This window comes from Vicia villosa, linkage group LG4 (assembly GCF_029867415.1).
Source record: "Vicia villosa cultivar HV-30 ecotype Madison, WI linkage group LG4, Vvil1.0, whole genome shotgun sequence".
NCBI lineage: Eukaryota > Viridiplantae > Streptophyta > Magnoliopsida > Fabales > Fabaceae > Vicia > Vicia villosa.
This window is the reverse complement of record NC_081183.1, coordinates 193,467,028-193,755,385: the sequence shown is the minus strand read 5'-3', so window position 1 is coordinate 193,755,385 and position 288,358 is coordinate 193,467,028. Positions and strand designations below refer to the sequence as shown.

General features: G+C 33.8%; 15 protein-coding genes and 4 non-coding genes across 32 annotated transcripts; 10 read left to right on the top strand and 9 right to left on the bottom strand.

The window, feature by feature from the left end:
* Nucleotides 1–16,229: 16,229 nt before the first annotated feature.
* LOC131598617 (uncharacterized) lies at nt 16,230–16,975 on the top strand. The gene is made up of 2 exons (XM_058871200.1): nt 16,230–16,618; nt 16,719–16,975. Exons 1-2 carry the CDS (start codon nt 16,230–16,232, stop codon nt 16,726–16,728), a joined length of 399 nt encoding a protein of 132 aa, XP_058727183.1. The 3' UTR covers nt 16,729–16,975.
* Nucleotides 16,976–25,255: 8,280 nt separating this feature from the next.
* LOC131596574 (probable galacturonosyltransferase-like 1) lies at nt 25,256–26,752 on the top strand. The gene has a single exon (XM_058869271.1). The coding sequence runs from the start codon at nt 25,448–25,450 to the stop codon at nt 26,567–26,569; it is 1,122 nt and encodes a 373-aa protein (XP_058725254.1). The 5' UTR covers nt 25,256–25,447; the 3' UTR covers nt 26,570–26,752.
* Nucleotides 26,753–42,165: 15,413 nt separating this feature from the next.
* Nucleotides 42,166–43,089, top strand: LOC131598616 (uncharacterized). Its single transcript, XM_058871199.1, has one exon. The coding sequence runs from the start codon at nt 42,166–42,168 to the stop codon at nt 43,087–43,089; it is 924 nt and encodes a 307-aa protein (XP_058727182.1).
* Nucleotides 43,090–87,764: 44,675 nt separating this feature from the next.
* Nucleotides 87,765–87,836, bottom strand: TRNAD-GUC (transfer RNA aspartic acid (anticodon GUC)). The gene has a single exon. It is a non-coding gene; the product is annotated as a tRNA-Asp (tRNA).
* A 2,777-nt stretch (nt 87,837–90,613) lies between these two features.
* On the bottom strand, nt 90,614–90,685 carry TRNAD-GUC (transfer RNA aspartic acid (anticodon GUC)). Its single transcript has one exon. It is a non-coding gene; the product is annotated as a tRNA-Asp (tRNA).
* A 2,874-nt stretch (nt 90,686–93,559) lies between these two features.
* Nucleotides 93,560–93,631, bottom strand: TRNAD-GUC (transfer RNA aspartic acid (anticodon GUC)). The gene has a single exon. It is a non-coding gene; the product is annotated as a tRNA-Asp (tRNA).
* A 2,875-nt stretch (nt 93,632–96,506) lies between these two features.
* Nucleotides 96,507–96,578, bottom strand: TRNAD-GUC (transfer RNA aspartic acid (anticodon GUC)). Its single transcript has one exon. It is a non-coding gene; the product is annotated as a tRNA-Asp (tRNA).
* Nucleotides 96,579–98,236: 1,658 nt separating this feature from the next.
* On the top strand, nt 98,237–100,355 carry LOC131596572 (lysM domain receptor-like kinase 4). The gene has a single exon (XM_058869269.1). The coding sequence runs from the start codon at nt 98,305–98,307 to the stop codon at nt 100,222–100,224; it is 1,920 nt and encodes a 639-aa protein (XP_058725252.1). The 5' UTR covers nt 98,237–98,304; the 3' UTR covers nt 100,225–100,355.
* Nucleotides 100,356–100,533: 178 nt separating this feature from the next.
* On the bottom strand, nt 100,534–106,352 carry LOC131596573 (protein DA1-like). The gene is made up of 12 exons (XM_058869270.1): nt 105,973–106,352; nt 105,699–105,846; nt 105,522–105,612; nt 105,301–105,439; nt 104,631–104,751; nt 104,426–104,509; nt 103,573–103,692; nt 103,234–103,446; nt 102,808–102,864; nt 101,895–102,013; nt 101,264–101,322; nt 100,534–101,068 (listed from the first exon to the last, which is right to left on the bottom strand). Exons 2-12 carry the CDS (start codon nt 105,798–105,800, stop codon nt 100,752–100,754), a joined length of 1,422 nt encoding a protein of 473 aa, XP_058725253.1. The 5' UTR covers nt 105,801–105,846; nt 105,973–106,352; the 3' UTR covers nt 100,534–100,751.
* A 27,317-nt stretch (nt 106,353–133,669) lies between these two features.
* LOC131596571 (type IV inositol polyphosphate 5-phosphatase 11) lies at nt 133,670–169,747 on the bottom strand. The gene is made up of 8 exons (XM_058869268.1): nt 169,449–169,747; nt 169,163–169,319; nt 168,716–168,846; nt 168,521–168,597; nt 168,306–168,431; nt 168,015–168,202; nt 167,781–167,918; nt 133,670–134,009 (listed from the first exon to the last, which is right to left on the bottom strand). Exons 1-8 carry the CDS (start codon nt 169,472–169,474, stop codon nt 133,839–133,841), a joined length of 1,014 nt encoding a protein of 337 aa, XP_058725251.1. The 5' UTR covers nt 169,475–169,747; the 3' UTR covers nt 133,670–133,838.
* A 2,105-nt stretch (nt 169,748–171,852) lies between these two features.
* Nucleotides 171,853–178,508, top strand: LOC131596570 (F-box/FBD/LRR-repeat protein At1g13570-like). 14 transcript variants are annotated; one of them, XM_058869261.1, is made up of 8 exons: nt 171,995–172,144; nt 173,348–174,190; nt 174,349–174,504; nt 175,106–176,551; nt 176,944–176,987; nt 177,170–177,233; nt 177,354–177,442; nt 178,163–178,508. In XM_058869261.1, the coding sequence occupies exons 1-4, from the start codon at nt 172,142–172,144 to the stop codon at nt 175,373–175,375; spliced, it is 1,272 nt and encodes a 423-aa protein (XP_058725244.1). In that variant the 5' UTR covers nt 171,995–172,141; the 3' UTR covers nt 175,376–176,551; nt 176,944–176,987; nt 177,170–177,233; nt 177,354–177,442; nt 178,163–178,508. The 14 variants fall into 14 exon arrangements, with proteins under 14 accessions (XP_058725239.1, XP_058725238.1, XP_058725244.1 ...); XM_058869263.1 differs by having other exon boundaries at nt 178,125–178,508; XM_058869256.1 differs by adding an exon at nt 171,853–171,906 and having other exon boundaries at nt 172,097–172,144; nt 177,170–178,508.
* A 1,718-nt stretch (nt 178,509–180,226) lies between these two features.
* On the top strand, nt 180,227–184,013 carry LOC131596569 (protein DETOXIFICATION 33). The gene is made up of 9 exons (XM_058869253.1): nt 180,227–180,591; nt 180,762–180,957; nt 181,731–182,076; nt 182,325–182,411; nt 182,634–182,690; nt 182,788–183,026; nt 183,108–183,226; nt 183,412–183,498; nt 183,702–184,013. Exons 1-9 carry the CDS (start codon nt 180,322–180,324, stop codon nt 183,759–183,761), a joined length of 1,461 nt encoding a protein of 486 aa, XP_058725236.1. The 5' UTR covers nt 180,227–180,321; the 3' UTR covers nt 183,762–184,013.
* A 6,686-nt stretch (nt 184,014–190,699) lies between these two features.
* LOC131596568 (small ribosomal subunit protein uS9c) lies at nt 190,700–192,941 on the top strand. Its single transcript, XM_058869252.1, has 2 exons — nt 190,700–191,110; nt 192,353–192,941. The coding sequence occupies exons 1-2, from the start codon at nt 190,781–190,783 to the stop codon at nt 192,638–192,640; spliced, it is 618 nt and encodes a 205-aa protein (XP_058725235.1). The 5' UTR covers nt 190,700–190,780; the 3' UTR covers nt 192,641–192,941.
* Nucleotides 192,942–204,160: 11,219 nt separating this feature from the next.
* On the top strand, nt 204,161–207,634 carry LOC131596567 (probable hexosyltransferase MUCI70). The gene is made up of 6 exons (XM_058869251.1): nt 204,161–204,616; nt 205,356–205,573; nt 205,726–205,902; nt 205,988–206,143; nt 206,504–206,780; nt 207,050–207,634. Exons 1-6 carry the CDS (start codon nt 204,256–204,258, stop codon nt 207,280–207,282), a joined length of 1,422 nt encoding a protein of 473 aa, XP_058725234.1. The 5' UTR covers nt 204,161–204,255; the 3' UTR covers nt 207,283–207,634.
* Nucleotides 207,635–217,774: 10,140 nt separating this feature from the next.
* Nucleotides 217,775–239,454, top strand: LOC131596566 (exocyst complex component SEC3A-like). Its single transcript, XM_058869249.1, has 25 exons — nt 217,775–218,056; nt 218,618–218,688; nt 218,956–219,036; nt 219,152–219,219; nt 219,331–219,433; nt 220,335–220,492; nt 222,171–222,288; nt 230,216–230,320; nt 230,938–231,039; nt 231,128–231,265; nt 231,562–231,690; nt 231,786–231,866; nt 231,961–232,035; nt 232,585–232,758; nt 232,839–232,980; nt 233,526–233,590; nt 234,655–234,825; nt 234,922–235,001; nt 236,793–236,874; nt 237,728–237,825; nt 237,938–238,046; nt 238,146–238,214; nt 238,572–238,637; nt 238,722–238,811; nt 239,182–239,454. The coding sequence occupies exons 1-25, from the start codon at nt 217,786–217,788 to the stop codon at nt 239,290–239,292; spliced, it is 2,757 nt and encodes a 918-aa protein (XP_058725232.1). The 5' UTR covers nt 217,775–217,785; the 3' UTR covers nt 239,293–239,454.
* Nucleotides 239,455–249,424: 9,970 nt separating this feature from the next.
* Nucleotides 249,425–251,405, bottom strand: LOC131598615 (uncharacterized). Its single transcript, XM_058871198.1, has 3 exons — nt 251,272–251,405; nt 250,013–250,355; nt 249,425–249,805 (listed from the first exon to the last, which is right to left on the bottom strand). The coding sequence occupies exons 1-3, from the start codon at nt 251,403–251,405 to the stop codon at nt 249,425–249,427; spliced, it is 858 nt and encodes a 285-aa protein (XP_058727181.1).
* Nucleotides 251,406–257,246: 5,841 nt separating this feature from the next.
* On the top strand, nt 257,247–259,028 carry LOC131596565 (allene oxide synthase 1, chloroplastic-like). The gene has a single exon (XM_058869248.1). It carries the CDS (start codon nt 257,305–257,307, stop codon nt 258,865–258,867), a length of 1,563 nt encoding a protein of 520 aa, XP_058725231.1. The 5' UTR covers nt 257,247–257,304; the 3' UTR covers nt 258,868–259,028.
* Nucleotides 259,029–267,254: 8,226 nt separating this feature from the next.
* LOC131598614 (uncharacterized) lies at nt 267,255–268,016 on the bottom strand. The gene has a single exon (XM_058871195.1). It carries the CDS (start codon nt 268,014–268,016, stop codon nt 267,255–267,257), a length of 762 nt encoding a protein of 253 aa, XP_058727178.1.
* Nucleotides 268,017–282,674: 14,658 nt separating this feature from the next.
* Nucleotides 282,675–284,201, bottom strand: LOC131596563 (cysteine-rich repeat secretory protein 38-like). Its single transcript, XM_058869247.1, has 2 exons — nt 283,154–284,201; nt 282,675–282,987 (listed from the first exon to the last, which is right to left on the bottom strand). Exons 1-2 carry the CDS (start codon nt 284,124–284,126, stop codon nt 282,902–282,904), a joined length of 1,059 nt encoding a protein of 352 aa, XP_058725230.1. The 5' UTR covers nt 284,127–284,201; the 3' UTR covers nt 282,675–282,901.
* Between the last annotated feature and the right edge of the window lie 4,157 nt (nt 284,202–288,358).

Genomic DNA, 288,358 nt, shown 5'->3' with positions numbered 1-288,358 from the left:
CACAACTTGACACTCTCTTAACCAGATATGTAATTTTATGGATTTTGTTTCCTAAATTGAGCTAAAGGACATCAATGAAGCTCTCATTGATGAACATTGGTTTCTTGATATGCAAGATGAGTTAAATCAATTTGAGAGAAATAAAATTTGGGAACTTGTTTCAAACCTTCGTCTAAACTAGTGTTTAGGACCAAATAGATCATTCGCAACAAATTAGACAAAAATGAAAATGTTTTAAGATATAAAGCCAGGCTTGTTTCGAAAGGGTAACATTAATAGGAATACATATATTTCGACGAGAGATATGTCCATGTAGATAGATTATATGGCATAAGGATATTTTTAAGCTTTTTCATACATATAGAGTTTTAATCTCTTCCAAATGGATGTAAAGAACGTATTCTATAACTACTGCATCTAATAGAAAGTGTATTTTGATAAGCCTCTCATATTTCTATACTTATCTTCTTCTAATCATGTATTGGAGCTGAATAATGCTCTTTAAGGTCTCAAATAAGCTACTAGAGCTTGGTATGAACGTTTGAGCAAGCTTCTCCTTGAAAACAATTTTTAAAGAGGGAAGGTTGTTACACTAATCTTCATTAAGAAAACTGAGTATGGCACATTAACTTGTGCAAATATGTGTCGATGATATTATATTTGGTGCTACTGAAGAGTCCTTGTGAAAGGATTTTTTATATGATACAAAATAAATTTGAAATGTTTAGGATGGAGAGCTTCAGTGCTTTCTTGTGTTTCAAATTCATCAATCAAATGAAGACTTGGTGCATGAATTTGCTTTGATAACCTTGGTTATCAATATGAAAGCCTAATGCTCTTTGGACTGAAGAAGGTCCCAACATGGTATCGAGTTTGAAGCCTTATTAATAGTAATTAAGGATTTGAGGCCTAAACCACCTTCAAAGTCCCAACAACGGTTAAAATCTTCCTTTGGTTAGTGTCTCCTAATCAAATAAAGTTCTTTATCCATTATTTCTCTCAGGGTTATTTTTTCAACTCTTACTCAAAGCAAAACTATGGCCTGTGAAATAAAAACGGCTAAAGATTTTGTTCATAATTTATTTGATTTTGGATGTGATAAAATGCATCCAAATTTGATGACCCTTAGCACAAAAATAATATTACTTTATTAGCACGGCCTTTCTAACTTGTAACTATTTCAATTGATCTAGAATTAAATTATAGTTTGATCATTGTACAAAGTTTTAGGCAAAAAAAGCAACAACGAGAATGATATAAATGGAAAATACAAAATATTGAACTATGGTGAAAGTCACGTGGACAAAATAAGAAATCACAAAGTGGTAATTCAGGTTCGCCCTTTCTTGGTAGCTAGCCACTCCATAGGTAGAGGTAGATCCCCACTACACCGACTTCAAACCAAGTTCAAACTTGGGAGAAAGGAAGGGTATGAAGCTTTAACCGGGAACAGTCCCTAGATATGTCCAATAAAATTTTCGAGCATAACCTCAGAAGGTAGGCAATTCCCAGAGAAACAAACTCGAGTGTCGAACATAATAAAACTCTTTTCTTACATTTCCACTATATTTCACAAAACAAAAACAAAAACAATAATATATATTTTCAAAGAGGTTCTTGTAGATTACTATAGATGTAAGGGGTGTTAATATATTTCCCTTGCATAACCAACCCCCGTACCTAAGATCTTTGTTCTCTCTCTCTCTCTCTCTCTCTCTCTCTCTCTCTCTCTCTCTCTCTCTCTCTCTAGATTGGCGGTGGACAAAATTGATTCTACATATTGAGTTTGGTAGAATTGATTTTTAGAAAATTGAGTTTAGCATAATTGATTTATGTTTGAATACATTAATTTATGTAAAAGTGAGTTGAACAATAAATGTTAGTGTAAAAATCACTCAGAATCAATTTTGAAGGCAGAAACTACAAATTCTAACTTTAAGTAGAATAAATTATGAAAACATTATCAATTATACTTTTGATAAACTAAACACCTCAAAATCACTCAGAACCAATTCTACACCTCTAGAATTGATTTTAGGTCTTTCAAAAGTCAATCCAAACATGTTATAAATCTCTCAGTAGATAAATAGGCTAGTTATAAATTATCATCGAATAATTAAACATGTTGTGTATAACCGATTTGACTAAACATATTCTATGATCTAATATTTTATTTTGAGTCGGCACTTTGTCAACTCAACCTATACTAGTTATCCAAAAATAAACAATTTATATTCAACTCAATTTTAACTCGAATTGATTTTAAAAAATCAATTCCGTTAATATTTTTTATTCAAAAACAAATTGAAATCACCTAACTTTGATCCCTCAATAAATTTTCTTAACTTTAACATTGATTTGATCACTTAATATGAACACTTTGCTAGTGTGCTACATTACACCCTGAAAGTAAGCATATCCATAACCATTTATTGAATTGTTCAGAACACATCACCGACATTACATTCTTTGAACTGGCAAGATTAAAATTGAATGAAAAATTTAAGTATGGGAATGTTAGTGATTCAATGCATAGCATAGTATGTAGCTAAGCTATGACAGACTGTGGATACTATGTATTCATTATATATATGCAGACAGAATGGCTTTTAAGACTCATGTGAGGTCATTCACTCAAACGCGTTTTTTACTTTTGGAATGTAATTAATTTCTATAGCTTTTGTACTTTGAAGTGTGAACACTAAACATAGCATTTTTGTTTTGAGAAACAAACAAATGTACTTATGGTTAAAAACATGTGCTTTCTTACCAACCTTAATCCAAAATTTTGTTCTTATTCATAATACAACGTTTGTTTCTATTTATAGATATTGGAATGGATTCTTCTCTTATGTTGGAAGCTTCTTAAATATATGTTTGGTTTCACAAGAGAGGTAAAAGTACTTCTAGACCTACAAATTTGATTTTTAATCTATTTTAGTGTATATATGGTTTATCTATTGAAAAGTCAAAAATAATTTTAGAAGTTTAGAATTTAATTTTATGATGATTTTGAGATATTTGATTGTTTTAAAGTAGAATTGATGCTACTTTAAAATTGATTCAACTTTAAACTAAAATTTGTATTTTTTAAGTTTAAACGTGATATATATATATATATATATATATATATATATATATATATATATATATATATATATATATATATATATATATAAATTTGTTGTTAAACCCAATTTTAAATAAATATATTAAACATATATTATATTACATTAAATTCACTCTTAACCAAAATCAAATTTATAGAATAAATTTATTCAAAATTATTATTTTTTCACCGTTAAAGCTTAAGTCGACTTCACTTTTAATGTATGTTTGATTTTAATTTTGAACATGTAAAAAACATTTTTTATATGTAAAAAAAATATTCTTAACATGTTTATTTATGCTAAAATATAACTAGTTTTGTTTATATAATTAATTTTATTTAAAATTAAAAATGATAGACTTTATTGTTAAAATTATTTTTTATATTCTAATTTATTGTTTAGATCATTTTTATATGAGTGTATTTAAACATAAATTACTTCAACATTTAATTATTTTTAATCATAATTAATTTTCAATTATTAATTTTTAAAATTAATTCTTTAACCATAGAACCAAATAGCCACTTAGAACTAACTCAAATTACTTAGTTAAGCACATAAAAACTCAAATTACCTAAATATATGATTTGTGTTTTTTTTCTCAAAAATGAATTTTATAATTAAATTCCTCCCGCCTTTATTATAAAAATTAAGTTTATAAAACTAATTAATTTTATGGCAAAACCAACACACCTTTCATATTAATTTGGCTTCTCAGAGATTGAAGGAAGGTTAATAATTTATATTAATGTATGTTTGAAAGAGCAGAGCATAAGATGCAATGTGTCAAACGTGACCAAAAGGTTCAAAGACTTTTTCTCCAATATAGATAAAACGTCAAATTAATAACTTGCAAACTACGTAATGTATTTCAATTAAGGTTTTATTCAATTAATTTTATTTTGATAATTATTATTTAAAGGTGTATAAAACAAGAATAGGGTCGACCTATTAGTAATAATAATTGGACTAGAATAGAACACTACTTGTATCACATTCTACATTATAAATCAGGGGAATTTTCTATGGTTTGGTGGAGGGCCACTTAATACTTAGAAGTAGTTAATTGAAAAAAAAAATTATGATTAGTATCTAATTGATTTTTTATGATAAATTGTTAATATTAAATTTATATCTTTAATATTAATTGAATTTTAAATCTTTATTTCAAATCAGCTTGCAATTCACTCTGTTGCAAAGACCATCAATGATACACGTGGAAGTGAAAATCCATAGTCTTTTTTTCAAATCTAATTACGAATGATTTATTTGACTAGTATCTTTACTTTTTAGATTTTCTTTGGCTCAATATTGTCCAACCTTCTCGAATGTTCACATATTAATAGATGATTATAGATAGTGTTGAAATGGATGTTGGACTCAAAAGCTTCCTCGATCATTATGAAATGTCAATAGACACATAAACATGTTACATGACACAAAACTCTTTTACCCCAAAAGACAAAAACACATAAGAGAAAATAAGTAATTTCATATTGTAGAACAATCATGGTGGCTTCGGCTTCGATGGTGGACGAAAGATTGCCAACAACAAAAGTGTAGGAGCAACTATAGGGGAGAGAGACACATCCACCCATTGGTGAGTTTGAGATGTGCATAAAAACCATAACTAACTTGTCATTTCTTGATGGTGATGACTCCGGTGACGGCCGCAAAAACAGAAAAGAAAGTTTGACGGTTAGTAGTGGTGAAATAAGAGTATGTTCGTTGAGAGGCTTATTTATGATGAGGACGTGAGAATGAAGATGGATGAAAAAAAAATATTCTCAAAATAAAAGGAGGTGACCGCCATAGAGATGAAAGGAAACACCACTAAATCCAATAGAATTGAGGAGATGTTTTTTAAAGCGAAGAGGGGGCATCAATTATCAAGTTAAGATTAATATCATGATTAAAACAAGAATTAAATTTTAATTTAAAAATAGTTTTTAATCACTCCATTTATAAGACCATATTTCTAATCTTATTTTACATTTTTTTTAGATTTCACTAATTCATTAACATTTTTGATGATATACAATTACGATGTGACAAAACTCTTCAATCTCCATGTTTTTTAACTTTATTTCTCAATATACCTACAAGATCTCAAGATCGTCGAGTGTGAAAAGTTTGATATCTAGAAGACAACCCAATTCTACTAGAAATCAATTTTTGATTTGTTTTTAATAATAACATTTAAATTTAAAGAAATAAATGTCATTTTCATTTTCCAATACATAACATTAAGAAGAGGTGAGTTACCGTGGTTTAGTTAAGAAGAGGTGAGGATGATATAAGGGATTAGGATTTTAGTTGGAGGGGAGATCTTTCTAAGTGGGAGGCTGAAATATTACAAATTTTGCTTGACAAAATCGGGACAACCCCATTTCGAAAAGGGAGAAGTGATTACATTATGTGGCTTGCAGACCCGTCGAATAGTTATTCCGTTAAATTACTCTATTTTATTAGAAGAGTGTGATTCAGAGATTCAAACTCTCCATAAAAGAGTGTGGAATAAGTTTGTTATGCTAAAAGTGTCACATTTGTATGGCAAATCATTCAAAATTGAATTCCAACAAAAGACAATCTTTGTAAGAAAGGTCTTTTAAACATCGAAACATTTAAACATCTTTTAAACTGAAGGCAGTTTCGGTTTGATGAGTTTACTTCTCATTTATTCTTTGAATGTCCAATAGATTTGACAATATTGTGGTGGCGATTGAAGAGTCGAAGGATCTTGTGACATTGAGAAAAGATGAGCTTCAAAGCTCTCTTGAGGCTCATGAGCAAAGGATGGAGGAGAGAACTAATGACAAGGCAAAGACAGAGATATTGCTTTGCAAGCACGGTTCAATGAGAAGAACAAGAAGCCGAAAGAAAAATGGCCCATGAAGATTAAAGGGAGTTTTTCAGAATTTTGGTGGAAAAGAGTCCCAAAATTCAAAGAGTTCGACTTGTCAGAAGGGTGAGAGCAACTGCAGCAAAAATGGTGGTCAAGGCATGAAATTCTCTGGTAGAGGGTCAATATGTTCATACTGATGTTTCAACATCAGAACATGTCATCAATACAAATGTTGTGACAAATTACAAGACCAATGACTCAACATAAACCATAATGTCAGGACATATGTCTTGACATCATCTGCTGATAGAACACATATTTACCAAATAGAAAAGAATGCAGAATGGTAAATAACACAAGAATTGTTAATCCAATTTAGTGCAATAACACCTAATATGGGGGCTACCAAGCCATGAAGGAAATCCACTATTAGTAGTACTAATTCAAAGCCTAAATAGTCCCAGTTTACAACTTCTCACCTAATCCCCACCAAATGCAACTTCTACCAAGAAATCAACATCTCACCTCCAATCACCGTAGTGATAAACACACAGTTCCAATCACAGTTACTGTTTCAAAATAAGTCACAATTCCAGTGACAAAACCAATCACAAACTACTGACAAAATAAGATCACTCTTCCAAAACAAAATACTTAGTATTGCTTCACAACTTAGGCTAAGAACAATACATGATATTTCTTAAAGGCTTCAATCAAGAACAATATTCAACTTTATGCTTAAAAGCTTAAAGAGTGAGAACAAAAACTTGACTAATAATTAAGTAACAAACAGTCTACAACACTGTATCAAAAGATACATGGGTGACTTACACACACACAAGAGACTCTCAAAACTTTAAACCCAAGACTTCCCCTAATTTTACAATTGTCTAAGTTATTTTTGTATTAAGTTAGGGTTCTCTTTAAATAGTCTTCAATAGTCCATGAGCTTTGAAACCTTTTCCCAAATATTACTTGACGTACACGCTGAGAACTACAACAAGTCTACAAAGAAATTCTTTTGAGTCTTGGAACCAATCTTCATGTTTCCTAAACCGTCCAATCATCCAATTTTTAGAAACTTCAATTCTGTTGGAGATTTAATTCTCTAGGTCCAGATTAAATCTTCTCGACCTGTGAATATTATTGAGATATATATGAAATAAATATCACAAAATCTATTCAAATATGTCAAGATCGATTTAAAACAACATGTACTAATGTTCTAGTTCAGACTGTCTTGACATTTGTTAGAACATTTGTATTCAATATAAGCTCAAACTCTGTAGCATTAGTATAATTAAGATGTTGCGACATCGTGCTCAACATCTGTCATGAACCATGTTTTATAAAAAAAATTCCAACCCTAAAACCATGGAACGAACAAGTCAACGTTAGAGGCGGAAAAGGAAAGTTTGACATAAGTAAGGCACAATGTCACAATTGTCAAAAGTTCGGCCATTTCACAAGAGAATGCAACACGAAACAGAGAGAAACTCAAGAAGATGAAGTCAAGGTTGCAAGACAAGAGGTTGATGAAGTGAATACACTCTTGGTCATGATCACATAAGGTGAATGGAGTAGTAAAAGACTACATACTAGCATCAGCAGTAATTTCGGGAACGCTGCAGAAACATGTGATGAAGAAAATGTTATGGTGACTATGAGAGAAGAAGTTCAATGCACCGAATAATGGTACTTGGATCCTGGTTGTTCTACACATACAACGGAGAGAAAGGATTATTTTTTCAAAATCAATAAAGCAACGAAGAATAAAGTAAAGTTCGCATATGATACCACTTTAGCGGCCGATGAGATCTTTGATATTTTGACCATGAAAAGGGATGATGGAAATTCCTTGATCAAAAATGTATTGTAAATTTTGAGAATCAAATGTAAGCTTCTAAGTATTGGCCAATTGCTTGAGAAGGGTTACAAGGTTCACATGGAAGACAAGACTTTGCGCATTATGGATACAAACAGGGTTTTGGTCCTTAAAGCTCATATAGATGCCAATAAAAATTCCCAAATTAAGTTGAAGGTTATGAAGCATAGGTGTCTTGCTACAGAGGCAAGTCGAGAAGAGTGGTTGTGGAACTCCCATCTTGGACATCTCAATTTTTGAGATCTCAACGTATTGCAAATGAACAGAATGGTAACCGGGTTGCCATTCGTCAACATACCGGATGAAATTTATGAAGAGTGTGCAAGAAAAGTAACACAAGGGAGAATTCAGCAAGGATGCAAGTTGTAGAACCAAGCATCACCTTGAGGTGGTGTAATCGGCTGAAAAAACAGTACTTGGGAGTTGGTTGATCTACGAAAAGGAAATAAGTCGATTGGTGTAAAATGGGTATATAAGGTGACGGCAAATCCCAAAGGTGGAATAATCAAGCACAAGGCTCGATTAGTTACAAAGGGATTTTTGCAAAGAGAATGTATAGACTTTGATGAGGTATTTGCACCAGTTGGTAGAATTGAAACCATAAGGCTAATTGTTGGGATTGCGAATAACAATAGTTGATATGTCTATCAGATGGATGTGAAATATGTATTTTTGAACAATTTGCATAAAGAAGAAGTGTATGTAGAACAACCCCCTGGTTTTGTTGTGAAAAACCAAGATGGAAGGTTTTATAAGTTGAGGAAAGCGTAATACGATTTGAAGCAAGCTCTAAGAGCTTGGAATAAATGGATAAATGGTTTCTTAATTCAGGTTGGCTTCAAGAAATGTGTGGGTGAACAAGGAGTTTATGATAAGACGGATACAAATGAATTGATGATCATTCTTTATCTATACATAGACATTTTGCTGATTACGGGCAGCAACGAGAAGAGTATTTCTAAGTTCAAGAGTGAGCTTATGAAAGAATTTGAGATGACACTACAACAAACAACGTTTTTCATGACGAAGCTTTCACGTCATCCATAAAAAATCAAGATTTTATTCCAAGGCTATATATATATATATATATATATATATATATATATATATATATATATATATATATATATATATATATATATATATTAAAAAACAACTTGTTGCCTCAGTTGTTTTAAAAACCTAGGTGATATACCATTCAAGATATACTTTGAATCCCAACTAATGCATTTTATGTTTTCATTTGTTAACAACTGTAAAATAAATGATTTAACTCTTCGATTTCTTTGATAACCCGAGGGATAAAATAATATGATTTTACTATAAAACACTCGCTGAACAGATTTCACCCTAATGTTATCTTATTTGTTGCCGCCCCACTGTCGAATGCATCAGTTTTTTAGGATGAATTGCAAAACTGAAAAAAAAATGTTCTTCTACCTTGAAAAAAATATTTTTCAGCTTTTGCAATCCATTTCAAAAAATGTTGTTGTTGAAGGATTTGAACAACTATGATTTATTTCTAAAAGTCTTTACTGATGGATTGCAAGTGCAGAAAAAACATTTTCCAATTTTTGGAACAAACACTTAATTAGAAGTTGGATGCATTCAAAGCATACAAATTGTATACGCTTGTGAAGGCAGGGATAATGATAGCATCAACAGTCAATCTTGGTGAAGGCATGTCTGACATTCAAGTTCAGATCTCTAGCATCTTGTATGAGACATAAATATGTTGTATTTTTAATATTCTAGATAAACAATCGTGATATTCTGTGAAGATTTATTGCATACAATGCATTTTTGATATTATGGGTAAACAATGTAACCATTTTAAAAAAAATACTCTAACCCGTCGGTTTTTTAAAATCGAGGGGTTAGAGTAAAATAATTTTTTTTACAAAAATGATTACATTGTTTACCAGAAGTATTAAAATTATATTGTATGAGACCTGCTGATGCTGTAATTTTAATATTCTAGATAAGCAATCTTGATATTCAGCAAAAATTTGTTGTATAAAATGTATTTTTAATATTCTAGGTAAACAATGTAACCATTTTTGTAAAAAAATAAATTTACTCTAACCCCTTGGTTGTTTTAAAATCCGAGATGATAGTGAAGCATTTTTTCACTATTTTCAATTAACGGTCTTAAACAAATTTTTGTCGTCCATTTAAAGGTTATCAATGCTTAAGAATCCACCATTAGTGATCCCTGTGAATCCTAAGGAACGTCCATTATATAAGTTCTCTTACGACATTGGAAATATAAATGAAACATATGAAGCGCTTGAAACTTAAGGAAAGTTGGAAAAGTTCTCTACGATGGGTTGCAAGAGCAGAAAATCATTTGGGTTCAATGTTTGTTCTATTAAATTTTTATTTGTACAAAAAATATTTTTGATTATTGATATTAATTATCTTTCCCTTTTTTCACCAGAAACAAATACATGTAAGAATCGTAGAGAATATCCTTTAACAAACCCTTTTAATTTGTTTTGAGAAAAAAGTTTCTTAGTATTTGATCTTGCTCAGAATATCAAGGAATTGAAGATCCAACATATGATCTTCGTGGACAATTCATGTAATATTCTTGTTAAACACTTTAATGAGTTTTATTAAAAAATGTAATATTATGGTAAGCAGTGTAACAATATTTATTTTAAAAAAAACTAAGTACCCCTCGATTTTTATGATAAACCGAGATAAAAAAGGCGCTAGTCTTTGTAAATAATAAAAGTGCAGAAACTGAGGTTTGAACTCATGCGACAATAAACCTTTACCTCAGTATTTTAATTTCCGAGGTGATAAGGCTTTACTTTTTATGAAGAACTTATTTACCTTGCTTCTATTGCTGAGGTACCATGACATACTTCCTTGGTATAGAGTTTCACAATTGATGCAAAGATAAAGATGATCGAAATTCCAGTGGAACACCAATCTCTTGGTGTTCGAAAAAGCAACCGATAGTTGCACTCTCGTGTGCGCGACAACCCGTGTGACTAATGAATCTATTGAAGGAGATGGACAACAGTGAGGGTAAATTTATTACGCTCCTGGTTGATTATGTTTTAACTATTAATCTTGCTAAGAACTCAATTGCACATGGGGGGAACAAGCACATTGGGATGATGTTTCACTACTTAAGGAGTTTGTTAGTAAAGGCAAGTTAAAATTAGGATATTATAGAAGTGAGGACCAAGTCGTTGATTTGTTCACTAAGGGAGTCACAAATAACGTGTTCAAGAGGTCGAAGATGAGTATGACCATGGAAGATTTTGAGCACTTGAATTAAGGTGTTGTGTTGAGTGAAAATATGGTAATTCAAGTATTGTAACCGGTTAGCACTGGAGTGTAATCAGTTACAGCTTGGTAGAAAAGCACTTATGAAACTAGGAAACGCTGTTTTGAGTTGGTGTTAACCGATTATGCATACATGTTAACAGGTTACAATTGTTTGTGTAGTTTTGAGTTTTATCAGTTGTAATTGATTAACCATTTGTATTAACCGAAAATAGCCCCGAGTTTTGGCTTTTTGTTGTATTTTATTATTGTGTTTTTGGTTACAATTATTTTTTAACACTTGTATAAATGCTTTGGAGGCATCTTCATCTCAAATTAATGCAAATTATCATTCTCACCTTTAATTATTTCTTTCTAATTCTCTCCTCTCTTGCTACCTCTTTCTTCACATTCTCTATAATTTATCAATCGTGTTATTGTATGTTCCAATATTACATTATTTATTTATTTATTTATTTATTTTAATCATATCTAATCTCTAATAACTTTAAAATTAAAGAAATTTTAAATACAAATAACATGTCAAACTCTACCTACTTAGTGTGTGAGAATTTTTCTATATCTATATGTATATTTTATTGGCCTAGTCTATGGTGATTTAATGTTGGAGAAGTTTGAATCTACAAGCAAAGGATGATGTTGATTGAGGTAAAGTAACTTCAATTAAAATATTAAGCTTGTTTTAATTCCTTTGACTTATACAGCCAGTTCAGCTTCAAAAATCATTGACATTTGCCTCCGGCAAGAATAGAGTTACACATATTTTTGGATTCATGAGTAAATAGATAAATAATTTAATTCATTCGTATCTACTTTTATACATAGGAAGAGCCTAAATATATATTTAAATATACTAGATTAATCAAGAATATTGGATTCGATCTAGCTTGTTATCGTATACTTAATTTATAACGTGGATATCCAGTTTAGCATAACATTCTCTTTTCTCCAAATTTACCTTTAAACTTATTTCGGACGGAGCAAGACCTAAAAGACACAAGGTTCATTTATAGGAGAGTTACTCTTCCATAAAATAGTTAAGCATCAGACCGACAACAATGAAAACTCCAACACTTAATCCCCACTTCTCAAGGATCACCCACTTTCGTATTTAATCTGACCGTTCCTCCGTCTTATACCGAGGATTACGAGACAACTCTAATAATCTTTGATATATAAATTTCACCACACATGTTTTTACTCTTATTCGCATTATCACTTTCATCTACTATTCATTAATATTGATGTTAGAGTGTTAATTTTACGGATCCATCATGCACTATCGCATAGAAGCACTCACATTCTTCATAGTAAAGCATATTCCCCTAGCATTCATCAGTTGTGGTTCAACCGCGTAACAATAAAACCATATGTAGGAATTGCCTTCGAACTCTCATGTATGTCCATGATCAGACCCCTTTCATTCTAAAGTCATGTATCGGCTATAACGATCTCACTTGAAGGACAGTGATGATAACCGATCTAATTGCGAGAATCATCATGAGTTCATCAACCTCGAAATTGTGGAACTATGAATTGCATGTATAATAAAAAAAAATGATCAAATCTCATAGATAAGCAAAATATGCTTGACCCTGATGACATCATGGTTTTGATGACGACAACACATGGTAATAACAAGCTTGAGTATAATGATTGAAGCTAACTTAAACAGTCAATGATGCATAAGATGGTTGATCAATCTATTCCTGTGAATCAGGATAAAGAATTAGGGTTTTATGATCACAAGTGATATGCTCTAATGACAGCGTCCAACTTGAAGATATCTCAAGCCTCACTCGCAAGAAGATTCAAGTGAAGTGCTTATATGAGTGGTACATTCAACAAAAGGACCCGAAACTTCAGCGTGTGAAAGAGAGGAAGTGTGAAAGTTCGTTTGATCATGTCTAATTGAGTGATCAGTGTGTTATAAATACAAGGATATTTTCGTAAGCATTATAGATAAATCACACACACTAAAAATTGTTTTTGAAGTCTCTCTTTTTCAAATAAACTCGCCAAAAATGTTTTTGGAACCTAGCCAGATGAGTCTCTCTTTTCTCTTGAATTGTCTAATCGATTAGATAATTTGTCTAATCAATTAGATGAAAGTGAATCTAGATAGAAAGTCGTTACCATTCATTAACACATTGTGAGCTCAACTATTGTAGTAAAGATCTCCTTTTGGGTTCGTGAAGAATAACCTAAAAAATATATTCACAACAGTTTGAGATCATCCCGGTATAAAATCTAATTCGATTTCTGAGTTTATCTCGTGTAAAAGTTCAGTAGGTTCAAGATCAACCCGGTAAAAATCTCAGTTCGGTTCGTGGTCAATATGTTTAAAATCTCTATTAGGTTCGAAGGATAGCCAACTCAAAACTCCTACTTGGTTCGAGAAGACTCCGTACAAAATCTCAGTTTGGCTTAGAGACTAACCGCTCAAAGCTTTGTTCTTTGTATGACATGAAGAATAACTGCTTCATTCCTTTGTTCGTTGTTTGGTTGATAGTTAAATTAAAAAAAATTCATTTTCCTTGTGTAAGGGGGTTCGTGGTCTTAACCTTATAAAAGCTCTCAAGAATTATCGGATACTCTCAAGATCAATTATTAGGGGGATAAGTGGGTCACTTTATTAAGACCAAACCTATATAAATCTATGGCATTATCTCTATTCTCTTACCTTTTTACTATCTGCATATTTTTTTTATCCTTATTTTCTACTGCATATTCAAATGTTGTTATTAAAATGTTTTCAATCTCTGATTTAGAAAATTATTTTGTTTTAAACTATGATTTTTTTAAACCTACATAATTCACCCCTTATTATGCATAGAGTCACATGTTCAACAGAAACCATCCTCCTACCTCCCCGTCTCTCCAATCGACATCCAATTGTCTAGCAGGGAGAAAAGAAACAATGAGGCTCTTCAAAATTTTCGGTGACGAAATTAAGGCAGAAAAAAGATAGACCTATCATAGGGTTCTAAGACAGCAAAAACGTGGCTAAAACTCCAAACGTGAAACTTCCATTGGTCGTAACTAGCATAATAGCTAACCTCATTGTCTCAGGAATTATTATTGATGACAAAAGCTTTGGCGATGTCACATACATAGGTGTCTTTAGGAGATTAGGGCTACATGATAAGGACCTCACGCCATACAAAGGTTGGAGTCTCCAAGCGTTCAACGATTCTGCCACTCTCCCCGACAGATCCATAAAATTACTAGTTTCTTTCGGTGAAGGGAAGAGAAACAATACAATTGATATGTTTTTATTAGTGATCCGTTGCGAAAACATCTACAATTTCATTTTAATAAGGTTATTCCTCGCGATTCTAGAAACTGTGGGTTCTACTATCCACCTAAAGATGAAGTACCACAACAGCTTTGGCGAATTAGTCGCCATTCCAACAGATTTACATTGATCCCTCCGGATTCCCAAAATAATACTTAGCAACCCTCAAGTAATCATCCTAACTCCCAGGAAGAAAATGAATAAGACTCATACTTTCTTCGTAAACATGGTTGACCTCGATGTAAGTGAAGATGAGGCCATACCAGATGATTAGCTCAATTCACCGCTAGAGCCCAAAGTGTGAACCATGAGACCAATACTAGACAAAAGATTTGAGGTGATATTGCTTGATTAAAATCCTTCAAGATTAAGCCGCATGAGAGATGATTTGTTGGCCTTATTGAAGAAAGGGCTCATTGAATACCTTAAAGTTTATGTTGCTCTCTTTGTAGTTTATCCAAATGAGATACATGGTATCAATCATAGCGTGGCTTGTCACCAATTAAGTATTGATAACTCTATCCAGTATGTAGCTCAATAAAGGAGATATCAATCCTCTAAAAAGCTGAAGCAACCTAAAAATGATCCAAGGTCTGCTTAGTGCCAATTTTGTTTACAAGGAAAGATATTCCGAATGGTTATCCATTATTGTTTTGGTCAATAAGGCATTAAGGAAGTGAAGAATTTGTGTTTACTATATCAAACTCAACATAGCTTGCTCAAAGGATTCATATCCCCCTCCCGAACATCGACAAGCTAATGGGAAATTCTGCTGGCTATAAATTGATGTCGTTTATGGATGCATATTTTGTTTATAACCATATACCTATGCACGAGGTAGACATGGACAAAAATGCCTTCATGACAGAGCGAGCTAATTATCATGCCCTTTGGCTTGAATAATTCTGGAGAAACATACCAAAGAATAATGAACAAAATCTTTGAAGAGGAAATATGCAAAATACTAGAAATCTACATGGATGACATGATCGTCAAGTTCAGCAAAGAAGAGAAACATGATGGACATCTGACCATTGTGTTTGGACAGGTCCAACAATACAATATAAGGCTCACTCGGAGAATCGCGCCTTCGAAATGAGGGCTTAAAAATTATTGGGATTCTACTTGATGGAGAGAGGCATAAAAGTGAGCCAAGTGCAAGGCGGTCATCAAAACGGAAGCACCAACCACGAAGAAAGAAATAATGAAGTTATACAAGATACTCACGACCTTAAATAGATTCATCTCAAGTTTAGCTCACTATGCATTATTGTTTTAAAGGTTGGTAAAGAAAGAAGCAGGATTCAATTGAACTCGGAATGTAAATAAGAATTTGTATCATTGAAAGCAGCCCTATCTACTCCGCTAGTTTTATCTATACTAGTAGTCAAGGATACTTTATTCCACTTCTTGGTTGTTTCTGTCGAAGCAGTCATTGTTGTGTTGTCCTCATCTGTGAACCAAACTCTAACCATAGCCTAATGTAGTTCGTATCCAAAGTATTGGTCGGATAAAAAATACAATATCGAAAGATAGATAAGATAGTGTTAGCGTTGGTGGCTACCTCTAGGAAATTATAAAGTTACTTCCTAGTGCACACTATCATCATCTTGACCGACCCACTCCTTAAACAAGTCTTTCAAAGGCCATATCTCACAGGGAGGATGACTAAATGGTCTATGAATTGTTTGAATTCAATGTATTATTTGAGCTTTAAAAAGAACTAAGGCCCAAGAATTTGTTGATTTCGTAGCAGAAATGACATTGGTTACATCCTAACCAACTACTATGTGGATCGAGTTCAGAAATGTGTCATCCAATAGTAGGGGAAACAACGCCAGTATATTCTTGAAAAATGATGTTGATTCGATAATTGAAGGGATAAAATCTGCTCTTTTGACCATAGCTGATGCTTTTAGAGAGAGTACTGCATCTCATGATAAATATTTTAAGGAAAGTGTTTCGGCTTATGAGAGAGCTAACATCAAACTTCCAATTCCAGAAGCAGATGTTTGGAAACTTTTACAGGAAATGCAAGTGGAGAGACATATGCTCACTCCAGCATATACTTATCTTCTTGAATATCCTGAAAAAGTTAGAGCTTTACTTGGACTCCCCGAAGATATTCGAAAGAATTATTTAGTTGACCTTATGTTTGGTCAAGGTCGTCCGTCAAGGTAATTCATGTATTTTTTGAATATTTTTTCATATAATTACTAATTCTATTGAAAGCATATATGATGATGTTAATTTGTTATTTTGGGTTGAATATTGTAGGAATTTGTGAGAGGATGGAAAAGAGAAGTTTGAACATCGTATGAATTTGTGAGATGATGGAAGAAAGAAGTTAAGAATATATGATTGTTGTCGAAGTTGTAATCGAATACATTATCTTGAATTGTTACTAATTTCGATCTATGTGGTACTTATGAATTGTGAAAACTCGGATCTACATTGTGTTTGTCAATTAAATTGATTTTAAGAAATTTTTAGTACATTTGATTTTGGACTTCAAGAATAAAATAAGAAATATTGTCAATTGAATTAGATATAGTTTTTAATTTAAATGTATTTTAATTTTAATTTCAAGTATTAGATATAGTTTTTAATTTTATCTAGAAAAATTTACCACTTTTTTGTGTATTTTTCAAATTAATAATGAAATAAAAAATAATATAATTTTTAAAAAAATTGAATTTTTATTTATATAGTATTATTTTATCAAGTTTTTAAGAATTACATGTAGTTTAATTTTAAATTTTTTATTAGATATATTTTTTAATCTTATCTAAAAACAATTATCACTTTTTTTTTTATATTTTTCAAATTAATAATAAAATAAATAATAATATAATTAAAAAATTAATTTATTGTTATTTTAACAAATTTTTTCACATTTATATTTATTTTGATTTTAACTATTCTTATTAGATCAGAATTATAAAGTAAGAATATAAATTAATAATTTAAGAAAAAGGGTAAAAAAGTAATATTACAACAAAAGCCATCCATTACCTTTTGTTCTTATTTTTTAAACTCCCAAACAAGGGAGAGGGTTTCACTTCTTCCTCCTCCCCTCCCTTTCCTTTCCCTTCCCTCCAAAGCCTTCCCCTCCCCTTGTTTTAAAACTCCCAAACATAGCCTTAAACTTATTTCGGACGGAGCAAGACCTAAAAGACACAAGGTTCATTTATAGGAGAGTTACTCTTCCATAAAATAGTTAAGCATCAGACCGACAACAATGAAAACTCCAACACTTAATCCCCACTTCTCAAGGATCACCCACTTTCGTATTTAATCTGACCGTTCCTCCGTCTTATACCGAGGATTACGAGACAACTCTAATAATCTTTGATATATAAATTTCACCACACATGTTTTTACTCTTATTCGCATTATCACTTTCATCTACTATTCATTAATATTGATGTTAGAGTGTTAATTTTACGGATCCATCATGCACTATCGCATAGAAGCACTCACATTCTTCATAGTAAAGCATATTCCCCTAGCATTCATCAGTTGTGGTTCAACCGCGTAACAATAAAACCATATGTAGGAATTGCCTTCGAACTCTCATGTATGTCCATGATCAGACCCCTTTCATTCTAAAGTCATGTATCGGCTATAACGATCTCACTTGAAGGACAGTGATGATAACCGATCTAATTGCGAGAATCATCATGAGTTCATCAACCTCGAAATTGTGGAACTATGAATTGCATGTATAATAAAAAAAATGATCAAATCTCATAGATAAGCAAAATATGCTTGACCCTGATGACATCATGGTTTTGATGACGACAACACATGGTAATAACAAGCTTGAGTATAATGATTGAAGCTAACTTAAACAGTCAATGATGCATAAGATGGTTGATCAATCTATTCCTGTGAATCAGGATAAAGAATTAGGGTTTTATGATCACAAGTGATATGCTCTAATGACAGCGTCCAACTTGAAGATATCTCAAGCCTCACTCGCAAGAAGATTCAAGTGAAGTGCTTATATGAGTGGTACATTCAACAAAAGGACCCGAAACTTCAGCGTGTGAAAGAGAGGAAGTGTGAAAGTTCGTTTGATCATGTCTAATTGAGTGATCAGTGTGTTATAAATACAAGGATATTTTCGTAAGCATTATAGATAAATCACACACACTAAAAATTGTTTTTGAAGTCTCTCTTTTTCAAATAAACTCACCAAAAATGTTTTTGGAACCTAGCCAGATGAGTCTCTCTTTTCTCTTGAATTGTCTAATCGATTAGATAATTTGTCTAATCAATTAGATGAAAGTGAATCTAGATAGAAAGTCGTTACCATTCATTAACACATTGTGAGCTCAACTATTGTAGTAAAGATCTCCTTTTGGGTTCGTGAAGAATAACCTAAAAAATATATTCACAACAGTTTGAGATCATCCCGGTATAAAATCTAATTCGATTTCTGAGTTTATCTCGTGTAAAAGTTCAGTAGGTTCAAGATCAACCCGGTAAAAATCTCAGTTCGGTTCGTGGTCAATATGTTTAAAATCTCTATTAGGTTCGAAGGATAGCCAACTCAAAACTCCTACTTGGTTCGAGAAGACTCCGTACAAAATCTCAGTTTGGCTTAGAGACTAACCGCTCAAAGCTTTGTTCTTTGTATGACATGAAGAATAACTGCTTCATTCCTTTGTTCGTTGTTTGGTTGATAGTTAAATTAAAAAAAATTCATTTTCCTTGTGTAAGGGGGTTCGTGGTCTTAACCTTATAAAAGCTCTCAAGAATTATCGGATACTCTCAAGATCAATTATTAGGGGGATAAGTGGGTCACTTTATTAAGACCAAACCTATATAAATCTATGGCATTATCTCTATTCTCTTACCTTTTTACTATCTGCATATTTTTTTTATCCTTATTTTCTACTGCATATTCAAATGTTGTTATTAAAATGTTTTCAATCTCTGATTTAGAAAATTATTTTGTTTTAAACTATGATTTTTTTAAACCTACATAATTCACCCCTTATTATGCATAGAGTCACATGTTCAACAGAAACCATCCTCCTACCTCCCCGTCTCTCCAATCGACATCCAATTGTCTAGCAGGGAGAAAAGAAACAATGAGGCTCTTCAAAATTTTCGGTGACGAAATTAAGGCAGAAAAAAGATAGACCTATCATAGGGTTCTAAGACAGCAAAAACGTGGCTAAAACTCCAAACGTGAAACTTCCATTGGTCGTAACTAGCATAATAGCTAACCTCATTGTCTCAGGAATTATTATTGATGACAAAAGCTTTGGCGATGTCACATACATAGGTGTCTTTAGGAGATTAGGGCTACATGATAAGGACCTCACGCCATACAAAGGTTGGAGTCTCCAAGCGTTCAACGATTCTGCCACTCTCCCCGACAGATCCATAAAATTACTAGTTTCTTTCGGTGAAGGGAAGAGAAACAATACAATTGATATGTTTTTATTAGTGATCCGTTGCGAAAACATCTACAATTTCATTTTAATAAGGTTATTCCTCGCGATTCTAGAAACTGTGGGTTCTACTATCCACCTAAAGATGAAGTACCACAACAGCTTTGGCGAATTAGTCGCCATTCCAACAGATTTACATTGATCCCTCCGGATTCCCAAAATAATACTTAGCAACCCTCAAGTAATCATCCTAACTCCCAGGAAGAAAATGAATAAGACTCATACTTTCTTCGTAAACATGGTTGACCTCGATGTAAGTGAAGATGAGGCCATACCAGATGATTAGCTCAATTCACCGCTAGAGCCCAAAGTGTGAACCATGAGACCAATACTAGACAAAAGATTTGAGGTGATATTGCTTGATTAAAATCCTTCAAGATTAAGCCGCATGAGAGATGATTTGTTGGCCTTATTGAAGAAAGGGCTCATTGAATACCTTAAAGTTTATGTTGCTCTCTTTGTAGTTTATCCAAATGAGATACATGGTATCAATCATAGCGTGGCTTGTCACCAATTAAGTATTGATAACTCTATCCAGTATGTAGCTCAATAAAGGAGATATCAATCCTCTAAAAAGCTGAAGCAACCTAAAAATGATCCAAGGTCTGCTTAGTGCCAATTTTGTTTACAAGGAAAGATATTCCGAATGGTTATCCATTATTGTTTTGGTCAATAAGGCATTAAGGAAGTGAAGAATTTGTGTTTACTATATCAAACTCAACATAGCTTGCTCAAAGGATTCATATCCCCCTCCCGAACATCGACAAGCTAATGGGAAATTCTGCTGGCTATAAATTGATGTCGTTTATGGATGCATATTTTGTTTATAACCATATACCTATGCACGAGGTAGACATGGACAAAAATGCCTTCATGACAGAGCGAGCTAATTATCATGCCCTTTGGCTTGAATAATTCTGGAGAAACATACCAAAGAATAATGAACAAAATCTTTGAAGAGGAAATATGCAAAATACTAGAAATCTACATGGATGACATGATCGTCAAGTTCAGCAAAGAAGAGAAACATGATGGACATCTGACCATTGTGTTTGGACAGGTCCAACAATACAATATAAGGCTCACTCGGAGAATCGCGCCTTCGAAATGAGGGCTTAAAAATTATTGGGATTCTACTTGATGGAGAGAGGCATAAAAGTGAGCCAAGTGCAAGGCGGTCATCAAAACGGAAGCACCAACCACGAAGAAAGAAATAATGAAGTTATACAAGATACTCACGACCTTAAATAGATTCATCTCAAGTTTAGCTCACTATGCATTATTGTTTTAAAGGTTGGTAAAGAAAGAAGCAGGATTCAATTGAACTCGGAATGTAAATAAGAATTTGTATCATTGAAAGCAGCCCTATCTACTCCGCTAGTTTTATCTATACTAGTAGTCAAGGATACTTTATTCCACTTCTTGGTTGTTTCTGTCGAAGCAGTCATTGTTGTGTTGTCCTCATCTGTGAACCAAACTCTAACCATAGCCTAATGTAGTTCGTATCCAAAGTATTGGTCGGATAAAAAATACAATATCGAAAGATAGATAAGATAGTGTTAGCGTTGGTGGCTACCTCTAGGAAATTATAAAGTTACTTCCTAGTGCACACTATCATCATCTTGACCGACCCACTCCTTAAACAAGTCTTTCAAAGGCCATATCTCACAGGGAGGATGACTAAATGGTCTATGAATTGTTTGAATTCAATGTATTATTTGAGCTTTAAAAAGAACTAAGGCCCAAGAATTTGTTGATTTCGTAGCAGAAATGACATTGGTTACATCCTAACCAACTACTATGTGGATCGAGTTCAGAAATGTGTCATCCAATAGTAGGGGAAACAACGCCAGTATATTCTTGAAAAATGATGTTGATTCGATAATTGATGTCTATTTAATGTCTCTGACTTAAGTAACATAATAACTTTTCATTGAGTTATGTGGTCATCCTTTCCACTATAGAATATGGCATATGGTAAACACGAGAAGACCTTAAAACGAGGAAGGAAAAGCCGCACCTGACACACCCCCTCTCGATAACTAGCCAGTAGCCACTCCAGAGCATATAGTGGTGAAGACCCAAATATGTCAGCCTCAACCCAGATCTTCATTACCGCACCAAATTTTTCTTTGTTGTTGTTTGAAACAACCAAGACTTCTTCTTTTTGATCTTGATTCCAATATTCTTCTTTAATTAGGAGGGATCTCAATGAAAAATTCATTTGTTTTGTCGAGAAGCAAAATTTTGAAATATTTTCAACTAACCACACTTTATCTATAATAATAAGAATTTAAAATTGTTCACGGACCTTACATCATACCATCTGACATTCGAGGTAACGATTAAAACCATACCAACAAATAAAACATGAGTTTTTTTAGGAAAAATTAATCTTGTATTTCTAACTCTATTTGTTTTTAAACAACATAAATTATATTTGTATATTCAAATTACTTTAAAATAACCGATTCGATTAACTTTTAATATAATATATATTAGAGTTTAAATGTAGTGCACTATCATTTAAAATATTTTACACGGTCAGTGCATGACAATCTTTAAAAAAAAATATTTTATACGTGATTTAAAGAAAAAATCAAACTTCTACTAAAAAACTGTTTTTATAATATTATTAAAAAAACTTTACACTTTTGATGTATTTCTATTAAATGTTAAATATTATTATTTTTTTTATAAAATGTAAACATCACTCTTATAAAAACTGAATATCTCTCAAACTTCGGTTGCTGGGTAGTTTTCATATGAATGCGTCCATTGACAAGAAGGAGCAAATATTTTAAAAGAAATGATAAAATAAAATGGCATGACTATGAAGCATGAACAACATTGAATGTGCCTCGTATGATGCGAAGGTAACCGTAAGAACAACGTTATATTACAATACTATGCACATGAAACACACAAAAATTAATATGTTTATTATCTTCATGGATGCTCTTTACCAGTCTTATGTCACTGTTACTTTAACATAAAGTACTCTCTTCACCTTTTCTAAATTTCTAATCCAAGTGATAAAGGATAATAAACTTTGACTACTTTTTTTAATATATTTTCTTATATTATATGTTTTTTAATAGAATATTTCTTTTACTGGTTTTTAGAATTCCTCTTCAAATTAATTAGAAGCATTACTTTAAAAAATATATATATTTTCTTGATGAATTTTATATCATATTTTGAGATCAGCAAGACGTGATATGATAAGCTATTATATTATATTATGTTTAAATTTAATATTTGATTGGTCAACAAAATATAACAATTTAATAAAAATATTTGTCATCTTTCTCTAGTTAGTATTAGTATATAGAATATATTGGTTGAGTAAGAAATTAACATGTTGAGATGAGAAAATAATTTATTCATTTTATCATTTATATTTATAAATATTAGTTAAGTTTTTTATAAAAAAAATAAACTTTGGTATTAAATTTAAAAATATACATATTAATGGTTTCATTGAAACTAAAATATTTTGAAAATTATAAAATTGGGAGTTTAATAATTTTGAACTCAATTATTTTAATTAAATTAATTTTGAACACAATTTATATAAAATTAAATGATAGTTTTAATTAGTTCATTTTACCTTATTTTTGAAAAATAACTCAATTATTTTAAATTCAAACAAAATTAGTCTCTATTATGAATCTAATATTTTTTTTAAAGTGTTGGTTATAATATATTTTATGTCAAAATGTTGAATTTGTCATCGCGTTTCACAATTTTTTTTTTAATTGAATATTCTCTACACACAATTAAAACTCAAACCTTTAATTAAATTATAGGAATTTCCCTTTTCATTCAAATACTCTTAAATTACAAAATTTTATTCAAGTATGTAGCCTAAAATTAAAAAATATCTCTTTAATAAAAAACATATGTTTTTTAACTCTAATAATGATTAAAAAAATTAAATAATATAAAATTATAAAATATATAGACAACACAAATTTAACATCATAAAGGATAATGTTTCAATGGACAAACTTACACTAATCAAGTTAATAGGATACAGCTGGTGTTAAATAAACTTCTGGATATTAGAGTTTTCTTAATAGATTAATAATTTGAATTTCATCCCTAAAAATTAAATAGATGAGATATTATGAATTAACCTTATTTATATGATGTTCCTTGAACTGTTTTAATGAAATTAATATTAATGTAAGTATTGTTAGAAATCTTCTTAAATATATTAATATTTCTTTTTATATTTTAGCAAATATATATTGAATAAGATATAAATAAAAAAAATCAAATCTCTTTCATTAAAAATAAATAAAAATCAGATCTAAATTGATTTTTTCCTTCTAAAACAAATAATTTTATCATAAAAAAATAAAAGATAAATTAAATACAATCCAACTTAAAACCAAACACACACTCTTTCCATAGTAAACTAGTTAAAAAGTACAAATGAAAATACAAAGAAGACTATGGTAGCTAGTAGCAATCTGACTGTGACATATTCAAGATACATTTCCTCTTTTATATGATACATAATGCACAAACATGTCTCTTTAATATCCCCATTCCATAGTTTAATTTATAATTAATTGATTACAAAATACCATCCCATATAAATATATAAAAATAAAAAATATTTAATTCATATCTCATTGTTTGTGAAAAAGTTTCATTTGTTGAATAATATGTAACTATGTAAATAAACATTTTTTTCAATTTTAAAATTTTCTAGACTCTGATAAACTTTTGGAACTTAACATGTCTAATTTTTTTTTTAAGTAGTTTAATATCAAACATGCACATTTGCGCCCTGTATGGTAAAATTAGTTGTTGAATGATAAATTAGCTTATAATTTATAATTTATGATCGATGGTTGATAGCTTATAGCTGATGGCTAATGATGGATAGCTGATAAACTAATTAAAGTGTTTGATAAAATTAAGGGTTTAACTAGCTGATAAATATAAAATGACATAAAAAGATACTTTTTAATTAATAATTAAATATACATTTATAATAATTAAAATTTATAAAGGTATTAATGGAAGAAAAAATAATAAATTATAAGATAAAACGCTATTTAAAATAGCGACTGAAAAATAAGATATAAACTAATAAAATAAATTATAAACTCGTGATGAAAATATCATTACCATACATATGTTTGAAAAATAAAATTAAGATAGAAGATATTGAGAAACTTAAGAAGATGGTGAGTGTCCCCATCCCATACCTGGAAAATGGTACAAAGAAACTAAACCATCAATGATAATTCCAAAACTAAATATGTGAACTCCACCAACTTCTCCCTCATTATATTTTCATATATATTCTCAACTTTCCCCTCTCCCTCTCTCTCATCATGCTAGCCCATCCAGCTAGCTAGCCACTTCTCTCTCTCTACTCTGTCTGTCTCCCTCTTTTCTTCATCTTTTTCTATAAATTTAAATCTTTTTCTAACTCAAAACCGTGTTTGAACCCTCAAACTCCAATTATAACCCATCTCCTAGATCTCACTCTTCTCAAACCAAAACAAACTCAAAATGAACCTCAAATCCCCAAAATCAAAGCCAAAACTTTTCTTCCTCTTTCTCACCCTCTCCCTCTTTTATCTCCAATCTCAATCACTATCTCCCACCACCACCAAAAACAATGCCTCAAACACAAGAAAAACAATCATCAAAGATCAATTCAAAGAAGCCCCTCAATTCTACAACTCACCAAATTGCCCCATAATCACAGAACCAGACTCAGACACAGACACCGAACACGACACTGACTCATTCATCTGCTCAGAGGAAGCAGTCCATGTCGCAATGACATTAGACACAACATACATCCGAGGCTCCATGGCTGCAATCCTCTCTGTCCTCCAACACTCATCATGTCCACAAAACATCATCTTCCACTTCGTTTGCTCCTCAAACTCCTCACTCCTCCACTCCACAATCTCAACCTCCTTCCCTTACCTCAAATTCCAAGTCTACAATTTCGACGATTCCATCGTTTCAGGACTAATCTCAACCTCAATCCGCTCCGCCCTCGATTGTCCCTTAAACTACGCAAGAAGCTACTTGGCGAATCTAATCCCACTCTGCGTTAGAAAAATCGTCTACCTAGATTCAGACCTTATATTAGTCGATGATATCGCGAAACTCGCATCAACGCCATTAGCCGAAAAAAATTCAGTATTGGCAGCACCAGAATACTGCAATGCAAATTTCACATTTTACTTCACCCCGACGTTCTGGTCCAACCCATCCCTGTCCATAACGTTCGCGAACAGAAAGCCTTGTTACTTCAACACCGGAGTCATGGTGATCGATCTAGAGAAATGGCGCGACGGAGATTACACCACGAAGATCGAAGAATGGATGGAACTACAAAAGAGAATGAGAATCTATGAGCTTGGCTCATTGCCGCCGTTTTTGCTTGTTTTCGCAGGCGAAATCGTTGCGGTGGATCATAAGTGGAATCAACATGGACTTGGTGGTGACAATTTTAGAGGACTTTGTAGAGATCTTCATCCTGGTCCAGTGAGTTTGTTGCATTGGAGTGGAAAAGGGAAGCCATGGGTGAGATTGGATGCTAATAGGCCTTGTCCTTTGGATGCTCTTTGGGCACCTTATGATCTTTTGCAAACACCATTTTCTTTTGATTCTTGATTAGGAAGAAATTAAACAAGTTTTTAAATTGTAATTAATAAAAAAAAATTATATGTTATAATATTGTTGAGGAGAAGAAAATAATGACTTTGTATATAGCTTAAGAGAGCTGCATATTTTGAATGTGTAAATTCAATGAGTATAATCAAATTCAAGTTTATGGATAAAACAATTTACAATTTTGCTTTGATTCTTGATTTCTTTTAGTTTAAAAGAATTATATATGCAAAACTAGGATACATAGTGCGAGTTTTTTAAAGTCAAATGACTGTAAATTGTAAGTCGTTGAGATGGAGTTTAATTTTTTACGATCATATTTATTTTTATTAATTAATTAATAATTTTTAAAAAATTTGAGTTAAAATATATTAAATGTTTATAATTTTTTTTATAATCTGAGTTGTATTTATGGGATATAATTTCCTTTTTTACTTTCTTTTGTAATTTAGTAACATGGGCTGAGTTGTGATTTTGTTCCTTATGCATGTTATAAGGAATTTGAATATATAATAATTGATTTTTTTTTGTATTAAACTTATTGTTAATACATTAGAATTTATTTATTTAAAGTGAACAGAAAATAAAGTGAAATTAATGGTTGATATTTTAATATATTTATAGAAAAAAATGCTTATATATTTATGGTTGAACATCAAAATCAATGATTTATTCCTAAACAATTAGTATTGCTTATTTTACACTTTAAAGTGATTTGTCTATTTTAAAAGAATGAGATTTAAAGTGAATAATATCATTGTTAATTTGGATGCATCAGTTTTTTGGGTTACACCAACTTCTTCACTAAGTATTATTTTTTTGAAGTAAAATATTGTTTTATTTATGAATATTGAAAAGCATTTATAAAGTTCCAAGGCTATTTCATATGACCTATATATAGGTTGAAGAATTAATTAAGATACATAAATTAATTATTTTTAGAAAAATTTGAAATTAATTTAAAAACTAAACATTAATGTGTTAGCTTTCTATATTTGGTTTATTTTTCTTTTGAATTTTCTTGAGATTAAGATACTTAAATTAATTACTCTTAGAAAATTTGGAAATTAACTTTTTCTGTTTAAAACTAAACAATAATGTGGTAGCTTTCTTTATTTGTTTTATTTTTCTATTGAATTTTCTTGAGAGTTTGTCTGCATAAAAATAAGGTAAAGTTGGAAAGGTATTGTGACAGCTGATTAAAACTTTTTTTATGAATAAACATCGTCATGTGCATTAATGAATAATTGATTGTGAAAAAGTGAAGACTAATAATCATTGCAGGCAAAGAAACTATATGATATAATTTACAAACTTAATATTTAATTTTGATAAATTATTAGTCGTCTGACATTGTGATGAACAGTAATTGTATAGTAGTAGAAAAAATGTCTTATTGAACACATTGGAAACTAATCATAATTATATAATATTAAGGCAAATCTTACCTTATAAACAAAGATATTATTATAAAGTCTGATTTATATTCTAACGTTTATTAATAAATATCCATTAGTATTTTTAAAAGAAAAAAAAAAGATGTTATTACTTATTTACCTTGATTTTTGATAGATTATTTATCTATCATTTAGAAAACAAAAAAAATATATTGATGGTTATTTTGCTTGTTAGAACTTTTTCAATAGTCTATTTTTAGATATTAATTGTGTTATTGTTAAATTTGTTTGAATATTTTGAGTTCACGGATGCGAAAAGTTGACATAATTTATGGTTAGAATCATATTCTATATTGGTGGTTCAAGCTTTTAAATCTCCCTTCAAGGTGCCTTGGCAAATTCATGCCAGATGGATTAAATGTGTAATTATCACTGCTAATATTTGTTTTATTGCTTCTCACATTTACAGAGAATGAAATAGATGTGTTGATTCTCTTGCTAAGATAGGCTTTAGTGTTACAAACTCAATTCGTTTTAGCCCAATATCTATTTTTTTAGAGCAAATTTTGTAAAGAATAGGCTTGATTTGCCTTTCTTTTAAGTTCGTTTCTCTTTGTGAGGGTTTTAGTATAGTCCTCCCTCTCTAGCTTGTACCAGTTTCTAATTGCAATATATTATCTTAATAAAAAAATGTGTTTGGATATAAGAAAAATTCAAATCTTATATATAATAAAATATTAGTCGATGGAGAAGGTTTTGCATTTTTATGGATCTGAAGCATGAAATTTACCTTTACTTTCTATTCATTGCATGTGTGTGAGCCTCAACATTAATCAATGTCGGAAACTTAAAGGAAAACATAATGAAGCTATAAAAGAAATAGCAGGTGCTACACACCTAAAAAGAACATTTTAGATAAGATGTCTCTTAATGAGTTTCGAGATAACGAGGAGAATAAGAAACATGATATGGTTGAAAATAAATTACAATTGAGGACCGCAACTAGTGCACAAAAACGTTTGATACATGAGGTACGGGAGACCACAGATGAAATGTTTATTGATGACCAAACTATGGAGCAATTAACAGAGCATATTGAGAAAGCAGGTGAACTTTTTTAATGTGATAATATATGTGAGAAGTGATGGAAATGCATGCGACAATAACAAATATGTTGAGGTTCCAAATATAGAGCCATACATTGACAAGATACTAGATGAAGACATACACAAGGAGATTATGTTGAAATGTGACATGTATAACGATGAGACATCCAATAAAAGTATACTTGATACTAACTTCAAAAGGTTGGGAGATGGAGAGGAAGTCCCTAACACCCTAGGTTACCATTACATATAAATTTGTTGCCAAAAGAGGGGTAGAGGTAGGAGTAAACAATAACTTATGAAAATTGATATTAATAGTCGATATATAGAGGGTAAGCATTAATCGCCCAAGTGAAAATAGTATATTAGAATTATTGGGGCATTGTAAATCTTGACATAAGATTGGTTATCAAGAATTTATGTTTATCATATAAATTTACTCTTTAGTGAATGGCATATGATCTCTTATGCTCATCTTTCAACTAATTGCTTAAGTCAATTAAAGCTAAAGAGATTTGTGCTCAACTTTAGGGAATGTCATGTTTCAAACTTGTTGGATTTTTACACAGGGTCAGGATCATAAGGTATTATGCCTATTTGAGCAACATTACTTTCTCTCTTGAAATATATCATAAGAAAATTTATGTGGTAGAAGTCTATGCGCTTCCCATGTTCAGAAAAGAAATTTGTAGTAAGAGATTAATACCATCCAACAAAATAACCCTGGCCCATGGTGAATCACATGGGATGTTAATGTAGTGTTAGGAGCTCATAAAAAGTTAGGCCAGTGCATGCCTAATAAAACTTCTAATGAGGAATTTATGAGTTGGAAAATAAGGGGCTTATGTTTCCATTAGATTAAACAAATTAATATGCAATCCACAATGGATATTGATGCTTATAATACCACTAATTGTTGCACCCTGACTAAAAACCTCTCAGGTCATCACCCTCTCATCCTTAACTTTGATATTGATGTTAATTGATTTTGATAATTCATTCAAATTTCAAAAGATGTGGATATTGAAAAATACATGTAAGTGAGTTATAGATGAGCATTACAAAATTCAAATAACTGGATGCCACATGTATGTTTTAGCTACAAAGCTGAAGTCACCCAAAGAGAGAAAATATTTACCACCGTCTATTTCATGAGTTGCAACTACAAAAAATCTTTTTAGGTGGATTTGCCATGAAATATTTTGATCTAGAAACGTTCAAGAACTTGGGAAACAGATCTTTGGGATGGATTGCAATTGTAGAAAATAAAAATTCTCATGATGGGAACAAATAACTTATGAAATGTTGGTTAAGTTATGGAGTTTCTTTTTTGGGCAACAAAGGGTATGCAACAAAATTTGGATATCACCGAAGATTTGTTGTAAATAATGTATTTTAATATTCTGTGTAAACAATGTAGTAAAAAAAATTTATTCACTTCGATTTTTTATTTGAACCGAGGGATAGGTTAAGCATTTTTTTAATGATTTTTTAACAGCTTAAACAAATCTTTGTCGTCTATTTAATGATTATCAACACTCAAGACTCTACCATTAGTGATCCGCGTGAAACCTAAGAGACATACATTATAAAAGTATGATGAATATTAATATTTCTAACATAAATGAAAGATAAAGCGCTTGAAGCCAAAAGACGCTTGGAAAAGTTCTCTATGATGGATTGCAATAGTAAAAAATTATATGGGTTCAAGGTTTGTTTTCTTAAATATTTATTTGAGCCGAAAATCATTTATTTGAATATTGATTTTAATTATCTTACCTTTTTTTTCATCAAAAATAAATGCTTGCAAGATATATAGAGAATAATGTTGCACCCAACATTTGATCTTCTCCAAGATTCAATCATTCAAAGATCTAAACTCTAGATCTTCAAGAAATTTGAATTTTATCTAGATCTCTAGGGAATTTTATTTTAATTTTAATTTTGTGGGCAAACAATGTAATATTTTGGGTAAAAAATGTAACAATTTTTTTAAAAAAGAAAGAAATAATCTTACCCCTTAGATTTATATATAAACTTAGAGATAAAATACACTAGTTTTGAAAATAATAAAAGTGTTGTTGTTGGGGTTCGAACCCATGTGCATATAATTTTTCTCCTCAGTTTTTAAATCACCAAGGTGTTAAGTGGCAACTTTTCATGTCGCCCTTCGTTACCTCGTTTCTTTAGTCGAGTTAAAATGCATTTCAAGTCCAATGTGTTATGTGTTTTTTATAGTAGTGAACCAACCAAAAAAGGGTCATTACCCTTAGAAAGGGATACTTCAAGAACAAGCAACCTATTAAACATCACATGTCTTCCTCAATATGCACTACTATAAAACGCGCAAACAACAACGCTCAAGTAACCATGGTTCTTCCAAACACCGCTATGACGTCTCTAAACTCAAGCGCTAACATTTTTTTAATTAAAAATTGTTAGGATATAATAACGGTTGTTAAGCTCACCGTGGTGATACAATCAAACTTTCTTGGGTTCGAACCTCAGCGTCCTAAATATTTTATTCCTTTAACGTTAAAGCACACCTTTTCTTTTTTATTTTTTTTTAAAAAAATTATAAGGGATATCATTACAGTTATTTTGTTCAACCGTTGTGAAATAACTTACCTATATAAGCGAATTAACTCTCGCTTCTTGACAGTATCGCCGTATCTTTCACAGCAAAATCTTAGCACCCATTTTTTCTCTTCTTCTTCCCCATTATTCTTCTTCCTTATTATCTCGTTTTCGTGTATGTTGTTATTATGTTTCACATGATTTTCATATGATTTTTCTCTTCTTTTTAGTCATTAGCTTTGTTGTTGTGTCTTGTTGTTGATAAATGTTTGTTGACATGATTTTCATATTATTTACTTCGGTTTTACATGTTTTGGTGTTGCTTGTTGTTTCTAACAAACCATTTTTTAGATTCTTCTTCACCACCTTAACAAAGTGCATACGTGGCTATCATATTATGGTTTGCGTTGCTATAGAAAAAAATACAAGAAGTATGAAGTTACTGTGGAAACTTCATCCACCTTGTATTTCTTTTTCATAGCGTCACAAACTAGATGAACGTCATAACTTGTTACAGTTCCACAATTAATTTCAATAAAAGGTGTGTTCTTGAAACAATTTAATATATCTTGTGATGTTGTATGTTGTTAGTGTTTTGTTTCTAAAATGTATGTTTTTTATATTTTGTTGCATGTATTTGTTATGTTTTTGTATGTTGTTGATGTTGACAAATATTCTCAAAACAAGAATAAAACATTGCTAAGTCACAAGAAAGAGGATTCTTGTGACTCACCAATGTTGTATTCTTTAGATTCTTATACAAGTTGACAATAGATGAAGTATAATTTATTATATGCTATGTAGAATGTTTGTTTCATTAACCTTTCACTGAAAATACATTCATTTAAATTGACATAGAAACTCATAATCTGAAAATTAAGTTGTATTTGAAAATCAACTTATATCAATCAATGTTTTCCGAATTGCATGCATCTCGTCATTCATTTCACGTTCTTTAGCATTTAGAATGTGATTCAATGACCTGATTCCATCATTACATCAATACCTTCTCTTATAGTTTAATTTGAATAAAATATAATTATTGACTAGGTCTACCTCATTGTCGTCACTTATCATCGTGATTGTTATGATGGGTCATCATAACAATCACGATGATAAGCGACAATGATGAGGTAGACCTAGCCAATAAAATCATGTTACTCAAATTAAACTAGAATCGAAGGAATCGATGCAATGAAGGAATCATACCATTGAACCATATTTTATGTGTTAAAGAGCAGGAAATGAATGAAGAGCAGGAGTCATACTTTGATCAATTATCACTCAGACCACTACCCTCTTTTTCTCCATCGTGACAAAGGTAGGTTTAATTCGGCTAGGCCATTCATATTTCAAAAGATTTGGCCTCTGGATGATAATTGCATATGACTGATTGTTGATAATGGAAATAATGGTGGGGTCGCTTTCTCTATGTTTGTTTTATCTTCTAAGTTTAAATCTCTTAAACCTATTCTTAAGAAATGGAGAATATGTTTAAGTCACTGTGGCTTGGAAGATCTGTTGTAAAAAACAAAGTGAGGGTGGCCTTGGAATTATGTCTCTAAAGAGTTATAACCATGCAACAAACTTACATCTTGGCTGGAAATTTATGAATGATACTCAAAGCTGGGCTAGTCTGCTAAAAGCCATAGTTTTGAGAAATGGTAGCATCATAAAATATGCCATTAAATCCTCTATTTGGCATGGTATAAAGGAGACTCATGGGGAAGTTATGGAAAATTGTATGTGGAGCATAGGAAATGGCAAAAAGGTGAATTTCTGGTTAGATAACTGGTTAGGAGAGTCTCTTGTCAGTACCTTCAATATTCAAGAGAAGTACCATTTTGCATTAAAAACAAAGGTTAGTGAATGGTGGATCAATAATGCCTGGTCTATAAAGAGCAGCATTCAACTAGCCTTTCCCAATCTAATGCAGTTAATTGAAGGAGTATCAATCCCTGATGAAGACATGGAAGACTTTTACATTTGGAAGAATACTAAGGATGGTAACCTTACCTTAAGAGAAGCCTATACCACCATTGCCAAGCCTAGGCCCATTGCTTTCTAGAATTCTTGTGTTTGGGACTTAGATACTCCACCTGCTCATTCTATGATTGTGTGGAGATTGATTCATAACAAATTTCCATTTGATGAAAATCTTAGAGCTAGAGGTTTCTCCTTCCCTTCAATATGCAGCCTTTGCAACTCTTGTAGTGAATCCACTCTGCATCTGTTTTTTGAATGCATTTTTGCTGGCAATATTTGGAGGTGGTTTCTCCAAATATGTGGAGATTGATTCATAACAAATTGCCAACTGATGAAAATCTTAGAGCTAGAGGTTTCTCCTTCCCTTCAATATGTAGCCTTTGCAACTCTTATAGTGAATCCACTCTGCATCTGTTTTTTGAATGCATTATTGCTGGCAATATTTGGAGGTGGTTTGCCAATTATCTTCAATTAAATTTGGTGATAAATAGCATTGATGACTGCTGGAGAATTTTAAAACATCATTGGTCTCCTTAATCTCGGGTTGTGGTTCAAGCTTGCATAGCTTGCATTGTTCATCAAATTTGGTCTGTCAGAAATAAATACAGGTTTGAAAACAAAGTTCCTTGCTGGAAATCTTCTGTTACCATTGTTACTGCTCAAGCAAAGCTGGTTGGTAACAATTCTAGCTGGGTCTCAAACTCTTCATTGTCTAGTTTTACACTACTCAAGAGGTTTGGAATCCAGATTAATCCTAAGGATAATTCTTCTATCTTGGAGGTTCTTTGGTCTCCTCCTCTTTTAGGATGTATGAAATGCAATATTGATGGAGTGGTGTTAGGTAATCCAAGATTGGCTGCGTGTGGAAGACTGTTTCGTGACCATAATGCAAATCATGTTTTTAGTTTTTGTGATTTCTTAGGCAATGAGTCTCTTGAATTTGCGGAGATTTTTGCGGCTATCTTGGCTATTGAGGAAGCTAAAAGAAGAAACATTATCAAACTTTTGTTAGAAACAGATTGTATGTATGTGGTAAATGCTTTTAGAAATCGTGACTTGGTGCCTTGGAGCCTTGGAAGCTTCATTCTCGTTGGCTAGTGTGTTGGAATTATTCGATCAACATTGATTTCATGGTAACACACATATACAGATAAACCAATTTTTGTGCTGATTCCTTGGCTAATGTTGACTTAAAGTGCAAGTCATTTAGATTATTTACGTTTGTTCATGAAGATATCACTAGAGATTACTTGTTAGACAAGTCAGGTACACCTAGAATTAGACTTTGTCACTAAGGGGTTTAGGCTTGCCCCCCCCCCTTGTGTTTCTTTGTACTCTTTATGTTGATTTATGATATCTTCCTTTTTTGCTTAAAAAAAAAAAGAAATGGAACAAAAATATATTTGATGATATAAATTTTGAAGTCACTCAAGCTACTGATAAATAAAGTTAACATAATACAAAATTTAATTAATGATGCATGTTACAATGATGATGTTGAATTAAAAGAATAAAAGGGCTCAACTTTTGTTATAAATTACACTTCAATAAAATATAAGCATACTATCAATTTTCACTTTCAGTGTAAAACGTGATAATGAGAAAAAAAAAACTTTTGTAGATCTTTAATGATAAAAAAATATAAGTTACATGTCATTGAAAATAAAGACATAGTCAATTTTGAAAGAAAAACAAAAATGGTTAAAATTTAAAATAGAATAACTATTTAAGTGGAGATTAAAATTAAAATTAAGCATACTTTTAATTGTTATGTGAAAAGAAAAATATAATATATATAAAATAATTAATTTCTTTTGTATCCAAAAAAAATATTATAAATTAAATAATAATATTAAAAATAATAAAATTTAGGGTTAAATATATAAACCCCATGTAATGTTAGCGAGTTTTGTTTTTAACGCCTAGTAAAGTTTTTTTTGCAATTAACCCCTTGTAATTTCCAGATCCTTTCAAATACCTCTCTGACTGCCACATTGCAGCAAAGATTCTCTCCTGCTGCCTATGTGACAGTCCACGTGGATTTTGCTTTTTTTTTATAATTATTTTATAATTTCACGTGGAATAAATTTTTTTTAAAGAAAATTAAATAATTTTTAATAATTTTGTTACTGTTTTTATTATGAGGGGGTAAATAAAAATTCCCTAATATTATAGGGGGTGTTCGTAATAAAAACAGTAATAAAATTATTAAAAAATAAATTTTATAAAAAAAGTTTAAAAATAAATAAATTTTTTTAAAAAAAATATATTTATTCCACGTGGAATTTTAAAATATTTTAAAATTAAAATGAAAATTTCACGTGGACTGCCACGTAGGCAGCAAGAGAGAATCTTTTCTGCTATGTGGCAGTCAGGGGGTCCTTGAGGAAATCTAGAAATTACAACGGGTTGATTGCAAAAAAAAAATTTTTACGGGGGTTAAAATCAAAACTCGCTAACATTGCAGGGGTTATATATTTAACCCTAAAATTTGTTGACAGTATTAATATATTATAGGGTTATTATCATTTTTGCCCCCTGCCATATAGGGGACTTTCGGTTTACCCCCGTAAATTTTTTTTTGTAAAACTAACCTTGCAAATGAAGATTCTGTCGTTTTAGAACTTGACAGGAAATAGCATACTCCAAGTGCCTATGTGGCGTGCTGGCTGGATAAATTTTTTGTTTTTCATTTTTTTTTAATTTCAAAAATGTTGATGTGTCTTTTTTATTATTTTTTAATTATTTTAAATGCCACGTTGGCATTTTATTTATTATTATGTTAACCACTAGGCTATGTTGGTCTCTTTGAATTATTTTGCTACTGAAATCTCTACATTACTTAATTGTTTGTCATATATTTTTAATAAAATATCAAATTAATTTTTTTTAGAATAAACTGAAACTTTAGTAAATTCCAAATATATCAACCTAGAGTATATTTTTAGAATCTATAGTATAATAAGTTAATTTATAATAAACTGAAATTAATAATAATAAATTTATTTAAATAATGTTCACGTTATATATTTGAATAATATTTTAAAAAATGTGAATTAATAATGAAAAAATCTTTTTTAAATCTGAAATAAGGTTTCAAATTTGAATGTGAGTTTTAAATGTGAAATTTAAATTGCATAAATGTGAATTAAAAATAATTTGTAAATTATAAATTTTAGTAATATAATTGTGAATTAATAGACTAAAATTATAAAATTTAAAAATAATAGTTTATAAATTAGAAATAATTTCCTTGTGAATTAAATATATTTGAAACTAATAATATTTTATATTAAATAATTCTGAATTAATAATAGTTTATATTGTACAATTTATAAATTAATAACAGTATAATATTAAATAATGGTTTATATTAATTATTCAAAATATTTTCTAATATAATTAGTTTTGGAATTATTTAATTCACAAGGACATTATTTCGAATTTATAAAATATTATAAACTATTATTTTTAACTTCAAAATTTTCGTTAAATAATTTTGAATTAAATACTTTATATATAATTAGTTTCAGAATTATTTAATTCACAAGGACATTATTTTGAATTTATAAAATATTATAAACTACTATTTTTAATTTCAGAATTTTCGTCTATTAATTCAAATTTATTTTCCGAACTTCATATTAATATAATATTGTTGAATATAAAATATATAATAATTTACACACAAAAAATATAATGAAAATATGAAATATGAAAAAGAGGTACTATGTAATTGATACATTTAAGTTTGGAAATAAATCAAAATAAGTTGATTGGCCTAGTGATAGCACTCATCCCTTTCAATCAAGAGGTCATGGGTTCAAGCCCCCTTATCCCATAGGCACTTGGAGTGTGTCATTTGTTGTTAAGGTCTAAAACGACAGAATTTTCATTTGGCAAGATTAGTTTTACAAAAAAAAATTACAGAGGTAAATCAAAAGTCGTAAAAATGATAATAACCCTATATTATATAGGTAAAAAGATCACGAGACGACAAAAAAGTACAAATAATTAGTTTATTTATAAACATTTAATATTATTGATTTTACTATTTAAATTGAGTTGGTTACTTTAAATGAGTCGAATGTTTTAAAAATAACCCTATAAAAAGTAGTTTTTTTTCTTCTTCTCATGGGTGTGCTTCAACACAATTTCAAGTTGTCAAGTTTGAACCTTTCATTTTTTGTTGTTGTCCAAAGTATCCTCCTATAAAAAAATCAGAGAATGTGTTTTTGAGATAAAGTGATATATTTAACTATTTGGTTCTTATTCTCATAAAAAATTGTCTTTCTATGAACACTATTCAAAAATTGAAAATTTAATTATACAAATTTAAATACAATTTTGTCATCTAATATTTTTAATGGAGATACAATGTGACAGTTAAGTGTTAATGTGACAAATACATGTGGAGCTAATATAATCACTAGATGATGAGCAGGCTAACAATCATAACATGCACATGTGGAGCTAATGTAATGGAGAGAGTTTTGTTTTCAATAAGATTGTCATTTTTAGTTTTTATTTTGTTGTTAATATTTTTTAATTGTATCCGCTAATATTAACTAAGCCTTATATTATTAAACTCTTCTATATTTTGTGGATATTAAAAAAAAAATTATTATTTGTGAGATATTGGATCGAACTTTAGTATGGTTGAAGGGTAGTTTCTTGGTTCGACAGGATTAAGCATGAAGTCGAAGGTTGTTCACATGCTTGTGTCGAAGATGCTAGGGTTGTTAGCATGTTAAATTAGGTTTAAGTGTTTAAACCCTAATTTGTTAAGTTAGCTTGTTTATTAAGTTGACTTGTGTAATGGGCCTTGTGGAAAAGGCCCATTAATTAGTATGTTAGGTTTTATTATAAATAGCATACTAGTCTCTCATCATTTCTAACACAATAAATCCTATTTTAGGGTGAGAGAGGTTATTTGTTATTCTTGTAAACTTGTAATCTTGTTTTCTAAGAGAAAGTAAAAGAATAGCAGTTATAACCAATTCTTGTGTTCTTCTTATCTTCCCTAATTCCTATTATATTTTGTTCTTGACATCGTTTTTTACAACAAATTGGCGCGGTGAGCGTGGAGAAGATGCCTTCAACAAAGTATGAGATTGAAAAATTCACCGGAGTGAATGATTTCGGTCTGTGGCGCTTGAAGATGAAAGCCCTACTAGTACAGCAGGGTTGTTTGGAAGCGTTGAAGGGAGCGGCCACTATGGACGTTGCGTTAACGGAAAGAGAGAAGACATTGCCGAGTTGAAAATTTTTCCACTGTATGCAATTGATAAAGCTGCATGAAGAAAGCTAGTTTGTTCCCTTGATGTTGTAGAGTTAGATCCAAGGTGGAGATTTGTGAGATATTGGATCGAACTCTAGTATGGTCGAAGGGTAGCTTCTTGGTTCGACAGGATTAAGCATGAAGTCGAAGGTTGTTCACATGCTTGTGTCAAAGATGCTAGAGTTATTAGCATGTTAAATTAGGTTTTAGTGTTTAAACCCTAATTTGTTAAGTTAGCTTGTTTATTAAGTTGACTTGTGTAATGGGCCTTGTGGAAAAAGCCCATTAGTTAGTATGTTAGGTTTTATTATAAATAGCATACTAGTCTCTCATCATTGCTAACACAATAAATCCTAATTTAGGGTGAGAGAGGTTATTTGTTATTCTTGTAAACTTGTAATCTTGTTTTCTAAGAGAAAGTAAAAGAATAGTAGCTATAACCAATTCTTGTGTTCTTCTTCTTCTTCCTTGTTCCTTATTCTTTCTTTGTATTATACTTTGTTCTTGGCATTGAATTCACAACATTACTATTGTAATATTTCTTAAAACCTTCAGAGAGAAAAAAGAAAAAAATTCAATACTATCAGTTTTTTCAAGTTTGTTCACGAGTCTGTTCGTTAATAAATCATATCTAAGATTCGTTAAGGTTTTAGAATTTGTGAATATGATTCTCTCTAATTTGGTATTAATACAAGTTGCTTAAGGTATAAATCCTAATGAAAAATAAATTGTAGAAATTTTTAGAGTTTTATTCATGGGTTTTGAGAAATGCCGTAAGCACCTTGCATTTGTGTGATTCTTATATTGAGAGATTAATAGATTGAAAAACACTTGGGTAGAAAATAGAGTTTAATTTGGAAACTCCAAATATTATTTTATTGTAACTCATATTATAATATCTTGTAACAAGTTTTGAAATATAGTGAATCAGAGAGTTTCTCTTTCCCCCAAATATAGATTGATTTGATCGAACTCGGTAAACAATTTATGTGTTCTCGCTTATTACTATTTATGTTGCTTAAAGACATTTGGTTGGCTGTCACTGTTCTTTGTCCCACGCATCATAAAACATGAATGTTAATTTTGATGATACTCGTATCGGGATGAAACCAAGAGATCAAAGAATCGAAAACTATGGTGAAAAAGACTCAATTTGAGGTGGAGTTTCCTACTAGTGAAACTAGAGGACGATGAAGTAGTTGAAACTCATATTTTCAGTACTAATGAAGGGAAATGTACAATTTCTACTAGTTTTCCGCCAGCTCGTGATATATTTTGGAGGGAGATTGTACAACCTCTCAATGGTGATCTTATTTGTTATGCTTTGAATGTCGTTGAAAAGTTGCAAGATTCAGAACAAAATATCTTAAGTGAAGTAGTCAAAAGTAACGATAGTCAATTAGGTTACAAGACTCCCTAACCTTAACAAATTTCACTCTAAGGTGCCTTACCTCTAAAGATGACACTTTATTTATCACTTTGGTCTGATATGAAGCATCAATGATTTCATCATCACTAATCAAGTATATGAAAGTGATGTTTGGGTTTCCTACATTAGCCATATTAAAGAAAATGCAAAGAAGTGAGAGGAAATGATTAGAGTTCGGTATCTTGAATGCTTATGCAGGTTTTAAAGTTTGGAGATGTGAAACCTTAAGAATCAAATCACAATAAATCCAGGAAGCAATATGCAATCAAAAAACGAAGAACTTTAAAGATAACAATGGATATCACTGAAATCAAAGGAAAACGAAAAATGCTATGGCTCAATAAAGCAATGGAAGACAAAAAAAGAATAATTTACTTCACTCTCCAAATTTATAGGCAACAAGGTCACTAAAATCAATGACCGCGAATCACAAAAGCATTAAGGGTCATGATCAATGGCTCAAATGAGACCTTGATTCTACAATGACACTTGAGTGCACTCTAGTACTCTATGGGTGTCACCTCCCTACTCTAGGCACGTGAATTTACATGGAAGCATTTCCCAAAGTAATGTTTTAGTGACATGATAGGAACATTATATGCGTGTTCACTATGCCACTCACTTCTACTAAGCTTCTCAACGAAAATTTTCCTGTTCCCAAAATTCTAGTTTGCATTCTCATAACATACCTCACTCAGAGCCAGTCTCAAAACTTTCACATCAACATCTTTGTTTCATATCTGATAACAAAGACTTGGGGGACAAATGTTATGGGCTAGTCAACAGCCCAAATAGACCAACCTAATATAAAGGTTGAGTCCTATTACAGGTACTCACTCAATTGGCGAACATGTGAATACTCATACTGAATTCTCACACTAAAGCATGACACCACCCTAATCTCAATTATTGATATTCATCCAACAACATCCCACATGTGCGTTGATCCACCAGTGTCGGTTCTAACCAATAAGTGTGACACTGCATCATGTCAAAGTATTATCCATTCATAAACTTGTAAATTCAACTTCTCTCATCTTATATATAAATCCAAGGTTGTCATGATGGCAACCCTAGCCACATGTCACCTTGGTAGTATCTCTAAACAAAACTTGGCCACATGTCACCTCATAGTAAATCTAAACAAAAATCTTAATTTTAACTTTTATTAATTTAACCTTATATTAAAAATAAATAAATATAATTATCATAATAATAATATAATATAATATTCAGCCACAAATATTAATAATAATTTTATAAATATATAATATATAATATTTATGAGTTTATATTTTATTAATTTGTTAAAAAAATTCAAACTATTGTTATAAATGGTTAATAATATTTTATTTAAATTAAAAAATAAAATGTAAGTAATTTGTAACAAAAAATTAAAATTCCTTATTATTTAGTTTATTTTAGATTTAAAAATAAAAATAAATTTAACATAAGTTTATATTTTATTAATTTTAAAAAAATTCAAACTATTTTTAGAAATGATTAATAATATTTTATTTAAATTAAAAAATAAAATGTAAGTAATTTGCAACAAAAAATTAAAAGTCCTTATTATTAAATTTATTTTATATTTAAAAACAAAAATAAATTTAACATAAGTTTATATTTTATTAAATTAAAAAAAATTAAACTATTGTTATAAATGATTAATAATATTTTATTTAAATTTTAAAAAAAATTATGAGTATTAAAAACCAATTTTTTATATCTAAACCTTACTTATTTCATTCATTTTTTCAATCGTTAATTAAATAATTTTGCTTGTGAAAAGTATCTTCTTGGCCACAACACAATACTGGATGATGTGTTTTCCATTACCTAAAGCAGTCATCCACAAGATTGAGGCTATATGTAGAGCGTTTGTGTGGACTGGCAAAGATAAAGGTCATAAGAGCCCTGTTGCTTGGCATCAGGTTTGCAGACCTATTAAACAAGGAGGCATGAATATCATCAATATGGGCATTTGGAACCAGGTTGCACTGCTTAAATGCCTTTGGAACATTGCCATGAAGTTAGATAATTTGTGGGTTAAGTGGGTACACTTATACTATCTGAAGAGAAACAACATATGGACTGCTTCTACACCTACCACTTGCACTTGGATCATGAGAGCTATCTTTGAAAGAAGGAGTGATGCCCAAGAACACCATCAAATCTGGCTGCAGATGCAGAATATTGGCAAGTTCTCCATGAAAAGAATGTATGATTGTATCATCCCTACTGTGCCTAATGTGAGCTGGAGCAGTCTAATACAACATAATCAAGCAAGGCCTAGATCTGTGGTTTGTCTTTGGCTGGCCTGCCAGGATCGCTTGGCAACTAAAGTGAGACTTAAAAGACTTGGACTTCTGCAAAGTGAGCATTGTAGTTTTTGTAATGAGGCCCCTGAAGATTTCAACCATCTTTTAATTGAGTGCAGAATCTGCTCTGTTGTGTGGAAGGAGATCCTTCAGTGGCTGCAAGTGAGGCATACCCCTCGTAATTGGCTGGAGGAAATCAAGTGGTTGACTAGCAGCTCTCGTGGAAAAGGCTTCGTGCAGAGCATGTTGAAGATCTCGATTGCTGAAACTGTTTACGCCCTTTGGAGTTATAGAAATACTAACATCTTTGATAGGAATAATGTTGATAATATCAATAGTGTTGTTAGGAGAATTATAGATATGATTGTACAGAGAGGGTGGATGAAACCCAAGCATAGAAGTAAACTTGCAGTGCTCATGTTATAGATAGTATGCTAGGTGGGGCTGGATCTCTTATAGATCGCCTTGTGTGTAATTGATTTTTTTGGAATATATTATATACTCTCTTTTATTTCAAAAAGATCTAATTCTATTATTAGTAAATTTTTAATATTGTAACCAAAAATTAAAAATCTTACTTATTTAATTCATTATTAAATAATCTTATAAGTTTTGAATTAATTATAATAAATGTAATGACAAACCAATCACTACATATTAAAAGAAAAAAAAAATCAAATTCTTGTTATTAATTTTAGGCATAATAGTTGAGCATATATTTTTTTAAACGGTGGACTTAATACCATAAATTTTGAATTAATTATAATAAATGTAATGACAACCAATCACTACATATTATTCTAATAAAAAATTAAATAATTGTCATTAATTTTATGTATAATATTGAGCATATATTTTTTTAAACGGTGGAGTATAAACTAAATAAAACAAAAACGGTGGATTATAATAAATGCTACAATTATGAATTTCATTAAAACAAAATTTAACCATCATTATTTGATTCTCTCATATTAGAAATCAAGCGTGTGATCTGTTTTATAGTTATCCTTTTTTTCAACTTTTCCACACTAACTCCAAATTAATTTTTTTTATTACTAAATAAATTTTGTTAAAATGGTGAGTATTATTTCAAAAAAAAAATTTAATTAATAAATTGATGATTCACTCATTTATTACATTAATATAAAATTTTAATTAATAAATTGATTAATTACTATTTTTATTAATTGGTGATAAATTTATAACATAAACCTTTGAATTACTTTTGTCCCTTCGCATTCTTCCACACCTTTATAAACAACCTTAATCCCGCATTTCATTATTTATTCACTTATATACCCATTTCACTTATTTACTATTTTTTAGAATTTTTCACTATGTCTATTATCGATAACAACTTCAATCCGAAGTTCTTCTTTCATTGCTATGTTTTATAGATTTGTGTATTTTAATGAATTGTGCAAATTATTTCAAAAATAATTTGTAGATTAGTTTATCTTATTATTAAATCTCATACTAAATTATTTTATTTTCATGTTAAATACATTGTATGTTTTTGCAGGTTTAAGGTAGATAGGATAGGATATAACAAGAAGAAACAATGAAAATTATATTTTCTTTGAAATAAGTAAATGCAGACCGGAGGTAAATCTGGGTAGAGTGTAATTATTTTCGTCGGAAACATTTGGCTAAGCTCCTTAAGTATCTCAAGAACAAATAATTAAATTGTAACTTAAATATAATTTCTCACATTCATGGAGAGAATGAAAATCATAGACATTATTCCATGACCTCTAAGATTTTTTATTCTCCTAATTTCCTTTCATTTCTAACACTTGATTTCCTACATGTGAGGATGTAGAGTATGTACAAACATTCTCATTATTTATTTGTAGTTCATTATTATTTTTTGTAAGAGCTTTGTTCTATCCATCAAACTTTAGATACAAGTGTCTATTTCTCCATTTTATCAATTTAATCTGGGTAGTGTAATTTATTATTGTGTTTGGTAATATTTTTATACCAAAAATAAATAAAATATATCATTATAGTTTCTTTAAATATGAAGTATAATGTATTGAATATGACCTAAATTCTTTTGTCCAATAAATTATATCATATTAACAACTTTAATAATATATTATATTGTTGCTCTAAAATTAGACCTACAAAAATATTCATCTCAGTTCACTAATAACTCGAATTTGTTTTCTCGGTATCTTATACAATATATTATAGATAAAATCACATCAATAAAAAATTTAATTAATAAGTATTATATCCAACCTTTTTAATCAACAATTAAAAATATTTATTTCCATTAAAGAGAAAATTAGGTATTCATATTGGTGACAACATCTTTAATTTAAATTGTATACTAAATATTATATGCAAAAGATAAAATAAATAAAAACTATAGAAGAGCATGCTTTAAGATTCTTAAAATTATAAACATGGTAGTTTTAATAAATTATAATTTCAAAAAGTGTAAGATAAAAAAACATTTTAAAGTCTTTCCGCGAAACGCGCGGGTCAACATCTAGTATTACTAACTTAGAGCATTTGTAAAAAAAAAAAACTTAGAACATTGAAGCTCTAAATTTACAATTACTTTTTATTCGTTCATCGGAGACATCTACTATAGAGTTAGAGACTATTCCAAAGTGGTCATCATCAATTTACGAATAAAAAATTTAAATAACAATGTTTAAAAAAAAAAATTATCAAAAAAACAAATTTTTCAGAAAATTTACCAAAGTGTCTAGGTTTTGCAGGACCCCCTAGAATATGCGCCAAACCATTTGGCGCATTAGTGTAAATTTTCTTGAATTAGCCAATTCATTTGGCGTATAAGTGTTTGTAAAGAGTAACAAAAAAATTAAATAAACAAGAAACATACACATTGGCGTCAAACCATTTGGCGCATACACCTAATATTTGTACCAATGCGCCAATTCATTTGGCGCATACTCCAGTGGGTCTTGCAAAACCTAGACACTTTGGTAAATTTTTTGAAAAACTTGTTTTTTTTATAATTTTTTTTTAAACCTTGTTATTTAAAATTTTTTTTCTCAATTTACTACTCATTTTATGTTTAAACCAAAGTACCACTTAAACACCATATTTTCTCAATGTCACACCATAGTATTTTTTTTCTAAGAATAAAAAGAATTATGGATAAAAAGAAAAAAGAATATTGTCTTAAAAAGCTATTGAAAAAATTGACAATAAGTCAATGATCTTATCAAAATATGACGATATCATCACTTGACAACCTGTAAGATATCCACTTTGTTTACTTTTCACGTTTTATGTCGTAATATTTTTCTAGTAGACAATTATCAATATATAGTGACATGTATGTCATATATTTTATTTCATCTTTTAAATATTTAAAATGCATGAATAAAATAAATACACTTTTTGATCAAATACTAATAAATAAAATATGAAAAGTGTGCAAAATATTTAAATTTAAGAACTCTAGAAATTATTTTAATGGGATATTTTTATCCTTGAAATAAATAAAATAGCCTCAAATATTTTACTGAAAGAAAAAAGACAGTGTCGGTGGAGAGAGAAAAGCAAATGAAAAGAAAAAAAATGTCAAATTTGTACGAAAAAATAAAAGAATCAAAATGTCAAATTCATAAAAGAAGAAAAACGCGTTTAAGTAGTGGAAATACTGAAACAGAATAGTATATGTGTGGGTAACATGTTTTGTACTACACAATATGGACACACTTTAGTTGTTGAGTCCCACTTCTTAGGTTCTTCCTCATACTCACTCTCTCACTCATTTCTCTAACTACCTTCATAATCATAATAACTCATCAATATGTCACCTTAATAATATAACTTCATTTCATTATTTATACTCACGCAGATCAAAATAATTTTATATTGTTTATAAATCGAAGTTAAAAATGATTTATATATTTTAAACCAAAACTGTAAAAATAAATTAAATTTGAAATAGATAATATCTCGAAGTTGTAGTGATACGTACTTGAAGTGTTAAAAAATTAAATTAAATCGAATGGACCAAGGCTAGAATCGTGTACGAAATATTTTTTTTTATAGTATTTCAAGCACTCTCAAATTGTCTTAGAGTTTCTATGCAGGAATATCTAGGATAATTCAGCCTTCTCGAGTCTCCGCAAGACCGACGAAAACTCGAATGTAGCGAATAGTGTCTGGAATTTATTCTAGAGAATTTGCGTTTTTGTGTTGTGACTTTCTGAATTCGAAATGAATTTTATGTTTCCCAAAGTAGCGACCCTAATTGCTGAAACAATCTCTTTTATCAAAAGTCATAATAATTGACTTACGACAACACACTTCAAGAATTGTATGATTTTATTTTACAATACTTCATAAAATGTTACCATTTACGGATTCATTTCTTTTGTCATTTTGAACCAACTATTGTAATAATTTCAGCATGAGGTGCGCGACAATGGGTTAATAAAGTTTTAATACAAATAGTAGTAAGTTAAGTACGTAGGCTGTACAATTAGTTATACGGACTTTTTCAATAGATATGTATATCTGTCTTGCTGTCTACCATCATTTTACATATCTTTGTCATTTGCTTCTTCCCCACCCATTAAATAATGGGCTACTCTATAAAGTATTGGAAATTATATGACACTTTTGTTTTTATTCTATTTTAGATGTTGATATATAATTTATTTTTTTAAGGATTTTGGTAGATTTATACGCGTCACTATGATTACAAAGATGTTGCACAGTGTACCACATAGTTGAGGTTTTACGAGCTTATCCATCCATACATATTAGTCTTCAACACAATCATTTCAATTCAATAAAAAAAAAATATAAATTTTAAAGATTATAATTTTAATGATGTTTATTTTGGGGGGTGTAGCATCGATCATAATAGTATAGTGGCTAAAAAATGGTTAACTTAATTTATATGACTAAAAAAATGTTCACTTTGTCATGATTGAAAGGTTAAAAAAGTTCATATTCATCAAAATTGACTTAAAGAAAACATATGATCATTTGCATGGAGAGATCGATCAAGGTAAAAGCAAATTACTAAAAATCTATGAATGCTGGCAAATTTCTCTTTTACTTTTTGCGATCTTCTTTTTCCAAACATTTATGTAGAGGCTCGTTATATTAAGAATTTGTCTTAATTTTTTTGCCAAACACCTCGTCAAAGAATTTATAAAAAATATACAAATCTACTTCTCTAAAAATGTTGATTAACATTGACTTTGTATATCTTACTTATTTCACCCATGTTAATTCACATAGAGGCTTTCATTCTGAAAGGGTTATTGAGGGTTTAGAATTTTTTGGTCCGGACACCATCGAACTCGAAACTCCAAGGAGAATAAACCTTTGAGATCCGAACTCCCTTCTGCTTGGTCAATTACAACTTATAAGATGTTTCAAAATAAGTTAATTAGTTGGAAGCGGTGGTGCCTAAGCCTACTAGACATAAGTGTTCTCTTAATATAAACTTATCTGCGTTATAGTTTTTTTATTTAAATTTTTTATTTTAGTATCTAAATTATTTTAGATTTTCTAATGTTAATGTAATTAGAGAATTTTCAGAGAATTTCAGCTATAATCATTTTTTTATTGAACTGAGATGAAGAATTAATTTTCATGTTATTCTCATGATTCTTTATAATAAAATAAGATAAATTAATTTGTTGTTGTGTACGCGTGTGAGTTTGAAGTCTCACATTGTTTAAAAAAGTGGAGGTTGAACATTTTATAAGTGAGATGATCTATATTATTATAGTCTTAAGGTTTTTGATGAATATGTGGTATCTCTCTCACTTTGTATTGCTATAAATCCAATGTAGATGCTTCTATCATGACCCAACAATGGTATTAGAGTCGGTGGTTCAAGTAAAGGACAAATTCCTTGTATTGAAAGTCTTCCTAGTATGGCGGTAGCCAGGAGGCATGTCCCGTTGAAGTGTCAGTAACGTGGTAAGGGTGTTTGTCAATGGCAGCACAAATATGTGGATGAAAGAGTTTTCGTTTGAATGGGAGCATAATGGATGGACTCACACTTGAGGGGGGAGATTATTGATAAATAAGTGTGAGTTGTTTAAGTCTCACATTGCTTAGAAAAGTGGAGGTTGATCCTTTTATAAGTGAGATGACTCATTCAAATTTTTTGTTGAATATGTGATATTTCTCTCACTTGTGGGTGAGTATTTAATCTTTAAGTGAGTCTTTGACTCGATGTGGATATCCCCTCATAATGACCCAACACATTTTTACCACAATAATTACTTTTTGACATATTACATTTATAGGTTCTATTTGCACGGCAAATTTAACTAAAAAACTTAACATTGTTTTTATATTACATTTATAGGTTCTATTTGCACTACAAATTTAACTAAAAAACTTAACATTATTTTTAGATTTATATTCTAAATAAACTTTTTTTATAGGTTACTCTTTAATTACCTACAATAAGATTCAATTTGTTAAATTTATAAGCTTGTTATGCAAATCCTCTTTTTTTCTAAAAAATTGTATTTTGCACACTCGATAGATTCATCAAAGTTTTTAGATGAAGAAGAAAAAGAGTTGTGGATTAAAAGAGATTGTTTATTTCGAAGACATTATATTGGCTATAAAAAATTTATTTTCTTTTTCAAGGAAGAATATAGTTTACTTAGAGACTAATTGGCTTTACTCATTATCTAATTTTTTTTTACAGATGAGGAACAACTTGTAATAAGTAAAATGAGAACTTTATTATGTTATCTTATTGTTTGTTTTATTCTTTTTATAATTTGTTGGAGGAGTCTATATTATTATCATCTCATGTTATGTATGCTTTCTTTGTTTTTTTTTAGGTATTTTATATTTTTCAGTTCATTTTTAGTTTTGAGAGAAATTTGACTTTATGTGATTTTTATTTCAATACTAAAACTATATTGGCACGAATGAAGATCTTTCTTATTTTTATGTTGGAAACTTTGAGGTTTCTTATCGTGCTATATGAATTTTTTTAAACTTATATACAAATAGATCATGTCTTCATCATTTTTTAAATCTTTGGCTTCTTCAACTTGTAGTACAAGATTTTTCTTCTTTTTGTCACCTTTTTCATTTTCAGCAAGTTTTTTTAGCTCAATTTCATGTTCCTGCAATTTTTCAAACAAATAATCTAAATTCATAGAAGAAAATTTTTTAGATTTAGACATCGCAGTGAATTTATGTTGTCAATTATGATTTAGGCATCTAAAAACTTTATTAATTAAATCTTCATTTTGAAAAGTCTTATCCAAAGTTCTAAAGTGATTAATGATGTGAAAAACAGTTTTTCCATGTCTTGGATAATTTATGTATGTTTTATTCTAAACAACTCACACTCATTGGTCAATGTGTTCATCCTAACCTTGTTTTCTTGGTGTACCCGTTAAATTTTATGGATTTACTTTAATTAATTATTAAATAAATATGATTATTATATCAATGATTAATTTGATTAAATAAAAATAAAAATTGTATTAGGCTTAATTGTTGAATGATCCATGATGGGTAGGGGTGGAAATAGGTTGAGTCGAGTTAAGCTTTGCAAAGCCAGAGTATGACCTGCTAAAAAATTCAAAGCCTAATCCTAATATGTAGCATATCATAGTCTTATTTTTAGGCTTAAGCCTAGCCTTTTCGAAGGCCTAATTTACTTACTAGTTTACTTAAAAGCCTACTTTATTTGAACATTTGTAAATAACCAATTTAATTAATGTTAAATAGACTAACAAATTAAAAGATTATTGGGACTAAATGTTTGTTTTTATTAACTCATTTGAGTTTACCTAATAGCATAAGGTTTTGTGATACTATTTGTTTGAAATGACTTATAAAAATAACTTATGATAACAACTTATGACACTCTTCGTAAGATTTTTTCAATTTATTTTCATAGGTTCAAAGAAAACTAAACTTTTTTTATTTATTTAAATTCAAAGATCAAAACAAAATATTCATGTTTACTTAAATAGATTGACCAGCTAGACTTAAAATATTTTTTTATGACCAGTGAGTGACCTAGCCCTTTTAGCTAAATAGACTTAAAAAAAAGTCTAAATTTTTTGTATTTAAAAAAATAATATGATCTAGCCTAGGCCTTTGTAGGCTAGGTCGTATGCCCCCGTTAATTGGTCCCGCCTATTCCCATCCCGAGTGATGGATTGGATCATTTCTTTTGGTTAGCCTGTTGAGAGACCTTTTCTCTCATATGGTGGTATATACCCTGGTTATCTCATTAGGTCAGAAACCAACTACCGTGGTTAATTCCATAAGAAAGAGAGTTGTAACATTCTCAATTTATTGTATCTATACTTGATCAAATGGATTCATTCATAGCATGTACATGTTTATCCCATTATTTATACTTTGATATACCGTACAATTATATCCATGATTTTGGTCATACTGTGAATATTTCAACAACGATTAAAATGGATATAAATTTGTTATCTTACGTTTACAATTGATCGTACAACTCGTTTTTCTGCAAACGGGGTGAAGGAGATGAACACCCCCTCTCGCCTTGCCCATTCGCGCGTGGGTTTTGCTTAATACAAAATAATCATGACATGGTTGCAGTGTTTCTTTTCATGCCGTTACAACATCCCCTCTTACGTAAAGCACATGTTTCTGTATTAGTGTTTTTCATATCCCATATTTGTATTTGTATCACTATTTTTTCACATTCTCGAAATAATTGTCAATACATACATGTTTTGAAGGCAAAATGCATGTGGCAATTAAGGAATAATATTCATTAGATTAGAATTTTAGTTTTTAGTTTCTGTTTTGAGAAATATATTCTTGTATTTATTTAATAATAATTATGCATGATTGAAAATAATCATAATAATGACATAAATTCTCATATTTGTTAAGAATAAATAATGTTGATTTGTATCATTATAATTTCACCTATCATATCATGAGTATAATTATATGTATTTTGTGAGGTAATTGCATAACTAATTTGTTGGCAATAATAATTATTTATATTAATAATTATTTATATTAATAATAATTATATATATCCTATCAATATATTGTTATTGATATAAATTTATACTGGTTAAAAAGTACAGGTGTGTGTTTCCCCTGCAAGGGCAGAGAGACTCAAAGGCCTTAGTAGGTTTATGACACGTTTGGATAGTGAGAGTTTGTTCACAGTGGCAAAAAATTCTATACGGTGGTATTTTGAGGCTATTTAAGGGACCAACTCACTTGAGGTGAGAGGCCTTGTTGGTGGCTTGTGATACTTGCTTGAAGGCAGACAGTTAGGTTAGTCGTATGTTAAGACTATGATGATCATGATGCTCTTAAGATTTTAGAGTATGTATGACTTAGACTCATTTACCCCCCTTGAGGGAAGGGGAGATATTTATAGAGGTTATATGGGCCTAGGATTTTCATGGAAAGGGTCGTTGTCCACCCAGTCAATAGCGGACATTTGAATGCCTATTTCCAAGGAAGACGTAGGTCAGTAATGACCTTAAATTTCCCTTTATCCAAGGAACGTATTATCCCATGTTTCCCATGATAGGGCGATAGGAAATTCTACAGGGCGAGGCGATACCTCTCTTTAGGCGATATTCATCGATCACCACCCATTGGATGATATAAAGGCATCGCCCTTGGCGAAGCCCTTTGCAATTATAACACTACATAGTCCCTCAAGCACGAGGTCTTTGATAGAAGATGAAGTGTTTTAGATCACGACTCGTGGGAGTATCCATGAGAACCTGTGTTTTATCTCTGGAGTTTTTGGCCCTCCTTGGAAACACGGGTCTTTAGTTACAGTACGAAGTAACTCATCATGGTTTCTTCGAATAGGAATTTAGTGGGACTTGGGATTTGATATCCTTTAGGCGCTGTGGTGTGTGGCCCGACTGATGAGACGCTAAGTCCCTAAGGAGAGGCATTATTCTTCTCGGGCGGGACTTCTATTGTGTCCTCAAGCAAGACTGAAGATCCAATATCTGAGGCTAGATATTGGTCGCACCTTTTAGGTGTGATTTATTGGATACGATCCCTCCCGAGAGGATACTAAGTCCCTTAGACAAAATTTTGGTTAGCCTAAGCTCTATAGGCGTAATAATGTATAGCCCGACTGATGAGATACTAAGGCCCTTAGGCCAGGTGTTTTAACTTCTTACACGCGACTTCTATTGAGCCCTTAAGCAAGATTAGTGATCAAGTCTCCGGGGCAGGATATGGGTCGCACCTTTTAGTCGTTATTTATTGGATATGATCTTGCCCGAGGGAACACTAAGTCACTCAAGCAAAGGTTTGGTTAGACTAAGCTCTCTAGGCATATCAATTTATTGCCCGACTGATGAGGCATTAAGTCCCTTAGGCGAGGCGTTTTAACTTCTTAGGCACGACTTCTATCAAATCCTCAAGCAAGACTGGTGATCCAATTACCATGTCTAGATATGGGTCCCACCTCTTAGGCGCGATTTATTAGATATGATCCCGCCCGAGGGGACACTAAGTCCCTCAGGCGAAAGTTTAGTTCATTTACAGAGCCTCAGAGGGATTCCATAACGAGGTCCAACGCTCCCAATAGTTCCTTAGCGGGTGACAAGGACCTTTCGTCAAGAAGGCCAGCACAAAATATTGCCTCGAGGGGTATAAAGGACCTTTGTCAAAAACCCAAAACAAAATATCGCCTTGAGGGGCGGGAAGAACCTTGATCGAGAGTTCCAACACAAAGTGTCGCCTCGAGGGGCGGCAATGACCTTCGTCGAGAAGTTCATCACAAGTTATCGCCTCGAGGGGTGGCAAGGACCTTTGCTAAGAATTTTAGCATATGTTTTCTCCTTGAGGAGCGGCAAGGACTTTAACACCCGAAATTCTAGATTAATTATTTATTTATTTAATTTAGCATGAATATATGAGTCATTGTGAAGCATTTGATATAGATGATGTTTTAGTGATTTTTGGTGAAGTATTTGACTTATGTGATGTTTTGATGATTCATGTGATGTTGTGGTGATTTGTGATGACTTGATGAAGATGGGGTGTGATACGAGGTTTTGGTGATTTATTTGATGATGTTGATGTGTTGGGGAATTATAGAGTATTTTAGATGATATATATAATAATTAAGATAATTAGTTAATATTATTTTAATTAATAAAATGGAATAATATTGGTGTTAGAGATGATAAGGGCGAAATAGTAAATTGTAAGAGGTTAAGTGAGGGCAAACAGAGGAAAGCCATATTAGGGTTCCTAGGGGTAAAAAGAGAAAAAAGGGAAGAGAGATTTATTTTGTACGATATAAGTTTAGAAAATAGGCATAGGGAGAGAGCTATGGCACAAAGAAGGCGGAAGGACTCATAGAGAGAACGCGACGAGAATCAAAGCTAACTACAAGTTAAGGTAAGGGGAGTCTTATAATTGTTATTATAATTGATTTAAGGCTTAGATAATTGATCAGTCACCATTTCTACTTAATTTCTGTCATGTATTCGGTCTAAATTTGTCGATTCGGTAACACTTTGATCAATGTTTTATTGTTTTTATTTAAGTATCTCATGATTGATTGCTTTTATGTTTACTTTGCATTATGTTTTAATTTAAGTTATTTAGATTCTTTTGATGTCGTTTGGTTAGTTGTGTACAAATTTCAGGTTTGAACAAGTCATCTTAAGTGTCAAAGCAACTATGAAGGAAGGAGAAGCAAGAGAAAGATGAAAATTCAAGGTTCTGGGGTCTAACACGGCCGCCCGTGCTTCCAAGCACGGCCCGTGTCAGAGGAATGACACTCTCCATACAAAAACCAGGGGGACAACACGGCCGCCCGTGCTTCCACGCACGGCCCGTGTCAGGACTGCTGGGAGCAAAAATAAAAAATAAAAGAGCAACACGGCCAGTGCTTCCAAGCACGGCCAGTGTTGCTGAGAGCGTGAAAACTTCCAATTTTAGGGATTTTTCATTAAATCTCCATCTTGAGGGCACTTTAGACATTCCATTTGGCTGAGATTTGTACCTAGACTATTTAGTTGAGTTTGAGAGAATGATTGAGGGACTTTTGCATCATACGATAGAAGAGCACAGAGGAGAGAAGATAGCTTCATCAAGAGTTTTGGAGACGGAGAGATTCAAGGGTTTCCACCATTGAAGATCAAAGTCACCATTATATTTTAGTAATGTCTACAATCTTTATTATGTCTTTCTTGAATATTATGAGAGGCTAAACCCCCCAATGCTAGGGGGTGGTCCTGATTTGGTTTTGTAATAACGATGAATTTGTGATTTCGTCAATACATTGGTTTATGATTTTCAGTTAAATTATGCAATGTTCTTAATATTTTCTTTATCGGTCAAATAAGGATTAATCTATGGCTAACAATACAGACTGTAGTTGTTAGGGTTTGTGCATAGTTTGATTATAGTAGATATCACCTAGGACTAGGAATACCCTATAATCACCATATAATCTTGATAAAATAAAGGCTTGGTTTCAATTTAGATTCCTAAGGACTTAGGATTTAGACTGGAAGACCAAAGGTTTTCTCACTAAGGACTTAGGAGGAAACACCCTAAGGATGTGGTAACTGAATGTTATGAACTTGTTGAAGAGATCTTAATTCTGAGTGTTACATGCCAAATCAACCACTCACCTTAGCATCTCATATATTTGATAACAAAAATCAATTTATTTTCTAATTATTTTTTCTTTGCAAGGATTTAATCCACCAAAACCAAAACATTAGTTTTTGTTCAATTGAATCATACTTTAAGAATCTGTATTTTCTACGCAGTCCTTGAGATTGACATTCGGGAAATTTTCCCTATTATTACTACAGAGGCAAAAATAGTACACTTGCTATTTTCCGATCAAGTTTTTGGCGCCGTTGCCGGGGACTGCCAAAAGACAGATTTTTAACTTAAGTTCAATTGAAATTTTGTTGCTCTGCGACTAAAATTTTATTTTCTGCACTTTTTATTTTTTTCCTTATTCTAATAATTGTCTAATCTGTTTATGCGAGGTAAGGCCTCAGCTGAATTTCTTTTTGACGCAGAAATTGAAAGAGCTTTGCACGCAAGGCGTAGACAAGCTCGGTCGGCTAAGCTAGAATCTGAAGAAGAAATTATTTCAGTTCATTCTGGTTCAGATCCTGAAAGTGAGGAAGAAGTCATGGGAGAGAATCCACCAGCGCCGGAGAGACTCCTTGGTGACTACGGTGCTACAAACACGCCGTGGGGTAGACTGACAATTGTCAACCAACCGGTAAATGCGGCCAATTTTCAATTGCATCCGAGCACAATAAATCAGCTGGAAAGAAAACCTTTCACCGGAAAGGTTAATGAAGATGCAAACAAGCACCTACAGAGGTTTCTTACTATGAGTACGACTTTAAAAATTGAAGGGCATACAGAAGAGGCAAAGAAGCTGAGAATGTTCCCATTCACCTTGGCCGAAGAAGCAGAAGAGTGGTTCTATTCTCTTCCAGCAGGCAGTATCACGTCATCGGAAGAGATGGAGAAAGCTTTCTTGAATGAGTATTTTCCCGCATCTGTATTTATAAGGAAGAGGTATGACATCTTGAACTTTAAGCAGAAGGAGGGTGAGCCCTTAGGAGATGCCTACAAAAGATTCAAAAGAATTCTAGTAGCATGTCCCACTCATAATATGGACAAGACTGAACAGATGCAAGTATTTGTCAATGGGCTCAGAATGAAAACAAAGCAGTTGATTTATACAGCAGCTGGAGGATCAACAAATTTCACAACAGCCTCTGGCATCTTCAAAATCATTGAAGCAATAGCTGCAAATGAGCATTTGGAGTTGTATGACAGGTGTGCTAACAAACCGGAAGGAATCATTGATCTTAAGCTGGAAACTTCAAAAATCCGGGTTGAAGATGCAATAGCTGCAGAAGTGGAAAAGAAACTGAGGGCTATGAACATAGGTAAACAACAGGTGGCTCAAGTTCAACAAGCTCAACCTGTAAGTTGTGAAATTTGTCAAGGTCCTCACCAAACTGTATACTGTGTTGCTACTCCCAAGCAGATTGAAGAAATCAAATTCCTGAGGCAAAACAATCCATATTCTAACACCTATAATCCTGGGTGGAAGAATCATCCAAATTTTGCTTGGAAAGATCAACAACAACAAGGCACTCAGAAGGCAGAGTGGGAAGTGGCAATTGAAAGATTGGCTGGGCAGGGGTCTCAGTTCCAAGAAGAAACAAGAAACAACCACAGAAACACCACCACCTCAATTAAAAATCTGGAAGTTCAAATGAGACAAATAGCACAACATCTCACCCTATAGGCACAAGGTGCCCTTCCGAGAGCAACTGTGAAAAATCCGAAAGACCAAGAAAAGATTAATGTTGTTACTACAAGAAGTAAGAAAGTGGCAGAATCGGAAAAAGAAAAAGAGGAAATAGATGACCCCATGGTAATAGAGGTGGATTTGGAAATAAGAGAAAATCAGAAAGAGCCAGAAGTAGTGGTACCGCCTGTTAAACCATTTAAAGAAAAAAAGAAAGATGCTAAACCGGTGATCAAACTACCTTTCCCTTCTAGAGTGTCCAAGAAAGAATCAAAAGAGAAAGACTTTGAGAAGTTTACTGCCTTGTTCAAAAAGTTAGAGGTAAATCTACCCTTCTTCGAAGCACTTGAGCACATGCCCTTGTATAAGAAGTTTCTGAAGGGGGTAATGACAAAGAAGAGATCAGTGGAAGGAGAACAAAAGATTGCAATTGAGAAGTGCGGTTTAGTCTCGTCAGTAAGGAAGATCCCAACCAAGAGGAAAGACCCTGGAGATGTGGCGATACCATGCACTATCAAGAATCAAATGTTCAAAAAGGTACTCATCGATTCTGGTTCCAGTGTGAGTTTAATGCCACTGTCTATTTTCAAAAAGCTTGAATTGGGAAGGTTAAGGAAAGTAAGAAAAGGTTAAGGTTCGCTGATCACACCACCAAGAAATCTTATGGGGTAGCTGAAGATGTACTAGTAGAGGTTGACAAATTTGTATTCCCTGTTGACTTCCACATCATGGACATTCCGGAAGACGAAGAAACATCTATCCTTCTTTGGGAGACCCTTTTTGTTGACAGGCCGCTGCAACCTTTACATTGAAAAAGGGACACTAACGCTGAAATCATTTTATGAAGAAGTAACCTTGAAGATGTTAGGAGTTAAGAAACATAGGACAGGTGTAAATGATCAAACTTCTGTGGATATGGCGGAAAGTGAGAAAAAAGACAAAAGGCCTGAACAGCTCCAAGAAAAAGTTTCAAGCATAGCCTCTCGGGTGGAAATAACTCAGGGAGCTATCAAAAGTCCTAAGAAGGCTAAGGAAGTCAAGAAGAATGCGGGAAGCGAGTTGAAGAGAAAAGTGGTCGATGCTTTTCATCTTCATGAGTTCTTGGTTGAGAAGTTAACAAGCAACAAGGTTTGGAAAAGAAAATACCCTCCATAATAAAGGGTAGTGGACCGTCGAGCCATGCGACGTTAAATGAAGCGCTTCGTGGGAGGCAACCCACAGTTTTAATAATTTATTTCTCTGTTTGTTTATTTTATTTTCAAGAAATAATAGAGGGCATCTCTAGTGAAAGCTCGGAAGTGATCATTGGAGTGCAATACCCTCTGTAAGTAACCTCTCCAAGACTTGTTCTAAAACATTGAGGACAATGTTTAGTTCAAGTGTGGGAGGGGTTCTTTTCATTTGCTTTTAGTTATTTTCCATTTTTGTTTTTGTTTGTGTGTTGTCTTGACATTGTGTTATAGATTGATTTATGGATGCCGAATGAATGATGAATGGTAGTTAGTGGATGAAAGGTACAACCTGAACCTATCCCCCCGAGGCACCCTGGAAGTTGATGCAGCCGAAAGAAAAGTAACTGTTGGACGCAACTTGGTGATACTGGACAAAGAGGATTGTATGGTGTACCTGCGCCGGAAAGAAGCCACATGACATGAGGAGTGCTTTGGAACTTGTAAGCGTACCCAACATGGTGAGGTTATAAAAAGCCAAACACAACAGATGATCATCATGAGAGTTCATTCAGGTATGACTTTATCATTCTGATTTTGCGTATGTTCTACTGGCGTAGCATAATATGAGGACACACACTGAGGCATTTGTTTGTTTTACCACCTGAGCCTTTCTAGCCATCCTAAATTATATGTTTATCCGTTGTTACCCCAGTTGAGCCATATCCTTTTGTTTGTTATAACCATATCTGTTAACTCGTAGCTAAACACTTCCAACCCTTGCTCAGCATAAATGTTGTGGTTTTTAGAGTTGTGCTAAAATCTAAGTTTGGGGTAGTAATCATCAAAGAAGAGGGCAAGTGTAAAAGAAAAATGAATGAAAATAATTTTTTGAGACATATGAATGTATGTCCCACAAAAAAAGAGAAAAACTTGCCCGAATGAAAGACTCAGTTACGTTAAGCACTCACAGAAGAATTGAGTGAAGCAAAAGAGTCTAAGTCGAATAAATTCCCAGTGTAACAAGTTGGGCACAATTACGAGAAACACAACATGAATTTCGAACCCAAAACCAATTGATTATCCATTTCCGTGTGTATCCCACCGTACCTAAACCCCATTACAACCCAGAAGACCTCAAAAAGTGTGTGAACTTTGTTAGTGTAGTGAAGGTAGAATTTATTCAAAATTAAGAGTTGATATTGCATACTTTTATTTCGTGAGTGCAAAACACTTTAACCCTGAGAGATTTGGTGAGAAGTGTGAAAAAGCTTGCAGGTAAAAAGGTACTATGATGTGGAAGTGTGGTGGAAAGTTCGGTTCGGCAAGCCAGAGGTTCTATCAGAAAGGTAGACGCAAGTTGCGAATAACATCGGCAGTATTGTGGAAAGAAAAATCCAGGGTGACCTCTGTTTGGTCTCTTGCATCACTTGAGGACAAGCAATGAGATAAGTTTGGGGTTGTGATCAGTCACCATTTCTACTTAATTTCTGTCATGTATTCGGTCTAAATTTTTTCGATTCTGTAACACTTTGATCAATGTTTTATTGTTTTTGTTTAAGTATCTCATGATTGATTGCTTTTATGTTTACTTTGCATTATGTATTAATTTAAGTTATTTAGATTCTTTTGATGTCGTTTGGTTAGTTGTGTACAAATTTCAGGTTTGAACAAGTCATCTTAAGTGTCAAAGCAACTATGAAGGAAGGAGAACCAAGAGAAAGATGAAAATTCAAGGTTCTGGGGTCTAACACGGCCGCCCGTGCTTCCAAGCACGGCCCGTGTCAGAGGAATGACACTCTCCATACAAAAACCAGGGGGACAATACGGCCGCCCGTGCTTCCACGCACGGCCCGTGTCAGGACTGCTGGGAGCAAAAATAAAAAATAAAAGAGCAACACGGCGAGTGCTTCCAAGCACGGCCAGTGTTGCTGAGAGCGTGAAAACTTCCAATTTTAAGGATTTTTCATTAAATCTCCATCTTGAGGGCACTTTAGACATTCCATTTGGCTGAGATTTGTACCTAGACTATTTAGTTGAGTTTGAGAGAATGATTGAGGGACTTTTGCATCATACGATAGAAGAGCACAGAGGAGAGAAGATAGCTTCATCAAGAGTTTTGGAGACGGAGAGATCCAAGGGTTTCCACCATTGAAGATCAAAGTCACCATTATATTTTAGTAATGTCTACAATCTTTATTATGTCTTTCTTGAATATTATGAGAGGCTAAACCCCCCAATGCTAGGGGGTGGTCCTGATTTGGTTTTGTAATAACGATGAATTTGTGATTTCGTCAATACATTGGTTTATGATTTTCAGTTAAATTATGCAATGTTCTTAATATTTTCTTTATCGGTCAAATAAGGATTAATCTATGGCTAACAATACAGACTGTAGTTGTTAGGGTTTGTGCATAGTTTGATTATAGTAGATATCACCTAGGACTAGGAATACCCTATAATCACCATATAATCTTGATAAAATAAAGGCTTGGTTTCAATTTAGATTCCTAAGGACTTAGGATTTAGACTGGAAGACCAAAGGTTTTCTCACTAAGGACTTAGGAGGAAACACCCTAAGGATGTGGTAACTGAATGTTATGAACTTGTTGAAGAGATCTTAATTCTGAGTGTTACATGCCAAATCAACCACTCACCCTAGCATCTCATATATTTGATAACAAAAATCAATTTATTTTCTAATTATTTTTTCTTTGCAAGGATTTAATCCACCAAAACCAAAACATTAGTTTTTGTTCAATTGAATCATACTTTAAGAATCTGTATTTTCTACGCAGTCCTTGAGATTGACATTCGGGAAATTTTCCCTATTATTACTACAGAGGCAAAAATAGTACACTTGCTATTTTCCGATCAAGTTTTTGGCGCCGTTGCCGGGGACTGCCAAAAGACAGATTTTTAACTTAAGTTCAATTGAAATTTTGTTGCTCTGCGACTAAAATTTTATTTTCTGCACTTTTTATTTTTTTCCTTATTCTAATAATTGTCTAATCTGTTTATGCGAGGTAAGGCCTCAGCTGAATTTCTTTTTGACGCAGAAATTGAAAGAGCTTTGCACGCAAGGCGTAGACAAGCTCGGTCGGCTAAGCTAGAATCTGAAGAAGAAATTATTTCAGTTCATTCTGGTTCAGATCCTGAAAGTGAGGAAGAAGTCATGGGAGAGAATCCACCAGCGCCGGAGAGACTCCTTGGTGACTACGGTGCTACAAACACGCCGTGGGGTAGACTGACAATTGTCAACCAACCGGTAAATGCGGCCAATTTTCAATTGCATCCGAGCACAATAAATCAGCTGGAAAGAAAACCTTTCACCGGAAAGGTTAATGAAGATGCAAACAAGCACCTACAGAGGTTTCTTACTATGAGTACGACTTTAAAAATTGAAGGGCATACAGAAGAGGCAAAGAAGCTGAGAATGTTCCCATTCACCTTGGCCGAAGAAGCAGAAGAGTGGTTCTATTCTCTTCCAGCAGGCAGTATCACGTCATCGGAAGAGATGGAGAAAGCTTTCTTGAATGAGTATTTTCCCGCATCTGTATTTATAAGGAAGAGGTATGACATCTTGAACTTTAAGCAGAAGGAGGGTGAGCCCTTAGGAGATGCCTACAAAAGATTCAAAAGAATTCTAGTAGCATGTCCCACTCATAATATGGACAAGACTGAACAGATGCAAGTATTTGTCAATGGGCTCAGAATGAAAACAAAGCAGTTGATTTATACAGCAGCTGGAGGATCAACAAATTTCACAACAGCCTCTGGCATCTTCAAAATCATTGAAGCAATAGCTGCAAATGAGCATTTGGAGTTGTATGACAGGTGTGCTAACAAACCGGAAGGAATCATTGATCTTAAGCTGGAAACTTCAAAAATCCGGGTTGAAGATGCAATAGCTGCAGAAGTGGAAAAGAAACTGAGGGCTATGAACATAGGTAAACAACAGGTGGCTCAAGTTCAACAAGCTCAACCTGTAAGTTGTGAAATTTGTCAAGGTCCTCACCAAACTGTATACTGTGTTGCTACTCCCAAGCAGATTGAAGAAATCAAATTCCTGAGGCAAAACAATCCATATTCTAACACCTATAATCCTGGGTGGAAGAATCATCCAAATTTTGCTTGGAAAGATCAACAACAACAAGGCACTCAGAAGGCAGAGTGGGAAGTGGCAATTGAAAGATTGGCTGGGCAGGGGTCTCAGTTCCAAGAAGAAACAAGAAACAACCACAGAAACACCACCACCTCAATTAAAAATCTGGAAGTTCAAATGAGACAAATAGCACAACATCTCACCCTATAGGCACAAGGTGCCCTTCCGAGAGCAACTGTGAAAAATCCGAAAGACCAAGAAAAGATTAATGTTGTTACTACAAGAAGTAAGAAAGTGGCAGAATCGGAAAAAGAAAAAGAGGAAATAGATGACCCCATGGTAATAGAGGTGGATTTGGAAATAAGAGAAAATCAGAAAGAGCCAGAAGTAGTGGTACCGCCTGTTAAACCATTTAAAGAAAAAAAGAAAGATGCTAAACCGGTGATCAAACTACCTTTCCCTTCTAGAGTGTCCAAGAAAGAATCAAAAGAGAAAGACTTTGAGAAGTTTACTGCCTTGTTCAAAAAGTTAGAGGTAAATCTACCCTTCTTCGAAGCACTTGAGCACATGCCCTTGTATAAGAAGTTTCTGAAGGGGGTAATGACAAAGAAGAGATCAGTGGAAGGAGAACAAAAGATTGCAATTGAGAAGTGCGGTTTAGTCTCGTCAGTAAGGAAGATCCCAACCAAGAGGAAAGACCCTGGAGATGTGGCGATACCATGCACTATCAAGAATCAAATGTTCAAAAAGGTACTCATCGATTCTGGTTCCAGTGTGAGTTTAATGCCACTGTCTATTTTCAAAAAGCTTGAATTGGGAAGGTTAAGGAAAGTAAGAAAAGGTTAAGGTTCGCTGATCACACCACCAAGAAATCTTATGGGGTAGCTGAAGATGTACTAGTAGAGGTTGACAAATTTGTATTCCCTGTTGACTTCCACATCATGGACATTCCGGAAGACGAAGAAACATCTATCCTTCTTTGGGAGACCCTTTTTGTTGACAGGCCGCTGCAACCTTTACATTGAAAAAGGGACACTAACGCTGAAATCATTTTATGAAGAAGTAACCTTGAAGATGTTAGGAGTTAAGAAACATAGGACAGGTGTAAATGATCAAACTTCTGTGGATATGGCGGAAAGTGAGAAAAAAGACAAAAGGCCTGAACAGCTCCAAGAAAAAGTTTCAAGCATAGCCTCTCGGGTGGAAATAACTCAGGGAGCTATCAAAAGTCCTAAGAAGGCTAAGGAAGTCAAGAAGAATGCGGGAAGCGAGTTGAAGAGAAAAGTGGTCGATGCTTTTCATCTTCATGAGTTCTTGGTTGAGAAGTTAACAAGCAACAAGGTTTGGAAAAGAAAATACCCTCCATAATAAAGGGTAGTGGACCGTCGAGCCATGCGACGTTAAATGAAGCGCTTCGTGGGAGGCAACCCACAGTTTTAATAATTTATTTCTCTGTTTGTTTATTTTATTTTCAAGAAATAATAGAGGGCATCTCTAGTGAAAGCTCGGAAGTGATCATTGGAGTGCAATACCCTCTGTAAGTAACCTCTCCAAGACTTGTTCTAAAACATTGAGGACAATGTTTAGTTCAAGTGTGGGAGGGGTTCTTTTCATTTGCTTTTAGTTATTTTCCATTTTTGTTTTTGTTTGTGTGTTGTCTTGACATTGTGTTATAGATTGATTTATGGATGCCGAATGAATGATGAATGGTAGTTAGTGGATGAAAGGTACAACCTGAACCTATCCCCCCGAGGCACCCTGGAAGTTGATGCAGCCGAAAGAAAAGTAATTGTTGGACGCAACTTGGTGATACTGGACAAAGAGGATTGTATGGTGTACCTGCGCCGGAAAGAAGCCACATGACATGAGGAGTGCTTTGGAACTTGTAAGCGTACCCAACATGGTGAGGTTATAAAAAGCCAAACACAACAGATGATCATCATGAGAGTTCATTCAGGTATGACTTTATCATTCTGATTTTGCGTATGTTCTACTGGCGTAGCATAATATGAGGACACACACTGAGGCATTTGTTTGTTTTACCACCTGAGCCTTTCTAGCCATCCTAAATTATATGTTTATCCGTTGTTACCCCAGTTGAGCCATATCCTTTTGTTTGTTATAACCATATCTGTTAACTCGTAGCTAAACACTTCCAACCCTTGCTCAGCATAAATGTTGTGGTTTTTAGAGTTGTGCTAAAATCTAAGTTTGGGGTAGTAATCATCAAAGAAGAGGGCAAGTGTAAAAGAAAAATGAATGAAAATAAATTTTTTGAGACATATGAATGTATGTCCCACAAAAAAAGAGAAAAACTTGCCCGAATGAAAGACTCAGTTACGTTAAGCACTCACAGAAGAATTGAGTGAAGCAAAAGAGTCTAAGTCGAATAAATTCCCAGTGTAACAAGTTGGGCACAATTACGAGAAACACAACATGAATTTCGAACCCAAAACCAATTGATTATCCATTTCCGTGTGTATCCCACCGTACCTAAACCCCATTACAACCCAGAAGACCTCAAAAAGTGTGTGAACTTTGTTAGTGTAGTGAAGGTAGAATTTATTCAAAATTAAGAGTTGATATTGCATACTTTTATTTCGTGAGTGCAAAACACTTTAACCCTGAGAGATTTGGTGAGAAGTGTGAAAAAGCTTGCAGGTAAAAAGGTACTATGATGTGGAAGTGTGGTGGAAAGTTCGGTTCGGCAAGCCAGAGGTTCTATCAGAAAGGTAGACGCAAGTTGCGAATAACATCGGCAGTATTGTGGAAAGAAAAATCCAGGGTGACCTCTGTTTGGTCTCTTGCATCACTTGAGGACAAGCAATGAGATAAGTTTGGGGTTGTGATCAGTCACCATTTCTACTTAATTTCTGTCATGTATTCGGTCTAAATTTTTTCGATTCTGTAACACTTTGATCAATGTTTTATTGTTTTTGTTTAAGTATCTCATGATTGATTGCTTTTATGTTTACTTTGCATTATGTATTAATTTAAGTTATTTAGATTCTTTTGATGTCGTTTGGTTAGTTGTGTACAAATTTCAGGTTTGAACAAGTCATCTTAAGTGTCAAAGCAACTATGAAGGAAGGAGAAGCAAGAGAAAGATGAAAATTCAAGGTTCTGGGGTCTAACACGGCCGCCCGTGCTTCCAAGCACGGCCCGTGTCAGAGGAATGACACTCTCCATACAAAAACCAGGGGGACAATACGGCCGCCCGTGCTTCCACGCACGGCCCGTGTCAGGACTGCTGGGAGCAAAAATAAAAAATAAAAGAGCAACACGGCGAGTGCTTCCAAGCACGGCCAGTGTTGCTGAGAGCGTGAAAACTTCCAATTTTAAGGATTTTTCATTAAATCTCCATCTTGAGGGCACTTTAGACATTCCATTTGGCTGAGATTTGTACCTAGACTATTTAGTTGAGTTTGAGAGAATGATTGAGGGACTTTTGCATCATACGATAGAAGAGCACAGAGGAGAGAAGATAGCTTCATCAAGAGTTTTGGAGACGGAGAGATTCAAGGGTTTCCACCATTGAAGATCAAAGTCACCATTATATTTTAGTAATGTCTACAATCTTTATTATGTCTTTCTTGAATATTATGAGAGGCTAAACCCCCCAATGCTAGGGGGTGGTCCTGATTTGGTTTTGTAATAACGATGAATTTGTGATTTCGTCAATACATTGGTTTATGATTTTCAGTTAAATTATGCAATGTTCTTAATATTTTCTTTATCGGTCAAATAAGGATTAATCTATGGCTAACAATACAGACTGTAGTTGTTAGGGTTTGTGCATAGTTTGATTATAGTAGATATCACCTAGGACTAGGAATACCCTATAATCACCATATAATCTTGATAAAATAAAGGCTTGGTTTCAATTTAGATTCCTAAGGACTTAGGATTTAGACTGGAAGACCAAAGGTTTTCTCACTAAGGACTTAGGAGGAAACACCCTAAGGATGTGGTAACTGAATGTTATGAACTTGTTGAAGAGATCTTAATTCTGAGTGTTACATGCCAAATCAACCACTCACCCTAGCATCTCATATATTTGATAACAAAAATCAATTTATTTTCTAATTATTTTTTCTTTGCAAGGATTTAATCCACCAAAACCAAAACATTAGTTTTTGTTCAATTGAATCATACTTTAAGAATCTGTATTTTCTACGCAGTCCTTGAGATTGACATTCGGGAAATTTTCCCTATTATTACTACAGAGGCAAAAATAGTACACTTGCTATTTTCCGATCAAGTTTTTGGCGCCGTTGCCGGGGACTGCCAAAAGACAGATTTTTAACTTAAGTTCAATTGAAATTTTGTTGCTCTGCGACTAAAATTTTATTTTCTGCACTTTTTATTTTTTTCCTTATTCTAATAATTGTCTAATCTGTTTATGCGAGGTAAGGCCTCAGCTGAATTTCTTTTTGACGCAGAAATTGAAAGAGCTTTGCACGCAAGGCGTAGACAAGCTCGGTCGGCTAAGCTAGAATCTGAAGAAGAAATTATTTCAGTTCATTCTGGTTCAGATCCTGAAAGTGAGGAAGAAGTCATGGGAGAGAATCCACCAGCGCCGGAGAGACTCCTTGGTGACTACGGTGCTACAAACACGCCGTGGGGTAGACTGACAATTGTCAACCAACCGGTAAATGCGGCCAATTTTCAATTGCATCCGAGCACAATAAATCAGCTGGAAAGAAAACCTTTCACCGGAAAGGTTAATGAAGATGCAAACAAGCACCTACAGAGGTTTGTTACTATGAGTACGACTTTAAAAATTGAAGGGCATACAGAAGAGGCAAAGAAGCTGAGAATGTTCCCATTCACCTTGGCCGAAGAAGCAGAAGAGTGGTTCTATTCTCTTCCAGCAGGCAGTATCACGTCATCGGAAGAGATGGAGAAAGCTTTCTTGAATGAGTATTTTCCCGCATCTGTATTTATAAGGAAGAGGTATGACATCTTGAACTTTAAGCAGAAGGAGGGTGAGCCCTTAGGAGATGCCTACAAAAGATTCAAAAGAATTCTAGTAGCATGTCCCACTCATAATATGGACAAGACTGAACAGATGCAAGTATTTGTCAATGGGCTCAGAATGAAAACAAAGCAGTTGATTTATACAGCAGCTGGAGGATCAACAAATTTCACAACAGCCTCTGGCATCTTCAAAATCATTGAAGCAATAGCTGCAAATGAGCATTTGGAGTTGTATGACAGGTGTGCTAACAAACCGGAAGGAATCATTGATCTTAAGCTGGAAACTTCAAAAATCCGGGTTGAAGATGCAATAGCTGCAGAAGTGGAAAAGAAACTGAGGGCTATGAACATAGGTAAACAACAGGTGGCTCAAGTTCAACAAGCTCAACCTGTAAGTTGTGAAATTTGTCAAGGTCCTCACCAAACTGTATACTGTGTTGCTACTCCCAAGCAGATTGAAGAAATCAAATTCCTGAGGCAAAACAATCCATATTCTAACACCTATAATCCTGGGTGGAAGAATCATCCAAATTTTGCTTGGAAAGATCAACAACAACAAGGCACTCAGAAGGCAGAGTGGGAAGTGGCAATTGAAAGATTGGCTGGGCAGGGGTCTCAGTTCCAAGAAGAAACAAGAAACAACCACAGAAACACCACCACCTCAATTAAAAATCTGGAAGTTCAAATGAGACAAATAGCACAACATCTCACCCTATAGGCACAAGGTGCCCTTCCGAGAGCAACTGTGAAAAATCCGAAAGACCAAGAAAAGATTAATGTTGTTACTACAAGAAGTAAGAAAGTGGCAGAATCGGAAAAAGAAAAAGAGGAAATAGATGACCCCATGGTAATAGAGGTGGATTTGGAAATAAGAGAAAATCAGAAAGAGCCAGAAGTAGTGGTACCGCCTGTTAAACCATTTAAAGAAAAAAAGAAAGATGCTAAACCGGTGATCAAACTACCTTTCCCTTCTAGAGTGTCCAAGAAAGAATCAAAAGAGAAAGACTTTGAGAAGTTTACTGCCTTGTTCAAAAAGTTAGAGGTAAATCTACCCTTCTTCGAAGCACTTGAGCACATGCCCTTGTATAAGAAGTTTCTGAAGGGGGTAATGACAAAGAAGAGATCAGTGGAAGGAGAACAAAAGATTGCAATTGAGAAGTGCGGTTTAGTCTCGTCAGTAAGGAAGATCCCAACCAAGAGGAAAGACCCTGGAGATGTGGCGATACCATGCACTATCAAGAATCAAATGTTCAAAAAGGTACTCATCGATTCTGGTTCCAGTGTGAGTTTAATGCCACTGTCTATTTTCAAAAAGCTTGAATTGGGAAGGTTAAGGAAAGTAAGAAAAGGTTAAGGTTCGCTGATCACACCACCAAGAAATCTTATGGGGTAGCTGAAGATGTACTAGTAGAGGTTGACAAATTTGTATTCCCTGTTGACTTCCACATCATGGACATTCCGGAAGACGAAGAAACATCTATCCTTCTTTGGGAGACCCTTTTTGTTGACAGGCCGCTGCAACCTTTACATTGAAAAAGGGACACTAACGCTGAAATCATTTTATGAAGAAGTAACCTTGAAGATGTTAGGAGTTAAGAAACATAGGACAGGTGTAAATGATCAAACTTCTGTGGATATGGCGGAAAGTGAGAAAAAAGACAAAAGGCCTGAACAGCTCCAAGAAAAAGTTTCAAGCATAGCCTCTCGGGTGGAAATAACTCAGGGAGCTATCAAAAGTCCTAAGAAGGCTAAGGAAGTCAAGAAGAATGCGGGAAGCGAGTTGAAGAGAAAAGTGGTCGATGCTTTTCATCTTCATGAGTTCTTGGTTGAGAAGTTAACAAGCAACAAGGTTTGGAAAAGAAAATACCCTCCATAATAAAGGGTAGTGGACCGTCGAGCCATGCGACGTTAAATGAAGCGCTTCGTGGGAGGCAACCCACAGTTTTAATAATTTATTTCTCTGTTTGTTTATTTTATTTTCAAGAAATAATAGAGGGCATCTCTAGTGAAAGCTCGGAAGTGATCATTGGAGTGCAATACCCTCTGTAAGTAACCTCTCCAAGACTTGTTCTAAAACATTGAGGACAATGTTTAGTTCAAGTGTGGGAGGGGTTCTTTTCATTTGCTTTTAGTTATTTTCCATTTTTGTTTTTGTTTGTGTGTTGTCTTGACATTGTGTTATAGATTGATTTATGGATGCCGAATGAATGATGAATGGTAGTTAGTGGATGAAAGGTACAACCTGAACCTATCCCCCCGAGGCACCCTGGAAGTTGATGCAGCCGAAAGAAAAGTAACTGTTGGACGCAACTTGGTGATACTGGACAAAGAGGATTGTATGGTGTACCTGCGCCGGAAAGAAGCCACATGACATGAGGAGTGCTTTGGAACTTGTAAGCGTACCCAACATGGTGAGGTTATAAAAAGCCAAACACAACAGATGATCATCATGAGAGTTCATTCAGGTATGACTTTATCATTCTGATTTTGCGTATGTTCTACTGGCGTAGCATAATATGAGGACACACACTGAGGCATTTGTTTGTTTTACCACCTGAGCCTTTCTAGCCATCCTAAATTATATGTTTATCCGTTGTTACCCCAGTTGAGCCATATCCTTTTGTTTGTTATAACCATATCTGTTAACTCGTAGCTAAACACTTCCAACCCTTGCTCAGCATAAATGTTGTGGTTTTTAGAGTTGTGCTAAAATCTAAGTTTGGGGTAGTAATCATCAAAGAAGAGGGCAAGTGTAAAAGAAAAATGAATGAAAATAAATTTTTTGAGACATATGAATGTATGTCCCACAAAAAAAGAGAAAAACTTGCCCGAATGAAAGACTCAGTTACGTTAAGCACTCACAGAAGAATTGAGTGAAGCAAAAGAGTCTAAGTCGAATAAATTCCCAGTGTAACAAGTTGGGCACAATTACGAGAAACACAACATGAATTTCGAACCCAAAACCAATTGATTATCCATTTCCGTGTGTATCCCACCGTACCTAAACCCCATTACAACCCAGAAGACCTCAAAAAGTGTGTGAACTTTGTTAGTGTAGTGAAGGTAGAATTTATTCAAAATTAAGAGTTGATATTGCATACTTTTATTTCGTGAGTGCAAAACACTTTAACCCTGAGAGATTTGGTGAGAAGTGTGAAAAAGCTTGCAGGTAAAAAGGTACTATGATGTGAAAGTGTGGTGGAAAGTTCGGTTCGGCAAGCCAGAGGTTCTATCAGAAAGGTAGACGCAAGTTGCGAATAACATCGGCAGTATTGTGGAAAGAAAAATCCAGGGTGACCTCTGTTTGGTCTCTTGCATCACTTGAGGACAAGCAATGAGATAAGTTTGGGGTTGTGATCAGTCACCATTTCTACTTAATTTCTGTCATGTATTCGGTCTAAATTTTTTCGATTCTGTAACACTTTGATCAATGTTTTATTGTTTTTGTTTAAGTATCTCATGATTGATTGCTTTTATGTTTACTTTGCATTATGTATTAATTTAAGTTATTTAGATTCTTTTGATGTCGTTTGGTTAGTTGTGTACAAATTTCAGGTTTGAACAAGTCATCTTAAGTGTCAAAGCAACTATGAAGGAAGGAGAAGCAAGAGAAAGATGAAAATTCAAGGTTCTGGGGTCTAACACGGCCGCCCGTGCTTCCAAGCACGGCCCGTGTCAGAGGAATGACACTCTCCATACAAAAACCAGGGGGACAATACGGCCGCCCGTGCTTCCACGCACGGCCCGTGTCAGGACTGCTGGGAGCAAAAATAAAAAATAAAAGAGCAACACGGCCAGTGCTTCCAAGCACGGCCAGTGTTGCTGAGAGCGTGAAAACTTCCAATTTTAAGGATTTTTCATTAAATCTCCATCTTGAGGGCACTTTAGACATTCCATTTGGCTGAGATTTGTACCTAGACTATTTAGTTGAGTTTGAGAGAATGATTGAGGGACTTTTGCATCATACGATAGAAGAGCACAGAGGAGAGAAGATAGCTTCATCAAGAGTTTTGGAGACGGAGAGATTCAAGGGTTTCCACCATTGAAGATCAAAGTCACCATTATTTTTGAGTAATGTCTACAATCTTTATTATGTCTTTCTTGAATATTATGAGAGGCTAAACCCCCCAATGCTAGGGGGGTGGTCCTGATTTGGTTTTGTAATAACGATGAATTTGTGATTTCGTCAATACATTGGTTTGTGATTTTCAGTTAAATTATGCAATGTTCTTAATATTTTCTTTATCGGTCAAATAAGGATTAATCTATGGCTAACAATACAGATTGTAGTTGTTAGGGTTTGTGCATAGTTTGATTATAGTAGATATCACCTAGGACTAGGGATACCCTATAATCACCATATAATCTTGATAAAATAAAGGCTTGGTTTCAATTTAGATTCCTAAGGACTTAGGATTTAGACTAGAATACCAAAGGTTTTCTCACTAAGGACTTAGGAGGAAACACCCTAAGGATGTGGTAACTGAATGTTATGAACTTGTTGAAGAGATCTTAATTCTGAGTGTTACATGCCAAATCAACCACTCACCCTAGCATCTCATATATTTGATAACAAAAATCAATTTATTTTCTAATTATTTTTTCTTTGCAAGGATTTAATCCACCAAAACCAAAACATTAGTTTTTGTTCAATTGAATCATACTTTAAGAATCTGTATTTTCTACGCAGTCCTTGAGATCGACATTCGGGGAATTTTCCCTATTATTACTACAGAGGCAAAAATAGTACACTTGCTTTTTTTCCGATCAATAATTGTAGGATTATTGGGGTTTTGGTGTAGTTTTGATAAGGAGATAAATGGCATGAAATTGATGTGTTAATGATGATCCTTATGTAATGGTATGATGATGATCTTGTGATGTGTGGTTACATGGAGATTTTAGAATTTTATGATGAACTTATGTGAAAAGAATCGAAGAGATGATTTGGATTTTGATTGGGATTTTGGGGTTTTGATCTTATAGATTAATAAGAATTGTGTTAGGATGATGTAGTTAATAGCCATAGTTTTAGGCATGTATAGAAGGCTTAAAATTGTTTAAAATAATGGAAAAAATGGGTTTTGGGGTCAAGAAATTGCAGACCTAGAAACATAAAATCGCAGAAAAATTCTGCATAAAACAGCCATGCATCGACCATAGGGTCGGCCTGAGTGAACCCAAGGGGAACAGAATTATCTATGCATCGACCTAAGGAGGTTATGCGTCAGCTCACAGCTTCCAATTTTTGGCAGATTTTCTGAAGGCCATAACTTGAGTTCTAGGACTCTGTTTGATGCATTGTTCGAAGCATTAGAAAGCTAAAACAATGAACTATACCATGGTGGAATAAAATGATTCATAGTATGTAGTCTCATAGTGCTTGTATTATGATTAAGTGATGAACTATGTAGTGTTAACATAGGAAGTATGCCATTTGTTACGATTTTGACGTAACCATGTCATAATGCAACTTGAATTGTGTTTTCCTTATGACGATGAGATGCTATAGATTGGATGATGTGTATTTTTCTTATGATGAGATAACGATGTGATCGGAAAAATAGCAAGTGTACTATTTTCACCGGTGTAGTTATAATGGGTTTTACCCCAAGTATCGATCACGAGGATTGCGTAGGAAACACAAGTTATTTAAGTCAATTAAACAAAAGAGCAAATAGGTGTTTTGTTATAATGCAATAAGTAAATTTAAATAAAAGAAATAATAAAAGTAAGCTGAAATTAAAGTTTGACTTTTTAGATGTAATTTGAGGTAATGCCAGGGTAGGTGTTTGATCTTCCTTATAATGACTTTGTAAAAAGATCTCTTCAACAAGTTCATAGAATGCAACTATTTGTTCTTAAGGGTGTTTCCCTAAGTCCTTAGTGGAAAACCTTTTGGTTTGCAATCCTATTGCCTAAGTCCTTAGAAACAAAGGTTTGTAAACCAAAGATGTAAATAATCAAGAATGTTCAAATAACCTTTCGGTATCCCTAGTCCTAGGTGATAATTACTAGATCAAATTGTTTAAAAACCTTAACAACCGTAGTCCTACAAATTGTTAACCGTAGATCAATCTTTGTTTTTCCGACAAAGAAGGCATAAAAAACATTAAACAATCAAATTGCATAAAACTAATACTTGATTAAAGAAATACGGAATTCAAAAGTCATTACAATTCAAATCAGGGACACCCCCCTGGCATTGGGGGGTTTAGCCTCTCATAATATTCAAGAAACCAAAATCAGAAAGTTTAGACATTTACAAAAGATTAGGAGAGCTCTGATCTTCAATGGCTTCCACCGTTGAATCTCTTCGTCTTCCACAACCTTGAATACGCTATCTTGCTCTCTTCTGGAATTCTTTCGTACGATCCAAAAGTCTCTTTACCTTGTCTTTCAGTCTCTTTTAATCTCCCTAGGTTTTCAGATCTCAGCCGCAATACCTAAACTGCCCCTGGACTTTAAAAGATTGGAAAAACCAAAATTCAGAAAATTGGTCCGCACAGCTGACACGGCCGTGTCACTTGACACGGGCAGACCGTGTCAGCTTCTGGTCTGAGGGTTTATATTCTTCAGGAGGTCGGACACGGCCGTGTCAGGTGACACGGTCAGACCGTGTCCGCCTCTGCCCATATGTTCCTTCTTGGCTTTTTTGCTTCCTTTTTCACACCTCTTGGCCATGCGAACTTCCATCAATCCCAAGCTAAACTGAAACCATTACCAAACGAGATAAAAAGCACCTAATTTACAATGAGAATGACACAAAAACAAACTTCACACAAATAAACTTAAAATTAGATAAATTAAAGAAAACATTGGGAAATAAACACAAAGTGTTACCAATCATGATGATCGTGTGTCGAATTTATGATGAAATTGAGTGTAAAATGGTGACCGATCACAACCCCAAACTTATCTCATTGCTTGTCCTCAAGCGATGCAAGAGACCAAACAGAGGTCACCCTGGATTTTTCTTTCCACAACACAGCCGATGTTATTCGCAACTTGCGTCTACCTTTCTAGTAGAATCTTTGGCTTGCCGAACCAAACTTTCTACCACACTTCCACATCAGAGTGCCTTTTTACCTGCAAGCTTTTTCACACTTCTCACCAAATCTCTCAGGGTTAAATTGTTTTGCACTCACAAAATAAAGGTATGCAATATCAACTCTTAATTTTGAATAAATTCTACCTACACTACACTAACAAAGTTCACACACTTTTCGAGGTCTTCTGGGTTGTAATGGGGTTTAGGTACGGTGGGATACACAAGGAAATGGATAAACAATTAGTTTTAGGTTCAACATTCATGTTGTGTTTCTCGTAATTGTGCTCAACTTGTTACATTGGGAATTTATTCGACTTAGACTCTTTTGCTTCACTCATTCTTCCGTGAGTGCTTAATGTAACTGAGTCTTTCATTCGGGCAAGTTTTTCTTTTTCTTTCTTTTTTATGGGACATACATTCATATGTCTCAAGATTTTTATTTTCATTTTCATTTTTTTTTTTTCACTTGCCCTCTTCTTTGATGATTACTACCCCAAACTTAGATTTTAGCACAACTCTGAAAACCACAACAGTAATGCCGAGCAAGGGTTGGAAGTGATTGGCTGCGGGTTACAAATATGGTTATAACAAACAAAAGGATATGGCTCAACTGGGGTAACAACGGATAAACATATAATTTAGGATGGCTAGAAAGGCTCAGGGTGTAAAACAAACAAATGCCTCAGTGTGTGTCCTCATATTATGCTGTGTCAGTAGAACATACGCAAAATCAGAATGATAAAGTCATACCTGAATGAACTCTCATGATGATTATTTGTTGTGTTTGGCTTTTTGTAACCTCACCATGTTGGATAAGCTTACAGGTTCCAAAGCACTCCTCGTGTCATGTGGCTTCTTTCCGGTGTAGGTACACCATACAATCCTCTTTGTCCAGTATCAGCAGGTTGCGTCCAACTGTTACTTTTCTTTCGGCTGCATCAACTTCCAGGGTGACCCGGGGGAATAGGTTCAGGTTGCACCTTTCATCCACTAAATACCATTCATCATTCATTCGGCATCCATAAGACGATCTATAACACAATGTCAACATAACACACAAACAAAAACGAAAATGGAGAACAACTAAAAGCAAATGAAAAGAACCCCTCCCACACTTGAACCAAACATTGTCCTCAATGTTTTAGAACCAGCCTTGGAGAGGTTGCTTACAGAGGTATTGCATTCCAATGATCACTTCCTCGATTCCACTAGAGATGCTCTCTTTTATTTCCTGAAAATAAAATAAACAAACAAAGAAATTAATTATTAAAACCATGGGTTGCCTCCCACGAAGCGCTTCGTTTAACGTCGCATGGCTCGACGGTCCATTACCCTTTATTATGGAGGGTATTTTCTTCTCCAAACCTTGTTGCTCGTTACTTTCTCCACCAAAAACTCATGGAGATGAAAAGCATGCACCAGTTTCCTCTTTAACTCACTTTCAACCTTCATCTTCTCACCTTGGTTTTCTTCTTTCTTTTTCTTCTTAACTTCTATAGCGACCTTAGGACTTCTGATAGAAACATGAGCTAGTTCCACCTGAGAAGCTATGCTTGACACTTTTTCTTGGAGATGTTTAGGGCTTTTGTATTCTCCATCACTTTCGATCATACCAACAGAAGCTTGATCATTTACAACCGCCATATGTTTCTTAACCCCTAACATCTTCAAGGTTACTTCTTCATCAAAAGATCTCAGTGTTAGTGTCCCTTTTTCAATGTCGAGGTTACAGCGGCCTGTCGACAAAAATGGTCTCCCAAGAAGGATAGGAGTTTCTTCATCTTCCGGAATGTCCATGATGTGGAAGTCAACAGGGAATACAAACTTATCAACTTTCACTAGTACATCTTCAGCTACCCCATATGATTTCTTAACGGTGTGATCAGCGAACCTTAATTGTGTCTTACTTTCACTAATCTTTTTCAATTCAAGCTTTTTGAAAATGGATAAAGGCATTAAACTTACACTAGAACCAGAATCGAGGAGTACCTTTTTAAATGCTATATTCTTGATAGTGCATGGTATCGCCACCGGCCCAGGGTCTTTCCTCTTAATTGGGATCTTTCTTTCTGAAGAGACTATACCACATTTCTCGATTACACTTTTTGGTTCTCCTCCTAGTGATTTCTTTTTCGCCAACACCTCTTTCATAAATTTCTTATACAAAGGCATGTGCTCAAGTGCTTCAAAAAAAGGTAGATTCACCTCTAACCTTTTGAACAATTTAGTGAACTTCTTAAAGTCTTTCTCTTTTGAATTCTTCTTTGTTACTCTTGAAGGGAAGGGTAGTTTAATTTCCGGTTCAGCACCTCTTTTAATTTTTTCTTCAGCTGGTTTAACCGGTGGTATCACCACTTCTGGCTCTCTTGGGTTCTCTCTTATTTCCAAATCTACCTCTATCACCATAGGGTCATCTATCTCTTCTTTTTCTTTTTCCGATTCTAACACCTTATTACTCCTTGTTGTAACAGCATTGATCTTCTCTAGATTCTTTTGATCTTTCACAGTTTCGTTCGGAAAGTTTCCTTGTGCCTGTAGAGTGAGATGTTGTGCTATTTGACCCATTTGAACTTCAAGATTTTTGATTGAAGCCGTGGTGTTCCTGAGGTTGGCTCTTGTCTCTTCTTGAAACTGAGAGTTCTGGGTTGCCACTTTTTCAAGAGCGATCTCCCAATCTTCTTTCTTTGGTACCTGTTGTTGAAATTGTTGAGGATGATGTTGGAATTGTTGTTGATATGGAAGTTGTTGTTGTGGTTGCGCTGGAGTTTGAAATTGGGTTGATCCTTGCTTTTGAAAGTTTCCTTGTTGGTCCTTCCATGCGAAATTAGGATGATTTTTCCAACCCGGATTATAAGTATTGCCGTAAGGATTATTTTGCCTCAACATATGAATCTGTTCCACCTGTTCCTGCGTTGCCACACAATGCATAGCAAAATGTGGTCCACTACATATTTCACATACAACTGAGTTCGCTGGTTCAACTTGTGCTACCTTTTGTTCACTAAGATTCATCCTCTTCAGTCTTCTTTCTACTTCAGCTGCAATTTGGTCTTCCATTTTAACTACCTGATCAGCAAGCTTCAAATCAATTTTACCTTCAGGTTGGCTCATTGCACGGTCATACAACTCGATGTGCTCATTAGCAGCAATAGCTTCTATGATCTTCTTGATACCCGTGGCTGTTGAAAAATTAGTTGAGCCACCGGCAGCCGTATCAATAAGCTGTTTTGTCTTAATTCGGAGACCATTTACGAAAGTCTGCATTTGCTCGGTTGGGTCCATATTATGAGTAGGACATGCAACCAAACATCTCTTGAACCTTTTGTACGCATCCCCCAACGATTCCCCTTCTTTCTGCTTGAAGTTTACAATATCATATCTTTTCCGGATGAAAACTGATGCGGGGAAGTATTCGTTCAAGAAAGCGGTTTCCATCTGTTGCCATGTTGTGATGCTTCCAGCTGGAAGTGAGTAAAACCACTCTTCCGCATCTTCAGATAAGGTAAAAGGAAACATTACAAGTCTCTTAGCTTCTTCAGAATGACCTTCAATCTTTAATGACGTTGTTGTGGTGAGGAATCTTTGTAGATGCTTATTTGCATCTTCATTGATTCGTCCTGCAAACGGCTTGCTCTCCAACTGTCGGATAGTTGAAGGATGAAGTTGGAAGTGTGCAACATTGACCGGTTGGTTTACAATGGTCATTCTTCCAAGCGGTGCATTAGCTCTTCCATAATCACCCAAAAGTCTCTCTGGAGGAGGTGGATCAGCTGCCATAGTTTCAGGCTCAGAATCTGACTGCTCGGACTGAATAGATAATATTTCTTCGTCTTCTGATTCTGAAACTACAGGGGAGTCTTCTTTCGATGCCAGTCTTTTTCGCTTGACTTCTCGGAGTCGTGCTCTCAATAGTCTTTCTGGTTCTGCGTTAAAAAGAAGTTCAGCTGAGGCCTTACCTCGCATACAAGATTAGAAATCGATTAGTAGATAAGTAAAAAAAATTAAAGTTAAAATAAGCAAATAAAAATTTCAGCAAAAAGAATTTTAATTGCAGAGCAATAAAATTTTAATTGACTAAAATAAAACTTATATTTTGGCAATCCCCGGCAACGGCGCCAAAAACTTGATCGGAAAAATAGCAAGTGTACTATTTTCACCGGTGTAGTTATAATGGGTTTTACCCCAAGTATCGATCACGAGGATTGCGTAGGAAACACAAGTTATTTAAGTCAATTAAACAAAAGAGCAAATAGGTGTTTTGTTATAATGCAATAAGTAAATTTAAATAAAAGAAATAATAAAAGTAAGCTGAAATTAAAGTTTGACTTTTTAGATGTAATTTGAGGTAATGCCAGGGTAGGTGTTTGATCTTCCTTATAATGACTTTGTAAAAAGATCTCTTCAACAAGTTCATAGAATGCAACTATTTGTTCTTAAGGGTGTTTCCCTAAGTCCTTAGTGGAAAACCTTTTGGTTTGCAATCCTATTGCCTAAGTCCTTAGAAACAAAGGTTTGTAAACCAAAGATGTAAATAATCAAGAATGTTCAAATAACCTTTCGGTATCCCTAGTCCTAGGTGATAATTACTAGATCAAATTGTTTAAAAACCTTAACAACCGTAGTCCTACAAATTGTTAACCGTAGATCAATCTTTGTTTTTCCGACAAAGAAGGCATAAAAAACATTAAACAATCAAATTGCATAAAACTAATACTTGATTAAAGAAATACGGAATTCAAAAGTCATTACAATTCAAATCAGGGACACCCCCCTGGCATTGGGGGGTTTAGCCTCTCATAATATTCAAGAAACCAAAATCAGAAAGTTTAGACATTTACAAAAGATTAGGAGAGCTCTGATCTTCAATGGCTTCCACCGTTGAATCTCTTCGTCTTCCACAACCTTGAATACGCTATCTTGCTCTCTTCTGGAATTCTTTCGTACGATCCAAAAGTCTCTTTACCTTGTCTTTCAGTCTCTTTTAATCTCCCTAGGTTTTCAGATCTCAGCCGCAATACCTAAACTGCCCCTGGACTTTAAAAGATTGGAAAAACCAAAATTCAGAAAATTGGTCCGCACAGCTGACACGGCCGTGTCACTTGACACGGGCAGACCGTGTCAGCTTCTGGTCTGAGGGTTTATATTCTTCAGGAGGTCGGACACGGCCGTGTCAGGTGACACGGTCAGACCGTGTCCGCCTCTGCCCATATGTTCCTTCTTGGCTTTTTTGCTTCCTTTTTCACACCTCTTGGCCATGCGAACTTCCATCAATCCCAAGCTAAACTGAAACCATTACCAAACGAGATAAAAAGCACCTAATTTACAATGAGAATGACACAAAAACAAACTTCACACAAATAAACTTAAAATTAGATAAATTAAAGAAAACATTGGGAAATAAACACAAAGTGTTACCAATCATGATGATCGTGTGTCGAATTTATGATGAAATTGAGTGTAAAATGGTGACCGATCACGATGCCTTGTGATGATTAACAATTAATATGCTTTATTAAGAGGTTAAATTAACCGTGTCATGTCGTTACTTGACTTGGAAACTATGATGTTTGATGTTATTGTGATGATATATGTATGTATGAAGTAAGTGATGAAGTATGATGAATCAATGAGGTTATGATGATGCGTGTGAAATGAAGTATGTGATGAGGTATGATGAGTATGATGAACGATGATGCATTTTGACTAGTCATGGTCGTATTTTATGTGGTGTTGCGCATCATACATTCATAGCATTTGTAGGAATTTTGTCCTGTAAAGTTTGCACGATATTTATCCAGTGATGTTAGGAAGTTTTGGTCCAGTGATGGCCTCAATCCCATAGTGTGGATTGAGTGCAACTTGTGATGTGCGCCGGTTCCAAGCGGGAATCAATCCTATTGGTGGGGATCTTTGGAGAATAACGATGACTAAGTCATCAGTGATGTTTTTGTACCACATGCATGTGTCTTATGAAGTTTCATTTCATTATTTGAGGCATTGCACAATACTTGGATTAGGTGATGTCTTTGATTGATTCTTGGAAGATGATGTTTGGTATATTTAAGTGATGTATTTGATTGATTCTTGGATTTATGATGTTGTAACGTGAAGAACTAGTGATTGTTGTTAGGTGATGGAATGCAGTAAATGATGTTATATGATTGTTGTTTCCTTTATACAACTATTATATCTATTCCTTATGTCTTTTATAATGATTATGATTTATTCACCCTTTCTGTTTGAATGTTACCTCCATGTGGGTAACGCGCAGGTGATCAAGTTTAGTGCAGGAAGCATGGGAGGTAGATTCGGAGTGCGCTATTTAGTTTACGTTGACTCTAGTGGGTCTTGCACTGATATGTAACATGGGGGTTAGGATCGATTGATTGTGAACCTTGAGCATTTTGTTATTTTGAAGATTATGTATTACTTTAATAATCATGAAGTTATAAACACGAAGTATTTTGAAGATTTTGGTATTTATAAACACTGATATGTAACATGGGGGTTAGGATCGATGGATTATGTATTTTGAAGATTTTGTTATTTTGAAGATTATGTATTTTGATGATCTTGTCGATGTTTCAACTACCTTTAATGGTAATGATTAATTTATGAAGAAGTTTCTAAGAGATATTTATTCCACTGCGAAGTTTAAAGTAATTTGATTCATGACACTAAAGATGTTGTTTATGTTTAAATATTTTACAACCTGTGTTACTGTCATACCCCAATTTTTGACCCTAAGATCATACATCGGTTGCATCTTACCATTTACCTTGATTATTCTTTACCATTTACCAATACTCCACCTCACCACAAATTAATTTCTTTCTTTAACCTCACTTTAACCCCACTTTATCAAGTTAAACACAAATTAATTACCAATTGAACAATTACCAAATTGCCCACACCTCTCTCTCCAATTCTATAAATAGAGGCCTTCACCTCTTCATTTTATAAGCTTGAATAGCCAAATAAACTCTTGAAATTTCTCTCCTCATCCCTACCAAATTCACCTAAAGCTCTTTCTTCTTTCATAAAGTTAGTGAGTTACATCTTGAACCTCACTAACTTTGAGCTAAACCATCATCCATCTCACTTTTTCTTCAATTGTTGAGAGATCAAGATTTGTGTTGGTTGTTCTTGAAGAGGATCTAAGTTTTGTTCAAGATTTGGTAAATTTCTACATCCTTTTTCATCTTTCACAATGTGATTCTTTTGTGCTTGTGTGTGATGCATCTTCGATGCTATGTTGGTGACATTTGGTGAAGATTTGATGAAAAATTTGTGCACATTGATATATGAGATCATAAGGTGTTTGTGTTATTGGTTAAACAAGGTTTTATGCTTCCTAATGCTGTTTTTATGAAAACTGTGCACAGGAAATCAATTTCCTACAGAGGGAAATCGATTTCCACTCTGTTTTTTGCACTCAGGAAATCGATTTCCTACAGAGGTAAATCGATTTCCACTGAGGCATAATTTTTTTTTTGTGTTTTTATGCTTGTTTTGCCTTCTTTCTTCCTCTACTTCATTAATATCATTGGATCTAGGATGTTGATAGGTTTGAAATGACCAAATCCATAATATTAGATGAATGATATTAATGATAGTGTGAGTGATTTTATTTTATGCATTTGATTCTTCTTCTCCTTCTTTTTTTTCTTTTGATCGATGAAAGTCATTGATTCCTTGAGAATTCTTATGGATTCTTGGTAAAGACTAGATCGCTATCTATTTTCTTTTCGTGCGGTATTGCTTTTGGAGAGTGATCTACATATCGCTTCTCTCGCATGAATTAGCACATAAAGTTTTGACCGGCCTCGTTGTAGGGTGATTTCTACATAAATCACTTGGCGGTCTGCTTAACATAGCGTAATATTTCGTGTCCCGAATAAAAAAAGATCAAACATGGAAGAGAATTGTATGCGGTTGATTTATGACTTATGGAAGTTTATCGTGTAGTCACTATGATTTTATCAAGCTTCTAATAAATTTTCGTTGAATTTAAATCCGAGAACATCCTTCACTCACCATCGATCTTTCTTACTAACTTTGATAACATACTTGACAAGTTTCAAGATGGTTATCTTTAACATCTAACAATTGACTTTAATTTCCGCATTTTATTATATTGCTCTTTATTTCTTGCTTTATGCTTTATTTTATCATTTCATCATGTTTATGTTTCCACCATTTTCTCTTTATCCATTTGGGCGTTTATATTCCGCTATTTTCTCTTTGTCCATTTGGACGTTTTGTTTATGTTTCCACTATTTTCTTTTTGTCCACTTGCACCATACTTTATTTTTGTGCTAAAACACTAATAAATAACAAAAATCTAAAAAACACCTAAGGCCCTATGGACTATTGGTTACTATCCCGAGCATTTTGGAAACCTGGACTTATTGGACTTAGTACCTCTGGACCCTGTTACTCTGTCGTTATTCTGTCTGTCTGGCATTGGATTGTTGTCTGTTTGTGTGTGTAGGTATTTCCTCGAAATCCCTTGATGGTTAATTCCAAGGCGTTGTGATAAGGATTTTACCCGAAAATAGCCGTTACTCTGTCCGATTTTCGTCAGAATTTTAATGTGCTTAATGCAAAGTGGTGCTAAAGACAATAAGTTCATCTAGATCCCCAAGTGATAATTTGTTGGTTTAGTATTGATATTCCAAAGGATGGGAAATCTACCTTGACTCTTAATGTCAAGTGTTGGATTCTTATTTCGGTTAGACCGTTTCTTTCCTTAGCTTTTATTTTGTGCATTAGGATAGCCTCTTCATCTCCTCCCCTTCTTAGATTTTCAAAATCTTCTCCCTTTTTTAAAATCTTCTTATGTTTGTAATCTCTTTTAAAACCTTTTCTTTAAAAATATATTTTGCCCTTAGTGGCCTTTTCTCCAAAAGCTTCGACACGATTAATTGTTGTAGTGAGTCGCGATACCCCACGATTTTGAAATTGATTGATATATTGAGATCTTTTCCGCGTGAGAGAGCTAGTGCCATACTCGTTGATTTCCATCCGAGTTGGAGCCCTTCTTTCATTTGCGACGCAAAGAACTCATTTGTTCGCATGATCAAGATCAATGGCTGAGTATTTTTTCTCCAACGACGATAAAGTGTTTATCCCTTTTAAAAATTGTTTTTCCCTTTTAAACGGAACTACATTAGCTCTGACTTCTTCATTGCACTGAGGAGGTATGTAGGCACAAGGCTTAATGTTTTGCCGAGCTTATTTTAAAAATAAAAACAAAACTCCTTTTTTAGCACACACGACACAGATTTTCAAAAAGGTTCCTGTGGAGTACCACAGATATGAGGGGTGCTTAAAACATTTCCCTTGTATAATCAACGCCTGTACCTAAGATCTCTTTTTATTTTAAAATCAAGCTTTGAGTTTTTTCGTTCTTTTCCCTTTTTCTTTGGAAATAATAAAGCGCGGTGGCGACTTTCACTAAAATATTGATTCGAGTCAACTTAATGGCTTCGTTCTCAGATTTTCCCCGCTACATTTACGGAGCAGGATTAATTTTTATATGAAGTTTTGTGAAGATGTGACATCCTTTCTTTGTTTTACGTTTATTTATTTATTAAAGATTATTCTTGAAAATCGTGGGGTTTTATTAGGATGTTACAAGGAACTTCTTTGAAAGGTCCAACATAAGTTATTGCCTCAAGGGGTGGCAAGGACCTTCGTAGAGAAGTCCATCATAAGCTATCGCCTCGAGGGGCGACAAGGACCATCCCAAGAATTCCAACACAAGAAGCTTCTTTTAAATAGGGAATATCCCTTATGGAAACAAAATACTTAAAAAATTATTCAGGAATACATAAGCATGGTACTTATTGGAAAATTATAAATAATTCCTACTATAATAATGTTAAAGATGGAGAGTGTTCCTGGTCTTAGGAAAAAATCACCTTTCTAGTTCCTGCAACTTGTATACTGATTAGGGGATTTTTGATAAATTATAAGCTTCTTTGAATATCAACTCACGTGTACTAGTATAATACAACAGTAGTTGATCATAATTATTGTAATTATGAATAGTAATATGTTGAGCTTAAACATAGTTAAGGGATAATTCTTGATAATTGATTATGGTTACACTTAATTGTTTATGTCAATGAAGTATTTACCTTTATATTTTAGGAGATGATGGGTATGAATAAAATTACTTAGAGCTTCAGTTAAAGGATCCCCATTTTCAAGTATCAATCTAAAACTTGATCTTGTCCCTACTACCAAACAACAACCTATTTTTATCAAAGATGGTATGCACATTCTTAATGTCATGCAAATAATGGAATCAATGTGATACTTAATTGGACCTTTGTTAGTGGTCAATCTATCTCTAAGAAATATTTTCCAGTGGTTAGAGGAGGTAATAGGATCCTGAAAAAACTTCACGAAGGTTGCAACATCTATCTTCCTGAAGACCTGATACTCGGACTTCACTCATTAAGAGGGGGTAAAACCCTTTTGCTTCCTATTAATAGTAATAGACAGCTTAGCAAATTTTCAAGCAGATAACTTAACAACAAGTACAAAATACGCCGTTGCCGTGGATCGAACCCAGGTCACCCGCGTGACAGGCGGGAATACTTACCACTATACTACAACGACCCACTTGTTAAAAGTTCCAAACTTTAACTACTTATAAACCAAAAAATGTTTAACTTTAAATTGTTTCTTTATGGATAGAATTAAAAATTTTCAAGTGGGGAAAATATAATTAACTTTTAGTGTGCTCTTTGAGACTTAAATTTTTCTTTATTTAAAATTGGAGCAGCGTTCCCACCCCAAGTCTATCCCTATAAAATATTTCGATGGTGCAAGTTAGAATAGATTTCGACCAATAGAAACCATCGACTATGAATACAAGGGAGGTGATCCTATCAACAAAATGGTAAACCTCGCGATATATATGAGAAATAAAAATAAAATATATTTATGGTGGTGTTATTGCAAATGATAAATCTATTTCGAAGATGCGTGCAAAGAAAAATGGTGTTAAATTTGAAACCTAAATTTACAAATTCGGACCAATATCTAACCACAAAAGAGTGCAAACTTTATTAAAATCATATTCAATGACCATCACAACACCAATAAACTCACTATTAAATTAAGCAGTGTAACGAATTTTTAAACTGTACATTCCAAAATACTAGCTTATTGACCACTAAAGATACCACCGCAAGAAAAATGAGTCGAAGAACCTCTACTTCCAGCGTTATTATAACATTTAATCAAGTAAATTCTAGGTGGTTTTCAAATAATCCCCTTGATATTGGGAACTATAGAAGGTTGACCATTAACCCAAAAGATTTTAAGTTTTAATACTGAGTCATAGATAAAGAAAAGTAGCACGAAAAGGATTATGCTAATTAAGTAATCACTAAAAACTATCATGTTAATGGAACAATTTTCATGAATGTTCTTTCCTTATAACCTATTTTTTACCTATAAAACAAAATATTGTTGACCACACTACTGAAAACAATAAAAAAAATGAAAAGATTGCATTGATTAGACTTTTTTTGACAAGATAGTTAAGGGATAATTCTTGATAATTGATTATGGTAACACTTAATTGTTTATGTCAATGAAGAATTTACCTTTATCTTTTAGACTTGTGCTTTGGCAAATGCTCAAAATAAAGAGGATGAAACAATTGGCAATACTAATATGGATGATTTGTCCAAGCCATTTCAAACTATTTTGGTCAATATTGAAATAAATCATGACTAGAAGCATAGGCAAATTGGCAAAAATTTAATTTAGAAACCATGTGAATACCCATAGATGAGGGGCTCGCAGATGTGGGGACTTTATGATGTGTGAGCCTCCAAATGCGTAATGATTTAGAGGGAGAAATGAATTAATTCCAAATAACTTTATCCAATGAATCTCTTGACCGATGATGTTTATAAAATTATAAGCTTCTTTGAATATCAACTCACATGTACTAGTATAATACAACAGTAGTTGATCATAATTATTGTAATTATGAATAGTAATATGTTGAGCTTAAACATAGTTAAGGGATAATTCTTGATAATTGATTGTGTTTACACTTAATTGTTTATGTCAATGAAGTATTTACCTTTATATTTTAGGAGATGATGAGTATGAATAAAATTACTTAGAGCTTCAGTTAAAGGATCCCCATTTTCAAGTATCAATCTAAAACTTGATCTTGTCCCTACTACCAAACAACAACCTATTTTTATCAAAGATGGTATGCACATTCTTAATGTCATGCAAATAATGGAATCAATGTGATAATTAATTGGACCTTTGTTCGTGGTCAATCTATCTCTAGGAAATCTTTTCCAGTGGTTAGAGGAGGTAATAGGCTCCTGAAAAAACTTAACGAAGGTTGCATCATCTATCTTCTTGAAGACCTGATACTCGGACTTCACTCATTAAGAGGGGGTAAAACCCTTTTGCTTCCTATTACTGATATCACCTTTTAAAAACATTTTTGGTCCAATTATAAATTTTCTTAATAAGTTTAACATGTCAAGCATACACCATAAAGTTATAGCCAAGCATGATTTCAAAATGAGTTTTAATTTAATTGAGATCTAATAGTAATAGAGACAGCTTAGCAAATTTTCAAGCAGATAACTTAACTTTAATTATTTCAATAATGTGGTATAGATTATAAAGCTTTGGGCTTACATATTAATAATTGGAATGCCAAGTTAATGAACGGAATGTTACCCAGAGGGAAGAAATTAATATCAGAGATAGTGGAAAACTTATATAAATAAATTACATTCAAGTATTAATAATTTGGCCATAAATCTCAATGTAATTGTTGAATAAGTTGCGCAAGTTTGAATAGTTGAATTTCATTCCTCCACAGAAAATCGACACGTCGTCGTTATAAATCAATATGAATGGAAGAAAGGTGCCTCTGGGACCTCTGATGAGTTAGACATTGCTCTCATTCAAAAGTTTTGATATTCCTCTACTAAAAACCTCTTCTACCGGACATAAAAGAGGATGAGACAAGGGATTACCTTGTATCACACTCTAGTTAAATAACCTTAAAAAATATTCACGTCCAACACCAAAAATGATAAGTGTTGGTATTTTATTTTCACACACAATATTGGGGGGAAATTGTCCATTTTTGGTCTGAGAAACACCTTTTTAAAATTATAATATGTATTGAGACCAAAGTTAAAGTTATAATAATATATGAAATTCGAAAACCAAATATTTTAATTTGACAATAAGGAACTAAAATATCGTTTAAGGTAACATAATGACATAAAAAATGTCTTTTTGCTGTTACACTTATTTTTATTGTTATATGTTAATGTGGAATTTTATCAAGAAAGATGGTGTTGCAATCATAAAAAAATCAATCAACATTTTTTAACAAGATTAACAATATCATTTCAACTAGAAAAAGTGAAATAATTTTGTAAATTATGGTACTAACATTTGTCATTAAATGAAATTAAAAACAAGTACAAAATACGCCGTTGCCGGGGATCGAACCCGGGTCACCCGCGTGACAGGCGGGAATACTTACCACTATACTACAACGACCCACTTGTTAAAAGTTCCAAACTTTAACTACTTATAAACTAAAAAATGTTTAACTTTAAATTGATTCTTTATGGATAGAATTAAAAAATTTCAAGTGGGGAAAATATAATTAACTTTTAGTGTGCTCTTTGAGACTTAAATTTTTCTCTATTTAAAATTGGAGCAGCGTTCCCACCCCAAGTCTATCCCTATAAAATATTTCGATGGTGCAAGTTAGAATAGAGTTCGACCAATAGAAACCATCGGCTATGAATACAAGGGAGGTGATCCTATCAACAAAATGGTAAACCTCGCGATATATATGAGAAATAAAAATAAAATATATTTATGGTGGTGTTAATGCAATTGAGAAATCTATTTCGAAGATGCGTGCAAAGAAAAATGGTGTTAAATTTGAAAGCTAAATTTACAAATTGGGACCAATATCTAACCACAAAAGAGTGCAAACTTTATTAAAATCATATTCAAAGACCATCACAACACCAATAAACTCACTATTAAATTAAGCAGTGTAACGAATTTTTAAACTGTACATTCCAAAATACTAGCATATTGACCACTAAAGATACCACCGCAAGAAAAATGAGTCGAAGAACCTCTACTTCCAGCGTTATTATAACATTTAATCAAGTAAATTCTAGGTGGTTTTCAAATAATCCCCTTGATATTGGGAACTATAGAAGGTTGACCATTAACCCAAAAGATTTTAAGTTTTAATACTGAGTCATAGATAAAGAAAAGTAGCACGAAAAGGATTATGCTAATTAAGTAATCACTAAAAACTATCATGTTAATGGAACAATTTTCATGAATGTTCTTTCCTTATAACCTATTTTTTACCTATAAAACAAAATATTGTTGACCACACTACTGAAAACAATAAAAAAAATGAAAAGATTGCATTGATTAGACTTTTTTTGACAAGATAGTTAAGGGATAATTCTTGATAATTGATTATGGTAACACTTAATTGTTTATGTCAATGAAGAATTTACCTTTATCTTTTAGACTTGTGCTTTGGCAAATGCTCAAAATAAAGAGGATGAAACAATTGGCAATACTAATATGGATGATTTGTCCAAGCCATTTCAAACTATTTTGGTCAATATTGAAATAAATCATGACTAGAAGCATAGGCAAATTGGCAAAAATTTAATTTAGAAACCATGTGAATACCCATAGATGAGGGGCTCGCAGATGTGGGGACTTTATGATGTGTGAGCCTCCAAATGCGTAATGATTTAGAGGGAGAAATGAATTAATTCCAAATAACTTTATCCAATGAATCTCTTGACCGATGATGTTTATAAAATTATAAGCTTCTTTGAATATCAACTCACATGTACTAGTATAATACAACAGTAGTTGATCATAATTGTTGTAATTATGAATAGTAATATGTTGAGCTTAAACATAGTTAAGGGATAATTCTTGATAATTGATTGTGTTTACACTTAATTGTTTATGTCAATGAAGTATTTACCTTTATATTTTAGGAGATGATGAGTATGAATAAAATTACTTAGAGCTTCAGTTAAAGGATCCCCATTTTCAAGTATCAATCTAAAACTTGATCTTGTCCCTACTACCAAACAACAACCTATTTTTATCAAAGATGGTATGCACATTCTTAATGTCATGCAAATAATGGAATCAATGTGATAATTAATTGGACCTTTGTTCGTGGTCAATCTATCTCTAGGAAATCTTTTCCAGTGGTTAGAGGAGGTAATAGGCTCCTGAAAAAACTTAACGAAGGTTGCCTCATCTATCTTCTTGAAGACCTGATACTCGGACTTCACTCATTAAGAGGGGGTAAAACCCTTTTGCTTCCTATTACTGATATCACCTTTTAAAAACATTTTTGGTCCAATTATAAATTTTCTTAATAAGTTTAACATGTCAAGCATACACCATAAAGTTATAGCCAAGCATGATTTCAAAATGAGTTTTAATTTAATTGAGATCTAATAGTAATAGAGACAGCTTAGCAAATTTTCAAGCAGATAACTTAACTTTAATTATTTCAATAATGTGGTATAGATTATAAAGCTTTGGGCTTACATATTAATAATTGGAATGCCAAGTTAATGAACGGAATGTTACCCAGAGGGAAGAAATTAATATCAGAGATAGTGGAAAACTTATATAAATAAATTACATTCAAGTATTAATAATTTGGCCATAAATCTCAATGTAATTGTTGAATAAGTTGCGCAAGTTTGAATAGTTGAATTTCATTCCTCCACAGAAAATCGACACGTCGTCGTTATAAATCAATATGAATGGAAGAAAGGTGCCTCTGGGACCTCTGATGAGTTAGACATTGCTCTCATTCAAAAGTTTTGATATTCCTCTACTAAAAACCTCTTCTACCGGACATAAAAGAGGATGAGACAAGGGATTACCTTGTCTCACACTCTAGTTAAATAACCTTAAAAAATATTCACGTCCAACACCAAAAATGATAAGTGTTGGTATTTTATTTTCACACACAATATTGGGGGGAAATTGTCCATTTTTGGTCTGAGAAACACCTTTTTAAAATTATAATATGTATTGAGACCAAAGTTAAAGTTATAATAATATATGAAATTCGAAAACCAAATATTTTAATTTGACAATAAGGAACTAAAATATCGTTTAAGGTAACATAATGAAATAAAAAATGTCTTTTTGCTGTTACACTTATTTTTATTGTTATATGTTAATGTGGAATTTTATCAAGAAAGATGGTGTTGCAATCATAAAAAAATCAATCAACATTTTACAAAATACGCCGTTGCCGGGAATCGAACCCGGGTCACCCGCGTGACAGGCGGGAATACTTACCACTATACTACAACGACCCACTTGTTAAAAGTTCCAAACTTTAACTACTTATAAACTAAAAAATGTTTAACTTTAAATTGATTCTTTATGGATAGAATTAAAAAATTTCAAGTGGGGAAAATATAATTAACTTTTAGTGTGCTCTTTGAGACTTAAATTTTTCTCTATTTAAAATTGGAGCAGCGTTCCCACCCCAAGTCTATCCCTATAAAATATTTCGATGGTGCAAGTTAGAATAGAGTTCGACCAATAGAAACCATCGGCTATGAATACAAGGGAGGTGATCCTATCAACAAAATGGTAAACCTCGCGATATATATGAGAAATAAAAATAAAATATATTTATGGTGGTGTTAATGCAATTGAGAAATCTATTTCGAAGATGCGTGCAAAGAAAAATGGTGTTAAATTTGAAACCTAAATTTACAAATTGGGACCAATATCTAACCACAAAAGAGTGCAAACTTTATTAAAATCATATTCAAAGACCATCACAACACCAATAAACTCACTATTAAATTAAGCAGTGTAACGAATTTTTAAACTGTACATTCCAAAATACTAGCATATTGACCACTAAAGATACCACCGCAAGAAAAATGAGTCGAAGAACCTCTACTTCCAGCGTTATTATAACATTTAATCAAGTAAATTCTAGGTGGTTTTCAAATAATCCCCTTGATATTGGGAACTATAGAAGGTTGACCATTAACCCAAAAGATTTTAAGTTTTAATACTGAGTCATAGATAAAGAAAAGTAGCACGAAAAGGATTATGCTAATTAAGTAATCACTAAAAACTATCATGTTAATGGAACAATTTTCATGAATGTTCTTTCCTTATAACCTATTTTTTACCTATAAAACAAAATATTGTTGACCACACTACTGAAAACAATAAAAAAAATGAAAAGATTGCATTGATTAGACTTTTTTTGACAAGATAGTTAAGGGATAATTCTTGATAATTGATTATGGTAACACTTAATTGTTTATGTCAATGAAGAATTTACCTTTATCTTTTAGACTTGTGCTTTGGCAAATGCTCAAAATAAAGAGGATGAAACAATTGGCAATACTAATATGGATGATTTGTCCAAGCCATTTCAAACTATTTTGGTCAATATTGAAATAAATCATGACTAGAAGCATAGGCAAATTGGCAAAAATTTAATTTAGAAACCATGTGAATACCCATAGATGAGGGGCTCGCAGATGTGGGGACTTTATGATGTGTGAGCCTCCAAATGCGTAATGATTTAGAGGGAGAAATGAATTAATTCCAAATAACTTTATCCAATGAATCTCTTGACCGATGATGTTTATAAAATTATAAGCTTCTTTGAATATCAACTCACATGTACTAGTATAATACAACAGTAGTTGATCATAATTATTGTAATTATGAATAGTAATATGTTGAGCTTAAACATAGTTAAGGGATAATTCTTGATAATTGATTGTGTTTACACTTAATTGTTTATGTCAATGAAGTATTTACCTTTATATTTTAGGAGATGATGAGTATGAATAAAATTACTTAGAGCTTCAGTTAAAGGATCCCCATTTTCAAGTATCAATCTAAAACTTGATCTTGTCCCTACTACCAAACAACAACCTATTTTTATCAAAGATGGTATGCACATTCTTAATGTCATGCAAATAATGGAATCAATGTGATAATTAATTGGACCTTAGTTCGTGGTCAATCTATCTCTAGGAAATCTTTTCCAGTGGTTAGAGGAGGTAATAGGCTCCTGAAAAAACTTAACGAAGGTTGCCTCATCTATCTTCCTGAAGACCTGATACTCGGACTTCACTCATTAAGAGGGGGTAAAACCCTTTTGCTTCCTATTACTGATATCACCTTTTAAAATCATTTTTGGTCCAATTATAAATTTTCTTAATAAGTTTAACATGTCAAGCATACACCATAAAGTTATAGCCAAGCATGATTTCAAAATGAGTTTTAATTTAATTGAGATCTAATAGTAATAGAGACAGCTTAGCAAATTTTCAAGCAGATAACTTAACTTTAATTATTTCAATAATGTGGTATAGATTATAAAGCTTTGGGCTTACATATTAATAATTGGAATGCCAAGTTAATGAACGGAATGTTACCCAGAGGGAAGAAATTAATATCAGAGATAATGGAAAACTTATATAAATAAATTACATTCAAGTATTAATAATTTGGCCATAAATCTCAATGTAATTGTTGAATAAGTTGCGCAAGTTTGAATAGTTGAATTTCATTCCTCCACAGAAAATCGACACGTCGTCGTTATAAATCAATATGAATGGAAGAAAGGTGCCTCTGGGACCTCTGATGAGTTAGACATTGCTCTCATTCAAAAGTTTTGATATTCCTCTACTAAAAACCTCTTCTACCGGACATAAAAGAGGATGAGACAAGGGATTACCTTGTCTCACACTCTAGTTAAATAACCTTAAAAAATATTCACGTCCAACACCAAAAATGATAAGTGTTGGTATTTTATTTTCACACACAATATTGGGGGGAAATTGTCCATTTTTGGTCTGAGAAACACCTTTTTAAAATTATAATATGTATTGAGACCAAAGTTAAAGTTATAATAATATATGAAATTCGAAAACCAAATATTTTAATTTGACAATAAGGAACTAAAATATCGTTTAAGGTAACATAATGAAATAAAAAATGTCTTTTTGCTGTTACACTTATTTTTATTGTTATATGTTAATGTGGAATTTTATCAAGAAAGATGGTGTTGCAATCATAAAAAAATCAATCAACATTTTTTAACAAGATTAACAATATCATTTCAACTAGAAAAAGTGAAATAATTTTGTAAATTATGGTACTAACATTTGTCATTAAATGAAATTAAAAACAAGTACAAAATACGCCGTTGCCGGGGATCGAACCCGGGTCACCCGCGTGACAGGCGGGAATACTTACCACTATACTACAACGACCCACTTGTTAAAAGTTCCAAACTTTAACTACTTATAAACTAAAAAATGTTTAACTTTAAATTGATTCTTTATGGATAGAATTAAAAAATTTCAAGTGGGGAAAATATAATTAACTTTTAGTGTGCTCTTTGAGACTTAAATTTTTCTCTATTTAAAATTGGAGCAGCGTTCCCACCCCAAGTCTATCCCTATAAAATATTTCGATGGTGCAAGTTAGAATAGAGTTCGACCAATAGAAACCATCGGCTATGAATACAAGGGAGGTGATCCTATCAACAAAATGGTAAACCTCGCGATATATATGAGAAATAAAAATAAAATATATTTATGGTGGTGTTAATGCAATTGAGAAATCTATTTCGAAGATGCGTGCAAAGAAAAATGGTGTTAAATTTGAAAGCTAAATTTACAAATTGGGACCAATATCTAACCACAAAAGAGTGCAAACTTTATTAAAATCATATTCAAAGACCATCACAACACCAATAAACTCACTATTAAATTAAGCAGTGTAACGAATTTTTAAACTGTACATTCCAAAATACTAGCATATTGACCACTAAAGATACCACCGCAAGAAAAATGAGTCGAAGAACCTCTACTTCCAGCGTTATTATAACATTTAATCAAGTAAATTCTAGGTGGTTTTCAAATAATCCCCTTGATATTGGGAACTATAGAAGGTTGACCATTAACCCAAAAGATTTTAAGTTTTAATACTGAGTCATAGATAAAGAAAAGTAGCACGAAAAGGATTATGCTAATTAAGTAATCACTAAAAACTATCATGTTAATGGAACAATTTTCATGAATGTTCTTTCCTTATAACCTATTTTTTACCTATAAAACAAAATATTGTTGACCACACTACTGAAAACAATAAAAAAAAATGAAAAGATTGCATTGATTAGACTTTTTTTGACAAGATAGTTAAGGGATAATTCTTGATAATTGATTATGGTAACACTTAATTGTTTATGTCAATGAAGAATTTACCTTTATCTTTTAGACTTGTGCTTTGGCAAATGCTCAAAATAAAGAGGATGAAACAATTGGCAATACTAATATGGATGATTTGTCCAAGCCATTTCAAACTATTTTGGTCAATATTGAAATAAATCATGACTAGAAGCATAGGCAAATTGGCAAAAATTTAATTTAGAAACCATGTGAATACCCATAGATGAGGGGCTCGCAGATGTGGGGACTTTATGATGTGTGAGCCTCCAAATGCGTAATGATTTAGAGGGAGAAATGAATTAATTCCAAATAACTTTATCCAATGAATCTCTTGACCGATGATGTTTATAAAATTATAAGCTTCTTTGAATATCAACTCACATGTACTAGTATAATACAACAGTAGTTGATCATAATTATTGTAATTATGAATAGTAATATGTTGAGCTTAAACATAGTTAAGGGATAATTCTTGATAATTGATTGTGTTTACACTTAATTGTTTATGTCAATGAAGTATTTACCTTTGTATTTTAGGAGATGATGAGTATGAATAAAATTACTTAGAGCTTCAGTTAAAGGATCCCCATTTTCAAGTATCAATCTAAAACTTGATCTTGTCCCTACTACCAAACAACAACCTATTTTTATCAAAGATGGTATGCACATTCTTAATGTCATGCAAATAATGGAATCAATGTGATAATTAATTGGACCTTTGTTCGTGGTCAATCTATCTCTAGGAAATCTTTTCCAGTGGTTAGAGGAGGTAATAGGCTCCTGAAAAAACTTAACAAAGGTTGCCTCATCTATCTTCCTGAAGACCTGATACTCGGACTTCACTCATTAAGAGGGGGTAAAACCCTTTTGCTTCCTATTACTGATATCACCTTTTAAAAACATTTTTGGTCCAATTATAAATTTTCTTAATAAGTTTAACATGTCAAGCATACACCATAAAGTTATAGCCAAGCATGATTTCAAAATGAGTTTTAATTTAATTGAGATCTAATAGTAATAGAGACAGCTTAGCAAATTTTCAAGCAGATAACTTAACTTTAATTATTTCAATAATGTGGTATAGATTATAAAGCTTTGGGCTTACATATTAATAATTGGAATGCCAAGTTAATGAACGGAATGTTACCCAGAGGGAAGAAATTAATATCAGAGATAGTGGAAAACTTACATAAATAAATTACATTCAAGTATTAATAATTTGGCCATAAATCTCAATGTAATTGTTGAATAAGTTGCGCAAGTTTGAATAGTTGAATTTCATTCCTCCACAGAAAATCGACACGTCGTCGTTATAAATCAATATGAATGGAAGAAAGGTGCCTCTGGGACCTCTGATGAGTTAGACATTGCTCTCATTCAAAAGTTTTGATATTCCTCTACTAAAAACCTCTTCTACCGGACATAAAAGAGGATGAGACAAGGGATTACCTTGTCTCACACTCTAGTTAAATAACCTTAAAAAATATTCACGTCCAACACCAAAAATGATAAGTGTTGGTATTTTATTTTCACACACAATATTGGGGGGAAATTGTCCATTTTTGGTCTGAGAAACACCTTTTTAAAATTATAATATGTATTGAGACCAAAGTTAAAGTTATAATAATATATGAAATTCGAAAACCAAATATTTTAATTTGACAATAAGGAACTAAAATATCGTTTAAGGTAACATAATGAAATAAAAAATGTCTTTTTGCTGTTACACTTATTTTTATTGTTATATGTTAATGTGGAATTTTATCAAGAAAGATGGTGTTGCAATCATAAAAAAATCAATCAACATTTTTTAACAAGATTAACAATATCATTTCAACTAGAAAAAGTGAAATAATTTTGTAAATTATGGTACTAACATTTGTCATTAAATGAAATTAAAAACAAGTACAAAATACGCCGTTGCCGGGGATCGAACCCGGGTCACCCGCGTGACAGGCGGGAATACTTACCACTATACTACAACGACCCACTTGTTAAAAGTTCCAAACTTTAACTACTTATAAACTAAAAAATGTTTAACTTTAAATTGATTCTTTATGGATAGAATTAAAAAATTTCAAGTGGAGAAAATATAATTAACTTTTAGTGTGCTCTTTGAGACTTAAATTTTTCTCTATTTAAAATTGGAGCAGCGTTCCCACCCCAAGTCTATCCCTATAAAATATTTCGATGGTGCAAGTTAGAATAGAGTTCGACCAATAGAAACCATCGGCTATGAATACAAGGGAGGTGATCCTATCAACAAAATGGTAAACCTCGCGATATATATGAGAAATAAAAATAAAATATATTTATGGTGGTTTTAATGCAATTGAGAAATCTATTTCGAAGATGCGTGCAAAGAAAAATGGTGTTAAATTTGAATGCTAAATTTACAAATTGGGACCAATATCTAACCACAAAAGAGTGCAAACTTTATTAAAATCATATTCAAAGACCATCACAACACCAATAAACTCACTATTAAATTAAGCAGTGTAACGAATTTTTAAACTGTACATTCCAAAATACTAGCATATTGACCACTAAAGATACCACCGCAAGAAAAATGAGTCGAAGAACCTCTACTTCCAGCGTTATTATAACATTTAATCAAGTAAATTCTAGGTGGTTTTCAAATAATCCCCTTGATATTGGGAACTATTGAAGGTTGACCATTAACCCAAAAGATTTTAAGTTTTAATACTGAGTCATAGATAAAGAAAAGTAGCACGAAAAGGATTATGCTATTTTAGGCGGGGCAAGAACTCCACGGAGCGGGAGATATTTACGCCACCCCTGTTCCCGAAATACCTTCGGGAAGACTTTGTTCCCCATCCTGTCCCCGCAGAAGAAAATTTCCTCATCTTTAAGACCCCAAACGAAGTTGACATCCCAAATCCGAACAACTCCATACATCACCCTCAGGTCCACTTCAGACCAAATACACACAAATATCAATAAATGAAATAGCTAGTAACAGCTCAAACAAACTTACCAAACTAACAATAACAACAATAACATACTAACTAACTATCAGTTAAAATTTTGATTGGGTCTAATAACGTATACTTCAATGCTATTGACTTATTTGGTTTCATATTTTTATCATTTCCACTTCAAACTTAATCAATTATATGAAGCTTCATAATTCAGATTTATATATATATACTATATATGTTATCTTTTCCAACAACCAAAAAGGGAATGAAGAAAAGCCGGATTGTATCATGACAGTAGAAGCAGGCAGTAGAAAGCAGCAGCTTAATCATTCTATATGATATAATAATCGATTAACCATCAGTTCTCGAATAAAATACAACATGGTCCAATCAGTAAGGTAAGACCTAATGTGAACAAAAATATGATAACACTAATTCCTTCATAACCAGATTCAAGTGGCTGTATATTTTAATACACACATTCTTTATATGAAAAGAATTTCCAGAATATTCTTAATCTATGACGTAAACCCAAAACTTGGTCAATTAAATTTAAATATATAAAATCCAATTATATAATCCATTTGCAAAACACAACTAACAGACCAAGATACTAGAATCTGTGGGCCTATACAATGAACATCATAGTATAATATAATGATTTAGACTATGTCTTTTTAACTTCTCACACGCTATTCTGATATATTAATGCTTAGTCTAATGTTTTGATGCATTATTCTCTGATATAGTCACTACTTAAGTTTCATTTTCATGAAGAAAAATAACTTCACCATGAATCATTTTGTGTTTAACTTCATTTTCTTCATACTGAACATTTTTCTTTCATTAAAAACCAAGGCACAACAGAATTACTCAGGAAATTCGATATTCACCTGCGAGAATAGCGATGATACGGGACCTTCGCCCGCATTTCTTTACACCTGCAATGGCTTCAACAAATCCTGCATGGCTTTTCTGAGCTTCAGATCCAAAACTCCTTATAACTCCGTCAACGCGATTTCCAACCTCACGTCATCAAACCCGAAAGAGCTCGCCCGAATCAATGGTGCCACTTTGCTGACAGTTTTCCCGCCTGGTAAAGAGGTTATTGTTCCTGTGAACTGCTCTTGTTTAACCAATAATTATTATCAAGCTGAAACGAAATATGTATTGGGTCAAAACCCGACATATTTCACAGTAGCAAACGATACGTTCCAGGGTTTGACGACATGTGATTCTCTGATGCGTGCGAATCCATATGGGGTACTTGATTTGCATCCAGGAATGGAGTTACAGGTTCTACTTCGATGCGCTTGTCCAACATATCATCAGAAAACAAATGGCACCAAGTATTTACTCACATACTCGGTAACCTGGGGGGATAACATTTCAAATATTGCTACTAGATTCAATGTAACAGAAGGTAATCTAATTGATGCTAATGGTTTTTCCTCGCAAACTCAAGTACTTTATCCATTCACAACTGTTCTGATTCCTTTTCCAAGTGAACCGGGGAGTCCAACAACCATAGTTGCTAATGATCCCCCAATCCCTCAAGATTGCAGCCTCAAAAAGTGCAAGTCAAAGAAAAAAACACTCCCCATTGCTTTAACCACCTCGGTGCTGGTTCTGTGTGCCTTCTTGTTTGTGCTGGTTCTGTTTTTGCTAAGAAAGAGATCAGTAGGGTTGTCTAAGCGACGTGCGCGAGGTGAGAAAAAAACGGAGGTGTTTTCAGAAGAGATTCGTGAGGAAATAGCGATCATTGAACATCTCTCCAAAGTGTATAGGTTTGAGGAAATAAAAGAGGCAACTGAGAATTTTAGTTCAAAGAATAGAATCGAAGGTTCTTTATTCCGCGGTGTATTCAACAATGGCAAGGAAGTTTTGGCTGTTAAAAGAATGAGAGGAGATGTTTCTAAAGAGGTCAATTTGCTGAAAAGGATCAATCATTTCAACCTGATAAAGCTGCAGGGTTACTGTGAAAACAAAGCTTGCATCTATCTTGTTTATGAATACATGGAAAATGGATCTTTAAGGGAATGGCTTAGCAAGAATAGTTCTGTAGAGCACCAAAGTTGGGGAAGGAGGATACAGATTGCTGTGGATATTGCCAATGGACTTCAATATCTTCACAACTTCACAGAACCTAGCTATGTACACAAGGACATAAACAGTGGAAACATTCTACTAAACAAGGATTTAAGAGCCAAGATAGCAAAATTTGCACTTGTTGAAGAATCAGAGAGTATGGTTACTTCTGATTGTCCCACATCACATGTTGTAGGATCGGCCGGTTATTTAGCTCCCGAGTATCTGGAAGCAGGAGTAGTCAGTACCAAAATGGATGTCTATGCCTTTGGAGTGGTGCTGTTGGAATTGATCACTGGCAAAGATTCTGTTACCCTACAAGACGGAAGAGAAGTAATGCTTTACGAAATCATAGAAAGTATAATTGGCGAAGAGAATGAAGAAGAGAAAGTGAGTTTGTTTATTGATCCTTGCCTCATTGAAAGCTGTAGGAAAGCAAGTGCACTGCAGCTAGTTAAACTGGGTCTAGCCTGTTTGACCCAAGAACCAGAAAGCAGACCAAACATTGAAGAGGTAGTCTCCAATTTAATGAAAATACAGGCAAATGATATGCAACAAAGTATAGCACCCATTATCAGTAACAACCTAAGCCTGGAGAGGTGAAATGATAGAGTTTTGGCTAACTGATATGTTGATTTTGCTGTTTTTTTGTTGTTGACAAAGTGTTGCTATTGTAGTTATTTTGTATACATTATACATATTTTATACTCCAATGACATTGGTTCTTTTTTATATCAGTCAGTATTATTTATTTTTTTTCAAAAATAGCATCCTGTTTTCCGATATTAGTATAATATGAATAAAGTTTAAGGATGCCCTGAAACAAAAAATAGCTGAAAGCGAAAAATTGCTACCAAAGTGTTGTATTTTTCTCTCTTATTTTTGGGCATTTGCAGAGAGGTTGAGATGTGATTATACAAATAATTACTCGTGTGATTAAAATATATTTAAAAAATCATATGAATGTAATCAATACATGAGCAAAGGTATCAATTAATTACAAGTTCAAAAAAAATCAGCACTGCAACAACGCTAATGCCAAAGTACCTAAGCTGCTGTTTTCAATAACAGGCCAGGCTTTATCTATAAAAAGAATGAGAAACAATCAGTTAAATGGGAGATATCTATACTTAAAATGGGAAACTCCCCGCCATCTTGATATGGTGAAGGGTCCTCTGTAGGCCATACTTGCGAACTGCTTTTTGACCTGCCCTAAATCCATCTCCATAAACCGGGGAAATGTCTGATTCAATCTGGTGCTTGAAGAACTCCCCAAGCTTCCTCTCAAAAGGGGGTCTTTTACCTTTCTTAGATGTATATGATGCAGATGAGGATGAGGCTGATACAACATTGCTTCCTGATGCAGAAGAAAGCTCAGACTCCAACCACATGTGAGCCAAAACCTGACAGATACCTTCTTCAACATCTTGACTAAGAGTCCGAAAACCTTCATATATACAGCAGTTGGCATAAAATTGAGACACGTCCAATGAAATAAAAATGGGTTTGATGTTATGCGACAAATCGCAACTATTAAAGTGAATAGATTGCTCACATGTTGTAAACAAGAAAATGTACACCTCAAAACTGCAACACTTTGTAGATGAATAACAATAAAATGAAACCGACAAACATATTGTACCTGTTAGCCGCAGCCACGCATGCATCATCTCATGTGCAAGAATTGATCCCGTAAGTAACCTGTGAAAAAAAACAGAATTACATACATGCATAAAATGATTCACCTGAGAGAAACACGGAAACAAAGATGTTGATGTAATTAGATAAGAAAAAAAAGCTTTTAACAAAATGATCTACTCCGAAAGTCAAAAGTTTTAAAAAAACATGCAAATATACCCAAGAGAATCTTTCCTAATAAGGAAGAGTTGTTATATAATCTAATATCAACTTCCTTTCTTAACTGCAAAAGAACACAGATTCTTTCAAGAACTCATTCACAAAAGCTAAACTCCATGGATACTAAGGGGGAAGCAAATGCAAGTTACAGTTTTGCAGCTTTTAGCACCTTTGTGTTTATTCAGCCATGTAGTTTTCATATTAAGTAAGCAGATATAAGTTGTTTAGCAAGTAAAAGACTGCCTATGCCCAACGTAAAATATTATCTGGGTAAAACAGGCTAAGCAACTACATATAAGCTAAATGTTATGATTCTGTTCAGTGTGCTGTTGCTAGCTGGTATTTCCATCCTGTATGGATTCTTTCTTGCCTGTGTATGTTATACAAGTTGTAAAACCAACAAAAACATTAGTTACCTTGGAAGACCGTATAGAATGAGAATTGCTGTCACATCACAGCGTGAACTCAGTTTGTATGGTTGCGCTCTCATGTCCATTGCTCTATTTCCTGTCCCAAGTCTGGGTCGTCTAGAAATCTGATCAAGTTTAAAAGCAGTGTAGCATAAATATATAGCTAACTATTGGTATTTATATGGGTATGTAGTATGAGTATATGTGTACACGAGTTATATTAAATGAGATATATAAGAGTGAGAAGAATTAATCTTGAAAATTATATCTTATTATAAATCATCAAGATTACAACAACAACAACAACCAAGTCTTATTACACTAAGTGGGGTTGGTTACACGGATCAAATTCCGCCATAATGTTCTATCTAACACCGTGTTTCTATCCATTTCACTAATCTCAAGATCTTTCTTAATAGTTTCTCTTATTGTTTGTCTAGGTTTTCCTATACCTCTAGTCGTTTGACTCCTCTCTATCTGATCCACTCTCTTTACAACAGAATCTGCAGGTCTTTTCTCTACATGCCCAAACTATCTAAGCATATTTTCCACCATCTTTTCTACTGTAGGCTCAATCTCAAAACTCTTTCTAATATTGTCATTTCTAATCTTATCCTATTTAGTCTTACTATCATACATTCAACGCAACATACTCATCGCTGCTACATTTTACTCTCGTGTTGGTCCTTAACCGTCCAACACTTTGTCCTGTACAACGTTGCAGGTCTTACTGTTGTTCGATAAAATTTTCCCTTAAGCATGAGTGGTACTTTTGTGTCACATAAAACCCTATGTCCATTAAGTTTAATCTTTGGTCGTGGATTTATGGTTATGCGATCAAGATTTACTTGTCATACTCTTGTATAAAAATAGTCATCACACTATGTACATGTTAGCAGAACATAAGAGAAAATCTTACAGTGCTGAGTTCCTCAGAGAGGCAGAGTCCTCTGGTCTCAGGCATGTGATAGTGGCCCTGCAAAGATAAAGAGTAAGATAAGATTGAGGAAAAGCACTTCAATTAATTGTGAATAAGTTGAAATAGAATTTTGTATTTTAAAGCATTTTGACTGAGGAAGTATTACTTATTACAGAGGTTAGGCTTTTAAATCTGAAGGTATTTTGTATCCATTTTGTCTTAAATTTCTAATATCATGTGTGCATGTTAAATTGAATCATTTAGTAGATAGATTATGTAATTAACATATCAAAAGTTGTCAATAACAAAAATGAAACTCACAAAAATAGTTCCTCGTAACAATTGACTATAATCAAGTTATCAGTTATACTCAATGCAAACAAGTTAAATACTCAATGCAAACAAGTTAAATGTGCTTTCACTCACATTCTTCTCTCCCTCCCTTGCTTCGTTCAGTGCTTGTCTTTCAACCAACAGTAAAGGAACTTGCTGATCCAGTTTCATATTTATACTTTCATAGAACTTTAGTATATCCGCATGAAGGGGCTGGCATTCGGTAGTATCCATGATAGCAGAATCAAGACACTCTAAGCAGAGTTTCCTTCCATCCTTAAGGGCAATATATCCTGTCCCTTGTGGCTGCATGTAAAGACAGAATTTTGTCATTACATTCTTTTTACTTTGCACCATACAATTTCATCCATCTTTCCCTATGCAAGCCTGTGAATAATATTTGATTATATAAAAATACTAAGTTGGACTGACCTCCATTCGCTCACAGCTACAACAGCGAGGAGTATTATCATGTTCATGTGAAGGGCAATAATGCTGGTTCCAGAATGGGTGTGCCCTATATTCAATAAGACCAGCAGGGTTTGTTGGAATCTGTCAAAAAGATATATATTACCAAAAATTAACAGCAACAGGCCATGAGATATAAAGCTGAAGTCAAAGTGAAAACTAATGAGCATTCCTTTATTTAATTGGAAGTTGTAATATATGAAAAGTTATGAATATCATGAACGATTCAGACAATATCCACAATTTTGAAGAAACAGGGTGATGCTGGTAGCACCTTCTACTAGAGTCATGATCATTTGCTTGCGGTGTCAATCACGGAAAATAGCGGTTTAATTAAATTCCACTGCACAACATTGCAATAGTGCCACTACTGGAGAATATTTTATACTGAATAATGTATGGCAGAACAATAGGGATTTGTTCAAATTCTGCTACAATATAGCACTATGCCGCCGCTACAGCAGCTATTAACAACACTGGGGCCTGGGCGACAATTGAAAGAGATAACATCACCAAGAACATGAACCACAAACTTTGAGGATACAACAACTTCCATATTCTAACTAGTCATTGACAAACTAACACATAATGTGACAATCGCTTATCATTTTATAATAAATACTATGACCAAGTATTCATCGAGCATTACTTCAATACAGGTATCATTTGATGCGTTTAAACATGGCCATTACTCACAAAGACACTCCTTGAGAAAAACATGACATAAAAAAAAGATGAAAAATAGTAAAGGGAGAAGAAAATCTATGGTAGGCATAATAAGCAGGAATGTAAAAGTTGTTTGAGGTGAAATACTTACGAAGTGCTTGCAGACATCACATTTTGGATGGTAGCTTTCCTTATAGCATGCTTTATGGTAAGGGTAATTTCCAGACGTGGAAAACTACAAAAGCAAAGATATGTACATTTAAAACCAATAAAACCCTAAGTACAGATTAAACACCAGTTATGAAAATGAAACCATTAAAATGAGCCATGTGACCGATCAAAGGAAATTCCTGCACCTCATAATCAGAGATAGGTAGGTTGCAAGCACGACAGCGGAAGCATTCAGGATGCCAGAATGCACCTAAGCAATTTAGATATCGCCCATAACCAATTTCAGTATTGCAGCCAGCACATATCCTATTATGTAAACAATTAGATTAGATATCTACAGTTGTGTCTGCATTACATATGTTGTTGATATTCTAATGTAATAACAAACTGAAAGAAGAGAGTAATTTCTTCATCATATGAGCATTGAACATGATGATGTACTTGATACAAAAATTATTCCTTCTTTGAATATGGAACTTAATTTGTAGGACCACATGGTTATTTGTTCATAAATTCATCTAATAATGATCAAGAGTGTCTACAAAAACAATACTAATAACAACCACGCCTTTTCCGATTATGTGAATCAAGTATATACATATATCTTAACAACTGTAAATTAGTTTTATTCCAGCAGTATTCATTCAGCTAATGTTCGGTACAAGGTATTTGAAAAGAATAAAAAGGATGAAGAACGACGTAAACTAAATTCTAGCCGTTTTTAAACGAAAAAGTTACATTCTAGTTCAGTTACACCAGCCCCTTCCTACAAATAATATCCTTGATCATAAAATCAACAGCACCAGCACAAATAAGTGGGAATCGAAATGCACATTGTTATCATCAAACTCATACCTGTACCCCATCGGGAAATACTGAATTGGTTGATACGTTGTATTGTTATCATTTCCATGTTTGGGAGGTGACTCCAAATTTAGACTTTCTTCTATAGCTCTGGCAAGTTGTTCATCTTCTTCTAACTGTGACTTGTGGTCTATAACAAGATAAACAGAAATATTCATAAATACAGAACAGCACTAATTGTGACTTGTCGCTATCTATCTAATCCCACTCACCATTTACATTTTTCGCTTTCTGATTTTCTTCCGCAAGCGACAACGCAATAGCGCGATCTATATCTTCATTCCCGTTCTCAGTCCAAACATCCTACATTCAAACATTTCCTAAAATCCAATAACTCAAAAAAAAAAAAAAATCCAAACCATCAAAAATTGCATAAACCATTTCATTACCCCTGAAGTTGATGGCAAGTAATAACCAGGATCATCTTTATAGTAATGCCCTTCAGAAACCCTATGGTCAGAGCCTTTAAAAATTCTACTAAACCAACCCATAAAATCAAATATCTATATGTTCAATTCATAGAATAACAGTTCCTTCCTGCAAATTCAACATCAACAGCACAGTAAAATAATCAAAAATCCTGAAAATTCATCATCAGAAACGAGGGTTTTGCAGGTTTATATATAGAAATAAAGGTTGAATTATGAAGTAGTAATAACAAACCTGTTGAAGCAGCGAGAGACGAATGATTCAAAAACGAGTAAGAACGCAACGAGTCGTAGATGATTGAGAATTGCAGAAAAAGAGGGAAAAGTAGAAGTGCACGCGATTATAAAGTCAAATTTAATTTCAAGAAAAGTAGTAGTACTAAAAAGATTGATTAATTATTTAATTAATTAATTTGTTGATTTAGGAGGAGATTTGATTGAGAGAAAAAACAATACAAGGTGTGTGTGGGGTCCTCCTTGTTCACACACACACCTTCTTCTGCTTCTTTTTCTTTCTCTCTTGTTCTGTGAAAGAGAGAGTTTGTATGTGAAAGTGAAAACCAGAAGTTTATAAAATGAATTAGTTTATTATTATGGGCGGAGGAAACGGGGTTAGGTGTATAAATATTTGAAGATTACTTACTTCCTTCTAATGCGCTGAGATAGGAAAGAGAACAAAGACAAGTATCGTCAACGAATTAACTAATATCCATTATTATTATTATTATCTCATTTTTTGTTTACAAAAATAAGTTACTCTAAAATACCTTGATTGTTTAGAAATGTTGAAGAGAGTTGGATTTGGGAAATTCAAGTAAATAAATTTAATTGGATTTCTAAATTTTTAAAGTATTGAGAAAACCTAAAACTCGTGTATACATAAAACTGCTGAGATTTTAAATTTAAATTTAGATCAAAGTAATAAAATTGGTACTATCAATTAACTAAATTTTTATAACTTTTTATTAAATATCTCCTCTATTTCAAATGTAAGCAAAAATACAAAAAATTAATTCGCATATAAATACATTTAAGCACATGTATACGATTTAGATTCTATTGAATAAAGCATTACGCATAAATTTTATTGAATAAAAAAGATTTCCATTACAATAGTCTCAACTATCAACAAATTACATAGGTCACACATTTCTAGGAAAAATTCATTTAATAGGGACTAATGTAAAGGATTTAGCTATGTTACAAAAATTCATAACGATAGAGAAAAGGTAAAAGATTAAAGGACTAATGTAAAGGATTTAGCTATGTTACAAAAATTCATAAGGATAGAGATAAGGTAAAGATTAAATGACATTATGATTAAATGGGTGTTATTAGAGGTGAAAATAGGCTAAATTAGGTTTTAAAAAGAGTCTGACCTACAATAAACTTATAAGGCTTGAGTCAGGTCTATGGCCTACTATAGACTCTCTTTTTTTTAGGCCTACTATAGACTCTCTTTTTTTTTGTCCGGCCTGACCTTTTTAAAAGTTACTCTAACTTGAAAATCTATTTAAAAGTTTGTTTATCATTAAAGTTTTCAATTAATCAATATTACTTAAGAAGTTTTATAAGTCGACCTATATATGCATATATAGACCAACATATTCATCATTTTTTCTAATATATATGTGTATATATATATATGTCAACCTATTTAACCTCTTTTTTAAACTATATGCATATATAAGTCAGCCTATTTAGACTATTTATATGAAAATATAGGTCGGCATATAAGGCTTCATAGTTTTTTTTATAGTTTAGGTCTGCCTTATTTAATTAAATAAGCTTTTAAAAAAAAGCCTAAGCCTGACTTTTTTATCAAATAGGTTTGACTTGATGTAACACCCCAAATCTATCCTGCAATTAACAGGAGAATCAGAGTGCAGAATCTTAAAACAATTCGAACAAAATGATTCGAGGCGTCACATTTAAACAACTAATGTCACATTCACATATCATGCTCATCAAATATCAACAACAATACAAATCATAAACATCAAAGCCAACATGGCACAATGTATCCAACAAATTTGAACATAACATAATGATGAAATCCAAAAAAAAGATAAACAACAAGAAGTAAGACATAAGCAAGTAATCCAACATCTCCCGAGTGCTACGTATCAGAGCATCGACACACCGACTCGAGCTATAAGGCACAAGACTAATCCTCGTCAATACCTGCACGTTACCAATAGAGGGTAACATTCAAACAGAAGGGGTGAGATATCATTCATTATAAAGAAACGTATGATAACATTCAAAGCAGAGAATTAATCATATATTGGTCACCACTTCTCGGCACATATCACATACAACAATTCACATCACTCAACGTCTTACCAACAGCAATAATATCAAGTTCGATTAAGGCAAACATAGTCAATTATCACATATGATCAACGAAACAACCATCACCTCATCACAAGTAAACATTTATGTCATGCACACACAAACATCCAATTACAACTCAACATACAACTTCACTTATGCAACTCGAACAATGCAAATGCATGTGGTACCATTGGAGTAAACTCCCGTCTCAAACAGTTTGCTATTGGACCGTCTCAAACAATTGCCACAAGGGCCGTCTCAAACAATGCAATGAATAAGACTCAACGATGCACACTGTAATACGGTGAACTGACTTTTTATCAATCGAAATGTCGCGGTAAGCAAGAGTCGCCACCGACTTTTATTTTATCCAAACAAATTCGGAAAGGCAAAAAGAAACAGAAAAAAAACCTTTTTAAAGAAAATCTGAGTTCGGGGGGTAATTTATGCAAAGCGAAGGTGTAAGGCACCCTTTGCATCCATGGTTTTCCATGGGCTCTTAATTGCTTTGCTTGCTCGTTTGTTTAGAAAATGTAGATGAAAGAGATACGGACTTTAGCTCGTAAATGAGCGTAGCCCTTTTGAAAAATTATGAGAAAGAATATAATGAAAGTTTGAGCATTGCAAGGCAATTAGGGGCAATTACCTTAAACTCAGATGATAGGTCTCTTTTTAGCCTTTCAGAATGAAAGGGTCTATCCTTGCCATAAGAAGGCAGGAAGCCTTTCGTTTGGAGGTTGAAGGGTCATCGAAGCATCCTTTGCCATAAGACTGTCCCATGCCATAGAGGGGCAGGTAGTCTAAGGCAAGGATCAGAATAAGCCATTTTTCGTTAGGCAACCAGAAGATACCTCAGCCTTTATTCGTAGGTAACTTCGGAGGGTCGAGGTCATATTGTGTATCGAAGGCAGCATCATTTAGGGTCGTATGACCTTTAATTATCGAGGCAGCATGGCTGAGGTATCCTCAAATTCGAGGGACATAGCTTATTCTGCAAAAACACAAAGGCAACAGGCAACAGAGAGGGTTACCCCAAAAGGGTGCGTGTGTACAACAATCACGTGATTCGATTCAGTTATTTGTCTTGTAATTAGTCATTCTAAGTTTAATTCGAGGTTATCACTCCCTAAATTACTAGCCATGCAAATAATAAAAAGCATCAGTAATATGGGAGAGGGGACAATGAAACCAGTGGATCCCTTAATCAGGGTTTGATACAAGTAATAATAAAAGCAAGAAATATCAGGGTTTAGGGTTACCAGTACTCGTAGCTTTGGCAATCAACAAACCCTGAAAATTGGAAAAAAAGAAAGAATAAACAGAAAGGGGTGAATGCATTATCGGTTCAGCCATAAACAAGGTTAACCCTAATCAACAAAAGTAAAAGTACGAGAAAAGGGTAAAAACACTTAGCTTCGATTGGAAGGTTGATGGGCAAAGATTTGCCTCGTGTATGAAGCATTGACTCTGACCATCTGAGAATTGACCGAAGAAGCAAGCAGTGAGTGTATGACCATTCTTCATTAACAGGGCAGAACGAATATTTAAAAGAACGAAGGAAAAATAATATTGTATTAAAAATAAAAGAAATAATAAAATTAATCGGGACTTAGCTTTATGAAAGGCGTGGCGCGTAGTCGGAAGTCGTATGATAATTACCCTGAAAAATTACATAAAGGAACAGATTTCAGTGTAGGGAATGATCGTGGCAAACCCTGATTAGGGCACAAGTTAGCCATGGTTAATAGAATCAAAAATAAATTAATTGTTGATTTTCAACCCAATTAATTAAAAGAAAAAAATGGCTAATCCTGATTAATTTTATGAAACCCTAATTTAACTATTATAAAATAATTTTTCCTAATTATTTTCCTAATTTACTAATTAAAATTATCAAAAATTAAATTAATTATTAAATAAAACTAGTCTTTTAAAAAACTTGTTATTATTATTTTTAAAAATGTTTTGATTTGAAAAGAATAATTTCTTTTAAAGGAGTTTCTATTTTAATTAATAAAAATAATTATTAAAAGTTTAAAGAAGTAAAACAATAAAAATAAAAACAAAAAAAGAAGAGTGGAGGAACTTAGCGTTAATATTCCTGTGCAATACGCTTGAAGAGGTGCACGGTGGACTGTTCGCTTCAGAGCGTTGGATCTAATATCACTGTGATCTGATGGCTAATACTTGAGGGTGCATCGCGTATGATTGCGAAGGTGGTGTACTGGATCAACAAGCAAGTGTAAAGAATAAAATAGCAACAAAATAACTTCGTGACGCTGGGGCTCGAACCGACGTCACTAACGTTAAGAGCATACGCGCTTCACCACCTATGCTAGAACAACAAGTTGTCAAACAGTTCAAACGACTTAAAAATAAAGAAAAACAAACGTTCAAATCTGTCAAAACGCGCGCCCAGCAGGTTGTCTTCTTCAACCTTGATTTTTTTTTTAAAAAACGGAACAGACCTATACCCACGGTTATTGCGCGTAGCCATAGCCCCTGAAACTTCAAAACTACAAAATAATAACAATAAATCCAATCTAAAGCCATGGTTTAACTCGTAATCAACCTGTGATCGCAATTGCACCAGTAATTTGATCCAATTTCACTCGATTAGAAAATTCCCAAATTCGACCTCAAGAACCCTAACCATGGCATAACTCTTAAAACACAACCAAAATCGAATTAATTGCACAGAAAGATTGTAAACATAAAGAGAAACACAATTATGCAATTGAAATCAATTTATGATGCATGATGAGTCGCAATCAAAGTAAAACGAAAACAAGCAAAACCGTGATGCTATTGGCCGCGAATTGTGATGCTTCGAGACTCGAAATCAATCCTGGAAGCTTCCCTTGTGCTTTAAGAACGTGAATCGACCAACAAGAACCCTTGAATCATCCTACAAATTGGAAAACGAATTCTGAGATTTCTTGAAGTTTTTGTGCTTCGGTTGTGGTATTTGGCTGCAGAAATCGTGTCCGAAAAAGTCCCCTAATGCGTTGTCCAAGTTGCATACTTATAGTTACAGGAATTAGGGTAAACAAATGTGGATAGAATCTACTTGAATCTTGATTTGCAAATTGTGAAGAATTGATTGAAATATGCCTCCAATCTTTCTAATTTTTTTTTTTGTCCAATTTCAATATTCTCTTCCCAATATTTTTAATCACAGAATCTGATTTAATTATCCTGATATTCTCATCACATAATAGACCTAAAAATCAAATCTTTGATTTTCTATTATTTAATTAATTAAATTGAATTTTAAAATGAATTAAAAAACCAAGATAAATAAAATAAATAATAAAATGGCATGGGATTGGGCCATGAGTCTTCTAATAAGATTAGAATCATGTTTGGATCAAAGAAGTATGGGCCTATTTGGAGATACTTGGAGTTTTATGTCTTGATTTTGAAATTGCATATGGGAAATGGTATGGGCAAATTTTGGGGTATGACAGCTGCCCCTGTTCAATTATCTTAGACCTGAAGATGTAGAGTGGTTTGTATGCCAGTCGGTATCTGAAGGTAGAAGGTGATTGAACACTAGAATACTAAGAAATTTGCCCTAGCTGAAGAAGGGACTTTTGTCGGAGATGGTTTTGAAGATGCCATCCAGCAAATCATGTATTAGATTCGGTTTGGAGTGTTTGAGAAGTATTTGTTAGAGATTGATCGCGTTAGCGTTGTTCGTGATGAGAGAGACGGGTCATACATTTAGACCATGTCTGAGCAGAACGAGTCGTACATTAAACCATATCTGAGGAGGGATATTAGAACGAGTTATTCATTAAACCATATCTGAAGGTGAATACCAGAACGAGTCATACATTAAACCATATCTGATGGATAATGCCAGAACGAGTCATACATTTAGACCATATCTGACTAAAAATACCGGAACGGGTCGTATATTAGACCATATCTGATGGATAATGCCAGAACGAGTCATACATTTAGACCATATCTGACTAAAAATACCGGAACGGGTCGTATATTAGACCATATCTGATTAAGAATACCGGAACGGGTCGTATATTAGACCATATCTGATTAAGAATACCGGAACGGGTCGTATATTAGACCATATCTGATAGAGAATGTTTGTTTGTTAGGGTTGATGAGTTATTTGACGAAGTTTTGGAATGTAAAAAGGCTTGTCAGAATGAATTTCCAGCTCGATTATATCTGAGAGGAATGATTGTCGAGGCGGAACCTGAAAACAAAGTATGCAATGTCATGATGCATGTAATGAATGAGATGGGATTCTCAAAATAAATGAGAAACTTGCATGAAGTGATGTATGCAATGTATGAATATGTTTATGACATATGATATGCGAATATGGTTTATGTTGTCCTGATTGAGAAAATAAATCTCTATATCCTTGTGATTTTATTGTCGGATCTTGTCTTGAAGATGCTTAGCTGGTGATTTATGGTTTCTGCTTGGGGATAATTAGTAGTTTGATGTACCCTGATTTTAGAGATAAACCATGTTGGAGAAGAGCAACATATTGGATGACCGGTAATGCGGAAGATGTAAACTCTGTTGGGGAGTCATGTCTTTGTTGAGACGAATATGTTTGAAGATGTCTTCTTAATGATTACTCTGCGGGGAGGTGGTTTTGTGAACCTGGCTCTGTGGGGAGACATGGGTGTCTTGAAAGTTGCCCCCAGTATCATAGTAACTTACTACTTGATTCAGGACACGCCACTGAGTTGAATTTGGACTTGCATAGATTTGCCCCAGTTAGCAGGAACTTTGGAAAGATTCGCCTCGCGAGGACTTTATGAGATGTTTACTATGGGCGATATGCCCCCAGTAATCATAGGCTCATGACAATGTCTCACGTTGATTGGGGAGTAGCTTTAGATATGCTTGGATGCATGCCCCTGATTGTTCGAGCATCCATGAGAGATTCTCAGAATCTTGACTTGATTGCCCCAGATTGATTGGACGAAACATGTCATGCCCCTTGTATACGTAAGAGACATGGCTTCCTTGGAGTAATTTTGTCTGTCGGGATAACTTTCAGTCATTAGTTGTACCCTGTGCAAATTCTTTCTGTTGCTAACATTTGAAATTATGTAGCAGAATATATTTAATAATGCATTCATGAGATGCAATGCATACGTCTGTCTTGAGTTTTTGAAAAACATTAAAACAAGAGATGTAAAAGTGTGATATTTGTAAAACATGATATTTGTAACAGCGTGACGTTTGTAAAAATCAACTCAGCATCTTTGGTAAACTGGAAGGAGTCGGGATACCTTTTTGGTGACAGTATGCTTTCGAACTAACCATGCTTCAGTTAGGACTTTTAAGGGTTGTAACGCGGCTTGGTTCACGGTTTAAGAAACAAAGGATAAAGGCTCAAAGTTTATTTGTACCCACCCCTCTTCATGATGATCTTCAGTCCTAAACTCAGTCAATTCAACTTATGCATCCAGGTTCCAAGAGACTTTTGGATTTGCACCTTTGGTAATGATGATGGTTCACAAGCAAAGAGAATTTTTGATATGGCAGTCACTTCTTCTTTTTGGTAGTCACAACATTGTGTTGTTCGGGAGTTTATTGACTTCTCTGTTTTCATCTTTTGATATCCCTAACTTTTGCCTGAACTGTCTATTTTGAGCTTACAGTCAGCGGGATGCCTTGATTTTTTTTGCCTAAGTCATCTTTTTGATTTTTTGACTTAGCAGGCTTTTCTTTGTATATATGTTTTTCATCATTTTTTTTTGAAAGATATTGACTGCCTTGCTTAATGATTGATGAACCATTATTGGCTTTTGATTGACATCTCCCACTTTTTGATGTGTGCGGTTGAACGTTTGTGACTGAAACCTTTGTTGAAAGGTGTACTGAATGATTCTCTTAGAATGCACAACCAAATTAAGTGAGAACTACCCTGCCCCATGTTATGATCAAGGGTTTTAATTAGTACAAGAAAGAAACTTCTACTTCTTAGGCTCAAAGGGGTTGACGAGGGATTAACATCCTTATATCTCCACTGTTTAGGAATTGAAACAATGCCTGTACATCGTCAACATAGTCCGTTCAAAAGCATATTGTATGAGGTTACGGTATTGTTTTCGTCATCCTCCCTCAAAAGGCTTACAGCTTAGCAGGAGTTGAATAAACACAAAACATATGCAAAGTAAAGACATAATTTAAAAAGAGTGACAGCGAGATAAATTACTCAAGACAAACATATGCAATGCACTGATGATGATTATTAAAACAAATAATGTCTATCATAAGTCAAATGTTTAAACAAACAGAAAAAGGAATTGCAACTGAAAGTAAAACTAATGATCTTAAAGTCCACCCTTCTAGCCATCCACAGTATTAGCACTCCTGTTGTGATTAGGCATGGTTGCAGGAGCGTCGAACTCAATTTCTCCAGCGTCAATCATATCCTGGATTTTGTTCTTCAACGGCCAACAATCATTAGTGTCATGTCCAATGCTGTCGGAGTGATAAGCGCACCTTGCATTAGGGTTATATTGATGAGACGCAGTATTAGGCTTCAGAGGAGGATCCTTTAAAGTAATCAACCCTGCTTTCAGCAACTGTTGTAACGCTTCAGCCAAAGTTATGTTGATTTTTGTGAATTGTCTTTTAGATGCGCCTTGTTTACGCTGGTTGCCCTTTTGTCGTACCAACACTTGATTAGAGGCTAGGACTGATCCCACAGTATTGGATTGATTCCTCTCATTGTGTGCTTTCTTTGCGGTATTAGAATATGTAGCCACTTGAATTTTACCGCTTCGGATGCCGCTTTCAACACGTTCCCCAGTCAGTATAAGCTCAGTGAATCCAGATGATGAACTTCCCAGCAAATGACTATAAAAAGGGCCAGTCAGTGTATTCATGAACATATCTACCATCTCTCTGTCAGCCAAGGAAGGTTTGACTCTTCCAGCTAGATCTCTCCATTTTTTAGCATACTCCTTGAAACTTTCCTTGGGTCCCATAGACATGCTTTGCAGTTGCATGCGAGTCGGTGCGAGGTCAGAATTATATTGATATTGCTTATAGAAAGCAACAACCAAATCTTCCCAGGTACGGATATTGGCACCCTCCAGCTGATAATACCATTCTAGTTGAGTTCCAGATAAGCTCTCTTGAAAGAAATGGATCCAGAGTTTCTTATCAGCAGTATGAGGTTGAATCTTCCTTACATATGATCTCAAGTGCAACTTGGGACAGGAAACCCCATCATATTTAGCAAAGGCGGGAGTCTTGAATTTTGGAGGAATGATGACTCCAGGAACGAGTCCTAGTTCTTCAAAATCCAGTCCAGGTATCTTCTGAATTTCCACGGCTTTCATACGTTCTTCAAGCAGCTTATATTTGTCATCAGAATGTTCATCCTCATGGTGATAGTCCTGTTCTTCTTTAGAGGGTTTGGCAGAATCATGGTTGCTTTTTGCCTCAGTTTTGATACTAGCATCATCATCTTGCTTATCTTCGTCACTGTCTTCAGAAGTTTCAGCATCCCTGAGTTGCAAGATCGGTCCAAGCTTTTTCACCTTAGTCTTCTTACCCTTCTTCTTCTTCTTATTTTTAGTCAACATGGCTTTCAGCTCTTCTTGCCCCTTGGACAAATTCAGAATCAAGGCTTGGAACTCGGTGTTTTGAGCTTGGAGATCTTTGACTGAATGCTCGAGATTCATGATGCTGAAATAAACAGCGAGGAGGTGAGAAACCTGTGGTGGAAACCTGTGATGAAATGTTATGAATGCAGATGCAATTATTTTCAAGGATCTCTAGAAATTTAGTTAGCAACGTTTAAAAATGATTTGGTCGCTTCTTCGTTTGAAGAACTCTGATTCTTGGATATTCTCTGATGGGAATCGAGCTCACCATATCCAGTGGGTCATAGCCTCTGATTCGGGATACTTCTGAATTTGAAAGTGTATGGCTAGAGGAAAATAAATCCTCTTGCCCCTTTATAAGTACTGAGTCTTTGAATTGGAAGACGTATGGCCAGAGGAAAATAAATCCCCTTGCCCCAAGATAGGAATTCAGCCCTTGATACGAGCACCTGAAATTGTGCGCCCTAAATTCCTAAGATCCTTGAAAGGGTTAGTTAAATCATGTTATGCTTATGATGTCATGATGTCATGATGTCATGCGAATGCAGTTCATTAGGCATAGTGTGAAATAGTAAGGACAAACAAGTCCTTTCGATAAAACCTGCGAGGAAATGAAGGTTAGTAGTAAACACAAACAAGTCACACAAGTCACACAATTTTTGGCTTAAGGCTTGCATGGAGTCTGATCAGGTGTCCTTCCCAAGGGTATTTCTATGGATAAGGAGATTTCAGCGACGGGTTCTACCGAGTTACCCAAAATTGTCAGCCCTCCTAAAGCACCCTCGAACATGATACATACATACCATGCAATGATACTTTGAGGAAGAACCTATCTGAGTTGTAGTATCGGGTAGCGACTATGCTCTCAACATACATCAAGAGTAGTCCCCCCACTACGTTCCTAAAAGTCAGGATGGGTTAAAGGTAACTAAAGGTCCTTAAGCTCCGACTCACCCACGGACATTTGCACGAACCTCCCTCATACAAGAGAAGCATGCAAACACCCATAGAGGCCTAACTTAAGCGTGAACTCTCATATTGACCAATCCTCCACATACATGAAGGAGGTCGCCATGACTATGCCACTTCCTATCTTAGATGTACTTGAATCCGGGTGTAGGATTCGTCCTTCAGTTAATTCCCAAAACGCCCCTGAAAAATAAAGCAAGCAAAGCAAACAATAGAATACAATTAAGTGATCCTAAACTTTTAAGGTAACCCCTCTTTTATCGAAAAAGTCCCCAGCAGAGTCGCCAGTTCTGTAATACGGTGAACTGACTTTTTATCAATCGAAATGTCGCGGTAAGCAAGAGTCGCCACCGACTTTTATTTTATCCAAACAAATTCGGAAAGGCAAAAAGAAACAGAAAAAAAACCTTTTTAAAGAAAATCTGAGTTCGGGGGGTAATTTATGCAAAGGGAAGGTGTAAGGCACCCTTTGCATCCATGGTTTTCCATGGGCTCTTAATTGCTTTGCTTGCTCGTTTGTTTAGAAAATGTAGATGAAAGAGATACGGACTTTAGCTCGTAAATGAGCGTAGCCCTTTTGAAAAATTATGAGAAAGAATATAATGAAAGTTTGAGCATTGCAAGGCAATTAGGGGCAATTACCTTAAACTCAGATGATAGGTCTCTTTTTAGCCTTTCAGAATGAAAGGGTCTATCCTTGCCATAAGAAGGCAGGAAGCCTTTCGTTTGGAGGTTGAAGGGTCATCGAAGCATCCTTTGCCATAAGACTGTCCCATGCCATAGAGGGGCAGGTAGTCTAAGGCAAGGATCAGAATAAGCCATTTTTCGTTAGGCAACCAGAAGATACCTCAGCCTTTATTCGTAGGTAACTTCGGAGGGTCGAGGTCATATTGTGTATCGAAGGCAGCATCATTTAGGGTCGTATGACCTTTAATTATCGAGGCAGCATGGCTGAGGTATCCTCAAATTCGAGGGACATAGCTTATTCTGCAAAAACACAAAGGCAACAGGCAACAGAGAGGGTTACCCCAAAAGGGTGCGTGTGTACAACAATCACGTGATTCGATTCAGTTATTTGTCTTGTAATTAGTCATTCTAAGTTTAATTCGAGGTTATCACTCCCTAAATTACTAGCCATGCAAATAATAAAAAGCATCAGTAATATGGGAGAGGGGACAATGAAACCAGTGGATCCCTTAATCAGGGTTTGATACAAGTAATAATAAAAGCAAGAAATATCAGGGTTTAGGGTTACCAGTACTCGTAGCTTTGGCAATCAACAAACCCTGAAAATTGGAAAAAAAGAAAGAATAAACAGAAAGGGGTGAATGCATTATCGGTTCAGCCATAAACAAGGTTAACCCTAATCAACAAAAGTAAAAGTACGAGAAAAGGGTAAAAACACTTAGCTTCGATTGGAAGGTTGATGGGCAAAGATTTGCCTCGTGTATGAAGCATTGACTCTGACCATCTGAGAATTGACCGAAGAAGCAAGCAGTGAGTGTATGACCATTCTTCATTAACAGGGCAGAACGAATATTTAAAAGAACGAAGGAAAAATAATATTGTATTAAAAATAAAAGAAATAATAAAATTAATCGGGACTTAGCTTTATGAAAGGCGTGGCGCGTAGTCGGAAGTCGTATGATAATTACCCTGAAAAATTACATAAAGGAACAGATTTCAGTGTAGGGAATGATCGTGGCAAACCCTGATTAGGGCACAAGTTAGCCATGGTTAATAGAATCAAAAATAAATTAATTGTTGATTTTCAACCCAATTAATTAAAAGAAAAAAAATGGCTAATCCTGATTAATTTTATGAAACCCTAATTTAACTATTATAAAATAATTTTTCCTAATTATTTTCCTAATTTACTAATTAAAATTATCAAAAATTAAATTAATTATTAAATAAAACTAGTCTTTTAAAAAACTTGTTATTATTATTTTTAAAAATGTTTTGATTTGAAAAGAATAATTTCTTTTAAAGGAGTTTCTATTTTAATTAATAAAAATAATTATTAAAAGTTTAAAGAAGTAAAACAATAAAAATAAAAACAAAAAAAGAAGAGTGGAGGAACTTAGCGTTAATATTCCTGTGCAATACGCTTGAAGAGGTGCACGGTGGACTGTTCGCTTCAGAGCGTTGGATCTAATATCACTGTGATCTGATGGCTAATACTTGAGGGTGCATCGCGTATGATTGCGAAGGTGGTGTACTGGATCAACAAGCAAGTGTAAAGAATAAAATAGCAACAAAATAACTTCGTGACGCTGGGGCTCGAACCGACGTCACTAACGTTAAGAGCATACGCGCTTCACCACCTGTGCTAGAACAACAAGTTGTCAAACAGTTCAAACGACTTAAAAATAAAGAAAAACAAACGTTCAAATCTGTCAAAACGCGCGCCCAGCAGGTTGTCTTCTTCAACCTTGATTTTTTTTTAAAAAAACGGAACAGACCTATACCCACGGTTATTGCGCGTAGCCATAGCCCCTGAAACTTCAAAACTACAAAATAATAACAATAAATCCAATCTAAAGCCATGGTTTAACTCGTAATCAACCTGTGATCGCAATTGCACCAGTAATTTGATCCAATTTCACTCGATTAGAAAATTCCCAAATTCGACCTCAAGAACCCTAACCATGGCATAACTCTTAAAACACAACCAAAATCGAATTAATTGCACAGAAAGATTGTAAACATAAAGAGAAACACAATTATGCAATTGAAATCAATTTATGATGCATGATGAGTCGCAATCAAAGTAAAACGAAAACAAGCAAAACCGTGATGCTATTGGCCGCGAATTGTGATGCTTCGAGACTCGAAATCAATCCTGGAAGCTTCCCTTGTGCTTTAAGAACGTGAATCGACCAACAAGAACCCTTGAATCATCCTACAAATTGGAAAACGAATTCTGAGATTTCTTGAAGTTTTTGTGCTTCGGTTGTGGTATTTGGCTGCAGAAATCGTGTCCGAAAAAGTCCCCTAATGCGTTGTCCAAGTTGCATACTTATAGTTACAGGAATTAGGGTAAACAAATGTGGATAGAATCTACTTGAATCTTGATTTGCAAATTGTGAAGAATTGATTGAAATATGCCTCCAATCTTTCTAATTTTTTTTTGTCCAATTTCAATATTCTCTTCCCAATATTTTTAATCACAGAATCTGATTTAATTATCCTGATATTCTCATCACATAATAGACCTAAAAATCAAATCTTTGATTTTCTATTATTTAATTAATTAAATTGAATTTTAAAATGAATTAAAAAACCAAGATAAATAAAATAAATAATAAAATGGCATGGGATTGGGCCATGAGTCTTCTAATAAGATTAGAATCATGTTTGGATCAAAGAAGTATGGGCCTATTTGGAGATACTTGGAGTTTTATGTCTTGATTTTGAAATTGCATATGGGAAATGGTATGGGCAAATTTTGGGGTATGACACACACCCACAATCACACTTAAACGACGTAATCGACTTAAACAACATAGTCCACTTAAACGACATGATCAACTTAAATGACATAATCAATTCCGAAAATACAACGTCAACAACAATCAAATTCAAGAATAAGAGTCCAAAAGAGTTTCCAAAGATATTCATAGCATAAACCAAGGAAAGACATTAATTAGAGCTTCACGAAGGTTCAAACGGTATATAGAAAGGAGTTATGGTTCAAAAGGTACATCATTTCAAAGTTTGAACAAGTTTTGCACAACAAGGTTCGCTTAGTGACCTTCAAGCGCGCTTATGGAAATCAAATTTCAATAACCCCGCTTCAAGCAGACTGAAACAGAAGTGAACCACCAAACAGGTTCCGCTTAGTGGACTAGCTCCGCTTAGCGAACCTTCTTTTCATTTTCAAAAATGCCAGCATCCGCTTAGCGGACTAGCTCAGCTTAGCGGAAGTGCGATTTTGGAGAAAAACAACAGACGGAACAGAACTGCACAACATCACTTCCAACACTCAAAATCATTACTAATCAGCAATTAAACATGTATAAACACGAAATCTATCATTATCCATCATCAAACATCAATTAAAACACATTTCCAAATCAAGATTCATGCATTTTGTTCATAAACCCTAAGTTCTACGCACAATCCCATGGATACAATCATACAATCAAATCCCACCCAAAACATCATCATACGTCCCTTTAGCATGAAAGAATCACACCCTTACCTTGGGTTTGGATTGAAGCCAACTCTATAAACTTCAATCTCTCTTCTTTCTCTTCTCTTCACTCTCCTATTCTATTCTCAATTTGTGAAAATGAGCTTCTAATCTATAATCCTCTAAAACCCTTATTTTAGTTAAACCTTACTATATTTTTAATTACTAATGGGCCTTAAATAACACCCTACACTCACCGATGCTATCTTAAGCCCAATAACTAAAAGCTTCTCTAACTTATTTTATTTATTACTAAAACCCAACAATTAGCACAAACATCTCATAAGCATACAATTAACACATAATTAATTAAATAAAACACATAACACAATATGACATAATTAAATAAAATACGCAAATTAAAAACAGGCGTTACAACTGAGCTAGCCTTAAATAGGCTAGGCTATAGAGCCCTGTAGGCTGATCTGGCCTATTCCCATCTTAAGGTGTGACTTTGATGACAATGAATCTTCAATCTCCAGGTCATAGCAATCCATGGCACGACATAGTTGAGGGTGCAGGTTCAAAACCATGGCCTAGCCCGCAAAAAAATAAAGTTGGGGCATGTCTGCGGGCATTGCACCTTTTAAGCCAAAAAATTATAAAATTATTTGAAGTTTTTAAGAGAGTTAATAAAATCCTCAAAGACTTTGGATGACCATTTAAAATAGACATGTCCCTAAGGGTTGTTAGACTTAACAGCCTCCTAAATCAAAGAGAAAATATTAACTCATTTTAGTATTTGCAAATAAATACAGAGAAGTTGAAAGGTCTAGATGTTGGCCAAAAACTATGATGTAATTGAACGAGTTTTACAACCAACTGATTCAAAAATTTCCTTTCTAAAGCCTCAAAAGGGAGGAGCAACACGGGTACTTGTCATATATATGATCCCCAATTGAAGGAATGCCTACAACTTTGAAGTATCCAACTTTCGTGAAAAGGTCATAGGGTTATATGTTGCCAACTCAAAGTAAATAGAAGGTGATCTAAATTACTCCATGTTAACATAATGATTATTAGAAGTCATTTATGTATCTACAGCTGGCCCATAAGGTATTTGGTAGTTATATTTATCTTCTATCTATCTAAACCAACAGAATATAATGAGTTTAAGTAAAAAGAAAAATTGGCAACCCTTCCACTTCACTTGAAAAGGTTAAATAATTTACTCCATCCCCGGAAAATTCAAGGTCTAAATGAAAGAATAATTTATAGAGCTCTCGCAACGTAATATTCTCACATAATATCCCTGAACGAAAGTGGTGTATGGCCATCAATGACCATCATTGGATTGAAGGCAATAAATATCGCCCAATCCAAAACAATTGCGGTGAAAATCATGCTAACAACAATGACATAATAACGACAAATAAAGAGAACAAATGTCACATAGAAAAATATGTTAGAACAAGATTTGTTCTTATCAATTATCTTAGTTTTGATGATAACAATAATATGAATTTTGCTTAAGATAATATGGTACTCTAATCCAATGCAATTTCCCTTTCAGGAAATATATATAAAGAGTACGCATAATTCAGCGCTCAGAAGTTGTGTCTCAAATGGTTCAGCATGCAACATCAGAACATGGTCTGGCAAGACATCAGAAGATGGTCGAAGCAGAATCAGAACATGGGTCTATGGAAGCATCAGAAGAACATGAGATCAGAAGCACTGAAGATCAGAAGATGGTATCACGCAACAGAAGCACTTCAAGATCAGAAGATCAGAAGATGCTATGCACCAAGCTGTTTGACTCTGATGATATTCAAACGTCGTATTCACAAACATCAGATCAGAAGGAAGTACAGGTGGCAGACTACGCTGACTGACAAAAGGAACGTTAAAGCTACTAAAGGCAACGTCAGTAGACACAGCGTGAACAAGGCTCGAGGTAGTTGACAAAAGCGTATAACATTAAATGCAATGCTGTACGGAACACGCAAAGCATTAAATGCACTCAACGGTCATCTTCTCAACGCCTATAAATATGAAGTTCTGATGAGAAGCAAGGTTAACGATCCTGAAAAAAACAACGCATATTAACTTGCTGAAACTCTGTTTAAATTCAAAGCTCAGAATCTTCATCTTCATCAAAGCTCACTACATTGCTGTTGTAATATCTTAGTGAGATTAAGCTTAAACGATAAGAGAAATATCACAGTTTGTGATTATAGCTTTTAAGAAGCATTTGTAAACTCTTGAATAGATTACATTAAGTTGTAAGGAACTAGAGTGATCGTGTGATCAGTATACTCTAGGAAGTCTTAGCAGTTGGCTGAGCAGTTTGTAACTAGAGTGATCAGGTTGATCAGTAGACTCTAGAAAAGTCTTAGAAGTTGTCTAAGCAGTGTTCCTGGAGTGATCAAGTTGTGATCTGTAGACTCTGGAAGACTTAGTCGTGGACTAAGTGGAAAACCATTGTAATCCGTGCGATTAGTGGATTAAATCCTCAGGTTGAGGTAAATCATCTCTGCGGGGGTGGACTGGAGTAGCTTCGTTAACAGCGAACCAGGATAAAAATAATTGTGCAATTTATTTTTATCGTCCAAGATTTAAAGTCACACTTATTCAATCCCCCCTTTCTAAGTGTTTTTCTATCCTTCAATTGGCATCAGAGCGCCGGTTCTAAGGTGCAAGCACTTAACCGTGTTTAGAAAAGATTCAGGAAGAGAAAAACGCTTCATTTAAAAGATGGCTGGTGAAACTCCGACAAATCCACCTGCATCTACATCTGGCTCTGCTGAGCAATACAACGGTAACAATGGTTATACAAGACCGCCGGTATTTGAGGGTGAAAACTTTGAATACTGGAAAGATAAACTGGAAAGTTACTTTCTTGGTCTAGATGGTGATCTATGGGATCTTCTGATGGATGGTTACAAACATCCGGTAAATGCCAGAGGCGTAAAGCTGACAAGGCAAGAAATGAATGATGATCAAAAGAAGCATTTCAGGAATCATCATAAATGCAGAACTGTTTTGCTGAATGCTATTTCTCATGTTGAGTATGAGAAAATATCAAACAGGGAAACAGCCTATGATATATATGAGTCCTTGAAAATGACTCATGAAGGAAATGCTCAAGTCAAGGAGACAAAAGCTCTTGCCTTAATCCAGAAGTATGAAGCCTTCAAGATGGAGGATGATGAAGACATTGAAAAGATGTTTTCAAGATTTCAAACTCTGACTGCTGGATTGAGAGTTCTTGACAAAGGATACACCAAGGCTGATCATGTAAAGAAGATCATCAGAAGCTTACCCAGAAGATGGGGTCCGATGGTGACTGCATTCAAGATTGCGAAGAATCTGAATGAAGTTTCTCTGGAAGAGCTGATCAGTGCCTTGAGAAGCCATGAGATTGAGCTGGATGCAAATGAGCCTCAAAAGAAAGGTAAATCTATTGCATTAAAATCTAATATCAAGAAATGCACTAACGCTTTTCAGGCCAAAGAAGAAGATCCTGAAGAATCAGAATCTGAAGAAGAAGATGAACTGTCCATGATTTCCAGAAGGGTAAATCAACTCTGGAAGAGCAAGCAAAGGAAGTTCAGAGGCTTCAGAAGTTCAAAGAGATTTGAGCATGGAGAATCTTCTGATGAAAGAAGATCTGACAAGAAGAAGGTCATGTGCTATGAATGCAATGAGCCAGGACACTTCAGGAATGAATGTCCAAATCTTCAGAAGGAGAATCCCAAGAAGAAGTTTCATAAGAAGAAAGGTCTTATGGCAACCTGGGATGAGTCAGAAGATGATTCAGAAGATGAGCAGGCTAACTGTGCGCTGATGGCGACAGAAGATGACGGATCAGAATCTACATCAGAATCAGATTCTGAAGAGGTATTTTCTGAACTTACTAGAGATGAGTTAGTTTCCGGATTAACTGAACTTCTGGAATCCAAGTCTCAGATTTGTATTAAATACAAAAAGCTGAAAAAGCTATTTGAATTTGAAACAAAGAGGCTTGAATTGGAAAATTCTGAATTGAAAGATAAACTTTTAAAATTATCCAATGATGTTGGATCTCCTTCTAATTCAGAAAAATCCACTCCTAGTCTAAACCATATTCTGAAAGAATATGATTTAAGTTTCAGGAAGTTCTTATCTAGAAGTATTGGCAGAAGTCAGCTAGCTTCTATGATATATGCCGTATCTGGAAACAAAAGAGTTGGCATTGGTTATGAGGGTGAAACCCCATACAAACTTGAACCTGTTGATGAAATGAAACTCACATACAAGCCATTGTATGATCAGTTCAAGTATGGCCACTCTCATGATATTAGGCACACTTCACATGCACAAAGTTTTCACATAACACACACCAAGAAGCATGTGACACAACCTAGGAAATATCATGAAACTCATATTAAAAATTATCATGCTGTTCCTCCTATTGCTTATAATGTCAAACCCAAGTTCAATCAGAACTTGAGAAAATCTAACAAGAAAGGACCCAAGAAAATGTGGGTACCTAAGGATAAGATTATTCCTATTGCAGATATCCTTGGCTGCAAGAAGGACAAAGCACAACATGTCATGGTACCTGGACTCTGGATGCTCACGACACATGACAGGAAGAAGGTCTATGTTCCAAGACCTGGTGCTTAAGTCTGGAGGAGAAGTCAAGTTTGGAGGAGATCAGAAGGGCAAGATAATTGGCTCTGGAACTATAAAGTCTGGTAACTCTCCTTCCATTTCTAATGTACTTCTTGTAGAAGGATTAACTCATAACCTCTTATCTATCAGTCAATTAAGTGACAATGGTTATGATATAATCTTTAATCAAAAGTCTTGCAAGGCTGTAAATCAGAAGGATGGCTCAATCCTATTTACAGGCAAGAGGAAGAATAACATTTATAAGACAGATCTGCAAGATCTTATGAGTCAGAAGGTGACTTGTCTTATGTCTGTTTCTGAAGAGCAGTGGGTCTGGCACAAGAGATTAGGTCATGCTAGTTTGAGAAAGATCTCTCAGATTAACAAACTGAATCTTGTCAGAGGACTCCCTAATCTGAAATTCAAATCAGATGCTCTTTGTGAAGCATGTCAGAAGGGCAAGTTCTCCAAACCTGCATTCAAGTCTAAGAATGTTGTTTCTACCTCAAGGCCATTAGAACTCTTGCACATTGATCTGTTTGGACCAGTCAAAACAGCATCTGTCAGAGGAAAGAAATATGGATTAGTCATCGTAGATGATTATAGTCGCTGGACGTGGGTAAAATTCTTGAAACACAAGGATGAGACTCATTCAGTGTTCTTTGATTTCTGCATTCAGATTCAATCTGAAAAAGAGTGTAAAATCATAAAGGTCAGAAGTGATCATGGTGGTGAATTTGAGAACAGATCCTTTGAAGAGTTCTTCAAAGAAAATGGTATTGCCCATGATTTCTCTTGTCCTAGAACTCCACAGCAAAATGGGGTTGTAGAACGAAAGAATAGGACTCTGCAAGAAATGGCCAGAACCATGATCAATGAAACCAATATGGCTAAGCATTTCTGGGCAGAAGCAATAAACACTGCATGCTATATTCAGAATAGAATCTCTATCAGACCTATTCTAAATAAGACTCCCTATGAATTGTGGAAGAATAAAAAGCCCAACATTTCATATTTCCATCCTTTTGGATGTGTATGTTTTATTCTGAACACTAAAGATCATCTTGGTAAGTTTGATTCCAAAGCTCAAAAATGTTTCCTTCTTGGATATTCTGAACGCTCGAAAGGCTACAGAGTATACAATACTGAAACATTGATTGTGGAAGAATCAATCAATATCAGGTTTGATGATAAGCTTGGTTCTGAAAAACCAAAGCAGGTTGATAATTTTGCAGGTTATGATATTGACATATCAGAAGTTGTTGAGCCAAGAAGCAATGCATCAGAAGCAGAGCTTCTCAGAAGCAAAGAATCTGAAGATCAAGTATCAGCTTCTCTGGAGGATCTAAGTATTTCTGAAGAACCATCTGTCAGAAGATCATCCAGACTCATCTCTGGTCATTCAGAAGATGTCATTCTTGGAAAGAAGGATGATCCAATCAGAACAAGAGCTTTCCTTAGGAACAATGCAGACTGTCAATTAGGTCTTGTATCTTTGATCGAGCCAACTTCTGTTGATCATGCTCTAGAAGATCCAGACTGGATAATTGCTATGCAAGAAGAACTGAATCAGTTTACAAGGAATGATGTTTGGGATCTTGTTCCTAGACCAGATGGATTCAATATAATTGGTACAAAATGGGTCTTCAGAAACAAGCTCAGTGAGAAAGGTGAAGTGGTAAGGAACAAAGCCAGACTGGTGGCTCAGGGTTATAGTCAGCAAGAAGGGATTGACTATACAGAAACCTTTGCACCAGTAGCCAGGTTAGAGTCTATTCGTCTATTAATTTCTTTTGCCACTCAACATAACATCACTCTCTATCAGATGGATGTTAAGAGTGCCTTCTTAAATGGTTATATAGATGAAGAAGTTTATGTCCATCAACCTCCTGGTTTTGAAGACTCTATGTCTCCGAATCATGTGTTTAAATTAAAGAAATCATTATATGGATTGAAGCAAGCTCCCAGAGCTTGGTATGAACGCTTAAGTTCTTTCCTTCTAGATAATGGTTTCACTAGAGGAAAAGTGGACACTACTCTCTTTTGTAAAACCTTTGAAAAGGATATTTTAATCTGTCAAATATATGTAGATGATATTATTTTTGGAACATCTAATGCTACACTTGGAAAGGAGTTTGCTAAGTCTATGCAGGCTGAGTTTGAAATGAGCATGATGGGAGAACTCAAGTATTTCCTTGGAATACAAATAAATCAAACATCAGAAGGAACATATGTTCACCAAACCAAGTATGTGAAGGAACTTCTGAAGAAGTTTAATCTTCTGGACTGCAAAGAAGCCAAAACTCCTATGCATCCAACATGCATCCTAGGTAAGGATGAGGTAAGTAAGAAGGTAGATCAGAAGTTATACAGAGGTATGATTGGATCTCTTCTATATTTGACTGCTTCTAGACCTGACATTCTGTTCAGTGTTTGTTTGTGTGCTAGATTCCAATCAGATCCTAGAGAATCTCATTTAACTGCTGTTAAGAGAATTCTAAGGTATCTGAAAGGTACTACTAATGTTGGTTTAGTTTACAGAAAATCTAAAGAATACAACTTAGTAGGATTCTGTGATGCTGATTATGCTGGAGACAGAATTGAAAGAAAAAGTACTTCAGGAAGTTGCCAATTTCTTGGAAGTCATTTGATCTCTTGGTATAGCAAGAAGCAAGCAACTATTGCTCTATCAACAACAGAAGCAGAATATGTCGCTGCTGCTGGTTGTAGTACACAGATGCTCTGGATGAAGAGTCAGTTGGAAGATTATCAGATATATGAGAGTAACATTCCTATATTCTGTGATAATACTTCTGCTATATGTTTATCTAAAAATCCTATCCTTCATTCAAAAGCTAAACATATTGAGATTAAACATCATTTCATAAGGGACTATGTTCAGAAGGGTGTTATATCTTTAAACTTTGTTGATACAGACCATCAATGGGCTGATATCTTTACTAAACCCCTGGCTGAAGATAGGTTTAAGTTCATTCTGAAGAACATCAGTATGGACTTATGCCCAGAATGAGAAGATGAGAAGTTATCATGTATGAGTATCTTCTGAAATGAAATGTGATTTTCCAATCAGAAGTTCTGATTGAAATCTTTTAGAAATTATGATTCGGTTTATTACTAACGTTTCATTGTCTAAGTTGCTTCAGAACCAAGTCTCCCTGACTCCTCGCCTGAAAGCCCGAAAAGCAGTCAATGAAGCGTTTCATGGCATGCTGGCACAGACGTTGTCTTAGCTAGGGTCCTAGGATTTGGTCTTTGTAGTTTCCTTTCCTTGTTGCATCTGTTTTCCTGCATTCCTGTCTTGTAAAATCTTTTTGATTATCAATGAAAAAGTTTCTTTGTGTTTTACATTCCAGTAAATGTTCTCTTTTGTCGTTTTATGCATCTGAATCTTTTTAAATATTCTTTTTTGATGTTATGACAAAAAGGGGGAGAAGATAAATGATAAATGATTTGATTAAATCTATCAGTTGCTGGGTAAAGAGGCTCCCACACATTCACTAACAAGAACTGCAAGCTCTATATGGTTTAAGTGTTTTGCAGGTACAGAAAGTGAAGTGAATCTTCAGAAGCAAACACTAGAAGCAAAACCATAAGAAGCGGTATTCTGTAAAAGGAATAAGCTCTTGGAAACTGAAGCAAGCTGAGTGCTGTCAAGCTTCAGGAATCAGAAGCACGATCAGAAGCACTGATAATAGAATTTGAATATCATTGTCTATCCTGTTCTGACAAAATTCTATTTGCTCTGATACATATAATGTTATGGCTCTGATACATTATTTGCTCTGATACATTATTTCAGCCTATATGGCTCTGATACATATAATGTGTTCAAACATACATTTTATGTTCTAACTCGTTCATGCTGACTTTTGTCGTTTAGTTTTTGTTCTGAAACATTTCAGGATGTAGAGATGCTCTGATGATGCTCTGGTACATTCAACAATGTTCTGATACAAATCTAGCATGAAGTAATGATTGGTAGACATTCAAAGTTCTGAAGCTATCCGAGGGAAGCAGAAATCAGAAGATGTGAATGTTCTAAAAGATCCAGAAAACTCAAGTTCTGAAGCTGTCCTGAATGGAAGCAGAAGTCAGAAGCTGTGAATGTTCTGAAGATCAAAGAAATTCAAGTTCTGAAGCTGTCCACGATGGAAGCAGGAATCAGAAGCTGTGAGTGTTCTAAGGATCTAAAGAAATTCAAGTTCTGAAGCTGTCCAATGGAAGCAGAAGTCAGAAGCTATGAATTCTCTGAAGGCAGAAGCTTATATGATCGTCTCTACCGAAATAATCAGGGAAGTCTTTTATCAAAGTTCTTCGAGTATTTATTTCAGGGGGAGATTATTTATCTCAGGGGGAGATTGTTAATCTCAGGGGGAGACATATTCATATGCTTATGCTATAGCTGTGTAATTTGTCTTTTGCCGTCTACTCTTTCTGATCGCAAATTCATATCATTTATATATGTTTTTGTCATCATCAAAAAGGGGGAGATTGTTAGAACAAGATTTGTTCTTATCAATTATCTTAGTTTTGATGATAACAATAATATGAATTTTGCTTAAGATAATATGGTACTCTAATCCAATGCAATTTCCCTTTCAGGAAATATATATAAAGAGTACGCATAATTCAGCGCTCAGAAGTTGTGTCTCAAATGGTTCAGCATGCAACATCAGAACATGGTCTGGCAAGACATCAGAAGATGGTCGAAGCAGAATCAGAACATGGGTCTATGGAAGCATCAGAAGAACATGAGATCAGAAGCACTGAAGATCAGAAGATGGTATCACGCAACAGAAGCACTTCAAGATCAGAAGATCAGAAGATGCTATGCACCAAGCTGTTTGACTCTGATGATATTCAAACGTCGTATTCACAAACATCAGATCAGAAGGAAGTACAGGTGGCAGACTACGCTGACTGACAAAAGGAACGTTAAAGCTACTAAAGGCAACGTCAGTAGACACAGCGTGAACAAGGCTCGAGGTAGTTGACAAAAGCGTATAACATTAAATGCAATGCTGTACGGAACACGCAAAGCATTAAATGCACTCAACGGTCATCTTCTCAACGCCTATAAATATGAAGTTCTGATGAGAAGCAAGGTTAACGATCCTGAAAAAAACAACGCATATTAACTTGCTGAAACTCTGTTTAAATTCAAAGCTCAGAATCTTCATCTTCATCAAAGCTCACTACATTGCTGTTGTAATATCTTAGTGAGATTAAGCTTAAACGATAAGAGAAATATCACAGTTTGTGATTATAGCTTTTAAGAAGCATTTGTAAACTCTTGAATAGATTACATTAAGTTGTAAGGAACTAGAGTGATCGTGTGATCAGTATACTCTAGGAAGTCTTAGCAGTTGGCTGAGCAGTTTGTAACTAGAGTGATCAGGTTGATCAGTAGACTCTAGAAAAGTCTTAGAAGTTGTCTAAGCAGTGTTCCTGGAGTGATCAAGTTGTGATCTGTAGACTCTGGAAGACTTAGTCGTGGACTAAGTGGAAAACCATTGTAATCCGTGCGATTAGTGGATTAAATCCTCAGGTTGAGGTAAATCATCTCTGCGGGGGTGGACTGGAGTAGCTTCGTTAACAGCGAACCAGGATAAAAATAATTGTGCAATTTATTTTTATCGTCCAAGATTTAAAGTCACACTTATTCAATCCCCCCTTTCTAAGTGTTTTTCTATCCTTCAAAATAAACTACTAATTAAACTATAGATAAAGAGAATAAGAACATACCACAATAACAATATTTAGAGAATGAAAAAATAGAGCATTCATGAAACCAAATCTACAATGGATATTTCAGAGAAACCTTAGAGTGTGTTTGGATGGAGCATTTTAATGAGGGAAAGTAATGTTTTGAGGGAATTTAAAATGATTTGACTAAAATCCATTGTATGGATACAAAAATGAAGAATTGTTAAAATGATGGAAATTTATGGAGTATTTCATCCTAAGTTAAATTTAATCATTTTGAAATGACACCAAAAACCAAAGAATTTGAAATTCCTCTCATGTTCCATAGAATGTATTTATTATTATTATTCTTCAAAATTTACAAATTGGTCCTCATATTTTTCAAAATTATAAAATTGACCCCAAAAATTTTTAAAAAATTGCAAATTGGTCCTTAATAATTTTTAAATTTTACAATTTGGTCCTTCAAATTTTTAAAAATTACAAATTAGTCCCTACTTTTTCATTTTTTAATTTGGTCCAAAAAATTTAAATTTTATACAAAATGACACCAAAAATCAAACAATGAATTATCTTAATACTCCATCCAAACAAAACAATTTAAAAATGAATGGATTTGAATTGAATCATTTGAATTGCTTTGAATTTTAAATTACTTTAAAATTTCTAATTACCTCATCCAAACACACTCTTAAAGTACAAAGAAAATTTTGAGATTCAGAAAGTACAATAAGTTGAAAAATGGAAAAATGGAAGGCTCGTCCATTTTTTATACTCGTCTTTAACCGATCTAAGGATATCAAAATCATATAGATCTAGTGGTTGAGAAACTAAGGATCTACATGGCCACCAATGAACAAATACATACACCACATCATTTAAAAACATATTTTTCCACAAATGTAATCATTGTGTCTTGGTTATCACAAAAGCAATTAATGCACACCTCACCCTAAGCCTTTTACCCTCGTGGCAAGACTCACACATTATAGAGGAAGTATGATGGTCAAGACGAGTCAAACCATTATTTACTGACGATGGACATAATAAGGTATGATGGCAGAAGCTAATGAGATACTTGGAGTCCAAAAATTCCCAAAAGATGAAGAATATGTGGCATCCATTGCACGTGTCTTATTGTGTGTGTAAAAAAATACCAAGGCAAACCAATTATCTGGATCGAAAACGAAAATCTTACAGTTTATTTTTCTGTCAAGCATTAGGATCATCGATGATGTTGCCTAAGTCACGGGGGAAGTTAGTCCCATCCATATTCATTGATAGACGCAATGTCGTTGTGAGGTCGAAGACAAGCCCTAAATGACTCCTCTATCAAGGGTTATGGGATAACTATCATGAACGAGGCCAATACCCAATCTTTTAGAAATTGGGTAACCTAGATATTAGGAAATGGGGCAGTCTGGTGAATGTGCACGCCTTAGTAACACACATGATCAAAGTTGGTCGACCTCTAGACACCATTAGATGATAGACTTTACAGAATTCTTTGACATTTTTCTCTTGAGACAAGTGTTTCGAGAAGGTTCTAGGACCTCTAAATTCTAAACTCATATTAAAATATCTAACTAATAGTTCAAACTCAAACACACAATATTCAAAATCTAAATTCTTATGTTTAGTCTTTACTAGTTTGGTATTTACAAGTACATTTTATTTCTAAAAACAATTGACTGATGAAATACCATCGTCCAACATTCACTATTTTTCAAATCCTCTGGATTTAATCATATCACTTTATGTAAAAGAAAATATTGTGAAAAAGGTTATTTTAAAGAAAATGAAAATCATAAGGACTCTTTACATCCAGGCCCGGCTTTCTACAGGTGCAACCTGTGCTATAGAACAGGGCCCCAAAATTTAAGGGGCCCAATTTTATTTATTATTATTATTAAATAGGAAAATATATAAAGAAAAATAAAAATAAAATGAGAGAGTGAGAGACGGAACACGAAGGCCAGGCCTGTATATTAACGCTATAAAACCATAGGCACATATTGATGGTGTTCACGTGATGTTTAACATTTTATTTATGCCTCTAATAAAATTTGTTACATTTTTCTTTACATCTTTCATAATATTTTGAGTTTTTATTCATTTATTTAATTAATATATAATTTTATTTTTAATGTGTTATTTTTAATTATTAAAATTTTGTTTTTTAATTTAAGTTATTTTTAATATTAGAACAGGGCCTCCTGATTTATTGGGCCGGCCCTGTTTACATCATTAAAAAAACAACACTTAAAAATCTGATTTAATTAACATTTTCCATTAATTAATCCAAAAGAAATTCTTATTAATAATTTTGTTTTTATCAGCAATTGGGTCAACTTCAATGGGAAACCTTAAATTGGCTTAAAGCTTTTAGTTGAAACAAATTCAATCACAAGCATAACACCGCGGAAGCTAAACCGACAGAGGATTCAAATGTCTCCATCATAACATAAGACTAACTGCAAAATCCAGCATTGACAAATTAGCTCTTTTTTTTTGTCTTTTTCTTCTATATTTGTTTTAATAAATTTTATTAATTTTATTACATTAATTTGACCGACTATAAATAACTAATACAATTTACAAAAGAATTTCATCACGATAACAATAATAAAAAAAACAGTATATACTTGAACCAAATATTTAGGATTCGGTTTGAAGTTGACGAAGTCTTAGGCAGATATGTGCTTTTACTGGTTTATGATCAGAACCGTATATTTGATCCAACGACTCGTACGAATGTAGGGTTGCTTCTACGTTGTCTGAGTCTTCTATCTTGAACAGTATACGATCTGTCCACGCTGGTACTCGAACCTGTCAAATAAATATATACACACACATACCTCAATAAAATCATTAAACGTCACAAAATCATATAATATATGTCACCTTGGATCTTCTCATGTTGCTTAGAATATTTGAGATATACTAAAAAAAATCAAGTTTTTTCTTCTAAAAACTACCATATAATCATTAACTAAAATGAAATGATTCAGCTCAAATTGATGAGTTTCAATTCAGGTGGAATGAGTCAAAAACATGGATATTCAAATTAGTCATTGACTAAAATAGTCATAGCAAAATTGGAATTACCAAGAGCTTTCTCATCTAAAAACCGAAAGAAAATTATGAAAAAGAAAAGAAACACCATTAAACAATTTTTTTTTTTTACATTATCAACATTTTGGAATGTAAATCATTCTTATAGCTTAAATGACACTTTTGCAATCTTATTTGGAAAATTATCTCTATTGTCTAAAATTTTCTTCATGTCATTTAGTATAATAAATGGTAGATTAAATAAAAGATTATTAATACAAGAAAGTTAAATATTCTTTTTTGTTCTTATAAATATTTTAATTTTGATTTTTAGTCTTTATCAAAAAACTTAAGTTCTAGTCTTTATAACATTATTTTTTTTGACATTTTAGTCTATCTTCTACCACGACTAAAACAACGTGTATAAATAATTTTATAGACACTAAAATATAATTTTTTATATTAAAAATAAAATTTAATAATTTGTACGGACTAAAAATATATTTGTCAATTACACATATATTCTTAATGACGCTTTCTCTATAACTACCATAGCAACTCAAACCAAATTTAGAAGAGGCAACCCTACAATCTCATAATGAACTATTATTTCGGCCAAAATATCTATCGTGGTACAATCTATTCAATTAGGTGCTACTGTTTTAAGGAGTGAAAAATAATTGAGAGAACAAAATTTAGAAAATATAGAAACTGATCTTTAGAAGAATGAGAAATCTCACATTATTATGATTACCGAAGTGGTGTGAAAATAATTTTCCGAATTTAATACAAATATTTGAGCCAAACCCTTTAGTAGCATGACTCTCGCTACCGGTAACGGCTAGTTTCTATTTCGGTAACGGCTAGCTCTTTCCACCGGTCTCTCTCCGGTGCCTTGGAGCCTTCTCTCTTCCTTCTCCATCTCTCTTCCTTCTTTCTTCTCGTCATGGATGTAGCTGATCTTTTTCCTGAAGCAGTTTTTCATAATCCTCTAGAAATTATAGGCAAAAACACCACAAACGTTCAAAGCAAAGCCCAAGCTAAATCCTTCGCTGCGGTTCTTTCTGAAAATGTCTGTGACATTCCTTTAAGCCAGTTTCCGATTCCTTGTCTTAAAGGTGACCGTCTAGCTATTGTTATTCCTGAGGAGGAATACAAATTGGGTGTGGAAGCTTGCAAACACCATCTACATGGCAGAATCATCTGGGCTAAAGGTTCTTCACCGATGACGGTTACAGCTTTGAGATCTAAACTCATGGAGATGTGGCCTTCAATTGGTAAATGGGGGATTACTTCTTTAGGGAAAGGCTTTTTCGAATTTGCGTTTTCCACTCTGGAGGATATTCAAAGAGTTAGATCGGTTAGTGCTTGGACTTTGCCAAATGAAGTTTTGAAGCTGTTTCCTTGGACCAAGGATTTTGTACCATCAACATTGAAGCAAACATCTGCACAGGTGTGGATCAGAATTCATGGATTATCCCAAGAATATTGGAGACCAAAAATTCTCTTTGCAATTGCAAGCAGCATTGGTACACCAATTTGCATTGATTCTGCTTCTAGCAAATCTGCGTTTGAGAGGCCTTTTGGACATTTTGTCAGAGTTTTAGTAGACCTTGATTTAACCAAGGAGTTCATTGATAAAATTCTTGTGGAAAGAGTTGGATTTGCGTTCTTTGTGGATATAGAATATGAGAAAGTACCGGATTTTTGCTCTTACTGTGCTTGTATTGGTCACACTGCTGCAAATTGCAAAAGGATTGAATCTAAAAGAGCTAAGGAGCCAGTGAAACAGAAAAAGCAGGATAACAAAGGCAAAAAGGTTGTTGAAGTAGAGGCATAAGTTGAAACTCCGGTTGTATCATCAGGGCTCTCTAGTCCTATCATTGATGGCAATCTGAATGTTTTAGATGGAGAGACCTCAAACCCTGTTCTCTTGGAGACTGCTTTGGTTGTGAACAAAGTTGCTGAGAATTTTATCCCTAGGCCTCTTACATATAGTGAAGGGCATACGGATAGTGAATATATAGATGCTACATTGGTTGTGGAGGCAGTTCCTGAAACACAAATTGATGAGGCTCATAAGAAACAAATAACAGATTTTTTGGAAGAATCATGGCCCAATATGGCTGATGATGATAAAGATGATGACAATGGTGTTGACCTTCTGCCGGATAGAAATTTCAAACTTGTGACTTCTAAGAGGAGGAAGCAAAAAAGGCATTGTCTTTTGGTCATACTAGGCGTGTGCCTGGTACTAAAAACCTTACTCAATGATTAGTCTTTTTTGGAATATTTGTGGTATAGCTAATAAAGCTTCCCGGTGTGCTCTTAAAAAGCTGATTTTAAAGAATTCTCCAGACTTGGTGATTAGATTTTGCTCTTTTTCCCAAAACTTGGCTTTCTAGGTTGAATCTAAAACTTTTTGCTCTTAAAAGTAGGTTTAATCAATTCCCTAATCTTTGGTGCTTATGCAATATTAATTTAGATCCTATTATCATAAACTGTGATGATCAACAGGTTTCTTTTAAAGTTAATCTTAATGGTATTGATTTTGGTTACACTGCTGTCTATGCATCTACTAGTTACATTAATAGAAGGAGCCTTTGGAATAAGTTAAATAGCCTTATGTCCAATATGCCTTGGTCCTATATTGGTGACTTTAATGCTATCATTGGTGCTGATGAATACAAAGGTCACCACACACCCTCTAAAATCCCTATAAAGGACTTTTTTAACTGGACTGATTCCAATGATCTTATCCATATCCCCACCCTTGGTTACTCTTTAACTTGGTGTAATGGCAGGAGTGGCAGGCTCAGAACTGAAAAAGGCTGGATAGAGTTATTTGTAACATGAATCTTTTGGATAGTTTCAACTCTGTTAGTTGTCATACCCTTCCTAAAATTAGATCTGACCACTACCCTTTGCTTTACACTATTAATCTCTCTTTGAACAATGTGAAATCTCAATTTAAATTCCTTAGGATGTGGACTCACAATGCTGATTGCCAGAATATCATTGATAAGGTTTGGAAAACTAAGATTTATGGCTGCCCTATGTATGTGTTGGATAGGAAGCTTAAGCTTCTTAAAGCTAGCCTTAGAGATTGGAACAACCAAACTTTTGGAGATGTCAACATTTAGGTGAAAGATTCTGAGAGGGCTCTTAAAGTCATTCAAGATGATATTGCTATCAATGGTTATTCTGACAGCAGACAGGAGGAGGAAAAGAATGCTCAGTATAATCATGAGGTTGCTCTTAACATGGAAGAAGATTTTTGGAGGGAAAAATCTAGAATCAAATGGCATTCTCAGGGAGATAGAAATACCAATTTTTTTCATACCTATGCTAGGATTAGGAGAAAAACTAACCTTATTAACTCTTTAATCATTGATGATAGTATGGTTTCTAATCAAAGCTTGCTTGAAAACCACATAGTGGAGCATTTCACTAATAGCATGTTTGGTACTGCATTACATATGCCATTCTCACGTCCCTATGCTTTTTTGATGTGGTTTTATAGAAGCTACAAGTTGTAGCTTTTGGATAAACGTAAGGTGGCGTTTTGTTAAATGAAATACCAAAGATATACTAAGTTGTTTAACCAAAACTCTATAATGCAGGAAAATGATCTCATTAGAAAAGTTATTCCTAATTTGGTCAATGATTCTATTAATGATAAATTAACTATGTTACCTAGTGAGGATGAGATTCACAATGCTGTCCTCAGCCTTAGTGCTGATTCTGGCCCTGACCCTGATGGCTTTGGGGGAATCTTCTTCCACAAGTATTGGAACATCATTAAAAATGATGTCATTGATGTTGTGATACAGTTCTTCTCTCAGGGATGGTTGCTTCCTAATTATAATGCCAACACTCTTGTTCTTATCCCTAAGAGCAAAGAGGTTAGTAACATAAACCATTTTAGACCTATAGCCTTAGCTAATTTCAAATTTAAACTAATCTCTAAAATTCTTGCAGAAAGGCTTGCTGCTATCCTCCCTGTCTTGATCTCTAAGGAGCAAAAAGGGTTTGTGGCTGGTAGGAACATCAGGGATGGGGTCTGCTTAACCTCAAAAGCCATCAATATTCTCAACAACAAATGTTTCAGTGGGAATGTTGCTATGAAAATAGACATAGCTAAAGCCTTTGATACCCTTAATTGGGATTTTTCTAATTGCTACCCTTGTTGGTTTTGGTTTCAATGAAAAATTCGGTAGCTGGATTAGAACAATCTTAAACTCTGCCTGCATTTCTATAGGTTTCAATGGCAACCCAATAGGTTATTTTAAATGCTCTAATGGTGTTAGACAGGGTGATCCCCTGTCTCCTCTTCTTTTTTGTTTAGCTGAGGATGTCTTGAGTAGGGGCCTCTCCAATCTTGTCAACACCAATCAAATCAACCTCATACAAGCCAATAAAAATTATGTTTTTCCTTCTCATACCCTCTTTGCTGATGAAATTATGGTGTTTTGCAGGGGTGATAATAAATCAATTCAAGCTATTGCTGATCTTTTACAGGAGTATAGTAGCTATTCTGGTCAAAAATGCAATTACACAAAATCTTTACTCTATGCTGGAGGGATGAGTTTGGAGAGACATAAACATCTTGTTGACACCATTGGATTCTAAAGAGTTGTTCCTCCATTCATTTATCTAGGTGTCCCCATCTTTGTTGGCAGACTAAAGGCTTGCTACTTTCAGCATATTGCAGACAATATAAAGATCAAGCTTGCTAGCTGGAAGGCCAAATTGCTATCTATGGCAGGTAGAGTTCAATTAGTTAAAGCAACCATTCTAAATATGATTATGCACTGCCTTGCTATTTATAGTTGGCCTGACAACACTTTGAAGTTGATTGAAAAATGGATGAGAAACTTCATTTGGTCTGGAAACACTGAGAAGAAAACCATTGTCACTGTGGCTTGGAAAACATGTTGTAAACATAACAATGAAGGAGGCTTAGGTATTCTATATTTACATGCTTATAACCATGCTACAAACATCCATTTATGCTGGAACTTTATGAACACTAAGCAAACCTGGTCCAAAGTGCTTAAGGCTAGAGTCATGAGGCATGGGAGACCCATCAAGTATGCTATAAAATCATCTATTTGGCATGGAATGAAAGAGGCCTATGGTGTTGTCATGGAAAATTGCATGCGGAGTGTTGGAAATGGTAGCAAGATTAACTTCTGGATTGACAACTGGCTAGGGGAACCCTTAATTAATACTTTTCACATAGACCCTAAATATCACTCCACCATTAATTCATTGGTTAATGACTGGTGGATTGGCCAATCCTGGTACATCAAACCCAACACTCTGGCTGCCCTTCCAACTCTGCCTACTCTGTTAGCAAAAATTTCCATCCCTGATGAAGATTCAGAAGACTGTTTTGTTTGGAAATCTATTAATTCTGGGCAGCTGACCCTTAAGGATGCTTTTAATTTTGTGGTGAATCCTAAACCTTGTGATACTTGGAGATCCTTCCCTTGGGACATTGACACTCCTCCCTCTCATTCTATGATTGTTTGGAGGTATATCCACAATAAACTTCCAACTGATGATAACCTGAAAATTAGAGGGTTTTCCTTCCCTTCTCTTTGCAGCCTCTGCTTCTCTCACTGTGAAAACTCTACTCATCTGTTCTTTGAGTGCAAGTTTGCGAAGCACATCTGGAACTGGTTTGCTGGCATTTCTCAATTTGGCAGGCCTATTTTTTGTTTGGAGGATTGTAGGAAAATCTTGCTGCAGTCTTGGTGTCCTCAGTCTAAGGCAGTGCTGCAAGCAAGCATTGCTTGCATCTTCCAGCAAATTTGGATGACTAGGAATAAGAGCAGGTTTGAGGACATGAGGGCTAACTGGAAAACTTGTGTTGGTATTGTCACTGCTCATGCAAAAATTGTTGGATTTAACACTAGAAAGACTTCAAACTCTGCCATTAAGAACTTTGTTATGCTTAAGAGTTTTGGAATCTCCCTCCACCCTAAGAAGCAAACTACTACCAAAGAGGTATTATGGTCTCCTCCTCTTGCTGGTTGGATGAAGTGCAATTCTGATGGGGTCTCAATTCTTAATGAGGATGCTTGCGGTGTGTTATGTTGTAATCATCAAGCTAACCACATCTTTAGTTTATTTGATTACATTGGATCAGAATGCTCAGATTATGCTGAACTCTTGGCTGCAATTTTGGCTATTGAGGAAGCTAAGAGAAGGAACATTATTAATCTTTGGTTGGAAACGGATAGTATGTATGTTGTGAATGCTTTCAAAAATTGTTCGCTTGTACCTTGGAAACTCCGTTCTCGGTTGCTAGTGTGTTGGAATTACTCGATCAAAATCAACTTCATGGTAACACACATTTTTAGAGAAGCCAATTTTTGTGCTGATTCCTTGGCTAGTCTTGGTTTGCATTATAAGGCTTATAGGTTATTTAATTATGTTCATGAAAATATTCAAAGAGATTTCTTGCTTGACAAGTTGGGTACCCCAAGGCATAGTACCTAAGGGGTTTTGGTTTGGTCCCCCTTGTGATTTTTGTATCTCTCTTTTGATTTATAATATCTTCCTTTTTTGGTTAAAAAAAAGTATGAGAAAAAAAGTCTAATCATGACCGTATTCTAATGCAAAACTTCTAAACTCCGATTATAAAAATTTGTAAATAGGTGGTATAAGAATAAAAGGTAGATAATTTTTTTTTTTATAAATATAGAAGAATAGCAACAAGAAAAAATGAAGAGCATACATGCATTATCTTCTATTAATCCTTGGAATAATGAAGGGACAAATATTTAAAAAGTTCATTTTTTTAATTGAGTTTTTTATACTTCTTTTTGAAAATATCATTTAGAATTTATACTAGTTTACTATTATTCATGTAATTTGCAAGAGTAAGTTATGAAACAAAAAAAAAGTGTTGCGAGGAACGAAACACACAATGTTTTGTTTATTTGTTTTGTAAGTTAGTGAAAAAAAATAAAAAGAATTTACAAATTATTAGAGGTTTACGTTGAGACCAATAACGACAAAGATTTGAGAATGATAATAAATACTCCCTCCGTCTTCCCTCCGTCTTAAAATAAATGTCGCTTAAGGTTGTTACACACAGATTAAAAAAAGTAATGATTGAGTCAATAAAGATAACTTTTTTACAAAATTACTCTTAATTATTATTGGTTGTTATATATTGACATGACTTGAAAAGAGTGTAGATAAGGGGTAAAGTTGGTAAAAGCTTGTTAATGTTACATTGAAAAAGTAAAGAGACTATTATTTTGAGACAACTTTTTATGGCTAAAAAGACACTTATTTTGAGACAGAAGGAGTATATGATAAGGACGAATGACTTAGGTGAAAAGGGCTAAAGAAATTAACACAAACTTTACTCTTCTAACTCATATTCCCATTTCAACTTCATCCTCCCCACTAAAACCTCAAATCTCCAACCCCCCAAAATACCATGGGGGCAATATTCACAAAATTCGCCTCACTCATTATGTTGTCTAACATCCTTGCTCCAAAGAAAAATAATTTTGAACAACTATCCAGAATCGAGGTTGTCGCAATCTGTAAAATTTCATACAAAGTGGAAACAAATTGGCATGTACTATTGTCACTCACATGGTTGACAACAAGGTTAAGGATGTGTGGTTATCTTGTGGTGGATTTGTGACAAAAAAGGTTGGAATACCGTGATTCAACTTTGAGGGTGAGGAAACTAACCTTAAATACACTGAAATTGGAAGTGGAACTTTAAATCAAATTGGAACACTTAACGAAGCAAGAGTGTTATCCTATAAAATAGTTATCAAATCAAATGAAAGCACCTCCAGCGAGCCAGCTTTTGCTCAGTAAGGAAACACACCTCCATTGGATGCATTTTATTTTGAAATTCTAGATACAACTCCAACCAAATATCTCATAAAGAAGATTATAAAGAAGCGGAAAAAGGATGATAAGAAAATGAATGCCCAGACAAAGATGGTTAATGAACTTGGATTTCACAAGCCTTTTAGGCTGTTTATCAATGATGATGTTGATATGGAGTAGCCAACTTAGTTGTGTTTATGTCTTTATTTTTGTTCTTAATCGCTAGTTATTGCCCTTTTTGTATTTAAATCTAGTTATTTCAACCAATGAGTATGTTTTCCCCTTAAATATGTATGCGTGCCTTTGATGATCTATGTGCTTGAATTCTTGCCTTAATTGTCTATCTGTTTATCTTTTCCTCATTTTTTTATAATGTCAAAGGGGGTAAAGGTATACTTTTAGGCAGAGTAGGGTTTACTCTCTATATTTTTCGGGAGAAGTTTAACCATTATAAGTTTATCACCCTTGTTTCTTTGTTTGCCCATCTTCCTAAGAGATGCGTTGTCATCATAAAAAAAGGAAGAATGTGGATCTATGTGCTTGCAAGTATGATGAACATAGAAAATTATTGATTTGGTTTTAATATTGACAACTCTCATAAGAGAAGTATTCATCAGTCTTATTGTTCAAGGTTTTGTATGTTCAAGTGATGATGGTTGGAGATTAATCAAGTGATAGTGCTAGATATGTTGATCAAGTGATGATAATTGATATGTTGATCAAGTTATGGTGTTTGACAAAATATTTATCAAGTGATGATGCTTGATATGTTTACTAAGTGGTGGTGCTTGAAGATCAAGATGTGTTAATCAATATATGTTGATCAAGATAAGCCTAAAGATCATTTGATACAGTGATCAAGTGGATGTGATTGAATATTAAAGTTGTGATTGATCAAGTTGTGTTGTATTAATTAAGTTATGGTGATTAAGATTGTTATGATATAATATCAAGTTATTTGTGCCTATTTGTGAAGACAACACTTTATGTCAAGTGGTGTTCAGTGAAGTCAATTAAGATATGTAATCAAACGGTTTGTCTAATGATGGAGGTTATCCTTAAGAGTTATCTCAAGCCTTATTATAAGAAGATTCAATATTCCATATATGTTCTAAAGTCAAAGATAATGTGGCAAGGAACCAGAAGCTTCAGAGTTGTGAAAGAAAGGAAGGGTGAAAGCTCATATGTCTTTGTTTAGTGACTAGTGTCGGTAAAGGTATAACTTAAAAATGTTTTTAAAACTTATCCCATTGATTAGGGAATTGTCTTATTATTTAAAAGCATGTTTTGCATAGTAATAATCAATTAAGCCTTTGGAGTAGTCAAACATCTGACTTTGTAATGCCTAAAATCGATTGGAGAGGTTCCTTAAATGATTGGCAACATATATGTGAGATATTGGATCGAACTCTAGTATAGCCGAAGGGTAGCTTCTTGGTTCGACAGTTCGACAGAGTTAAGCATGAAGTCGAAGGTTGTTCACATGTCGGTGTCGAAGTGTGCATGCTGCAGTCGAAGATGGGTCTAGCATGCAGATGTCGAAGATGCTAGGGTGGTTAGCATGTTAAATTAGGTTTTAGTGTTTAAACCTTAATTTGTTAAGTTAGCTTGTGTATTAAGTTGGCTTGTGTAATGGGCCTTGCTGAAAAAGCCCATTAGTTAGTATGTTAGGTTTTATTATAAATAGCATACTAGTCTCTCATCATTGCTAAGCTGCAAATCCTGATTTAGGGTGAGAGAGGTTATTTGTTATTCTTGTAAACTTGTAATCTTGTTTTAAGAGAAAGTGAAAGAATAACAGTTATAACCAATTCTTGTGTTCTTCTTCTCCTCTCTAATTCCCTATTATACTTTGTTATTGGTATTGTTTTTCACAACAAATTGGTGCGGTGAGCGTGGAGAAGATGCCTTCAATAAAGTATGAGATTGAAAAGTTCACCGGAGTGAATGATTTCGGTCTGTGGCGCTTGAAGATGAAAGCCCTACTGGTTCAGCAGGGTTGTTTGGAAGCGTTGAAGGGAGAGGCAGCCATGAATGATGCATTAACGGCAGCGGAGAAGACAACTATGATCGAGAAAGCACACAGCGCAATTCTGTTGAGCCTTGATGATAAGGTTCTACGACAGGTATCAAAGGAGACGACGGCATCAGGGTTATGGGCGAAACTTGAAAGTTTGTATATGACCAAATCGCTGGTAAATCGACTCTACCTGAAGCAGGCTTTTTATTCATTCAAGATGGTTGAAGACAAAGTGTTGGCTGAGCAGTTGGATATGTTCAACAAGCTGATTCTTGATCTTGAAAATATCGATGTAAAGATTGATGATGAAGATCAAGCGCTGTTACTATTGTGCGCTTTGCCTCGATCACATGCTCACTTCAAAGAAACTCTCTTGTATGGAAGGGAGTCCCTGACCTTTGAAGAAGTTCAATCAGCCCTATATTCAAAGGACCTGAACGAACGAAAGGAGCATAAACCTTCAACTGTTGGTGAAGGTTTGGCCGTTAAAGGAAAATTCTTGCGAAAGAATGGTAAGTTCGACAAGAAGGGCAAAAGCCAGTCGAAGTCTTACAGTGGTAAAGCATCTGGCATTCGATGCTATCATTGTAAGAAGGAGGGTCACACAAGAAAGGTGTGTCCTGAACGCCTGAAAGATCATGGAGGTAAGGATAATGGCAATGCAGCCATTATTCAAGATGATTTCGAATCATCTGATGTTCTTGTGGTTTCAAGCAGTGACTCGAGAAGAGAGTGGATTATGGATTCAGGTTGCACTTGGCACATGACTCCAAACAAAGACTTGTTCGAGGAATTATGTGATCAAGATGGTGGATCAGTATTGCTGGGAAACAACAAGGCTTGCAAGATTGCAGGTGTTGGATCTGTGAGATTCAAGCTCCATGATGAGTCAATAAGGTTGTTGACTGAAGTCAGGTATGTTCCTGATTTGAAGAGAAATCTGCTTTCTCTTGGTGAATTCGACAAGAAAGGATATGTTTTCCAAGGAGAGAAAAGTATCCTAAGAGTCATGAAGGGGTCGAAGGAAGTCTTGAGAGGCGTGAAGAAACAAGGCTTGTGTACCCTTGAGGCTGAAGTTGTAAGTGGTTCAACAAATGTTGTATCCACGAAGCCTTTATCGAAGACAGAAATCTGGCACATGAGATTGGGCCATGTTAGTGAAATGGGTCTGGTCGAATTAGGGAAACAAAATCTGCTTGGTGGAGACAAAGTCGAAAAGCTGAAGTTTTGTGAACCCTGTGTACTTGGAAAATCTTGCAGAGTGAAGTTCAACAAAGGCAAACAAAGAACACATGGATCCCTTGATTACATCCATGCTGATCTTTGGGGGCCTGCAAGGTGTGCATCACATTCAGGAGCAAGGTATTTTCTATCCATAGTAGATGATTATTCCAGAAAATTATGGGTATTCATCCAGAAGACTAAGGATGAAACTTTTGAGAATTTCAAAAGTTGGAAGACTCTGGTTGAAAATCAGACTGGCAGGAAGGTCAAGAGGTTGAGAACCGACAATGGCCTTGAATTTTGCAATGAGGCATTCGATAGTTTTTGTGCTGCCTCTGGTATTGCAAGGCACAGAACTACTGCAGGTACTCCATAGCAAAATGGTTTGGCTGAAAGATTTAATCGAACTATTTTGGAGAGAGTCAGATGCATGTTGACTAGTGCGGGGTTAAAGAAGGTGTTCTGGGCTGAGGCTGTTTCGACAGCAACATATCTGATAAACAGATGTCCTTCGACAGCGTTAGATATGAAGACACCTGAAGAAGTTTGGTCGGGACATCCACCAGATCTCGGCAAACGGAGAGTATTTGGCTGCGTAGCCTATGCTCACATTAGGCAAGACAAGGTCGAACCTAGAGCTCTAAAATGCATGTTCATGGGATACCCTGAAGGAGTCAAAGCTTATAGGCTATGGTGCCTAGAGCCAGGTCACAGGAGGTGTATCAACAGTCGATATGTAGTTTTCAATGAAGCTGAAATGGCTTTTAAGAAAACTGATGATGTTGGTCGAAGTACAGAAACATCTGACGAAGAGCTGGAATAGGTAGAGATTCCTGTTGAGGTGGAGCATGTTGATGCTGAATTGCATATCCCAGATGAAGTCGAAGAAGAAGCAGAAGATGCTGAAGTTGAGGAAACTGACGATGACTACGTATTGTCGAGAGATAGGTCGAGAAGAGTTATCAAGCCACCTCAGAGACTTGGATATGCAGATCTTATAGCTTATGCCTTAATCTCTGCAAGTGAGGTTCTAGACGAAGAACCTAGAGACTATAAGGAAGTTATGAGGAGTCGAAATAAGACTGAATGGCTGAAGGCCATGATGTCATACCCCAAAATTTGCCCGATGAAATCTACATCCATTAATTCATTAGGGGTATTAAAATAAGGGTCATGGGGTTTAACATCTCTATTGTTAAACTCATTCTCTTATAAACCGCTCTGAGTTAAAACAGGGGTGTAATAAACAGGTATTTGGGCCCAATCAATTGGGTCAATTTATCCTTTGAAGGTTTGATTTCTTTTACAATAATTAATCAATATTTATTTTATTGTTATAATTTTATTAAAACCATTATTATTTATTAATATTAGGATTTAGTATTATTATTAATAATATTGTGATTATTATTATTATTTGGATTAAAGTTATTATTATTATTATTATTAGGATTATGATAATTAGTATTTAATTCAGGTTAATATTATAACCATATCAATTTTGGGTTATTAGGTTAATTGGGCACTAGGCCCATTAGGAATAAAAAACCTAATTTGTACATTATAAAAGGAGGCCAATTTCTCCACAGCGGGGGATCCCATTTTTTTTCCTACCTCACACTGTAACGCACAAAACCATACGTCAATCGTGTACATATTTCACTCTAATTTTCTAACAGTCTGGGGGACATACCGATAAACCCTTATTTTCTCTCCAACAATTCACCTCCATTCACGTATATACTTACACAAGAACAACTTCTAACCATTGTAATGATCTCTTACACACCTATACGGTAGAAGTCCTTATTCATTGTACATGGCACATGTGATGGTAGTTTTGCACCAACAAATATCTCCAAGCCAAACCTTAGCATCATAACAATCTTTCTCCAATTTAAAGTCTCAACACAACACAAACAGACTTCATGTTTACAAACATGCCTCATGTTTTTTTTGGTTGTTATGAGAAACAAAAGTGAAAAGAGAAGAACAAATACCATTCCAACATCATTGTCCTAAGGAATTTCTAATCGATTCAAAGATCTTATCTCAAGCAAAATATCACCTCTTATACCAACCTTCAAACCAAATCCCCGTGAGTTTAATTTCCCGATCACCACCTAGCTGCTCCGGCCGATTCTCATCACATCCTCACCATATAACATAATCAATCATCAGATACACACTGCAAGAAAAATATCACGGTTAGCCTACAACCTTCACCCCTCTCCTTTAACTTGACACCAACAACATCTCCAAACCGAACTTGTTCGCATAACCTTCACCGGATCTAAAGCACATCGCACGCCTTCGTCGATCCTCCAACAAATTTATCCGAGCGGACTGCGATTGGTCACAACCTGTTCATCGATCTGAAACCGTTCATCTGCAACACAACAATCCTAAGAAACATACAAACGATGTTTTCTATTAACCAAGCAACTCTCACCAAAACCATGGCTCTTATTGTAACAACCTTACCTCAACTCATCGTCAAATCGCATCCTCCTACACGGCAAGAACATCAACATCGCAGAAGAAACATCCATTGCCGCAGCAGTGTTCTTCACGCGACTACCACCGCACATCAAACCGAGCCCCACACGGAGCCGCCGCCATATTTGTCGGTAGATCTGTCTTCCAAATTTTTGTTTACATTTGATGATTGGCTACTTGTTGTTGTTTGCCTTGTAGTTATCACAAACACGCAGGAGAGGAAGAGGATCTACTGAAGGAAATCAAAATAGCTTGGCTTCAATTTCAAGAGAATGGCTTCGCATTTTACTCACGGCTTCTTTCTTTGAAAATGGAATGAAGGATAACGATACAGCCAACGTTTTGAAGAAGGAGAAAATTGAATACTCAGCTACTATTCAATTTTTCAGCCACGTGATATTTCTAGAGTTTTGTGGTTAGTACTTTCTATCTCACTTTTTTCTTTTTATTTATAATAATAATGACATTCATTGAGATTAGTTTTATTTGGTTAATTTCTTTAGTTAATGGTTTTGCTTTATTTCAATTATGAAACGTAAAAAACACTAAAAAATGTAAAAATTTGTTTAAGTCAATTTGTAAATATGGTTTTGTCTTCCTTCTCAAATTAAATATTCTTATACACTTGTAAATAAATGTGTTAATAAATTCATAACCTTGTATATTAACTTATTTATTTTTTTTCTCAAATCAAATTAATTTTCACAAATAATATACGATGGGTGAGTTTCGACTTCACCGCATCTTCGAATTGGTATTCTTGATATCACACCAATCAAATATTCTTCGATTGATTACGGTGATTAGCGACTAATTAATCTGTTTTAGCTAATTTAGGTGATCATTTAGGTGGATCAAAGTATTAGGGTTCGCCCAATCCCATTGCCCATTTATTGATTTTATTAATCCTCAATTGATTCTCTCCTCAACCCGACTAAAGCTATTAATCGCATTAGACGAGAGATAAAAATAACAAAACATTAACATTAATTCTCTTCTCGACCCGACTAAATCTATTAGTCGCATTAGGCAAGAGATAAAAAATACATAAAATTAAAATACACTTTAATTTGCTGCCCGCGACGATCAATCTATCGATCTGAGTAACCAGCAATGCCCCATAATCTGTTAGCTATACTGACCAAATCTATTGGTCATCGCATCTAACGGTGCCATATCAAATCAGGGTTGTACGCCCAAATTTCAAAACACACTGAACCACGACACTACGGATTTTTATCCTTTTCAATCAGGCAATTCAAAATGCCTTTCAAATCAAATTCAAAACTACGATAGGCCATTCAAAAAGCCTTCAAACCTCCATAATCAATTCTAAGGCGTACAACCTTGTGCCCGAACTACGTTGACTCTGATTCTCCATAAGGAGATACGTAGGCACTTGGTAACAAGGCGAGTCCCCCTCCCTAAAATCTCAATTTTTCCCCTATTCAATTCCTTAGCTATTAACCTTAACTGTTAGCCATAAAACTTGACCCTTAGATTCAAAGCCAATAGGAAAGGGTTGAGGGTGCCTAATACCTTCCCTCAACCTGATTATAATAACTTACCCCGAATCTCTTAACTGCGTAGGGTTTCCTATTCGCCCTTCAGAATAGGTGGCGACTCTAAAAGCTATAATTTTTAGGGCAGGTTGCTACAGCTGGCGACTCTGCTGGGGACATTCATCAATGGTGAATTATTATGCTCCTAAGGCTTGGCAGAGTTTAGGTTTGGCAAATTATTTAGGTTTGTGGCTAGCTATTGGGGTTTGGCTAGTTTGCCTAAATTAGGGTTTGGGTTAGGATTTAGGTTTTCTTTTTTTTATTAAATATTTAAATTTTCATTTATTTATTTATTTATCTGCGATTTATTCATTTACGTTCAATTTAATTAAATATTTTTATATTTGTTATTTTATTGTATTCTGTTGGGATATTATAAGCTGCTGTTAAGCCTATGCGTGGGAATTATAATAATGACCAGAGGGGAATTACATCGCCTACGAGTCTTATTATAATTCCACTCAGAGTGGGTTAAATATTCGAAAAGGTCTGATACGAGGCTCGACCTTGTTGAGGGCTGGACTGGGTATTTAGCTGATCTCTCTGGGAACCTACCCCTAAAACTCGAACCTCATGGATAAATGAGTTGTTCTAAAATCCAAAGAGGCAAAAAGTCTCGGCGGCTACGAACGACCCCATGAGACCTTCTAGAACATACCAATGGGAAGGGTAGGCACCCTAAGCCGTTACGTCGAACCTATGAACCTAGGGCTTATGTGCTTACGTGCTTATTATATATGCAATTTATATACTGCGAATGTCTTGCGTGTTAATTTTGCAGGTATTCCTACGCATTCCCTGGCCTGCAGGGACCCTATTTCCAAAACCATGTCCTTCCCACGAGGGACACCTCCATTTAAGCACGTTGATTGGCCTCTCGATGGCCATGCGACTTAGTGACTGTCATGAACAGTCACCCCGTGACCCGCATCTACGCACTCCCTAACCTATGGGGAGTTTCCTTTTATATCCTTGTATTTTACAACTACGTGTCCTTCCCACGAAGGACATCTTCGTTTACGCACGTCGATTGGCCTCTCGATGGCCATGCGATCCAGTGACTACTGTGAACAGTCACCATGTGCTTACATCTACGCATTCCCTAGCCTATAGGGTTTCCATTTCTAAATACGCGTCCTTCCCACGAAGGACATTTCCATTAACGCACGTCAATTGGCCTCTCGATGGCCATGCGATCTAGTGACTGTCTCGAACGGTCGCCTCGTGCCTACACCTACGCACTCCCTAGCCTATAGGGATTTTATTTCACACCCGTGTGTTTTCACAACGACGCGTCCTTCCCCGAAGGACAACTTCATTAGCATGCGTTCGACTGGCCTCTCGATGGCTATGAGATCTAGTGACTGTCCTGAACGGTCACTCCATGCTTACTCCCGCGCACCCTCTAACTTGTAGGGTTTGGATCTCCATTTACACATTACATCCCTAGCCTGTAGGGATGTCTCTTCATCCGATATCGTCCTTAGATAGATTGTGTTCCGCATAGAGAACCTTCCCACGAGGGACAAATTCATTGGTACACGTTGATTGGCCTCTCGATGGCCATGAGATTGAGTGACTGTCTTGAACAGTCACTAGCCTCTATCTTCTGCATACTCTCGAATCCAAGGGATTTCCCTTAGCGTGTCATAACATTTGCCCTATAAAGATTCCAAGAGGGCCTAATGTCGCCTCTAAGGCTATCCCTAGGATCATATGTTACACGTCTGCATTGCATACACGGAGTTACAATATAAGGAGTCTCTCGCGTACGCGTACATTTGCATTTTCATGCATTCATGCATTTGCATTCCCATCTTCACCCGCATCCATACTTACCATGCTAGCCGGTTTCCTGAAACTTCAAAAAAAAATCAAAGGATCGTAGACTATGGAGCAAGGAGAATAAAAGATCTTAGTCTTGCTAAAGAAAAGAGGATGTCTTTCACCATGCTAGCCACATGTCCATGCCTTGTCATAACAGAATTATAAATACAATAAAGGTTGTCATCGAGCAAGGATTAGTTCAACAAAGAGTTCCCTCATAGACACACTCAAGATGTATCTAATCATAAGGGGTTCATCTACGAACATAACAAACTCACACGGACGCTCTACGATAACCTGGGGGCAAGGATTAGTCCAACTGGGGCAAAATCCTGAACAAAGATGCATGACTACTATGAAGGGAAGGCGACCTGTGTTAACTCCACACCAAGGGAGAAAGGGTCATAGATTTTCTTCATTAATTTACAAACGCTGAAGGTTGCAAATGGTGTGATACTATCCTGAGAAAAAAGCAAAAGAGGTTCAGTCTAAGGAAACTCATGAAGTTCCGAAACGACGAAAACCCATGCTAACAGTTTATTCCTGACAGGTTTGACATGTCCAAAGAAAATTCGAGGTTGCCCTCACTCCTACAAGTGCGTTAACTAAGGAGTAAAACCAAGTCGATGGATCTACAAAGGAGATTATCCCTAGGGTCAATAGGTGTCTATCATGCTCAAAATTTCAACCTCTACGATCGCTAAGTGTCACTCAAGATAAAAGTTGTACCTTCGAATTAACAATTCTAATGGGATGACCATGCAGGTTTTGGGAATCGATTCATTCACTCACTACTACGGCTTTCTAGTCGCACACTTCTATTTTTAGAATTATTAACAAACTTGAGGGAGAATGACTAATACAAATAACTAAGTCCAGCTAAACATATGCTTTCAAGGTAAGACCGAGCCGAGGATGTACAGGCATTGTTTCCATTCCCAAACAATGGAGATATAAGGATGTTAATCCCTCGTTACCCCCTCGAACCAGGAGTTGGAGTTTGTTTCTACTTTTCAAAAGAACCTTGATTTTAACCAGGGGCAGGGTAGATGTCAACTAATTCAATGATGTATTTTGGTTGCCAAGAGAATCAGTCAATCCAAGCATAAGGTTCAAGCACATCTTCTTCCTCGCATTCATCCAAGATTGAGGAAGCAATGGAGGTAACATTTACAACACCTTCTTCCTCATTACATCATTCAAGATCGAGGAAGTATCAAAGGCGAAGCTTACAAATCAAAATCAACATAGCGGTCACAACATGCAATATCCAAGAATCAATCTCAAAAGGAGCTTTCAAGAATAAAAAACGCCTGCTAAGTCAAAATGAAAGTTCCATAAAAGGAAACAAAAAGACTTAGGCAAAATTGGGGCATCCCGATGGGTCAAATTCAAAAGAATTAGCTCATGCAAAAATAAGGGATAAAAACAAAGGCGAAATACAAAGGATAATCTTGTGACTGCTAAACCATCAAAGCTTCACATCAATGCTTGGATCTTTACAACATATGTCATCAAAGTTTGGATCTCTACTAAGGCTTCTGCTCAACATCGAAACTGAAACAATTCTCTTGCAAACAAAGCACATCCATTGGATTAGGCGAATTTTTAGGATCTGGAGAACATCAAGGAGAAAGGGGTGGGATAAATAAAATTTTGAGCCTTATATCCATTGTTTCTTAAAACATGAACCAGGCCAAGTTACAACATTTAAAAGTCCTAATTGAGGCAAGGTTAACTACGAAAGCATATTAAGCAGGAATTTGTTATACTGACTCCTATGTTTGTTAAAACTACTTCTAATCACTATGCTTCTTCAAGCATTCTTTTCAAAACCATCCAGTCCTAATTCATAACGGACTTCGATTTCAAAACTTGCATACGCATTCCATTGGAGCTACTTCTCAAAAAGTACAACACCATCTACGAGTATACACTTAGCATCGAGGAAATCTCGAAATGGGTTAATCAAAGGTGATCATTTCTAATAAAGACCCTGGAGTCGGGGGAACCACATCTAGGGGGTTCTCCTAAACAGGGGCAAAAATTTCAAGGAGCACAGGGGCATACAATCGAACATCCTATTAACTAGGGGCAGTCTTCCTAAGGTTCAATTGACTTGGGTTACATCTCGAAGCAATCTCAATCAGGGGCATGTCAAACATGGGAAGAATTCAAATTCAAAAGGATATAACACTATGGGTAACCCTCCATATCTGGGAAGTCAAGGGCATACCCTTCAATCTAAACGTCGAAACATATGACAAGGTTATTTCCTGGGGCATTTCCCTCATAAGCATCTTCTTCCACTAAAATAATGGGGCAATGGATACTAAATCCATAAAGCGCACAACAAAAGACACTTTCATATTCTGCAGTTTCGAACAAATCTTCCTCCTAACTACAATCTTCAAAATTCGAACAAAACAGGTATTGGGAAATCGCGCTAGCATGACACCCTACCTTATCCAACAACCTCACAACATTTCGCATACGCTTTGGTTATCAACAACATATCATTCGAGTACCATGCAAGTACATATAACTCATGCATTACATACAATGGCTGTTACATTACACCACACCTTTTTAGGTAGTCTTCTTTAAGACAAATCTTATGATCATTTCCGATAACCTTTTTAGGTAGTCTTTTAAGACATTTCTTCCAACCTTTTCAGGTAGTCTTATAGAAGACATTATTTCGTTCCACTCGTTACATCAATCAACATATGCATAAGCATAAGCATTATCCCATGCATCGAAACATCCAATTCAGAACTCTGGTGCTAAGCTACATTGTCCACCTGCTTCCCGGTAACCTTACCGATGATAGCAACCCTGCTGAACATTTCATAAAACATATACATACGCATTAGCATATACATATCATCTAACGTATTCACATACTGCATATCACAGAGGTCCAATTTTCATGTACAAATCCAAATCCTATTTCAAATCCTATTTCAAATCCTATTCAAGTTCCTAGTCCAATTCCTATCTCCAATCCTATTTCAATTCCTATTCCAATTCCTATTCCAAACTGATTCCCCATCCTATTCCCAACTCCCATCTTTCGAATCCTATTTCATATCCTATTTCTAAATCCTATTTCAATTCCTATTCCAAATTTCCAATTCCAAACCCCAGCTTTCAAATCCCATTTCAATTCCAATTTCAAATCCTATTCCAATTTCAATGACAATTTCAAATCAAATCGTAACCCTCGCGTTACGTCTTATCACGGCAGTGATAACGGCAATTTCCAACCAAATCGTAACCCTCGCGTTACGTCTTATCACGGCAGTGATAATGGCAATTTCAAACCAAATCGTAACCCTCGCGTTACGTCTTATCACGGCAGTGATAATGGCAATTTCAAACCAAATCGTAACCCCCGCGTTACGTCTTATCACGGCAGTGATAACGGCAATTTCAAACCAAAATCGTAACCCTCGCGTTACGTCTTATCACGGCAGTGATAATGGCAATTTCAAACCAAAATCGTGACCCTCGCGTTACGTCTTATCACGGCAGTGATAACGGCAATTTCCAACCAAATCGTAACCCTCGCGTTACGTCTTATCACGGCAGTGATAACGGCAATTTCAAACCAAATCGTAACCCTCGCGTTACGTCTTATCACGGCAGTGATAACGGAAATTTCAAACTAAATCGTAACCCTCGCGTTACGTCTTATCACGGCAGTGATAACGGCAATTCCAAACTAAATCGTAACCCTCGTGTTACGTCTTATCATGTTAGTCCCTTGGCAATGATAATGGCACCTTCAACTTCAATCCAAATCGTAACCATCGCGTTACGTCTTATCACGTTAGTCCCTTGGCAGTGATAATGGCACCTTCAATTTCAAATCCAAATCGTAACCCTTGCGTTACGTCTTATCACGTTAATCCCTCGGCAGTGATAATGGCACCTTTAATTTCAAATCCAAATCGTAACCATCGCGTTACGTCTTATCACGTTAGTCCCTTGGCAGTGATAATGGCACCTTCAATTTCAAATCCAAATCGTAACCCTTGCGTTACGTCTTATCACGTTAATCCCTCGGCAGTGATAATGGCACCTTCAATTTCAAATCCAAATCGTAACCCTCGCGTTACGTCTTATCACGTTAGTCCCTCGGCAGTGATAATGGCACCTTCAATTTCAATCCAAATCGTAACCTATCGCGTTACGTCTTATCACATTAGTCCCTTGGCAGTGATAATGGCACTTTCAATTCCAATTTCAACCCCAACCATGACTTATTGCGTTAGTCCCTGAGCAGCAGTAAGTTATGTCTTGTCACGATTAGTCCCCTGGCAGTGACACAAAGCTACGTCTCTTTGCAAATAGGGATTTATTTTCCCTGATCACAAGGCTTCAACTAACAATCATGCATCATCCAACTAACATACTTCATTCATACATAATGCATATACATACATCGCTCTCATTTATTTTGAGAAGCTCACTGCATCATACATCGCATGCATCATGCCATTGCATAAAATCTAGGTTGCCTTTTTAGGCCGTGCTACAATCAAAGCACCCGATTCCTTCCAAAAGAAAGCAATTTGCTTCATATTCTGAAAAATGGTGTTTACCTTGGGTGGCATCTGTAAGCCCATCTCCTATGGAATCTCTTCCCAACAAATACAAATTTCGGGGCATTTCAGTGTTCAATCATCTTCTACCTTTTAGATCACGATAGGCAGACGTGCCTATCTGACTCTTCAGGTTTAAGAAGATTGAACAGGGGCAGCTGTCATACCCCAAAATTTGCCCGATGAAATCTACATCCATTAATTCATTAGGGGTATTAAAATAAGGGTCATGGGGTTTAACATCTCTATTGTTAAACTCATTCTCTTATAAACCGCTTTGAGTTAAAACAGGGGTGTAATAAACAGGTATTTGGGCCCAATCAATTGGGTCAATTTATCCTTTGAAGGTTTGATTTCTTTTACAATAATTAATCAATATTTATTTTATTGTTATAATTTTATTAAAACCATTATTATTTATTAATATTAGGATTTAGTATTATTATTAATAATATTGTGATTATTATTATTATTTGGATTAAAGTTATTATTATTATTATTATTAGGATTATGATAATTAGTATTTAATTCAGGTTAATATTATAACCATATCAATTTTGGGTTATTAGGTTAATTGGGCACTAGGCCCATTAGGAATAAAAAACCTAATTTGTACATTATAAAAGGAGGCCAATTTCTCCACAGCGGGGGATCCCATTTTTTTTCCTACCTCACACTGTAACGCACAAAACCATACGTCAATCGTGTACATATTTCACTCTAATTTTCTAACAGTCTGGGGGACATACCGATAAACCCTTATTTTCTCTCCAACAATTCACCTCCATTCACGTATATACTTACACAAGAACAACTTCTAACCATTGTAATGATCTCTTACACACCTATACGGTAGAAGTCCTTATTCATTGTACATGGCACATGTGATGGTAGTTTTGCACCAACAAATATCTCCAAGCCAAACCTTAGCATCATAACAATCTTTCTCCAATTTAAAGTCTCAACACAACACAAACAGACTTCATGTTTACAAACATGCCTCATGTTTTTTTTGGTTGTTATGAGAAACAAAAGTGAAAAGAGAAGAACAAATACCATTCCAACATCATTGTCCTAAGGAATTTCTAATCGATTCAAAGATCTTATCTCAAGCAAAATATCACCTCTTATACCAACCTTCAAACCAAATCCCCGTGAGTTTAATTTCCCGATCACCACCTAGCTGCTCCGGCCGATTCTCATCACATCCTCACCATATAACATAATCAATCATCAGATACACACTGCAAGAAAAATATCACGGTTAGCCTACAACCTTCACCCCTCTCCTTTAACTTGACACCAACAACATCTCCAAACCGAACTTGTTCGCATAACCTTCACCGGATCTAAAGCACATCGCACGCCTTCGTCGATCCTCCAACAAATTTATCCGAGCGGACTGCGATTGGTCACAACCTGTTCATCGATCTGAAACCGTTCATCTGCAACACAACAATCCTAAGAAACATACAAACGATGTTTTCTATTAACCAAGCAACTCTCACCAAAACCATGGCTCTTATTGTAACAACCTTACCTCAACTCATCGTCAAATCGCATCCTCCTACACGGCAAGAACATCAACATCGCAGAAGAAACATCCATTGCCGCAGCAGTGTTCTTCACGCGACTACCACCGCACATCAAACCGAGCCCCACACGGAGCCGCCGCCATATTTGTCGGTAGATCTGTCTTCCAAATTTTTGTTTACATTTGATGATTGGCTACTTGTTGTTGTTTGCCTTGTAGTTATCACAAACACGCAGGAGAGGAAGAGGATCTACTGAAGGAAATCAAAATAGCTTGGCTTCAATTTCAAGAGAATGGCTTCGCATTTTACTCACGGCTTCTTTCTTTGAAAATGGAATGAAGGATAACGATACAGCCAACGTTTTGAAGAAGGAGAAAATTGAATACTCAGCTACTATTCAATTTTTCAGCCACGTGATATTTCTAGAGTTTTGTGGTTAGTACTTTCTATCTCACTTTTTTCTTTTTATTTATAATAATAATGACATTCATTGAGATTAGTTTTATTTGGTTAATTTCTTTAGTTAATGGTTTTGCTTTATTTCAATTATGAAACGTAAAAAACACTAAAAAATGTAAAAATTTGTTTAAGTCAATTTGTAAATATGGTTTTGTCTTCCTTCTCAAATTAAATATTCTTATACACTTGTAAATAAATGTGTTAATAAATTCATAACCTTGTATATTAACTTATTTATTTTTTTTCTCAAATCAAATTAATTTTCACAAATAATATACGATGGGTGAGTTTCGACTTCACCGCATCTTCGAATTGGTATTCTTGATATCACACCAATCAAATATTCTTCGATTGATTACGGTGATTAGCGACTAATTAATCTGTTTTAGCTAATTTAGGTGATCATTTAGGTGGATCAAAGTATTAGGGTTCGCCCAATCCCATTGCCCATTTATTGATTTTATTAATCCTCAATTGATTCTCTCCTCAACCCGACTAAAGCTATTAATCGCATTAGACGAGAGATAAAAATAACAAAACATTAACATTAATTCTCTTCTCGACCCGACTAAATCTATTAGTCGCATTAGGCAAGAGATAAAAAATACATAAAATTAAAATACACTTTAATTTGCTGCCCGCGACGATCAATCTATCGATCTGAGTAACCAGCAATGCCCCATAATCTGTTAGCTATACTGACCAAATCTATTGGTCATCGCATCTAACGGTGCCATATCAAATCAGGGTTGTACGCCCAAATTTCAAAACACACTGAACCACGACACTACGGATTTTTATCCTTTTCAATCAGGCAATTCAAAATGCCTTTCAAATCAAATTCAAAACTACGATAGGCCATTCAAAAAGCCTTCAAACCTCCATAATCAATTCTAAGGCGTACAACCTTGTGCCCGAACTACGTTGACTCTGATTCTCCATAAGGAGATACGTAGGCACTTGGTAACAAGGCGAGTCCCCCTCCCTAAAATCTCAATTTTTCCCCTATTCAATTCCTTAGCTATTAACCTTAACTGTTAGCTGATCAGTGGTTTTTACACGTTTATTTACTGTTGATTTTAGTCGTCTTTGCTTTATTTTATCAAGTGTTTTACTTCATTCTTCTACATTTTATGCTTTGGTTGTGTATTTTACTGTTTGCAGGCTCAAAGGAATAAATCGAGACAAATCAATGCGAAAAAGTACAAAAAGGGGAGTTTCGAAGGAAGTGAAAAATCAAGCGACATTAGGTCTGACACGACCACCTGTGTCACCTGAAACTGGCAGTGTTAGGATGAAGCGTGGCCAAGAAAATGCAAAAGAGATGAAATTCACGGGGCTGACACGGCTCGTGTTAGCAAGTGTGAGATCTAGAAATTTTCAGCATGTTTCTCATCGTGACAGGCGTGTAGTATTTTGATCATAACTGGAGTTTCGTAACTCGGAATGACGCGGTTCCGGTGGCAAAATTTTGCTAACGAAAAGGGCTACAACTTTCATGAAGAACGCAAATCCAAATTCTGAAGTTAAGGACCAACACGGCCCGTGTTACCTAACACGGCCACCCGTGTTAGCAGTGCTGAGTGTGATTTTGAAAAATTAAGTCCAGGAGGCCAACACGGCCACCCGTGTTGCCTGACACGGCCAGTGTTGGCTAAAACGCTGATTTTGCTGATTTTTGTGATTTTTTATTAAGTGTTGACCCAAGGGGCATTTTGGGTACTTCCAACCAACCTAAGTGAGTCTGCACTATTTAGAAGAGTTTTAACGATGAATTAGAGGACTTTTTGGCTAGGAGAAGACACGATTGAAGATTGGAGAAAACAAGGGTTTGGGAGAGAAGAAGGTCTTCATGAACGGAAGCGATTGAAGATCAACTTTCATCTCAATTCTTGTAATGTATCTATTTTATAATTTGTTTTCTTTGAACAATATGAGTAACTAAACCCTAATGCTAGGGGGTGTCCCTGATTTGACTCTGTAATGATTTTGAATTCCTGAGTTCATCAATAGATTTGTTTTCTTATTTAATTTAATTGTACAAGGTTTTTATGCTTTCTTTGTCGGACCAACAAGATTGATTTACGGTTAACAACCAGCTGGACAGCGGTTGTTAAGGTTTTTGTACGATTAGACTATAGTAGATATCACCTAGGACTAGGGATACCCTATAGTTACCGGTTAACTCTTGATAACATAAAGGCTTGATTTCATCATAATTCTCTAAGGACTTAGGATTTAGGATGAATGTTCAAAGGTTTTCCCACTAAGGAATTAGGGGAAAATAATCTAAAGGGGCGGTAATTAAAGGTTATGAACTTGTTGAAGAGATCTAAATCCAAGGTTATCACAGGAACAATCACACACTATACCCCTAGCATAATACTCATATTTGTCAAAAAGCCAATTTACTTTTCTGCTATTTTAATTATTGTTTAGTCACAATTTGTAAACACAACCCCAACATTAGTTTTTGTTTGATTGAACTACAATTTGAACTCGATATTACTACGCAGTCCTTGAGATCGACATTCGGGGAATTTCCCTATTATTACTACAGAGGCAAAATAGTACACTTGCTATTTTTCCGATCAAGTTTTTGGCGCCGTTGCCGGGGACTGCCAAAATATAGAGTTTTAATTTTAGTTCAATTGAAATTTTGTTCTCGTCAACTAAAATTTTGTTTTTGTTTTTGTTTATTTGAATTTCTTTTTATCATAAAAAAAATAAAAAAAATAAAGTTATATTATTTTTGCTTCATGAATTCTTCTATACTTTGCTACTAACAAATTGTCTGAGTTTTGTAGCTATGTATTGTTTTGATACATTGCCACCTGTATCTCCTGCATGTTGGTCGCCTGATTCAGGAGTCACCTTGGAAGAGGCGACTAAAATTTTTAAAGCATATAAGAGAGAAGTAAGAATCCTTATGAATGAATGTAAGGAAGCTAACTTTTATCCAGATAGGTTTATTTGGAGAAAGTTAGACTTGGAAGAAGAGTATGTGGAACCAGAAGAAAAATGCATAACATCAGATGAAGAGGATGCAGTAAGAATAGAAGAATTCGAGGTAAAAAAGAAATATGGGGAAGAAGAAATAAGGAAACTTGAAGATGGTCGAGTTTTGGATGAAACCACAAATTTAACAATTTGTGAAGATGTGGTTATCCAACAAGAAAATCTTCAACAAAAGAGTATCCCTAAGAACTATTTTTACAACAAGGCAGATGAAAGACAAGAAATTGACAAAGTATTGGAAGACATTTATGCCTTGTTCAATAAAATCAAGCTAAAATTGATTTGGCAGCAACATCATCAATACTTTAAGTTCATGGGATTGCTACCAAACAAAAGAAAGAAAAAAGATGATGTGTTCTTTGTGTCATATATGCCACCCTAACAAGGGGAATGGATCGTCGAGCCATGCGACGTTAAACGAAGCGCTTCGTGGGAGGCAACCCATGCTTTTAACAACTTATTTTTCGTTTTGTGTTTGCTTGTTTTTTGTTTCAGGAAATAAAAGGGGGACTTTCTGGTGAATGCTAGGAAGCTGCAGTTAGAGTTGTACTACCCTCTGTGAGTCACCCCTCTCGGGCTTGTTCTTAAACATTGCGGACAATGTTTAGTTCAAGTTTGGGGGAGGATTTACTCTTGCATTTTTCTTTTATGTTGTTATTATGATGTGTAAACCCATACATTGAATTCTTCCCAAATTTGACCGAAATTTTTATTGTTCATAAGAGCTTCTGATCTAAATAGCAATCGGGAATAGTATATAGAGATGAAGGGATGGTTGGTTGAGCGCAGGAAGTTCGGAATAATGTGATAGAAAGGGGGTTTGTTTGAACACCCTTGGTTCCCTAAAAAGTGAGACGAGTCTAACGTGTAGATTTGTACCATAGTGCTTGAATCTTGAGAAGTACTCCTTGAGTAGTTTATTTTGACAGTCTGGCATAATTCAGATTCACATACATGTATGATTGGTTGAGAAACAAATAAAGTTGGCACCAGATGATGAAAAGGCGGTAAAAGGCAACCGGCTCGCTAAGTTGGGTAACCCTCACCCGGTTATTCAGCCCAAAGGAGGTTGATCCCCAAACGTCGTCCAAATAAGGACAATATATAACTCCAAAGTTTGAAAATTTCATCGGTAAATAAAAGTAGCAAATGCTGCTCATTTGGTGCCGGAAAAAAAAATGAATTCTTGACTAGTCTTGTGTATGTGATGATCATCATAAATTCCCATTGCCTTAATTTGATTGTCCTAATGAAAAAGGAGGAAAATCGGAAAGAGACTTAAGTACAAAGCATAGTTAGAGAGGTATCCTAAAGGGGAGCTCAGGGTTTAAATGTTCTTGCAGAAACTCTTCGCGTCATGTGAATGCCGGACTAACAGTCTCTTGATCAAAAGGAACAGAAATCTCACGTATGAGTACCGGTATGCTGTGATGTTCATTTTCTCTTGTAATTGTCGCTTGAGGTCAAGCAACGGTTTAAGTTTGGGGGAGTTTGATCAGTGGTTTTTACACGTTTATTTACTGTTGATTTTAGTCGTCTTTGCTTTATTTTATCAAGTGTTTTACTTCATTCTTCTACATTTTATGCTTTGGTTGTGTATTTTACTGTTTGCAGGCTCAAAGGAATAAATCGAGACAAATCAATGCGAAAAAGTACAAAAAGGGGAGTTTCGAAGGAAGTGAAAAATCAAGCGACATTAGGTCTGACACGACCACCTGTGTCACCTGAAACTGGCAGTGTTAGGATGAAGCGTGGCCAAGAAAATGCAAAAGAGATGAAATTCACGGGGCTGACACGGCTCGTGTTAGCAAGTGTGAGATCTAGAAATTTTCAGCATGTTTCTCATCGTGACAGGCGTGTAGTATTTTGATCATAACTGGAGTTTCGTAACTCGGAATGACGCGGTTCCGGTGGCAAAATTTTGCTAACGAAAAGGGCTACAACTTTCATGAAGAACGCAAATCCAAATTCTGAAGTTAAGGACCAACACGGCCCGTGTTACCTAACACGGCCACCCGTGTTAGCAGTGCTGAGTGTGATTTTGAAAAATTAAGTCCAGGAGGCCAACACGGCCACCCGTGTTGCCTGACACGGCCAGTGTTGGCTAAAACGCTGATTTTGCTGATTTTTGTGATTTTTTATTAAGTGTTGACCCAAGGGGCATTTTGGGTACTTCCAACCAACCTAAGTGAGTCTGCACTATTTAGAAGAGTTTTAACGATGAATTAGAGGACTTTTTGGCTAGGAGAAGACACGATTGAAGATTGGAGAAAACAAGGGTTTGGGAGAGAAGAAGGTCTTCATGAACGGAAGCGATTGAAGATCAACTTTCATCTCAATTCTTGTAATGTATCTATTTTATAATTTGTTTTCTTTGAACAATATGAGTAACTAAACCCTAATGCTAGGGGGTGTCCCTGATTTGACTCTGTAATGATTTTGAATTCCTGAGTTCATCAATAGATTTGTTTTCTTATTTAATTTAATTGTACAAGGTTTTTATGCTTTCTTTGTCGGACCAACAAGATTGATTTACGGTTAACAACCAGCTGGACAGCGGTTGTTAAGGTTTTTGTACGATTAGACTATAGTAGATATCACCTAGGACTAGGGATACCCTATAGTTACCGGTTAACTCTTGATAACATAAAGGCTTGATTTCATCATAATTCTCTAAGGACTTAGGATTTAGGATGAATGTTCAAAGGTTTTCCCACTAAGGAATTAGGGGAAAATAATCTAAAGGGGCGGTAATTAAAGGTTATGAACTTGTTGAAGAGATCTAAATCCAAGGTTATCACAGGAACAATCACACACTATACCCCTAGCATAATACTCATATTTGTCAAAAAGCCAATTTACTTTTCTGCTATTTTAATTATTGTTTAGTCACAATTTGTAAACACAACCCCAACATTAGTTTTTGTTTGATTGAACTACAATTTGAACTCGATATTACTACGCAGTCCTTGAGATCGACATTCGGGGAATTTCCCTATTATTACTACAGAGGCAAAATAGTACACTTGCTATTTTTCCGATCATTAGCCATAAAACTTGACCCTTAGATTCAAAGCCAATAGGAAAGGGTTGAGGGTGCCTAATACCTTCCCTCAACCTGATTATAATAACTTACCCCGAATCTCTTAACTGCGTAGGGTTTCCTATTCGCCCTTCAGAATAGGTGGCGACTCTAAAAGCTATAATTTTTAGGGCAGGTTGCTACACATGAATGATGAGATGAAATCTCTTCATGATAATCATACTTGGGAACTGATCAAGAAACCTGCTGGGGCAAGGTTAGTCAGCTGTAAATGGATTTTCAAAGTTAAGTAAGGAATTGAAGGAGTGACATCGAAAAGATACAAGGCAAGGTTAGTTGCAAGGGGTTTCACTCAGAAAGAAGGTGTCGACTTTAATGATGTGTTTTCTCCTGTTGTGAAGCATAGGTTCATTCGAATGTTGCTTGCCATGGTGGCACAGTTCGATCTTGAACTGGAACAGATGGATGTGAAGACTGCGTTCTTGTATGGTGATCTAGATGAAACGATCCTGATGAGGCAACCTGAAGGGTATGTCGAAAAGGGGAAGGAAGATTATGTGTGCAAGTTAAAGAGATCTTTGTATGGGCTGAAACAATCTCCTCGACAGTGGAATAGGAGATTCGACAAGTTCATGGCACGCATAAGTTTCATTAGAAGTCAGTTCGACCACTGCGTTTACTTTAGATTTCGACCTGGTAATTCATTTGTTATTTTGTTGCTTTATGTGGATGATATTCTCATAGCAAGCAACAGTGTTGAAGATGTGATGAGGGTGAAGGCTGAACTCAATAAGGAGTTCGATATGAAGGATCTGGGAGCTGCTTCCAGGATTCTTGGAATTGACATTCGGAGAGATAGAAAGAAGTCGAATATATGCTTATCTCAAGAGGCATATCTACGGAAGATTCTTGAAAAGTTTGGTATGTCGAATTCGAAGCCAGTTGTGACTCCAACAAACCCTCAATTCAAGCTGAGTATTGATTAGTGTCCCAGTACTGATGTCGAAAGAGCCTATATGAATAGCATCCTATATGCTAATATAGTCGGTTCTTTGATGTATGCTATGGTCTGTACTAGACCCGACATAGTATACGCAGTAAGTCTTGTAAGCAGGTACATGGCGAATCCTAGAAAGGCTCATTGGCAAGCATTGAAGTGGATTTTAAGGTACATAAATGGATCTCTGAACAGAGTCTTAATTTATGGTGGAGCCTTGGGTGAAGATAGTAAAGCAGCAATTGAAGGATATGTCGACTCTGATTATGCAGGTTGTATGGATTCTAGAAAGTCTATTTCTGGATATGTTTTCACTATGTTTGGTACAACAATTAGTTGGAAAGCAACTCTTCAGAAGGTTGTTGCTCTATCAACCACTGAAGCGGGGTATATTGCTCTCACTGAAGCTGTGAAAGAAGCATTGTGGCTTGAAGGTTTTGCAAAGGAGCTGAAACTTCAAGGTCAAGGTATCACTGTTAAATGTGATAGTCAAAGTGCAATACACCTGTCGAAGAATTCAGCCTATCATGAGCGAACTAAGCACATTGATGTGAGGTTGCATTTCGTCAGAGGAGTAATCGAGCGTGGAGAAGTCCAAGTGCTGAAGGTTTCGACTGAAGACAATGCTGCTGATATGATCACCAAGACATTGCCGAGTTGCAAGTTTTTCCACTGTATGCAGTTGATAAAGCTGCATGAAGAAAGCTAGTTTGTTCCCTTGATGTTGTAGAGTTAGATCCAAGGTGGAGATTTGTGAGATATTGGATCGAACTCTAGTATAGCCGAAGGGTAGCTTCTTGGTTCGACAGTTCGACAGAGTTAAGCATGAAGTCGAAGGTTGTTCACATGCTGGTGTCGAAGTGTGCATGCTGTAGTCGAAGATGGGTCTAGCATGCAGATGTCGAAGATGCTAGGGTGGTTAGCATGTTAAATTAGGTTTTAGTGTTTAAACCCTAATTTGTTAAGTTAACTTGTGTATTAAGTTGGCTTGTGTAATGGGCCTTGCTGAAAAAGCCCATTAGTTAGTATGGTAGGTGTTATTATAAATAGCATACTAGTATCTCATCATTGCTAAGCTGCAAATCCTGATTTAGGGTGAGAGAGGTTATTTGTTATTCTTGTAAACTTGTAATCTTGTTTTAAGAGAAAGTGAAAGAATAGCAGTTATAACCAATTCTTGTGTTCTTCTTCTCCTCTCTAATTCCCTATTATACTTTGTTATTGGTATTGTTTTTCACAACAATATAGAAACCAAATTTTGGGGTTGCATAATCTATAATGCCATTGACATTATCAACTATGAGGCTTAATTAGCCCATTGATTATTTTCAAATTTACACCACGTATTTTCCTATAAATAGAAAGTTCATCTATCATTTAAAATCATCAAGAAAACAAGTTTTTGTCCCTTTTACTCTCTCCCCAATATTTTTCTATAAAATCTCTATTTTATGACTTTAGTTTTGTCTTAGTTCTTTGAGAGTGAATTTGTGCTTTGTAAGGATCAATGTTTCTGGTGTGGGACAAATTTGTAAATTTCTCAAGAGTATATTGTCTCTTGTAGAATATTTTCCTTGTGAGAAAGTGTTGTTTTGTTGTGAACTAAACCATTACAAGCTCTTTGTCTAGTTGTGAGCTAAATCATTGAAAGCTTTTGTTTGGTTGGGGAGGTCTTCGGAGTTAAAACCATCAGTAGATTCATGAGCTTAATCATCTGTTAAAAGCTCTCTCTTGGTTTGTGATTTTAACTTGTACTAAAATTTTTCAATTGGTTGAGGAGGTCTCCGTACTTAAAACTCTATTATTGATTGAAAGTTAGCCATTGAAAAACTTTAATCTTTGTAAAAGGAGGTTCGTAGGCATACTCTGTTAAAAGCTCTCAAGATAGTGGAAACTCTCAGGAAGAATTATTGTGGAGAGGAATAAGTCCCTTCATTAAGACAAAACCTCTATAATTTTAGTATTTTATCTTATCCCTCAAGTCTTTACTTTCTAGTAAGTTATTCCTGCTGCCAAATATTTTTCTTATTTCCATCGCCTTCTCCTCCATCTGTTTTACAAATGATTTTTATGTTTTGTTTTTTAAAAAAAAATTGTTTTAAAAATAGATTTTTCACTCTAAGACAATCCATTCTTCTTTTGTGTTTGGAGTCTCATATCCAACGCATTATAACTATAAACATGCTTCTTTGCCAACATTCATAATCTCGAAAAACCAAAACCCCGTCTTCTTTACCCGAAAGATCCTAAAGCCCCAAAACTCCCAATTTCTCAAAAAAATTTAAGACAATAAGGAAAAGAACATCCCAAGAAATGTCTACCTAAGCCAAAACATCTACAAGTACCATTAGAATTAGAGGTATCACTCATGCAAATTCTTATGACTTTATTTTTACTAATGATGAACATAGAGAGAAATAAGATGTATTGTGTAAGACAAGAATCAGGCCTACTATGTATGTAGACGAGACTTGCATGAACATCCTAAGAAGAGATGATTATATAAGTTAGATGTTTAATCATATATGATTAAATTAATTTTGTCGCAGAAGTGTAGCTTTTTTCTAGAAGCACCTTAAAATTTTTTAGCACCTTTAGAGTTGAAACCACATACAAGGAAGGAAAATTTGTAGGTAAAAATGTCTTGTTCCATCTGCTTAATAATACTACGATCTTCAAATGGCAGAGTTCTATGTTATTTTTGAGTGAATTATATACACTATCTTTGAAACCAATTATATAGAACTTGACTTTAAACTGTTATAAAGAATAATTTCTACTTGTATTATACTTTGTCAAAAAAAAAATTTCTTTGCCCCATAAGCTAGTGATAAAAGTATTGGACACTTCTTTGAATGAGGGAAAAACGTTTGTACTTACCTTGTAACTTGTGTCATAATTGCTACTTCCTTTATTATACTTATATGTTGGCTTGAATGTCAATGTCCCCTCACAAAATCCATTGAAAATTTGTCCTTCTCCAGCTTGTTGCAAGAGTTGATCATTACCATGCAGCTCCTAAAACAAAACAAAGTAATGAATTATGTATATTTTGAATTCACAATTAAGCTGCAAATTCACTCAAGTTCAACACATGAATGATGATTTAATTACATAGTGAAGGTCTTTGTCTATCAGGTTCCTAGCCGGATGCGTATCGATCCCTTGAAGCCTATAGTTAAGATCTCCTAACCAAATTGTGACATGAGATGGTCTAGAATATGGATTCCAATTCTTAGAGAAGAGAGTGTGTGATATATGCCTGCATTCAGCATTTCTTTCTTCCACATTGTAACCATGAGCTGCAAAAATTATTCATCGAATATTCTACATAAGCAAATTCAAAGTTAAACATGATACTGAATAGCGAGACCAAAACTGAAAGATCTTTATGTACGTAGTTACCGGAGAGGTGACAGGAGATGAACACTAAACGTATTCCTTTGTAGTTAATACGAATTGCTACAGCGCCTTTCTTTCTTCCGATTATTCCTCCACACCCCCCAATAGATTGTTTGTCCACCTTCAATTCTACAAGCAATTAAAATTAATCATGCCGATTAGCATACATTAATAATTATAAGTATAAAATTAATCATAATTTGGCATAAAATGGTTACCTTGAATGAATGATTGTGCATTCTTTGGTCCAAACAAGAACAACTGCAAAGATTGCATTGTAGCTTTACCTATCAGGCTTCATGTCCAAAAGAAGAAAAAGTAAAAAGTAGAAAATTTCCATAAGTTTATAACATAAACATGGTTGCACTTGCACTAGCATCATATATATGACAAAATATTTGGCAATATCATACGTGTGAGTTTCATCCAAAGCTGTTGAAAGAATAGTTGCAACTTTGTTTCCGGGAGCCTCTTGCAAGCCAACAGCAAGAAGATCGAAATCGTGGTTTCCACCAACCATCTCAGCTAAATCTTCAAAGGAAACCTGATACACACCAAATTTATAGAGATACATGAACATGTGATAAGTGCATTAAAACTAAAATTATATTTGTTTTTTTTCCTCGTGTTTTTGTCGGATTAACATCAATCATATCACTGTCTCAATCATTTTTAGTGTTTTAGGATGTCAGGATGCGAGACTCTTAACAGTTTCTTTACACCGGATAATACTGTTGAGCCTGGTGCGTGAATATAAATAATGGTGACCTTATAGCAGAAACCTAATATCAAGTGCTCCAAAGGATTTGAACCGACGTGTCCATGATAAAATATATATTAAAAGAAATACATGTATGCACCTGGCCGTTCATATTCCATGTGACTATCGAGATGCATAGATTTGAAGTCGTGAAGTTACATGCTTTATCTACACCAACAGTTCTTATTCCAATATGAGAGTGCGAAGTTTGATGATGAACAAAACCCGTTGGCCTTCTCTTCGACCTTAATTTTCTTCTGCAAATTTTGCACATATATACATATAAAATTTTTTGGGAACATATATAGATAGGTGAGTGTGAGAATTGACTATTAATCCATGGAGGCATATAGAAATTTAAAGTTAATTTGATTGATCATACATACCTTTTGCAAATTAGTTGGTTCCCCATTATGTTATGATGAAACAATAACTTCCAAACGAGAGTGCATAAAAAATGAATTTGAGTAAAATAATTGACTTAGGAGTTTGAACCTGTATTTATTATGCATTGCATCACTTTTCAAAATAAAGATATATATTGAAGTTCTCTAGAGATTTTGACTTTGGAATAATATTCTAGAGATTTTGAATTCAATGGTTAAAAATTTCTGAACAAGTTATGGATGTTTTATTTTTCTGGTGAGTTAGGTTGGATTTGGTTGACAATGGAAAGAAAGATAAAACAAAATTGAAAATGCCATACAATTTACGTACAAGCAACTTTGTCTGTGGGTGGAAATCTTAAGAGTCTAAATAACACGCTGAGGAATGTCTATTTCAACTAATTATATTCAGATTTGGTTCAAGATAATCAAAGTCATTATTATCTATTACTTATTTTTCTTAAGACTTTTCTAAGTAAAATGATTGTATTAAAATAGAGTAAGGAGTATTCCAACTCGTAATAAAGAGTATTAAATATATAGTTTAAGAATTGTACCAAAAATGTATATAGTTCAAGAAAATATAATGAGTATTTCAATTGGCTGCATATTGCACTCATAAAATAAGGAAAATGTTGTATAAATAAAAAAGGAAAATGATGTATAAGAGAAAAAAAAAGTTTGTGATCTTCACGTTACATTCAACTTACTAGAAATCAGCTAGGATTATTATCGCAAAAACCTGAGTTCGAATATGCGACAAAGTACTTATTCATTTTTAAAATGCAGAATTCTGACTACTAAACAACTTTTGATAAAAATAAATAAAAAATATTTGGTGTACACCATTAAGGGTTCATATTTATTAGAGAAAGAGGTAGAAAAAAGTTGTGGTATGTATAATAAGTTGAGGGTGTGATAAGAGAAATAAAAAATATGAGGTGTTGAATGAATAAAAGAGAATATAAGAGGTAAATATATTATTGTTCTAAAACGCTCGCGGTCTAGGTGTCTAAAAGGAGGTGTTAAAGCCATTAAAACTAGATTAGCTTTTTATTCATCCTTGTCAGTTTCTCCTTCATTGTTAAGTTCATCCCATGTTATCATGAGACTCTTCCTAATTTTGTTTTTGAAGATGTTTTAAGATAGCTTCCTTTCTTTAAGTTGTCCTTCTGCAACTCTAGACAGCCCAACAATGAAATGATCAGGCTTCTTGCAGTTGCAATATCACTTATGGTCACCTTCCTTGTCTCTGAAGCCATTGTTTCATCATCTGAGTCTTCTTCAAAACCTCCTGCAGAAGGAGCTTCTTTAAATTCCCTGATTGATCAACAAATCTCAAGGCAAGAAACTTGAGCTTCTTTTCAAGTTCATCTCCAATAAGTTTCATATCATGACTTTGAAGAATACTGCTTATCATACTTTCAAGACTTATTGTGTTTAAGTCTTTAGCATCTTGAATGACTGTCACTTTTGATTTGTATGTGACTGGAAGACTCCTAAAAATCTTCTTGACATGATCAGAAGTTGTATAACTCTTGTTCAGAACCTGAAGTCCAAAAACAAGAACTTGAAACTTTGAGAATATGGTTTCAATATTCTCATCTTCCATCATTTTGAGTAGTTCATATTGTTGGACCAAAAGATTTATCTTTGCCTCTTTAACTAGTAGATTTCCTTCATAGGCAACACACAGAGATTTAAGGATGTTCTTAGCAGTTGATTTGTCAATAAGCTTGATGTACTCAGAGTGAGGTGAAATATCTACTGGGATGCCATGCATTCTGTGATGTTTTCTATAGATTTTCTTCTGTGCAGGTGTAAGAGTTTTTTCGTCAGCAACCATTCCTACTCCGTCAACTGGAATAGAAATGACATCTTCAAGAATATCCTACAACTCACCATCAATACATATGATATGAGTATACATCTTACTTTTCCATCATTTAAACTCTATTGATTCTCCACTGAAGGTTGGAGGTTTAGAAATATAATTATTCATTTTAGAAGTACTATAATCGTGACTAACATTATGGAGACCACTACCACCAAATTCACCAGCAGATATGTTTTTCTCTCAAAATCTTTTTCGTACCACTTGTTAAGTGTTAAAGCACAAACTAGGCACTCTGATGCTAACTGAAGATGAGAAAAACACAAGAAGGAAAGGTTGAATTGTGTTTTCTTTTTCTTTTTTTTTTTTAAACTCAAATTCTATACTAAGGCTAAAATTTTAAAAGATATGATTTTATCAAAAATTTCAAAAAAATTTTCAAAATTTTCGATGTAGTTTTAAAATTTCACGCAATACGTTGGGGTGCAAGGTAAATTCTCTTAGTAAATGGGCCTGTATTTTCTTACCAAAAGATTCTATTGGGCCTACTTATATCCAAAGGAAAAGAAGGTTCGGTTCTTCTCTCTTCCCTCAACAGTTTCAGTGTTTGCATTTTCAATCTAGGTATCAACAAAACTTTCAATCCTTATCTTTACACGATCCCAATCTTTTTTCGTTGAATTTTCAATTCGAGTGTTAAATTATTGTAATTCAATTTCAATTTCAGATTATCACTTTCACTGCTTTGAATTTTCTTGATCATTCCATTTCTTCGTCAATATTATGATTTAATCATCTTTTTTGTTTCTTGTAGAAATCGCTTTGATTTTCCTTGCTGGAACTACTCGGTATCTTGAAAATGGTAAATTCTCACTTTCTTATTTGCAATAGAATTGCATTCCATCAGTTTCTGTTTATCAATTCTTTATACTTTTCTCTTAAAGGACCTAAATTGTGATTTTCTTATGGAAGTACATAAAATCATTGTATATTTATGTATCTTTAATTAAAAGATAAGTGCTTTTTGATGAAGTTAAACTATAAGCCGTTTTCATAAGATAAGTGCTTTTTTAAATTCCAGTCTCTGTAACAGATGCGGAGCCCGATATATTAAGTAGTTTACCGTGTCATATAATAGACTTTATGTCAAATTCTCAGTTTCTTATTTGTGATATAAATGCATCCTATGAATTTATGTTTTTCATTTCTTGAAATTTTCCTTTAAAAGGAGCTAAATTGTGATTTTCAAATCGAGCACATGGTTAGGTTAGGTGGGTTTCATATGATTATTGTATTTTTTAAATATCTTTAATTAAAGGATGAGTGCTTTTTGTTGAAGTAAAACACACATACACAAACTAACCTACACTTACTGATTTCTCTTTTAGCTTACAAATTGTTTCCAAAGCTATTATACAACATATAGACCAGACCCTGTTTGAATAAACAACTTTATTACGATCTTATAGCATGCGTAAACTATTTCTATAACAAAAAAATATAAAATCACATTGTTTTTATTTAAGCTATAAGTTGTTTGCATAAGATATTCCAAAGAGTTTATGGACATGTCATAAGTTGTTTTACTAAACTCTTTCAAACGGTCTCTTAAGTGTTTATGCCGGTAGGTAAACTAAAATAAGTCAATTCAAACAGACCCACAGTGTGCATGCAAAATTATGCCATATAGATAAACAATCCTTGTAATTATACCATTTCCTAATTTGAATTCAAAGTTGTAGTTAATTTTGATGTTTTTGTATAATGAAGTTGCATTAGCTTGTGTTTTCATATTTTCTGTCTTAAGTTATAGTAACCTAGCTTGTTTTCTTCCTGGATATTTTGTTTGATTTTATTGTTTTCCGATTCCTGGATTTTTTTTCTGATTCCTGAATCTTTTGTTTGATTTTGCTGTTTTCCAATTCCTGGATCGTTTCTTTGATTTTATTTTTTTTTTATTCCTTAATCTTTTGTTTGATTTTACTGTTTTCCAATTCCTGGATCTTTTTTTCTTTGATTTTATTGTTTTCTGATTCCTGAATCTTTTATTTGATTTTATCTAAAGAGAAGGGAGCAATCCCAGTCTCTTTGTGTAACAGATGTGGAGCCTGATATATTAAGTAGCTTACCGGGTCATATAATAGACCAGATTCTCTCACTTTTGCCTATTAAGGAAGCAATAAAAACAAGTATTCTATCTACCAAATGGAGGTACAAGTGGGCTACACTTCCAAATCTTGTGTTTGATAGTCAATGTTTGTCTGAAGGTTCTGACGACCTTTTAGCTATCAAGAACAAGCTTTCAAGAATTATTGATCATGTACTTTTACTCCATGCTGGGCCAATCAAAAAGTTCAAGCTATCACATCGCGAGCTTGTTGGTGTGACTGATATCGATAGGTGGACTCTTCATCTAGCTAGAAGGCCGGTTAAAGAGTTTGTGCTGGAAATCTGGAAAGGGCAACGTTATAAGATACCTTCGTGTTTATTTTCTTGTCAAGGTTTAGTTCATTTAGAATTATTTAACTGTTGGATTAAACCGCCATCAACATTTAAAGGCTTTAGGAACTTAAAGAGTCTTGATCTGCAACATGTTACATTGGCTCAAGATGCTTTTGAAAACTTGATATCAAGTTGCCCTCTGCTTGAACGATTGACGTTAATGAACTTCGATGGTTTCAGCCATCTTGATATTCATGCCCCAAATCTTCAGTATTTTGACATTGGGGGTAAATTTGAGGATATTAGCTTTAAGAACACTTCTCAATTATCTGTGGTATCCATTGGTCTGTATGTGAACTTCGAAAGTAATCAAAGTAGATTTCATGGATGCTCTAGCAATTTGGTCGAATTTTTAATCCATTTACCTCACATTCAGAGGCTGGAGATTCAAAGCTATTTTTTGAAGGTATATTTATCAGCTCAGCACATTACTTGTTCTATTACTGTTTTTTCCTCTATAGATATAAAATGCACTGCAGTAACATGTATGCAATTCTTGATATGTAAATATTAATAACATTTTACACTGATATAAGCCATTGCTCTGTCTTCTTTCTGTTCCAGTATTTGGCTCTGGGAGTTGTTCCAGGAATGCTTCCCGCCCCTTGCACCGATCTAAGTTTTCTTTCCTTACGCATAAATTTTAATGATTCAAAGGAAATTTCAGCTGCTCTTTGCCTGTTCAGAAGCTCACCTAATCTACGCGAACTAGAAATATTGGTTAGTACTCATTTAATCATGATTTGAGTTTGCTTGCTGATTTGTTGTTTTACACTGTTTTTTGTTTTAGCCTCATTACCTAAAAATAAAAATTGTACCTTGCTACTTCTTTTTTTCCATTTTTGTTTTTGAAGTTGTTATTATATAGAATCATTGAAGCCAATGATGATTAACTGTTATAGCAAGTGCCGTCTGAAAGCAAAATCATTTATATGGTGGTGCCTGATGCATACTTTTCACAATACCAAACTGAGGCTTCATTAAAAAAACAATTCCCCGACGACACTCTTTTGTTTTCAATATTATTATTTGTTGAAATTCATGTGGGTCTCACACTTGTTGATTTATGTGAGTCCGATTTCTTATTTGGTGGACTCTTTCTCAAAGTGCCTCAACCCACTTGAACTTCAACCAGTAATATAATAGTTTTGGAAGAGAGTATTAGAGGCCGTGTTGATAGCACTCCTCGAGTTATTATTCTCCAGAACTAGATTTTTCAAAGTTGTTTTGCTCTAAGTTTTTGTCCTGCGTCGGTCATGTTCTGGATCTAGTCTTTTGAGTTTCTAAGACTTATACGATTGTTTGTTTCGAATGCATGTAGGCACGGCCTGAAGAGCAGTCTGTTGCACATTTTTGGGAAGATGTCTATTTGGATTGGCCAGTCATGCGAGTGCAGCATGTGAGAATAGATGGCATCTGTGGTATCAAACCTGAATTAGACTTCATCCGCCTTCTACTTTTATATTCTCCTCTGCTAGAAAGGTTGGCTGTGAAACCTGCTTTAAACGTCAAACCAGATTTGACTAAAGAACTATTGCGTTTCAGGAGAGCCTCAGGACGAGCTGAAGTTATTTATCTGGACTCTGTATGATGTTTTTTTTTTCTTTATTGAAATCTTAAATGGTCATTTTACCATTTTGTCTCTTAATTAATCATCATCTACTACTACCTGCGCCCATTTTCAAATGGAAAATTGCATTGTTAGTGCCTCCTACTTGTGATATTGAGGGGCTTCACTACCTTGAAAGTATTTGTTTGGTATTGTCCTGCATAAAAAATAATATATGGTTTAGATTTAGATTTTGTCTGATCAATTATGTAAATTATGGATTCACATTTTCCATGGATTTGTAAGCCATTGTTTACACGAGTTGGGCCTTGGCATATTTTCCTTGTTTATCATGGGCCAAAGCCATATATATAGTGGAGTTTGTATTTTACATTTTAAACTTTTTAAATTTCTTTTTTGCACCACTAGGCCAAGAGATGCTCTAATTTTTTTTGGCACCCTTATGCCAAATTTTGGATACTCAAAAATTGTTTCATTTGTAGTATGTGATTAATAAAATTTCTCAATTTTAAACACAAACAAAATAAAAATAATTTTAACTTTTATGATATAATTATCAACAAAAATATTCATATAGTAAATTAAACAAACAAATAAATAGTTTTTTAAAATAATTATTCCGTATGAGATGGGTACACACTAGTTAAATCTACTATCTATCTACTATCTATCATATACTAATCAATTGACCAAACTGTCTATTTTGCCCTTCCCACTCAAAAACATTATACTACAAAAAGGACTTTTTAGTAATTAACAAATTAAGCCTTAACTTTTTCAACTTTTTTGAACTTATGCACCAATTGTCAAACTCTGATTGGTCCAAATCTATCATATACTAATCAATTGACCAAACTGTCTATTTTGCCCTTCCCACTCAAAAACATTATACTACAAAAAGGACTTTTTAGTAATTAACAAATTAAGCCTTAACTTTTTCAACTTTTTTGAACTTATGCACCAATTGTCAAACTCTGATTGGTCCAAATTAAAAAACTTATCTCATCTTTTCCCTTTTCTTTTCCATCGTTGAAACCCATTTCTCTCTCTTCTTCCTCATTTTCCTTCTTTTCATCAACTCTCTCTGTCTTCTCTCTCTTTCCCCTCAAACCCTATGTCTGCCGCCGCCCCTTTCTCTCCTGTATCTACGACTACTACCAACGTAAAAACCATTTTTCGTACGCCTGCTCATTCAAGGTATATCACCACTTTAAATTTGACAAATTCTAACAATTTCTTTACATGTTTTGTGTTTTATTCTGAATAATATTTGTGGGTTGTGTTCTAAGTGTTTATTCAAATGAAATCAGATCAAAGTTTATCTCTTTTTCATATATGTTATTTTCTTTATTTTTCTCATCATAGTGGTTTCGGCGACGATCTACAATGGCTTCTCCTTTTTCTTTTTTGTTTTTCGTTTTGTTTTTGTTTTCCAATGGCTGTTGTTTGGATTTTTTAATTTTGAATTTGACTGGATATGTTTTGTGTGAGGAGTTATTAGGTATGGTAGAAATGATTTTCAGGTCAAATGGTGTTGGTAATTATTTGTAGAACATATTTTGATGCATTTCATGTTTAGTTATTTTCAGATCTGGCAATATATGATACCTCAGAGATGAAACGCATTCGGCTGGTAAGACTTTGTGCTTCTGTACTGATTCACAGCCTCAAGCCATCTTTTTACTTCAATCTCATAATTGTTATCTTCATATGGCATGTTATACTGATCTTGCAAAGCCTGATGCATCACATCAAATTTGTCTTTTTTAAATCAAATTCATTTGACGTTGAACAATTTTCAATGATATGTAACAGGTGCTGTTTGTTTGATAAAACTCGAGACTTCTGTGACTGTTGCAGGGTGTAATGGTGATTCTGGGTATTCAACTGAATGCGGTGTCTGTTGTAAACCTGATTATGTCAATATGGATTGCTGTGGAATTTTGTGTGCATATAGCCCATGCATTCATGGTTAGTTTAATCATCTGTTTTGTTTCAGGTGTCTGCCATGGAAATTACTTTAGCTTGTGGAAATTACTTTAGTCCCCCTATTAAAAAAATGCATGTTTACTTTAGCTGGTGTTTGAGGTAATTTTATACAACTTCAACTAATTCTTGTAATTTCTAATTTATTTCCATTCATTTCTAAACTAAAACTATATCATCTCTTGCTCTAACTTTTGCTTATGTACTTGTGGGAATTAATTAGACTTGGTACTGTAAGAGATAAAGGTGTGGAATTTATTTTGTCATTAGAGGAGCTTCTAATAATTGTGCAGAAAATTAGCTTTCCTTTGGATGCAATAAACAAAGAAATAAGTCAAAATTATGTTGTTTAAACAGAGTTAGCATGAAGAATCTAGAAGTATAAAGAAAAATGCATTTAATTATGATGAATTGTTGAGTTTTGAATGATAAAACCAAGTTATTTAGATGTGTATAATCATATTTTGTTCTTAATTCGACTTTACACATCCAAAAGATACTTGGAAGATGTTTTTGCCCTTAGATAGGGCATTCCTTTTCGGCGCATCTGCCGTGGTGTTGGGAGGACAACCCAAGCTCCGTCATTCCAATGGGCAAGGATGCTGGTCTACGAAGTTTGCTAAATTTATTTTTTATTTGCTTAAGAATGCTAAGAGCAATGGGAGCAATACTAAATTATGTCTTTTATATTTTAAGTTTGATATTGACTTTCATATTGTAGTTTGATATTTTTAACCAACTTTTAATCACATTGTTCTATTAATTTTCTAATTCCAATTAAAAGGTTTGGATGCGGATGTACTCTTTGTTTCTCATATGCAGGTCAATCAAGCTCGAATGCAAAGACGTCGTACTTACAGGGCTCATGGAAGCACTCTTTGTTTCTCATATCCAAATGACATCTATGTCCTCGGGGATGTTGTGTTTGAGAGGGTGTTTAATGTTGTATATTCAGCCTTGCCGGTGTATTTGATTTTGCCAGGTGTTGCTGTATTGTTGCAGTTTCTGGTTTCTTTTTGTTGATTGTTAGCATTTTAAAACAGTTTGTTTGGTTCTTTGACATGTCTTAGGTCTGAGTTTATATATTTTCTGTTGTTTCAAAAAAATGATTCATCCTGTTAGAAGTCATATGGTTATATAAATATATCATAAACCATTTGTTTGTTTATTATATATGGTTATATAAATATATCATACTGTTAGAATGTCAATGCTATTATATTATATATGTGTTATATATGTGATACCAGAACAACTTCATAGCTAAATTATCAATGCTATTAATCAATTACTACTTTAGCTTTTATGATAAGGTTTATTTGGGTACTGTCATGATAATGTATCAAACAAACTGTTTTAATCTGAATGAAAGATTATTATCTCTGTGTAGAAATTTGAGAAGCAGCATCCTTTGTCATAAAAATAAAAGAAGGAATACTATAGTGATAGAAAAAAAAGAAGAGAAATACTACACCACAATTTTACTTTCTTTTTCTTTTTAGATTTCTGATATGTTTCTTTTCAAATCTATTAAATCTTGAATTTTTGTGTAACAAGTATAAATACATTTCAATCAGGTGATAATGTATAAAATTCTGATGTTTTCTTCTCTTTTCAAAATTATTTTAAATATTTTACTTTGTTTATACATTTTCTCATCTATTATGAACTAACAACCTAACACTAAATTGAAATAAATGTTCCTGCATTTTTTGTGTAATTTAGCATTAATCAAAAATATATATTTTTTATTTATTTAATTTTTATCAAATCATATCAATTCTATTTGTTTAATATCACTAAAAATTGCTAATTAATATATTTTTTTAATTTTAATAGCTCACTTTATAAGTGCCTTAGTTATTATCACGGGTCATTATCATATATTTAAACATAGTAGATTTATCATGTTGTTGATTTGTTACATATTTATTTTTAAATATTTTCAATTATTAGTGATTTTATAATAATAATTATATATCACCAACAACCAAACTTTATCAAATGATCTAAGATATGAATGAACTTATCTGTGTTAATCTATCTTAAACTTTTTTTGTAGATCATTTTTTTTTAACTTAGAACATAATTTTCATACTACTAATATCTTATCAGTATAACTTTATTTTAATGGTTAATTTCTATTTTATATATACAATTTTATCAAACTTCTTTACTTTACATTTTTCGTATCGTTCAAAAAATACTACACCACAAATAATACACCCGGGCGACAGCACGGGTCTTTGACTAGTTGTAGTATTAATATATAAACTTGAAAGAATTATCAAAACTCAAAAGTATCTTTCTATGTTTCTTAAAGTAGTAAGTTAGCATTTTAGTCCCATGTCTCAACTAGCAACTAACTTTGAGTTGAAAGACTTTCTGGTGCAGCCCCCAGCATCATATCTCGTGCCAACCCCCGTTGAGTTTTCCAAAAACCTTGCTACGTATATCCAATATCGACCATTCATTCAAAATCCAAAATTCCATTTTATTTCAATATATTTATTTATGCCAAGCCAAACTTGTTTGTACTATAATAATCAACTTATTAAGAACCAAACTAACCTTAAGCCACGCTATAATCAATTAGTAGGGACAAATTCTAATACATATATGTTACACTTAGGGAATCTAATATCCTATAGTTTTTTTATGTTAGCTAAATTAAAAGTATACACTACTATTTATTAAAAAAAAAGGCTAAGTAGATACTATACTAGTAACAGTAATAATGGTTACAATTAGTCATTTTCATAATTTTGAGGAACTACTCACTTTACTCACCAACCAGCTACCTTTCCTTTCTCACCAACCATTGCATTTTAGCTAGACCAAATTTTCTGTCATTTTGTATATAACTAACTAACTATATAACCATATAACATAAGCTAGAGTAACATAACTCAAATATTCAAAGTTCTATTTCAAATTTAGAAATACTTAGTACCAAAATATAGTGTGATCTATAATTAATCATGCCTATTGACACTCCTTTACTAGATAACAATGTCAACTCTTCTAGAGTTGTCGATCACGAGGAAGAGACGCCGTTGAAACTTGTTCACAAAGTTGGCGTGGAGTCGAAGAAGATATGGCTAATTGCTGGTCCTGCAATCTTGACTGCTTTATCTCAGTTCTCAATTGGTGCATTCACTCAAACATTTGTTGGTCATGTTGGTACGCTTGAACTTGCTGCTTTTTCGGTCGAAAACTCTGTCATTGCTGGATTTGCCTTCGGTTTCTTGGTACACAAACTTTCATCTTCAATTTATTATTATACCACTCTTTTTTCTTTTTGAAAAAACCAACGGCGAAAATTTCACACACTGAGCAATGCAAATTGCGTATTCGAACACGCGTCTCTGCGTATTGTTGTACAAAGTAATTGATTTATAAACTTTTTTATTGGCAATAGTTGGGTATGGGAAGTGCACTGGAGACACTATGTGGACAAGCATTTGGTGCTGGTCATATAAGGATGTTGGGAGTTTACATGCAAAGGTCATGGATAATCTTGTTGGCTACTGCCCTTTTGATGTTACCATTTTATATTTGGGCACCTCCACTCTTGAAGCTCGCTGGGCAGGCTGATGACGTAGCAGATGCAGCTGGTTAGTTTCTCTTCTTTTTTTTCACAGCAGAAATTTGGATATCCTCTACACGCAACTGTATAGACTAATCATTCGAGTCGGAGAGGACCACAATGAGTGACAAAGCTCTCCCTCAAAAGAATTTAACAGTGCTTTATTCTTTTTTATAAATACACTACTTTCCAAATATTTAACGTAGCATCGAGAGCGCAATCACGACTCAAGACTCAAACACGTCAACCACTCAGAAATTTGAACACTTATATACGAGTCAGGTCTCTTATATATTATTCATCCCGAGTCTAACATTTTCAAAAGTCTAGTTTTGATAAGTTAGCCTACTTAAAAATCTAATAGGTCTAAAAGACTTTTTTATGACGTGTAATTTGACATATTTAGTTAAATCTCATTTAACATATGTCTGACGCAAGAGTTGTCTTAAACTTTTGAGAGATCCTGAAATAGAAGTTAGCTTCAATTGAGTCGTATATTTTTTGGAGAGGTCATATTTAAACATAAATTAACCCTGGAACATGTGTATGGAGGCCCCTTTTTCTATAGCTCAATCATAAAAAAGTGAGGCCTTGTATTGTAGGCCGCCTTGCATACCTTCAAAGACGGTCCTGTCTGACATACATCAAGTCGTAGGGCTCCTATCGGACGACCTAATCTACTTCCACTTATTTACAAAATATTGAGATAAAATGTCGATTTTTAGTATCCTAAGTAACACAATTGAGACTATAATCATTAACATCTATATATATTTATTACATCTATTTTTGTTTTTATAGGCCATTTCGCTCTGATGATGATACCACAACTATTTGCATATGCATTGAACTTTCCAATCCAAAAGTTCTTACAATCACAAAGCAAAGTCTTTGTGATGTTATGGATATCAGCAGGTGTTTTGGTTTTCCATGTAATTTTCAGCTGGCTTTTAATCTTGAAACTTGAATGGGGCTTAGTTGGAGCTGCAATTAGTCTTAACACATCATGGTGGCTCATTATCATTGGTCAACTCCTGTACATTTTCATCACCAAATCAGATGGTGCTTGGAATGGATTCTCATGGCTCGCATTCGCAGATTTGTTTGGTTTTATCAAACTTTCTATAGCTTCCGCAGTTATGTTATGGTATATATCTCTCAAACTTCTCAACTCAACGCATTTGCAGATTCATTACGTTTTTAGTTCCTATAAATATGTTATCTTTCGTTTTCAGTCCTTCTATGCACTGTCAAGTTTGACGATCAAATTTGACAAATATTCTTCGAGGGATTAGAAACGATAAAGTTGAAATATTTGTAGAGATAAAAAAAAAAAAAAAACTTATTGAACTTATTAATATTTGATGGAAATGAACTCTTAAAATGTGTTGGCAGCTTGGAGTTTTGGTACTTGATGATTCTTGTGCTGATAGCAGGGCATTTGAAAAACCCTATAGTACCTTTGGATGCCATATCTATTTGGTAAGAAGTTCTATTTATATCTTTTTCTTCTTTTCAATAATTTGGTTTTTTCAATATATTTTGTTGACGTTCAATATTATTAAACTCTATAGATAACTTAAATGGTTACTGGAATGAGTAAACTTTGATTCGAATAATATCGATTTAAATATTTTTATAGGGAGAACATGACTAAAATTTATGATTAATGATAGTTACTAATACACGTTTCCATTTTTGCAGTATGAACATAAATGGTTGGGATATGATGATTGCACTAGGGTTTAACGCTGCAATAAGGTGATCATCAGTTCTCTTCTCGTATTTTATTTTATTTTTACAAATTTTTCTTCTTTAAAGTGAATACTAACTAACTTTAAGTTTAATTTATGAACAGTGTGAGAATTTCAAATGAACTCGGAGCAGGTGATTTTCGGGCTGCAAAATTCTCAGTGATAGTGGTTTCTCTGACATCGATATTCATTGGTGTTGTTGCGTTGATCTTAATGCTAACAACAAGAGATTATTTTCCTCAACTATTTACCTCAAGTGATGAAGTTGCTAAGCAAACAACTAAACTTGCTGCATTGCTTGGTGTCACTGTTCTCCTAAACAGTCTTCAACCAGTCTTGTCTGGTTAGTCACATAAAAATTGAAATATGAATGTTGATTTTTCTTATAAAGGAAAAATTAATAAATTTTATGTTGTTGATTTAGGTGTTGCTGTTGGAGCTGGTTGGCAATCTCTTGTAGCATACATCAATCTTGGATGTTATTATGCTGTTGGATTACCAGCCGGGATATTGTTAGGGTTCACATTTGGTTTCGGAGCCGAGGTAATGTACTATCTCTGAGATATGCAGTTGTCTGAGTTCGAATATGTGATTTCTCACTTTTTCACACTTTATTTGAAAAGACTCCTAAATAATGTGATTAGCATTTAGTGATTGTAATTTTCTATTGCATTTTAAAAATTCATTTTTTGTTCTTACTCGTTTTATGTCTATGATCGGTTATTTAGGGTATTTGGTCCGGTTTGATTGGAGGCGTAGTCATGCAAACCATAATCCTTATAATCGTCACTTCCGTAACTAATTGGAAAAAAGAGGTAAGTGTGATTCATTTATTTATTGATTACTATATCTTTAAGAGGGAGAAAAAAATGCGGATAAACAATTGAGATTAGTGCAGAACGGACGAGATGAGATAATACATAGAAGAAAATTTAAATTTGAAAATTTTCTTTTTGTTCTTCAATTTAAGGAACTTGTTGTTTGTTAAAATTTAATTTAATTTCTTTGGATTTCACAGGCTGATGAAGCAGAAAGTCGTGTGAAGAAGTGGGGAGGAGCAACTTCATATGAAAATTGAATCCTATGAAACAGAAGTTTAAATTTAGTTTTTTTTTCTCTAGAAAATGTTTAATCTATCTTATGCGCTAGTTTTTTTCTTTCTAGAAAGTGTTTCATCTATCTTATTTACTAGTTGTTTTTCTTCAACCACAATGATGTTGTCTTTTATTATTAAAAAAAATGTTTAGTTGTACTTTTTATGGTCAGTTTGTTTTATCATGTAGCAAAATATTTATATTCTTTAAAAGAAATGAACAATTTGATTCCTTAAGTATCACACTTATTGCAATTTTGGTTTGAGTCTATATATTTGAACACAAAAAAGTGTTATGACAAGTTTTTAAATGACATGACTTAAAACATGTTGATGTTGCAAAAGTAAATAACCAAATGATAAAGCCCGAATTCTTGAACCTCTTGAGTGTGTGAGGACCCTAAATGCTTTAAGAAATTAATTGAAGAATAATAATCAAGAATGGAAAGTGTGTTTTGAAAAATCTCAAATATAAATTGATAAAGTGGATATTTCAAGGTGAAAAAATATGCCCTATAATCACTTTTAGAGTAAAATATATAAAGCTGGAGTTGTGGTTTGGTTGCACGGGTGTGGATTTTGGGTTGTCTGCAAGAAGGCCAACATATAGCAAAAGATCAAGGTTATACTTTCTCTACAAAGAGATATTTTATGGGAAGATCTAAAAGCCTCAAAACCTAAGAAGTATTCGAGATTGCCTACATTATTTCTGCTGAAATGTGTGAGAAATTTCTGTGAGGTTCTAAATCATCAACATATACCAATATTGTAGTAAGATAATTGTTAATTTTTTTGCAATAAACCTAAAGCTTTAGAAATTTCAAAATGCTAATTAATTATCTCTTATGTCTTTTCCTCAAAAGTAATTTTCTATTGGATTCTTTGAATACACATAGTCTTTTTTTTTTCTTCTTTAAACAAATAACCATTATACCTAAAGTATTCATTTTGGACATAATGCTCACAAGAGAAGAATTTGGAAGAAAGTTTATAGTCATCCTTGTAGAAATTCATAATATGCTCAAGACCAAACAAAATTTCATGAGTAGAAAGCAATACATTTTTTTTTTAGAGTGTATTTGCCACAACATTGTCTTTGCCTTTCTTATGCTTGATTGTGTAAAGAAATTGTTCAATAAACTCAACCAACTTAGCATATCTCTTATTCAACTTATATTGTCACTTCAAATTTTTCAAGGACTTGCAATCATTGTGAATGATAAATTCTTTGAGAAACAAGTAATGTCAGGTTTGTAGCGCTCTCACCAAGTAATACAATTCCTTATCATAGGTAGAATAATCAAGGAAAGTCCCTTTTAACTTTTCACTAAAATAAACAATTGGATGACCTTCCTACAATAAAACAACTTCAATTCCCACATTAGATGCATCACATTTAATTTCAAAAGTTTAGAAAAATTAGGTAAGACAAGAATGGGTGCTTGGGTGAACTTTTCTTGTAGAAAAACAAATACTTACCCTTGTTTCTCCCCTCATTTAAAACATAATAAAATTCTTCATAAACCTCATATAAAAACTAGTTAAACCATAAAATCCTCTTACCTCACTTACAATTTTTGGGAGGTGGTCATTCTTGGATGGATCTCACCTTTTTCTCATCAACTTGAACTCCTTAGACCTCACAATAAAACATAATAAAATTACACGATTTGTGCAAAAAGAAACACTTTTCTAAATTGACATACAAAATTTATTGTCTTGTCACTTGCAAAACAACCTTTAAATAAATGCAATGATCATCTAGGTTTTTATTAAATATCAAAGTATCATCAAAATACACAGTAACAGACTTATCTAAAAAAATCCCTTAACACATGGTTTATTAGTCTCATGAAAATGTTAGGTTCATTAGTTAGCCTAAAAGGCACTACCGGTCACTACTACAAACTATATTATATTTTAAAAGTCGTCTTCCATTCATTTCTTTTCCTTATTTTAATTTGGTGATATCCACTTTTCAAATCAATTTTAGAAAATAAACATGCAACAAAAAATTCAAGCAAATCATCTATTCTAAGAATGAGGTGCTTATATTTAATAATAATACTAATAATGGTTCTACAATCAGTTCACATCCTCCAACTACAATCCCTTTTAGGGACTAAAATTACATGGACAACACAAAGATTTGAACTTTCTCTTACCCAATATATACTTATCAATTCACTCACCTGCCTTTGTATTTCTTTGACTTTGTTGAGGATTACTTCTATATGTTGACCTATTAGGAAAATTTATGCTCCTGAAATGAGATTAATATGATGTCTGATTCCTCTTATAGAATGTAAGCCATTTGGTACCTTATTTGGAAACAAATCTTTGAATTCCTGTAAAAGAAACTCAACACAACTTGGAAAAACATTTTCATTAAAAATTGTGATTAATAAAGACTCCTTCTTGCAAAAGAGAAAATATAGAGGTCGGTGTGACACAATTGCATTATTCACCTTTTTTTATAATTAAACTCTCTTTCTTTTTATCATTCCTTTCTTTTTCTTCTCCCTTTTTCATTTTTTTTATGTTCTTTCTTTTATCTCATTTTCTTGTGATCTTCTCTTACTTTACTAGGATTTAAAAATACAATATTCATATCTTGACCATGATGCATAAAAGAATATTTATGAGTCTACCCATCATGATTGACTTTTAAATCAAATTTTCAATGTCTCCCCTAACAAGTGAATAACTTTCATCGTTACTATATCACACAACACTACGTTATAATATTTTCTGAATTTAAAATAAAGATAAGCTTCAACAAGCAATTATACATTTTTATTGAGCCATTGGAGTTAGTAAGGTTTTGGATGAGGTTTTGTTTTCAAATTAAGTTTATAAATTAAATGTGTGCTAGCAATATTGGTACAACTTCACCCACGAACAATTAAAGAACATATATTTTCTTACACTAGGCGTCTTGTGTGAAATTTTTTTCTCTTTGACTTGTATCCTCCTCCATAATTTGCTTCGTACCATTCTCCTCACCATGAGTAAATTATCCACTAGGTATTTCTTCTTCGTCCTCTTTAAAATTGCCATCATAATTGTCACCCTTCTTCAACAAGTACTTTATTTTACTCCATAAATATAGTTCTCTTTATTGGACATTGAGATGCAATGTCTCATTGACCTTGACCATTGAAATAATTAACGCTTTTATTAGTTGAAAAACTTTAAGAAGGAATATATATTTACCTTTGTTTTCAATTGTGGCTTCCTTAAATGGCGACACACATTCCTTCTTTTGTTTTGTCCTTTCAACTTTGAGATTTAAAAGTTGTAGTGCTTCTCCTTCCTATGCCATTACTTTTGAGTTATTGTTCTACTTTGATAATTTGATACACACTATCATCTACTTCCATATAGTGATGCAACTCCAGTATGCCACTTATGTCAGATTTAGGCCATGAAAAAATCTAGTCATGATTGCTTCGTTATCTTCCTCCACATTGGCACTTGTCTTTGCATCATCTATATCTTTGTAACATCTGCCTCTTAGGATTTATGTTTTGATTGCTTGTCATTTAGATTTTGGTTTGATTTTTTCGTTATTGAGTTTCCTCACTTGATTGTACATTTTAGCGTTGAGTTCTTAATCTATTTTTTACACATACATAAATCAAACTGTTTAATTATAGTCGTAACAATATGCTTCCAGTTAAATTTTCGAAGTTTTGAATTAAGAAGCACTTTTTAGAATGATTTAAGTCTTGTCAAGTTACATTTCTGAATAACACTTCGTTTTGATGAAAAAATTGAAAATTTGGAAGTATGATTAAAATAAAAACTAACACGATTCAAATTAAAGTGTGTATGGAAGCCAATAATTTGCTTATGTGATTTTTATTCGAATCACAAAAGTTCTTGACTCAAATCAAAGATATTATAGAAAAGCAAGATTTTTTTCTATTTATGTGATTCGAATCACAACACTCCATGACTCGAATCAGAGAGTTTTGATTTGAATCACATATATGCTTTACTTGAATCAAACATGGATAATATATTTAGGGTCTTAGATTTATGGATCTAATTTGAATCAGAGGTTTTGCTGACTCAAAAGATAAAAAGCTTGATTCAAATCATGGGAGCAAATTTTCTTATTTATTGGATCTTGATTCAAATCATTTACTCATTTGATTCGATTTATACTTATTGCTAGTGACTCGAATCATATAGCATTTTTTCTCATTTTTGTGCTAGATATCTAACACATATATAAACCTTTTCTTAAATCCCTTTCACAATGTTCATAACATACACATCCACTTTATGATTTAGAACTCACAACACACATTTTCTCTCATTTTTAAAAAAGGATTTTGAATATTGTTTTGAGTTTTGCAAACAAAATTTCTTCATCTTTAACCTCTTGCATCATCCATTATTGTTTGGATTAAACTTTCATCTTAGAGAGTGAGATATGTGAGGAGGGTCGTTATTGTAGTTAACATTTTTGTGAAGATTTTTTGAGGATTTCAGGGGTTTGCATCTGTGTATGTGGTCGTGGTTGGGATTGATAGAGCCAACGGAAAAGAATGAGATTCTTCTCTCCAATTTTACTTTAGTAGAGTTGTGTGGAAACTTAAATATAAAGTTGGGGTATTTTTCATCTTCAGACCGTTAAAGGGTCAAGGAACTGATAGGATAGAGTAAAGATCAATGTAGAATGGAGGCTTGGAGTAGCATTCTTGGAGCTGGAAGATTAAATCGAAGTTGAGTAAAGATTTTTCAAGATTTCAGTGTTTGATAATATGTACGAGTCAAAGAGGATTCATATCGAAGATCTTTATTTTCAATATTATTCAAATTATGATAATATAAACCAACTCTGTGTAAATTTGTCAAAATCAAGTGAAAGAACAACAAAATTTCTTGAGAAACCATTAGAGAGTGGAGTAGGCATAACGGGGATGAAATGTCGAACCATTATACATTGGGCATACTATCTTCTTTCTCTCTCTCTCTCTCTCTCTCTCTCTCTCTCTCTCTCTCTCTCTCTCTCTCTCTCTCTCTCTCTCTCTCTCTCTCTCTCTCTATATATATATATATATATATATATATATATATATATATATATATATATATATATATATATATATATATATATATATATTGATTAGAATTGCATGTTTAGGTTCATTGTTTTCTTAGAATCACATGTGGTTGTTTTTTATATCGTATTGATAGTAATTTTGTTGATAAACTTAAGTTTTGTTAGATTGAGACTCCAAATCATTCTTATTATTGATTAAATTGCAAGATTGCAATATTAGATTTCTTATTGTATTGACAATATTCGTTTTAAACAACTCGTGTAACTCAGTTGTAATTCAATAAACATATTGATTATTTTGGATATTCGTTTCATCTACTTTCTATTTTGTGTCCAAATTGAATGTCGTGTATATCCCGTCCAAAAAACATATAATTTTGTGCATTTTTGTACATGCATTTTGTGCCACGCAAATACTTTTCAAATTATTTTTTGAAACAAACATTTTTGATCGATCTTTTTTTAAAGGAGGCCTATTCTAAACACCCCCCCCCTTCTAAACCATTAAGCCCCATATTCTCGCCTAACAATTAGCTTCACAGCTGGTCTTTTGATCCTGTATAATCAGCTCTAAAAGTTAAGAATATGGGTAATGATGATTTAAAGCGAGCGTACAATGGAGACCCAATTTTCAAAGGCTAAAATTATGCTTATTTGAAAGGAAGATATGCACGTTCACTTAATATTAGTAGACAAAATGCTTTAGGTAGCTGTCACTAATAGACCTCTTATTCCTAAAAGTGAAGTCAATGGTGTTTTTATTGAAAAACTCCCAAAGAATGATCAAATGAGGAAATCAAAAAGGCATCCTATGATTTGAAGGAGAGAAATGTACTTATCTTTATGTTAAGCACAAAGATATATTACTAATCTCACATTATAAGAATGCACAATCAATGTGGAATGCATTTCAAGTGCTCCATGAGGGAACTAAATATGTTAAGGAATCTAAAATTAACATGTTAAGATAGGAGTATGAACTATTCCATATGGATCTTGGTGAAACTGTGGAATCCATTTTGTTTTCTCCACTTAATCCACAAGTTAGAAAATTTAGACAGATCTCTTTCTAACAAAGATTGTGCAAACAACATCTTGAGATCAGTGTGTAGCGATTGGCAACCAAAGATTACAACCATTAAGGAATCAAATGATCTTAATAATTTAAATGTCTCAATATTATCTAAAAAACTGCTTGAACATAAAAATGAGTTAAAAAGGCTCTCTGCTAGCGAAATAAATGTCAAAGAAAAAAGAAAGAAGAAAAGCGAGACATCTCCTTAGAAACAAAGAGAAAGTACACCACTTTCTTTTTTTCCAGATTAGCCTTCATGTTTGTTCCATCTTCTTTACCTTGTTCTTCATTCCCTCGTTTAATCAAATTTCCTTTTTCATTTTCGTTGAAACCACACGAAACCTTCGTCTTGTCAAAACCCACTTCACACATAGCCTCGCCGCCGTCGCCGCCACTTGAAGCTCCACTTCGCACATAGCTTCCTCGTCGTCGTCGCCGCCATTTGAAGTGATTCCTAATCTTTACCTAACTTATTTTTTCTTTCGCCTCTTCAAGTTTTTGATGATTTAATTTTAAGTGAAGAATGGGGAAGGAGAGGAGTCTAACGCAAATATAACATCAAATACTTCCGTAAATACATTTATGGAAGCTTCCGCATGTATATCTACTGAACAAAACAACTTTAAATTAAAAAAATAGTTCCAAAGATTCCATTATGAAAGAGAGAACCAAAGGGTAAGGTAATAAATTCTCTTAATTTAATACCTTATTTTTTCTTCATTTTATTTAAAAAAATACGTTGTTTTCCTCCATTTTATTTTTAAAAAATAAAGCCATTATCCTCTTTCTCTGGCTACATCTTCACTTCATTACCCATTCATAGCTAAAACAGTGAAGAAAACTAAAAAAAACATGGCAGTTTCCTTATCATCTCTCACATCTTCCCTCTCTTCACTCTCCTTTTCTTCAAACATCTCTCACAAACCAACCTCTCTTTCTCTGCCCAGAACCTTCTCCATCTCTCGCTCTTCCAAACTCCCCTCCCTAACCGTATCCGCATCAGCACTCGCTCCTCCCGCCGAACCCGAAATCGCTGACCTCAAGAAATACGTGAAATCCAGACTTCCCGGTGGATTCGCCGCTCAAACTATCATCGGCACCGGTCGCCGAAAAACTGCCGTCGCTCGTGTTGTTCTCCAGGAAGGAACCGGCAAATTCGTTATCAATTACCGTGACGCTCAGGTCTCTTCCTTACTTTCTTGTTCGCATTATTGTTAGGCAAATATTTGAACTCTGTTTGCCAATTGAATTGCTATAGTAAGTTCATGTTGATTATTTATAATGTAGCATTGGATTTAGGGTTTGATGAAAAACATGCTTAAATTCGAATGAGTTAATTCTGAAAGTGAATGGATCTTGCTAACTGGTTAATCAATTAGAGAATTTCAATGAGAAAATGCCGCACTATGGAGCACTGACACCTCTAGAAAAAATTGTATTTGTGGTTGCGTTCAATTTATTCATTTTTTTTTCAAATTATTACATGTGTCAACGTATTAATGCCGGTGTCCGTGCTTAGCCACATTCAAAACACATAGAACTGCAAATTTTACAGTTGAGTGTTTGAGAATGAGTGGAGGGTTTTAGAAAGGAAAGGAAAGGAAGATAATATTTTCATTTCAAGTACACTCCATCTTATCTAGTTTAATATTGTTTAGAATAAAAAATAAAATAACCATTACTAATTTACTATCTAGCACCAACACTTCATATTATAAGTGTATATTAAAAGTGTATCTAATGTTTGGCGAATGTCAATCACAGACATCAGCACTACATTGACACGTGTGATTGCATTCGATTATCTTTGGAAATCAATTCGCTGATTGCATTCCATATACAAAATTTATTCATATGCTTAGAGATCAATGCTCTCAGTTGTTAGTTTCCAACAACCAACATGTTAGGTTGCTTTGAACAGAAACTATCAGAAAGAGAATTATACATCCCTGAGTTTATTGATAACAAAAGAAAGATTGCACAAGGGTGTTATTTTCCCCTCACACTGAATAAACCAGTCATAAATCAATGAATGGTAAAATATGGAGTGCAATAGAATTAAAGGATTCTATTCTATTTATAGATTTTTAGATTCCCAAAATTTGAAACTAGCCAAAATAACAACTTAACAACTATTGGCTCTCATTATATACATCCAGAGACCTCATTTTTATTTCTAACACAACCTCTGGATGCAAAGGTTACTGATGCAGAAGAAGCTTTGTTATCAAACATAAGTTGAACGAAGCTCGGAGAAAACATACACGAGTCTAATTCTTTTAATCTTAAAATAAAGTTTTATCTTGCTTTGCCTTCACCTTCCAAACTTTTCTTTGATTTATGTCCTTTTTTAGTCGTTGTGTTATTTTTCATCTCTGTTCAATCTTGTTTATCTGACTTATTTTAGATTTTAACATTGGACAGGAATATTTTCAAGGAAATCCGTTGTGGCTTCAATACATGAAGGTGCCCCTAATAACTTTGGGATATGAAACTAGTTTTGATGTGTTTGTTAAAGCTGAGGGTGGTGGTCTCTCTGGTCAAGCTCAGGCAATCACCCTTGGCATTGCTCGTGCATTGCTGAAGGTTAGCGAAGGTTATAGAGTACCTTTGAGACAGCAAGGGCTTCTCACCAGAGATGCTAGAGCCGTTGAGAGGAAGAAAGTTGGTCTCAAGAAAGCTCGTAAAGCCCCTCAATATTCCAAACGTTGAGGTTGGAGTAACAACGTATGGTCTGCCCTTTTCTTTCTTCCATTTCACCCGATGTCTTTGTATTAGGAATCCTGCCCTTTTGACTGTATGTAATTGGGAAATGTAGGTAACTGGCCAACCCAAATACACGTTTTTACAATGTTGAAGGTTTTTTTTTTTTGGAGACGGTTCAATTCATTATGTGTATTATTTGTTCCTGGTTTAGGTGTACTGAAATGGATGAAACATTGTTTTTGAATATCTCAACAATTTGTAAAATTTCTGAAGATGTACCATGTCTATAAACGTGTTATTTTTCTTACGACCAGAGAGGAACTCAGAAGGAACCATAGAAGCAATCCGACGTGGGACTACTTCCCATCCAAGATTTGTAGAACTACAACTAATAAAAACTATTAGCAGTTTTTTTTTAAACTTTCTACTTCTAATAAAAACCGCAGAAGTATTGACCATCCTACACAAGAAAGCCTTACAAAGTTTGACCATCCTACACAAGAAAGCCTTACAAAGTTACGAACAAGCATAATTAATTTGTTTTAGGCTCATTGTTGTGCATGACAGATAGTGTCAAAACAATGAGAAATCGATAAATTAGATAGCGACAGACATAAGTGTTTTTATCGTTCTTTTTTAGAAAAGTTATACATTTGTAATAGAGATTTTTTTAGTTTATTGCACTGTGTGAGTTTTCATAAAATAACACATTTGTAATTTTATAAATCCTCTATAAGTTAAGGAAGTTCTGTATATTTTGTCTTAGTGGTGATATGTAATTAGATTTAATTATAGTGTAAATTATATTAGTGGGAAAAGAAGTGAATATAACTTTTAGTTAGGCATGGCAACCGGGCAGGTCAGAGACGATTTTATCTTTCTAAATTCAAACTTGAATCTTCAAACAATCTCTATTTTCTGCCTCAATCTCTATCCGGGATGGATAATCAAAATTCAAACTTGTTTCAAATGGATTAAGGTATTTCCGCCTGCCACCATTCATGTAGTAAAATCAACTTTTTTAATAGAAATATTTATCTTTTTCAAAATTAAATTACATTGCAAATAATAAAATAAAACATTTTTAAAATATTTCATCCATACATTTCAAATATTTTAAATAATAAAAACATATCAAAATATCAATACATTAACCACATATTTAATATTCTAAATTATTAAAACATAATAAAATAAACGGACCGTTCGGAGGTGAGTACTAGTGTTTCAATTACCTGATCCATTCTCATATTTTGTAAGCGGAAAAAACTCAAAACCGAATTCAAACCCAGTCAAAATGAATTTCTCCCGTCAAATTTGGAGCGGATTCGGGTGGATAGGAGTTATGTTGCTATACCTACTTCTAGTTAACAAGGTGAATCAAAATATTTTTTATGTTTGAATCTCTCATACTCTATTTCCATTCAACACTTTATTTACTACTGATCAGATTGTGTTGTAACTGTAATGTAAGAGCTCAGTGTTCGAAGTCCACCAAAACCTATGATGAATTTCTATCAATCTTGATGAACAAGATTGATTTTACCATACAATAACGATGGACAATATAAAAGAAAGAAAGACAATGATTTTCTGCAGAGTTTCTCTCTGTCTACAAACTGTGGAAAACTTTATTATTCACTTACAACTGCAAATTCTGTGAATACAACTCAATTGACTTGATTACAAAATAATGAGGGATACTCCCTATTTATAAATTTAGGTTAGCTTGCTCCCTAAGCCAAAGCCGAAAACTATAAAAGTCCAAAATACTTATTTTGGAACTAAATCAAATCTAATCTATTTTAGACCTAAATCAAATCTATCTAATTTAGATCTAAATCAAATACGTGTAACAAACTGTTTACACACTTCTAAATCAAATCTTTTCGACACAAGGAATTACAATTTAACACCCTACCTAGTTCATTGTGTCTAAGATATCTATGTTCATCATAGCTCCTAGTCTTCTAAACATTTTGACTTGCACTCCCTTCATCATGTTTCACAAACCCAACTGGTTGTTTAACATAATCTTCTTCGTCTAAGGGTCCATTTAGGAATGCACACTTTACGTCCATCTGGCATATGTGTCAACTGTTTATTTCTGCTAGACCAACAACCAACCAGATTGTTTCGATCCTGGCAACAGGTGCAAAAACTTCATCGAAGTCGATTCCTTCCTTCTGAAGAAATCCTTTCGCCACAGGCCTTGCTTTGTGTCAAGTTATTTTCCCTTTGGGATTCATCTTCACTTTGTATACCCACTTGACATCAATTGCTTTTTTTAACTTAAGGCAATTCGACAAATGACCAAGTATTGTTGTCTTCGATAAATTTTACTTCCTCATTCACAGCTTTCACCCACTTCGAATCCTTCAATGCATCAGCTGCATTGACAAGTTCAACATCTGCGTAGAAAGTGTAATGTACTAGCTCACCTTTATCATCGACCACATCATCTGACGTAATCACACAATCTTGCAACCTTGCAGGCATATGTCTTGTTCTCTGAGGTCTGCTTATACTTGGTTGATATCTAACCTCCTCTTATCAAACTTCTCTTTCGACTTGAGTTTCTGATTCTTTGAGTAAGATTCCCACTGAATCTTTCTTGACATTTTCAATCCAATCCCATTCTGTAAGCTTGTTTATGATCACGTCCCTGTTGATCACTACTTTCTTATTCACTGAGTCGAACAACTTGTAACCTTCAGTAAAATGATATCCTATTACAATCATCTGAATCGACTTGCCATCAAGTTTTCTTCTCAACTAATCTGGCACATGTCTATGTGCTATAGATCCAAATACTTTCAAATGACTCAAGCTAGGATTCACACCAGACCAACATTCTTCTAGAGTAATTCCTTCTAGCTTCTTCGTCGGACATCTGTTCAGAATATATGTTACGGTCGACACAACTTCACCCCAAAACCATTTTGGTAAATGCTTGTCTTTCAACATACTTCTCACCATATTCATGATGGTTCGATTCTTCTTTTCTGCAATTCCATTTTACTGTGGAGTGTAGAGTGACACCACATCATGCACAATCCCTTCTTTCTCACTTAATATGTTGAAGTCTTTCGACATAAATTCTCCACCACCATCAGTTCTCAGAACCTCGAGCTTTCGCCCATTTTATCTTTCGAACATCAATTTAAACTTGACAAATACCTCGATCACTTCACTTTTCTTCTTGATCATGTAAGTCCACAGTTTTCGACTTAAATCATCTATGAATGTAACAAAATATTTGTTACATCCATTCGAATCCACCTGAATTGGACAACATACATCAGAGTATATGACTTCAAGAATTGCCTTCGACTTGCTTCCTGCATTTTTGCTGAAGTTGTTCTTGTGTTGCTTCGCCTGCACACATTCCTCACATACTTCTCTTGGAATGTCGATCTCTGGTAACCCTGAAACCATATTTCTTCTTTTCAACTCTGTGATGTCATTGAAGTTGAGATGGCCTAGTTGGTAATGCCATATCCATTCATCTCGGCTAGCTGCAGTTGCAAGACACTCGTGCTCCATCATATTGAGTTTAATTTTGAAGGTTCTATGCTGAGACATAGGAGCCTTCAAGATTAACCTCCCACTTGCGTCGACAATCATCTTATCTTTGATCGACACCTTGTAGTTTTTTTCGAACAACTTCCCAATGCTGAGCAAGTTGCTTTTCATGCCTGGAATGTATAACATATTGGAAATTACTGACCTTTTCCCTCTTTCCTCATAATTAAAACGTCTCCAATACCTTCAGCTGCTAGATTATTGTCATTTGCAAATTTCACCATGTTCTTTGTTGAGGGCTTTATGTTGAAAAACCAATCTTTCCTTCCAGACATGTGTGATGTGCATCTTGAATCCAAGTACCATTGGTCCTTGAATTTATCTTCATCTTTTGTTGTGACCATCAGCATCATCTCTTCTTCTTACTTTTCTTTTGCAAACTTTGCATCACTTTCTTGATCCTTATTCTTTTTTGGACACTTTGTAAAATAGCGACCATACTTCTGACAATTGAAACACTGAATGTGACTCTTGTCAGGCTTTCGACCACCACATCTTCCTGTACCCGCATCACCTCTTTGGTTGCCTTGATATGAGGGTTTTCTCTTATTTGACCAACTTCCTTCTTGCTGATTTCGACTAGTCGAATTGTTGTAGCCACCTCTACCTTTATTTCCATTCCAGCTTCCTTTACCTATATTTTCTTTTGTTGACTAAGCTTGCAGAGCCACATCGCTCTTCGACTTGCCTGAAACTCTTTCAGCCATTCATTGTTCATGAGATTTAAGCGTTCCTTGAAGTTTTTCTTTTGTCAACTTTGACAAATCTTTTTACTCTTCTATGGCTACCACCACGTAGTCGAACTTAGGGGCCAAAGACCTCAAGATCTTAGAAACAACAACTCTTGTTGTTAATGCTTCTCCACGTATCTTGATTTGATTCACTAGTTTCGTAACCCTCATGAAGAAATCAGTTATGTTATCGTTATCTTCCATATGAAGCAATTCATACGTTCTTTTGTGAGTTTTTAACCTCACCTCTTTCACCTTCTCAACGCCTCCAAAAGACTTTTCAAGAGTCTCCCAAACTTCTTTTGCAGATTCAGAATCACTAACCTTTGCAAAGTTGTTTGGACTCAGACATTGATGAATTGTGAAGAGTGCTTTATAACTCTTCTTCTCCAATTCTTCGTGTTCTTCCCTTTCTTCTTCTAAAGCGTCTTCTTCAAGCTCTTCTACTCCATCCTTTACAAGATCCCAAAGACCTTGACACCTGAATAGAACTTTCATTTTTTTGCACCAATTCTCGTAGTTATCTACTTTTAGAATTGGTAAACTTGCTGGATAATTTCCATTCCCATAATTCACCGCCATTGTGATTTTCTTCTTCTTCCCTTGAACCGATCAACCAGAGCTCTTGACACCAGATGTTAAAAATCCACCAAAACCTATGATGAATTTCTATCAATCTTGATGAACAAGATTGATTTCACCACACAAAAACGATGAACAATATAAAAGAAAAAAAATAGACAATGATTTTTTGCAGAGTTTCTCTCTGCCCATAAACTGTGGAAAACTTTATTATTCACTTGCAACTGTAAATTCTGTGAATACAACTCAATTGACTTGAATTACAAAATAATTAGGGTTACTCCCTATTTATAGATTTAGGTTAGCTTGCTCCCTAAGGAAAAGTCAAAACCTATAAAAGCCCAAAATAGCTATTTTGATTTTGGAACTAAATCAGACCTAATATATTTTAGATCTAAATCAAATCTATATAATTTATATATAAATCAAATTTATGTGTAACAAACTTTTTATACATTTCCAAATCAAATCAAATCTTTTCAACACAAGGAATTATAATTTAACATTTTTAGTGATATAAAGGTTGCAAGTTAAATTTTTTGTTCTTAACTTTACTCTAAAAGACTTCTACTATCACGATTCTTTGCCACTAAGTTTTAAACCTTTTCATTCTCCATCCTCTCTATAGCGATTTTTCTAATCATTTGCAGGTAACTATTGATAAAAAATATTAAGAGAAATACTTACAATATTAATTGAAGGATAATTAAAATTATATTAAAAATTAAAAGTAATAACAATATTTTGTTTGTCCAAAGGCAACCATCACTGCAATCTATCATATAAGAAAGATAGATGTTCTTGAAATACCATTTTTGCCCTTTTTCCCAATACTCATCAATGAAGCTGTCCACGTGGACACCCTCTGCTTCCTTCTTTTCTCTTTCCATAACTTTACACAACTTGCCTTTTCCCAATACCATTTGTTACTTCTACCATTTGCATGTGTACCATAGATTAATATTTTATTCTCATTTTTTTCCATCCACTTTTCATTCTCTCTTCTCTCTCTTTGTTTACTTCATCTTTCTTTTTTATCTCAACATTTTCTCTTCTTTCTTCCCTAACCTCTTGCTTAAAGATTCAATCTTTATGCTGTGTTTCATCTTAAACATGATTTTTTTAGAAAATATTTTCTTCATATCTCTCCTTCTCTTTCTAATCTCTATATTTTCCATTCACTTTTATGATTTTTAAGTTACTATCTTTTTTGTGTTGTGTTCTTACTTTGAACATTCAACCATTATATTTATTACTTTTTTAAAAAGATTTTTTTTTTTTTTTTGCATTTCATTAATATTTTGGGTGCTAATTTTTGTAGATCTGGACTATAATGAGATGGAACAAAAATTTTCAGATCTGAAATTATACCATATAAAATTGAAGGTGAGTTGTTACTATGTGTTTATTTTTCTAATTCTTTTTCGTGTTTGTGTTTTGGAGCAGGACATTGCGGCTGGGATTTCGCGCGGATGAAGGTGTGTGAGCGATATCGGCACGAAAGAGTTTTGGATCAGATCTTCTGCTTCCTCCTTCTGTTTGTTCTTGATCTTTTATTTTTTTGCAAAAAAACTTGAACTATAATAATGGTGAGAATTTGATATTTGGTATTGTTTGATCTTATATTATTAGTGTGAGTTAATGTTGTTTTGATTTAAGTTAATTGTCATAATTGTTATAAGATTCATGGAGATCTTGAATAAAATTTACAGGTTTGTGAAATGTATGTTTTTTTGTTACTGTTTAAAATCTTTATGACAGATTGGTTGGATTAAAAATACTTAATGTTTATCACAAAAAAAAAAGAATATTAATTAAAAGATAGTTTCATTGCTATCATTTATATGTTGGAAAATTATTATATTTCTTAACATTAAGATATTTATTCTATTTTATCAAAGTTTTATATTAAGGGTTGTATGCCATTTTCTATTCTCTATGCTATAAAATATATAATATTTTTATTTAGCCACTCTATTTTTCTGCTATGATAGGACATCACATTTCCATCTCCTAGAAAGTAACAATTCTACTTGCAATATTTAACAAGCATGACATTTTGGGTCCCAATGAAACTTATATTATTATGTTTTTCACTCAATATTGGTCATTAAATAACCATTAAATTAGAATGAAATAAGGATTAATTTTATCATTACTTTTATTTATTATAATGAATAATTTATTTAATAAATACAAAATTCGAAATTTTTTATTTTTGTTATTATAGTTCTTTTTTGTTTTATTTTATTTCTTATATTTTTTGTTTTATTTCTTATTATAGATCTTTTTATTTATCTATAGAACTGAAAATTATTTCTTTACATTTAAGATTTTTTAATTATATATTTTTGCATTAAATTATTTATAAATTATTTCTTCTACTGGTTGTAATCTCATTAAATTTGTCTTCAATCATAAATGCTATAATAAAAACAGAGATTTAAGATTAATTTTTTCTAATGATTAATTTATTCTTTATGAGATTATTATAATTTTGTTGTATCTATCATGTTCAGGAGGTATTGATGTTTGGGATACTTAACACATATCGGAGGAGGAGTTGCAAACATAACAAAGACTGAGATCAAAAGAGTGACTGAGATATAAATTGTTTTGTGACTGAGAATATTTGGATGCAAGAATTGCAAACATAACAAGGATTACTGAGATGAAAATTGTGATTGAGATATTAATTGTATTGTGATTGAGAATATGAATACTAGCAGCATAATATATTTGGATCAAATTAAAATAATGTTAACTGAGTCCAAATAACTCAATTTTTATATAATAATAAAATAAGTCAATTACTTAATTAAAATTATATTAAAAAAATGAAACTTATCACACTTTAATTGTTTATGGCCAAATTTTTTCTATCTTATTAAAAGTGTTATTTATAATTAATAATTAAGAGTGTTATTTATAAAATTTATTATTGCATTAAACTTTAAAATTTAATATTTTATAATTGTATTATTGTTGCATTTAACCAATAATTAAGATTTAAGAGTGTTATAATTATTTATGATAGTCTACAGAATTGTACAATATATAAAATGGTTCAACGATATTAGTTGATTCTTAATAGTGACATAATTATTTGTAGCAATGAAATTGGTCTCATTTACAATTTAGAAACATTATTACAAATCAAAACCTATTCAATAATAATTTATTACTCCATTATAATAATAATAATTAAATAGTTGTTAATGTAAAAGTGTGTGAAATTGAAAGTGAATAATTCAAAGTGACAAATGTTGGTTGAAATGTAATGTAGACGCGGGATTTAGTAATAACCGTGGTACTACTAACAGGGGCTGGTGTGTTAGAAATAATCAAGGTAATTTTATCTTAGCAGGTTCGGCGTGGGATTCGAATTTTCTTTCTGTTGATGAGGCAGAAGCTGTGGCCCTTAAGGAGGCAATCCGGGAAGCTATTCTAAATCATTTTGATAAAGTCATTTTTGAAAGTGATTCCCTTCGGGTTATTCAGGCTATTCATTCTACCCATAGCGGAAACTCTGAATTTAGTTTGATTATTTTATCTATACAGAGATTGCTACAATGTTATTCAAACTTTGAGGTTAAGTTTATTAAGCGCCAAGCGAATATGGCTGCCCACGTGCTAGCAAAGGCGGCTAATTCTTGGTCTAGGCGTATAAGTTTTAATGTACCTCCTCTTTGTATTGAGCATATTTTTAATTAATGAAATGTGCTAAGTTTGTTTTGATCAAAAAAAAATTCAAAGTGACAAATAAATTATGGTTTATGGAAAAGTGTGTCAAAATTGTAGGGAGATGAGTGTTAGATAAGTTAATAGAATAAGGGAAAAGCTAACATGTTCCCTAAGAGCATCCACATTCATACCACCCAATTTGGTGGTATAAATGGACCCCACTTAATATAATATATTATTTTACACTTCTCAATTATTTAAACCACTAATTAAAATTTGTAAATATCCATACTACCCATCTAAAAACTTAAAATGGGTCCCACTAATCACACAATATACACTAAAAAATTGAAAAGCACCGTAGCATTATTTGGATATGGTGGTTATGTAATACTACACCATTTCCATTCAATTATCCATACTATTATGACACAAGTGGTACATGTGGCAAATACCACCCCCTATATTTATGCTCTAAGGGCACAAGGTAATGAAATATTTATAGAAATATCTTCTTGGAACGCGTGCATTCAATATATTGAAACTTTAAATATAACTTTATTACATTTGATTACATTTAACTTTTTCTAATTATAGTTTTCTTAACATGTGCCCTTAGGGCACATGTTAGCATGACCCATAGAATAAATTGTGTGAAACCAGAAAAATATATCGCATGTGATATCTTAGATTTTTGTGACTCCCTATGTAAATTATGTTGATCATTGATATTATATTGTACAACGTGAATACACAAAAAAAAAAGTGAATAGATGTTATTATTAGCTGTGACTCCCTATAACATTGAATTGATAAAAGTAACAAATATAATAAATCATTACTTTGAACGTGCTCTATGTATTTTTATTTTTATTTTAAAACTTGATATTGCAAAATTTTAGTTAAAATAAAAATTTGAATTTAGTTAAAACTTGATATTCCTACCAAATATCTTTTTGCATGTCTAATTTGAAAGTACACCTAAATAGTCTCAGTATTCCTTCAAAATAAGTTGAATGTGTTGAAAAGTCTACTATTCAGGCATCACTTTTGCAGTCATGTCTCTCTTCTCATCAGATTGCGACTTTCATCTCTTTTCCTCATTTTTCAACTCACCCATCTACCTTCAACTTTCATCTCACATAAATAAAAATAATATTTATATATGGGATACAATTTATTATTGATCTAAAACATTTAATACTATCTTTTACTCAATATCTTTTAACTTGTACTCAATCACTTTTCTAAACCACTTTTCAATTTCACATTTTCAAATTAAAGATGTCTACTCAACACTGTTTGCGTCTTCTATTTTCAAAGACGTGTACATTTTCTAAACAATTTAAAGTTATGACTTTATGATTTTTTTAATAAATAGTTTCTAAAATTATTGCTTTTAAAAAGAAAATAATGTATAAGTAAATTCATGATTTAAAAATAAAAATCATTTGTCTCTATTTTTTATCATAGAGTTATTAGTTTATAATCTATATTTTATTTTATTTTATTAGTTTATAATATCTATGATATAGTTTAATTTTTTTATTTTAAAATTAAAATATATTATTTGTAAGTAAAAAATATGTATTTTTTTTAAATAATAAATTATTTTGGTTAAGCTATTTTATTTTTCTTTCTTTTCATTTTTATTAGATTTGGAAGCAAATACACGCAATACATTAGTACCTCGTGCAAATACACGGGTATCCATGAGTTTAAATGTAAATACACGGGTCCCTTATTTATAGGGACTAAAAACGTATTTAACCCTAATTTTTAACTTTAAAATTGTTTAGGAAATTTTGATTCACCTTGAGTTTATTGATTCACCTTGATTTTATACCTATTAATTGTATTGATTCACCTTGATTTTAATTTTTTAATAATTATTGAATTCTTTCGGAAGTGTATATCCGAAACATTCCAAGACCAATTCGGTCTTGTAATATTTCGGATATGCATCTCCGAAGACACCCCTCTCCCAAAAAGGGGGTGTTTTCGGAAATGCATCTCCGAAAACTCAAAAAAGAGGGTGTTTTCAGAAATGCATCTCCGAAAACACCTTTTTTTCGTGTTTTCGGAAGTGCATTTCCGAAAACACCTTTTTTTTTCAATAAAAGTACGTTTTCGGAAATGTATTTCCGAAACAAGGGGTATTTTGGTAAATTCACCAGAGGTGACTAAGAAGGTTAGGAGGTGGGTAAAGAAATTTTCTTAATATATTGGTTTTAATACTTAAAACGGTTTACTTTACCTTCTACAATTAATGATTGTTTTTAAATTTTTTATCATTCACTATCATAATATTCATTTAATGAATTTGATAGTAAGTGATTTTAAGGCCAACAATTTTTGTGAATAAACTTAATACGTAAATCAATTTTACAATTTGTAATATTTTTTAAGTTAGTTTTAGCGTATAAAATCTGATGCAAAAATAATATTATGTTTTACTAAAATTTTTGTCCAAGAGAACATGAGGTTATTGATTAAGATTATTAGCGAGACATGAAGTTACTGATCAAAATATTGATTATTAACGAGACTTGAAGTTACTGATCAAAATATTTTTTAAGGTACATAGGGACATGAAGTTATTGATCAAACTAATATTTATATACGGGAACATGAAGTTATTGATCAAAATATTGATTATTAACGGGACATGAAGTCGTTGATCAAAATATTGATTATTAACGGGACATGAAATTACTGATCAAAATATTTTTTATTAATTATACATTCAATTATTATTTTTTCACGGGTAATCAGACATTTTTTATTAAAAAATATATATTTAAAACAAATGCGCGTCCCATACCAGAACCCGTGCGAACGCACGGGTTTGTTACTAGTTAAGTATATTATAGAATAAAGAGAGTAACTATTTTATTTTTGGAGCTCGAACAAGTAATAATAATAATAATAAAAATAATCAATTGCTATCAATCACAGAGAAAGAGAGAGAGGCAGTTATTAATTTCGTTACCATTCCGATTTTCCCCTCTTTCCATTGCCCATCACACACCTTCCTCAATGTTCCACACCACCGCCAACAACCACCACGCCGTAACGATCTCCGACGACGAAACCGATGAACTAGGTCGCATGCGCGTTCGCGCTCGCCGGAAACGGAAGAAACTCGGCAACCGACGATTAATCAGGAAGCTTCTAGTCAAATACTGGATGCTACTCATCATTATTCCAGCTGCGTTTTTGCTGTTTTACGAAGCAACACGAATTGGCCTAAGACCTAGTGCTTCTAATGTTATTAAAACAGCACCAGGTAATCAAGATGATGATCGATCTAGTCCTACATTGGCTCAAGAATTGCATGTGAAAACTAATTTGAATCGGCTTGATCCTACTACTCATGTTGTTGCTGGTGTTAGAGAACGTAAGTCCTTAATCGAATCCTTTTTTGTTGTTGATTTTGATTTTGAATTAATTGATTTTGTTGAATTGATTGTGGTATGAAGTTACTAGTTGATTTGCTTGCTGGTTTATGTTTTAGTTTGTGTTTGATTATGCGCGAGACAAATTGATTCTGAGTGAATTGATTTTGTAAAGTGAGTTTAAGATGAGGGATTTATGTTTTGTATATATTTATGTAAAAGTAAGTTTAACAATAAATTTGAGTGTAATATTGTGTTTGGGTTAGCGGTGGTGTTAAATTGATTTTGAATAAATTGATTATAAAAAATTTATATTCTGGACGAAATTGAGTTGAATGTAAAGTAATTTAGTTTAGGTTTGGGTACAATTATATAAAAGTGGATTGAAAATGAATGCAAAGTGTCAAATTCTAGCTTCAAGTTACAATTAATTTTGAATTCAAAATCAATTATACACGAGAACATCCAAACATGTCAAAGTCAATTCTACACCTATAATTCTATAATCAATTTTGTCTCCACCATAAATAGAATCATACATAAGTGTGCCAAAATTAATATCATGCTTTAATAAACACTTTTGTTAGTGGTATATCACAAGAGTGAATGAAAACATGTACTTATTTTGGCTGCCCTTAATTCTTTCATATCATTTGTAGAAATGAGCGAGGTTTTCTATTTCATTTTGATAAAACTTAAGGAGGCCGATGTTGTGTATGACATATGAGTTGATTCTAACAGGTTGCTTGAAGCTTCTACCACCTGAAAAACTTGAGCAACTAGAGATTCCTGTGGAAGAAGAATCTACTTTACCTATTCGTGAAATCTTGTACGTGTCAGGAAATGATTTGTCTTTTGAAGGAGGCAATGCTACATTGTCTCAATTACGTGCGGAGGATATAAGGTTTAATTTATTTACTGGAAATCAAACATTTGAGGAAAGAGATAGAAGTTTCGAGGTGAATAGTGCTGCTTAAATCATTTTCTACCAGAATAGTTTTAATATCACATTTTTTGGCTACTAGTTTTCACTACTTGACATAATTGGTTTATAGTTAAATATACTGTAATATATGTAATATATAGTTTGCTTTGTTTCTTCATGGTATAGGTGAAAGAAACTACAATGGCACATTGTGGGTTCTACAGTGTGGATGGAGGATTTAGGATATCTGATGAAGATAAAAGTTTCATGCAAGGTTGCAAAGTGGTGGTATCTACTTGTGCATTTGGTGGTGGAGATGATCTCTATCAACCAATTGGAATGTCACAGGCTTCACTTAAAAAGGTTATTTAAGTAGTATGAGACTTTATTCTTGATGTATCTTAGAAGTCACTAATCTTATTTGCCAAATCTATTTAGTGGTATGCAGGTTTGCTATGTAGCATTCTGGGATGAGATCACACTAAAAGCACAGGAATTAGTGGGTCGCAGAGTTGGAGACAATGGATTTGTAGGAAAGTGGCGTATTGTTGTCGTTCAGGATCTTCCCTTTTCTGATCAAAGGTTGAATGGTAAAATTCCAAAGGTATTAAATCTTTGATGCCCGCCTCTCAGCCCTCTCTCCTATACATCATTTGCTACATCTTGATAATGTTTCATTTCATGTGCATAATCATCGTGTTGCTGCACTTTCGCATGCCCTACCAAAATGTTCTCATGCGAGTCGTGTTTTTTCCATTCGCTGCTATGTGAGCCATGTACAAAATGATTGTCATCTTCATTAACTCCATGGATACGCGCTCTATTTTGTCAAGGAAAATCTGATATATGCAAATGATGGTTTTACACATGTTTTTCGGGGAGTGGAGGGGGGACTTTCTTCTTATAAAGCTTTTTTGCTATTTGTTTCTTATTTTTAACCGCGTGTGGGCTTGGTGTCTTTCAGATGTTAACCCATCGTCTTTTCCCTCAAGCAAAATACTCTATTTGGGTAGACTCCAAGTCCCAATTTAGGAGGGACCCACTAGGTGTGTTGGAAGCACTCCTCTGGCGCACAAACTCTATACTTGCCATTTCAGAACACGGAGCTCGTAGCAGTGTCTATGAGGAGGCCAAGGCTGTTGTCAAGAAAAACAAAGCCAAGCCGGAAGAAGTTGAAGTGCAACTGAATCAATACAAAAAAGATGGCTTGCCTGGAGACAGAAGGTTAAATGGAAAGAAAGGTATAAATTGATTCCATTTTCATCAGCTAACAGTGATTATAAAACTGTCTTCTTTTCTTCATAAGAGAAATTTTTCGGATCTGTTTTAACTTTTATCCAAGATTTGCTGTCATCCTTTGATATTTTTTTTTTGTCTTTAGCTATATGTATGTCGATAGATGCCAATCCTGTCATTGAGTCTGTTACCAAACATTTACTTTCATTGATTGAACTTTTTCGTTATCACCCCACCAATATTTTATAATGTTCAGTCAAACTTGTTTTTGCAGCTCTATGTGAAGCCTCTGTTATCGTGAGGAAGCTCACACCACTATCTAATCTGTTGATGTGCGTCTGGTTTAATGAGGTGGTTCGCTTCACTTCTAGGGATCAGCTCAGCTTCCCATATGTTCTGTGGAGGTTGAAAGCATTCAAAGACGTCAATACGTTCCCTGTCTGCACTCGCAAGGATTTAGTCAATAGCATGGGCCACATCCGCAAGGCAAAACCACTGCAAAAATGATTTAGTTAAATTGGTCGAACCATTGAAGCGATCCCTACCTGTAGTTATCAACTCATTCCCTATTTGATTTTTTCATTAGCCAATTCTAATCAGGTAAATGTGTTGTTTTTCTAGCCCCTCTCCCTCCCTCCCTCCTTCTTGTCGTAATCGGTATAGGCTATAGTTTGTATTTATTGATTATTATGAGCTTTTTGATTAGGTTATTCTAGAAAAGTTGTAGTTGATGGAAAGAAAAATCATACAAACAAGAGATTTTGCTTTGGACTTTATTTCTCTGACACGAATTTCTGCGATGTTGACACCAATATCTTTTAAGTGAAAAAAAATCTGCAATTTGTAGGTATTAAAATAACTCTCCCTTGCCAGACATGACTGTTATTCCAGTGGCATATGGCAAGGTTAACGATCAAAGTTAAACAGATAAGGCAATGAAACACCGAGATTGAAACCTTGCTTTATGAAGGGGGAACCCTTTTAAAGTTGATTATTTTTATGAGGAAATGACTTATATAGGATTAAGGTCTACCTGGGTTCTTATTTTAGTGGTCATTTAGTTTTAGTTTCCAATTATTATTATTTTTTGAAATATTTAGTCTTCAATTTTTTATCTTTAGATTGACTAGTCCTGAAAAAAAGACATACATAATGAAAGGGGCCTTTCCAATGTTGGGTAGTTTTTAAGAGCATCTCCAATGGTGCAACCCATTTTTGGGTTCTTTATGGGTCCCACTAGCCACATCATCTTAAAATAATTTTTATAATTTTTATTTTAATTGTGTAATTCTAAAAAGTTATTATTGGGCCCACAACTTTACCTCATAAACTAATTTGATTGGGTACCACAATTTAATCATAGTTGCATTGCAATGCAATGGTACTATGATGTGGCATGTCTAGGTGGAGAACTTATTAGAAGGAACTACCATTGGAGATGGTCTAACTTTTTATTATTAGTAGTAATGTCCTATGGGGGTTATTATGGGTAGACTTTTGTTTTATGTGATTTTCAAATGAGAAAAGGGAGATATGGACCTTAGGTTGTTGTGTAAGTTAGTTTTACACTAACGTCCAACGAAAATCCAGTTAAGTTAAACTTAAATTAAAAACTTATTACGAAAGGTCATCAATGAATAATGATATGTTTTGGGTTCTTTCCAAGAAGAAAAGAATACTAGAGATTCTTTAAACCTGTATTTTAAAGATATACGCGGTGAAATGTTGGTAAACCTGTATTTTAAATCGTGATTTTATAATTTTTATGAATTTTTATATGTATATTAAATTGTGATTTTGTAATTTTTATGAATTTTCATGTGAGTATTAAATCGTAATTGGACCTACGTTGTAAATTTCTTGTCATTAGTCTTGGAAGCCCTCTCTATCTTGACCTGTCAACCCCCCACATGAGGGCTGCAATTACACTTCTGTCTTTATTAAATAAAAAATCGATCTTTTAAAAGTATATGCAATTATCAGATTTTTCGTTGAAGAATCAGATTTTTTTTTTGTCTTTTTTTTTTTTTTGTTGGGACGAAGAGAATTGAATATTTTGCAAAAGTATGAAGAATTACTGAACATTTTAGAAATTGTTGGTAAAAATTCTTAAGATTTTGGAAAATTGTTGAAGAAATATCGAATATTTGGAAAATTTAGTGCATATATATCGATTATTTAAAAAAATCAATGCAATTGTACCAGATATTTTGAAAAATCTGATAAACTATAAGACCTATTGGATATTTTAAAAAATCTAGTACAGACCAAAATTTTTGAAAATTTTGGCAGGTAGTAGATAGATTTCGTAAGAAACAAAACTTTTTAATATTCTTATCAAATTATATCTGATAAAATATATACATATAACGCAAAAAGTGCTACAATATCAAGACAAAATAAATTATGTTGACTTTCTAACTTCTTTTTCTAGTGCCTAATACGTCTCGCATATGCTGATGCTTATGCTCGTGCATCTTCACTGCAATTTTGTCTCCATCGGTCTCTGACAAGAGGCAAGGCATAATTGGATTTCAACTTCATTTAAGTCAAACGACTGTTGTCAACAAAAGCAACTGCAATCATTTTGTGTCTACTTAAAGCTATGCATGAAGTTATCAATAATGGGAAGAATGTGATTTTAAGGTTCCTGGACAACACTATCAATATGACATTATATTTAGAAGTAATAGGGTAACCCATATTAGAAATCATCATACACTTCTCACAACTACACACACCTAAGCTAGCTACCCGTAAGACACTTGTAACTCATGGTACCGTGTCACAAAACAACTTGGAATACAACTGGCAGTGTTGATAAACTTCACCATCTAACTGTGTCCGAACCAAAGGCCAAGACTCTTCGCCATATCCAAGTAAGCTTGCAAAAGCACTGAAACCACAATTGTCATTTTTACCCACATCAATAATGTCATCAATGTACTTATGTAAGAAATTTGGAAATTGAGACAAGTAAAGAAGTCTTGAAGACTGACTAATTGGTTGAGTTTCAACTGGTTTTGTAAATGATCTCTTCGTAGACTGACTTTCCCGCGAGCCCTCAACATACTCTTACTACGAAGGATCATGATGCATATCACTCTCTTCTTATTTTTCCTCTTTGGCTTGAATTTCAATGTGGCGGACACATGGACGATGTGGATGGATGAGTTAGTTCTCGAACTTTTTTCTTCATCAACATCTGGCCTACAATATCCAGCGTATTGAAATACCTCTTCAATCTTTCACACTTTTCTTATAAATCTAATTGTGTCACATTCTCTTCTTTAGTGACCTCATGCTTTTCAATTAATAATTTCTTCCAAAACACATGAATCGATTCTAACAAAATAGACTCACCTTGTATTTTAAGACCTGCAAGTTCACTTGCAGAAGGTAATACATGTGTTATTCTAATGAAGCAATCACATGCAATTTTGTTAGAACCAACAAATTTTACCATTTTGTGCTGATACTCCAATGTGTTGTATAGGCTCTCTTGAAACAAAGTCGTGCAATCTTAAGTAAAATAAAGTGTTATACCGAGGATCAATGTTGGAAATACTTTTCTGAAATGACAATCTAATTGAAACTTTGAAACTTCAACATGGTGTTCACAACTTTCCAACTACTACATTAATCTCTCCTGCTAGCTGTCAACATGTTTTTTAGTCTCCAATGAGCAGACTCAGCCCTTCAAAACATAAAGGAAAAAAGGGTGTCATTGTTTTATAATAAGTAATGCACTCGTATTCAAAGTCACGTCAATGTAAATGTTGGTTGTAGTGTTTCCTAAATGAGGGACTATATTAGTCCAAACAATGACAACTTTTTTCTTATACGGTGTCAACCAAGTTTCGCGCGCATACTGGACAAATTTAGGAATATCAGCACATACAACCTCAAAACCCTTCAGGTGTACCAAAAACTCAGACTCCGTATTCGAATATATGATGTTGTTCATTAGATCTATAAAATATCCATGCCTATGTGATTTGACATACTTCTTACACTTCACACTAACATTTTTTTTTAAATATGGAACAGACACAACAAATGAGTTGAGTTTTGAAACACTACTACCACAACATTCATAAACGACAGTTCATAGTTTGTAGCCAAAACCTTCTGTAGCAACTTCTCGTAAGCGAACAACTCTTTTACATTCTCAACTGCACGTGTGAAGTCCCCCCCTTTCATGTTTCATACAGGTAAATCCAATAGAAAATGTCAACTTTGTGGAGGTAACACCAGCAATCTCAAATAGTGATAGTTGGTACCTGTTTGTATTTTATGTACAATAAATAATCAACAACTTCCAAGTCAGAATCAAATAAATGAAAATAGAAGCGGTTGAAGCCTGCAGTACATGTTTGTTTTGCATGTACAAATACCGAATAAATTATCAGTGTCAGAGATATCATAAGCCTATTAATTTTTAAACAAGTTGAATATTAAACATGTAAGTCAAACATACAATGTCAGTGGTGAAAAACTATGTAAAATCCGTAGGAAAAACATCAGGATCTGGACCACACAAATGAAGCATACTGAACTATCAGATTTTTTGATTTTATGCAAAAGTTTCGCTATAATGGATTTTTCACAAATTCTGGTACTTTTCAATGCTTCCCTGATATTTTGAAATATCCGATAGAAATGTACCAAACTTTTTGAAATCTCTGGTACGAGCACAAACCCCTACCCATAAAATATCGGATTTTTCCAAAATATTTGGTAAATCTGCAACAAAATGTCAGGTTTTTAAAAAAAATCCGCTAACAAATACCAGATTTTTGAAAAAACCAGGTAAAAACTCATACTTGATTTTTAAACTTATGCACAAACACCTACCCAAAAAATGTCAGATTTTTTTCAAAAAATCGATAAATCTGCAACAAAATGACGGGTTTTTTTAAAAATCCAATTAAAATGCAAGCAAATACCATGTTTTTTTTTTTAAAAAAATATGATTAAAACTCATGCCATGTTTTTAGAATTCTGATAAAAATGCAGAAAATTCCCCTCTTGCAAAATTTTTCATATGGATATCTTGATATAACTATTAGATTTTTCATTTCTACCATTTTTTACAAAGTTAATGTTTTTACATCGGAAGTGAATTTTTGAAAAATAAATAATGAAAATGATATTTTTGTCATTATGAAAAATGGAGGGTGCCAATTTAAAGTTGGGAGTGGCCAGATAAAATCTCCTATTCTTGGTTGAAATTCTTCTACCCTATCTTCCCTTTTATTTTATGTATATTTTATTTTATTTTTTGTTAAAAAAAGAAGTTGTTTTTCCAAATGATTATATTTTATAGACACTTTTATATCCAACTATCATAAAGGCAAATAAGAGAGATTTGAATTATATTAATGAAGATTTTGAATTTTAAAATAAAAATTTTATTGACTTTAATTATTGTTAAGCTTAACAATCATCACATTAGGTTATCTTACATTAGTCATATTTAATGGATTAATAAAATAATAATAAAAAACTCATTTGTCTCATATTGCAACTTTGATGTTTCAATCTTAAACCATAATTATTTGTCATTCATTGAGAGTATAAGGCATCATTTTTAATTGATTTGGAGTGATCTGATCATGGCGGTCACAAGTTATCCATCAACTTGATTCCTTCTTTGTATCACAAATCAATTCAATTCAAATAACTTTAAGGAAAACAATAATATGCGTCTTTATTGTCTTTTTAAAGACATCTTTTGTCATCACATATTCACAATAATATTTGCAATATAATGTGGATAACAACACTAAGTAGAAACATAATATTAATTGAATTTACAAGTGTCATACAATAAGAACATTAAACTATTCATGTACATACTAATCATACTATAATATTTACAAGTGTCATACAATACGAACATTAAACTTTAGTTGAAGAATTTACTATTATTAAATTTGTTTCATGTGTTCAAATGACACTTTTTATTTTTGCACCTCTTCTTTCACTAATAAGTACTTCAATTTCATGTGTTTAGTGCCCTTTGAATACTTATCACTCTTGGAAAAGAACACAACTGCAGAATAATTACAATAAATTCTTAGTGGCCTAGCTATATTTTTTACAATAACAAATTTTGAAGTAAAGTTATTGTTAGAATCATATTTGTATATATTTTGTTCATAGATTTTGTGGTATTTCTCAACTCTTTTACCAAGTTTTGATTCAAGTTAGTTATGATCTTATGAAAATGAATAACATTTTGTTTGAGCTTGGAGGTAGTTAGTTTGTAAATATGTATTTCTTTTAATCTTTTGTGTATGAGCTTGGTTAATGATTAATATATGGTGAATATCTTGTTATTCATGTCCTATTTGTTGCTTTGGATCACTATTGAGAGATATGTTTCAAATCTTGACCTAAAGGATGTTCATCTATCAATAAACAAACTCTAGAGATAGATTTGTGAGTTGATAATCACTTGTATCGAGTTTTTAAAGATTATCATGTTGATTTTCGGCGTGAGAGATCATCTGACAGTTAATATGATAATATTCACGATATTGCTTTAGAGATAAACAGTATCGAGAGGATACGTGGTTGTATTAATAATTAATAGGTTCTTATACATCATCATTAGAGTACATATGAAGCAGACTAATGAACACTGATCTTGGCACAGTTTTCTCAAATCGTTTTCAAACCCTATTTTATCGTCTTTATTTACCTTTCATGCTATTTACATCTAATATTACCAAACTGTTACCCAACCTTAGCTCAAAATACACTAAACTGTAGAACGACGATAGTATCACATCAATCCCTGTGGAAATGATAAAGGAAATACTTACCCTTTTAACAGTTATGCAATCACAATGATTGAATGGTGGCCTTAAAGGATGCCATAAATTCTGCCTCCATAGTAAAAGTAGTAATTATAGACTATTTTCCACTCTTCAATGGTATTGCTCCTCCATCCAGAAGAAAGACGTGCCCAAGTGTAAATTCTCCTTAGTCCATACATCCCTCAAATATGAATCTGAGTAGTCTACAAAGCAATATGATCTTTTTTAAATGAGCATGCAATATTGGTGCCTTGTTAGTACCTAAGAATCTTCTTTGCAACTTTTCACTAATTTATTTTATAATTACTTTAATATCGACCCTTGTATGAGAATACATCAAGCTCCCAATCACTCATGCGTATGAAATATACTCAATTTATTTTTGTTCCATTTCATTTTTAGGATATTTCATTTTATTAAACTTCCCCCTTTCTGAATATGAACTATCCTTGAGGAGAATTTATCCATTATGAATCTCTCTAATATTTTATTTATATAGCATTTTTGAGAAAATTCCAACAGTCATTATCATACATTCCGAAATATTTATATTCTTATCATATAGGATGTCTCACTCTCTTCTTTCATTTCACACTTATTAGAGAAACAATTCTCTACATCATTCAACAAAGCAACATAATTGACAATAAGTAAAATATCATCAACGTAGAAGATCAAAATTATGAATTTTCTTCCACTGACTTTCATATAGATACACTGATCTACAGTGTTTTATAAAATACCAAATGACAAAATGGTATTGTTAAGTATAAGATACCACTGGCTAGAAGTTTGTTTTAATCAATATATTGATTTCTTTAATTTACAAAATCGGTTTTCCTTTCCTATAGTAACAAACCCTTCAGGTTGAGTCGTATACACTTTTTCTTCTAAATCATCATTCGGAAAAGCAGACTTCACAACGATTTTGGTGAATCTCTAAGTTATAATAAGCCACAAAATTCAAAATGATTCTGAAAGATTCCTTCTTTAAAATAGGATAAAAAGTTTCTTTTTAGTCAATACCATCATTTTGAGTAAAATCTTTAGCAACGAGTCTAGCTTTATAACATTTAATATTGCCATTTGAGTTTTGTTTGGTCTTAAAGACCCATTTACAGACTATTCATTCAAGCTCAAATGAATAAATAATATATCTTTCGAAATAATAGGTATTCCTTGCATTTCAATCCTTCTTACGACTTATCTTGTATTTCTTCCATCATTTGTTCTTGCTCATTTGTGACTTGCGCATTGTCAATTGGTTCATAAACTATATGTTCATTTTATGGATTTTGAATATTGATTTGATGTTCATGTGTGTTGTATGACGGTAACACAACCAGAGTGACAAAAACTTGGGAAGATTCTTAGGTGAAGAAGATTCACCACAAGTCTCTATGGGCCCCGTTTGTTCTGGCTTTTTTTAAAAATGATTTTTATAGTGTTACCAAATTTTGTGAAAATTTTTTTTACAAAGAAACTTTTTATAAAAGCTTTAAATGAAAATTTTGTTTGAATAGTTATTCTTAAAATGTGATTTTAGGTATTTTATCTATTTATGGGTAAAAAATTTGGATATCAAAATTTCAAAAAATCACTTAATTTTGAAGCTATTTCAAATAGATTTTCATAAAAATTATTTTTGAAATACAACGTTTTGAAATAATTATGATTTTGACCAAATTTTGGTCTTCAATTATGTATGTTTATGTTATAGGATGTCAAATTAAGTGTTTCATTTTAGAAAAAACGAATATAAAAAAACTTGTAATATTTTGAAAAACAGTTTTAGAAAATCTATTTTCAAAAATACAAAGAAAAAATTCATTTTTTTAAAGCTGAAACAAACTGGCCCTATATTATCCACTTTACATGATTTCTATATGTGGGGTGAAAATTATATAACATGCAAGTACTCTTGATCCATAGTAGCAAGTGATAAAAAGTAAGAATGATGTTCCCACATGAAGAGTAATGTCTTATATTAATTTGCAATAAAGAATCTTGAGAATGAGCATGAGCAAAGATAACAATAATAGATGTTTGTCACATGTTCAATTATAAATAAGAATAAGAGAATACGTTGATTTTAAGAAGTTAAGTTATAATGGAAAAAATGTTAGGCAATGATCCATTTAATAAAATTTTCTTAGTGTGTGTATATGATGTGAGCTGTTGTGACAGATTAGGTCCTAAAATGATCTAAAGGTGTATTCCTATATCACCAACGCATATACAAGAAAGTAAGGGACAAATTCCTATGCCTCCCATTAACTTAGTTGCTTGTCTTGGTTTATTCTGATTTCCCCAATGATTGTAGCCTTTTATATCTATTTTATATCTAAAGTAGATGTTCTAGTGAATATGTCTATTATACTATTTCAATCATATTTATTATGATATCCACTTGTTAATGGATTCCTCGCATTAACAAGGTTTTATTTATTCCTAATATGATCAGCCAAAAAATATATATGAAAATGAAAGATAAAAAAGTCACTAATACCACATCACATAACACAAAAGAGTAATTCTATTAAACTTCACATTGTTTGACATACTAGAGTTTAGCTCATGATGAGCAAGGTATATACATCAACAATGAGACTTAAGATGGACATTCTTAAACACATTATGAAAAAGGAATAAAAATTCAAGAGTAACAAGATATTTGCTTGCAATATTCAATTAGCACGAGACGGGTTCTATCACGCTAGAGTGTGCAACCCTCTACTCAACAAAGGAGAAAAGAGAATAATTCCACACTTTACTCAACTTTCTTTTTAGCATTTCTTCTTAAGTTTTTTTCTTTGAATCTTAACCTCCATTCATTTCTTCTTAGAGGTCCTTTTATATGTATATTCTTTTAGGGTTTCGTGAAGTATTGGATAATGGAATTCTTGATTATCTATCACATTTGTTACTATGACTAAAGTGAAATCTCTTTTAGTTAATAGAAAAAAAAATGCTAAGAAATAATTTATTACCATGGTTATTTGAAAGGCCGTTATAATACGGTGTTACCAAAAGTCTATTTTGTAATAGTGCTTATTTATTACCATCATCATTATCATTATGATCATCATCCATGTTACTTGAAGCAATAACCAAATCAAACACATTGTCATAAAATGGAAACCCATAATCCAAACCTAAAATAAAGAGGAAAAATCCTCTTGCAGCTATAAATTTATTGAAAGGAGCATCAATATTAAGAATACTATAAATCACAATAATATTTATTTTAACCCTAACAACAACAAGAAATATGGAACCAATTCCAAAAACAAAACCTATTATAATTCCATCATTTCTTAATGCCAAAACAACACACCGTCAACAAGAAAATCATTCTTACTCCTAAACCCATTATAATTCCTTCATCTTTGAAATGGAGGATTAAAAGTTAAAATATACATAAACAAGAGGATAAAAATATATTTTAGTCAAAAAACTTGACAATGCAGGCTAAATTACCTCTAGAATCCTTTAAATTATTTAATTGTAACAAGTCAGTCCTTTATTTTTTTTTACATGTGAGTCCATTATGTTAATTAACGCATGCACCATTATGTTAATTAACGCATGCACCGTTGACCTATTTCTACTTTATTTTGTCCAAAAATTATGAAAAAATTTCTAAAAATATTTCTTCTCATTTTATACTTCATGTAATTTTATGAGAATTTTATTTTCTGTTTTACTATTTTTCTTTAATTTTTTCTTTTGCGTGCATTTTAATTAGTTTAAAAATACTTTTATGCACTATAAAATTCTAAAAATTTTATTGTATGATCCAATGATGCTCTATGACATATGTTACGTGACATATCAATACGATTAATACCATTAATGTTACTTCAGCTTTTTTGAAAAGGATTTTGAGAAAAAAGTCAACGGTACAGACGTTAATTAACATAAAGGACCAATATGTAACGAAAAAGAACTAATTTGTTATAATTAAAACATAAAAGACTAACTTATTATAATTAAATAACTTAAAGGACCGTGAGATAATTTAACCAAATATATAGGAAAGAAGACCGATTTAAGAAATATTGAAAAATAATTGGACCAAAGTAATTAACTGAGTCCAACCACGGTCATTCTTGGTAAAAAGCAGTAAAGAAAAGTAAACCAAAGTCACACGGTAAAAAATAATACACACAAGACGCACTGTATGCATAAGGAATCTAAAAGAAAAATCTATCACGAACCGAGAAAACCGTTGTTTTTTCCCCCAAAGTTTCTCTCAGATCACAGAAACGATCGTGAAATGGCGAAATCCAGCGCCGACGATGCTGAACTCCGGCGAGCTTGCATCTCCGCAATTGAAGATCCTAAGCAGAAGATCATCTTATCGCTCCGTGTCGCCAAGAGTCACGGGATCTTGGGAAAATCTTCCAAGCTTGGTCGTCAAATGGCCAAGCCTAGGGTTCTTGCTCTCTCCAGTTACTTATTTCTCTTTCTCTTCATGCTCTCAATTTAGCTTTTGCTTATGCTTCTCGTTGCTTTATTTTGCTTCTGCGAGATTTTTTCAGTGTTTTTTTTAGCTTTGAAGATATTATTAACTACTCTGATTTGAACATTGAATTTTTAGTTATGATAATGACATTTAAAAGCTAGCTTCAATTTCATATGCTCTGATTCACTTTACACATAATTGTTTAGGTTTTATTGTGCATGAGCTATTGTTTACTCAGTAATTCTGCTTGTTTCCAATACCTCTGAAAAAATGTGTTTCAGTGTCCGAAACGGACACCTTAAGTTTAATTTATTAGTTTTCAAATTATTACTGGCATCAATGTGTCACTTCTTATGCATTCTTATGATGATTTTTGTGAGATAGTTAGTTGAATATTTAACTGATGGGTTGAATAATTTGATGTTGTTTGAGGGATGGTTAATTGATTGTGACCTGCGAGTGCTTATTTCATTGGGTGTTATCCTGTAATCATTTGTTAAATTTCACATATGTATTGTTGTTGGTGACAACTTGCTATTTCCTGCAGCATTAACAAAGGGTCAGACAACTACGGCTTTTCTTCGAGTTTTGAAGTATTCTACGGGAGGAGTTCTTGAAGTAATTTTTCTTCTTCCTTTCTCCTCTTTTATTTTGGATATGCTTGATTTTTTAGTCTCTATGGGTTTCAGCTCACGATCTCGTAACACACTCTTCACATCCATTGCACAAAGTAGTTACAGATCTCTCTTTGGCCGTTGTTAGTTTTTACTCATTCCATGTTTATTTTTTTGTTTTTGTTTGATTGACTTTATTGGACTTTGGAGGATTCGTGAGCCTCCTGTTCAAATATTCCTTCCTCTATAAGCTGTTTTCTTGTAATTGCAGCCTGCAAAACTATACAAGCTAAAGCATCTCTCAAAAGTAGAAGTTTTAACAAATGATCCCAGTGGATGTACATTTACATTGGTAATGTTTCATAACAGAAAGTTCTTATGTTCTGATTCAATTCTTGTCGTTTTAAGTTCCTTATTATCTTCCTAGTCAGTTGCTTCTTGAACTAATGAGTGTTTATATCTTGTAGGGATTTGATAACCTTAGAAGCCAGAGTGTAGCTCCTCCGCAATGGACAATGCGCAATATTGATGACAGGTTGTATTTTTGAGAGGAGTGTTAATCTAATAATGGCTTATTTAGTGGCTGAGTTCCATTCTGTGGGAGGAGAAGGAAGTTTGCTAATCATGTCTTTCTATTTTATTGTAGGAATCGTCTTCTTCTTTGCATCTTGACCATGTGTAAAGATGTTTTGGGTCGCCTACCTAAAGTCGTTGGTATAGATGTTGTGGAGATGGCTCTTTGGGCTAAGGTACATATGACAGTCTTCTATAATCCAATCTTAAGTATTTTTTTTACTATCAAATAGCTATGATTCTATTCCAATGAATACTTTTTAGCTTTACTGCTTAATAATAATAATAATTAGGTATTTTTTACTATGTATGAAATTATTGGGGGGTGTTAGTATGTCACAGTCAGACTCATTATCAAGTCCATGACTTTATGCCGAGTAGGGGTAGGAATAGGGTAGGCCAATTAACAGGACGCCTACGACCTATCCTACACAGGCCAAAAGCCAGCCTACGACCTATCCTACACAGGCCAAAAGCCAGCCTACGACCTATCCTACACAGGCCAAAAGCCAGATTATTTTTAATAGAAAAGACTTAATATTTTTATAAGTCTATTTAGTTAAATAGATTATACCACATGCCATAAAAAAATTCTTTTAAGCCTATCAAGTCAGCCTATTTAATAAATAAGAATAAATTTATTATTATATTGTTTTTTGTATTTTATATTAAAATATAAAAGTAAAATTTAGTTATCTTTAAGAACTTATGAGAATAAGTTGAAAAAGCTTTCTGAACAATGTCATAAGTTGTTTTCATAAATCTCCCAAATAAATAGTCTCACAAAACTTATGCTACTAGGTAAGTCCAGATTAAGCCCGTTGTTTTGAAATGCTTCTAAGTGAGGAAAGAATGATAATTATCATTACCGTGCTTGGGAGTTAGAAGTTATGCAAATTGGAAAGTTAATTTCCCTAATTTAATTTGAATAAATCCTTACTTCCCCCCTTCTTGTCTCCCTTTCAAACATTATTAATATTATAGATGTCTTCTTAATTTGAGTTCTCTCTCTCAATTTGAACTTCACATCAGTGGTTAATTGGCATTAAATAATTATTTTTACAAAATGTGAAATAGGAAAATAGAGCCCCTGTATCGACTCAGAGTAATGTGCAAGATGGTGGCCCTGTTGCTTCCACTATGACTGAGAGAGAGTTGAAAGTCAATGTTGAAAAAGACCTTGTCTCCCAGGCAGAGGAGGAAGACATGGAGGACATGGAGGCTCTTTTGGGAACGTAAGTGATATTCTTCTCGGTCTAAAATGTTAGGGATTAAATACTTATGACGAGTAAGAGTATAATTGAAGTAATGTTTCTATTTATAAATTGCTGGATTAAATCCTTTAAATTCTAGGGACATGGGGAATTTTTGTCTCCCCTTATACTATTTCTAGCCAAATTTTATTTGCAATATAGGTACGGGAACAAGGTAGTACAAACACTTCAAAATTGTAGTGATACTCTTATTGGGTACATATTCAAGTAGGACGCTTCAAAATTGTAATGATAGCCTTGGTATAACTGTTTTATTGCGTCTGATGACTGATACTCTCCAATCTTCCAATGTTAACTGATGTCAAACGGATCATGACAAGAGTCTTAGTTTCTAGGAATTGCTTTTCAGAGTCATACCAGCTATTAGAAACTTGGCTGTTTGATGAAATTGTATATCTTGTAAGGTTTATAAATTTAGAAACTTTCTATGTGAAAATTCTTGATTTAAAGTTTTTAGTAATGCCGTATTTTAATTTTAGGCATTACAATTTTGGTATTGTTAGAAAATATTTTTAACGGTTAAATATGTTTTTTGTCTCTATTAATTATTCATTTTTTAAATTTTATTCCATATAAGTTTTTATAAAAATAAGTGGTAATTTTTTAAAGGATTAAACTTAAAAGATCCATAATTTTTTAGGGAATAAATATTGTTTAACCCTCTTTTTAGTTATATGGATATTTTTTATTTGTTGCTGTACAGTTTTTATTCCGTTTGATTACCTTAATTTGGTGATAGGATATCCATATATTTGAGGTGTAATCACTCTTTGAAAATTAATCCGATTAAGAGAATTTTCTCCGATCATTTTCTTTTCAATAGTGTATACAATCACTCACCCTAACTTTTAAAGCATGTCTTAGATGTATTTTACACTTTTTATTTTTAATTTCTTTTTTATCACAAGACAAATGGAAATACCACCACCCTCAGATAAATGTTTTATTGTATCTACAAAATCACTTATGCCAACTTTTAACATTGATTTTTTTCCTTTCCCTTTCACTTTATTATTTGTTTTTTTAAGTAAATTTTGAATATGAATTGGATTCGAGTGTTGTGTTATAGCCATGCTATGTCCTATAATAACAAAAAAATTATTTACCCCTCTGTTGTATCATATCTGTGTTTGTAGTTGTATCCTATCCAGAGTCTAATCTATGTAAAAGGCAGTTGCCTCCACAGGATATTTTTTTTGGTTACCATATTTAATAAAATTTTATTCTGCTTTTAGAAATTTTAAATGTCGCTTAAATTAACTCATTCGTAGAGATATTTTAATATTTATCATGGAATAATTTTATGGCATTTGAAATTTGTGACCAGCAAATTGGTAATTTTCAACTCTCAAGGAGCAATTATGCCTTTGTAATTTTTTTCAAGGGTCACTATGGTCCTTTACTCTTGAGAAAATTTTAAAGACTTCTTTTTTTTGCCTCCACTATCAAATGTTTTTGGATCCAACCATGGTGTATCCATATTTTCTAGTGTAGAAAATTCTTGTATTAGCAGAAAATGTTGAAACATATTTGTCAAAGTTCAAAAAAAAATTATTTCAGTTGGACATGCATAATTCATGCGCAAGATCACATATTTCACAATTTCAATGTCAAATGATTGAGATTTTCTAATATGCAGTTATGTGATGGGTGTTGGTGAAGCAGAAGAATTTTCTGAAAGACTTAAGAGAGAGCTCCAGGCTTTGGAAGCAGCAAATGTACACGCCATTTTAGAAAGCGAGCCTTTGATTAATGAGGTATTATTGTTCTCAGAACTGACTGCTTTGCTTTTGCTGTTAATACCTTCCTTGATATGATCCAACTGGGAGATCATTAACAATGAGGATCTATCCATATATCTTGGACCCAAATTTGCAATAAGAATTGAAATTAAGAAGAAAAGAAGTACACACTGTTAGAACACAGATTTGTGTTGAAAAGATTATGCGCAGCAATAAGAGTTGGGAGAGAGTAAGGTAATAGAGAAAAGTCTCAAAGCTTCTATTAACAAGTGTAACAAGTTTATTTACATAATATTGGCTATTTATAAGTGACACACACACACCTGCCAGCTAGGATAACTAACCAATAGTAGCTTAACTAAAACAAAGAAAACTATACAGTTTTGAATTAATCTCAACACTTCCCCTTAATTCATAACTGTTTAGCACTTATAACACCAAGCTTGTTTCTCAAGAACTCAAATCTGTCAAGCTTTAGAGCCTTTGTGAAACCATCTGCTAGCTGCACTTCAGTTGGACAATACTGCACTTCAACCATCCCATTATTTACTTGTTCTCTAATGAAATGGAATCTTGTATCAATGTGTTTACTCCTGCCATGTGAGATTGGATTCTTCGTAAGACTAATAGCCGACTTGTTGTCAATTCTGAGTATGAGAGGCTTCATCACTTCACACCTTAACTCCTTCATTACTGAATTCAGCCACATTGCTTGACATGTTGCAAATGTCCCTGCAATATACTCTGCTTCACAGGATGAGAGTGCAGTCACCTGTTGCTTCTTGGTACACCATGATATGCTAACCTCATTGAACTTGAAGACATAGCCAGAAGTGCTCCTTCTATCTATGATGTCTCCACACCAATCACTATCCGAGTACCCAATTAGTTCATCCCTTTCACTTTTGTTTCCACTTGGGAACAACAAGCCAAACTCCTTTGTGCCTTTTATGTACCTAAGTATCCTTTTAGCAGCCATCAAGTGAGTTTTTCTTGGATCCTGCATGAATTTGCTAATCACACTGACTGAGTAGCATATATCGGGTCTGCTATTGCACAGGTATCTTAGTGAACCAACTATTTGTCTAAACAGTGTTGGATCCACTCTCTCTTCATCACTGCACTCATCAATCTTTGAGTTTGTCTCTGATGGATTTGAGGTTGAGTTGCACTTACTCATTTCAAACTTCTCAAGTAACTCACCAATGTACTTCTGCTGGTGCATCAGTAATCCTGTCTTTGTCTTCATAAATTCCATACCAAGGAAGAATGAGAGTTCACCCAAGTCAGTCATCTCAAATTCAGACTTCAGTTTGTTTTTCACTTTCTCAATGTTTGCTATTTTGCTTCCAGTGATTAGAAGGTCATCCACATATAGGCAGATTATCATGACTTCTTCTTCTTTTGCATTTTTCACATATACACCAAATTCTACTGTGCACTTTGTAAAACCTATTTGAGTTAGGAACTGGTCAATCCTTCTGTTCCAGGCTCGAGGGGCCTGTTTTAAGCCATACAGGGCCTTATGAAGTCTATACACCATTTTCTCCTTGCCTTGTATTTCAAACCCAGGGGGCTGTGACACAAACACAACCTCTTCAAGTGGACCATTTAAGAAGGCTGATTTGACATCTAGATGATGAAGTGACCATCTTCTTTTACAAGCTAGGGCCACTACTAATCTCACAGTTTCAAGCCTCGCAACAGGGGCAAACACCTCATTATAATCTATACCATGTTTTTGCAAGAAGCCTCTAGCTACCAACCTGGCCTTGTGTTTTGAAATTGTTCCATCAGGATTTAATTTCAACTTAAACACCCACTTTACATCTATTTTCTTTTTCTTGTCTGGCAAGTTAACTAGCTCCCATGTGTGATTCTTCTCAATTGAATTGAGCTCATCCACCATGGCCTTCTTCCAAGCATCTATCTTCAATGCTTCTTCATAATTGATAGGTTCAGAGTCAGCTAATAATGCAAAGTGAATAATATCACCTTCATCATTTACTGCATTATCTGAAATTACTTCACAGTCATTCAACCTCCTTGGAGCATGTCTGATTCTTTCAGGTCTCATAGTACCTTCTACCTCTACATGTTCATTTTCATTATTCAGTTCCACTTCTTCATTTTCTGAATCACCTGTATCATCGTTGTCCACTTCTTCATTTTCTGATTCATCACTTGAGTCAGGATAAATGCAATTTTGTTGGTTTTCTCCACTGTACACTGGTTCCTCTTCCCATCTCCACTTTTCAGCTTCATTCACAATCACATCTCTACTGACATGTACCTTTCCAGTTGCAGGGTTATAGAGCTTATAGGCACCTGTGGGGTGATAGCCTATAAGTATCATGATTTCACTTTTATCTTCAAGTTTGCTTCTTCTAGCATCTGGTACATGCTTATAGCACAGGGATCCAAAAACTTTGAAATGCTTCACACTGGGTTTTCTTCCACACCAAGCTTCCTCTGGTACTTTCAATTTCAGCTTCTTTGTAGGACATTTGTTTAGGATGTAAGCAGCTGTAGTTACTGCTTCCCCCCAAAATTTATGTGGTAGATTCTTTTGCTTGATCATACTCCTTGCCATGTTCAGTAAAGTTCTGTTCCTCCTTTCAGCTAATCCATTATGCTGAGGTGTATATGGTGCTGTTACTTCATGCATAATTCCCTGATTGGTGCAGAAAGCTTCAAATTCTTTTGAGGTGTATTCCCCTCCTCCATCAGTTCTTAAGATCTTAATAGACTTGTCACTTTCTTTTTCTATTAAGACTTTGAACTTTCTGAATACCTCTAAAGCCTCACTCTTTAGCTTAATTGTATACAGCCATATCATCCTTGTGAATTCATCAACAAATGTGATAAAGTATCTGCTTCCCCCTAATGAAAACACTTCAAATGGTCCACAGATGTCTGAGTGGACTACTTGCAGTGCCACATTAGCTCTCTTTGGTGCTTCAGGTACAAATGGACCTCTACTTTGCTTACTCTTAACACACACTTCACAGATGGTTTTTCTGACATTCAGTCTTGGCAGGCCATACACCAGTTCTTTAGAATTCAATTCACTAAGACTTCTAAAGTTTAAGTGGCCATACCTTTTGTGCCATAATTCTTCAGCATTTTCACTTACTGCAGCTGACAGACACATCATGTTTTCACTTGATATGTTGCACCTATATGTTCTATTCTTTGACATGTTTGATTTGAGCACCAAGTTCTTCCTTGAATCAAACAGCTTCAGAGAATTACCATCCATGGTTACTGAGAATCCCTTCTCCACTAGTTGACCAATGCTCATGAGATTACACTTCATCTCAGGAACATACATCACATCCTCAATAATGACTCTCTTGCCATTATTTCCTTTAATCACTATATTTCCACTGCCTTCTGCCTCAAGGCAATTGTTGTTAGCAAGTTTGATACTTGTCTTCTTGCTTGTATCAAACTTTGTCAGCCATTCTCTATGTGAGGTCATATGGTTTGAACAACCTGAATCAAGAAACCACTCCTCATTCTTAATTCTTTCATCACTGGTTGTGGCCATCAGCAGCACTGTACCAGATTCATCTCCATGGGCCAAATTTGCTTCTTCAACTGATTCCTTTTTGAACCAACATTCATCAGCAAAATGTCCATGCTTCTCACAGTTGAAGCACTTCACCTTGCTTTTGTCAAAGTCCTTCTTCTTGTTCTGATTTCTGCCAAAGCCTCCTCCTTTTGAAGATTCAGCTTTGTCCTCACCCTTGTTCTTTCCACTCTTGGACCAGCTTGGCTTGCCTTTTCCTTTTCTTCTGAAATCCTTCTGATTTCCTTCTTTCTTGCAGGTCTGAACTTGAAGGGCTTGTTGAATTGATCTCTCAGAACTTCTATCAAACACCAGGAGTTCATGTGCTTCTAGTGAATTTTGCAATTCTTCGATCTTCATTGTTTTCACATCCTTTGCTTCTTGGATAGCTACAACTATGAAATCGAACTTTTGACTCAAAGATCTCAGTACCTTTTCTACTACCATTTGATCTGTAATATTTTCCCCACAGGTTTTCATTTGATTTACAATGGCAATTAGCTTCGAGAAGTAGTCACTTACTTTTTGATCTTCCTCCATCTGCATCATCTCATACTTTCTTCTGTAGGATTGCAGCTTCACTTGTTTCACCTTTTCTCCACCATTGTAATAGCTTTCTAAGATGTCCCACGCTTCTTTGGATCTTGTTGCTTTTGATATCTTCTCGAAGTGTTGATTATCGACATTCTGCTGGATGTAAAACAAGGCTTTACAGTCTTTTTTCTTGGCTTCTTTGAATGCATTTCTCTGTGCATCGGTTGGATTTACCACCAAATCCTCGTAGCCACTCTGCACAATATCACTCACTTCTTGTGCTCCAAACAGAGATCTCATCAGTGCACTCCATCGATCCCAGTTCTTGCTATCAAGAACCAAAATATTTGATCCAAGACCGTTGCTATTCATCTTTTCTGACCATAAGCTATCACTTCACAGTATCCTTGATATCGAAACCAGGCTCTAGATGCCAATTGTTAGAACACAGATTTGTGTTGAAAAGATTATGCGCAGCAATAAGAGTTGGGAGAGAGTAAGGTAATAGAGAAAAGTCTCAAAGCTTCTATTAACAAGTGTAACAAGTTTATTTACATAATATTGGCTATTTATAAGTGACACACACACACCTGCCAGCTAGGATAACTAACCAATAGTAGCTTAACTAAAACAAAGAAAACTATACAGTTTTGAATTAATCTCAACACACACTGGAAGTACTTTTTATGCACCCAAAACATGATCATTCAAGATGACGTGATTCCGTAAATCAAACTAAAGCTAGATCGATTGAGTCACGTCACAACTGTTTGTCCTATACATTGTTTGGTTGGCAATGAACAACACAAGAAAAGAAATGACATTTACCCAAATACACTATAAAATATTTTGTAGTATATATCTGTGTGTATGGGATAAAATCAATTGACACATGTGTTAAAAGTTTATTTTGACACTAAATTACATTAGTTAATTTTGTTTCATCAAAGGCTCTTATTTATTCTCTTAAATTCTCACGTGTTTTTTGTTTTCTCACGTTGATGTAGAATAATGGATATATCTAGCTTATATCATATAGATCATTCCTTCAAAATTTTATAAAAATTAAAACAATTTATATGTTGGTTCAAACGAATACAAAGAATAAGAGTTGGTTCAAAACTCTAAATATATTATTTTACGATAAAACACTTATATGACATGTAAAAAAGATAGAGGACCTCTTTGAAAAATTAACAACAACAACAAAGTCTTATTTCACTAATTGAGATTGACATGTGGATCAAACTATGACATAATGCTCTATCAAAAATCATGTTGTTATCCAACTCATTAATCTCACGATCTTTCTTAATAGTATCTCTTATTATTTATCTAGGTCTTCCTCCCTCTATTTCCCTCTATTTCTAGTGGTTTGACAATCCTTCAATCTACTTTCTTTACTACAGAATTCACAAGTCTTCTCTCTACATACCCAAACCATCTAAGCCTAATTTGCACTATCTTTTCTATTATTGGCGCTACCCGAACTCTCTCTTTAATGTTGTTATTTCTAATCCTATCTCGTATAATCCACACATCCAACATAGCATCCTCATCTCTAATACACTTAATTTATTTTTGTGTTGATTCTTTATTGCCCATCATTCAACATCCCCACTCTTTCAACAATTCGATAGAATTATCTCTTCAGTTTGAGTGGTACTTTCAAATAACCTAAAACACCTGAAACCATCCTTTATTTCAACTATCCAACTAAAATTCGATGGTTTACGTCTCATTTTATTTTTCAGTCGCTTTGTACTATTGACCTAAGATATTTAAACCACGTAACATGTGGTATGATACGATCTTCAACTTTCACTTCTAAGTTATAAATGTTTATCCTTTTGCTAAGCTTACATTTGATATACTCTGTCTTACTTATGCTGAAAGCCATATGCTTCTAAAGCTTATCTCCAAGTTTCCAACCTCACATTTAATTCCTCCATCGACTCTCAAAGCATGATTATATCATTTGGAAAATACATACATCTCAGTGCTAGGTCTTGAATGAGTTTCGTAAGTACATCCAAAATTAAAGAGGTAAAGACTTAGGGTTGAACCTTGATGCATCCTATTGTTATGATAAAATTGCTCGTGTCTCCACCTTGCGTCCTCACACTAGTCGATAACCCCTCATATATATCTTGGATAACTTGAATATAGGTAATCATAATCCTTTCTTCTCTAGAGCTTTCCTCAAGATCTCTCTATGCAGTCTATAACACACCTTCTCCAAATCAATAAAAACTAACTGCAATTCTTTTTGGTCCATCTGATATCGCTCCATCACACGTAGTAAATAGAGACCCCTTCCACGGTCGAACTCTTATGTATAAAATCAAATTGATTATTAGTAACTTCATGGTATGACTCCACTCTTTTCTTAGTTTCCGTTCAATCACTCTTTCCTATAACTTCATGATATGACTGATAGGTTTAACCCCTCCATAATTTGCACAGTTTTGTATATCCCTCTTGTTCTTATAAATCTATTTGTGAACATGTAACTTCACTCTTGTATGTGATGAGATGTTCATCTTTTTTTTCTTTCTAAAGAATGTATTAACTATAGTAAGATCAAAGACTGGCGAAAAATCTAGAACGGATTTACCATTTTACCCTTTGCATTTACCTCTCAGAGGCCAAATCTTCTATGCAACAACAACAACCAAGCCTTATCCCACTAAGTGGGGTCGGCTACATGGATCAACTTCCGCCATAATGTTTAATCATAGGCCATGCTTCTATCTAAACCGTTAATCTTTTATCAGGTCTTCCTCACCCTTTATGCATGCCCTCAAAATCTCTCGATACACTTCCCACATGCCCATTTAGATCCTTTCCTAGAAAAATCTTTTCTCCCTGTGGTATATCCTAAATAAGCTTGTAACTCCCCCAGAATTTTACTTTAAGGAGTTCTACTAACCCAACTTGAGGTGCGTAAGCACAAATAACATTAAAGTTGTCTTGTTTCATTACAAATTTCAGGACTGTGATCTGATCTCCTACCCTTTTTACATCCACAATATCATTGTTTCATTCCTTGTTAACAATAATTCCTACTCTATTTTCTGAGTTGTCTGATTCTCTCGCCTTTTTACCCATCCACTTAGTTTCTGGTAGACACATAAAATTGATTTTCTTTCTAACCATAATGTCCGCTATTACCACTGGTTTCAATGTAAGAGTGCCTATATTTCATGTTCCAAAACAAATCCTACTTTCGTAAACTAATTTCTTTACCAACACCCATTTACAAAAATGTGGGAGACTATACTTATTTTTCACTGCATCCAGGCGGCGATGCAACGACCATTGTTCATTTGACATTGTGCTCAAGCTTTACAACGCGTTGCTTCTAGAAAACAACATAGCATTCACATTATTACGTATTTGATCCATGTATTAAGTTAAATTACTCCTGATGTAGTTTTGTTAAAATCTTAATATGTCTCCGAATACTTTTCTTGTAATAACTTGAATCTTACAAGATAAGATTGTTTTCTAAATAATGCATTTGTAACAAGCTTACAGCTTAATATGCTTTGGCATGATGAAGAATGTTAGAATAGATGAAAATATAGATTTTTTTATGTAAGGATTAGTGCTTTGTCTTATGTAATAACTACAACCAAACTTTATCTCACTAAGTGGAATTAACTACATGGATCAAATGATGACACAATCTTCTGTTGGATATCATATCTCTATCCAACATATTAATCTCTTGACCTATCTCATGCAATAACATTCAGCATAATATCATTACATCAATATTAATATTATTTTTAACATTATATAAAATTTATAGTAAGTTGTCCGTCGCAGGTGTTGTATGGGCTTGAAGCAGCAACAAATTGTGTAGAAGATATGGATGAATGGTTAGGCACATTCAATGTAAAACTCCGGCACATGAGAGAGGATATTGCATCGGTAAGGGCTTGTAACCTACAAGCGAGACTATATTTTTCCTCGATACAACTTACCTTGTGGTTGAAAGGGTTGTATTTGCTGGAATCACCACACATTTGTTTGGTTTCTTTGTTTCTTTGTTAATGCAAGAAAAGGAAATTTATGCATTAGTCTAGTATGCTGTGTTCAATTTTTATGGTTCAATCTCGTTTATATTGATGTTACCTGTTTTGTATTCTTTTATAATGTAAGCTCATTTATTTGTATCTTTTAATTTACTTAAGTTAAGAAATGGAAATAAAACACCCATCTCTCCTAATATTTATGTTTGCTTGGAAACAGCTGCTCGGTAATTTTTTAAAAGAAGCAAATAAAAAAAATTTATTTTTCCCTTTTTAATATCTTCCTTTTGAGTTTAAAATGATATTACTCAGATTTAGATGATATCTTTGAAAATTTAGTTTATAGTTTAGAAGCAGCCATTTTATTGGTGCTGAGAAGGTTGTTTTCTGCTTTGAACTTTTTATCCACTTTTGTTTGCTTCTCTAAGTTGTCTAGTTGATATGATTTCAGATTAGAAGTTTTAAAGTTTGTGGGTCTCTTACTTTTGTTTGTTTTAATGGTGTTTCTGTGTCCAGATAGAAACCCGTAATAACAGCTTGCAAATGCAGTCGGTAAATAACAAATCTCTCATTGAGGAGCTCGATACACTCCTTGAGCGGTTGCGTGTCCCTTCTGAGGTATGCCTATGTTTAGTAAATTGTATCTAATTTTAGCTCAATAAACTTACCTAGCTTAGTTATTTTAATGATGCCTTTGTGGGTGTAGTATGCAGCATGTTTGACAGGAGGTTCATTTGATGAAGATCGGATGCTGCAAAATGTAGAGGCATGTGAATGGCTGACTAGTGCCTTGCGTGGTCTTGAAGTGCCCAATATTGACCCTACTTATGCAAACATGAAAGCTGTATGTTCTCTGTTTCTTTTCTCTTGTTAAATCATCTGCCAAAGTATGTTGATTATTATTTATCCATTTAGGAGACAGTTTTGTTCATGGGACATTGAGTGCTTGTTGTATTGTTAGAGAAGTATTAATTGTTAGAGATGCATTATGGATATGGTTTTTATTCATTAATTTCTACCGTTTCAATTGGTTGGAAAGAATTGAGAGTTCTATATGAATTTGGGATCAAAGAGAGTACTCTGGAAAATATGTATGTGACTTAAAAGTTATCTGTTTTGATCAGTTTCCCTGCTCTACAGGTTAAAGAGAAGCGTGCAGAACTTGAAAAATTAAAATCTACTTTTGTCAGGAGAGCTTCTGAATTCTTGAGAAATTACTTTGCTAGTTTGGTGGACTTCATGATAAGTGATAAAAGCTACTTTTCTCAGGTAAGTTCTATAAATTCAATACCAAATTGTTACTTTTGAAGTTTCGGATTGAAAATCTATTGGTTTCACATTGTCTCCTTGCTTACTCTAAACAGCGGGGACAGTTGAAGAGGCCTGATCATGCTGACCTGCGCTACAAGTGCCGAACATATGCTCGTCTTCTTCAACATTTGAAGGTTTAAATATGAAGGACCTAGTATCCCTTTTGCATTTGTATGTTGAGTGATATTCTTTGTTTTCTACCTAAATCATCTTCCCACACACTTGCAGAGTCTTGACAAGAATTGCTTGGGTCCACTAAGAAAAGCTTATTGCAGTTCTTTAAACTTGCTTCTTCGCCGCGAGGTCCGTTACATAATATTACTTTTATTTGTTTCTGTTAAGAGTCCCACAGCGGACAATATATGGCCTGAACATGTCCTTATAAGTGGGGACAATCCTCACCCAACAAGCCGGTTTTGTAGGGTTGAGTTAGGCCCAACCACACTTCTTAACATGGTATCAGAGCCTCGTTTAAGATCCGGTGGGCCACCTTCTATGGTTTCCGCTATCGGGCCACCCACCATTTATTTCCACGCTCCAGTTGTCTAGTCCTGGGCGTGAGGGGGTGTGTTAAGAGTCCCACATCGGACAATATATGACCTGAACATGTCCTTATAAGTGGGGACAATCCTCACCCAACAAGCCGGTTTTGTAGGGTTGAGTTAGGCCCAACCACACTTCTTAACAGTTTCTTTATCATAAGATGTCAAAGTTTGTTCCACAACTTGCTCTTTTATCTTTTATGAACTGTAAAGTAACCTTATTACATGTGAGTTCTAGGTCACATGTACCTCTTTTAATGTTTTTGTATGCATATTAATGGAGTTAATATTTTCACACATTCATTTACAGGCCCGGGAGTTTGCAAATGAACTCCGTGCTAGTACAAAAGCATCTAGAAATCCAACCGTTTGGCTTGAAGGTTCAACTGGTTCTGGTCAGAATGTGAATGCTACTGATACTTCTACAGTCTCTGATGCATATGCAAAAATGCTCACAATATTTATCCCACTTCTGGTGGATGAGGTAAAATCTTAATATTCCTTTATTTTTAACACATTTATCTGATATTTAAAATGTATAACTCTTCATGGTTTACATTGCAGAGTTCGTTTTTTGCACACTTCATGTGCTTTGAAGTTCCGACACTTGTTCCTCCCGGAGGTGTTGTTAACGGCAATAAAGCTGGTTATGACGATGATGATGATTTGGGAATTATGGACATTGATGAGAATGACAGTAAATCTGGTATATATTTCTGACTTTCTTCAAATAGCAGTTTTGTGCTTTTGAATTTATATCTAGTGTATAGTAGGATAGATTTTCACTTTATGGTCCACATACCATAAGCATTCAACAAGGTTTTATTTGACTCTTGACTGCGTAATACAATCCTCCAATCAGCGCTATGAATTGCACAATCCTTCAATCAGCGCTATGAATTGTACAATTCTCCAATCAGCGCTAGGAATTGTAGGCATTATTTAGGCGGTTTGCACTTGTGTGGAGAACACCTGTAGAAGTACCCTTAAGGAGGATAATCCAATAGAAAATAGTCAAATAGTAAGAGGTAGAAGAAGACAACTATAACCTGAACCATTAGAAGAGATTTGGATTAAATGGGCTGTCATTATTAATGACATCATGGTTTATTAAAAGACATTTACACCGTTTGATTCATATATATCGTTTAATGCACACGGCTGACTCCACCTAAAAGATTTTAGTTATTGCATAATGTAGTTTTTCTACATTTGTTTTTTGGTAAATTGACCATTTCTTCCATTTTGTAGGAAAAAATTCTGCGGAACTTGCAGCTTTAAATGAATCACTTCAGGATTTACTAGATGGAATTCAAGTATGCATAGAACGTGCTCTACTTTTGAATCTTCTTTTGTTCACTTGATATTTTGAAAAGATGAAAGGATTTGGATATTGGATCTTTTCAATGTTACGTGATAAGCATGTTAACTAGAGTACATACTTTTTAACTTCTTGTGCTAAGATATTTTTTGTGTGGTTTGGAAGAAGGTATTTCCTTAAGGAAGAAAAGATACATACGGAAGTAGAAGAAAAGACATCATTCACAAGAAACTTTTTAAAGAAAATATTTAGAAACAAAATGGGAGGCCATTGAAGGGGTTAACATCCAGTATAAGTAGTGAAAGCAGGGTAAATCTGACTATTCCTGCTCTGCCCTTTTCAGTTTCGTCAATCTTAATCCCAAAAATGACCTCAAACAATCTTGATAGACATAGTATGGATAGAGGAACCAACCTTTGGTTCAAAGAACCTGTCCAAATCAGCCTCCAAGTCCACCCCCCTTAACCAGTCCATTATGAGCAGCTATTGACACCTGACGACTAGGAACATAAACTACAATGGTAAAGAGGATCCAAGTTTACTCTTTTGTGTTTTCATCTTGCTAACATAGTTGTAATCCACTTGTACCCAAATCCAGGATAAATTGGGGAATGGATATGGCTTAGTTCTCTATCCTTCCCCTTAGTGATGGTGTGAATTTCATATATTTGCACACTTCTGGCTACCTTACAGCTTTCTAGAGGGTAAGAACAGTTTGTACAAACGAGTTTTCTACATATGTATCCTATATAGAGTACATATAAATGACAGAAAGGCCAAGTATAAAATTGAGACTCTCTAAGTCTCTGACAGAAACTAGATGCCAGAATGCAGTAATTTTGTTATACAAGTCAAAATTTAAAACGAAGCCTAGGAAATATTGTTGGATTTTTTTAATGGTCAATATGACGTTATAGTCAGACTGAGCAGTATACCGATCCTTATAATGATATTTTAAGTTGGTAATCTAGTATATTTTAAAAGCCAGTTTTTATACTAACTTGGTTGTAAAAAAAAGAAGCCAAAATTCAGCTACAAAGATGCTCTATTTGATTTCAGGAAGACTTTTATGCTGTTGTGGATTGGGCATACAAGATTGATCCTTTACGCTGCATATCGATGCATGGAATAACAGAACGTTATCTTTCTGGTCAGAAAGCTGATGCAGCAGGATTTGTGCGTCTTTTGCTTGGCGACCTAGAGTCTCGGATATCTATGCAGTTCAGCCGTGTAGGTTACTACTGTATTGAAGAAGAATATTTTTCCAAATACATTTGAAAGATCGAGACACTAACCCAATTCATTTGATTGGAACTCTTTTGGCAGTTTGTTGATGAAGCTTGCCATCAAATTGAAAGAAATGAACGCAATGTTCGCCAAATCGGTGTCCTATCCTACATTCCCAGGTGAAACAAATCCACAGTTTCTACTTTTTCTCTTCTCCGAACTCCAAAGAATTAGGATGTTCTTTTTGAGCATTATAAAACAGTTGTATCATACAAATTTTATTGCAGTGAAAGGCCTAACCATCTGGTATTCATATAAGATATTGTTACAGTACCAATTAACCCTTCTGGTACTACTAAGCTTTTTGCAAATTGCTATGAGTTGGGGTTAGTTCGATTTTGGGTTCCTGAAATGTACATGATTTTTCTTAATCATTCCTGATAATTTACCTTTTGATTTATCTCTTTAATTTTGGTACAAGTTGAGTTTATTTTCAGTGTGGTTTAATTGTAAGTGAAATCATTGACCTAGTTGCTGATGTGTGTGGAGATACATAGCCATAAGAATCACATGAAATGCATAAATCATCTTACCCTTGCATTGCATGCATTAACGTGTTAAACTTCTAATGTTTCCATCTATTTTGGAGCCAGTTCCAAATTAACAATTGTGTGGACGGACATGAAAAAAATTGAGTGAAGTTGAAAGTCCATGTTTTCAGACATCTAATAAGTAATAACCTCTCAAATTTGTATGCTTTTCCTTTGGAAATGGTTTCTATGACATTTTGGATTCAATGCTCAGGATCATATTTGATGCTATACATCTTAGTTGCTCTGAGACGCATAATATTAAAGTAGAGAATTATTTTATATTGCTAGGTGTTGAGAGTCCCTCATCAAAATGAGATGTGACTTGAAACTATGTTTATATAAGTGGTGGACACTCCTTACTTTACAAATTGATTTTGTAGGGTTGCTTAGACCCAACTTTAATTTTAAGATGCTATTAGAGCCTGGTTAAGGATATGGTTAGGCGAGAATTAGACCCAGGACCCATGCTAGGCGTGAGTGTGGATATTAAAATTGTATTAAAATCCCTTATTGCCAAGGTTCTTGGTTGTTGGACTTGGATGTATATATTTGCTTGGACACCCTTATCTTTTGAGTTAGATTTTGGGAGTGAGATCCAAACCCATATAACATGGTATTAGAGTCTATCCATCGCGATACCCATCATTTTTATCCATGCACCAAGCCCAATAGTACTTGGTGTGAGGGGTATATTGGAAAAAACTTAACTCCCACATTGAATAAAGATAAGGTCTGAAATGAGTTTCTTGTCATTCTCACTTTACAAGATGGTTTTGTAAAAACGAGTTAGACCCAATATAAAAACTAATATGGTATTAGAGCTTTTCCAAAATCTGTTGGGCCACCAGCTATTAGGCCATTTGGGTCATGCACCAGATGCCGAGTCCCGGACGTGAGGGTGTGTTTTTGGAGTCCCAAATTGGATAAGATATGGCTTGAAAATATGTATATATTAGTGGTGGGCAGTCTTTATCTTACAAGCTGATTTTGTAAGATTGTGTTAGACCCAACCCAAACTCAAAGGCTTGAGACTTCATATGCGTAGAATATGTAACATTTACTTGTAAAGATTATGGTAGTCAGATTATTTTCTACTCCATCAACTTTAGCAAAAATGAATTTATGTTTTCAAGCAAATAAAAATATATATATCTATTGGTCACATGCTTGTAGTTATTTATATATAATGAAAGTTGGCGCTGTATCAGTGTATAATTAGGTGTAGTTCAAGGTCAGATGAGTTAGATATGTGAAATATGGTTCTTGTTTAGTGAGCAATTACAGCTGCTAATATTTGCTAGTTTCTAGTTTGTATTTATTTCAACTCAATCTCTCTTCATGGTTGATATTAAATGCTTTGTTAATTATTTTGCACAGATTTGCAATCCTTGCAACTCGTATGGAGCAGTATATTCAGGGACAGTCTAGGGATTTGGTTGACCAAGCATATACGAAATTCGTAAGTGATTCTTTTAAAACACTGCCCTGTTTTTATGATTTCTTAGGATTTTGATGGGAAATCAAGCACTTGCTTTCCAAAGTGGAGAGGATATAAATCAGTGAACTCTCTTCGAAGAGTTTCTTTGTCTACTCAATCAATTCCCTCAGTTCTTGTTAGGGTTGTTAATGGTATACTTTGTGACAAAACTGAACCGAACCAAATCAAACCATAGTAAAAATTCACTCGAATTGAACCGAACCGTTTCAATTTACTAAGAACCGAACCAAACCAAAATCATTGGTTTGGTATACCGTTTCGAAATTCCGAACCATACCGAACCGTTAAAAGACAATTTTTTCCAAACCAAACCGTTTATTAAAGAACTGAACCATTAAGCTATTTTTCAATTTTGTTTTTTTTACTTGTTTTAAGTATTTTTCATTTTCAGTTTTGGTTCGGTTCGGGTTCAGTTTCAGTTCGGTTTCAGTTTCGGTTCGGTTCTAAAACTGTTTGTGCATTATGGTTTGGTTCACTAACCAAACATAACAGATCGGTTATTTTAACTTCAGTTTGGTTCGGTTCGGCGGTTCGATTCAGTTCTTGGATTTTTTGAACAGCCCTAATTCTTGTATTCTCCTATTTATACAAATATTTCTCAAACTAACCAAGCAACTAACCGCTTTAACTACTCAAATGTCTCTTATTCTGTATCCTAACAGACAGTTACAGTGAGCACTTTCATTTATTGATTTTCAAATTTTTATCTGCAGTCGAATTAGGTGGAAAAATACATAATCATTTTTTATTTCAATGTTCTGACTACTGAGTAACTATTAACATAATGTTGGCTGGTGGTAATGTTACTTAACAGGTTAGCGTAATGTTTGCAACCTTGGAAAAAATATCACAAACAGATCCAAAGTATGCAGATATTTTTCTTTTTGAGAACTATGCCGCCTTTCAGAATAGGCAAGTGTTTCCATCGCCCTTCTGCCAAGAGGCTGTTTCAGTTCTTGTTTATTAAGTTATCTTTGTGAAGAAGGCAACTGTCATTTTTAACTTATTGCTGTGTTTTACTTAGTTTGTATGACCTAGCCAACATCGTGCCCACTTTGGCCAAGTTTTATCATCAGGCCAGTGAAGCCTATGAACAAGCTTGCACACGCCATATTAGCATGATTATATACATTGTGAGTGAATTTTCCCCTATTTTTCATCTTTTTTCTCAGCCACTTTGGAACTCATTCTTTAGGACCCAACTCATTAACACTTTTGTTTCCCTTGGAAAGCAATTTGAACGCCTTTTCCTGTTTGCTCGAAGGATTGAAGACTTGATGTTCACTGTTGCACCCGAAGAGGTTAGTTTTTATAATGCTATCCTGTTAATTCTCCATAGCCTCTGGCTATACAGTATCTCACCATATCTAGAATCATTGTCTTTAACAAACTGGATACAGTTAATTATAGACCAGAAAGTGTTTTTTGAATTGTTTAAAGTAAAATTCTCTATCTTTCAAAAAAAAAAAAAGTAAAATTCTCTATAGTAGGATGTATATTTTTTTCTACACTAAACAAGAATTGCAATCATAAATACATTGAAACAAATCGAGAATGAAAAGAATTGGAAACAATTATGTCTAAAATTCTAAATTGAAAGTCCTGGTCATTTGACTCAAACAATCTGAAAATTCTAAAATATTTTACATCAATTTCAGATACCTTTCCAGCTTGGGCTGTCAAAAATGGATCTTCGGAAAATGTTAAAATCCAGCTTATCTGGGGTAAGCTGATTCTTTTCTTCTTTAAATAGCCTTCATATTGTTGTATGCTTATTGTGTAAATTATATTTTTGCTCTTCTATGAAGGTTGACAAGTCCATTAATGCAATGTATAAGAAACTACAAAAGAATTTGACTTCAGAAGAACTGCTACCTTCCTTATGGGACAAATGCAAGGTATGCTGTACTTAATCTTTATTGGCCAGCAAAGATACCTCGTATTTACATTAATTCAGTTATTAAGAAACAGCCGAAGTGTTTTCCATGAGTTGAGCCTTTGTGCCAAGAGAATATGCAATTTTACAATCTTTGAGATACATGCAAAATGAATTAAATTGGATTTAAATGATATTATACTAGTAATGTGCAGACTTGTGATTGAAAAGATTGTAAAATGAAAAAAAACATGTTGGGAAACACTTAATTATAGGAAAATGATTACTTTTTTTTTTGTTGTAAATACTTGAATTTTTTTTTTAAAAATGAACATTTAAGATGAACACAGAGAATGCATTTAAGTGAACAATTTCTTTAACTTTTTTTGCAGAAGGAGTTTCTTGACAAGTATGAAAGTTTTGCTCAACTTGTTGCCAAGATTTACCCTAATGAGACAATCCCATCTGTTGCAGAGATGAAAGACCTTTTAGGTAATAGCTAACATGTAAAAGATGTTTGTGTTTGTATAGTATTCTTTTTTCCATCTTATATTCTTTTTTTTTTCTTTCTTTTTTCATTGTTGTATGTAACTTTATTTATTCAATAAAGTACATCTTTTTGTTGATTTAACTTTGGAATATAATTTAATGTATCTTCGAACAAATGTGATGAAATGTGCTCACTTGTTCTAACTTGTATCATTTTAATGAGATGTGAAGGACGTGTGATAAAGGGAAAATGAGAAAATGAACTCTTTTAATTTTCAATGCTACAACTGTCATTAAAGACTTGAGTTTTTTTTTTGTCTTTTTTATAAGACTCTTTTAAATTTTTAACAATATTATTATTTTTTTTTTCAAAACTATATTATTATTATTATTATTATTATTATTATTATTATTATTATTATTATTATTATTATTATAATAATAATAATAATAATAATTATTATTATTATCATATTATTATTATTATTATTATTGTTATTATTATTACTATTATTATTATTATTATTATTATTATTATTATTATTATTATTATTATTATTATTATTGTAACATTATTTTCTCCATATGTAATACATACTTTATTGAGACGTTACTTTTATATATGTTATTTTTCTTCTATTTTTGAACTCTTCATCTTTTTGTCCATAAGGATTCTCTTAATCCATTATCTATATTGTTGGATCTCCTCATTATTAGACCAATAATTGTGTGTGAAATAAATGATGAAGTGACTACAATTTGAGGCACAGGTTTCTTTCAGTTGCATTCACCAATTCTGTGCAACTTAAATACACAATAGGACTGCCCTAGAATGTTGCATCATCCTATGTAAATATGTTGCTTTCATTTTTAAGTAACATTCAATCATCTATTTTAAAGTAACATTCAATTATCCGCTTCCAATAAAATAACAAGTTAAGGAAAGGGGCGCAAAAGTTGAAAAAAAATTCAGCAAACGTAATGCACTTTTTTAGGTTGCATCTCATACTTATATAAATTATTTAATAACAAATCTCTCTATAACGATCTTTCTTTGATCCTACTGGTATCTTGAATATAGATTTGTCCGAAAATCGATAAGAACTCCCATTTTATTTGTAGGCTTTCACACAACACTACAAAAAAAAATTGGAGAGAAAAATCTCATTCTTTTTTTTACCGTACTTGTCAAAAGCAGCCACAACACCACACAATTTTCAAACTTGTAAAATCTAAAAAAAATCTTCAAAGAACCGTCAAACACAATACCACAATCTCCTCAACTTTTACAAACCTCCAAAGATGAGATTTAGATCCACATGAAAATGAAATTAGGATGAGGTAGAAGGTGAAAGAAATCGTTTGCAAATAGTCAAGACAAATTCAAAATTCCTTTTGAAAATCAGAGATCAAATGAGATGTGAGTTTTTAAATCAATAATGAAAGTGTATGTTTTTCAACATTATTAGAGGTTTTGAGTGAAAAAATTATGTACTAGAGATTTAGCAAAAAAAGAGTAAAAAATGGTGTATGATTTGAGTCAGGAAATTAAGTGATTTGATTTAAAAAGCAAAAATATATGTGAACCCACTTTTGTGATTCGAGTCTCAAAATCTGTGATTTGAAACACATTATTCGAGTCATGAAAAATGTGATTCAAATTTGTTACAATGACAATCAATGAATTTTCAGTTCAGTCTGATTCAAATCAAACATACTTGTGATTTGAATCAAAGTGTTGTGATTTGAATTAAAGATAATTGTGATTCGAGTCATGGCAGCCAGAAAAAAGTTTATGAGCTTCCTGTAATTTTGATTCGAGTAATGTAAAAGTGTGATTCGAATCACATATTTAGAAATTCAGTTTGCAAAATTTAAAGTGATTTTGAGATTCTAACATTGTCATGACTTAAAACATTTTCAAATATAGTTCTTGGTCCAAAAACTCAATAGATTGATTTGAAATGTATTGATTAAACTATAATCAAACACTTTGATTTATTCATGTTTTAAAGACATGCAACATGTAATCAAAATCAAAAACTTTGATTAATCAAAATCAAAAACTTAAAAGAGAAGTCATCAAAACATTCGACCCATGTTTTAAAGACATGCAACATGTAATTTAACTTGAAGTTAGATTTTATAGTTTTGAATTTAAACGTGATTTTTACATTAAAATTTCCTGTTCAAATGAATTTTGTATAAAATTTCCAAAAATGAATAATTTTACATTTAACTCCCTAAAAGATTTATATTACATAAACAATTTATTAAAAATTAATTTTTTTCACTACATAATTAAACTTTACACGAAAAAGATAATTAAAAAAAACCAAATTATTACTAAAAAAAAAAGAGTTGTCTATGATGTGTCAATTAGACTTGGTGTGTGTTTGGTAGCAATTCAAAAGACCGCTACCATGCGTTTCTTGGCTCTCCATTGCGAGTTTTACCAAAGCTACAACGACCAGCTTCTACTAACCGTGCGGTACCACTATTTTTTTCAATATATCAAACATGGACCTATATTACATAAAATTTATTAAGAATAATTTTTTTCACTGCGTAACTAAAATTTACGGGAAATAGATAATTAAAAATAGGTTACTAACACGACCCCCTTGCCATTAAAGCGAGATTCGGTTTTACTTTTTTGAAGTTATTTTTTTATGAAGACACCCTTATAAAGGTGTTAATCCACTTTCACCACACCCTTTTACTCCACATGCTAACTGAGTTTTGACTTAATAGCTTATGTGGCATCAAGCATTGGATGAATGTATAGTGTTACTTGAATATCTCAATTTAGGGTTTATTTTCCCTCACTATTCCATACTTGCCCTCTTTTTTTTTTTGGAAATTCTCTCGATATTATCTTACATTCTTCTTCGTTTATCTATCGCTTCTCCATCGTTCTTCTTCGTCCACTCAATTGGAAGCATGGTTGAATGCAGTTCTTATGGAGGCAGTGTTGACTCAGTCTCGTATCCTGGTTTGGCCATACGTGATTGTGGTAGAGCAATGAAGATGTGAGTTGCCAACACAGTGCAAAACCACAATCGAAAGTTCTGGAAATGTCGAAATGCTGGAGTGAGTTTGTTTATGGATTAACTGTACAAAATTCTTAGCAAGTTTTGATTTTTATTAATGCTAACAGAGCTGTAAATCGTTTTTTTAGACTGGAAATAGCTGTGAATTATTCCTATGGGATGATGAAATTGGAGACTTCAACAAAGTGGAAACTGTCATTCATCCATTTTGTAAGAAGTGTGAGGTATTAGAACTGAAAGTGGAATCAGTAGCACTGAAATTGGAGAAATTGAATATGAAGCTTAAAGCTCAGAGAAGGAATAATATGTAGCTTAAGATAGCATTTGTGATGTGTTGTTTGACTGTTGGTCTGTTGTACAATTTCATGTAATTTTTAGTTGAATTGTTTTGGTTAGCAGTACAATGTAATTTTAAATCATCTTGTTATTAATAGAAAGAAATTCTGATTCTATCAATAGTTGTATTTTTTGGTTAACAGGATAACGTAGATTGAATCAAATTTTTAATAGCACATTACAAAGTGCATAATTCACTTGGTACCAAAAATACAAACTTGTTAATAATACATTACAAGATAGCACAAAGTACTACATTAAATTGTTAATAGCACATACAAAGTGCATAATTCAGACATTACAAAAGTGTGCATAACATTTGACATTACACAAAAAGCACCAAAAGTGTGCATTCTACTTTACTTCACTGTCATAGCAAGAAACATTACAAAATACTTTTACACATCAGAAACAACACTAATGCATAACAGAAAAAATTACAAATCATAAATAGATTTCTTCTTTGGAGTCTTCTTAGGTATACTCTTTGGAGCCTTCTTAGGAGTATTCTTTGGAGTCTTCTTAGGAGTAGTCTTTAGAGTCTTCTTAAGAGTAATTTTAGGGGACTTCTTAGCAGTAATCTTTGAAGCCCTACTTGTAGTCTGTGAGACATTATTATCTTCTTCTTCTGTCAAGCATAGTGGTTGGTCTATGTCAAAACCAGGACCTTTGAAAGGTTTTGGTTTTTTAAACCAATTTTCTTTAATTCTCTCACTTACCCTCTTTCTCAATGGTTTGGTATCATGTTTGATCCAAGCCTTTCCCTTGTTTTTGGTATGTGTGGAGCCAACACTTGTAGTTGTTTGTATGCTTGGATTGAAGTCAACATTTACTTCATTAGCTGCACTTGCATTTGCTTCATTCACTGCACTTGCATTTGCTTCATTGGATCTTGTATATTGCTCTTGCATGACTTTACATTATGTCCAATCTTGTCACACTTATTGCATCTGTAAGACACACCAAGTAGCCTTCTCCTAGCACCTTCCTAACCAGTCTCCTTAATTCTCAATTTCCTTGGTCTACCAGGTCCCTTTTTGTAGCTAGGAGGTAAGAGCTCTCCACTTTCAACCTCAGGCCACATGTCTTGTCTATTTATAGGACTAACGGCAAAACCATAGCACAGAGCATACTTTTCCCTAGTGTAACATTCATGAACAAACATTTATGGGTTTTGCTACCTAAAGCCTAAGGCAGCAACAGCATGCCTGCAGGGAATACCAACTAACTCCCAAAAATTACATGTGCACGACCTTTTAGCTATGTCAACTATAAATTCTTGGCTGTTATAAGAATGAGTGACTTGGAATTTTCCCATTGTTGCCCAAGTTGGCAACCACTGACCACTCATAGCAACCTCAGTGTCTAATCTTTTCCTAGGAATAGGCATAACTTTGTGTGACCACTAATCAAGTTTCAAAGTAGAATGGCTACACCTATTCATTAGATATTTCCTAATCCATTCACACATTGTCAATATAGGTTTATCTCTAGCAATTAAGATTGTGGCATTAATGGACTCAGAGATGTTCACCAATACATCACACCTAGGATAAAAGCTAAAAGCATGCTTACACCAACATTTAGTAGGCACCCCCATTAACCATGTCCAAGCTTGTGGATCTACTGCCTTTAATGCAATCATATTCTGCATCCATGTTTGATGGTATGTTGCCTCGACTACTCCCATCATTAGATCTCTTATAAGTGCTCCTCCACCAAACTTCTTCTTAAAATTTGCATACAAATGCCTCAAGCAAAGTCTATGCTCAATTCTCTCAAACATTTCTTCAAATACTGCAACCAAACCCTACAACAATGATAAATATTAGTTTAAATACATATCAGCTGAAAATGAGTCAAATTTAATAGTCATTACCTTTTGCTGGTCTGAGATAAATACATATCTTTTCTCTATTCCAACATCTTCTATTAACAACTGTATAAACCACTTCCAAGATTCTTTTGTTTCTTTTTCTACAAAACCAAAGGCCAGTAGGAAGTATTGATCATTGAGGTCCCTGCCCACAACTATTAATAGTTGACCTCAATATTTAGTCTTCAGATGACATCCATCAACCCCAATAAAAGGTCTGCAACCATTTATAAACCCTTTTTTACATCCCTCAAAATAGAAATAGAAAGATCCAAACCTTGGTTGGATGAAAGGTAATGGTCTCTCAATGTTGATCTTCACAGTATTTCCAGCACTTACCCTATGTAGTTCAGCTGCATATCTCCACAGATTTGCATATTGCTTGTATGCATCTCCTTCTATGATTTTTCTTGCAATCAATTTTGCTTTCCATGCCCTTGCCACAATTATACCCACTAAATAGTTTTGCCTCATATCTTGAATAATATCACAGATCCTCACATTGTCAGAAGTCTGCATTTTCTTTACCACAACCTTGGCCACCCACTTTGAATTTGCATATCTATTATCAAAAATCCTAGCACATGTGTGAGTGTCCTTTATAGTCTTAATTGCATAAGTGTGCTTATGACCCACTTTAGAACAAAGCATTAAAAAATCACACTTGGCCTTACATTCAACCCATCAAAGCCATCAAACCCATCAGCAATAGCAGTTGTCCTTTCATCCTCACTATCATTCAAGCCTTCAATAATCTCTTCATCACTAACATCTAACAAAGACACACACTTAGGGCTGCTTCCAATTACACTTGCATCATGTTCCACAAACAATTCCCCATCAACTTTCATCGCACAAGCATAGGCAACAAAATCATATGCATCCCCATCATTCCTAATCCGAAAATAATTAGGGCCTATGTCAACTATTAGGGCCTATGTGTTCCCCAAAAATCAGAGTAGAAACACCACCCCTGTAAATCGTTTCACCATCACTAAGCCGAATGAACTCTCCTCCATGGAGAAACACAACATTAAACATAACGTTGTTCTGAAATGTTAAACTGAATGTCAGAAAAAAAACTACAATGCATGGTATAATCAAGCTTCATAGATCGTATAAGGGAACTTACCGTAGAAGATTCATCGTTCCCATCCATGGCTTCTTCTTCTTCTTCTTCGCTGTTCGCTTCTTCTCCAAATCAACTCTGAAACATAACTATTCACGGGGGGTAAACATGAAGATGAGAGAACTTCTTCCAATTTTCTTTTTAAATTTAAGTAATACTATACAGTCATCCAATTATATTGCCACATAAGCTATTAAGTCAAAACCCATTCAACATGTGGAGTAAAAGGGTGTGGTGAAAGTGGATTAACACCTTTATAAGGGTGTCTTCATAAAAAAATAACTTCAAGAGGGCAAAACCGAATCTCGCTCTAATGGCAGGGGTGTCGTGTATTTAACCCTTAAAAAAACAAATTGTACTTAAAAAAATAAGAGTTGTCTATTATGTGTCGATTAACACGCCCTATTATCACTATTAAGGGTGTGTTTGTTTCAAGGTTGTAAAAAAGATTCCCAGGAATATGGCCATGGGAATGCAACATTCCCATGTTTGATTCAAGTTTTAAAAAATTATTCCAAGACATTTTTTATTCCCAGGATTCTTATTTACACATGACTTTTTTTTTTATTCCAAGGCTTAAAGGGTGGGAATATAATATTCCCATGTGAATAAGTTCAACCAACTTTAACTTCCCACTATCACTCACATTTATTATTATTTTTTATTTTTTAATATTTTTAAATTAAACAAATTTTATCATTATTCCTAGGAAACAAAATTCTTACCAAACACATAAGTTGGAATAATATTCCAAGGAATACTAATCCTAGGAATACCATTCCAAGGAATAATTTTTCTAATCTTGAAACAAACACACCCTAAAATTGTTTAAGTATATATATAAGGATTTGAAAAATGTTCGATAGAATAAAAACATATGTTTGAGAACGGCTTCCAAGAAATAGCGACCAGTCGTTACTCAAACTCCACTCTCAAACGCTCTCAGTTTATACACATTTGGACTTCCAATAACATACATGTTTGAATTCAAGTCTTTGTGAAATATAATTTGATTTTAGAAGCAAAGAATAGTTGTATTATTTAACATGTTTAGAAGTTCACAAATGAAATCGATTTTTTACCCTTATTCTAAATTTGAAACTTTAATTATCATAAAGCAATTTAGTCGCAAATTTATTGTTGGAACTTGGAATCACTATACACAAACTTTAAACAAAAATAATTTCATAAAATCAACATCAAGTACAAGAGTGGTACAGTAGAGAGAGCAACAACAAATGCACGCTAGTCCTTGTTTGGCAGACACTTTTATTTGTTTAGAGTTTGACGTAAGTGACATTATTATATTTTCACTTTCAATTTCAATCAAAAATCTTTTTTAGTATATACACAAAAATAAAAGTAAAATTAGTGGGAGCACGTTTGTTTCGTGTGAAGTTGAAATAGATCATTGAACCATAAAAACTTCATATTTCGATGCCATCATCATGTTTGTTTCGACTTTTTCTGTGGTCGGAGACAAAAGAAGCATTGCTGTATTTTCAATTTCTATATTCAACGCACCACTTTGGTCATCATGAAAAACTTTATTACAAGGACATAAGCATTTAGAGCACTCACCCTAATTTTACTCGCATTTTCAATGCCAAATTGGTACATAAGAGAGCGAAAGTCTACAAAGAAAAAACTAAACTAAGAGTCTAAACTATTATGATAAAGAAAAAACAAATATGAAGTGTTGGTGTTAACATAACACCATGCAATTCATAAGGTAATTAAGAGAGATAGAGAGAGTAGTGAGGTCAAAGAGGAGATTATTTTTTATTGATTGCGTGAAAAACTGTTACATAATACACATGCTATTACTATATATACATGAAATAACAAATATGCATTCAACATGGTTACATGGAACTGTATTTCTAAATTAAATTCATTAAGATTCAATTACTACACCACGGATTTGGATAATCCGTAGTGGCTAAATCGTCATGCTTCATCAGAGCCACTCATTTTAGTTTAATATAAAAAATCATTAATCATTAATATTAATTAATACATAGATGACTAAGATCTGAGCAGCATAAAAACATGAGAAGGAGCAAGAGATGATCTATTTCCCTATGCAACATGAAACTTATTTGGGTCATGCTAACATGTGCCCTAAGGGCACATGTTAAGGATACTATAAATAGAAAAAGTTAAATGTAATTAAATACAATAAAGTCATATTTAAAGTTTCGATACATTGAATGCACGCGTTTCAAGAAAATATTTTTATAAAATATCTCATTAACTTATGCCCTTGGGGCACATGTTAGCTTTTCCCAACTTATTTTAAAAAAAAGTCTTTATAACAACTTTTTTTTTAATAGAACAAAATATAGAGGTAACAAATCAATAAACACTTAGGCTATGTTTGGGAGTTTGGAGGGGAGGGGAGGGGAAGGCTTCCGAAAACGAATTTTTAAAAAAATATAGAGAAATATTTGACATTTTTTGAAAAAATGATTTTGTTTAGAATGATAAAAGAGTCATAATCATTACAAAATTTTTAATTTTCAAAGTAGTATAACAACCTAAAAGATATTTGGAAAATTTATATAAGCCCTTCAAAACCCTCCAAAACCCTCCTTCAATACAATTTTTGAGTTCTCCCATTTTATGGGGTTTTTGGTGTTATGAATAAAACCAAACCCTCCAAAACCCTCCTACTCAAAATCCTTTTATTTTTTTCACCCAATTCTTCTTATTTTTTAAAGCCCTCCCCTCCCCTTCCCTCCAAACTCCCAAACATAGCCTTAGTGTATGTTTGGTTATCCGGTAGAAAACATCAAAATTAATTATGGATCTTTAAAATCAATTTTGAAGTGTTTGACATTCTCAAACAGTCTGCCGCCACCGTGTTTTTTCTGGCTTAGAATTGATTTTTTTATGAAGCTACAATTCCTAGGAATATATCTAAGATTTTGAAGTTAAATAAAATCATGTCTACAATTGTTTTCGAATCATTTTTCTACAACGAGATGAGAAATCGTATCCCTTTAAGCCACAACTAATCCAAGGTGTAGTCTCGACATCTCCATATAGATAGTGACACAAGTACTATTATAAAATGTAGATTTAGTAATTAACTTTCAGCCCAACCATAATGTCAATTGTGATAAAATTTATTCATTTACCTATTTTTCTTTTTTCTTAACTTTCAACACACATTTCACTCCGATTAGTGAGAACAATTGTGGTTAAATGTTAATTGTTTTTTTAAATTTTAAATTAAAATTAAATAATATTTAATTAGGATCAAATTTTTTAACCATGAGGAAATGTCCCTCTTAGTGACACACTTCGAATCTCAGTACATACAATTTAGTTTTTATTCATTTGTAAGAAAGTAATTTCTGTTAGAATTTGGAATCACTTGGTTGGTGAAAATAGAGGGTTTGAATGTGGAGAGAGAGAGAGAGATAGATAGATAGAGAGAATGAGAGAGTAATTGAGGGTGATAATATTTTCATTAACTTTGATAATAATACCAACAAGATATTTAAACAATTACAAGGGAATTATGACACAAGTAACAAGTCAAATAATTGAAAATACTAAATATGTGTGCTTGTAACCGGTTAGAGCTGCTAAAAACACTAAAAACACTAACAGTGGTAACTGGTTACTGCGAATGCGTAACCGAGTACACCAACGCCAAAATCACTTTTTCTTAACTTATTTGACTTTTCACATACCTGTAACTGGTTGCATTTGAATTATCAATTTTCATTTAACACACTACCTTAATTCAAATGCTCCAAGTCTTTCATGCCCATGTTCATCTTCAATCTCTTGAACACTTCAATTGTGACTCCTTTAGTCAACAAATCAGTCAATTGGTTTTCGCTTCTACAATATCCTAACCTCAACCTTCCTTCACTAACAATCTCTCTCAAGTAGTAAAATCTCATCTCAATATGCTTGCTCCTCCCATGTGCAATTGGATTCTTAGAAAGGTTTATAGCATAAGCGTTATCAACCATGAGCGTTAGAGTGTCACCTTCATCGATGTCTAGCTCCTTCAATAGATTCATTAGCCACACGACTTGACACATACACAATGAAACAGCGATGTACTCGGTCTCACAAGACGATAGTGCTAATACCGATTCCTTCTTCGAACACTATGAGATTGGTGTTCCACTTAACACAAAGATGTATCCATCTATAGACTTTTAATCATCTTTATCTTTGCACCAATTGGAATCAGTAAAACCGAGTAACTTGCATTTTATGCCTGTGTCTACTGTGAGAAAAAGAATTCCACAACCAATAGGTCATTTGACGTATCATAGAATCTTCTTGATTGCTGCCAAGTGAGACACCTTTACTTTCTCCATGAATCTACTCATAATACCGACACTAAATGCCGGTCTCATATTGCACAAGTAACACATGAATCCAATCAACCTCTTATACTGAGTTGGATTAACATCTTGCTCATCCTCAATCTTTGACAATTGTTGCCTCAGTTCAGTTGGAGTAATGGTAGCATTAAAATGCTCCATTTCAAAATTCTTCAAAATCTCAAGCGCGTACCTTTTTTGGTACATGAGCAGTCTCTTCTTGGACTTGTGAAACTCAATACCAAAGAAGTATGTCATGAGGACAATGTCGATCATCTCAAACTCTTTCATAAGCTCATTCTTGAACTTAGAAATGCACTTTTCGTTGCTGCCCGTTATCAATAAATTGTCTACGTATAAACCAAAGATAATCACCCCTTAATTTCTATCCCTTTTCTCATACTCGCCATGTTCGAATACACACTTCTTGAAGCCAATATCCTTTAAGAAACCATCTATCCTCTTGTTCAAAAATCTTGGAGCTTGTTTCAAACCGTATAACTCTTTCTTTTACTTGCAGAACTTTAACTCTTGGTTTTTCACAACGAAACCATAGGACTGCTCTACCTAAACCTCCTCTTCAAGCGGCCCGTTCAAAAATGCAGATTTTATATCCATTTGATAGTTGGACCAATTATTGTTACTCACAATACTAACAACTTGACTTATAGTCTTAATTCTAGTAACCGATGCAAATACCTCTTCAAAATTTATTCCCTGTCTTTGCAAAATCTCTTTGTAACTAATCGAGCATTATGCTTGATTATTTCACCCTTGGGATTTGGCTTTACCTTATAGACCCATCTTACATCAATCCATTTTTTACTTCCGGTAGATCAATTAACTCCTAAGTATTATTTTTCTAAATCGATTCCACCTCCTTCTTCATAACACATATCCATTTTGGATCACTCAAGGCCTCTCCCGTCTTAACGAGTTTGGATTCAGCCATAAGTGAAAAATGGACGAAATCACCATCATCATTGACTTTGTTATCTCAAAGCATCTCACAATATTGGATTTTTGGAGGCAAACCTATTTGCCTTGTTGATCTACTTACATTATCTTCAACTCAGACTTCGAAGGGGGCTAGTTCTACACTCTCAAACTCTGTAAAATTTGAATTTTCAATGCTCTAACCGGTTACAACTTTTACATAACCGGTTACAGGGTGCTGCAACACCTTGATCTCATAAAAAATGACGTCTCAAATAATCACATTTCTTTTATTTTTTGCATTATACCATTTGTAACCTCCGGTGGAGTGATACCCAACATGTATAATCAATCCTCCCTTATCGTCTAACTTCATTCTAAGTTGCTCCCGTAGATGTTGATATGCCACATAACCAAAAACTCTCAAGTGGTTTGCATTCATTTCGGTGTTATCTTCTCAAGCTTTTTTCTTGGACACCTATTCAACAAATAGATAATTATGGATATCGCTTCTCCCCATAACTCTTTCAGAAAGTTCTTCCTTTTCAATATGCTTCTCACCACATTCATAATCGATCGAATTTTCCTTTTGGCAACACCATTTTGATGTGGTGTATAAGGTGGTACTATCTCATATATTATCCCCTCAGTTTAGCCTTAATTTTGGTAAACACTGCTAGACTCTTATTAAAGGTTACTTGCAAGACCGACTAGAGAGTCTCAGAACAATGTGAATGAAGTTTTCCAAATAAAGTGCAAGTAAAGAAAGTATGACTGAAAAAGTATGACCGCGGGTGAAATCACTTTATGAAAGTAAAAACATGTTAAACTAAAACTTGACTGAAAAAGTAAAGAATTCGACAATGGAAAAGGACTATAAACAGAATGTACTTTCAAAAAGTAAAGTTTTGCATTAATGTAAAAATTGAGATCAAACATACAATTCACTCTTGGAACTCATTTCTCTCTTCGTTTGATACTTTGAGCTTTTGTGAGTTTGATATTAATTTTGACACCCCTAATTCTATCGTTAAAACTACTATTTATACTAAAATCTAAAACAACTTCTTAAGGCAAGCTTTTCTCTACTGAAAGCCATGTTCTTTGTTGCATGTATTTTGCTTCGAAAAACAGCTTCCACGCGCCCCTTTAAATGGATAAGGCTAAAAAAGAGTTATTTAGCCATGTTGTACATTTCAACTGTCGTGGTCGAGCACTTTATAAGTAAAATGATTGATACAACTATCACCTTAAAGTTTTGAGTGAATATGTGGTGTCTCTTTCACTCATATGTTACTCTTGACACAATTTAGATGGTCCTCATAATGATCCAACTTAGATATTATCTGCATGTAATTGCAGATAATAACTATTGAGCTGGAGATAATTATAATAAACTAAAAAAAATTTCCTTCATTCAAACTTTGAACACAACATTAAGGATATTTATAATTTTTTAATCTTTTTTTTCTATATTTTTTATGTGCGTGTCAAATCTTCATTAAAGTGCCGTAAAAAATATCTCACTTAATTACTTGTATTCAAAAGAACTTTCGTTGGAATGGATCATCTGAGAAAGGAGGAATGAGGCTTCTAAGTTAGGAATCAATTTGTAGATCGAAGGAGGACGGGGGGCTTGGGGTTAAGGATGTGGTTCAATTCAACAAAGCTTTAATGTATAAGTGGATATGGCGTTGTCTTGTAGACGATAATGCGGTATGGCAGAAGCTGTTACAACAAAGGTATGGGGATGCTAGAAGACGGCTTGTGGCTGGTGTGGCTCATAGAAACAAACATAAGAAATCTCTGTGGTGGCGTGATTTATTGAAAATTAATGATTTTGATTTGTCGGAAACTCGCGGTTTCTCGAGCTTGCTGAAGTGGAGGCTGGGGGACGGAAAAAACATTCTGTTTTGGTTTGCAAATTGGCTTGGGGCGAATAGGTTGTGCAATGTTTTTCCCGGTTTATTCTCGACGGCGGTGAATAAGGTTGCGACTGTTAGTGAGTGTGGGGAATGGGGGGAAAGTGGATAGAAGTGGAAGATTAACTATGAACTGTTGCATAACAATAATGAGTTGCAGACTGAAGCTGCAGAATTGGAAGTAGTTCTGTTAGGCATTTCACCAATCACTTTAAATTCTGACCGGGTTGTCTGGCCGTTTGAAAACGAAAAATCTTTTTTCGGTGAAGTGTTGTTATGCAAAGCTGGAGCGGGGGCGGGAAACTGCTGCCTTATCGATTTAGCTAAGGAGAGCGCTTGGTTTTGTGTGGAAATCCAAAGCCCCGCATAAGGTTCAAGCCATCGGATGGAGATTATTGCAAGAGCGTCTACCGACGCAAGAATTATTGCAATGGAGGGGCATTACAGAGGACCCGGAAAACTGCAGGTGCGTGTTTTGCAATGTTATGGTTGAATCATGTAATCACCTATTTATTCATTGCATAACTGCTAGAGCTATTTGAAGGATGATCTTCTGTTGGTTAGATTTGAAGGAGGTTGATCTAGTGATTAATGTAGCTGATACTTGCTGTAGTTTTTTCCTTTTGCATATGACGTCACGGTTTAGAGAAGGTGTAATCTGGCTAACAACGGTGTGGTGCATTTGGAATTTTTGTAACGGGATTATTTTCAAGAATGAAGTGGGGGATGTCGACGAGTTGGTTTTTAAGATCAAGATGCATTCGTGGTGGTGGCTTCAAATAGATGCCAATCGTTCACAGTGTAACTTTTATGAATGGTGTAAATATCCTTTGGATTTTTTGTAACAATTATGTTAGTTGAATTGTTAGGACTGTTTGTATTCGGGTTCGAATACCCCTAGTACTCGAAATTCAATATATTGTTGTTTATCAAAAAAATTGTCCACTCTCATTAGCAAGTCTTACATGAACAAAGTCTCACAAATTGAACACGTACAAATACAAAAGATTACCATTTTTCCTCTTAATTTTTGTATTTGCATGCACAAACATCTTTGTCTTAGAATTATGTCAAAGTATTCTCTAAATTCTATGGCAAGACTTTTGGACGGAAAGAAATGACGAGGCAAACATCATATCTATGGTCGGAAGGCTGCTTATTGACTTTTAGAATGAAATAAAAGTATAATAATGAGACTATTAATACTTTATAGCTTTATTAAGAGTTGTTTATTCTATTTTGGCCGGCAGTGAGAACTATGAAGCTTATGATCAATAAAATTTGAATGTGTTTGAAAATAAGTAACCATCATAATTTTCGTTTTTAGTTGGATTTCTTATAATTAATGTAATCTTTAAGATCCAGCTACTATTATTAAAACTCAATTTGAATGCTATTTTAAAGTCTATAAATAACACGTTAGTCAAACGTGGTAATTTATTTTGAGTTGGATTGAATGAAATTATTAAGCTAAGCATGTCTTAGGTCAACCATAATTATTTCAGTTCCCACATGTGCAACACACTTTGTATGTGTATGGTGTGTTGGCGCCTTTTTGAGCCCACGTGCCAATGCAAATTTTTAGCTATATAAAAATGAGAAAAATAATTTATAATACAAAAAATAATTTAAAATATAAATTAATTAAAAATATTTAAAATAAAATATCCACTGATTTTGAGCCCACGTGCCAATGCAAATTTTTAACTATATAAAAATGAGAAAAATAATTAAAAATATATAAAATAAAATATCTAATAATTTTTTAAAAGAATATTTAAATCAAATATATTAATTATTCATTAAATTTATAAAATAAATTTTTTATAAATAAAAATAAAGAGAATATTACATGTTGATCCAAAATAATATAACATCTCTAAGGACATAAATTCACAGATATATTAATTATTCAATAAATTCAAAAAATAATTTTTTCTTAGAATATTACTTGTTAATCTAAAATAATATAACATCCCTAAGAACGTAATAAATTCACAAATTCTAAAATGATGTTTGACCAATGTCATCATATTTTTTTGAGTTGTAATTTACAAGGAAGTTTCTAAGATTTATAAAACTTATGATGAACCTTTCTACAAATATACTTGGTTGTAACTAATCAGGAGTAAAATTATTGGATCATACCACAAATCATCTTATGATCAGTGGCATAGCTAAGGTTTGGCTAGGATGGGAACCTTCTCGGGCTCTTCCTCATGTAACCTTAAGTCCCAACAGTACACGCTCGAATTTGTTCACAACAGTAACAATCACTTGGACTCTCATTTGGATTCACACATAGTTTTGATTTAGCCATGATTTTTAGCAAGGTTTGGTTCAACTTTGGTGTTAATTGGGTTCGTTATTTTTGAACTTTTGCGGTTCATAATTGATTTCTAACAAGGTTTTGCATTTTGACCTGATTTCAACTCAGTTATAGTTCAGGTTTTGACTCTAATTCAGTTCGTGTGACTTTGCAGAGAAATAAAATGACACAACAACAACAATAAAATCCTATTTGTGTTATTCTAGTTTAACTCGCTTTCAGGTTGAATTTGGTTCATGTTTGCATTCTGGTTCTGTTGAAGCAACGGGGAGAAGAATATACAACTTTCGATCTTGCTCACAAAGTGTTCGGCGAAATGCCTCCACCGATTTCTTCTCTTTTCTTCTGCTTCTATTTTGATTTTCTTATGATGGGATGATGAATTGTTATACTAATGATGATGCATTTGGTGAATTTTTTGTTGTGTTGCCGTTATCGCTGTTTGAAACTCGCACGCCACGTGTTCGATGAAATGCATCGATCGATTTCTTAGTTCTTTCCCTCCTTTTGCTTATGCTTATTGGTTCTACTTCTTGTTGACTTCACATTTCAATTATGATTTTTGATTTGTTTTAGATGTTTTGTAGGTTGTTGAACGATAATGAAGATTGAAGGTGAGTGTTTTAAGAATGCTGATGAAAATTGACTCAAGATGACGGTGAAGGTTGAGTCAATATGTTGCAACATTTTCTTTTTGTGTGTTGATTTTCTATTTCTTTATTATTCGGGATGGAGGAAGTGAATTGAAGAAATGATGATTGTTGTTTTGTGAATACTTTTATATGCTAATGGAGAAAGTGGGAGAATATGGTTGAAGAAAATGAACCAAATATAAGAATCCAATTTGACATAGAAAGGGTCACTCCTTAATCAAATATGGAAATCTAATTTGACACCTCAAACAATTATCAAGTAACATTAATGTATCATATTTTAATGTATAATGTAGTGTTTTTCTTGAATTGTATTGTTTGTATTTTATAAACATTTAGCTATATGATGGAGATCATCAGGAAAAAATATGTTATTGTTTCGGTTTTGTGCTCACATGCTTGTGAAGAGTATAGTGATCTTCAAATGTTTGGTTGTGACAACAACTGGCCCATATACCCCCAAATCATTGAAATTAGTGATCATTTAAAATTTTAAATGAGTATGTATCTGAAGATCATATGCATGATACATTTATACAAATTTTTAAATTATTATTTCTGATTCACTGTATTTAATTTTGTTTGATAACTATTTATATATTATATACAATGTGGATTTGCGATATTTAAATTTTTCCCATATTCCTAAATCCACCAGTACTTATGATACTTATGATCTTTTATACAATTGCCTAGAACTAACGATTCTAGGTCCTTAAAACCTACAACTATGCTATTAAAACACATAAATATATTATATGAAAGTAAACATTATTCAATCTCTAATTAATTATTTATAATATTTTTTAGGATCTTACTAATCAGTGCCCTCAGGGCAATGGTTAAGCATTTCAAAAAAAGAAAATATTTCATAAAATATTTAATATTTTAATTTTTGAGACATTAAATTTGCAGATTACCCTATCATCGGACCGAAACATAAAATTACAAACAATATAGTTGAGTTTAACTTCGAATTTAAATTCACTCTTCGTTTATGAAATACAATACTAATACACTACCAATTTTCTTACAGATCTTACAATATCAAATTTTGACATCTGTTAAAAGTTTCAAAGAGTTGCATAGATATAATATAAACATAGTAATAAAAATAAAAATCTACTCTCGATCAAAATAGAAAGAAAAAAACAATCCAACATATTCTTAGTTCAAATATAACTTTCTTAAATTTTACTACTTGTTGGTCTAAAACGAGAGAACATCCAGCCGCGTGACAGTGTGTACTAGTAGACCATAACAACTCCATAAACACAACAAAATTTCACATACTTTTTTTTTCCATCTTTTTTGTCAGGTCAAAATAAAACACACTAGCTCGTGAATAGTCAGAACTTGATTCAATATTCAATAATAATATTCTATAAATAACACCATAACCCAATCACTCACCAACTCAACAACTACCCACTAAGCATGGCTTCTTCAACTCTCTCAACTCCCTCTTTTTTCCTCCAACACCAATCAAAACCCTCCACCTCATCCCACCGTTCCTCCACCTTCCTCCCACCCATCAGATCCTCCATTTCCGAAAAACCACCCTCCCTCTCCGTCACCCCACCACCGCAACCCACCAAACTCCCGATCCGCAAAATCCCCGGCGACTACGGCATCCCTTTCATCACACCCTACAAAGATCGCCTAGACTATTTCTACAACCAAGGCCGCGACGAATATTTCAAATCCAGAATCCAAAAATACAACTCAACAATCTTCCGAACAAACGTCCCACCCGGTCCCTTAATAGCTCAAAACCCTAACGTCGTCGCTTTACTCGACGCTAAAAGCTTCCCCATCCTCTTCGACGCTACAAAAATCGATAAAACCGATGTCTTCACCGGAACCTACGCTCCCTCCACTGAACTCACCGGCGGTTACAGAGTTTTATCCTACCTAGACCCCTCCGATCCCAAACACAACAAACTCAAACAACTCATGTTCTTTCTCCTTAAATCTCGCATCCGCCACGTCATCCCCGAGTTTCGATCTTCTTACAAAGAGCTTTTCACTTCGTTGGAAAACGAACTTGCTAAAACCGGTAAAGCGAGTTTCGCCGACGCTAATGATCAAGCCGCGTTTAATTTCTTAGCTCGCTCTTTACACGGTTCGAACCCGGTTGATACTGAACTCGGTTTAGACGGTCCCAAAATGGTTCAGAAATGGGTTTTGTTTCAGTTAGGCCCGGTTTTAAAACTCGGTTTACCTAAACTTCTAGAAGATTCCATAATTCACAATTTTCGCTTACCTTCTAGTCTCGTTAAAAAAGATTATCAAAGACTTTATGATTTCTTCTACGCTTCGTCGGGATTCGCTCTCGACGAAGCCGAGCGTTTGGGTATTTCCAGAGATGAAGCTTGTCATAATCTATTATTCGCAACGTGCTTTAACTCGTTTGGTGGATTTAAGCTGTTTTTCCCAAACGTGATGAAGTGGATCGGAAGGAGTGGTGTGAGTTTACATATGAAGTTGGCGAAAGAGATTCGAGAAGCGGTTAAATCTGCTGGTGGAGAGATTACCATGGCGGCGATGGAGAATATGCCGTTGATGAAATCGGTTGTTTACGAAGCGTTTCGGATCGATCCACCGGTTCCGTTGCAGTTCGGGAGAGCGAAGAAGGATATGGTGATTGAGAATCATGAGAATAGTTTTGTGGTGAAGAAAGGTGAATTGTTGTTAGGGTACCAACCTTTTGCGACGAAGGATCCTAAGGTTTTTGATCGAGCTGAAGAGTTTGTTGCTGATAGGTTTATTGGTGATGGAGAGAAATTGTTGAAGCATGTGCTTTGGTCTAATGGACCGGAGACGGAGTCGCCGGGTTTGGGTGATAAGCAATGTGCTGGGAAAGATTTTGTTACGTTGGTTTCTAGGCTTTTGGTTGTTGAGATTTTTCTTAGGTATGATTCGTTTGAGATTCAGGTTGGGAGTTCTCCTTTGGGTTCTTCTATTACTGTTACTTCTCTGAAGAGAGCAAGTTTTTAGTAACTTTTTGGTTGGTTAGTTAAGGTGATTGTGTTAACTTTGGGGTTTTATTGTTGTAATTGTTGTAAACTACTTATGTGATATTGATTTCATTTATGTTTATATAAGATTATTTCCCTATTTAAGTAAATTTTATGGAAGATAAACTTATTTATTTTTAATTTGGAAGTAATCCTATTATATCCAAGTTCCGTTTTATAGTTCTAATATTTGGGATCGATTCAGGGAAAATACTTAGATGGACACAGCTATAATACTTGGATTTACATACAATCAATCACATTTTTTTATTAATTAAATAATAAAATTAAAATTATCTCTCTCCTCTAATTATCACAATCACCTTTCATGTTGACAATTAAAAACGAAATTAAATTTTAAATAAATTTAAACTCTCTCTCTTCTTATTGGTTGTGCCTAAATATATGGATTTAAGTTCGTGTCCATGCAAGAATTGCTCTCGATTCAGTTAGATTCTATAGTAATAGCTAGTATAATTCAATTTTTGGTTTTTTTAACACTCGTAATGAGGGTGGTGGTCCTTATAAGGATGTACCGTAAGTTATAGTACTCACGTACACTACTAATTATTGTCGATAATTGAAACTAACGGTAGGAGTTAGTTTTTTTGTTTATGGAAAAAAAATAAAAAATTTAATTTTTTATAAAAGAAAGAAAGGAAAATGGTATTACGAGAGTCTGGACCGGTTCAACAAATTGGAAGGCCTAAGGTAATATTTAGAATAATTTTTTCAAAGAAGTAAAAAATATATTAACAAAATTTATAATAATTTATATTTTAAAATAAAAGCCATCAATAAATTTTTAAATTATTATTTTCTTCAAATAAATCTCTAAATAATATAAATTAAATATATTAATTTTATTAAATTAATCATTAATTAATATTAAAAACATTTATGGTTCTTTTATCATCTGAATAATATGAGTTAGATTTACTAAACTTATGTACCTTTTGAGTCAATAGTGAAAGAATTACTTATTATATTTATATAATTTAAAAATTATATTAAAATAGAGTATTATTTTAGAAATTTAATTTAATTAATTAATTAAAAATATTAATGTTTATTAGTGTGGAAACAATAGTAGATTTTAGTCAATTTTTTAATGACCAAATAAAAAAAATAAAAATAGATAAGGTATTAAAATAATACATATATATATATATATATATATATATATATATATATATATATATATATATATATATATATATATATATATATATATATATATATATATATATATATATATATATATATATATATATATATATATATATATATATATATATATATATATATATAAGTTTCCTAAATAAAAAATAAAACATACAATAGTAAGATGAATTTTCTTATAATATTATAAATGGATTGTTAGATCAATGACCACTCTCATTAAATGTATTGAATGATAAATATTTGGCAAAATTATACTCAGGGTCCTTTAAGTTATTTTATTGTAACAAGTTGGTCCTTTATATTTTTTTTGCTATAAGTTAGTCCTTTATGTTAACTAATGTATGCATCGTTGACCTTTTTTCTGTTTTATTAATTTTATTTTATTTCGTTTTTAACTTTTAAAATTCATATTAAACTCATTGTTGGTCAAAAAATTATGAAAAAATTCCTAAAAATATTTCGTCTCATTTTACATTCTGTGTAATTTTCTGAGAATTTTATTTTCTGTTTTATTATTTTTATTTAATTTATTTCTTTTGTGTGCATTTTAATTAGTTTAAAAATATTTTTATGCTCTAAAAAATTCTGAAAATTTTACTATAGGATTCAATGATGGTCTCTAACGTATGTTAAGTGATACATCAACACCATTAGTGTCACTTCGATTTTTTTGGAACGAAGTTTATGAAAAAGGTTAACTGTGCAGACGTTAGTTAACATAAAGGACCAACTTGTAGCGAAAAAAACATCAAGGACCAACTTGTTACAATAAAATAACTTAAAGGACCCTGGGTATAATTTTACCTAAATATTTTGTAATGATTAATAGAAGGATAAAATGAGACTAAAACACTTCCGATAGTAAGATTCGAACCATTGTCCAAAAAGAAAATTAGATACTACTTTATTACTTGATACTACACCCATATAACTAGGATGGAAATAGGCCAATCCTACTAACATGGGTCTACGGCCTACGGCCTAGCTTACACAGGCCAATGTCTTACCTGACTTTTTTTTTAAGTAGAGAAGACCTAGACTTTTTTATAAGCCTATTAAGTTAAATATGTTAGGTCACGAGCCATAAGAAAAATCCCTTTAAGTCCATCAAACTGGCCTATTTAAATAAATATGACGAAATTTACTATTTTTTATATTGTATTTTGTATTTTATATTAAAATACAAGAGTAAAGCTTAGTTATCTTGAAGAACTTGTGAAAATAAGTTGAAAAAACCTAATGGATAATGTCATATGTTGTTTTTCTAAGTTCTCTCAAACAAATAATCTCACAAAACTTATATTACTTTGAAGGCTCAAATAAGTTAATGCAAACAAACATTTAATCTCATTGTACTTTTGATTCTCTTGTCTATTTAAACATTAGTTGAATTGCTTATTTTTCTATGTTCAAATAAAATAGCTTTTTAAGTAGGCTAGTAGGCTAATCAGGCTTTCGAAAAGGCCAGGCTCAAGCAAAAAAATAAGCCTATGATAGGACACATGCCAGACTTAGGCTTTGAATTTTTTAATAGGCTAGACTTAGGCTTAGCAAAGCCTAACTTGCCCCAGCCTATTTTCACCCCTACATATAACTAAACTTATGCATTTGCTGGTATATACTTGTTAATAAATTTAGGGAATTTCTTATTACAACCCATGCTTTTCTTAGCGAACCACGTGAAATTCCAAAATTATCCCTAAAATTAAAAATATATTTTGGATTCGCACCCCCACACCCATAATTCATTCGTTTTTAAAAATTAACTCCATTTTACGTTAAAATTTATTCTAGAAATGCACTTCCGATAAAAAACTGGAAACGTATTTTCGGTTTCTAATCATATTCAAGTATTATTTAAGATCAACTTTATGCTAAGATCAATAAGGGCTCAAGATAAGATAGGATAGAGTTAGCACCATAAGCTTTATAACCTAAAAAGTTAACACGTACGATCAAAATGATTATAGCCATGAGAAAATCGAAAAAGACGCATACACTAGATTTCAATGTTTCTTAAATAATAAATTTGTCCGGCCACTTTCACACTTTAAATGCATAGAAACCGGAAATACATTTCCAATTTTACATAAATGCAACTTAAAAAAGGTGCGCACAGAAAATATATTTCCAATTTTAAAGGGGGCAAAATCGGAATTGTAAATGGTATATCTTTGGACCATAGGGTGGAATAAGAAAATCCGAAAATTTATCTGGAGGCCTTTTATATAGCCCGAAAAAGTAAGGCTCAAGGCAAAGGCCTTGTTTGCCTTGCCCTTGGGCCAGGTCTGAAGAGAACAACCTTGAATTGTATTCGACAATGTTTGATGAATCATACATGTTGTATGGTGTATATAAACTATTTATAGGTTATTTCAGCCTAACTAACTGACTTTCATAGTTAATAACCAACTACAAAGTTTTTTATAGCTCATAACAAGAAATTAACTAACTTTACTTTGTTAACAGTATGCTTCCTAAATTCAATTATATATCATTTTATTTGATTTGAAGCATACCAAATGCATTCCTCAAATTAAAAAATGTGTCACTTTTCAACCTTTTGGTTAGCACATATGTAATATATACAACAATATGATAGTATGTAATCTTTAATCTTGATTATTCTGCTGTCTCAAGAAATGAAATCTAGTCTCAACATGTATGATTTTCCATGTAAAATCGAGTTCTTTACTAGATTGATAGTTTTCTTATTATCAATTTGTAGCTTAACTGGCTGCTTGATCTCCTCCAAAAGTAATTCTACCTAATGACTTGACATGCAACATATGATCCAACTATGTGTTTTACTTCACATGATGAAAGTGCTATAATAGGTAATTTCCTTGAACACAAAGAAACTGATGAGTCAAAGAACTAAACTTTGTTGCCAATGGTGTTTCTCCTATTGACTTTGTCATTGCACTAGTTTGCATTTGAGTAGCATATTAATTATGTTTTAGAATTCTTTGCAGAAGTTTGGAATAAGATTCCATAATCCATTGTACCTCTTAAGCATTTCAAGATTCTTTTAATTGTATTCATGTAAGATCTCCTTGGATCATCCATAAACCTACTCACCAATCCTATAACAAAACAAATGGCTAGTCTCCTGTTGCAAAGATATCTTAGTGATCCTACGATCTATTTAAAGATTGAAGAATTCACATTCTCTTCCCTTAATTATTTCTCTAAGGGTGGGATCCATGATAGACAGGTCAATTAAAAACTTGGAAGATAAGTCATCCGCCTAAGCCATGAGACCTAAGGCATATGAGGTGTGAATTTCCCGGTGAGGGTGATCATCATGTTCCATAGGTTGGTTCTGCTAATGTACCTCTTTGCTAGATGTGAGTTTGATAAAGGAATCTCTTTTAACATTTTATCCAAACAACATTTATTGATTTATTCTTTGGATTTCATCTCAACATCTCCAATTTCATGAGGTACCCCTTAATCGAAGCGCAAATCAGTGATGATACCGAAATGCCCTAGTATCTTAGCAGATGGGTTAGTGAGGTTCACAATGCTATTGACGATCAAATCTCTAATATTGATAGGATTCCCATTTATGAGTGCCAATAATGCATGCACCCTTGAGGTATCGCAATCAGTGTGTTTGGAGGTGCTATCTGAATTAAACAAAAAGAAAGATTGCCCATTTTTAAAATTTGGCTTCAACTTAGCAAGAAACATTTTTTATGGAGACATCCATTCTATTTAACTCCATTTTTCTTCCTCTTGACCAATTTCTTGTAAAATCAAATCACATACTTCTTAATCGAGTATTGGATTCAAATGTCGTATCTTATGAACCTCACAAATTTAAGGAGGTCATCAATGCAGTAATTTATTAATGTTATACGACATACTGAAGTGTATGTAGATGAAATAAGAAGTCTAAGCCAGATAAAAGTAAAGGGTTAGGGTAAATTTGGGGTATGACAATGTCCTTCCTCTAGAATAATCTGTCAGAGAATCTCATAACACCGATCTCGTCGATTCTAATATCAGTGCCTTAACCTTGATTGATTAAGGCTAATCGATCAACTAGTCTCGAATCAGTCCTCTGACCTTCTCTAATCTCCTTAAGAATACTATTGCTATGCTTCAACATACAAAAATTCACACTCTGTGGAATTGTCACGACGCAAAAAACCTTGAGCGCATCGCATGCTCGAAATATAACAGAGTTGCTACCGAACTTTATTTGTTTAAGAAGAAACGAGAAAATATCGATAAAATCCACGAAAGCTAAGGGAAATGTTCGTCACAACATGATCAGGTTTCGAGAGTCGGTTATGCAAGGGTTTTTGTTTTTTAGTTTATTGGGTTTGATGGGATAATCACCCTCTTACGTATCCTCTACTACAATGAGACACGCGGCCACGTAGTTCTAGGAAGAAAACCACGTGTGTGGTGGTTGATTTTATTGAACAATTTTAGGGTCATATTCTAACAGTTAAACATTGCTTCTTTGCACTCGCATGGGAGGCATAAGTATTTATTTTGTGTCGCGTTAGAATGGATAAACATGTTCTTTATGAAAAGGTTTTCAAAGTCGCGCAGGGGGGGTGGAGGGGGAGAAAAAAGCTTTTATCTGGACTTTTAGTAAACGTTTGAGCATAGGTGTGCATCAAGCGCTCGTTTACCCAAGATATTCAAAAGGTGTGCACCAAGTGTCACTTGTTGTCCATGTTTATGAAAATTGATCTTTGCGGAATTACAGTAAACGTTTGAGCAAAGGTGTGCACTAAGCGCTCATTTACCCAAGATATTCAATAGGTGTACATCAGTCGTCACCTATTATCCAAGTTTTCATTAAAGTATTTTAAGGCGAAAGACCAAGCTATTCAAAAGGTGTGCACCAATCGTCACTTTGTCTTTCGATTTTTTTAAGAAAAAGATTTGAAAACGACTTGACGTTGGATCCAGTGCTAATTTGATTGCGAAAAGTTTTGAATGAAAAGGAATAAGTACTTGATGTAGGCTCAAGCATTTGCAATTAATTTGGGAAAAGACTCGACGTTGGATCTAGCGCATTTTGGTCTTTTTATGAGAAATGATTGATTTTAAGTCAAGTTAATTAATCGAGAGGATTCATAACTAAACGAACTAAGACTAATTAATTAACCAAAAGTAATCGAATCAACTAATTAAAACGAATAAAATTAATTACCAAAATTAGGTGGCCAACCGAATTTAACTAATTAAAATTAATTGGAAAGAATTAAATAATGAGAATAACATTTGGGTTAATTAATTAACCACAAAAATAATAAAAGTGAAAGCAAATAATAAAAAAAGGGTAGCAGAGGTACAAAATTGAAATAAGGGGTGTGAACCATGAGGGGTGCTGGGCCCATGATGCCTAAGCCCAAGTTATTTAGATTGTGCCATGGAGGAGTGTATAAGCAAATACTGCAGTGATGGCTAAGTATTGGCCTCGACCCTAAAGCCCATGAGGGGGTCAGAAAGGGAAAAGAGAGAAAAACATTATCTCCTTCATTTCAAACATTAATTCATAAATTGTTAACATTTTTTTACTTATGATAAATACTATTATTATAATTAAATTTTTTTAATGAACAATGAAAATAAAAAATACTTATTTTTATTATTTTTTTTCAAAAAAAAAAAAGTACATTATCTTTCACTATTATTTCATCTTTACTTAATCAAAATGCTACATTTCAAATGTCTCAATTTTTTATAATAATAACTTAAAAGTTGAAATAAACACATTTAAAAAATAAAAATAAATAATATTTTCACTCCATGCGTGTTTATATATTTGATAGCTACCATGTTCAAGTCACAACTTCAGTGGTGTGGTGAATGCCTATATTCCACTGCCACAGAAGTAGACTTGTTAAACAACATTAACAAATAAAAAAAAACAATGGAAAAAAATTATTGAAATTTTATTTTAAACAACAACCACAAAAGAATAACTTTCATGCTAATCTAAATAATAAGATGACATCCGAAGAGTTTGTTTGCAAAAGAGAAATTGTTAATCAAGAGTGGTATTTTTGGATAAAAAATAGAACTTTTGAAATTTTAATTCAGATTACTTTACAAAATTTGACAATTTATTGAGATATCTGCTAACAAAATAAGAATATCTATTAAAAAATTTCGGATTTGTTTTAGTTTAGTTTTTTCTTTATTATGATGTATTTTTTGTTGAGACAACTTGTAATATCTCATTTTCGTCTTTTACTAATTTCATCTGATACATATAAAAGGTAATTATTTTTGTACATTGTTATTTTTTTTGGAAGAAATAATTTTTATTGATCCAAAAAACAATGAAGTACAAATGCGATCATAAGATTCAGCAAGCAAAGATACAAAAGCTACATAGACCCACCAAGCCTAAGCTACCATAAGGGAAGCAACGTGAGGTTTTAAAACCTTACAGAACCAACCTCTATACACGATTTTCTCAATAATCTCATCAATAATGTGAGTGTGATCACTAGTGTTTCCATAGGCAATTCTGTTTCTATGGTACCAAGCTCCATATATCGTCTCAGTAAAGGCCAACCTAAAAAAGTTTTGCCCTCCAACCTTTACCCTTTCATATGCCAAGGGACCAAGGGAGTTCCTCCTCCTAACTGCTTAGTGTATGCTTAAGTTGAATCCAGTCAAGGACAACACTCCAGATTTTCTTCATCTCCACACATTCAAAGAATAAGTGGGTGCAAGACTCCTCTTGGTCACAAAAATTGCACTTGTTATCATTTACAAACCCAAATCTGAGTAACCTACTTTTGGTGGCCAACCTTTTATGACAGAGCAACTAAAGAATCACCATTACACAAGGCCTTGCTGGATTATGGTAACAGATTCTGCTCCAAGAAATTATCGGGCCAGTAGTAAGAATTTGGTAGAAAGCTCCACATTTAAAATTACCCTTCAATTCCATAAGCTTTGAAGGGCTTGCACACAATCTCTCACACTCAAAATAGCACGCAGGATCCATGAGTTGCTAGTCTTGGGCTGCATATAAAAAATGTTCTGATTCTTTAAGTAGTATGAGTGTATCCATTTCACCCATAAACTCTCAGGCTTGTTACAAATATTCCACAGGAGTTTAAGCATGGTACATTTGTTCCATAGGTTTAAGTCAATTATTCCCAGCATCCCTTGCTTCAAAGGCTTACAAACTAAGGATCAAGCCATAAGGCTTTTACAGCTGATACTATCCTTGCCAGTCCAAAGATAAGACCTACATATAACATCAATCTTGCTGATAACATTTTTTGGGATAGGGAAACAAGCCAGCCAGTAATTCACAATAGCAAAAGAAACACTTTTGATTAACTGCAATCTGCCAGCATAGGATAATAATTTTGCAGTCCAGTGCCTAATTCTAAGCAGAATCTTCTCTATAAGGTCCATGTAATGGTGTGAAGCTAGCTTTTTGCAAGATATGGGCACACCGAGGTATTTAAAAGGGAGGCCACCCTCTTTGAATCCAGTCAGATTAAAGATATTATCTTTCACATCATTAGGAACAGCTCCAAAGTAAAGGTTACTTTTAGTCTTGTTAGTTTGCACACCTGTGGAATTCAAAAACTTGGTAAAGGCTGTTAGTAGAAGCTCCACTGACAAAGTATCACCTCTGGACAATAGCAACACATCATCTGAAAACATAAGGTTAGTAAGCTGCAGTTTCTGACATTTAGAGTGATGGTTGAACTTCGGATCTAGTTGCATATGATGCAAACATCTTAGCAGGTACTCCATGAGAATGACAAAGAGGTAAGGCGAAATGGGGTCCCCTTGATAACTGGCTTTAGGCATGTCCTTAGTGTCTTGGCACTCTTCAGGGTATGGGGTTGTTAACCACATAGTGTGTCGGGGTTGACCCTTCTTGGTGTTTAATGCTTTGAAGCATTTCCATGATAATGACCACAGATCTTCTGAGTTCATTTCTTATCTCTTTGGAGTTCACTCAACATCTTCTGAGACATGCTTTAAGTTCAATACAGTGTCGGGTAATCAAACTTGCCTTGTAAATTGTGTTGGAGGATGAAAGGTATGAATACTGGATTCTGGGAAATGCATGTTTAATGAATGCATGATGATTGTTTATGCAAGAGTGATTCTTATGAGATGCAATGACATACATACATTATGGAATGCAACAGGATGCTATAAAATAGATGAATGTAATCTGGAAAAACACAACCTAATGAGGAAGGTTCCTTATGATGGGATAGTTTAAAATACTTTTACCCAAAGATCCCCTCACGTGATGGCTCTAAGATTTTTGATAGTAGAGATGTCTACATCACCATAGATGGAACGGGTTCTAAAGGTTCTTGGAGTTAACAACGAAATCAGATTTTCGTTATGCGATGGGCTAACCATCTTATGACAAATTTCATGAATAAGTCTCCTCCAAGTGGGATTTTCGTATTAGCCATTCAAGGTGTTCACCTTGGGGACTAACACTACACAACCACCTCCTAACTTATGTTTCTCTCTTGTTTTTCCAAGCTCGGGTTGAGAGCTTCACTCAAAAAGTAATACTCCCAAATCCCACAAGTGAATAAGCAAGATAAAGAAAATATATACATGAAATAACAAAAGTAGATAAAGCTAACAAATGAAATAAACAACAACTAAATTAGGGTAGACATACCTTATTTCCCTAGCAGAGTCGCCAGCTGTCGCAGGTCAAAAAATAATCGCCACGAAATGTAACAAATAGAGTCGCCACCAAATTTTATTTATTCCAATGGGAAAGGGAAAATATTGATAAAACCCTTGGGAGATGAAAACAATGAATAAGATGGTCTTCGCAACCAAATTTGGGTTCGGGAGTCGGTTAAGCAAAGGGAAGGTATTAGCACCCCTTACCTCCATCGTACTCGACGGGACCCATTTAGTTGTTTCGCAATCGAGAGTTAGCTTAAGTCTACGTTTATTTCATTAAGAGAAATTTGCACTTGGGTGAAATTTGCACTTGGGCAATGAAAAGACTTCGCGCTTAGGCGAAAAATGAAATAATGAGTTTGAATTGATTTTGAAGTTTTTGTGAGAAGATGAAATGGACTCGACATTGGATCGAGAAGTTTTATTTGAATGAAAATAATTTTTTTCTTTTCTTTTCAATTAACTAGCAAAATTAATTATTTAAGTCAACTTAATTAACCAAAAGATGTAGCTAGGATATAATTGATAAAATTAATTAACTAAATACTTTTTAATCAAATAATCAAACAAAATGAAGGTTTAACTAAAAAAAAAGTAAAAATAAACTGAATTAAAATATGGGCTAGAAGAGTTGAAAGCCCAATGGTGTGCTTATGGTGAGCATAGGTGTTCACCTAGCGCGTCCTTTACTCAAGGTATTCAACAGGAGCGAGTCCCATTGTCACTTGTTGTCCAAGTTTAATTAATGTATTTTAATTCAAAAGATCAAGGTATTCAAGAGGTGTTCACTTCTTGTCACTTGATCACTTTGATTTGATTAATGTATTTTAATTCAAAAGATCAAGGTATTCAAGAGGTGTTCACTTCTTATCACTTGATCACTTTGATTTAATTAATGTATTTTTATTCAAAAGATCAAGGTATTCAAGAGATGTTCACTTCTTGTCACTTGATCACTTTGATTTGATTAATGTATTTTAATTCAAAAGATCAAGGTATTCAAGAGGTGTTCACTTCTTGTCACTTGATCACTTTGATATGATTTAGAAAGGTTTTAATTATATTAGGGATTCAAAGGACCAAAGGTATTCAAGAGGTGTTCACTTCTTGTCACTTGATCACTTTGATTTGATTAAAAAGAAGCTTTTGCGTTAACAACTTGATGTTGGATCAAGCGTTTTAGGGTTTATGAAATGAGTCTAATCGCACTTGAGCGGAAAAGACAATTTTTGAAATGAGATTCACACTTGGGTGAAATTTGCACTTGGGCAATGAAAAGACTTCGCGCTTAGGCGAAAAATGAAATAATGAGTTTGAATTGATTTTGAAGTTTTTGTGAGAAGATGAAATGGACTCGACATTGGATCGAGAAGTTTTATTTGAATGAAAATAATTTTTTTGTTTTCTTTTAAATTAACTAGCAAAATTTATTATTTAAGTCAACTTAATTAACCAAAAGATGTAGCTAAGATATAATTGATAAAATTAATTAACTAAATACTTTTTAATCAAATAATCAAACAAAATGAAGGTTTAACTAAAAAAAAAAAGTAAAAAATAAACTGAATTAAAATATGGGCTATGTCATACCCTAATTTTGACCCCCCCGAAATGTCACATCGTTGACGTCAAATTCAAAAATGTTTCTTGATCGGTTTGGAAGCCGTGATCAAAACTTCATTCGTTCACTCATTCTTTGTAAAGATAATTCATGCTCATGGAGGTTTTTCATTTTAATGCGCCAATGCCATTTGGTTTGATTTAAAAGATTTTGCTTGAAAGTTGTTTCAAGTTGTTGGATGGACTAATCATAGTGAAGAATTGATTCATATGGATTATTTGATCGTTTATGAAAATTCCATTCAAGTTTCTCACTAGCTCAAAGGTATTCTACTATTCCTATTCAAGAATTACGATGGATCATTCAAATTTGCAAAATTCAAAGTTCACTCAAGAATATTCAAACTTCATGTTTGAATAACAATTTCATTCAAGATTCTAAAGGAAATTCAAGCATTTTACAAATGGAGTTCTTTACATGAACATGAACCAAATTCCAAATGAATTACAAAGTGGACTTCATCCAAATTTCAAGATATTACAACATTCAAAGTTTCATTCACTTTCAAGAATACAAAGTCCAAATTCATACAAAATTGGAATTCATTTAGAAATTACAAAATACAAAAAGTTTCTTGAATTCTTCAATCTTCAAGCTTCAATTCTTCAAGTCTAAGTTTCTTCAATTCTTTCTTCAAAGGCTCATGTCACATGAAAAAGAAACAAAAAGGGTGGAATTAGCAAAAGTCTAACAAAAATAATTCAAGAGGGCCTAAAAGCCCAAATCAAGTTAAAGAGATATTTTTATGTCATAACTTTACTACACTTAGAAGCTTACTAACTTGTTATGACATAAACTTATGCAAATGTCGTGGCTATTCCTAGATTTATCAAAAAATCCATCCCATATCCATAATTTATCCCACATAAACTTATGCAAATGTCGTGGCTATTATTATCAAAGAATCCATCCCATGTGCATAATTTATCACATGTGCATAATTTATGAAACTTGGCCACTAAGCAAGCTTAACATCTAAGGAATTTTGACAATAATTACTTGGTAATGATTATTTTGCAATGATGAAAACTTGGCCACCAAGTGATCTTAAGAACTAAGCTAAAGCCTCTTAGGTGAAAAAATTACCCAAGTTAGCCTTTATCTTTTTTAAGCCTAAGAGAATTTAGCTTAGTTCTTGAGAACACTTGGTGGTCAAGTTTTCATAATTGCAAAATAATCATTACCAAGTAATCATTGCCAAAATTCCTTAGATGTTAAGCTTGCTTAGTGGCCAAGTTCCATAAATTATGCACATGGAATAGATTATGCACATGGGATAGATTATGCACATGGGATAGATTTTTTTGATAAATCTAGAAATAGCCACGACATCTGCAGCAATTCAAAAATTCAGTCGCAAACAACAATTCGCAAACGATTCAGCATCACAGCAAAAATTTGCAACAGTTCAAAATTGTCAAAACAGGAAGTCCACAGATTCTTAGAAAGAAATTCGAAACAACATCAATACAACAGGCGATTCGCAACATAATTTCAGAAGCAGAAGGAACTACAACATACCTCAGCAATTAAACCGGCGAAATCCTCCTCGCCGTAGGTAATCCGATCCCACTTTCACTCTTAAAATTGCAGTTAGCTATTGTTGTTAGTTATTGTTGCTCTTGTATACCATCTGAAAACCAAAGAAATACAGAGAACATAAACAATTGTCGCTATGTCGTAAAAAGAGGAAAGCGAAATTGAAACAAATGTGTGTTACCTTGGGTCGAGAGAACCTTTGTTCTTTTCACAAAACACAAACGAAATCGGTGATGATTTTAGGAGAAACATGAGCTGTTGTTGTTGATGTTCATAGAGAAAAAAGTAGAACCACCGTGAGGTCGAGAGCCGGAATCGTTGTTGTTTGTTTACAGAGCACCCTGAGAAGTTGTTGTTGTCGTTGTTCTTCGCGGAGAGAGATGAGCACCGAGAGAGGCCATCGTTGTTATTGTCGTTCGCAAGAGAGATGGTGATGAGAACGAAAAGCCACCATGGTTAAAACTCAGTAAGCACCGTTGTTGTTCAGCCGAGAGCGAGGGAGAGAATCGAAAGAGAAGAGGAACGTTGTTGTTGTTGTTCCAATTTTCTTTCCTTTTTTTTCAGAAAAAGTCGTGAGAGAAGAGGAAATGAAATATGAGGTGCTTCTGCCACTCTTTCTTCTTAGGGTTTTCTGAAACCCAACCATGTTTGATAAGAGGCGGATCCGGGTTCCTCATGTACCAACCCGGTCCGGCCCATCCTTTTTTATTTCAGTATGGGTTGCACACCTCCTTTTCAGATTTTAAACCCCCTCAGGCCCAATTATTAAATTCTTTTAACTATTTCTTTTAAAATTATGTTTTCTAAATATTTTCACACAAAACTACAAAAATATATTTTCTTAGATTAATTTTGTTTAAATTTGATATTTTCATATAATTTTTGTGTAGTTAATCATTTAAATTATATTTGATTACTATTGCACATCACTTGAATTTTCTCATTTCATCCAAGACTTAGAGATTATTTCTTTGATGTCTTTTGGATTGTCTGTTTGTTTGGTCTTCCATTTGCTGTAGAAGTTCTTAAACAATTACTGGATGATCATGGAATGCTGTAAGCTGTGAGCTTATCCGACGTTTCTTTTCTGCTGGTGTGGATGCTAAATAACTGTTGAGATCCCAATTTATCCAAGCATATCATTTGAGGATCATGGTAACACCTCAAACTCAGAAATCCAATTTCTCATTCTTCGAGGTAAGCCTAAAACTTGTAAAACTGTTTTCATAACAGTAATCATTTCAAATCATTAATCAACTGTTTTCACAACAGTATTTCAAAATCATCCAACTGTTTCTCATAAACAGTAAATAAATCTCTGGGCCTCTAATAGAGTGTAAGACCCAACACCTTTTTCTTTTCATAGTTTGATTTCAAAACTGTATTTACAAAATCTCCTTGTTGTTTTCAAAACATTCTTCTGGTATTTGAAGGGCATTATTCCCGGTGAAACTCTTCAGATACCTATGTGACCTAATGTCCATCTTCACTTCTTCTGTTTTCAAAAACCTTTAACTGTTTATAATAAGTATTCAACTGTTATCAATAAACAATCAAGCTACTGGTAAGGCTTTGTACATACATCTTCAAAGGCCTCCACTCCATCCAGGTTAGGCTTTATAGCTTTTAATGTATAAGCTTTCATTTAAATTACTGTCAAATATAAACTGTATATATATTGTTTAGAACTACGTCTGAGTGTAAACCTTAGGACAGTTAAACTATATATATATATATTATAGGACTATGGCCTAGGATTGAGAATGTCTTCCCGGTGAAGGCTCTTTCCTAATTAGAGATCTTTAGTTCAAACTCTCAAGATGAATTTTTCCCGGTGAAACATCTTGAAAAAGCCTTAGAACCCAAATTAGGGCACATCCACCCAAGAGGAATTATTCCCGGTGAAACCTCTTACCCATTTGCTTAGAGCCAAAATAAGTTCAAAACCACATAGCTTTCTCTTGTTCTATAACAAGGACCCTCGATGACCCTCGATTAGCCTCCTCTTGGGCTTTGTACAAGGACCCACAGGCTTCTTAAAAGCATTCCCTGCTTACTCTTGAGCTTGTATACAAGGACCCATCAGGTTTTTTATAAACATAGGAATAGGTCTTTAGTCACCTTTTAGCCTACCCGGGTGAGTTTCTTCTATTCTTTAAACCAGACTTTAAACAAGCTAAGAATGTCTCAATCCCAGTATTGAGTACACCTTTTGGAATGAGAGACATGGACAATCTCTGTCACCCTTATCTCCAATAATTTTCTTCCTTAGCAGAGTCTAGGATCCATATCTGTCTATCCTCAGTCAGTGTCAGCCTTAATCTAGGGCTTTAAACAAGAAGTCTCAAATAGTTAATCATTCGGCCATCATCTTCAAAAAACCCTAGAAAGGGTTAGCCTCCATTAATTCCTTCATTTTTACAAAAACCCCTGGAAAGGGTTAGCCTTCATTAATTCCTTCATTTTAACAAAAACCCCTGGAAAGGGTTGGCCTCTATTAATTCCTTCATTTTAACAAAAATCCCTGGAAAGGGTGAGCCTCCATTAATTCCTTCATTTTAACAAAAACCCATGGAAAGGGTTAGCCTCCATTAATTCCTTCATTTTAACAAAAAGCCCCTAGAAAAGGGTTAGCCTCCAAAATCAGTCCTCTAAAGTCATAATTCCCTGGAAAGGGTTAGCTTCCAAAACCATCTTTTTGAACCCACATATTCCCTTAAAAGTCAAAACCTTACTCATAGGTATTCCCCTATTTAGAGTCAGCCTCAACCTTGGGCTTTGTACAAGGCAGATAATAGAGTCTCCCCAGTGAGTCTTTCATCTTCAAGTAGCCACAACCTTGGGCTTTGTACAAGGCAGAAAACAATGACTTCCCCAGTAAGAGTCAGACACAACCTTGGGCTTCATACAAGGCAGAAAACAATGACTTCCCCAGTAAGAGTCAGCCACAACCTTGGGCTTCATACAAGACAGATATATATATATATATATATATATATATATATATATATATATATATATTCCCCAATTAAGAGTCAGCCACAATTCTGGGCTTTGTACAGAGCACCAAATAAAAATCCATCAAATAAATACTCTCCAGTTAGAGTCAGCCTCAATTCTGGACTTTGTACATAACACAAAAACTTCTTATTTTAGTTAATCCCCAGTAGAGTTATCTCCTAGAGTCAATAAAATCAATCAAAAGCCTCAAGCTTGGGCCTCATACAAGCCAGCTAAAAATCAAATCTTTCAAACAGTAGACAGACATAGCTTATCTCTATAGAGAGATATTTCTCTTATCTCACCACAAAAAATCATTTCAAACAAACAATCATTTCAAACATTCTCCCATTTAGGACTCGTGAAAGGCATGCTCTGGCACACACCTAGACTTGTACAACTTTCCCTTATTTGGTCGAGAATCTTTCATTCAATAGACACGTGACTGGCATACTTGATCAACCAAGTAAGGTCCCTCTCTTAATGAAACAAACTCAGCTTTTCTGTCACTTTAAATGTTTGTGGTGGAATAATAGAAATACCTCTCTGTAAAGATGATTTCATGTCTCTTTACTGTAAACAGAGATTTAATTCAAGCTTCAACCTTGAGCTTCAAGCAAGGCACCAAAATAATTAATTTCCCTAATTAGTTCTCTGAACTACAAAAAGCTCTGACTTCCATTAGGGATATGTAGGCATGAGGTTCACAAGGAATCTCAGCGAGCTAATAAAAAACCAAAAATAGTCAGTTTGTCTGTCTTTTTCAAATCAATTCAATTCCTTCTCCTAACACAAAGGAGAAACTTTCCCAATAATTAGCAACAAACACAAACACATAGACACGGAGAAGGTTCCCGTAGAGCACTACGGATATGTAAGGTGCTTAAAACCTTCCCTATGTATAACCGACCTCCCGGACTCCAAAATTTCTAGTCTAGGTGAATCCCCACACTTAGCAAACTCCTAGGATTTATTTGAGATCTTTTTCCCCTTCCTCCTTGTAGGATAATTAAAAAGTTCGTGTGCTATCGTAGGAAGAACTGAAACAAAATTCATCCCGTCACGGGCGCATTCTCCTTCCAAATTCCGCGTGAAGGGTCTAGCGTGCCGTCCTCCCAAGTGAAACGGGGAGGTAAAAAAAACGACACCCACAGGCTAGAAGAGTTGAAAGCCCAATGGTGTGCTTATGGGGGTGCTGAAATAGATTGGTGGTGAATTAAAACAAACCTGGGCTCATATCAAAGGCCCAACTCGGATTCCAAATGGAGAGGACAAAAAAGAAACGTGAAACTCATCTCCTCTCTGTGCGATTGCTGTTGTGCGTTGTGTTCTTGGCAGAAGTTGTAATGCCACGGGTTTGGACGTTTTTGTGGGTTTTTGCTTCTGTTGTGTGTTGCTGAGTGAATACGGTTTTGTTGTATACGCAGCGGTTTTGTGTTGTTGTATTGTTGTTCTGTTGGTGCTCTTTTGTGTGTGTCTATTGCTAAACGCTGTGTTTGTTCCTCACTGTGAGCGGTGAGGTTGAGCTTTACGGTACGTGCGGTAAGTGTGTTTAAGGTTTCTGGACAGAGAGTGTTTTTTAGGTTTTTGAGTGTTCTGAATGAGTGGAGAAGTTGTTTGGTTCAGGTTGAAAGATGTGGGATAGTTGAGGTTTAATCTTCAGCAGAGGTTTTGTCCGTTCTTCCCTGTGGCTGAAGAATCCCGCTCCTTATATAGGGATGAAACTAGGGTTTTAAGAGGGAATCCGGATTTCAAAATTGTTTTACAACTTGTTGGTATGTTTTTTGATGTTTTCTTTCTCTCTTGCTCTTGTTTTCCTTTAACAATGCAGGTTTTGTTCTTTTGCCATTTTGGTGTAAATATTGGACTGTATCGGGACAGCTATGGTGCAGGTTTTTTGGACTGGTAGCAGTATTTTGGACTGTTTTGTTTGTTGTTTTGTACAGGGCATATGCTGTGTGAAGGACCAAGAGGCGCAAAAAGAAAGAACCAAAAGCAACTACTCTTTTTTTTTCTTTTGGTACATAGGATGCTGAATTCTTTTGTTTGTTTGTTTTTTTAATTATATTTTTCCTCATTTTGTTTTAATAATGATGTAAAAAAAATATTTTTAATACATGAATTATATGATCATATACTTTCTATTTTAATTCCAATTTAAATTGATAACAATTAAATAACAATTTAATCATTAAACCAATTTTAAATAGAATTTCAAAAAGAAAATGTATGTAAATTTATTAAAAGGTAAAAATGAATTCTCTATGCAAAATTTAATTAAAATGAGCGAAACATGATTATGAATAATTTTGACTTTGAAAAAAATAAAAATAAAAATGATTACTAATTGAAATGATGAGAAATCAACTTCGAATTTTATACTAATTTGAAATGCAACGTGTGCAATTGAAATTTATTTTGGACACAGATGAATTGATGCTAATGCAAATGAATCAGATGAAAAAACTTAGGGCAAAATTAGGGGTATGACAGGTTCAATCTTTGATCTTTGTTCAACTGAGCACCTTTCCTCAAAACACCAATATCAACACAGTCCAAAGTACTCTGCCTAGTTCCCATGATCTTGCCATAAAAGTCTAGAACTTCTCCTTCTATAGCATCATGAGTGGTAATATTCTGGCCATAGTCTTTTTCCAACATTGATAGAGCCTCAGAGGACTGCTTAATTTTGATAGAAGCATGAAAGTAAGCATTGTTCCCATCACCTGCCTTTAGCCAAGAGATCTTAGCCCTTTGTTTCATAATGTTGTCCTCTATATCATTCCATTTAATAAGGTCTTTGGTGCATCTTTTTACATTAGCAATCTTCTCAGTGTTCATTCTGTCCTCAATCAGATTCTCTTGAGCAACATATAGATTAGCCTGAGCTTGAACAACTTTTTGACTGGCAGACACTAGAGGCTTGTTCATTTTATAAAGAATACGTTGAAGTCTCTTCAACTTATTCCACAACACATAGATAAGCCCACCCTGTATAGACTCATTCCAACTCTGCTCCACAGCTTGATGATATCTTTCAGAATAAGTCACACAGTTCAGAAATTTAAATCTTTCATGTCTTCTGAGATTGAACTCTTGATGATGAAGGTATATCAAGGATTGATCAGAGACATTAGGAGGTAGAATTTTTAAGGAACATTCCAAGTGATCCTGGAACCATTCAGTATTCCCTAAAATCCTATCAATTCGAGAGTAGATAGTCCCTATATGGTGTTTGTTAGACTATGTGTAATAGTCACCACTACTAGACATCTCAGCAAGGTCATTGTTGCTCATCATTCTATCTAGATCCCTAACCTCTGCCTCATTGACAGGTTTACCACCAATCCTGTCCTGAGAACTAAGAACATTATTAAAATCACATGCTAGACACCAAGCCCCCAGAATATTCAGATTATTAAGATCTTCCCATAAAGTTTTCCTTTGCTCAAGCTTGTTCAGACCATAAATTGCAGTAAGCCAGAATTTAAATGCTCCCTGTTTATCATGGATTCCCATATGAATAAATTGACTAGTGGAAGCAATAACTTTTATATCTATGTTATTAGAGTTCCGATGAACCCAAATCCTACCATTCGGGTGGTGAGAGTAGTTATCAATGAACTTACCTCCAAGGTGAAGCTTATTCCTGATGGAGTCAGCTTGGCCATACTTGACTCAGGTGGTGAAGCTTATTAGAATTTGTACATTGTTATTACCAGTGGCAAAGCCAGAAAAATTATGAAGTATGGGCAAAAATTTAAAGATTCACGTTTTTTGAAAATGGTTTGTTCAAAGGTTGAAGATAAAGTTGAAACCTGATTTAAAATATATCTAGTTGAAGGCGTTTTAGTAAACGGGTGTATAGCCACCCCAATGGTAATACACGCATTCTTAAGACTCTTTCCTTTTGCCACTTTTTGATTTTATCTGATTTTTTACACATTTCTGAATAAATTGACTAGTGGAAGCAGTAACTTTTATATCTATGTTATTAGAGTTCCAATGAACCCAAATCCTACCATTCGGGTGGTGAGGGTAGTTATCAATGAACTTACCTCCAAGGTGAAGCTTATTCTGGATGGAGGCAGCTTGACCATACTTGACTCGGGTGGTGAAGCTTATTAGAATTTGTACATTTTTATTACCAGTTGCAAAGCCAGAAAAATTATGAACTCTGGGCAAAAATTTAAAGTTTCACGTTTTTTGAAAATGGTTTGTTCAAAGGTTGAAGATGGAGTTGAAACCTGATTTAAAATATATTTAGTTGAAGGCGTTTTAGTAAACCAAAGCCACCCCAATGGTAATACGTGCGTTCTTAAGACTCTTTCCTTTTGCCATTTTTTGATTTTATCTAATTTTTTACACATTTCTGACTGGGTTATATATTTATTAAACCAAAGTCATTTCTTTATCACCATGGGCGTATGGCCCAGTGGTAATTGTTTTTACCAATGAATTTAAAGGCGTGGGTTCAACCCTTGCTTAGGTCACGGGTTCGATCTCCACCTTTTGGCGCATGACCCAGTGGTAATTTGTTCAGCCCTTTCTTTAATTTTTATCACTAGTTTTATTTGTTTTATTCACAACTTTGAGAATTCATTTAATATAGCAAATCAACTTATTTTTAATTGATTTTTTGTACACTCCCTATTTATGGGAAATACTTTGTGAATTTATTTTTAAAAGTACAAAAATACTTTATTTTAATAAACTTTTAATTAATTCAAAAATGGTATTTTAATACCTTTTAAAAAATCACCTTTTCATCAAATTATTTTCAAGTGATCTTTCACCAATTAAATTTGATTACATTTGTGAACGAATTAGGGCTAAGATAAGTAAATCTTGAAAAGAAAAGCATGATCCCTTAGTTGATTCACCTAGGGCTTCATTTAAAACTTTCTGAATAAAAATGATTAGGTTTACTTACATTGGCTAAAACCCTAATCTTGTGATCCTTTGATCTTTTGATCTTAAATGCAATATCACGTTGATATAACTCGTTACTATGATCTCTTCTTGTTTATACACTTGTACACACATTTGTTGATTTACATTTTGTACATTTATACTTTGGTTATGTTATTGTCTTTGTACATATAATCATTGTCAACTAACCCCACATCCATGAGACATTCATCCATCATCACATCATATTCATTCTTACATGAAATGATCTTGAGGTATGTCATCCTTTTATGTATTAAACTTTTACACTTGAGTTTATATATTGATATCTTATTTATCTTAAACTCACACCTTTGATTGTATCTATGATACACATGTTATATCAAACACACCACTTGAGATACTCATAATGAATGATTGCTTAAGATGTTGCTTAAACTCCAAAGTAATGTGAATGGTATTGACTAAAATTGTCAAGGTACTCACTCTCTTTTTCCTCCCTCTTTATTTTATGCTTAGTATTGTTAAAGCTAATGCACCCTTTATTTTAAAAATGGTTTTGTATTGTTAAAGCTCAATCTTTTTAAACTCAAATCCTTGGGTTTGTATTGTTAAAACTCAACCAACCTCTTTTAAAACTACCCTTTTCCCTGTATTGTTAAAGCTTGACACCTTTTAAAAACTTGTTAAGTATTGTTAGAGCTTAACATTTTAAAAATCCGCTGAGTATTGTTAAAGCTCAACACCCAAAAAGATTTTTCCACTTGGCTTTTTTTATTTTCTTTTTAAGGGGAACTACAAAAGCTCTGAATTCCCTATTACACTTAAGGGGTATGTAGGCACACGATGCTATGTCGTACCGAGCACACTTTTAAAATTTATTTTCTCACCATGCCACTCTATTTAAACAAAAACACATAAGCATTTATAACAATAATAATATATTTCAAAAAGGTTCCTACGAAGTACCGCAGATATGAGGGGTGCTAATACCTTCCCCTTGCATAACCAACCCCCGAACCAAAGATCTCTGATAAGTTTATTAGTTTTGATTTTAAAAACTTATGTCTATTTTATTTCGCTCTTTTTCCCATTTCCTTTGGAAACAATAAAACACGGCGGCGACTCTACTAAAATGTCGGAGCTAAGTCAATCAATGGCTCTAGTCTCAATTTTTCATCGCTACAGTGTCTATGAAAGATCCTCTCATCTTTGTTAGAATCTCTGTTGAACCTGATGACTCAGACTCGAAGTCAGTATCACTAAAAGACTCATAGAGGTCTCCATATGCCTCTTGGATAATCTGGGCAAAATCAACTCGACTTACATGCCCATTACATGATTCCATGCATTGCTTCCAGAGAGCTTTTCTCTCTTCATCAGTTTGGGGAACATGAATGTCCCCCGACTCGTCGCACTCTCTAATGATAACCATAATGGAAAAAAGAGAAAAAGCAAAGGATGTTGAAGAATTACCTGAAGGAAAGATGCTTGAATATATGGAAGAAGTCTTCTCTAGGCAGACCTTCACGCTTAAAATGCTTGGATTCTGTAAAAGGAAAAGAAGGAGGGAAAGGCGAACGTTTAAGGGTTTTTTAAAGTCTATGTTTGGGCTATTCATGTAGAGTTAAGGGAAGGATGTGTGTTTTCCATAAAACTCATCATTACCTGAGCATTTGAAAAGACAGAGCCATAACTGCTCTTAAAAACCCACTGACACACGTTAAAATAATTATTTGACTGATGGATTGACTTGGGTGCCGGTCAACCAAATTAGCCCAAAAAACTCTTAATAGACCAAACTATTCATCCCTATAGGATTCTAGGTCGGGGGGCTTGTACATATTTTTAATATTTGGGCCGATCAGGCAAGCTGGCATCGGATAGAAGAGAGGACAAAGAACAAGACGAATAAGAGCTAGGATGGACCTTGAAAACCCTCAAGTCGGTAGACCACCCTCCTAGCCAGTCGACTTATACTTTCCAGCTCGGTAGAGGCAATTTTCCAGCTCGACATACGCTACCTCTAACGAGGCCGGAGTCGTTCACCCTAGTCAGCCGCGACGGTTACTTGCATACAAAGGGCTGCCACCGTTACAGGAGTTACGATCCTTTAATGGCTGACAACAGAGGTTACTGATATCACTCATTGTGAAGGGAATCCAATGTTCCTACGTTAATGCTGATGATTATTGCTCCAAAGGCTATAAATAGGGATCCCGAATGAGGGATAAGCAAGACACGCTTCATCTTGAGCTTGCATCAACTGTACTACTCAAATCCCTAAAAGCTAAAGTATACCAATTTAGTTGCGACCTCGCTGGAATCCGCTTCCGAAAGGTATTCCAAAGTATTATGCAGGAACAAAAACATACATGTATGAATTTGACTAATGTTTTCCCACTGGTGGGACCGTGGACTGAATGTTTTACTATGACAGAGGCAAGTCTCAAAGTCATTTCAAGTAAAATAGTCTAATATGAGAAAGCATGTTTCCATAATTAATATGCTTTCATCTAATTTGCCTTTGATACTTTTTATAAAGAGTGTAAAAACTCATGTATTTTAATATTGTATCTCCTAAGTGTTTTAAATATAATTTTTAAGAGAATTGATTTTGTCATTAAAAAAATAACGTTATAAAATTAAAGCTTATTGCGTATTTATTTTCCTTTAGTATATAATAATTAATGAAAAATGCCTATTAAAATTAAAATTAGCAATGCACTCTCCATCTTTTCAATAAATTCTAAATCTATCCTTTTAGGTAAACGAAGAAGAAGAGAGAAGTTAAAAAGAAAGAAGTTAGAAAGAAAGTATAGATTTATTTATTTTTTTTTTAAAGAAAAATGTGTAAATTCTTTATCTTAAAAAACCAGACCTGCTAGCTATTTCTATATCTTTCTCTTACACTTTCACTATAAAACTAGGGATAAGATTGTTGGCCTCTATTTATCTGCACCAACATACAATTCAAATTATTTCCTTGACTTTTCTTCAATATGCAAATACATACTATAGTTTCAAATTATTTCCTTGGCTTACCATGTTCTTAATCAAATAGAATCCTACATATTTTTTATCATCAAAAAGATGATAACACTGAGCACAATATAATAAACAACATCAACGGGATTATATGGACGACATTTCTTGACGTATTGCCCTTATCTGCAAAAAAAAAATAAAAAATAAAAATTAATACCTATTGTAATACATTAAACGCATCAAAGATATACTAAGAACACACACCACAAACTTAAATTTCACTTTTTAAACATATATACTACTACCTCTAAAAGTTTTCTATAACTGAGAAGTTTAGTATGATAAATACCTTGAGGTTGAGGTGATGTATTGTTTTGTGCAAACGGAGGAGGAGCTGAGAATGGTGGCCCTGGTGACGGTGGTGATGGTGATGGTGGTGAGGACGATGGTGATGACGATGGTGATGGTGGTGAGGACGATGGTGATGACGACGGTGATGAAGATGAAGACTGCGAGGACGATGGTGATGACGACGGTGATGATGGAGATGGTGATGGTGAATCTGATGAGGACGAGGTTTGATAAAAGAGTGAATTGGTTTCATATCTCAAAAAACAACTAGGTCTAACAATTCTACCCCCTATCTTATTATTACAACAATTTGGAATCTCTTTGATAGATTGAACCAAACAATCATCACAAGATGTTTTAGACAAATCAGGTGTGCATTGAACAAGACCATATAATGTTTCATTATTATTCAGACCAAACTTATCACTTCCAACTGCATATTTAAGGTTACTGTCCCCGGATGAAGCTTTGTTCCTCAAACCATCCAACAATTTCTTCACCTTTTCATTAAACTCATCTTCATTTGTTGCGTTATTCATATTCCATTCAACGTAAAACGGTCTCGTTTCATTGAGACCAAATATTGAACGGTTTGAATAACGCAGCATGCATTTCTCATCATCGTACCAACCAATTGCCTCTTTTTGGTTTACACAATTTTTTGTTAGAATATCTGTTGAATTTTTGAGACAACTTTGGCAATCATTGGGGTTGATGTCCCCTCTGCAGAATCCAATAGCGTTTACTTTGTCGGTGTTTTTGCCGTAAGAGGAATTGTAGAAACCATGTTGGATTTGTGTGTTGGAGGTGAGAGTTGATAAAAGGGTTTTGAGATTTGTATGGTAGATGCTGTTGTTTGTGTAGTTACCTTTGCTGTTATCACATAAATATAGGAATGGTTTTGTTATGGTGAGTTGAGATGTGAAAGTGAAAATGAAAATGAGAAGGAGAGAAGAAAGAAAGGAAGACATTGTGCAAAAGTATTGCAATATTGAAGCTTTAGAAGTGGACGAGCTTTTATTCAGATTTTAGCCAATTAAATTTAAAAGTTGTATTAATGGAAAATTTCTTTAAATTTTGTGATATTTGTTAAATTTTTGATAGATTTCTAACACTTCATTTACGCAGTTGACTCATTGACTGAGAGTGACATGAATGAACCTTCTTTGAAGGGTCTGTTGTCGCATTGCCCCTCGAGAAAGGTCTTCATTGACTGACTTTGTCAACATAAAGTGGGATTATTTCACACGCCACAGACCCAAACACACGTCCATTGTTTAGCTTAGGTAATGTTCATATATTACTAGGCTATATTTTAAAATGTTCGGTTAAACTAATAGAATTAAATATTTTACAAAGTTATTGATACAAAATTAGTAGGCTTGATATAAACTTTTTTTTTTAATTTGGAAATAATATGGGATTTGAAGTTTTTCTAAATAAGTTTTTTTACGTCCAACATAATTAGGTGAGAAATGATTTCATTTATAAATTTATTTTGATGTCACATTGTCTGATACGAGACTTTTAACACACACTCTTACGTGGGATTCGATTGAATTTGATGCGTAGGTATAAATGATAGGTGATTCAATAACAAAAATCTAATAATAAATAAATCAACAAATTTTGAATTTCACTTTGACATCATAAAACTGTGGCCGAGTCTTGTTAGATAATATATTATATTAAGAATATTTAAGTCTTTTAATATTTGAGTATATATACTTTTCTATTGTCTTGTATTATGATACTTTTTGTCATTTCTAATGAAATCCTAGCCACTTTGTGTAGTGGGGAAAATCTGAGATCAAAACTATAGGTTGACTTGACTCATTATTTTAGTGAAAGTCGCCACCGCGCTTTATTGTTTCCAAAGGAAATGGAAAAAGTGAAATAAACTCAAAGTTTGTTTTTAAACAAAAAGATATCTTAGGTACGGGTGTTGATTATACAAGGGGAAAGTTTTAAGCACCCCTCATATCTATGGTACTCCACAGGAACCTTTTTGAAAATCCGTGTTTATTAAAATATATTGTGTGTAAAAGAAAGGGTTTGTTTGATTTTAAAATAAGCTCGACAAGACTTTACATCTTGTGCCTACGTACCTTCTCGGTGCAATGGAGAAGTCAGAGCTAATATAGTTCCACTTAAAAGTGATGATTTTTAAAATGAATAAACACTTTATCATCGTAGGAGAGAATACTCAGCCATTGATCTTAAACATGAGAACATATGGATTCTTTGCACCACAAATGAAAGAAGGGCTCCAACTTGGATAAAATTAACAAGTATGCCACTAGCTCTCTCAAGTGGAAAAGATTCCATCATATCAATCAATATCAAAATCGTGTGGTATCGCAACTCACTACAACAATTAATCGTGTCTAAACTTTGAAGGAAATGCCAACAACGACAAAAGGTATTTTAAAGAAAGATTTTTAAAGAGTTTTGCAAACATAAGAAGGTTTTGGAAAAACGGAGAACATTTTGAAAATCTAAGAAGGGGAGGAGATGAAGGGACTATCATAGAGCATAAAATAAAAGCTAAGGAAAAAAATGATCTAACCAAAATAAGAAGTCAACACTTGACAGTAAGAGTCAAGGTAGATTTCACATCCTTTGGACTACCAACACTAAACCAACATAGTACCACTTGGGGATCCAGATGAACTTGATTATCTTTAGCACAACTTGCACCAAACCTTTGAAATACATCATAAAATCTTGAAGAAAATCGGGCAAAGTAAAGACCGCGTACAGATGAATTCCTTATCACAATGCATTGGAATTAACCATCAAGGACTTTCGAGGAAATACCTGCATACACAAACAGAAAACAATCCAATGCCTTGGAGTAAACTCCAAAGACTTTCAGACAGAATAACGACAAAATAACAAGGTCCAGAGGTGCTAAGTCCAAAAGGTCTAGGTCTCCAAAATGCTCGGGATAGTAACAAATAGTCCATCGAGAGCCTTAAGTATTTTTTAGTATTTTAAGTTGTTTATTAATGTTTTAGCAAAAAAATAAAATATGGTCCAAATGGACAAAAGGAAAATGGCGGAAACATAAACATAGGTCCAAATGGACAAAGAGAAAATAGCGGAAACATAAACATACGTACAAATGGACAAAGAGAAAATAGCGGAAACATAAACATACGTCCAAATGGACAAAGAGAAAATAACGGAAACATAAACACGATGAATGATAAAATAAAGTATAAAGCGAGAAATAGAAACAAAAATATAATGAAGTGCGGAAATTAAAGTCACTTGTTAATTGTTAGCAAGATGACCATCTTGAAACTTGTCAAGTATATCATCGATGTTAGTAATAAAGATCGGTGGTGAGTGATTGATGATCTCGGGTTTAATTTCAATGAAAGTTCATCAGAAGCTTGATAGAATCATAGTGACTACACGATAAACTTCCATAAGTCTTAAACCAACCGCATACAATCTATGTCATATTTGATCTTTTTTTTCGATTCGGGACAATGAATGTTGCGCTATGTTAAGCAGATCGCCAAGTAACTTATGTAGAAGTTACTCTACAACGAGGCCAGTCAACAATTTTTGTGCTAATGCATGCGAGAGAAATGATATGTAGATCGTTCTCCGAAAGCAATACCGCACGAAAAGAAAATAGGCAGCGGTCTCATCTTCATCAAGAATTCAAAATAATTCCAATGATATCGAAGATTTTTATCGACTAAATTAAAAAGAAATATAAGATGGAATCACATTCAAAGGTTTCTTTCATCTTCAAGTTCAATCACTTAATATTGCGGATTAGGATTCTCATCCCATCAACGCCCTAAGTCCATTGAATTTAAAGAGGAATTAGATCTCTAAACTTGTAATTCAAAGAAAATATCAAAAGAATGGAGTAGGAGAAAGATAGAACCAAAAACAAGTTAAAAAAGGCAACAAAAAAAAACACATTCTCCATGCAGGAAATCGATTTACCCCTATAGGAAATCGATTTCCTGAGTGCAATTTTTCAAATCTGGCGCAAAATAGAGTGTGGAAATCGATTTACCTCTGTAGGAAATCGATTTTTTGAGCACAGTTTTCAAAAAAATAGTATTAGGAAGCACACAACCTTGGTTAAACATATCAACAAATACCTTATGATCTTGGATACCAATGTGCACGGAATTTCCATCAATTCACCATCAAATAACATCAAAATAACACTATAGATGTAACACACATAATCAACAAAGGATCATATTTTGAAGAATGGATATGGATTTAGGAATTTACCAATTTTTGTACAAACTTTGAACAAACTCCAAGAACAACCACCAAATGCCTTGATCTACCAAAATGTATGAAGAAAGAGTGTTTGGATGGAGGTTTAGCTCAAAGATTAGTGGGATTCAATGCGAATCTCACTAACTTTTTATGGAAGAAGAGCTTTGAGTGATTTGGGAGAGGATGGGAAGATAAATTGCATGAGTTTTTTTGGCTTTTCAAGCTTACAAAATGAAGAGGTAGAGGTCTCTATTTATAGAAAAGGAAGTGAGGATAGTGGCAATTTGGTAATTGTCTTTTTGGAGATTAATTTGAATTTAATTGGTAAAATGAGGTTAAAATGAGGTTACTGAAAGAAATTAATTATGGTGATGAGGTGGAATATTGGTAATGATAATGAATAATTAAGAAAATTTGATTGGTGCCAAAATGATGTCATGTTTCCCTATTTTTTTCAAATTTCCTCCATTGAAATTGATTTCCTCAGCAAAATTTTCAAAAAAATTTCTTTTTTGAACTGCTTTGGTTCTTGCTCGATCTCTTATCTGTAAAACACAAACAAAAGAAACAAAATGCATATTTTTGGATTTTGGTTAGTATAAAAAAAATAAATATAGGTGCTTGATGGTTTCCCTCAAAGATGGAGTAAGCACAATACCGAAAACGAATCTTCAAGATGGAGTTCTTGATTAATGATTGAGATGCAAATGATGTATGATCTTAGGGTAAAAAATTGGGGTATGACACTTTGTCTTCTCTCTTTCTATGTGAATCCCTAATATTAATATGGTATCAAAGAGTTTGGTAAATTCTATTAGGACATTGGATGTTTGATGACAACTCTTACTCAATCTCTAGATTAAGGTTTAATTTGTCCACTCCGTCAATTTTTTGATTGTGTTTCTCAAATCTTAAATGCATTTTTTTATACTAGTATTTC

What these genes read in the sequence shown, in the direction of transcription:
- LOC131598617 (XM_058871200.1), top strand. Translation starts at nt 16,230, where the DNA reads ATGTGGATCGAGTTCAGAAATGTGTCATCCAATAGTAGGGGAAACAAC.
- LOC131596574 (XM_058869271.1), top strand. Translation starts at nt 25,448, where the DNA reads ATGAACCTCAAATCCCCAAAATCAAAGCCAAAACTTTTCTTCCTCTTT.
- LOC131598616 (XM_058871199.1), top strand. Translation starts at nt 42,166, where the DNA reads ATGTGTTTTCCATTACCTAAAGCAGTCATCCACAAGATTGAGGCTATA.
- LOC131596572 (XM_058869269.1), top strand. Translation starts at nt 98,305, where the DNA reads ATGAAGAAAAATAACTTCACCATGAATCATTTTGTGTTTAACTTCATT.
- LOC131596573 (XM_058869270.1), bottom strand. Translation starts at nt 105,800, where the DNA reads ATGGGTTGGTTTAGTAGAATTTTTAAAGGCTCTGACCATAGGGTTTCT. An exon ending in ACTTGCCATCAACTTCAGGG is followed by an intron (nt 105,613 to 105,698) that starts GTAATGAAATGG and finishes GTTTGAATGTAG; the next exon opens with GATGTTTGGACTGAGAACGG. An exon ending in ATTCTATACGGTCTTCCAAG is followed by an intron (nt 101,323 to 101,894) that starts GTAACTAATGTT and finishes TTTTTTTCACAG; the next exon opens with GTTACTTACGGGATCAATTC.
- LOC131596571 (XM_058869268.1), bottom strand. Translation starts at nt 169,474, where the DNA reads ATGGGGAACCAACTAATTTGCAAAAG. An exon ending in CATCTCCTGTCACCTCTCCG is followed by an intron (nt 168,203 to 168,305) that starts GTAACTACGTAC and finishes TAATTTTTGCAG; the next exon opens with CTCATGGTTACAATGTGGAA. An exon ending in ATTATGACACAAGTTACAAG is followed by an intron (nt 134,010 to 167,780) that starts GTAAGTACAAAC and finishes TTTATTTGACAG; the next exon opens with GTTCGAGTACCAGCGTGGAC.
- LOC131596570 (XM_058869256.1), top strand. An exon ending in TTCAAAGCTATTTTTTGAAG is followed by an intron (nt 174,191 to 174,348) that starts GTATATTTATCA and finishes TTTCTGTTCCAG; the next exon opens with TATTTGGCTCTGGGAGTTGT. An exon ending in TACGCGAACTAGAAATATTG is followed by an intron (nt 174,505 to 175,105) that starts GTTAGTACTCAT and finishes GAATGCATGTAG; the next exon opens with GCACGGCCTGAAGAGCAGTC.
- LOC131596569 (XM_058869253.1), top strand. Translation starts at nt 180,322, where the DNA reads ATGCCTATTGACACTCCTTTACTAGATAACAATGTCAACTCTTCTAGA. An exon ending in GCTTCCGCAGTTATGTTATG is followed by an intron (nt 182,077 to 182,324) that starts GTATATATCTCT and finishes ATGTGTTGGCAG; the next exon opens with CTTGGAGTTTTGGTACTTGA. An exon ending in TCTTCAACCAGTCTTGTCTG is followed by an intron (nt 183,027 to 183,107) that starts GTTAGTCACATA and finishes TTGTTGATTTAG; the next exon opens with GTGTTGCTGTTGGAGCTGGT.
- LOC131596568 (XM_058869252.1), top strand. Translation starts at nt 190,781, where the DNA reads ATGGCAGTTTCCTTATCATCTCTCACATCTTCCCTCTCTTCACTCTCC. An exon ending in TCAATTACCGTGACGCTCAG is followed by an intron (nt 191,111 to 192,352) that starts GTCTCTTCCTTA and finishes AACATTGGACAG; the next exon opens with GAATATTTTCAAGGAAATCC.
- LOC131596567 (XM_058869251.1), top strand. Translation starts at nt 204,256, where the DNA reads ATGTTCCACACCACCGCCAACAACCACCACGCCGTAACGATCTCCGAC. An exon ending in CACAGGCTTCACTTAAAAAG is followed by an intron (nt 205,903 to 205,987) that starts GTTATTTAAGTA and finishes AGTGGTATGCAG; the next exon opens with GTTTGCTATGTAGCATTCTG. An exon ending in TGAATGGTAAAATTCCAAAG is followed by an intron (nt 206,144 to 206,503) that starts GTATTAAATCTT and finishes GGTGTCTTTCAG; the next exon opens with ATGTTAACCCATCGTCTTTT.
- LOC131596566 (XM_058869249.1), top strand. Translation starts at nt 217,786, where the DNA reads ATGCATAAGGAATCTAAAAGAAAAATCTATCACGAACCGAGAAAACCG. An exon ending in ATGGAGGCTCTTTTGGGAAC is followed by an intron (nt 220,493 to 222,170) that starts GTAAGTGATATT and finishes TCTAATATGCAG; the next exon opens with TTATGTGATGGGTGTTGGTG. An exon ending in ATAAAAGCTACTTTTCTCAG is followed by an intron (nt 231,691 to 231,785) that starts GTAAGTTCTATA and finishes TACTCTAAACAG; the next exon opens with CGGGGACAGTTGAAGAGGCC.
- LOC131598615 (XM_058871198.1), bottom strand. Translation starts at nt 251,405, where the DNA reads ATGAATGCAAACCACTTGAGAGTTTTTGGTTATGTGGCATATCAACAT. An exon ending in TCCACCGGAGGTTACAAATG is followed by an intron (nt 250,356 to 251,271) that starts GTATAATGCAAA and finishes GATAACGGGCAG; the next exon opens with CAACGAAAAGTGCATTTCTA. An exon ending in TGAGTAGATTCATGGAGAAA is followed by an intron (nt 249,806 to 250,012) that starts GTAAAGGTGTCT and finishes CCAATCTCATAG; the next exon opens with TGTTCGAAGAAGGAATCGGT.
- LOC131596565 (XM_058869248.1), top strand. Translation starts at nt 257,305, where the DNA reads ATGGCTTCTTCAACTCTCTCAACTCCCTCTTTTTTCCTCCAACACCAA.
- LOC131598614 (XM_058871195.1), bottom strand. Translation starts at nt 268,016, where the DNA reads ATGAACTCAGAAGATCTGTGGTCATTATCATGGAAATGCTTCAAAGCA.
- LOC131596563 (XM_058869247.1), bottom strand. Translation starts at nt 284,126, where the DNA reads ATGTCTTCCTTTCTTTCTTCTCTCCTTCTCATTTTCATTTTCACTTTC. An exon ending in TACATCACCTCAACCTCAAG is followed by an intron (nt 282,988 to 283,153) that starts GTATTTATCATA and finishes TTTTTTTTGCAG; the next exon opens with ATAAGGGCAATACGTCAAGA.